This window comes from Bos mutus, chromosome 10, assembly GCF_027580195.1.
Source record: "Bos mutus isolate GX-2022 chromosome 10, NWIPB_WYAK_1.1, whole genome shotgun sequence".
Lineage (NCBI taxonomy): Eukaryota > Metazoa > Chordata > Mammalia > Artiodactyla > Bovidae > Bos > Bos mutus.
Genome location: NC_091626.1, coordinates 9,383,645 through 9,672,002, shown reverse-complemented (window position 1 = coordinate 9,672,002; position 288,358 = coordinate 9,383,645). Strand labels below are relative to the sequence as shown.

Below are 288,358 nucleotides of genomic sequence, written 5' to 3'. Positions count from 1 at the left end.
AAGCAAGGTTTCTCATAGACTCGGTAGGATGACTGGGGAACTGGCAGTTGGGAGGCTATTGTCCTTGTCAAGGGTAAAACCTGGGTTGAGGCCTTGACTCAGACAGTAGCAATCATGATGGGAAATTAGGGAGATGGGAGGAAGAGAATACTCTGGGACTTCATGTGTAGTCAGTGACAACTTTTATTGATTCTAACTTCAAAATATTGCTCATGTGTTACAACTTTAGTGAAAGCGGAGAGATGGGGTGAGCAAGGCATGGACGGAGGTGGGCAAGTAAACACTGCTTGGCCCTGAGTGTTACTGGGGGGCCTGGAGGAGCCCTAGCAGCTGCCTGTCCCCTGGGTTTCGCTCCCTGACAGCCTCTGCTCCCCAGCCCCCAGCTCCTTCCTGCCCTGCCTCTCCTGTAGGAGAAGATGCTCCCAGAATCCCTGTCCCCGTTCACTTACCCTACATTGTAGGGTCCCCCAAGAGTCAGCTGCTGCAACCACCCAGAATGAAACCAAAGGCTACAGGTCGGCCTGTCCTGGCTCTGTTCTTTGGCTTCACAGAGAATCTAGCACACAAGTGAGAGGATGTTGGCTTTGACCATAGTGCATGTAAGCAAACCTTTGACCATGCACAGGGAGGGAATGAGGCCACAGGGCAGTCCCATACTCTTATGAAAGTTGAAGACTATGCAGTTATATCAAAATAGAGTTAATTTTTTCCCTATAACATTGGCTTACCTCTGCAATCAAGAAATCTACATTTTTCCTGGCAAAAATCTCTAGCTGTAGTCGAAAAAGCTTTTTAATTCTAACTTCATCCTTGTGGTGTGCGTACAACGATGTCCGGCAGATCCCCCCTGCTACCAGAGCATCCCCTTTGTCAGCTACTTCTCTGGCGAGGTCACAGGCAGCGGTGTTTACAGCTTCCCACTGAAGTTAGAGAGCAAGAGTTCACATGGTGAGCCTGGCATTTGAAACGTGGAATGTAATAAGTAACAAAGAGGGCAATGAGCAAGTGGCATGAGTACAAGTCACTGGTTTAACCTGCAGTTCGAGAAGACCAGCAGAGTTGGGTACCATCTCCTGTACTCCCAATGAGCTTGTATTTCCATTATTGTACTTACCACGCTGGTCTTAGTGAATGCTCATTTTTGGAGAATCCCATGGACAGAGGAGCCTGGAGGGCTACAGTCCATTGGATTACAAGGAGTCAGACACGACTGAGCGACTTAGCACGCATGCATGGGCCTCCCCACTGGGCTGTGAGCCACTTCAGAATAGAGTCTATGCCTTTGTATTGTCTCTGTATTTAGCACAGAGAATGGACTATAACAGGTACTCAGTAAATGTTGGTTGGTTGAATGAATAAATGGGCGTTAATGTTTACAAGTATTAATACTCTCCATTTGCAGAATATCTAGCAATACTTCCATAGCCTTCACCTTATCCATTTTTCCCAACAACCCAATGCATGTAAACATGTTATCACACAGCCAGTAGATGGCAAAGTTGGGTATCAAACCCAGTTCTCCTCATTCCTAGCCAGTGATGCTGTCTTCCCTGGAACCATCCTGTCTGCAGATGTCAGAAAAAGAAGAATGTGAAATGACAAGGTAGAGATCTGTAGTGTCCTTTCTCTACAAAAACCTAGCACGGAGAATGGCCATGCCCTTCCAATAGCCTGTTTTCCCCCAGTCCCATCCTCTACCCTTCCCCTAGATAAACAGACAAAAAATAATTATTTTTTTACATAAGTTTACATAATGATGAATTACTTAATGAATATTCTATGTGGAGGAATTTGTAATAAAGCGCAGTATAGCATCAGGTCAGTTCCATGGATTCTCTTCAGGAGGTTATTTCTATTATAGATGACCCCTCTTCCCACCCCACCCCACCCCCAGCTGCCACAGTGCAGTCTACCAGGCTTTCCATATTGTTCTCACTGGCAGAAAAAGTGAAAGTCTGCATGACATCTGATCCCACCCTCAAGAATTCCATGTGAGAGCTGGCGAACTGCCAAGGAGTTGTTTTTTATTTTCCATTGAAATTTTGAAAAAAGTAAAAAAATCACAGAAACTATCATTTTTAGCAGCAGCTCATCTACTCACATCTCTTTCAATCATACACACTTCCAAACCAAGTACTTATACAGAAATTGCAGATTCAGGTCAGTAGAATTCAGGGATGGGAAAAGGCAGAGTCCATACCAAACGGGGGCTGTTGAAAGTAACCTCATGTTGACCTGCCAATGGGCCTCTTGGCCTGGTGCAGTCACAGGCAGGCCTTAAGGCTGGGTTGGCCCACTGATCCTTGGTCTCTTGGTATAACAAGGGTTTATTCATTTGCCAGTGTCAAGAAGGATGTAGCTGGTCTACTTATAGTCAGTAGTGGGAAGCCCTCCAAGTAGAATGAGGGAATTCTCACAGCAGGCAGAATGCAGATGGTAGAGCCCCCACCAAATGGGGTCGAGTCAAGCAGCTGGGAGACGCGGCCAGAGAGCTTTCCTTGTCCATCGGACTCGCCTTCCTCTTGCTCTTCATCCCTCTCCCCCCACTTCAATCTCCATCCTACTATTTCAGCACTTTGTTCCTGAGAGCGCAAAAAAGATCTTCTAAAATTAAGAATGAGTTCTTCTTGGGCCAGATGAAGTCTCTCAGCTAACACCAGAAAGACAGAACTTTGTCCTACCATCTAACTCTGAGTGTCTGATGGAACAGTAATCGTGGCCATTGGGTACTTATATGCTGGGCATTTCATGTGGGTTAACTCATGAGTCCTCACAAGCAGCCCATGTCATGCTCCCGTGTGACAGATGAAGAAACTCATCCTCAGAGGTCAAATGACTTGCCCAGGGTCACTCAGCTGGTCAGTAAAACCCATGTTTGTCTGACACACTGTGCATGTATGAACAAAAGGAGAACAAATCAAAAGTCCCATCCCAGCTTGTATCCTGTTTCACCCATTTCTTCTTTGGCTGTATTTCCCACTTTAATTTAGGAAGCAAATACAAAGAAGAGCAAACTTTACAGAATTAAAGTTTCAATTTGATGTTACCAACCAATTCTATCACAGTTTCTACCTCCAACTCTTTTTTGTTTTTTGTTTTTTTTTTCAGCCAAGAGGATGAAGTAAAACTGTGTTTATTTCTTTGCCCCTTTTCTCCCCACAACAGAACCTGGTTGTCTCCTGTCTAAGCTCTGTTAAGTTTAAAAGTGAAAAGTGAAAGTTTCTTAGTTGTGACCAACTTCGTGACTCCATGGACTATACAGTCCATGGAATTCTCCAGGCCAGAATACTGGAGTGGGTAGCCATTCCCTTCTCCAGGGTATCTTCCCAACCCAGGGATCAAATCCAGGTCTCCTGCATTGCAGGCAGATACTTTACCAGCTGAGTCACCTGGAATTACCATTAATCATCCCTATCAAACATACTGTTTTAATATCATATGCAAATTAGCCAGACGGATGATTCTGAAGCAATAATAGTTTTCTTGTGTTACGGAAACTCTTGAATATACATAAGGTAAATAAATATTCATGGAACAAATATTAGGATATATATTTTAGCACTCCCTATACGTAAAGATGTAAGTGTATGTGTGTGAGGGAGAGAGAGAGAGCTCACACACACACGCAAGAGTGGGGAGGATGGGAGAGAGAGAAGCCATTTCTTCTGTTTGATTCGTTTACAGCCAGTATCACCACATCTTAGCAATTCTGGCAAGTGAAACAGTGCTTAGAAAACACTCGCTGTTTAGCTTCTCTCAGCCAGATCTAAGCAATTGTCACCCAGTTAACCACTGAGGGTGATGCTGGCACCGACCTGCGTTTGGATGCTCTACTACGGCTTCTGGAGTCCAGAGCCTGGCCTTCACGTAGCCCCTCTTCTCCAGAGTTAGGAGGAAGCTGCCATCTCCAACCACAACCTCCCCACTATCCAGACGTTCCAAAAGGCCCTGAAGAATAGAAAGAAAAATCACCTTCTTTTTATTTTTCCTAAAAGCAGTTTCCAGTTGTAGGAAAGGTGGGTACAGCGGTCTTACAGCTCCAGTTTTGTGAAAATCATCTGTGCCTGATAGTATTTCAGAAAACTTGAGTAGACTCTATTGGACAATCCAGGTACTTGTTTTGCCCCAAGTTCTGTGACTATTTTTTCTTAAATACCATTTAATATGAATCAAATTATAGTGAAAATGCTGATTCCATGATATTTTGATTTTTCAAGATGTTTGTGGTAGACACTGCTTATCGCCTAACTAACATTCATTTTTTTCTCCTCGTGTTTGCTAATGTATTTTGTTTGGGGAGACAATGTCCCCAACTTAAAAAAAATTCTCGGGTCTCAGGCTCCTTTGCTGTGGGGGACTGGCCATGTGATACAGTGGTGGCCGATGGGTATAAGTGAAAGCCTGCTGAAAATTTCTAGAAGAGATTTGTTTTCCTGATAGAGATGCCCACACCCTTCCATCTTGTCCCTTTTTCTCCTTCCTGTCTGGACTATCAGCTCAAGTCCTGGTGCCACAGCCATCATCTTGCAGCCATGCCATTGAAAGCCACGTGCTAGGGCTGAGGGCACAGGCTGATACCTGCAGCCTGGTGTCTTGACCACAGCTTAGAGGAGCTGCAGAGGCCGTGGACCGTGACTGCATTTTTTAGGTGAGAAAAATAAACCTCTTTTTTTGTGTGAACCATTGGACATAATCCTACTAGACACAGCATTTCATAGTTCTGCCCTACATTTTTCCGGGATGTCCCCAGACTTGTTATCATTTGGTACTCCTAACAAGTCTGGGAGCTAGGCAGGACAGACAGTTTTTATTGCAATTTTATAAATGAGGAAACTGAGGTTCAGAGAGGCTGAGTGAATTGCTCAAGATCATAGAGCTCAGTAGCTAAAACAGTAGACGTCAGACCTTCTAAATTTCTAATCTAGTCTCTCTTTTGCCTCCTTTCTAGTCAGCCCACCTATAACCTGAATAAAAGATTGCATCCAGAGCAGTTATCCAAGGGCTAATGGTGTCCATTGAGTATAAAGTACGTCCCCAGATACCTACATGGTTCATCCTCTCATTTCCTTCAGGTCATTTGTCAAGTGTCATTTTCTTCCAGAGAGACCTTCCTTTTGATTTATAAAAACTGCAAATAGCCCCATGGGAATCCTTATCCTTCTTGCATAGACTACATTAGTTGAAGATACAACCTTTTTCTCTCTTTTTTATTTTTACAATTTTGAAAGTATGATAACACATTTACAGGAGACTTGGGAAATACAGAACAAAGTTATGTATAGTTTATTTTTTAAGTAGATAAATTAAGATTTTTAGTTGGGGTTTCAATATCAAATTCTCAAAAATTAGCAGAATGAATATACAGAAAGACAGAAGAATATAGAAGATCTGAAAAGCACCAAGTGTCTCCTAGTTTATAGTCTATGGGAACTTGAATAAAATTTGTATCCTACTGTTGTGTGAAAATTGTATGAATCTTAACTAGCTTGAATTGGTTTGAAGATACAACCTTTTAGTGAGAATATCAGCCAGTTCATCTCAACTCTGCCTACAGCTGGACACAGAGCAGTGCGTGAATAGGGGAGCTGCCCCTTGTAACCAGTCACATCTGCAGCTCAGGAAAGTATGTTAAAAGTGGCTGCCCTGAGGCTAAACCCCAGGCCACTGTCCTCCGCCGTTTTCCTGTGGAGGGAAGTGGAATGCAGCCCAGCTGTGTCAACCAGCAACACTGTTTTGGCAGAGAGAGCTCCTGACTCTGGTTATTTTTCCATACTTCATATCCAAAGATAAATTTTAGCTGAATGTAGAAGAAATGTTAATGTATTCTATGATTCTCACCTCTCTCCCTACTCCCTCCATAGAGTGAAATTTGCTCCTTTCATTTTGTACTTTTGAAACATAAAAAGGACTTAAACTTTCACTGAGACCTTCCCACATACTAGATCCAGTTTCTAGGCAAGAGGGATAAACATTGGAATAATGGTCACTGCCCTCAAGAAGCTCTAAGTTCTGGTTGCCTTGGGGAAGGCCATTATATCGACAGACCATCACAGTACAGGGTAATGACTAAATGCTGTGGAGGGATGTGGAAGAGAGAATCAAAGGTATCATCATTTGTCTCAAATTCCAAATTGAAAATCTAACATATTTCAATGAAGCTAACTTTGTTAAGAGTTGGATTGAATATTACACATTCAACAATTCTAGAGGGGAAAATATTAACACACAATCTGGCTGTTACAGGTTGATCTCTCACCTCCCACATCCGATCTGTCATAGGGTTACACCAAGCATATCTATTTAACACATCTCACATATGCCCCCTCCCCTATCCTTACTGCCCTGGACTATTACAATGGTCTCCAGTTCACTCCAGCCCGCTCTAAACTATCTTCCACTGCTGGCAGAACAAAGCCTTGTCTGACCTACTCTTATTTATGATTACATCCCCTTTTGTCTCTTGCTGAAGTTCGTATAGCTTCCATTCCTGCATCCATCATCTGTGTTGCATATCTGGTCACTTACCTGTTGCCTCTGTTTGGCTGTAAGATGCTTGAGGCTCAGGTGACAAGCCTGTCTTGTCACCTTCTTGTCTCTCCACCTCATATGGCACCCAAAGTGAAGTGAAGTGACAGTCGCTTAGTCGTGTCCATTCTTTGCGATCCCATGGACTGTAGCCTGTGAGGGTTCTCTGTCCATGGAATTCTCCAGGCAAGAAAACTGGAGTCAGTTGCCACTCCCTTCTCCAGGAGATCTTCCTGACCCAGGGGTCGAACCTGGGTCTCCCGCATTGCAGGCAGATTCTTTACCATCTGAGCCACAGGGGAAGTAGGCCCTTAATAAACTATGCCAAGAGTTAGCAGATGACTGGATTGTTTTGAAAATGTCACGTATCTCATATGTTACAAGTTTGGTCCTGACACGGAGGGAAAAAAATAATACTTTAATAGAAAATTAGCTAGGGTTTTAAGAAAATGATGGTGGAAATTCGACTGTTGCCTTCATGATAACAAGTAAGACATTTTTATCTGTCATCTGGATGTTTGTCCAGTATTTTAAAATTTTGCCAGTTTTCTAAACAGCTATTAGCAAAATAAATTATCAAGATATGCAATCAGAGCATCTTTTAGCCCCTCTTTCACTGCTAGACTTAACACCTCAGTTAACTGCTATACCTTTACAATCTAAATATAGCTCTAAAATGACAGAGGACTGTGTAAAATAAAGAACACTGTAAATTATTTGCACTATATCTATATTTTCATTCCAGCCTCCCTTTCTGTTTGGCAGTGACTCTCCCTGGGATCTGAGTTAGCTCTGAGAGGCACTGATGCCCTCTTTTTGCAGATAGCAGTATCTAGACCTCTTGGATTTAAGATCTGGCTTCAGGGCACCTTTATTCACATACAGAGGAGTAGGGCAACTTCACTTTGTGGCAGGAAGCTGCCAGAGGTCCAGTCTACTTAAAATCTGTCTCCATCTGCCTGAAATTGCTACCAGGACTGCTCATTTGTATTAAAGAAAGCAATTGGAGCTGTCCTCTGTGGCAGTTAAATGAATACTTAAGATGCACCTGTTAGCTGAGAAGAGTGGTGAGCTTAGCTCTACCCCACTAACATTTAACTCCCAGGCCCATATTAGCATGGGCTCTTGTATGAAAATCTTGGTGTTGCAAAGAGCAGAGCCCAGCAGGAAATAGAACAGGGAAAGCATATTGAAGAAAAAAAAAAAAAACAACCTTTAAAGAAATGAACTGAAAAGTAAACATAATATTAGAGAAAGAAATCATCATAAGGTTCTTCTTTTTATCATGCTTATTTTCTTCAATGCCCATATTTTACTTTTATAACCAGAAAAATATATCCAAAATATGTTTTTTGTTAAGTTTTTTAAACTCATATTCCACATCTTATGTAATTACTATCATTATTGTGTCTTTCTGTACAGTGTGTGTATAAATATTTTTATATAGTTGGGATCAGTCTGTGACATTTCATATCTCCTTTTGTAACTTATTGCCAAAGCACTTTGCCTGTTTCCACACTCAACTTTTTAATTGGCTGCCTAATAGCTTATTAAGTGAGTGATCTTTATTTACAGAGCCAGGACTGTGGGGCATCTTGGTTGCCCCTATCTTTTTAGTATAAATGAAATGGTGGTGCACGTTTCCACTTCTATCCTGTCGCTGCCTTGCCCACCCTCTCTTCTGAATTATCTGGCACAGGTGGCTCGCTTTGAGGAGTTTGGAGATGTTCCGCGCCCAAGTTCACGCCCTTCCTAATTGTGTTTTGTCACGTCTCCTCCCCACCACGCGCGCATCTAGTGTGAAAATGGGGGAACAGGGCGACAGCTGGGAAGCACATCAGGAAAGGGGAGCTAGGAGACCGTAACTGCCGGACTACATGAGGTGGAGCCCTACCCCTCCGCCCAGCACACCCCCACCCTAATCCCCGCTGCGGGTCTGAGGTGTCCGCGTCCGGGACTGGTTTCAGGCCAGTGCGAGGCTTGGGGGGTTCAGACAACCGCTCTTCCTCAAACGTGAGAGGAACGCGCTTTGGGACAGTTGAGTGGAAGAGCTGTGGGTGCAGGTGGGCTGAGGGTAGAAAACGTGAGCGGCATCTAAGTCTGAAAGGCTATATTTCAAATACCTCCTCCACCTGGACCCGATCTATGAGCCTGAACTAGTCTGCTGACTCTGAGCCTCAGTTTCCTCACCTGTAAAGTGGGAATAAAAGTGAAGCGGAGATAATTTGCATAGAGCACTAGCGCGGTGCAGGTACCGAGGCGAGGCTCCATAGCTGGTACCTAAGATTGCTATCTCATTCTGACACCGAGGCGGTACTGTAGTCCTGCCGACTCGCGAGGGGGTAAACGGAGGCTCAGAGCCCTCCAGGTGCCTCGCCCGGGCCGCAGAGCTTGGCCAGGGACTGAGGTGGAGCCCCCCGGCCAGGAGGGCTGAGTACCTCCCGGGCTCCCCGAAACTCACCTTCTTGACTCTGGGCCCCTCGATCGGTGCCATTGCGCCTCTCGGTGCAGCACCGAGTGGCGGGAGCGCGCGCCGCCAGGAGCCCGCCCCTCCTCCGGGGGAGGGTCCCGCCCGCCCGCCCGCCCGCCTGCCCTTTAGTCCGCTGGCTTGGGAGCCGATGCCCGCGCCCTCGCCCTCAGCCTCGCCATGCTCCGTCCGGGCATACGGCGGCTGCGGGGCCTCAGGCTGCTGGGCTTCCCGCCGAGGGGCTCCCCCGGCTGCCCACGCTCAGTCTGCAGCCGCCAAGGGTGAGTGGGGCCGGTCTACGCGGAGATCCGCGCCTGGACAGCTGCGGGGTTGCAAGCGAGGGGCCGAGACGTCTCCGGCTATGGGCACTTGGGCACTTCTAACCCTCACCTTCTTCAGTCAACTGTAGTGTCTTCTGTATTTTATCCAGAGATGGTCCGTGGAAGGCAAACACAGGGGTATATATGGTCTTCCTTGGCTTATTATACCTTGTTTCTTTACAGTTCATCCTGGAGAAACTCATGATCTAGCTAGCTAGGAAGACAGTCATGCATATAAACATATCCAGCCGCTGAGCAATAATTATAATTAGAGAAGCAGGTACACGGAGAGAGGACCTTAAGCGAGGAAGAACATTGCACTCCTGGCTTTCTTCAACCTGGAAAACATTGGAGAGAGGAGGTGATCCAAGATTTATAGATAATGGACTTCATGATGATTATGGTTTTTCATGTAATAAAATGATGTGTGTTTTTAAAGTAGATTGAGATAGATTATTCTCTATGTTTCTTTGCGAAAAAGAAGTCATTTGTTCAATTCTTTATCTCTATTAGTTATCTACAATTGGTCAGAATTATGGAAAATGGGGTTCAGATCCGTCCTCCTCCCTCTCCCAACTAAGTCAGGCTGAGGCTCCCCAGATGATTAGATCAATAAATGCAAATCTCACAGACACTAGATGTTAAGTACTAGAAGAATAAATAAGGAGACTCATACTAGTCAGAAAAAAACAAACAGAAAACTTTAAGTATCATAGCCTAGTAAAGCTAATATTAAATAAATTGTCTTCCAGAGAGGAAAACCCACCCTTATCTGCAGAATCAAGATGGAAAGACAGAGCAGAAACAGTGATCATTGGAGGTGGCTGCGTTGGTGTGAGTCTGGCTTATCATTTGGCCAAAGCAGGCATGAAAGATGTGGTCCTTCTGGAGAAATCAGAGCTCACTGCTGGATCCACCTGGCACGCAGTAAGAGAACACCTCAGCACTGTCACAGGCACCAAGCTATGCACTTGCAGGATTGGTTTCTTTTCCATTCACAGCTCCCCACTGTGAGCCCTTTAGAGTGAGTTCCCTTTTCATAGTGTTGGAAAGTGCAATTGCAGCTTAGCTGATGGACTTCCAGGGGGGTGATCAACATTTATGATGTTGGTCATCTTGATAAGATCATCTTGAACATATGGCTTCTGGATTCACAACCTGGTTCTGTCCTTTTCTACTTATGTGACTTCCAGCAAGTTACTTAAGCTTCCATTTTCCAATATGTGAAATTGGAATAATATTAATAAGTGAAAGTGCAAGTCGCTCAGTCATGTCCCCTCTTTGCGACCCCACAGACTATACAGTCCGTGGAATTCTCTAGGCCAGAATACTGAAGTGGGTAGCCTTGCCCTTCTCCAGGGGATCTTCCCTGGAGTCGAACCCAGGAATCGAACCCAGGTCTCCCATGTTGCAGGCAGATTCTTTACCAGCTGAACCATAAGGGAATATTAATGGTCCCTACCAAATAGGGTGATGATGAAGATTGAGTTAATATGTGTAAAGTTATTATGGTGAGCAATTAGTAAATGTTAGCTTTTGTATCAAAGGATAGTGGCTGAATATAGGCCTAAGACCTATGTACCCTCACCTGGCTTTAGTCATCCTTTTATATTTATTAATTTATAATTTTAGTTTAATGCTGGGTGACAACAGCTTGGCTTCATGAGGACTTAACTATGACAGCTGAGAACGTGTGACATAGCTCTCGTGTTAATTAAGACACACAACCGAGTTTATCTTGCATATTTAATGGTATGCACAATTGTTCCAGTTCTGTACAATAATTGGGCTTAGGTGGAAAGCTGCTCAAGTAAATGAGGCGATTGGCAGTACTTTCATACTGCCCATCTAGTTATTTCTGAAGTCAGGATGGGAGAGGAAGTTTTTAACAACATTAGATTCCATTTATGTTTGGAAGAAGAGTTGGGATAAACAACAAGTTCCGACTATATAGTACAGGGAACTGTAATCAATATCCTGTAATAAACCAAAATGGAAAGAATATGAAAAAGAATATATGCATGTCTATTTACATATATTTGAGTCACTTTGCTATACACCAGAAACTAACACAACATGGTAAATCAACTATCAGTTCAGTTCAGTGGTTCAGTCGTGTCTGACTCTTTGTGATCCCATGGACTGCAGCATGCCAGGCTTCTCTGTCCATCACCAACTCCCAGAGCTTGCTCAAACTCATGTACATTGAGCTGGTGATGCCATCCAACTATCCCATCATCAACTATTCCTTGATTTAAAAAAAAAGAGTTGGGTAGTGTTACCTTCTGCCTATCATCCCTTTCTGTCATTGGCTTTCTTCCATTGAGACAAGAGGGAATGCCGCTTTTAGAGGCCTTTTGACACCCAGAATGTACTCTTGGTATGGGATATAGTGGATCTCCTTTCTCCAGCCAAGTTTGGGGGAGGGCACTGCCCAGACTTAAGCCTAGTTCACTCCAGAGTCCCCATGGTCATGTAGTCAGACTACACCTGCCAACTGGACGGAGACTTCTAGAAAAACAGCACCAAGCCCAGTTTCTCTCCCTTCTTTCCTGCCAGCCCCCTCACCCCTCAGTCTGGGATGGAGGCCGGGTCCTCCTTGAGTGTCTCTCTCTGTTTGTTTTTCCCGAGTATCTCTTCTGCGCCCCCACTGGCACACTTGTCTCTTGTGTCACCGGTCCTGGCTCAGCTTCTTTCCTGGTATCTGGAGAGACGGTCCAGGAAGCCATTGACACTTCTGGCTCTTCTCCCCTCCCTGAACCAGACTTCCTAGGCAGGCTTCCTGTTGTCATGTAATAGAAAGCTTGTATTTATCCCCCACCTTTCTCTAACTCCTTTTTAGCAGACATTTGGTCATTCTTTCAACAAATATTTATGAAGAGCCTGTATTGTGTCAGGGCTTCCCTCATAGCTCAGTTGGTAAGGAATCCGCCTGCAGTGCAGGAGACCCCAGTTCGATTCCTGGGTTGGGAAGATCTACTGGAGAAGGGATAGGCTACCCACCCTAGTATTCTTAGACTTGCCTGGTGGCTCATCTGGTAAAGAATCTGCCTGCAATGTGGGAGACCTGGGTTCAGTCCCTGGGTTGGGAAGATCCCCTGGAGAAGGGAAAGGCTACCCACTCCAGTGTTCTGGCCTGGAAAATTCCATGGTCTGTAAAGTCCATGGGGTCGCAAAGAGTTGGACACGACTGAACGGCTTTCACTCACTCACTGTATTGTGTCAGGCCAGAACTGTTCTAGGAGATGAGGACACAGAAGTGCCCAAAAGAAAGCCCTGCCCTCACAGAGTCACATTCTGGTGGGGCAGATGGAAACCAAATCAGCGATGCTCTTGAGTAATCAGTGCCAGAAGAGTAGAGCTGGGTAAAGGGATTAAGAATGATGGGGGCTGAAGAGCCTGAAGGCTACTTTGAAAAAGTGACACTTGAGCAGAGATGGGCAGGGGTGAGGGAGTGAGGGGGCCATGAGGCTGTCCTGGTGAGAGCAGGTGGGAAGATGGAAATTTTTAATGAGTGGGAATACCCGAGAGGGTGGGCTTACACCTTTGTCACACTTTTGGATTGTAAAAGGAGGGTGTGCATTTTAACATTTTAATTACTAATTTTTTGATTTATAGTTGATTGATTTGATGTAACCTGCATTTTAGTTACTGGATTCCCTGCACTATCACTTCTTAAACATCTCATGCATAATAATGGTAACAATAAAATGGCATATCCTTAGCTTAAGATCTTTTTAAGAAAAGTAGGCAAAATTTTTAAGATGAAAGCTTCTTGTTAAAAGTTAACTGTGCAAAATAATTTCTATTTAAGCAGAGAGATACCAGGATGAGTTGGAAAGGCACTATCTGCTTTGTGAACAAAGTTGTAGACTCTGCTTCACAAAATGAGGTTCATGCAGTATGAATTGAAGATGGACTCAGGCATCAGGAGCCAGGTTATACGGGTCCCTGCAAATACAGACAGCAAAAATAGAATTGTCCTAGGAAGCTGATTAGAGGAATTCTTGCAAATCAAGGGGTCTCCCACTAAGGAGCATCATGAAGATATCCCACATGTTAGAATTTTTTGAGATGTAACTGACATATTAGTTTCAAGTATACCACATAATGATTTGATATTTGTATATATTGAAGAATGATCACAATAAGTCTAACATCCATTACCACACATAGTTACAAAACTTTTTCTTGTGAAAAGAAAAATGTTTTAAGATTTACCCTCTTCAGTTCAGTTCAGTTCAGTTCAGTCACTCAGTCGTGTCCGACTCTTTGCGACCCCATGAATTGCAGCACGCCAGGCCTCTCTGTCCATCACCAACTCTCTTAGCAATGTTCAAATATGCATTACTGTATTGTTAGCTGTAGTCACCATGCTGTACGGTACATCCCCCGGGACTTATGATCTCATAACTGGAAGTTTGTGCTTCGACTTCACTTTCACTTTTCTCTTTTATGCACTGGAGAAGGAAATGGCAACCCACTCCAGTGTTCTTGCTTGGAGAATCCCAGGGACGGGGGAGCCTGGTGGGCTGCCGTCTATGGGGTCGCACAGAGTCGGACACGACTGAAGTGACTTAGCAGCAGCAGCAGCGGCAGCACCCATTTTACCAATCCTCCAATCCCTGCCTCTAGGAACCATCAATCTATTCTCTATATCTCTGAGTTCTGTTGTTTTGTTTGTTTGTTTTTAGATTCCATGTGTAAATGAGATCATTCAGTATTTGGTATTTGTAGTTCTTTGCCTGTTTTGTTTAGCATAATGCCATCAAGCTTCATCTACATTGTTGCAAATGACAACATTTCTTTCTTTTTTATGGCTGACTAATATTCCATTATATATATATAATTATATATATCTATGTGTGTATACATATATATATCTCCATTCATTTTTAACATAGAGAAGTTTTTGAGGTGATATGGAAATGTGGAAGTTTGAGGGCCAGCTGGAGGGACAGACTACAAAAATAAAGGCAGTTTCACTGAAGTACAAACATGTGCTCAAGACTAAACATTTCTGGAGCAAGGGGAATCAGATGCTTTGGGGAGGAAGGCGCAGCTTGTGAATATTCAAAATGGAGTCACAAATCCCCAAAGTCCTGAGGTTTCGCTATATTTTAATGAGACTGCTTTGTCAGCACCTGATACTACTATTGATACTAATATAGAACATTTCTTGTAGGATGGAAGGAAAGGGGAGAGGATGGCGTAAGAAATGGTTTTGGCCCAAGAGGTCCCTGGGAGAGGCTGCCCCTGGGAACGGTGCTAAAGAGGATGTTTTGGAGGGCTTAGAACTAAAGATGCAAAACTTTCCATTTAGGGTATAAGAAAACAATATCAGGCCTTCTATTTATTTTATGTAAAATATAAGAAAGAAATTAATCTTTATTGATCTTTATAAATAGCCCTTGCCTTTGATGTGGTTGACGTATTGTGTATGATGACAAGGTTGGCCAGGGAGAGGCTGACAGTCTGCAGTGGAAGCATCCTCATTCTCTGGTCTGTCTTCACTCAGCCATGACATATTGCAGATCACGTGTTGTAGGATATCAACAGGATACTGAGCTCCAGGATATTGTGATTTTACAGAAACAAGGCTTTAAATAATATTGTTTGTGATGAAAGGGAGAGTGAATGACTTTGAGAGTGTTGTACTACACAGAGATTAATTGGTTATACTGTAACAGTAATTAAAAGAGTTGTAAAACTTAAAGTTTTCTTTTGAAAAAAGACAAATGTCCCCAGTTTGGTGATCTTTGTAGTGATGGAAATAGCTTCAGGCAGTCTATGTAGTATAAACATATAAAACAATAGACATAGTCTATTCCTTCAAAGTCAAGGTGATGTTCACAATAAGTGAAAAACAATGAATTTTAGCAAAATAGTCCTGTTGGAAAGAAAGCATTTTGAGAAGGGATGTTTGGAAATGTTGATATCATGATGAGATTTTTTTCTTACCAAAATGATATACCACCTAGAAAAACTCTCATGTATGCAAGAGATACATTTAAATGTAAATACATTTAATGTTTTCCCAAATAAGGAGTTTCAGTAGGGTTTGTATCCATTTGTTAAAAATATAAAATGTGAAAGTGAAGTGAAAGTGTTAGTCACTCAGTCGTGCCCTACTCTTTGTGACACCATGGACTATAGTTCACCAGGCTCCTCTGTCCATGGGATTTTCCAGGCAAGAATACTGGAGTGGACTGCCATTCCCTTCTCCAGGGGATCCTCCCAACCCAGGAACTGGACCCAGGTCTCTCGCGTTACAGGCAGATTCTTTACTTCTCACTGCCCTAGCAGCAGGGAAACTAGGCTAGTGTGAGTTGCTAATAGAAATAGTTATTCTAGTTCAGTAAGAAAGATGAACTTTTCCTTCACCAGAAATTCACAGAAGAATTTGTTCCCTAGGCAAAGGATATTGGGCTAAACATTTTGAGTAAAAGTTTTACAAAAACAAATCCATGTGACTCTTTCAGAAGAGAGATCATTAACCTGTGAAAATAGCTTCCCAGGCTGGGAAAGAAGACTGATGTAGTGTAGATAGGTCACTTTCTGGTGGCCTGACTTAACCTAGGTTAAACTTAGAGGATCTTGAGGAGTGAATGATGGACAGAATCCTAGGCCCAGGCTCATGAAAATACATTTTCTCAATTGACAAAAGATACAAGGGAGACAAAATTGAGTTCTCTAGAAGATACCTGAAAGCCAAAGATTCTCTATTATTGAACTAGAAATGTTCCTATCAATCTAGATACCAATCATGTAAAGAAGGATGAGATGTTTGGCTAAAAGTTAGGGAGTCTGACTCACAGTTGCATCATTACGGGGCTGGACTATGAGAGAACTTATAAGTTGGGGCAACATTTTTCTCAGAAAAGTGGCCAAACACTTGAACAAGTACTTGATAGACACCCCAAGATTCTGGTCCATAAAAGATGATTGATGAACTTTAACGGTGTTTTTTAAAATATAAGTACAGTTGATTTACAATGCTGTGTTAGTTTCAGGTATACTATTAGGTTGGTACAAACAAACTTTCAGTTTTGGACCATGAATTTTAAATCATTATAAGTAGACTTAAACACATCCTTATTAATCAAAATAGGAACCATTACGATCAAAACATTTTTGCCAACAAGAAATAAGTATGTTTTTTCCTGTAACATAAAAGTCTGTGCTTTGGGGTTTTATGAGCTCTTGGAAAGCATTTTCTGCTTACCGCCAGTTGTAGATGTGTTTTCCCTGTAAAAAGTTGTCAAGATGCTTGAATAAGTGTAATCAGTTGGCAAGAGATCAGGTGAATATGGCAGATGAGGCAAAATGTTGTAGCCCAGTTGTTCAACTTTTGGAGCGTTGGTTGTGCACCGTGTGGTCAGTCATTGTCTCGGAGAAGAACTGGGCCCTTTCTGTTGACCAATGCTGGCTGCAGGCATTGCAGTTTTTGATGCATTTCATCGATTTGCTGAGCATACTTCTCAGATGTAATGGTTTCACCAAGATTCAGAAAGCCGTAGTGGATCAGATGGGAGCAGACCACCAAACAGTGACCATAACCTTTTTGTGTGCAAGTTTGGCTTTGGAAAGTGCTTTGGAGCTTCTTGTCAGTCCAACCACTGAGCTGGTCATCACCAACCAATTGTCATATAAAATCCACTTTTTGTCACATGTCACAATGCCATCAAGAAATGGTTCATTATTTTTACATAGAATAAGAGAAGATGACACTTCAAAATGATGATTTTTTTCTTCAGTCCGCTCATGAGGTGCCTACTTATCAACTTTTTTCACCTTTCCAATTTGCTTCAAATGCCGAATGACCGTAGAACAGTCGATGCTGAGTTCTTCAGCAAGTTCTTGTATAGTTGTAAGAGGATCAGCTTCAACAACTGCTTCTCTATTGGTCATTGTCAACTTCCAATGGCCAGCTACTATGCTCCTCATCTTCAAGGCTCTCGTCTTTATAAAACTTCTTGAACTGCCACCGCACTGGGTCAAATGAGTTGTTGATGTTGTGAGTTGACTCTGCTGCTTTACGAGCCATATTGAACTCAAATGAGAAAATCACTTGAATTTGCTTTTGTCAAAATCATTTCCTTAGTCTAAAATAAATATAAAATACATAGCAAGTAGTAAGTTATTAGCAAAAAAACATAAAGTGAGAAATGTGCATTGAAATGATGTATAGCATAACCACACTTATTAAGAATGTATTCCAATGTCAAATGGCAAAGTTCAACAATGCAAAACTGCAATTACTTTTGCACCAGCATAATACAAAGTGATTCAGATATATATATTTTTCAGATTATTTTCTATTATAGGTTATTACAAAACATTAAACATAGTTCTCTGTGCTAAGCAGTGGATCCTCATTATTTACCTATTTTATATATAGTAGTGTATATCTGTTCATCTCAAGCTCCCAATTTATCCCTCCCGCAGCCCTTTCCCCTTTGGTAACCATTAGTTTGTTTTCTACATCTGTGAGTCTGTGTCTTTTTTGTACACAAGTTCATTTGTATCTTTTTTTAGATTCTGCATCTAAGTCATATCATATGATATTAATGGGGGTGTCTTTGAGTTCAAGAGAACCAAATGCCCCATACAATCCTAGAAGAACCTTATAAATACTCCTAAACAGATTTTATTTTAAACAGATTGTGTTTGGATGAGCCTTCCAGGGTAAATTAGCTACAGAATGGGGCCCCAGACATTTAATTGAGAAAATTTGCTTCATATCATTGCTTCAAATTCTTTGTCTGGATGCTATATCATATCTGCTAGAATTGATAGAAGAGCTTTTGGAATGTAGTATTTAGATATTTTCTTGAAACGGATTATTCAGTATTGACTTAGGAAATATTTGTGGGGTAGAGTCTATGTGCTCATTCATGAAACTGGTTAAGCTATGACCAAAGTCTGTTTACCACTCAACAGGCTCTAGTTCTTGGGAATGTTCTAGTTCTTCACTTTTGGAAATTTCAAGAAATGAAACAGGAGGGCTGCTCAATTCAAGGGAATGATGGGGACTGGGACAAGGAAAACTTTTTGTTTGCTTGTTCATAGTTCTTCTCCTTAAGGGAACGCATATGCTTTGTTAGTTTGAGTCCACATTATATGTCACCCCCCACCATTCTTCCTAATAGTGCATATTCCTAACATAAGTGATTCCATCTAAGTCATCCCATTTCTGAATCTGCAAACAACTCTTTCTCTAATAACTTTTATGGACTTAACGTATATGTTTGTTGGCTGGTTCTTGCATTATTTATGTGGTTCAGATGGGTTCTTATAACTGTCATGAGCCTTAAGCAATGTGTATTCAAACTGATTCTGATGTATTTTCACCCCCAAAGGACTGGCTGGTACTTCTCAGTTTCTCACCAACAGTAATTTAATTCCTAACAGATAAATCATTAACATTTTGAAAATGTTAATTTTTTTTTTTGTTTTTCCTTTCCTTCCCACTTTTAAGGCAGGTTTAACAACTTACTTTCATCCTGGAATAAACTTAAAGAAAATACATTACTATAGCATCAAACTTTATGAGAAACTGGAAGAAGAAACTGGACAGGTAAATGCATTTAACTTGAAATTATCTTTTAGGTCAGTTTCTGAGATACAGAAGATTACTGAAGGATTTTGATATCATCATGTTTCACTGTCTGTAGTGATGTCTATGGGACGTGAAATGTCTAACGTGGTAGAAGATTCTGATGAGAGTTTAAGATGAGAACCTCTAGAGCTTGCTTTTCAATCAATTGAATTTCTTGAAGTATATTACCCATGTAACTACCTGCTCCTCTTGATTTTTTAAATGAGAAGAGAATAAAAAGCAGTCTTTAAAAATATCTTTGGTCAGCTACTATATCTGGAAACTAAGAAATCAGAGCCTTTCAGCCCTGATTTGCAAAGGATCTGATGATCATACATGCCAGATTGTCACATGACTTTGAAAAGTACTTCCCTTAAAGCCCCTTACTTTTATTTTCATCTCATCTCATTTGTATTAGTACTTTCAAAATAAAGTGGCAGGCAAAGAGTATCCATGGACTGACTGAAGTCTACTTAAAATTTTCAAGCCATTTCCCTTTCCTAAAACCATCACATGGCTCCCCACAGTCTACAGGACAAAAGCCAAAGAGGGGCCTTTATTAGCTAAGCCCTGCCTGCTTTCCCAACATTTTCTCTTGCCACTCTTTGCTCTGCTTATATGCTTCAGCTATTCTTAATTATATACAGTTCTAGATTGAGCTGATCTCTGTCTCTGAGATGATATTCCCTCTGGTCCCTGTTTCAGCATCACCCTCCACCTTCCCGGCAGTCATCTGCTTTGAGAAGCCATCCCTAACTTTCTTCACCCAGCAATCAGATGGGACTGAGCGTGCATCTCTTGGTTCTAAGAACATGAGTGCACGACCCTCTTATAACACGAATCTCTCTCAGTTGTGCTTGTTGCTTTATTTACTTTATTTAATTGGTCTTTCCTACAGACTCTGAGCAAGTCGAGGATAAGGAGTGCATCCTTGTGACTGTTCTGGGTCTTCACTGCTGTGTGCGGGCTCTAGTTGCTCAGGCAGGGGCTGCTCTCCAGGTGCAGCGTGCGGGCTTCTCAATGCAGTGGCTTCTCCTGTTGCAGAGCACAGGCTCTACGGCATGTAGGCTCAGTAGTTACAGCTCTTGGGCTTTGCTGCTCCACAGCATGTGGACTCAAACTCATGTCTCTTCACTGCAGATGGATTCTTAACCCCTGGGCCACGAGGGAAGTCCAAGGACTTCGTTTTTGATCTCTGTCACTCAGGGCCTCGCTGAGTGCTTGGCCAAGTAAAGAACTTCAGTAAATGCCAAATGAATGTTTCTTTCAGTTCATACTTATTCTCCTTGTTGCAACATTCTAATTCTTCATGTTCCTTCTTCAACTTTTTCTTTTTCCACAGAATTTTCTTCCACTCTGTAGATGAACACCATCTCACGTTGTAATTATGCATTTAGCTATCTGTCTTTACCTGCAGACTGTAAGCTCCATCCAGGCAGGGTCTTCCTCTCTCTTGTTCACAACAGCATCTCTAAGGGCTTAGTGTGGTGCCTGGCTCAGAGGAGGCACTTAGTGAATACTCCTTGAATGAATATCTTTTTGTATGCGGCAAACATGGTGTGTAGTTATCACTATCATGCAGAGTGAATCTCTTTTCTGGCACACCTGCATTTTTACTGTGCTGGAGAAGAACCATGGTTGAGTGCCAAATCATGATTTACTTATGAGTTTTTATTGGCATCATTGTTGCAGGTGGTGGGATTCCATCAGCCAGGTAGTATCAGAATTGCTACCACTCCTGTAAGGGTAGATGAATTTAAATATCAAATGACTCGGACTCGCTGGCATGCAACAGAGCAGTATATTATTGAACCTGAAAAAATTCAAGAAATGTTTCCTTTACTCAACATGAATAAGGTATTTATCTTAAGGGCATTTTCACCATTTGTTAATTTTAATTAAGATTAGAAAATGTTATTTTAGACAGTTAATTAAAAATAGAAAAACTTTGTGCATACATTTTGAATGACAAAATCAGATGTTTAATGCTGAAGTTTGGGTAAATGAGAAGGTGGGATATTATGTATGTTAAATAAAGCAAAAGTAATGAACAATCTGATTAGTTTTCTACCTATGACAACCAAGGAAATATTTTCAATACCTCTCTATTACTGTGTCCCTCAGATCTAGAGGTTTTTATAATAAACCTTCTGCTTGAGACATGCAAAGAAAATAACTGCGTGTGATAAATGTGTGTGTAGAAAGAATATATTAAATAATTTTTTTATAAAATCAAAGATAGAAATACATGCTGTCCCTAATATATATTGCTACACAAATATCACCTAACTCAAATAAACTAGCTTGACAATCTCTGTATCAGGTTATTGATCTAACCAAATTTGGCTGAGAAAATCCATTTGGATATTTAGTGTCTTTTTGCTGAGTGATAATCCCTTTTGAATAATAGTAAAAATGACTAATACTGCACTACCTCACACTACAGCACATAATTATGTACTAGATATTTGCTAAGCTTTTCACATGTATAATCTCATTTAATCTTCACAATAAAAATAAGAAGCATTTGGGCTTCCCAGATGGCCCAGTGGTAAAGAATCTGCCTGCCAATGCAAGAGACACACAAGAGATATGGGTTCATTCCCTGCGTCAGAAAGATCCCCTGGAGTAGGAAATGGCAACTCACTCTAGTATTCTTGCCTGGAAAATTCCATGGACAGAGCAGCCTGGCAGGCTACAGTCCATGGGGTCACAAAGAGTCATACAGGACTGAGCGACTGAACCTACCCACACCAACACACCCACACATTATCAAGAAACAGGAAATTGCAGCGTGGTTCACATAGTGGGCTCAAGACCATCCAGTTAGAAAGTTGGAGCAGAGATTTGCACCTAGGCTCTCTGACTCCTTTATACATACTACCTCAGGGTATCAGGCAGGGCTGTTCAGGGAAGCAGAGGCTTGTGTTTCTCCCTGGTAAGTCCGGCAGTGTCTCTGATCCAAGAGAGTTCATGGCTTTGATCTGGGAGCTGGGGTTGTTTGCCTCTGGGAGTCTTTACAGGTTGCTGCACTCCCTTGTCTATAGTTTTGTGTGATTCCAGTGCGATGGCAGTTTGGTGTTGCATCGCATCGTATGCATTAACATTCTGCCACGACTACTAGGAAGCATATTCTGTTTATATGTCAATCTTGGGGTGCTTTGCTGCAAGTCCTCACCATCACAGATTTTTCTCAAGAAAATTAGGCAGTGGAAATATGTGGGAAGAGTATTCTCTGCATATGGGCAGGGTTCCAAATCAAATAGATAGAGGATCACTGCATAAGGACATATCCATTATAAAAGACCAGTGTGATATGTGTGTGTGTGTGTGTGTGTGTGTGTGTGTTAGTCACTCAGTCTTGTCTGACTCTTTGCAACTCCATGGACTGGAGCCCACCAGGCTCCTCTGTCTATGGAATTCTCCAAGCAAGAATGCTGGAGTGGACTGCCATTCCCTTCTCCAGCGGTTCTTCCCGACCTGCATTGTAGGCAGTTTCTTTACCATCTGACTAACCAGGGAAGACAAGTGATATTTAGAAGTTTACAATAATACAAATGCCATTGAAATTAAAATTCTCTTGCACTAAACCTGTAACCAGAGATTGGATTAGTAATCCAAAACTTCCCACAAAGGAAAGCTGGGCCCCAGATGGCTTCACTGGGCCCAGACATTAAAGAAGAATTACTACAATTCTTCACAAAGTCTTCCAAAAATAGAAGAGAAGTGAACCCTTTCCAACTTAGTCTATGAGGCCAGAATGTATACCAAAACTAGACAAAGATGTCATGAGAAAAGAAAGACCTGTATCTCTTATGAATACTGATGTAAAAATCCTCAACAAAATACTAGCCAATTGAATTCAGCAACTTATAAAAAAAAGATTCTTTAGCATAACCAAGTGGAATTTATCCCTTATGCCGGGTTAGTTTTAACATCTGAAAAATCAATCAATGTAACTTTGGATAAATAGAATAAAGGATAAAAAACACATGATCATCTCAATAGATGCAGGAAAAAAAAATTGACGAAAGCCTCTTGCCCATACTTGGTGCTTAATAGATTTTTGTTGAATAGGTGAGAACTAACTATATAGTTCATTGCTCCCTCCTTGTTTCATCTGAGCTGGATTCTTCTTTGTTTCTCCCTCAGTATCTCAAGCCCTAACACAAAGTAGGTATTTAAGAACAAGTTGTTTAATGATTGAATCAAGTACACATTTCCCCGATACCAGTTATATATTTAACATGTGAATTTATTAATAATATTAAATAATTAAATATAAATAACTGATCAATTAGTATTAGATTTGACTACAGATGTCAGAAACCAAAATAATAATGCTTAGACAAGATAGGTGTTTATTTCTCTTTTATTTAGGTAGTCCAGGGCTTGAATGGTGACTCTTCTCCATGAAGGCTTCAGGGACCCAGTTGCCTTCTAAATCACTGCTCTGCCATTCCTAGGGTGTGGCTCTTTTGTTCTTATTCCAGGATGGCAGCTAGAGCACCAACCATCATGTCTGCCTCACAGGCAGCAGGGTGGAGGAAGGGACAAAGAAGGGACAAGAGGCATATGCCAGTTGTTTTTTAAAAATGATTCATGTGACTGTGATACTTTCATTTGCATTTCATTGACCAGAATTTTGTAACAGTTTCAGTTACCAGCTGGAACGAATGGCTGCCAGCTATTGGACACTCTTTGTTCTTAGTGGTTATGTGTCTAAAAAACATTTGTCTTCCATTGCTTTCTAGGGGAGGCAAGAATGAATGTTGGAGACAATTGCAAACTTCTTTCAAATAGCTTGTTTACTTGGCTCTAAATGTGATTCCTACCTAGGTCTGACCTTGGACAAGGAAAATAAAGTGAAGATGGAGCAATCTGATGCCACGATGCATTTTTAAAGTTAAGCTTTACTAAGTATTTGCTGGCAGGATAGTGAGTGAGTATATATATATAAATTCAGTTGAATATTGACTCTTGTATGATCCATTTAGATTTTAGCTGGACTGTATAATCCTGGAGATGGTCACATTGATCCGTACTCTCTAACTATGGCCCTGGCGGCTGGGGCTAGGAAATATGGTGCCCTTTTAAAATATCCTGCCCCAGTGACTTCTTTGAAACCAAGGTCAGATGGAACATGGGATGTTGAAACACCACATGGATCTATGAGAGCAAATAGAATTGTGAATGCTGCAGGTAAGCATCTTTTCCAATAGTGGGTTTTTGTTTTTTTTTTCAAGTGGCAAAGAAATAAGATATTTAGCTATAAAGTAATGTTTTATACTCTAAACATTGTTATGAAACACTGTGATGCTCTCATGTTGAACATTTTGTCTGTTTCTGAGCTACAAATCTCTCCCTCCATCACCTTGTTCTTCATATGTGAGATATGATGCTGCCCTTGGTTATCCATAAGAAGTTGGTTTTCCATCTTATTCTGTTCCGGGTCATATTTTGCCAAACTATGCTTCTTTTTCCTTCCTAAATTTTTGCCTTCTTTACAATAATAACCAAATTCTAATGTTCAAATTCATGAGCATTGTCTTTTTGATTTTTAGAGCAAATTTGATCATTTGTATCCTTTCTCATCCATTTTGATTACTTGACTCTATTCAAAAAACTTTTAACTCATTAAATGTATTGCATAATCTTTTCTTTAGTATGCTCTGTTACAATTTAGACTCAGAATGTTGAAGCCAAAAGGGATATTTGAGATAATCTAACAACTCACTCATCTTCCATCTGTGAAGATCAAAGTCCAAGAAGTTTATGTTTATTGCAAAGTGACAATTATGCTAATTGGCAAAATGACAGTTGTGTCAAAACCAGGACTTGAACCTGGGTCTTTGGATTCTTGAGTTAACATACTTTCTATCAGGTCCTTCGCCTATGAAGTAATTTTCAAATAACACACTAAAAATAAATTATTGTGCAAATGAAACTGCTTGTGCAGTCTAACCTGGGATAATAATTTATATTTACCTATGGTACATAATGGTTAATTTAAAACCTAAAATAAGCATGAGGCAGCTGTTGATTTTCTCATGGTCTGCTCTTTGAGTCATTGCTTATATTTACAAAGTGAAAACAACCTTTATTATTTATCAGATCAGATTATATGCCATGAGAACATGCCAGAAGCAAGTACTCTTAGGATTCTTTCCTTTAGATTGTATCTTCTGTTTGATGTTATTTTTTTAACAAAACATTTTTAGTGACCCTGGAAAAAGTAATGTCTTCAATATTTAAGAGTTTATGTTAGTATTTCTGACTCTTTCCAATCCATGCTCCCATTTGTAAAGCATAAAAATCTCATTCTTTGCCATCATTTGAAATTCTAAATAATGTAAGATGACTTGCCTAAAAAATAAAAGCAAAAGCATTGCTTTGTTTTTGAACTTCACTTGCCCCGCCCCCAAGGAAATCTCCATCAGGAACTCCCTCCAACCCTCCCCCCCCATCACTGTCCTTGGGCACACCTGGTCTAAATTCTGCCAGAAGATCTAAGGCAATAAAACTGTTCCCTCTCTTTTTCCAAGTAGCAAAAATTCTTTGTCATCTTGCAACTTTCTTTATGGTCTCATGAATTCAGCCTCTAAAAACATTTGACAGTTTTCATAGTGATAGTAAATACTAAACAGACATTCTCTGACTTCTTATCCAGCACCTGTGACAGACATTGCTCATTGATCACTGAACTCATTTCAGAGAGACTTGGACAAACCCCATGATTTTTCTTACACAATGGTTCAGGCAGCCACATGCTCTTAACTGTTTTGAGAAATAACATAGAAGACCTTAATTTAACACATTTATCTCTTATTTTCCTAAAATGGATAAATATTTATTCATACAATTCATTGCCATCATAATATTTCTTTTTTCTAAAGCACAATTTGTGAGGAATAAGGAATCATTGAAGAGAAAGAATAATTTCCAAAGAGATCTGACCTAAGTCTAGGACATTGGTTACCAAATGAGGTATTCTGTGCAGCTGTGCAATCCTGTGGGGTGGCCTGGGCAGAGGAGAACAAGAGCAGGAGGTCCTGGAGAAATATTTCTGGTGCTGGCCTCAAAAAGCAAATCCCAGAGCAGCATCAGAAAAACTGTTCTTCAGATGTCCTGCTTCTGAATGCCTTTGCTCCTGATGCCTTTAACTCAGCCACATCTGAGTTCCATCCTCAGGTCTTGATAACTCCAGGTAGCTCCTTGTTCACAGTTGTATGAAGAACTGTGTGCTTGTGCACTTGGTTGGTCAGTCGTGTCTGACTCTTTGCGACCCCTTGGACTGCAGGCCACCAGGCTCCTCTGTCCATGGGATTTCCCAGGCAAGAATACTGGAGTGGGTTGCCGTTTCCTTCTCCAGAGACTCTTCCCAACCCAGGGATTGAATCTGCTTCTCTTGCATTGGCAGGCAGATTCTTTACACTGAGCCTCCTGGGAAGCCATACAAAGAACTGTGTTGTCTCAATTCTCAGTTCTTTATGCCATTCAGATCACATCTCAGCCCCATATCTTTTTTTTCCCCCCTTTTCTTCTCCATCTTTTCTTCTATTGGCAAACATTATTGGAGAAAATCTAACTTATCACATATTAGTAGTCTGTGGAAGGTATGGAGGAGTCTGTTTTTTTAAAAACACCTTTCTAAAGTATGGAGGTTCCCCTAAATGTAAGCCTTAGCAATTGGGGGTGAAGTTTTGGATATACCCTCTTCTGTTCTTCAAGCTAGCAATGATTGATTTTATGAATAAAAGCAACCATCTGCAGAAGGCATTGTACTGACATGATTTAGAATGTGTGTCTGATGGAATGTTTCCCAGAGTTATTTGGTGAGACCAAGATGTCTCATAAATTTCAGAGCTAGCCTTCTGGCAGCTCTGAAACCTAATTAACATCACTGGGATATAGATTGGAAATAGAACCAAAATGTAAAAGATGTAAAGGCCGCTATTAGTTACTCAACTGCACCATAACCATGGGAGGCTGCCAAGTCTTCAGGATACCATGAAAAGGGAAGTCTAAAAGCAAAAATTTTTCAGTTTGCTGATGTATCTCCAGCACTGTCCAGGGCAGTGGGGCTCTCTTGACCAGAGACACATTATTGCCAGCTGTGTGACCTGGGAAAATTGCCCATTTGTAAAACAGATGTGTGTGAAAGTGTTAGTCATGTCTGACTGTTTGAGACCCCATGGACTGTAACCTGGCAAGCTCCTCTGTCCATGGAATTCTCCAGGCAAGAACACTAATTGCCATCTCAACAAGTTGTTATGATCAGTAAATGAGCTAATAATGCGAAGTACCCAGATAAGAGACTTCCCTAGTGGCTTAGTTGGTAAAGAATCTGCCTGCAATGCAGGAGACCCAGGTTCCATCCCTGGATGGGGAAGATCCCCTGGAGAAGGAAATGGCAACCCACTCCAGTATTCTTGCCTGGGGAAATCCCATGGACAAAGGAGCCTGACAGGCTATAGTCCATGGGGGCGCAAAGAGTTGGACACAACTTAGCCACTAAACCACATAGAAAGCACTAAACAAATTCAGTAGAATAATGATAATAATTTTGATTACTATAATTATTTCCTGGAAGACCTATGCCCTGGTCTGGGAAACACTAGCATTGGGTGTATAGCTTCTTGGTACCCGCCTTAAGATTTCCCCGCTCCTTTCAGTTGCTCTGTGGTCATTCAGCATACATTCTGCTGGTAACCTGACTTCCCACAGAGCTTGGTTTTCAAGCTAGGTACATAAGAGTCACCATGAGAAGTTTCCCAGGTGGTCTGGCTAGGAAGCTGTATTTTAAACAAGGCTCCAGGTAGTACTATACTGTCGTATCAGATGGACTGTAAATATCTTTTGAGAAACACTGTTATATCAGTGTTTCCTGTATATCTTGTTCCTTCAGAAGAGGGAATGTGGGAAGCTTTTTGTTGAGCAAGCAGAGCTGAGGAACTGTTTCTCACCCTGCTGACCTCTTGGTGTGCAATAGGCTAACCTGCCTTTAACGTTGCTCTGAACACAGCTTTGTTCAGATCCTTGGGGATCCAACCTGAGCTCCAGAGCAGCTCAAAGGCAAGGGCAGGAGCTATTTGCTGTGATGCCTGATGATGAATGTTTCTCTTGACCTCATTTCCAATCTACTCATTAAGCCCAAGTTAACACTGTAAATTTTACTTCAGAATTTTCCTAACACGGTAAATCAGAAATGTGACTGGGTCATGCCAACATGAAGTCCAGTATTCAGCCAAAAAGAAGTGCTTAATTTTGTCCAGGCTTTGCCTCAGAGAATGTCACTGTATAAACCATCTACTAGAAGTAAACTTGTCCACAAACCCGTACTGTTCATTTAAACTCCATTTCTATTAATCACTGCATTTTTAAAATGGAAGCCATTTCTAATGATCATTTTTATTGACTCTTCTATGTTTTTCCGATGATAATGGTAGATTATAGAAGATTCCTCCACACTTGTTTCTCTTCCCTTTGAACTTGGTCAGTGGGTGATCTAGCAAGGGTTAACATGTAATCCTGGCAAGATTTAGGTTAACTTGATTGACATATAGAGGAAGAGAATGCCAACAAACATCACCACAGTGTAGGGGAAGACAGTGTAGGGCTTGCTATGGGATTTGGAGTAAGATAGTTATATGATGCTTATACATACATTTCCACTTTATTTTAATGATGAAGTATATTAACAAGCAAACAATTAGGTTCAGAAATTTGTAAATATGTTTGAGTAGGACAGAATTTATTTTCTTTAATTTTTGTTTTTAATTGAAATGAGCTTATTAATTACTGCAGTGGTTTGAAATGCTAGGCTAAATATTTTGGCTTTTTATGTTTTAAAACCGCTCCAGTGCATATAACTAGAACATGTGGCTTTACTATATTATCCTGCAAAGTCTTGATATTGATAATCTACATCTTTCTATTAACAAGAATAAATTAAATCTTTAAATTATTCAAAGACCAGCAGGCAGCTCTAATGCCCCCAGGTAAGATTTTTGGTTTGCAAATGGACACCCATTTCTGTTATCCAAGTATGACCAGCTTAGCTGTTAGGCTAAAACAAAACAAGAGAATCCAAGAGTGATGTTTGGATGTCACATAAGAGAACACCATCAGGGTTTTCATATTTGATTGATAATTTGTGTCTGGCTCTGAACTTCATAGTGACAGAGACTTCAGGACTCCTTACCAGGTTGCCCCCACCAAAAAGATAACCAACAACAACACCCAGAAATAGTTAAAAGTTCAGAGAATGCAACCTCTAAAGAAATAACTTGGGGAAGATTCCCTAATCATTAGAATGATCATTCAACATTATTATGAAACAAGCAAACAGGACCCACCATCCCCTCAGTAAATCATTGGTGGGTCAGGTGGCCCTGTATCCCTGACAAATAATTGTTTTTGTCATTTTAGGTTCTAAAATACCTTTATTCAGTTGAATATGTCTCAGATTTTTAGAATAGTCTTTCTGTAGCCAGAAAACCAATAAGATGTGACCACTCCAGAGTCTCCCAGTATGAGCTTGGGCATGTCTCCTTATCATTTTGGACTTTAGCTCCACATCTGTAGACTGAAGAGTCACTGAGGAGGGGAGAGAATCAAGGGTCCTTTCCGCCACAACTTATCTGGTTCTGTCTTTTGCAATTAGAAAAAAGTAATATTAGTTACTAATATTAGTGCACAATGCTCCCGTGCACACTGTGAAGGGAGAAGCAGGTTGTGAGAATGCTCACTTACCTATGGGCCCACTCCCCTTTGCTGGGGCACTACCTCCCTCCTGCTCAAGATGCCTTCTGCCTTTGCAATAAAGGGTCTTACAAACATATCCAAACTAAACTTTTAATATAACAGAGAACTTAAGTTGTTATCTTTCCCAAAGTATATACATTTTCAAATTTTAAGTTGACAGAACAATTCTGTATTTGTAGAATTTTAGGCTCCCAGGATTTGAAGAGAGGAAAGTCTGGGGGATAGAGGGCTGACTAGCAGGGTTTTATTATGCATATTATTCTGCTGATCACAGCTACACGGGGTCTCTTTCATTGCCTGACCTCCCTGTTATACAAGTAAGGTCAGTCCATTACTGTCTTTTTAATATTTGTGACATTTTATTTATTTGGGTTGTTTATTTTTTCCTTCAAAGAATTTTTTCCCCCATACCTTTGCTTATAGGCAAAATACTTTTTCAGGAATGGAGTTCCCTTAGATTCTTCAGAACTCTGGGGTGGTATAAAATATTGTCTTCTCTTCCCCCATTCAGTTTTGCAATGACAAAAAGTTTAAAGTTGTTATGGACATTCATTTCTTAAAAATTAATTTTAAGGAAGTATAGTTGAATTTCAAAGTTGGGCTAATTAATTCTGTACAGCAAAGTGATTCAGTTATATATGTATATACACATATACACACATATACTCTTTTTCATATTCTTTTCCATTATGGTTTACCACAGGTTATTGAATATAGTTCCCTGTGTTATACAGTAAAACCTTGTTGTTCATCCATCCTATACACACCAGTTTGCATCTACTAACCCCAAACTCCCCTTCAGTCCCTCCCCTACCTTGGCATCCACAAGTCTGTTCTTTATGCCAATGAGTCTATCTCTGTATCATGGATAAGTTCATTGGTGTTGTTATGACGTTCTTTAGACTTTGCCATGAGTACTGAATTCTTCTAAATATTTTATTTTAATTGAAATAGCCATATCAATGGCATCTGTGGTACATTTTTATGTGAAGTGACATCTTCTAATACTTTTTCTTATTTCAGGATTTTGGGCTCGTGAAGTAGGTAAGATGATTGGACTGGAACATCCTCTCATTCCAGTTCAACATCAATATATTATCACATCGACCATCCCTGAAGTGAAAGCTTTAAAGCGAGAACTCCCGGTGCTCCGTGACCTGGAAGGATCATTTTACCTCCGACAGGAAAGGGATGGGCTTTTGTTTGGTCCATATGAAAGTCAGGAGAAAATGAAGGTTCAGGACTCATGGGTCACCAGTGGAGTCCCTCCAGGTGGGTTCCGCAGATAGAGGCGTGTGCAGGTCAGACACATATATGTTGTCCTTCCCATTGCTCTGGGTTGTTTGTAGAATGAGATGACACCATGATAGTAGACTATCAAATAGATAACCTGGAACATTGGAGGTGAGGGCTTTGAGGTAAATTCTGTTCTCATATCCCTTTGAACAATCACAGCAGGGAGTAAGGAAAGAGAGTTGGTTGTAGAAAGGCTGAAAAAAAGTTCTCCCCTCTGCTTTGGAAAGCCCCAGGTAATTTTTACCTGGCCACACCAACCTCCTGCCTCCCCACTTCCTTCTCACTCCTCTGCTTACTTGGTTTAGTTTTTAGATTTGTACACAGCTCCTCTTGTGCTTTGTCAGTTGGTAACACAACAGGTATCAGAGATAGGCATGCAGCCTGTTAAGAATGAAAGCCTTGAAATCTACAGCAGAACAGGATAGGTTGAACTGCGAACTGAAGCTGTCTCATGCTGCATAAATGGATGTGGAAAAAGCTTAGGCCTCCTTGCTAACTCTGGAGGTACCATAGTTTCTCTTTCAAGTTCTGTAAGGGAGAAAAGAACCTGTTGTATTTATTTACTTTTTTTTTTTTTAATTTTTTCATGAAACTTTTCTGCAAAGCCAGATGAAGGATTGGGTCACCTAAGCAGGTATGTTGGGTTTTAATCTATCAGTTCAGTTCAGTTCAGTTCAGTCGCTCAGTCGTGTCCGACTCTTTGCGACCCCATGAATCGCAGCACGCCAGGCCTCCCTGTCCATCACCAACTCCTGGAGTTCACTCAGACTCATGTCCATCGAGTCAGTGATGCCATCCAGCCATCTCATCCTTTGTCGTCCCCTTCTCCTCCTGCCCCCAATCCCTCCCAGCATCAGAGTCTTTTCCAATGAGTCAACTCTTCACATGAGGTGGCCAAAGTACTGGAGTTTCAGCTTTAGCATCATTCCTTCCAAAGAAGTCCCAGGGCTGATCTCCTTCAGAATGGACTGGTTGGATCTCCTTGCAGTCCAAGGGACTCTCAAGAGTCTTCTCCAACACCACAGTTCAAAAGCATAAATTCTTCAGAGCTAAAATGTCATTGGCACAAAATATTATAGAGAGTATGAAGAAATGCAGATAATAGTGCTGTCTGGAATTGTACTTTGATAAGCTGCTTGGGCTACAGAATGAATCCCTCCCTCCTAGTCTTCAAAGAACATCTTTGCCCAGTTACTGCACATGATAAACTACCTTCCACAGACGTCAGGCCAGCCAGTTAAGGGCTTGGCTTTGCACAGTGGGCTCTGCACTCTTGGGCCTGAGGGGAGTAGCTCCGATCCCAGAGGGAGGGCTGAGCTGCCACCTGGGAGCCTACCTCTAGGTCCTTCCCCTGTGCCGGCAGCCTCTCCGCCACATAAATGTTGAAGAAATATTTAAATAATTCTGGTTGGAGGAAGAGCCAGATTGTTGGCTGGCCCTGGGTGCCCACATGCTCGGGTCTAACCCGCATGATTTGCAGGCCTCCCTGACCCGACATACTGTCCACAGAGGAGCAAGAAGCGGCTGGCTGGCTGCTGTGCGGAACGCCGCCAGCACCGCTGGAGGCATTCTTCTAGCAGCTCATCCGTGGCCCTGCCCCCAGTCATGGTGCCTTTCACAACGGAGGAGACGACTGTGTCCCAAGACCTTGACTCTCCCCAGTGTTCTAGTCCTCGATGTGTGTGTGGCACAGGGCTTGAAGAATGAGGCCTCCTTTCCATTCCTTCCCTACTGAGAGTTAAAAGGTGTCTGGAGTCCATCATCTGCATCTTAAAGTGGTTTTCCACTTATCCCCAGTGTCCTGACATGACTTTGTAAACTCCCATTTGCCCTTACTTGAGAGGATGAAACAGAATTTTATAGTTAATTCAAGGATAAAAGATCTCTTTTGACAAACCAAGTTATTATTGTTGGTTTTTAAAATTGTGATTGGATTAAATACTGGAAACTGCTAATATGAATAAAATAAAATGTTCTATTATAAAGGTTACCTTTCATGATTTAATGTTTCAAGAAATAACTATTATTCTCAGTATATAATATGGTAATATAACAATACTCATCTACTGATATCAAATATCAAACATAGAATTTAAAAAGAAAGAAGAAAAGTAACTTCCTTATAGACCATCTCTAAATGCAAGCTTGGATTCAGGGATTTAAGTCACTTTGGAGCACATGTCAGGACAGGTGTGGTATCCTCACCGCAATGACATTTCTTTTTTTTTTTTAAACTTTTTATTTTGTACTGGAGTCTAGCTGAAAACAATACTGTGATAGCTTCAGGTGGACAGCACAGGGACTCAGACATACATATACATGTGTACTCTTCCCCATGCTCCCTTCCCATCCAGGAGGCCACGTAACATTGAGCAGAGTTCCCTGTGCTATACACTAGGTCCTTGTTGGTTATCCACTTTAAATAAGGCAGTGTGTACATGCACATCCCAAACTCCTTAACGATCCCTTCCCCGGCCCCCTGACCCCCCCGCAACCTAAAGTTCATTCTCTAAGTCTGTGAGTCTGTCTCTGTTTTGTAAATAAGTTCATTTGTATCACTTCTTTTTAGATTCCACATATTAGGGATGTCACACGATATTTCTACTTTTCTGTCCGAACACTGGCATTTCTTTTCAGGTTTTGGAAAGGAGCTCTTTGAGTCTGATCTAGACCGAATCATGGAACACGTTGAAGCTGCCATGGACTTGGTTCCAGTCTTGAAAAAGGCTGACATCATCAGGATCGTCAACGGTCCCATCACCTATTCTCCTGACATTCTGCCTATGGTGGGGCCCCACCAGGGGGTCCGAAACTACTGGGTGGCTGTAGGTTTCGGGTGAGTATCTCTCTGTAACTCAACACTGATTCGAGTTACATATTTTAGAGAAGTCTTGCCCCATAATCTCAGGCCAAAAATGGAAAACGGGGGAGAGGCGAAGAGTTTTCTCCCTTTCATGAGCAACGACGTGAAAGGAATAAAAACTTTCAGTCTTAAAACTTTGACTTGTATAGGTTTGATAGATTTGTTCACAGACGGGCAGTGATTTCCTGGAATTTTCCCTTTGCATATTTCTTGCCATTTCCATTATTTATGTCTCCTTTCATGCTGTGAAGTGTTCAGATAAATGAATTTGCCCCACTTTTACATGGATGTTTTCATAACACAATATGACAAAGATAATTTAAAATATCAAATGTGTAATATATCTGATGCAGTTTTCACCATAATTCATATTTGTTCAACATGATTTGTTTCTTTATGATTACTCAAGCTGCTTACTATTTATGATTCCATTACGCATTTGATCTTTCATCTCTAACATTTTGTCCCATTAATTTGGTGAATATTAATGTCAAGCCTATTTTACTGTCAGATCACAGTTTCTAATATTCTATTTTCCTTCCCCATTTTGTTTGGCCATTTATTCAACTGATGTTTGGTGATTGGCCAGCTTTGTGCCAGGTCTACTGCTGGGCACTGGGCTAGAGCTGAGAACAAGGCGGGAAGTCTGACCAGAGGCACAAGACTGCTTGGGGTGCTGTTCTTCTAGGACAGTAGAGAGGTTGGGGTCTGAACTAAGGAAGCAGCAGTGGGGACTGAGAGATAGGAAGCAAAATTACTTAGATTTGATGACAGATTGCATTAGGTTTTAAGGGAGAGAGAAAAGGAGCAAATGATGGCAACCTTTCCAACTTACTCCTGTGGTTGCTGAGGTCAAAGGAAGCAACAACCAGGAAGATAATGAGTTGAATTTTTGACAGTGTTAAGTCTTCAGAACATCCAGAGGTAGAAAACCAGATGGAGCTATGAATCTGGAAGGTATACTGGAACTGGGAGCCTAGGGAATCACCTGTAGAGTCAATACGTAGGCCTGTGCATGTGGGAATGTTTCTTTTGTGCATCCCTCTTACATCTTCTTTGGAGAAATGTCTGTTTGTATACTTCGCCCATTTAAGAAATTAGATTATTAGTCTTTTTATTGTTAAGTTGTAAAAGTTCTTTATTCTAGATATAAGACCCATATCTGGTACATGATTTGCAAAATTTTCCCCATTCTGTGGGTTTTTTAATTTTCTTGATGATATCCATTGAAGCACAAAATTTTAAATTTCCATGAAGTCCAAAATGTGTATGTGTTTCTTTTTTTGAATGTAGTTTTGATATCATGTATAAGAAACTATTGTTTAATCCAAGTTAATGAAGATTTATACCTTTATTTTTTTCTAAGAGTTTTATAGTTTTAACACTTACATTTAGGTCTTTAATCAATCTCGAGTTAATTTTTGTATGTGCTGTGAGGTAGGTACACAGCTTGATTCTTTTGAGGATAGCCAACTGTCCCAGCATCACTTGTTGAAAGACTGCTCTTTACTCACTGTGATGTCTTTTTTTCTGATGTTGCTTCTGACACCAGCACTTAGTTCTCCAGTTCTCTGACACCAACTGAGTGTCCTACAGTTTCACTTCAAATCTGCTGCTCACTCTCAGGGTGCAGACCCCACTAGTTAAGGACTCAGTCTCACAAAAGCATCCTCACTTCAGATGCCAGTTTCAACTTCCAGGGATCACCTGTCCTTCTGACTGAATGGCTAGAGATTTGGAGGTTCCTACAACCCCTCCTCAGTTTTGATAATTCACTAGAATGACTCTCAGAACTCAAGAAAAACTTACTTAGTTTTACCTGCTTATTCTACAGAATGCAGCTCAGGAGCAGTGTGTATGGAAGGGGAGCGCAGGGCAAGGTCTGGGAGGGAGGACCTGCTGCAGGGCCTTCGTGAGCCTCTCTGGTGCATCATCTTCTAGCACTTCAGTCAATTCATCAACCCAAAGGCTCTTGGAATGCCGTGGTTTGGAAGTTGTTGTAGAAGCTTCATTACATAGGCACCATGGATTAAAACCACTGATCACTGGTGATTGAACTTCTGGTGGCCAGCCTCTATTCTGAAGCCTTCTGGTTCCCCTGCCCCCTCTGCATGGAGCCAACTGTTAGTGTAGCATACAAAAGAATATAAATTCCAAAAGTGTTAGGAGCTCTATGCCAGGAACTGAGGACAAAGGCCAAATATTTATTTTTTTATTGTCCCACAGCATCCTTGTAAAAAAATCAGTTTATCATATAAGTATGGATTTATTCCTGGACTTTCGATTTTATTCCTTAGTCTGTGTGTCTATTCTTAGGCCAGTACCACGCTGCCTTGATTATGGTAGTTTTTCACTAAGTTCTGAAACTGGGAAATATGACTCTTCCAACTTTATTCTTATTCAGTATTGTTTTATCTATTTGGGCTTCTCATATTTTTGCGTAACATTTAGGACCAGCTTGTCAATTTCTCTAAAGAAGCCACCTAGGATTTCCATAGGGATTGCGTTTTTGTAGATCAGCTTGGGGAGTGCTACCATCCTAACAATACTGAGTCTTGTGATTCACACACAAGGGATGTCTTCCACTTGTTTGTGTGCTGTGTGTGTGCTCAGCCACTCAGTCGTGTCCAACTCTTTGTGACCCCATGGACTGTAGCCCACTAGGCTCCTCTGTCCATGGGGGTTCTCCAGGCAAGAATACTGGAGTGGGTTGCCATGCCCTCCTCCAGGGGCTCTTACCAACCCAGGGATCAAACCCAGGTCTCCCACATTGCAGGTGGATTCTTTACCAGCTGAGCTACCAGGGAAGCCCATGTGTTTAGGACTTTTAAAATGTCTTTCAACAGTGATTTGTAGTTATCAGAGTGTAAGTTTTGCACTTCTTTTGCTAAATTTATTCCTAAATATTTTTTTTTGATCCTGCAATTAACTGAATCACTGAATTATTGATTTAGTCAATACATTTTGTGAACCATTGCTCTTTATCTATGAACAAACAGACAGTATGCCTTGTCTCATGATATTTATACTTTAATAGAACACCTATTACTAAGGTAATCAGGAAGTTGCTTTCTTTAGAACACTATTTACTTATCACCTAGACACTGTATCTGCTTGTGTGGGGTTGATGTTGGCATCCAGCTCTGATTGTTCTGAGTAATTTCCCCAGGTTGTAGACACTGTGAGGTGAATGGGAAGGACGACAGGTAGGGTCAGATCAAAGTGCCTCACTCTCTCTGACCAATCTGGCCTAATCCCAAAAGGCGTTATTGTTACTTAAAAGTTGAGATTGCTAAAATAGTTCTCACGGAACACAGTGGAATGCTTACGTCGACTACCCCTTCCAGCTTATACCAAGGATCCAGTCCATGGTTCTGAAGGCCAGCGGTTTCCATGTATGTGGCTGAGCACCAAAATCACCTGTTGTTGTTGGGTCACTCAGTCGTGTCTGACTCTTTTGTGACCCCGTGGACTGTAGCCTGCCAGGCTCCTCTGTTCATGGGATTTTCCAGGCAAGAATACTGGAGTGGATTGTCATTCCCTCCTCCAAGGGATCTTCCTGCTGCTGCTGCTAAGTCACGTCAGTCGTATCCGACTCTGTGCGACCCCATAGACGGCAGCCCAACAGGCTCCCCCGTCCCTAGGATTCTCCAGGCGAGAACACTGGAGTGGGTTGCCATTTCCTTCTCCAATGCATGAAAGTGAAAAGGGAAAGTGAAGTCGCTCAACCCAGGGATTAAACCTGAGTCTCCTGCATTGCAGGCGGATTCTTTACCACTGAGCCACCGGCCTTGTTAAAAAGCAAAGTCTCAACTCTGTTCTTAGTTGCATGTGTGTTTCATCCTCCTTTGTATCTTACCTATGAAATTCCTATTATTTGTCATTAGAATCCATGAAAGACATGTTGAATTTGAAAACCAACAAGCAAACATATTCACATACAACCCCCTCCTATAGATTCTGATTCAGTAGTCTGGAGAGGAGCCCAGGGATTACACTTCAGTATTGTCTGTTATTCTAGTCCAAAGAATAGATATTTGCAAACTGTCTACAGATATGCCAGTGCTCATTTTCATTACCCTAATCAAAGCTGTTTTACTTTTGTCCCAAATATAGCAAGTTCTCCTGCTTCTAGGCGACTAACACAGTGCTCCCCAGATGTTTAATGAGCTGTACTAAACTGAATCTGGTTATCTTGGCTTAGAACAGATTACAAACAGCAAATTTAAAGACAGGAGAGTGCTGTAAGACGTAATGCCTGACAGCTTAACAGTTGTTATAAAAAAGCAGACACAAGCACTCAGAAGGCATAGCAGCTGGGCCATGTAATAATGGGTTCTGCAGATAAATGCTAGACATAGAAGAAAAGCCTAACTCTTCTTTCCTCATCGAGTTCCCTTCCACTTCCATGTTATACATTACTTCCTTATGAAAATCTTATCCACTGGGCAGAGGCATACTCTGTTGTTGGTTATACAAGGACTCAACAGCCCCCATGTATCACTTGCCTACTATATGCTTTAAAATGCCATGTCGATTAATTCTCCACCAGCGTCATAAAGTGTGCACATGAGGAGACTAAAGCTCAGGGTGGTTATGCAACTTGCAAGGTCACACAGCTGGTAGTGGCAGAACAAGAATTATACCCAGATCTCTCTTGCTCTATGCATTTCACTCTCAACCACTCTGGGCTTTCAATAGATGTTTCATCCATCTCAGCAGATGTGTTGTATGAGATTTTACATATAACTTAATGAGGGTTGTAGGGCTAAAGTTTGTGGAAATTTCCTTTTTGCTATGTTTAAAATGGATAACCAACAAGCACCTACTGTATAGCACACGGAAGTCTGCTCAATGTTATGTGCCAGTCTGGATAGGAGGGGATTTGGGGGAGAATGGATACATATATATGTATGACTGAATCCCTTCGCTGTCCACTTGAAACTATCACAACATTGTTAACCAGCTATACCCCAGTATAAAATAAAAAGCTTGAAGTTTTTTAAAAAATAAACACATTTTAACATAAAAATAAATAAATAGATTATATGCAGGATTCGCCTCAAGCAACAGCACTCTGCCCTATTTATTTACTCATATGCCATTGTTGAAAGATAAAGAACATGATGGTCTGGTGGTGAGTCCGCACGAAACCAAAGCACAACCCTGGCTATGCCCAAGGAGTCTGCCAAGGATATAAATTCTGTTATGTGTGTCTTGGCAGAAAAAAAAAGAAGAACCATTAAAGAAGTAAAGTCCAATAACAGAGTGTGTACTGGGGTCAGATGACTGAGTTTGTATCCTAAATCTGCAGTCTGTTGCAGTGTGACAACCTTATTTAACTCCTGTGTGCAGGTTGGTTTTCTCACTGGTAAAATAGAGTCGCTAAAGCATAAATCAGCTGGTAGATGTCAGGGGGAAACAATGCCTGGTAAATGGTAAGCTCTCAGTTCAGTTCAGTTCAGTTCAGTCACTCAGATGTGTCTGACTCTGCGACCCCATGAATCGCAGCATACCAGGCCTCCCTGTCCATCACCAATTCCCGGAGTTCACTCAGACTTACGTCCATCGAGTCAGTGAGGCCATCCAGCCATCTCATCCTCTGTCGTCCCCTTCTCCTCCTGCCCCCAATCCCTCCCAGCATCAGAGTCTTTTCCAATGAGTCAACTCTTCGCATGAGGTGGCCAAAGTACTGGAGTTTCAGCTTCAGCATCATTCCCTCCAAATGCCAAAAGAACTTTATGTAGTTTCAAGTCTTGTAAACAGTATCTCTAGCTCTCAAAATAACAGTTGTAGTCACACACTGGAACTGGTTAAGCGAATAAACAGTTTATACAAATAGTTCATAATTATTTTAAGCATATATTTAATTTTTTTTTTTGCTTTCTTGATACTTAGTGAGATTGTGGGTGATTTGGATGAGCCAAATCAAGTCTCTTTTCAAAATTATCTAGAGAAGTATAAATTGCTATCTCTTTATCCTGCTTAAGAAATGTCCTTACAACAAGTATAAGGAAATATATCACTATAACAAATGATATAAATCATTTTTATAAAATAGTAAAATTGGTATCTTGTTGTAGAAAAAGGTAGTTAGCATTTCCAGTCTTTGCTAAGGTCCTCCCATGTTTTCAGAAGCGTCAGTGCTGGCTAAGTAGTTGTCATCTGGAGTACTGGAATTTCTTGCATTTTGATGTTTGCTCATGTGGCTCCTTTTTGCTCCTAGTCCTCTTCCCATGACTCCCTACTCATCCAATTCCTTGAAAGCTTCTCTTGACTTAAACCACAGATGAACCACGCGAGACTTTACCCATAAGAGTGAGTGGGTAGAACCTCACATGGGTGACATTAAACCCTGATTCCTCCATCTGATATAAAATTATTTTCCACTTATGTTCTTGGTCTTTTAAAAAAATAATTATTCATTTGATTTTGACTGCGCTGGGTCTTCACTGCTACATGGGCTCTTTCTCTAGTTGCAGCAAGTGGCAGCTCCTCTAGTTGTGGGGCACAGGTTTCTCGTCACGGTGCTTCTCTTGTTGAGGAGCATGGGCTCTAGGGCACACAGACTTCAGCAGTTGCAGCTTCAGGCTCTAGAGCACAGGCTCAGTAGTTGTGGCTGTGCTGTGCTGTGCTTAATCACTCAGTCGGGTCCGACTCTGCAATCCCACAGACTATAGCCCACCAGGCTCCTCTGTCCATGGGGATTCTCCAGGCAAGAATATTGCAGTGGGTTGCCATGCCTTCTTCCAGAGGATCTTCCCAACCCAGGGATCGAACCCAGGTCTCCCCCTTTGCAGGAGGATTCTTTACCTTCTGACCCACCCAGTGGGCTTAATTGCTCTCCAGCTCTGCATAAGATCTACAGGCATGCTCCCTGATCTTAGTTGCTTCCCAGATCAGGGATCGAACCTGTATCTCCTGCACTGGCAGGTGGATTCTTCACCACTGAGCCACCAGGGAAGCCCGTGTTTTTGGTTTTAAAGTATCTTCATGTGGATATAGACAAGCTAATCCTCCACACCGAGTGACTCATTGGTTGCAAAATACAGGAGCCACTGTTTCTCCCCTTCTTCCCCACAAGTCCCTGGGTGACTGCCTCTTTGTGTGCCTCTATGATAATGGCCCAAGTCCTTGTACAGAGATCATTGCTAAAGGGACCTAAACTAAGCTGAGTCTGGGAAGGGATGGGTATTCCACACCAGTGTGCAGATATTTCTCTTGCAAGATTCATATTAGTGAGAATAATCATAGCTCAAGATAAGGTACCAAGCACATCTGCCTGTGTGCTTCCTTGCCTCTATTTTCCTAGAGCGAGATCCTTACTAGCTAAGAGTCATAGGCTATTTTACAGACATGCATCTCTTGAAACTGTGGAAACTAACTAGTTATCAAGTCAGGCACATTTAATTTGGATGCTTAAACTTTTTTTTTTTTTTTTGGAGAAAAAGATGATAGTATAAAGATTATGTTGATTGTGTGTTCTGAATAGCATAGAACACTCCAGCTTTGAGGCCTTGTGAAATATTTGGACATGTTTCATTGCTGGAAAGTAATATGCGTTAATAACAGGGTATTTATTTCTATATTTGAAAGATACGGCATAATCCATGCTGGTGGTGTCGGGAAATATCTCAGTGACTGGATCCTGCACAGAGAACCACCTTTTGATCTGATAGAATTGGATCCCAATCGCTATGGCAAATGGACGACAGCTGAGTACACCGAGGCCAAAGCAAGGGAGTCATATGGATTCAACAATATTGGTAAGGTGCAAATTTACTGTTGTCTGTGAAGTGTGTTCAGAATTGACTTACAGCACCTCTGACTTTAGATGCTTTTTATTCTGTGCATCATTGGGGAATGGTTAGGGAGTCTAAAAAGCATATGCTTCTAAAACAAAAAAGGAATCTATGTGAATATATGCCTTTAATGTGAGGAATGCATCAGTGATTTTAACTTTTAAATCTATTTTTACTTTACCTTTGATGATCATTATAAATGATGGTTTTGGTTTCTTGAAAATATAAATTTAATATGTATTATATATATGCTTATGTATTAAGCTTATATATGTTTATTTTACATATATTCTGTGTGTTTGTGTGTGTGTGTGTGTGTATATATATATATATATATATATCTTCTGGATTTTAAGTACTGTGTTTGCCATTTTCTGAATCCCTTCAGAATACTTTGTAGTTTTGGTTCTGTGCTATTAGAGTATGGGTTTTCCTTTTTCAGTTGGTTATCCTAAAGAAGAACGATTTGCTGGGAGGCCAACTCAGCGAGTCAGTGGGCTTTATGAAACCCTGGAGTCTAAGTGTTCCATGGGGTTCCATGCAGGCTGGGAGCAGCCGCACTGGTTCTACAAACCAGGCCAGGACCCTGGGTACAGGTAAATGAGTGACTTAATCTACGCGTGGCTCAGACTGCAAAGTCAACTTTGGGAGTGGGATGGAGGGACCCTAGAGAAGCCCCGTATGCCCCACACTGGCTCTACAAACCAGGCCAGGACCCCTGGGTACAGCTAAATGAGTGACTTAGCCTACCTGTGGTTCTGACTGCAGAATGAACTCTGGGACTGGGATGGAGGGACCCCAGAGAAGCATCATATCCGCCTCCCACCACTTCACTCTACCCTATTCCAAACAGCACTGAGCCTTTTTCCATAAAAATAATTTCCGTGCAGTGGAGGCCTTAGTTTATCCCACGTGACACTGGCCCACATTAAGGACCCATGTGGCCTCGAGAAACCTACAATCGGCCCAAGTGAAGCGTCTGCTTGGAATTTTCCAATTGCTCAGAGGAACCTTCCCCACCCTCTCCAAGCCCCTTTATTTGGCCTTTAAAGGTTTACCTTGATTTAAGATGCCTGGTCAAATCACATAGTATGGAAACAGTGTGTAAATATGGATTTTCTGTTTATAAGGGAATATCTGAAAGCTACTGCTTTCTAATGTGTGTGCAATGAATTATGCAAATTATATGCACTGTTGATAAACTAGGGGGAAAGATCATTTACTTACTATTTTAGGTTAAGCTAAAACATAAAGCATATAACTGAAACAATTCTCTGATTTCCTCTGAAGTTGTTGACATAGTACTTGGATTGCATACCATCCTTGTATTTAGGATTAATAATGATTACATACTTTTTTCTCATGAGAAGACACAAACCAAAAGAAAGCAAGTTTTCAAGTTGTTACCTTTTTTTGACTGATACTTTGCTTATTTAAGCAGATTTTGATGTCTGCTTTACAATCAGACCTAAATGGTCCAAAGCATAGTAGTGGGCCAATTGTTGATTAATGAATTTGAACTCTGCAGTCAGCCAGTGGAGATCACCTGGGGGCAAAATACTGGCTTGGTTTTTTGCTAAGTGACCCAGATAAATGCCAGATCTATTCTTCATTTTGTACTATTTGGACCTGGCCTGTTTTTTCTACTATTTTAATAATTAAACCACTGAAAACATATCCTCCTCTGAAGTTAAAATACCACATTAATAGTCTACTCCATAAAGTAGAAAGGTCCCTGCATAATGAGTCAGTAGACCTTTGCTCCAGGCCCCGCTGTGTCATTAACTAGTACAAAGGCCTCAGAAATCACTTTGTGCCTTTTCTCTAAAAACGGAAGATATTGGGCCAGATGCTTGCTTACTCCAGGTGGCCAGCACGAGCATCACATGGGAGCTTGTTAGAGGGTAGCCTCTAGTGCCCTCCCCAGACCTGCTGCATCAGAATCTGTAACAAGTGCAAGTGACATGTTTACAGCAACACTTGAGAAGCACCAGACAAGATAGCTCTACCCCTCATATATTCTGATTTATGTCCCCCAAATTAGTATTTTTAAAATGCTCCCCCAGGTGATTCTAATATGGAACCAAGGTTGACAACTAAAGGACTGGGTGACTTTTAAGCTCTTTTTCAAATCTGAGAGCCCACATAGCCCACCTTATTTTCTAGTTAATTAATACTTGATTCGCTGGGAAATAGATCAAGGGATAGATAAGTAACTTAGAAAATCAGTTTCCAATATATATGTATGACGTGTAGAACAGGTGGCATTTTTCCCCCAAATGAAAGTGCCTAGACAAGTAGGGCTTGTTAGGGCTTCCCAGGAGTCTCAGCGGTAAACAGTCCAGTTGCCAATGCAGGAGATGTAAGAGACACACATTTGATCCCTGGGTCAGGAAGATTCTCTGGAGTAGGAATCTGGAGAGACAAGCCACTCCAATATTCTTGCCTGGAAAATTCCATGGACAGAGGAGCCTCGTGGGCTACAGTCCATGGGGTCACAAAGAGTCGGACATGACTGAGCACACAGAGCTTATAAAAATGTTCTTATTCTGAATTTTTTTGAAAACAAGTAACTTGTTTTGTGTTTCAGGCCAAGTTTTCACCGCACAAACTGGTTTGAGCCTGTGGGCTCTGAGTATCAGCAGGTTATGCAAAGAGTGGGGGTGATCGACCTGTCACCATTTGGCAAGTTTAACATCAAAGGCCCAGACTCCATTAGACTGTTGGACCATCTCTTTGCAAATGTTATTCCCAAGGTAAATAACATTATAGGGGTAGGGGTATAAGGTCCAGGATCCTGGCCTGCTTCGTTTTCTATCCCCTCATTTTCAAAAAATTATTTCAATTCACCTAATGATTTCTGTATGAACATGAGAATTCTTCAACTAGTGAAGGGCATTCTAGCTAATTTTCAAATTTAAATTTTTGTTGACTGAATTATTATCTAAGGATCATATGGCTTTGTCTAATTGTGTCAATAGGAACCCCCAGATTGGTTGAAATGTAATTTTTATGATCAGTAATTATAACGATCATTTAAACCGAAAACTTCAAAATGAATGGGTTTAGGTTTACAGATAGTTCACACAATTGATATAAAAGATTCAGATGTCTTACATTGTTGACATCCACATTTTTTATTTCCATATGGCGTTGAAAGGATACGTAAGATTTTATTCTTTTCTGTAGGTGGGTTTTACAAATATAAGTCACATGTTAACACCAAAAGGTCGAGTATATGCTGAGTTGACTGTCTCTCACCAGTCTCCTGGGGAGTTTCTATTAGTAACTGGTTCTGGGTCAGAACTTCATGATCTTAGGTAAGTGTACATGTACTAAGAAAACTATATGCATCATAACTGATCCAGTCTTGCACCGAGGGTGCTTATGTTTGTGGGCTTTTTAATCAGTAATTGAAAATACAACTTAAAATCTTTAAACCTTATTGTTCTAAATAAATGTCATGTCATAGGAAATTACTCAAGTGAGGGTCCCTATAACCACCCCCCTCCCAAAGGTAAAGTGAACCAGTGGGTTTACTGGTTCTAATAATATTAGCTCCTATTTACTAGGGATCACTCATATGTCAGAACCGTTTTTGCACATTATCTCAGTAAGTTCTTTTAGTAGATTTATCTGCAAGGTGTTTATTATGCCCATTTTCAGGTGAGGAAACAAGTTTCGGTTAAAGTGACCTGCTCAAGTTAGTCTTGTTGATTCTGATGCTCACATTCGGTTCACGTTAGTGACTGAGCGACTTCACTTTTACTTTTCACTTTCATGCATTGGAGAAGGAAATGGCAACCCACTCCAGCGTTCTTGCCTGGAGAATCCCAGGGATGGGGGAGCCTGGTGGGCTGCCGTCTACGGGGTCACACAGAGTCGGACACAACTGAAGCGACTCAGCAGCAGCAGCATGTTGCCTCCAGGGTTTTCTTCTTTTTTCTCTTCCATACTTTGTGCTCCCTGGCCCATCACGGCGTTGAAATCATTGATTTGCCAACTCTGTTCTTCACATAAATCTTCAGTCTACTATTTAGTCTACTCTAAAATATATTGTCTTTAGTATTTCAAGAATATTTGGAATATTGTTGCTTGATAAACCTCTTACTCCAACAGACTCTCACTCTAGTTGTAAGGTGATGCAAATTCTATCCTCCTTTCCAAGATACGTTAGGAGCCATCTTAGCCACTTAGCTTTGTGTCAGTCCAGATGATCGTTTTATGACAGACTTGTGTAGCTCCAGGGACTGCTCAGTAAATTATAAGCAAACCCTCTCACTGGCTTCCAATCAAGACTCAGAAATTGAAACCAGTCTTTAGAGTTTTAATCTTCTCCTTGTGATTGTCAAAGCAAGCATGTGTCTGGTGGCAGGCACATTATTAACCTTTCGCAGCATGATTGTGTCTCCTATGTATGGGTATTAGAGAAAATTTGGATTTAAATTAACTTTCCAAGATGGACTCATTAGTTTAAATGTAGTAGGGCTGTCACTGTTTGAAAAAATTTTGTGGCAGAGCTTGTTTAAATGGAAGGATCCTTCTGTAGTGTGAAAAATCACCCACATATTTGTAAGTGGGTAGCACGGCACCCCACTCCAGTGCTCTTGCCTGGAAAATCCCATGGATGGTGAAGTCTGATAGGCTGCAGTCCATGGGGTCGCTAAGAGTTGGACACGACTGAGCGACTTCCCTTTCACTTTTCACTTTCATGCATTGGAGAAGGAAATGGCAACCCACTCCAATGTTCTTGCCTGGAGAATCCCAGGGATGGCAGAGCCTGGTGGGCTGCCATCTCTGGGGTCGCACAGAGTCGGACACGACTGAAGTGACTTAGCAGCAGCAGCAGCAGCTTAAAAAGAATCATTTACTATCTCTGAGACTCAGTTTCCTCAAGTTTAAAAATTTGTTTATTATATGAAATGACACTCTAGGGATTTTCTGGTAATTCTAGACACACAGTATTTCTTCAGAGAAATAATCTGTTACCAACATGTGTTATTCCAGCAAGATTTAACACAGTGTTTATGAATCTCAAATGCAGATGGATTGAGGAAGAGGCAATCAAAGGTGGATACGATGTTGAAATTAAAAACATAACTGATGAGCTTGGAGTCCTTGGCGTCGCAGGGCCATATTCAAGAAAGGTCCTACAGAAACTGACCTCTGAAGATCTTAGTGATAATGTTTTCAAGTTTCTTCAAACCAAGTCTTTAAAGGTTTCCAACATTCCTGTCACTGCTATCAGGATATCTTATACTGGTAAGAACTGGAAAACAACCTAGAGTAAGTCTCTAAAATTTAGAAGCACCCGGAAATGTGTGCATACACACATGTTCAGTCTCTTCAGTGTAACTTTGGAGGATGATTTCTCCTGCCCAAGTCTTCTGACAATTCTGTTTATCCACTCTGAGTCTGAGAAAGTCATTCTGCAGACTTTCAGTTGTGGTTCCAGGCCCGTAGCTAGCTGCCTACCATTCAGAAAGGTAGGTGAGAAAGTGCAAAGAGGATAGTTGTTGGAATAGCTGGAAGGGATGACAGAATGTTCAGGCCAGCTGATTCTGTGTTGTTGTTGCGCAGTCGTGTCTGACACCGTGACCCCAGTGGGGTCACCCACAGTGACCAATGTGTTCTGCATGTGGCATGCCAGGCTTCCCTGTCCTTCACCATCCCCTGGAGCTGCTCAAATTCATGTCCATTGAGTCGGTGATGCCATCCAACCATCTCGTCCCCTGTCACCCTCTTCTTCTCCTGCCCTCAATCTTTCCCAGCATCAGCGTCTTTTCTAAATGACTCAGCTGTTTGCACCAGGTGGCCAAAATATTGGAGCTTCAGCATCAGTCCTTCAATGAATATTCAGGATTGATTTCCTTTAGGATTGATTCCATGTGGGAGAATTCAAAATGGTCTCCCTTAGAGAACATCTTGAATGTGTCAGGCACTGCCCTTAAAGCATTACCCCTGTTCATCTTTCTTTCTGACTAAGTGCATTAGAGAAGTCTTCCTTGGCACCTAATGGCACGTAGTAGGTACTAGAAACAGGGATGAATGAATGCTCTCCAGTTCCCCACTGGTTCTCTGGGCTCCCTCCTAACCTCCTCTAGACTCCTTGTCCCTTTGCAGAAGGAGTGCTAGGCGCCCAGCATTCACTTGGGTACGTGGTGCTCGTGTCCTGGAGAAGCACCGCACCGTTAGCCCTTCGCCTGGGGAGCAAGGCGAGCACACAGTATAAAGGCCATAGCTCTTCCCTAGGCTTCTCTTTTCCCCATCCTCCCTCCACCCAACCTTGGAAAACTGGCGACCAGAATAAAACATAAGCAAAATAAAAATAAGCCTACCCTTTGAGTTGGGTTTCATTTTCTTTTCTTTTTTGCCTGTGGTTCTAATGGTGAATGAAATGACCAAGTAGGGGAGAAGGAGGAAGCGGGGGCCATTAGAAGCTCTGGCTATTCCACAGTTCAATGATTGAACATTCGAATAATTGTCATCAGTGGCCTGTATGTTTAAGCCTTGCGATTTGGGGCCAAGGAGTTGGGGGTTGAGATGTTTAAACCTTGAACCCCTTATCTTGATAAACTTTGCCATGCTAATTCCTCACTTAACATTATGAAGCCAAGGTGAGAGGTAAGCTTAAGTCCTGAATTGTCTGAGTTGTCTTAAATGCTGCTCTCTGTGTGGGGGGTGGGGCAGTATTGGGCCCAGAAGCATCTGTCATATGGCAGGCTCCTTTGCAGTGCGGCTTGGTTGCAACTTTTTTGGGAACCGAGCTTTCATCACTCTACAGTGTCTATTTTGCAGAAATGGAACCTCTCATTTGTTGATGTGTTTTAGCTAATGCACATTAGACCTAGAGATTGTCATTCCTACTCTGGTGTGGCCCTTGTGGGTGTATTTCAGGTGAGCTGGGTTGGGAGCTGTACCACAGACGAGAAGATTCTGCAGCGCTTTACGATGCCATCATGAATGCAGGCCAGGAGGAGGGAATTGACAATTTTGGAACCTATGCCATGAATGCCTTAAGACTGGAAAAAGCTTTCAGAGCCTGGGGGTCAGAGGTTTGAAATGCTATCATCTTTATTAAAATTTTACATGTGTTGTATCTGATTTTTATGCAAGGGTTAGTTTAACTGTGTTAACATTGGCTCTGACTGTAAGAGAAAGAATGTATTGTAAGAAAAAAAATTTTTTTTTGGCCACATTGGACAGCATGCCAAATCTTAGTTCCCTGACCAGAGCTGGAATCCACACCACCTGCAGTGGAAGCATGGAGTCCTAACCACTGGACCACCAGGGAAGTCCTGAAAACTGTATTTAATTAGGGACAAAGGTTTTTCTCCTCAATTTCCCAGTTACAAATTCAGGGAAACTGTGATGTAATGTTTATTCTGCCTTAATTCCCCTTGCTTGGCAGAGAGCCCTGGACATCTGCCTCTGTGTGCTGACTTTGGCTGCCCCAAGGGAGCCTGTCTACCCCGTGGGGTTTGAGGACCACCTTTCAAAATTCTTCCTTCTCCTCTGTCATATTGTCTATCATCATTTCCTTCTTCTTATGCACCTTTTGGGGAAGTAACAAGAAAAGCTGTCTTTCTGAGGGGCAAGGTTGGTGGTCTGGAATGTGCTGGTCCAGCCCACACCCACCGTTAATAATGAGAACTCAGGGTTTCTGTTTGTGTAGTTACACGCCATTTTTATAGGCATGATGTCATCTACCTTCTCAGCTCTCCTTGAAGAGGGTATTATTGGTGATTCTTGGGCAAAGAGGTGGGAGTTATACACACAAGCACGCTAAGAAACAATAAACAACTTGGTCTAGATTGCACAGAAGTGTCCAAACAGTGGTTCAAACTCCGTTCTCTTATTTTATCTCCAATACAGCAGACTATCTTTAGATCTCAATTTTCTCAGGTCCACTAGTTGTTTTCTTGGAATACATTGAGGTTTTAGGTATGAGAGCTTAGATAAGGGACCGTTGTAAAGGGTGTACTTCAGGGTAGGGTCTCTGGGGTTTGAATGTATCCTCTACCACATATTATGTGGCCTTAACCCTCCAGAAACTTCACTTCTCTGTAAGAGAGAGACAGTCTTTATCCTACAGAGTTATTGTCAAGATTAGGTAGTCTGCAAAGTGCCTAGGACATAAAGCGTGAATTTGAGGGCAAAGTGGGTTTGAAAGCACAGGCAGGGTCCCTAGGACATTTAGATCAGGGGCAGAAGAAAGTGGGTTTTGAGGTAGACAGTACAGCCTCCTGGAGTCACTGAAAGAACAAGAGCCCTGGGGCAGTTGTTGCTTTACAGAGGATGTGCTCTGTTGCAGGGATCCTCAGCCTACCGGGGTCGGGGGAGGTCCTCAGAGGACGCTGCTGCAGGGAGAGACGGAGAGGACAGCTCTGCCTCCACTCTCCACAAGGAATGAGCCGCGTTTCTCTGCTCTCCCCCTTTCATTTCCTTCTGTCTCCATCCCAGCCCCTCTAATTTCCCAGCGGTGCCAGCACGCCCTCTAGCGTTATTACAGCAATCAAGTATCTGGACTTTTAAAATTTTTTCCTGAAATTCTGAAACTTTTTTTTTTTAATCAATGAAATATTGTCTTAAAAGTAGACTTTTTATCATAAAACACATGCGGGCTTTAGAAATGTCAGTGTGGTAAGGACAACATCTTAAAATCAACAAGATGGTATCGTGTGCTCTAGTAAGCATGAGGTTTGGGGTGAGACACTGAGAAAACCCTAAGTAATAAATTCTCATCTTGTTTCTGGAATTTTGAAAATTTGAGCAGGTAAAAAGTAATCTTAGAGTTGCTCAAATTGACTAGGAAATATGAGTTCAAATTTTATATCATGTAAAACAAATTTATATTACACATCTAGGTCATGCAAAGGCTGTGTTTTCTTTTGTTAAGTTTGGCTACCTTTTATGGGGTTTAGATCAGTTCTCTTGGTACAAAAGAGACTGATGACATCAAAACAAACAAAAATCATGTCTAGTCCCAAATAATGGCTTTAGCTCCCCTTGAAGTATATTGTAATGATAGCCAAATTCAACCTCTCTCTTTTTTTTTTTTTCCCTTTTCCCTCTCCTGAACTCTGTGGAAACTATTTTCCTACCATATGCTTTTTTCCTCCACTTATCCTGATTTCTGGATGATTGCATGATAAATAAATTACTTAATAATGTTTCAAATCACATTTATGCAGAATTAGTAGGTAAAAGCTTATGAGAATCTTGTTTCTGGGAAGAACATCATTGTTGTGGCATCCCTCAGACGTTTATTATACCAAAAGAGCCTTGGAAACTGGGAAACTTGGAAGCTGGGAATTTTAGCATCTAATTTGCTATTAAAATAACAGTATTTGCTGAAAGGCTACATTTGAATTTTAGATTTAAAAAATTACTTTAGAGGCCAGTTCACAATCTATATCTATGTCTATCTGTCTATCCATATATTTCAAATGAAAAAGTATTCTCTTTAAAAAATAAATATGAAAGTGATGTTACTAAAACCACTTATACTCATCTAAGATTTAAAATGCATGTTTCCCTTTTAGATGAACTGTGATACAAATCCCTTGGAAGCTGGACTGGAATCTTTTGTAAAACTAAATAAGGTATGTTTACATTCCAAAGTGTACTTGAAATAAATCTTAAAACTATGCTGTTTCATGACAGAGCCATGCTTTAAAATTTAACCAAGTGTTACTTTAGGGCAAATGAGTTGAACATAAATAGTAAGCATTGCTTAAGTGCTTCATGTTAAGCTTTGTCAAAATTTGATATCAGTTCAAATTATTCTAATGTGCCTGTTGATGCAAGAATCCATCAACATTGAAAACCAAATCTAAATTCTAAGATAAAAATCAGTAAGGATAAGATGTCAGCAGGCTGTCTTGTAAATCCTGGTGACTTGTGAAGTCACAATTAGCTGATGAGACATACTGCATTAATTGACTCTTCCTGGGTGCTCAGCAGCATGAAGCAGCCTCACCCAGCAGATCTGTCCATCTACTTATTGCGCATCGTGCTTTGCAACATCTGTGTGTGAGCAACTGACACATTTCAAATATGTTCAGCATAAAAGTTATTACTGAGGAGACAACACAGGCCCACAGAGTCATAACTGATGCTGACATTCTAAAGTGAACCTGCATCAGTGGTTCTCAGATAGCATCAGTATCATCTGGGAGCTTGCTGGAAATACAAATCCTTAGTTCCCTACTAAATGAGGAACTGACTCAAACCTCAAACCTACTAAATGAGAATCCCTAGAGGTCAAGCCAAGTGCTCTGTGTTTTAACAAGCTTCAGGGGATTCCAATGCACCTAAAGTTTGAGACACACCAGCCTGTACAATCATTGTGGAAAAGCCTATTATGAGACCAGTTTATTACAGTCTAGCTCACCTATTGCAAATCCTACAAATATAAACCAGGTTATCCCATTATGGACTAAGTGATTATGTCCCTCCAAAATCCATATGCTGAAGTCCTAACCCCTACGTGGTGCTATTTGGAGGTGGGGCCTTTGGGAGGTCATTAGGGTCAGGTGACATCATCCTTGGGGTCCCCACATTGGGGTCAATGTTCTTATGAGAAGGAGAGACATCAGAGCTTGTTGTCTGCCGTGTGAGGATGTAGTAAGACGGTGGCTATCTGCCAGCCAGGAAGAGGAACCTCACAGGGGAACCAAACTGGCCCTGGATCTTGGACTCACCAGTCTCCAGAACAGTGAGAAGTACATTCCTGTTGTTTAGGCCACTCCATCTGTGCTATTTTGCTATAGCAGCCTGAGCTGATTCAGATACATATTAAGCAGTGTCTTAGTTACTATATGAGAACTTAGTGGAGGTAGTCAGTGGTGATATTGAAGGATAAGGACAGCAGCTGTCTTTGTTTAGGATATTTGTTAGAATTCCAAAATTCCTGTCCTGTCCTGCCTTAGGTGTTAATCAGCTAAAGGAAAAGCTGTTTTCACATTCCATGGAAATCTGTGAACACATGAATATGAATCAGGCTAAGGAAACTTTTTTAATGCCCCTAATCAGTTCCAAATTTTAAGCTAAGATATTAACATAAACATGTATATTTATGGCATTAGATTTTAGGAAAAAGAACCTCTTAAAGGATTTTAAAGGGACTATCTTTCTGTACATTTTCCCCATAACTTTTGTTTTTACAATGTACCATCTGCTTCCAGACCAGAGAAAGCAGGTTCTTGGAGTTCGGGCAGACCCTGGCAGCAGATTGCTCCTTCTTCTAACATTAAGTCTTGGTTTAGCCGTGTAAAACTAAGGATCAAAATGGCCTGACTCCTGAAAGCACTAAACTTCTGTTGTTGGTCACCAGTAGGTAAATAGATAACTGACTTCTTTGCTTCAGTATTTGGGTATTATTGTTTGGGAATAAGGCACAGACAGTCTCTTCATGTTGTAAATGGATTTTTAAACCTCCCTTTATGATTTATAAGCAGGTGTAGTGTGACTTGCGTGTTTATTAGTTCCTTTAAATTAGTTCAGTAACCAAATCTCAGCTTAGAACTAAGTTAGTTGTTTCATGGATAGTGACTTTGATTTATGTTGTTTTTATGATTTCTGAATCGTTTGTTCTCATTTGGGTGTCATAAAGTTGATTTCTAATGCTTTCACCGGGTGAAGGACCAAGGACCTTCACCGGGTGAAGGTCCAAGGACCGGGACCTAATCAAGCTGGTGTTTTTCAGATGCATAACTCAGGTGGTTAGTGGGCTTCAGCCTAACCATAGCAATGCTTGCTAATTTCCAAGACAGGTGAATAGGTTGCATCAGCTTTGTTTTGAGCTTGTGTGGTGGTTTCACAACAATTTTATCTTGGTTCCATAGCAGTCTCTAGTGCAAAACAGGTTCCTGGAAAACTTACTTATATTACAAACTGAACCGTGCCACTTGATAAGTTGGCTCCTGTGCCAGGCTGTTACCCAGCCTGGTTTCATACCTTTTAAAGAATAATATAATGCAAGTCCATATGGCTTTCAGAAACTGATGTTATATGAAAACCAAAGCAGCAAATATAGGAGAACATTTGTATTTAAAACAAAACCAACCCCCCAGATCCTGGCATTCTCCAATTATTATAAATCATTTCTTTCTTTTTTTAACCCTGCAAAGCAAATACGTAGACTTCCCTGCTTAGCCCTTCTGTGTCTGCACAATGACTGTGTATGCCATAACATGAAGACAAATACAGAAATGCAGGCTGTATCAGAGCTAGGAAGATACCTACACCTCTTTATTTGAGGATGAGGAAACTGAAGCACAGAGAAGTGACCCAGGTGCTGTGCCGTGTGTGGCCCAGGTTGAACTCTGACCTCGCTGCAGTGAGTGCTTTCTCACCCACCACTTGCTCAGCCAGGTCCTTTCTTGTAACGGGCTTTGTTGTTGTTATTCTGTTGGTAAGTTGTGTCCAACTCTTTGCTACCCCATGGACTGTAGCATGCCAGGCTCCATGGGCTCCTCCAGGCAAGAGTACTGCAGTGGGTTGCCATTTCCTTCTCCAGGGGATCTTCCCAGACCAGGGATTGAACCCAAGTCTCTTGTGTTGGCAGGCGGATTCTTTACCGCTGAGCCACCAGGGAAAGCTCTATAAAGAGCTTATCAGCCTTGAAAAACTGCCCCCAAATTTTCTGGCAACATGTATCACAGAATTTGCATGGCTACATTTTGTCAGTCAGTACCTCCCCCAGTCATGTTTTTGTTATAATGAATTTTGTGTCTTGTGGTAGGATCAGAATAGCTGCTTTGGCCATTTTAAGAAGGAAGATGGGTGAATGAGGACATACGCTAGCCTCATTAGGGTGAATTGTGTTCTTATCAAAACTGGTACAAAAGTAGGGAAGATAAAATTGGTGCACTGAAGAAATCTTAGATCGTAAAGATGGCATTTGTCTTCCTTAACTCTTAAAGCTCTCCGAGTCAGTCTCCCAGTGGTGCCGGCTTATGTGAAGCAAATACACCTGTGTGTACACATTCATCCATCTAGTCAGCATTTATTAAGGACTATTTGCTGAACACTTTGCTACACCACAGGTCTAAAAATTAAAGATGTGGCTCCTGATGGCTCTTAGATCTCATGAAGCTTGAAATGAGCGGAACTTTAAGAACTAAAGCTGTAGGATGTATTCTTAACCTTGATTCTAAAATTAATTCTCTGCATGAGGTGGGTTGTGCAATAACACGTAGCAGAACCATCTCTTGAAGAGATGGGAAGTGCTATATGACATGTAAATACTGAATGTTTCCTGGGAAGTCTAAAACCCCTTGACCTGAAGCAAGTTATATCATTGTGCTTAATAGTATTATAATTTGTTCCCGAGGAAGTTACTTTCTGGGGAAAAAAGTTAGTGGTTTTTCATTGTTGCTGGAAATGAAAGAAGTGCATTAATTAAAAGCAAAAGGAAAATCAGCTGCCTTTGGTCAGAGTCATAAGTGTTCTTGGAATTTTCCTCTTGGAATTATTGAATCTATAAAACCCCAGCCAAGGGCCACAGAGGATCGAATACTAAGGGCGAAGTATTAAGATCAGAAGATTTTTTCCCTCATAAAATGCCCCCTGCCTTTTCTCTGTCTCTCCCTCTCTTCCTGTCTTGAGTTTCTCACCAGTAGAAACAGAATAAAATGTGATACATAATTCAAGAGGGAGGAGATATATGCATGTGCTATGCTGTGCTGAGTTGCTCAGTCGTGTCCGACTCTGCAACTCCATGGACTGTAGCCTGTCATCCGTGGGGATTCTCCAGGCAAGAATACTGGAGTGGGTTGCCATGCCCTCCTCCAGGATATATGTATACCTACAGCTAATTCACATTCTTGTACTGCAGAAACACAACATTGTAAAGCGATTATCCTCCAATTAAAAAATGTAATATTTATTAACACCAAATTGGAAGACAATATTACTTCTAGAAATTAGAAGGTCTCTTTGAGGAAAAATGATTTAAAGCATAACCATTCAGTAAGCAAAGCCTAACCTAGATAGCATATTAAAAAGCAGAGACATTACTTTGCCAACAAAGGTCCATCTAGTCAAGGCTATGGTTTTTCCAGTGGTCATGTATGGATGTGACAGTTGGACTGTGAAGAAAGCTGAGCACCAAAAAATTGATGCTTTTAAACTGTGGTATTGGAGAAGACTCTTGAGAGTCCCTTGGACTACAAGGAGATCCAACCAGTCCATCCTAAAGGAGATCAGTCCTGGGTGTTCATTGGAAGGACTGATGCTGAAGCTGAAACTCCAGTACTTTGGCTACCTCATGCGAAGAGTTGACTCATTGGAAAAGACTTTGATGCTGGGAGGGATTGGGGGCAGGAGGAAAAGGGGATGACAGAGGATGAGATGACTGGATGGCATCACCGACTTGATGCACATGAGTTTGGGTGAACTCCGGGAATTGGTGGTGAACAGGGAGGCCTGGCGTGCTGCGATTCATGGGGTCGCAAAGAATCAGACACGACTGAGTGACTGAACTGAACTGAACTGAACCATTCAGTAAGCAAAGCCTAACCATTCCGTGAGCAAAGCCTAACCATTCAGTGAGCAAAGTGGAACAAAAAGATGGTAAAGAGGCAAAACCCTCACCACCAGGCCTACTACATCCAAGTATTCAATAAATATTAGCATTATTAAAACATCAAACTGGAAATTCATCATTGTTCATGGACAACAAGTTAGAAAGGAATTTCTCTTATGTTATAGTGGTGGAAGTACCCAGCTCTGGGGAAATTTTAGGTAAATGGTAATAGGATTTGAGGAAGCAGAATATTTTCAGCAACTCTCAGTCTTGACTGCACATCAGAATCACCTGAAATATCATTCCTTTATATCTTGCAACCTTTTAAAAAAAACCTCAACACTCAGGCTGTACCCCAGATCAATTAAAATAGAAGGTAGAGACTTAGGCAGCAGTATTTTTTATTTTTTTTTAATTCCCCAGGTGATTTCAAGAAAGATTGAGAATGACTGTTTTTAGGTAAGTGACTTTCAACTGTCTAAACATTACTATCTTGGAGAACTTAAAGAAAAGTTACCTGATGCCTTACCCTCAGGGGTTCTCAAAGTGTGGTTCACAGACCAGCAGCATCAGTGTGACCTCAGGATTTATTTGAAATTCAAGTTATTGGACACCATTCCAACCCCCCAAATCAAACTCAGCGATAGTGTCTCTCCGTGTGATTTTGATGAACACAGAGTCTGAGACCTGCCCAAACCAACTGGATCAACCCTAGGGGTAGGATCTGGTTTCTTGTTTTTGTTATGCAATGAAGACTACACCAAAACCTTTGACTGTGTGGATCACAACAAACTGTGGAAAATTCTTCAAGAAATGGAATTCCAGATCACCTTACCTGCCTCCTGAGAAATCTGTATGCAGTTCAAGAAGCAACAGTTAGAACGGGACATGGAACAACAGACTGGATGCAAATTGGGAAAGGAGTACATGAAGGCTGTTATTTCTCACTCTGCTTATTTAACTTATATGCAGAGTACATCATGAGAAATGCCAGGCTGGATGAAGCATAAACCGGAATCAAGATTGCTGGGAGAAATATCAGTAACCTCAGATATGCAGATGATACCACCCTTAAGGCGGAAAGTGAAGAACTAAAGAGCCTCTTGATGAAAATGAAAGAGGAGAGTGAAAAAGTTGGCTTAAAACTCAACATTCAGAAAACTAAGATCATGGCATCTGGTCCCATTACTTCATGGCAAATAGATGGGGAAACAATGAAAACAGTGACAGACTTTATTTTCTTGGGCTCCAAAATCAGTGCAGATGGTGACTGCAGCCATGAAATTAAAAGGCACTTTCTCCTTGAAAGAAAAGTTATGACCAACCTAGACAGCATATTAAAAAGCAGAGATATTACTTTGCTAACAAAGTCCACCTAGTCAAAGCTATGGGTTTTCCAGTAGTCATGTATGGATGTGAGAGTTGGACTATAAAGAAAGCTGAGCACCAAAGAATTGATGGTTTTGAACTATGGTGTTGGAGAAGACTCTTGAGAGTCCCTTGGACTGCAAGGAGATCCAACCAGACCATCCTGAAGGAAATCGTTGGAAGGACTGATGCTGAAGCTGAAACTCCAATACTTTGGCTACCTGATGTGAAGAACTGACTCATTGAAAAAGACCCTGATGCTGAGAAAGATTGAAGGCAGGAGGAGAAGGGGATGACACAGGATGAGATGGTTAGATGGCATCACTGACTCAATGGACATGAGTTTGTGTAAGCTTCAGGAGTTGGTGATGGACAGAGAAGCCTGGTGTGCTGCAGTCCATGGGGTCGCAAAGAGCTGGACATGCCTAAGAGACTGAACTGAACTGAACTAAGACTGAGAACTACTGTTTTAGTTCTTTTAACCTCATACCAGCTATGGTCCAGTGAATAAACAGGAAAGTGGAAAAACAGCCTGGTCAGATGATTGGCTACCAGTTAATATGTTGCTTAGTTGTGGCTAACTCTTTTGTGACCCCATGGACTGTTGCCTGCTAGGTTCCTCTGTCCTTGGGATTTCCTAGGCAAGTACTGGAGTGGGTTACCATTTCTTTCTCCAGGGGACCTTTCCAACCCAGGGATCAAACCCGTGTCTCCTGCATAGCAGGGGGATTCTTTCCCACTGAGCCACCAGGAAGCCTACCAGTTAATAAATTCTGTCCCAAATCTTGTTTTTAACAGAATTTTTTAAAATGTCACTAAATTCTAGCTGTGTGACCTTGGGGAAGCTATTTAACTTAATTTTCCAACTGAGATTGCTAGTCTGTAAAATAAAGGCTCCCTTTCATGTCTAAGATTCTATGCAGTACCACCTTGCAGAGTGCTTGGAGACTCTATGTTATCATAGCAATCTTGGAGACTGCTATGTTATCTATATGAGCTGCATGATTATATCATTCTAATTAAGCCATCCTTAGTCTCTTACCCATTTCTGTTGCTGAAAGACAAAGGAGGGAAAAAGAGAAGAAAGAAAAAAGGAAATGAAATCGAGTTTGAGATCTAGTTTATCATCCTTGAAACATGTGTCAGAGTATATTAAACACCCATTGAATCATTCAGTTCAGTTCAGTTCAGTCACTCAGTCGTGTCCGACTCTTTGTGACCCCATGAATCACAGCACGCCAGGCCTCCCTGTCCATCACCAACTCCCAGAGTTCACTTAAACTCATGTCCATCGAGTCGGTGATGCCATCCAGTCATCTCATCCTCTGTCATCCCCTTCTCCTCCTGCCCCCAATCCCTCCCAGCATCAGAGTCTTTTCCAATGAGTCAACTCTTCGCATGAGGTGGCCAAAGTACTGGAATTTCAGCTTCAACATCAGTCCTTCCAATGAACACCCAGGACTGATCTCCTTTAGGATGGACTGGTTGGATCTCCTTGCAGTCCAAGGGACTCTCAAGAGTCTTCTCCAACACCACAGTTCAAAAGCATCAATTCTTCGGTGCTCAGCTTTCTTCACAGTCCAACTCTCACATCCGTACATGACCACTGGAAAAACCATAGCCTTATCCTCATATATCCAATTTCTGTTATAAAACTCTGTTTCCATTGTAAAGTCTTAAGTATGCTATTTAGCTAATTATTTTCTAATTTGGAAATGTATGGGAACCCTTGGCTAGGAATTAATTGAAGTAATTCTTTAGATTGCCTTTATTTTAATTATTTTAACAGTTTCCTGCATGCATGCGAAGGTGCTGCAGTCATGTCACACTCTTTGTGACTCAATGGACTGTAGCCCACCAGGCTCCTCTGTCTGTGGGATTCTCCAGGCAAGACTACTGGAGTGATTGACATATTTCAAATGTACCACTGGATAAGTTTGGACGCAAGTCTGTACTCATGAAAGCATCACCACTTCAAAGACAGTGAATGCACCCCTCATCCCCGAAGTGTGTTCCTGCCCCTTGGTAATCCATACTCCCAGCCTTCCCTACACTCTACATGGCCCCAAGGAACTTTTCATCACTGCAGACTATTTTGCATTTTGCAGAGTTTTATATAAATTGAATCATACAATATATACTCTTTTGGATATATGAAGATATAATACACAGCCTGGGAAAAAATATTGGCAAAGTATGTACCTGACAAGGACTTGTATCTAGAATGTATGAAGAACTTTCATAATCTTTGAGCCTAGATTCAGCATAATTGTAGAAGATTCAGTTCAGTTCAGTCGCTCAGTTGTGTCCAACTCTTTGTGACCCCATGAATCTCAGCACGCCAGGCCTCACTGTCCATCACCAACTCCTGGAGTTCACTCAGACTCATGTCCATCGAGTCGGTGATGCCATCCAGCCATCTCATCCTTTGTCGTCCCCTTCTCCCCCTGCCCCCAATCCCTCCCAGCATCAGAGTCTTTTCCAATGAGTCAGCTCTTCGCATGAGGTGGCCAAAGTACTGGAGTTTCAGCTTTAGCATCATTCCTTCCAAAGAAATCCCAGGGCTGATCTCCTTCAGAATGGACTGGTTGGATCTCCTTGCAGTCCAAGGGACTCTCAAGAGTCTTCTCCAACACCACAGTTCAAAAACATCAATTCTTCGCCACTCAGCCTTCTTCACAGTCCAACTCTGACATCCATACATGACCACAGGAAAAACCATAGCCTTGACTAGATGGACCTTTGTTGGCAAAGTAATGTCTCTGCTTTTGAATATGCTATCTAGGTTGGTCATAACTTTCCTTCTAAGGAGTAAACGTCTTTTAATTTCATGGCTGCAGTCACCATCTGCAGTGATTTTGTAAAATAAAGTCTGACACTGTTCATCTGTTTCCCCATCTATTAAATTGATGCCAATCTTCATTTTCTGAATGTTGAAATTAAAGGCTTTTTAGTTCCTCTTTACTTGATAATTGGTGTCATCTGCATATCTGAGGTTAGATATTTTTCACAATCTTGATTCCAGCTGTGTTTTTTCCAGTCCAGAAAACTCTGCTTTTCCATGATCCAATGTTGGCAATTTGATCTGGTTCACTGCCTGCCTTCTAAAACCAGCTTGAACATCAGGAAGTTTTCACGTATTGCTGAAGCATTTTACTTTCCTAGCATGTGAGATGAGACGGAGCATTCTTTGGCATTGTTTTTTTTGGGATTGGAATGAAAACTGACCTTTTCCAGTCCTGTGGCCACTGTTGAGTTTTCCAAATTTGCTGACATATTGAGTGCCATGATCTTCGTTCAGAAGAACGTTGAGCTTTAAGCCAACTTTTTCACTTTCACTTTCATCAAGAGGCTTTTGAGTTCCTCTTCACTTTTTGCCATAAGAATGGTGTCATCTGCATATCTGAGGTTATTGATATTTCTCCCGGCAATCTTGATTCTAGCTTGTGTTTCTTCCAGTCCAGTGTTTCTCATGATGTGCTCTGCATATAAGTTAAATAAGCAGGGTGACAATATACAGCCTTGACGTACTCCTTTTCCTATTTGGAACCAGTCTGTTGTTCCATGTCCAGTTCTAACTGTTGCTTCCTGACCTGCATACAGATTTCTCAAGAGGCAGTTCAAGTGGTCTGGTATTCCCATCTCTTTCAGAATTTTCCACAGTTTATTGTGATCCACACAGTCAAAGGCTTTGGCATAGTCAATAAAGCAGAAATAGATGTTTTTCTGGAACTCTCTTGCTTTTTCCATGATCCAGCAGATGTTGGCAATTTGATCTCTGGTTCCTTTGCCTTTTCTAAAACCAGCTTGAACATCAGGAAGTTCATGGTTCACGTATTGCTGAAGCCTGGCTTGGAGAATTTTGAGCATTACTTTACTAGTGTGTGAGATGAGTAGAAGATTATAGAGATGTAGAAGTAGAAGATTATAGAGATGTAGAAGTAGAGATGTAGAAGATTAGCTATTACCAAAAAACTGACTGTAAACATCCTTGTAGAAGTATTTGTATGGACTATGGCTTTCTTTTCTCTCAAATTAATACCTACAGGTAGAATGGCTGGATAAAATGAAAGGGATATGTCAACTTTTTAAGAAACTGTTTTACAAAGTGATATACCAGTTTTTATATTTTATGTTCCCACCAGCAGTATATGAGAGTTCCAGTTTCTCCAAATCCTCATCAAACACTTGCTGTGATCAGCCTGTTTAACTTCAGTTATTCTAAGAGATGTGTAGTGGTATCTTATCATGGTTTTAATTTGTTTCATTAATGACTTGATGCTTAACATCTTTTTTATGCCATTCCTGTCTCTCTTTTCATGAAGCATCTGGTCAAATTTTTACTCATTTTAACTGGGTTCGTTTTTTCCCTTATTTTTGAGTGTTGAAAGTTCTTCATACATTCTAGGTACAAGTCCTTGTCAGGTACATACTTTGCCAATATTTTTTCCCAGGCTGTGTATTATATCTTCATTTGTCCAATAGTGACTTTCAAAAAGAAGTTTTTAATTTTTGAATGTTTAAACTCCTTATCAGTTTGTTCCTTTATGGATCATGTTTTCATGTTGTATCTGAGAAATTTTTGCCTAACCCAAAGTCACAAAGATTCTCTGCTATCTTTTTCTACAGGTTCTATCATCTTTTTACATTTAGATCTGTGATTCAGTTTTAGTTAATTTTTCTATCTGATGAAATGTATGAATGGAAGTTTATATTTTAGCATATAGACATACAATTGTTTACAGGACCATTTGTTGAAACAGACTATATAGTCAAACTACTTTGCCTTTGTACCTTTGTCCAAAAAAATTTGTTCATATAGGTTTAGGTCTGTTTGTGGACTCTATTGTGTTGTATTGATCTATTTATCTTTCTTGATGAGGATACCATACTGTCTTCATTATTGTAGCTTAAATTACGTTGTGATAGCCCTGAAATTTTGTTGTTTTTTTACAGTGTTGTTTTAGCTATTCTAGGTCCCTTGAATTTCCATGAATCAGAAAGCCTGCTGGGATTTTGATTGGAATTGCATCCTGTCTATAGGTTAGTTCAAGTCTTCCAGCTCATGATGAGGTATATCTCTTCATTTATTTAGGTAGTCTTTAATTCCAATGATGTTTTGAAGTTTATGGGTCTTGCATATCTTTTTACAGATCTATCCTTAAGTATTTTGTATTTTGATAGTGGGCTTCCCTGGTGGCTCAGGTGGTAAAGAATCCAGCTGCAATGAAGGAGTCTCGGGCTCAATTCCTGGATCAGAAAGATCCCCTGGAGAAGGAAATGGCTACCCACCCCAGTATTCTTGCCTGGAGAATTCCATGGGCAGAGGAGACTGGTGGGTTATAGTTCATAAGGTCGCAAAGAGTTGATCATGACTGAGTGACTTGTAAATTTTTAACTTCAATTTTCAGTTGTTTATTGCTAGTATGTAGAAAACAGTGGGTTTGTATATTGATCTCACATTCTGCAATGTTGTTAAACCCACTTAGTAGTTCTAGTACTTTAAAAAAATTTTTTCTTTGGATTTTCTACAATTGTGTGTATGAAAATAAAACCTTTCTTGTCTTTTTTTTTTTTCTAATCTGGATGCCTTTCTTTCTTTTTCTTTTTTTTTTTTGTGGGTTTCAGTTTTATTCAGAGAATTTATGAGAGCTATAGCCTAGGAAATAGCCTCTCTGTAGATCTGAGGGAACTGTTGGGGGGAAGTAGGGGAGAAGCCCTAATATATAATTTAGGGTTAAGAAATACATGCAGTCAAGCATACATCTCAGTAAAAGGTCACTGTTAGTCACAAGACACATATATATCAGTTAATGATTTTAGAATGATTTCTACGTATGGGAAAATGTAAGAATCTGGGTTCATAAAAATTCTTCCTGAGATATACATCTTTCTTTTTTTTTTTGTTTCATACATGGTATTATACATGTTTCAATGCCATTCTCCCAAATCTCCCCACCCTCTCCCTCTCCCACAGAGTCCATAAGACTGTTCTATACATCAGTATCTCTTTTGCTGTCTCGTACACAGGGTTATGGTTACCATCTTTCTAAATTCCATATATATGCGTTAGTATACTGTATTGGTGTTTTTCTTTCTGGCTTACTTCACTCTGTATAATAGGCTCCAGTTTCATCCACCTCATTAGAACTGATTCAAATGTATTCTTTTTAATGGCTGAGTAATACTCCATTGTGTATATGTACCACAGCTTTCTTATCCATTCATCTGCTGATGGACATCTAGGTTGCTTCCATGTCCTGGCTATTATAAACAGTGCTGCGATGAACACTGGGGTACATGTGTCTCTTTCCCTTCTGGTTTCCTCAGTGTGTATGCCCAGCAGTGGGATTGCTGGATCATAAGGCAGTTCTGTTTCCAGTTTTTTAAGGAATCTCCACACTGTTCTCCATAGTGGCTGTGCTAGTTTGCATTCCCACCAACAGTGTAAGAGGGTTCCCTTTCCTCCACACCCTCTCCAGCATTTATTGCTTGTAGACTTTTGGATCGCAGCCCAGATGCCTTTCATTTATTTTTCTTACCTTATTGTACCAGCTAGAACCTCTACTGGTTGAAACTGCAACAAATAGAAGTGGTCAGAGCAGACATGCTTATCTTGTTTCCCAATTTTAGATGCAAAACATTCATCATCATCATCAGTCTTTCATCATTAAGTATGCTGTTTGCTGTAAGTTTTTCATAGAGAAAGCTGTAGGGTTTTCATAGATGCTGTTTGTCAGGTTGAGGAGACTCCTTTCTGTTTTTAGTACTAGAAGTTTTGTGTTTTGTTTTGTTTTAAAATTAGGAATATTAGATTTTGACAAGTGCTTTTTCTGGATCCATTGAGATCATCATATGGCTTTTCTTTTTTACTTTGTTATATAATGAATCGCATTTATTCTCAAATGTTAACCCAATTTTAATTTTGCCATAAAATCCATGTAGTAATGATGTATTATGTGTTTCGATGTTATTGGGTTTTATTTGATAATTTTTAAAACAAATTTTGTAGCTACATCTTCTTTATAGGATGTGTTACAGCTTGCAACTATTTCGTTCATATTTCTTGATCTTTTGATATAATCTTCTTGAGTACAGGCTCTGGTAATACAAAATACATTTTCAGCATTCTATCCCCAACACCTATCAGGGCTGGCATGTAGCAGATGAAGATAATGCCAGAGAAGTATTGGGACCTCATCATGCAGGGTCTCATCTGCCAGGCTGGGGAGTCTTGGAGTGTATCCTGGAGACACTGAGAAGACTTTAAAGGATTTTGTGCAAGGAATGACATTCTAGTGCTGGAAAACAGATTAAGAGGGATTTACTCTGATAAGTGGGAGATCATTTTCCCAAACTGAAGCAATCCAATGGAGAGATGTTGAGGGCTTCAACTAAGGCAGTGGCCACAGGATGGAGAAGAAAGAGGTATGAATGATGATAAGAAGGTAGGATGGAGACCACATGAAGGACTGTTTGTGAAGGGAGTGGAAAATAGGATCTAGGATCCTGTTAATGAACTAGGAAACACAGGTGGGGTGTGATTGAGAGGTTGGAACGACTTGTGAGATGTGGGGGGCGGCTATGGGACAGCCAAGTGGAGAGTCTCAGTGGCAGCTGAGCACGTGAGTTTGGAGACTGCTCTGAAAGTATGGATTTGGATCATTCATATGTAGGTGGCAATTAAAGCCAGGGGAGTTCTGGGATCCCTTCTATAGCACCCTGTACTTACCTCTACTATGATATTTTCACACCCAATAATACTGGCTGCCTCCTCAGCAAGACTCTGAGCTCCTGAGGACAGAGGCTGTGTGCCACAGTCTGTACAGTCTTAGTAAGTATTTGACGGGTTTGAACCATGGCTCTGCCACCAACTGGTTCTAAAATAAACAAGTTGCCTAATCTAGAAGTGCTTCAGTTTTATCATCTCTAAAATGAAGAAAACATCCACCTTTTAAATTTGTTATAATATTAGATGAGCCAAAGAACATTTGATACCTCAATAAATGTTAGGCCTCTTCCAATCTTGTTGAATGGAATCTAATCAAATCTTTTATGGAAAACCAACTTTAGATCAAACCCTTTCAGTTTTTGAAGACCCTAGCTTTATTTCTTTGTATTTTCTTTAAAAATCATTTACTTTGCATTAGTGCTCCACTTAAAACACCAAATAGGCAATTGTTCTTCACTATAGTCTAGAGAGATGAGCTGTTATGAAACCTTGGTATTCTAATTGTTGCTAATGCGGTTAAGCATGAAAGTACCTCTGCTTAACTGCGGAGTACAGCACTTTGCTGTACACCTGAAACTAACACACGGGTGTTAATCAACTATGCTCCAATTTTTAAAAAAGTACATTTGACGAAGCCACAAGCTCATGTCCCTGTTTTCCTGTGAATCAAAAGACTCAAAGACTGAAAAGTACAATTTTCTTTAATATTGAATCTATTAAAAGTCATTAAACACACACAATGAATGCTATTTTCATTTTGAAACATCTAGTTTGGATCAGATGCTAATTAACCTAATTATTGGCCTGGCTCATGAGTCATATTTTAATTATTTTCTCCAGGTTTTAATGTATCCACACTTTTCTTCTGGTTAATAGATTCCCTTTTCTAATTGTATCAGACTTTATCAAGAAGGAATGCTTAATTGATTAGCAGTTTTGGTTAGAAAAATGCTAGATGAATTTTTTGTTTTAAATATGCCAAGAGTAAAGAATAAAAAACTATATGAATATGAGAATATTCATTTCCAGCCAATAATAACAGACTGGAATTGCTACACTCATAGTTTAATATTTTGCTAATAAAGAGATAGGAAAACTGTGGTTATTATAAACTTACATGGAGTGTTATAAAATTCTGCCAAGAGGAAAAGGAATCAACAATGGGAAGCCTGGTTTTGAGATTTGGTGTTAACTCACTTTGTCACTTTGGGCAATAACCTTAACTTTGGGTCTCAATTTTCTTATATAAAAAATGACCTTGGACTAAGTTTTCTGCCTGCTTAAATCCTGTATGGTTCTAATCGTGTGACAATGAAATGAATGATGGTATAATTTGTTTTGATGGGGTGGTGGGCTGGTCAGATCCATTCCCTCAATGGAACAAACCCAGTATGTGATTTTATCAGTTTAACTGTTAAGACAAACATAGACACACATGGTATTTGACAAATGACCAGAGAAAGCTAGTTCGTTATAAGGACCATAGGTTAGTCATAATTAATTAACCTCTTCCAACAACACAAGAGAAGAATCTACACATGGTACATCACCAGATGGTCAACACCGAAATCAGATTGATTATATTGTTTGCAGCAAAGATGGAGAAGCTCTATACAGTCAGCAAAAATAAGACTGGGAGTTGACTGTAGCTCAGATCATGAACACCTTATTGTCAAATTCAGATTTAAATTGAAGAAAGTATGGAAAACCATAGACCATTCAGGTATGACCTAAATCAAATCCCTTACGATTATACAATGGAAGTGAGAAATAGATTTAAGGGACTAGATCTGATAGACAGAGTGCCTGATGAACAATGGGTTGGAGGTTCGTGACATTGTACAGGAGACAGGGATCAAGATCAGCCCCAAGAAAAAGAAATGCAAAAAAGCAAAACGGCGGTCTGAGAGGTCTTACAAATAGCTGTGAAAAGAAAAGAAGCGAAAAGCAAAGGAGAAAAGGAAAGACATAAGCATCTGAATGCAGAGTTCCAAAGAATAGCAAAGAGAGATAAGAAAGCCTTCCTCAGCGATCAGTGCAAAGAAATAGAGAAAAACCATAGAATGGGAAAGACTAGAGATCTCTTCAAGAAAATTAGAGATATCAAGGGAACATTTCATGCAAAGATGGGCTCGATAAAGGACAGAAATGGTAGGGACCTAACAGAAGCAGAAGATATTATGAAGAGGTGACAAGAATACGCAGAAGAACTGTCCAAAAAAGATCTTCAAGACTCAAATAATTACGATGGTGTGATCATTCACCTAGAGCCAGACATCCTGGAATGTGGGCCTTAGGAAGCATCACTACGAATAAAGCTAGTGGAGGTAATGGAATTCCAGTTGAGCTATTTCAAATCCTGAAGGATGATGCTGTGAAAGTGCTGCACTCAATATGCCAGCAAATTTGGAAAACTCAGCAATGGCCTCAGGACTGGAAAAGGTCAGTTTCATTCCAATCCCTAGGAAAGGCAATGCCAAATCATGCTCAAACTACCGCACAATTGTACTCATCTCACACGCTAGTAAAGTAATGCTCAAAATTCTCCAAGCCAGACTTCAACAGTATGTGAACCATGAACTTCCAGATGTTCAAGCTGGTTTTAGAAAAGGCAGAAGAATCAGAGATCAAATTGCCACATCCGTTGAATCATCAAAAAAGCAAGAGAGTTCTAGAAAAACATCATCTATTTCTGCTTTATTGACTATGCCAAAGCCTTTGACTGTGTGGATCACAACAAACTGTGGAAAATTCTTCAACAGGTGGGAATACCAGACCACCTGACCTGCCTCTTGAGAAATCTGTATGCAGATCAGGAAGCAACAATTAGAACTGGACATGGAACAACAGACTGGTTCCATATTGGAAAAGGAGTACATCAAAGCTGTATATTGTCACCCTGCTTATTTAACTTCTATGCAGAGTACATCATGAGAAATGCTGGGCTGGATGAAGCACAAGCAAGAATCAAGATTGCCGGGAGAAATATCAATAACCTCAGATATGCAGATGACCACCCTTATGGCAGGAAATGAAGAAGAACTAAAGAGCCTCTTAATGAAAGTGAAAGAGGAGAGTGAAAAAGTTGGCTTAAAACTCAACATTCAGAAAACTAGGATCATGGTACCTAGTCCCATCACTTCATGGCAAATAGGTGGGAAAACAGTGGGAGACTTTATTTTTGGGGGCTCCAAAATCACTCCAGATGGTGACTGCAGCCATGAAATTAAAAGATGCTTGCTCCTTGGAAGAAAAGTTATGACCAACTTAGCATATTAAAAAGCAGAGACATTACTTTGTCAACAAAGGTCTGTCTAGTCAAGGCTATGGTTTCTCCAGTAGTCACGAATGGATGTGAGAGTTGGACTATAAAGAAAGCTGAGTGCCGAAGAACTGATGCTTTTGAACTGTGGTGTTGGAGAAGACTCTTGAGAATCCCTTGGACTGCAAGGAGATTCAACCAGTCCATCCTGAAGGAAATCAGTCCTGAATATTTATTGGAAGGACTGATGTTGAAATTGAAACTCCAATACTTTGGTCACCTGATGTGAAGAACTAACTCATTTGAAAAGACCCTGATTCTGGGAAAGATTGAAGGCAGGAGGGGAAGGCGACAACCGAGGATGAGATGGTTGGATGGCATCACCGACTTAATGGACATGAGTTTGAGTTAACTCAGGGAGTTGGTGTTGGACAGGGAAGCCTGATATGCTGCAGTCTGTGGGGTTGCAAAGAGTCAGACACTGAGTAACTGAAATGAACTGAACTAGTTTAGTCATGGCCACGTGCTTTCCAAAGGGAGTCCCATGAGTACTGTTTTTAATGCGTGATTCCTGGCATCATTTTAAATAGGAATTTTCCAGGAATGTGTTAAGGGGCAGTGGCAGAAGTCTGTTACCGTGGTTTCTGTCTCTGCTCTGTGACTGGTGGTAGCTGTGCTGAGCGGGCTCTCTGCCACTCTCCCCACGTCTCTAAACGCCAGGGTATGACCCTCACTAGTGCTATACCTGGTTTCCAAATGGACTATCTTGAAACCCAGTGTGTTACACTGACTCTCTTATGCTTTTGGAAACTTTTAAAAGGATCTTGGCCAAAAGTTAAATCACAGCGATGACTGCTTTGAATTTTCTGATGGGTTTTGACTCCAAATGTATGAAACAGAAAAGAAGATTTTTAACGTTTCTTTCCCAGTCTGTAGGAGCCCACCACCCTGACTTCATCTCAGAACATTCCTTCCACTGCTCTTTTCAAGTTCACTTTAGCTACATGTGTGAAAACCCTCCACTGTTCTGAGAATCCCAACCCTAAATATATTGGTTTAATTGATTTCATTTCCATGTGCTTTTTGGTAATATGTGTGTTTTTAATAAAGCTAAAAAGAGATGATTAATTACATTTCACTTAAAATCCACTTAATGTTTTCATCTGTGTGGATGTTATATTTAGGATATATCACAGGTGACTGCATTAATGACTCATTGCTTTTTAAAAATTAATAGATTAACAATATAAGCCAAAACTATTTTAAGGTATAATTTCAGTGCCCCAGAAATGTTTCTCAAAGACTTTAACAGCTATTTATATAGTTAATTTGGTAGTGACTCATTAAGAAATACAGTTCTGTTCCCAGGTCATTCTGAAGATACCAATTTTAATCCCAGCACTTACCTTCAGACACATTTTCCTTTCTCATTTGTAATGAATAACTATATAATAAAGCCTATAAACTTGGGAGGACAGGCAAGTCAAATGAGACTGGACTGCTATCATCCCACTTTAAATCTTCCCAAGTCAGGGCCAAGGTTAGCTTCAGTTCAGTTGCTCAGTCATGTCCGACTCTTTATGACCCCATGGACTGCAGCACACCAGGCTTCCTTGTCCATCACCAACTCCTGGAGTTAACTCAAACTCATGTTTATTGAGTCAGTGATGCCATCCAACAATTTCATCCTCTGTCATCCCCTTCTCCTCCTGCCTTCAATCTTTCCCAGCATCAGGATCTTTTCCAATGAGTCAGTTCTTCACATCAAGTGGACAAAGTATTGGAGTTTCAACTTCAACATTGGTCCTTCCAATGAATATTCAGAACTGATTTCCTTCAGGATTGACTGGTTTGATCTCCTTGCAGCCCAAGGGACTCTCAAGAGTCTTCTCCAACACCACAGTTCAAAAGCATCAGTTCATTGATGCTCAGCTTTCTTTATGGTCCAACTCTCACATCCATATATGACTACTGGAAAAACCATGGCTTTGACTAGACAATTGTTGGCAAAGTAATGTCTCTGCTTTTTAGTATGCTGTCTAGATTGGTCATAGCTTTCCTTCCAGGGAGCAAGCATCATTTAATTTCATGGCTGCAGTCACCATCTGGAGTGATTTTGGAGCCCAAAAAAATAAAGTCTGCCATTGTTTCCATTGTTTCCCCATCTATTTGCCATGAAGTGATGGGACTGGATGCCATGATCTTAGTTTTCTGAATGTTGAGTTTTAAGCCAACTTTTTCACTCTCCTCTTTTACTTTCATTAAGAGGCTCTTTAGTTCTTCTTCACTTTTTGCCATAAGGGTGGTGTCATCTGCATATCTGAGGTTATTGGTATTTCTCCTGGAAATCTTGATTCCAGCTTGTGCTGCATCCAGTCTGGCATTTCAGATGATGTACTCTGCATATAAGTTAAATAAGCAGGGTGACAATATGCATCCTTGACGTATTCCTTTCCCAATTTGAAACCAGTTGTTTGTTCCCTGTCTGGTTCTAACAGTTGCTTTTTGACCCACATACAGATTTCTCAGGAGACAGGTAAGGTGGTCTGGTATTCCCATCTCTTGAAGAATTTTCCACAGATTGTTTTGATGCACACAGTCAAAGGCTTTGATGTAGTCAATAAAGCAGAAGTAGATGTTTTTCTGGAACTCTCTTGCTTTTTCTATGATCCAATGGATGTTGGCAATTTGATCTCTGGTTCCTCTGCCTTTTCTAAAACCAGCTTGAACATCTGGAAGTTCATGGTTCTCGTACTGTTGAAGCCTGGCTTGGAGAATTTTGAGCATTCCTTTACTAGCATGTGAGATGAGTGCAATTGTGCATTAGTTTGAACATTCTTTGGCATTGCCCTTCTTTGGGACTGGAATGAAAACTGACCTTTTCCAGTCCTGTGGCCACTGCTGAGTTTTCCAAATTTACTGGCATATTGAGTGCAGCATTTTCACAGCATCATCTTTGAGGATTTGAAATAGCTCCGCTGGAATTCCATCACATCCACTAGCTTTGTTCATAGTGATGCTTCTTAAGTCCCAATTGACTTAATATTCCAGGATGTCTGGCTCTAGGTGAGTGATCACACCATTGGGTTATCTGTGTCATGAAGATCTTTTTTGGACAGTTCTTCTGTGTATTCTTGCCACCTCTTCTTAATATCTTCTGCTTCTGTTAGGTCCATACCATTTCTGTCCTTTATTGAGCCCAGCTTTGCATGAAATGTTCTGTTGGTATCTCTAATGTTCTCGAAGAGATCTCTAGTCTTTCCCATTCTGTTGTTTTCCTCTATTTCTTTGCATTGATCACTGAGGAAGGCTTTCTTATCTCTCCTTGCTATGGCTTCCCTGATAGCTCAGTTGGTAAAGAATCCACTTGCAATGCAGGAGACCCCAGTTTGATTCCTGGGTTAGTAAGATCCCCTGGAGAAAGGATAGGCTACCCACTCCAGTATTCTTAGGCTTACCTTCTGGCTCATCTAGGAAAGAATCTGCCTGCAATGTGGGAGACCTGAGTTCGATCCCTGGGTTGGGAAGATCCCCTGGAGAAGGGAAAGGCTACCCAGTCCACTATTCTGGCCTGGAGAATTCCCTGGACTGTATAGTCGACGGGGTCACAAAAAGTTGGACATGACTGAGCGTCTTTCACTTTCATACGTTAGCTTAGGAAGCAACAATTGTCTCACAGGACAAGTGTTATCTCTTATCTGTGTTTTTTAAGTATGTGTTCCTTACATTTTTATTGTTTGAGTATTAGTTTTCATTCATCTGAGGACGATATTGCTGACAAGATCATTTCTTAATTCAGGGATATATAGGCATAGAGGTTAAGTTTCATTAATATTAACTTCCAGGACATTTTCAAATTCTTTCATATAGTATAAAAATGTTACTGTGTAGTGAATGTCATTCAAAATAGGTTCAGGGTACCTAAAAATAATATTTTTAATTAGTTGATTTATTTTGGATTGAAATATAATTCATTTACAATGTTGTGCTAGTTTCAAGTATACAGCAAAATGATTCAGTTATACATTTTTTTTCAGATCTTTTCTCATATAGGTTAATACAGAATATTGAGTAGAATTTCCTGTGCTATACAATAGGTCCTTGTTGGTTATCTATTTTATATGTAGTTATATATATGTTGTTCCCAAGTTCCTAATTTATCCCTCCGCCTTTCCCCTTTGGCAACCATACATTTTTTTTCCATGTCTGTGAGTCTTTTTCTGTTTTGTAAAATAAGTTCATTTGTATCATTTTTTTAGATTCAACATATATATGATATCATGTATTTTTCTTTCTAAATAATTTAAAAGAAACATTTTTTAGCTATGCAGGCCAATGATATACTCTAGGCACAATCATTTAAAAAATTCATATGGATAAAATCTAAAGCTGAGTCTCATGAAAGACCCTTAACTTTGTTAGGCCTTCTCTTCATAAGCTGGGCATAAAATCATCAGTCTTATAGAAACCTTGCAGGGATTAAATGAGCTCATGATTGTAAAGCCCTAGGCATAGTCTCTGGCACATAGCAAATGCCTAATAAATTATAAATATTAATATTACTTATCTATTATGTATTTGTTACTTTAATTTTTCTCTTTTAAAGGAAGTTTTCTGGGGTTCCCCACTTTCCTGTTTCTTGTGATTAATGGATCCCTTACATTCCTGCTTGTGTTGTTTGGTCGCTAAGTTGTATCCAACTCTTTGTGACCCCATGGACTGTAGCCTACCAGGCTCAGACTCTGTCCATGGGATATCCTAGACAAGAATACTGGAGTGGGTTGCCACTTCCTTCTCCTGCTTAGACTTAGTTTAAATTGTGAATTTGGTGGAGTTGGGCTCCCCTTCCAGCGCACATTATTCCCCCACCTGCCAGCACCCCTTAAAGTCCCTCTTCTTGGAAATTGTGGTCACGGCAAGGTTTCACCACAGCTCCACTGAAGATGTGTCAGATACCGGCTTAAATAGCTCAGTGAAGGCAGCTCAAAGTAGATGAAAAGAACAGGGTTGGGACTCCTGAGATCTTGGTTCAGTGTCTTTGTCTAGGTTAACTCAAACTTCTTTTAGACCCCAAATCCACCTCTATGAATGTTGGGAAGATCGACTTATAAGTGCAAGGGCTTTTGGAGAAGGTTATTCAGACAATAGCTATCAGAAAGCCCCATCTTTCAAACCCTTTACAAAACTGTAGCTGACAGAAGGGTGCCCTAGCCCCCCTCTCTTACCCCAGAAAGAGCTAATTATACTCCTTTTTGAGCTCCCACTGTAATACCTCTATCATAGCATCTGTCTGTGGGCCTTAGACATGCATTAGACATTTTTTTTTTGTTTTAAATTTTCAAAACACTGTGATTTTAACACTCATAGAACAAGCAGAAGTAACACTGAATCACATTTCAAATTGGTATAACTTATTTGTACATGTCATATTTTACCATGTTTCCAGTAATCTCAAACTATTCTTTTTTTCTGCTGATATGTTAAAACACTAAGCAGATGAAATAATTTCAGCACTGAGCATGTTGTAATGTGGAGGGGAAGAGGTCGTATCTCCTGCGGGACCTCCCAGAGGCTGCAAGATCCTGTGGTTTTAGCTCTGAATACCCTATATCTAGTATCTGATACACAGCAGGGGCATGACAACAGTTGAGTAAACAGTTGAAAGAAAATTCTTCAATAGGGACTCAGGAGAACCTCAAAGCTTCAAGATCTAAGTGAATCTCCTGACAGCAAAGATTCAGATTCCATAACAGGAGGTGAGGACTCTATTCAGGGTTTCCCAGAGCTCCAAAATTACACTGTTTAGAGCATGGCCACTCAGCATTGTGTGCATACAAGAATGTGTGCGACTTCTTTTCATTGCAATCATTCACTTCCTATATAGACAGTAACTCTAAAAACACTCCTTGTCATCATATATCCACGATAGCAAGTCTTCTTTTTAAAAAGATTACAAAAATTAAAAAAAAAAAACCTGTTGTAGAATTCTTTCTGTATTTAGACATTCTAACTATAATGAACTTGGTTTGTTTTGACTTGTGTTATCCTGAATTTATCCTACGTAGAATTCAGATGAACCACACTCTTTCTGTGTTTGTTGCTTTGTTTAGCCCCAGTTGTCCCAACTTAAATAACATGGATTCTAGTCTTCTTTGAATTTTTATCTGGCTTCATAATAAAGCCTGTAGTTGTCCCTCACTATCTGCATTACAGTGGAGGGAAAGAATTGGACTTTGGTTTTATAATTCTCTTAATCTTGGCCAGTGGAAGCTTTCTTTAGCTTCCTGTATAGTCAGCAATGTAAAGTTGCAATATCCGTAGAAATCATACTGAGTTAACTTGGACTCATACATGTCTAAGTTCTGAGTCAGTAAAGGAGTGAGTTGGAGAGGCTCTCAGGCAGAGGGGGTGTGAGGACTGCCCCGGCTGCTTCACTGAGAGGTGAAGTGAAAGTGAAAATTGCTCAGTTGTGTCTGACTCTTTGCGACCCCATGGACTATACAATGCATGAAATTCTCCAGACCAGAATACTGGTAGCCTGTCCCTTCTCCAGGGGATCTTCCCAACCCAGGGATCGAACCAGGTCTCCTGCACTGCAGACAGATACTTTACTAGCTGAGGCACAAAGGAAGCTGAGAGGTGAAGGGGCTTATTACACCCAGTCCTAAATGTTTTGTGTGTAGAAAGAGCTCCATAAATCCCAAATGTTGGTAGTGGAGGACATGTTTGGCATGAAAGAGCACTTCCTTTCTTCTTTGACCAGTAAAGAAATCAAAATGATTGTTTCCTTCCTTTTCTTTCAGAGAATAGTTAGTCTAGAACTATTTTGAGAATTTTGTCTTCCACATTATAAATCTAAGTCGTCAGAGATGTGACTTGAATATCACACATTCTTTTCCCCCTTAAGAGATGGACACATACGTGTCGAAGCCTTACCCCCCGCGCCTCACCGGGGCCAGCCATCTCCCTCTGCACCCTCAGTGCTCTTAGCCTCTGACTAGTTTCTCATGTCTGTCTCGTGTCCTTGGCATTCTCGTTGCATAGAGCTGTGTCTCCTTTACTAGCTAAGTGTCTCTGCTGAGGAGTCATGGCTCACCTGTTTGTACGGTTTGGTTACTAATAAATATGAAACTCCTGAAGTTTGCATGATTCCTACTTTTCTCAATGCATAAGAGTGGACTCAAGGTCATCCCTATAGCATTGTCATTCTCACTCGCTTGCACTGCATTGGGAAGAGCCCTGAGTGTGCCCAGGGGACTGCACTAGGCATGAGACTGTCATCTGTCATGTGTTGTGGGAAAGGAGGTGGGGGGAGGTTGAAAATCGCAGCATTAGAGAATAAGCTCTTTAATCAGAATGTCTGTATCTGACTAATTTTGTAGCCCACCCAGGGCTCAGTGTGATGCCTCTCACAGCTCAATATGTTTCCTGCGTGAACTGACAATGCAACCCAGTGGGTTAATACATTCCAGGAACCCTTATTCTGAAGAAGGGGGAAAAAAGTAGATATTTTGGAGTTGCTTTAGCATCATATTTCCAAAAAGTGTATTTCCTTCTTAGGAAAGGCTTATTTCGGGTAGAAATTGAGCCACACCTTGCCCACTGCCCACCAGTCCCACAATCATCAGGCGCAAGGGTACCTTTCATAACCCACCATCACAATACCCGGCCTCGTGTATTTCTGCCCAGGTAGTTCTGGTACAATTATCATAAGTTATTACCCTTAAGTCTCACCTATTCTGAAGCAATACATGGCCGATGCTGTCAACTGAGGACTAAGAAATATTTGTCTAGACGTTTGATCCAATCTGTATTTTTATTTAATGTGTAATTGGCGAGAAAATAGCAAAGACAAATTTAAATGCTTGCATCTCTAACCTTGTCACAGTGTCTGAGCATTCATTCATCATCATTATCTTGGATTCCTGCAGCCAGCAGACTTCATAGGAAAGCAGGCACTGAAACAGATTAAAGCCAAGGGGCTGAAACGGAGGCTGGTCTGCCTCACCTTGGCAACGGACGATGTTGATCCGGAGGGAAATGAAAGCATCTGGTATGATGGCAAGGTGAGTGCTGAAGCCCCATAGCGAGGGGCCACCGCAGTTCTGCAGCAGAAGCTCCTTGTCTGTGTTTCTGTTTACGGTTTTCTGCTAGCTATTTATCTGTTGTTGAGATGACACTGTTTTGGATTCAGAACTGACAGTCAAGAGACAGAGATTACTTAACTGAAAGGAAAATGTGAAATGTTGCCCATTTTGGAAAACATCATGTTCCATATGTTTTAATGAAAGACAATAAACGGCAAGACTTGAATACACTGGTCAGTGAGGAAGGTACGATTTAGAAGGTTAGGAGGTAAAATGACCTATTGACTCGCCACATCCATATCAATGAATACAAGAGTAACATTTTATAAAGAACTTGGTGTTCTGACTTAGCTTCTCTGGGATCTTTCAGAAGGAGGCAATTCTGACCTCAGCATATTAACAGAAAAAAAAATTCAAATGAAAATTTTTATGACAAGGGAGGGTAGAACTTTAGAAAGTAAAGTGGAAATCTTTCAGTTCTTCAGGAGGAGTTAGATCACCTTCTTCTCCCTTTGGGATGCTACATTTCATTCTCTCTCTTGGTAAAGCTAGAGTTAGATAACTTATCAACATAACTTCACTTCCTCCCTCTTTTATGACTATTTATAAAACCCACTTTGGCTCAGCATTTTGCTGTGTTTTACCCGATGTTGCCAGACAGTGTAAAGAATCTGCCTGCAATGTAGAAGATGGGGTTTGATCCTGGGGTCAGGAAGATCCCCTGGAGAAGGAAATAGCAACCCACTGCAGTATTCTTGTCTGGGAAATTCCATGGATGGAGGAGCCTGGTGGGCTACAGTCCATGGGGTTGCAATGAGTTGGACATGTCTTAGTGACTAAACAACAAACAACAACAACAACAAAAAACAACCAGACAGGGGTTATCAGGCAGGGACAATGTGGCAACCAAAGGGCCTTTAAGACTCATCTAATAGCTGTTCTGTATTGAGCAGGGTCTGCTCGGCCAACACTCACAGATTCAGAGATTCTGTGCTAAAGTGTTTTCTCATGCATTGCAGCCTACTTAATATTTGTTTCCATTTTCCCATCAGTTCAGTGACAAAAAGCACTGTTGTGGGGAGAGCCAGTGGAATCAAATCTTAGCTTTCAGTTTACTAAAGAAATGGCGTCTGGGCTAAGGGGTCACTTTGACATGGAGCTAACATGTACAGATTTCCTACTTGTGCTGGATATTTTTCATGTCGTTCCATTTACTTTTATTACTACCCTCTCAGATACATATGATGGTTCCTATTTAAAGATGAGGCTTTGGGATTCAGAGAGGTTAAACAAGTTGCTTGAGGCCACACACTATGACATGTGGCTGGCAGAGTTGATTTCTGACCCAGGTACAGTTGGACTTAAAATTGCTTATCCTCTCTTCTAAGCCATGTTGAATTCCCCCATTTTCTCCCTTCTCTGTCTCTTATGGCCCCTGTATTCTCCTAAACACTTCATTGTATACCCACAGTTCTTGCACATCTCCGTAACAGATGGATGTCATAGTTGATACTATGAAACCAGTAGATCTTTTCTCAGATCTGAAGCTTTTTCTCAAATGCCTCAGCTTTAACTGTGTTGAGTTTGCTCTTCTGTTTGTACCATACTTACTCTTAACTCTCAGTCTCCACTTCCTCTTTCTGTTCCAGATCCCTGGTTCAGTCCTCTTTTCTTAATCTGTTCTTTTTCTGGTTTCAGATTTGCCCATGATCTCCACTTAAAATCCCTCTGCCATCAGCTAACGCATGAGCCTCTCTGTGTCTCGGTGTCCTTATCTGTAAAATGAAGCCACTTAGTGTGATAATGTCTAAAGTTCTTTCTGCCTCTAATTAATTTTTCCCTTGTCACTATATTTCATCCCCCACCTCATCTTTGAATTTGTTCTACATTTTTCACTCTATTCTCATTCAACTTTCTTGGTCTTCTGATATGGTCCATACCCATCCTTCTTCTGGCTGTTTCACTTGGCCATGGAATGAAGGACAGATTATGTTGTAACATTCTGTATGCAACCCCACCACTGACCATGATCCACTGACAGATTTCTAGTCATCTTAAATGTGACCATACCCAAGTTAAAAAAACTGGAATTCTATACCTTAAACTTATACAATGTTATATGTCAATGATAGCACAACAAATCTGGGAAAAAAAAGAAAAACCCTGGAAACCCAAGTTCTATTTTTAAATTTTATTTCCTTTGCCCATTCTGTGCACTGAATTATCTTTTTATATTTTTCATCTTTCCATTACATGCCATATGTTTATAGAGCTGCCAATCCAATTGCAATTTTAGTTATTAATAATATTTCTGAGGGACTCCCCTGGTGGTGGAAATCTCAGGCAAATCTGAAACTAGGGACTTTTCTGGTGGTTAAGACATTGCCTCCCAAGGCAAGGGTTGTGGGTTCGATCCCTGGTCAGAGAGCTAAGATCCCACGTGCTACATGGCCAAAAAAGCAAGACATAAAACAGAAGCAATATTGTGGCAAATTCAAAAAAGCCTTTGCAAAAATATTTTTTAAATACTTCTCTTAAATTTCCTGGTATCAGCGTGTCTGCTCTTTGATGCTTAAATCATTTTATCATGGGGATGACCCTCTTTGACCTACTTTATACTCTAGAATGATATGAAATCTTTTTTTTTATTTTTATTTCCTGACTTTATCTGGACTTATACTACCTTTGGTATTTGATATTATATTCTTGCAGGTAGATATTTGCAATGCTAACAATAGGATTAATTTCTAGCATTGCAAATATAATTAATTTGTTCAACAAATCTGAATGTCTACTAAGTGATAGCAATATTCTAGGTACTAAGGATGCAGCAGTGAACAAAACAAATCAGACAATCACTGCCCCCATGGAGCTTATATTCTAGGGAGGGGAGAGACAAACAATGAACATTAAATAAAATAAATAGCATGTCAGAGGGTGATGAGTACTTTGGGGAAATGTTAAGTCTCGTTGGGAGATGGCAGTGCTGGAGGAACGGATTATGATTTTAAGTAAGGTTTCATTTTTAAAAATCAAGGCATAAGAGTATGCATGCTGCTGCTGCTGCAGCTAGGTCTTTTCAGTCACGTCTGACTCTGTGTGACCCCATAGACAGCAGCCCACCAGGCTCCTCTGTCCCTGGGATTCTCCAGGCAAGAACACTGGAGTGGGTTGCCATTTCCTTCTCCAAGAGTATGCATGAAAAAGGTTTTAATTAGTTAAAAAAAAAAAAAAAAAAACAGCTTTGCTGGGAAGTAAGTTTTGAAGAAAAACTTTTTGATAAGGAAGTTGGGAGAGTTTAGAAAGTTTTCTTTTTCATTATTAATAAACCAAAACACACAGGGATAGCCAAATAAATATATCATCCAATTTAAATCATGTTCACTCTTTCAAAGACTATTTACCATGTTCTCTTCTCTATGTCTGTTACAGGCATCTTTAAGTCTAATAATTAAGAAAAGAATGAGACAAGGCTAAAAATAAATGAAGCTTGAGTTCACAAAGAATATGAGACTCTGTTAGGCAGAGGGTGAAGACAAGTTGTTCTCATGATTCACTGAGCAAAATGAAGCAATGAATTTAATTGAATTTGGAAAATGTTAAAGTAGAATGATATAAAATTTAAGCTAGGGAAAACCTTTCCCTGGAGACATAGTAATAAGATCAAAGGAAAGACCAGAGTTCTAAAATACTCTGAGCTACCAATTCCTGGATTAGACAGAAATTAAGGGAGAAATAAAAGTAATCAAACAGAAGGTGACACATTCGATAAATATTTTAAGAATAGCATTCACAAAATAAACATGCTATTTAAGTTACCAATGCAAAAATAACTGCCAGATGAATTACTGCTGGATTTTAAGAGATCGGGAGACCTGAGGAAATAGGGCACGCAATCTCTGAAGGGGGATTGTGGGTTTTTGATCCAGTGAGTTAGGGAATTTGACCAAGAGATTTGCTTAGGATTCTTCCTGTTTTCTTAAGATGCCCAAGAAAATCAGGTTAACTTTTCCAGAGTTCCAAACGCAGATCTCTGTTTGAGAGATTTGGAAGTGAAACCAAGTTATCAGTATCTTTCAAAAAGCAATGGTTAGAACTCCCAACTACCTTGACCCAAATCCCAGCTTTATATCATGGAACTCTGAGCTAGAGTAGAAAAACTATTTTGAAACATGTGTGTTATTTCAGAAATACCTTAGCAGCTAATAATGTACCAGAGAGAAGCTTTTACTAATGAATGCATTCACTTTATAAATCACCATAATAAGTTCAGAAATTATATGGAGAGCTTCTGATTTGGGGTTTCAGTGAGATAATTAAAAACTGGGGCTGCAGAGATAGGAGCCTGTATTTAATGTCATGAATCTGTAAGCATCTAAAAGACTAGAAATGCTGTGACATGACTGTTGCCTGTTGTAGGCCCTTTGCTGAGGCAGCTAAAACATCACCAGGCTGCTTCCTGCTCATGGATGTTTCCAAGCACCAGCTATACACAACCACTGTGCTAGGCAGTGAGGCTGTAAGGATTAGTGCGACATCGTGTAGCCAGGAGAAGCCGTTTTGAGTTGGGCTATATTTCATATTTTGCTTTTGTTGTCTTAGTTGTAAGATATGTGGCATTTAAATCTGTATTGTAATTTTTTGGCATTTGACTCTTTTTCTTGCATCTAGAGCTAAAGAAGATAAAGTTAACATTGATTTAAGTGCCTAGCAGTTATCAGGAATTGTTAAATGCTCTCTCTATATTCATATGGGCTTCCCTGGTGGCTCAGCTGATAAAGAATCCACCTGCAATGCGGGAGACCTGGGTTCGATCCCTGGGTTGGGAAGATCCCCTGAAGAAGGGCATGGCGACCCATGCTGGTATTCATGCCTGGAGGCTCCCCATGGACAGAGGAGGCTGGTGGGCTACAGTCCATGGGGTCTCAAAGAGTCGGACATGACTGAGCGACTAAGCACAACAACAACAATATTTATATAGAAGATTCACTTTACACTGACTGTTGATATACTAACAGTTTATTTCAGCACTCTTCTGACAGGTCATTTTCTAAATGCTAACAGGAACAGTTGGCTAAGTTTGCTTTAGGATTTTTAGGTTTTTCTCCTTTATATCTATTATTGCCATGCTAGTTTGATGGTAGAGAATTTTTTAAAGTTTAAAATGGAAATATGTCATTCTTCCTATCAAATCACTTGGCATGAAACTGAGCAAAATAAATAGATATATATTCTGAGAAATGATTTTAAACTTTCATTAATCTTCTCAAAAAAGTGAAGTTTTTCTCCTGGTATTATCCTCACAGACGGCATATCATAAAACTGTAAGTTGAACATATCTTTTGAGAGTTTTCATCTAAAGAGGAAGCACACAGTTCAGTTCAGTCACTCAGTCGTGTCTGACTCTTTGCAACCCCATGAACCACAGCATGCCAGGCCTCCCTGTCCATCACCAACTCCCGGAGTCCACCCAAACCCAAGTCCACCGAGTCGGTGATGCTGTCTACCCATCTCATCCTAGCTGTGACCAAGATGCCGAGGACGGTGGGGTCTTGTTTTTCAGGTGGTTGGCAACACGACCTCCGGGAGCTATAGTTACCGCATCCAGAAGAGTCTGGCTTTCGCGTATGTCCCTGTAGAGCTCAGTAAAGTGGGACAACAAGTTGAAGTTGAACTATTGGGCAAAAATTACCCTGCAGTTGTCATACAAGAACCCTTGGTGTTAACAGAACCAACCAGAAGCCGGCTTCAAAAAAAAGGTGGAAAGGACAAAATTTGAAAAGACTTTGAAGAGGCAAATGTATTATGGTTTCAATATGCTTGTACTCAGAATTATAACTGATTGGCTGGGGAATGGGGAAACCAAAGATTTATTTCAAAATCATCAAAATCTAAATTAAGAATTCTAAAACCTTTCTCTTGTTTTCTAAGGAAGGTAGAATAATGGATGAATGATTTACATCGTTTCAAATGAAGATACTTGAAATCAATGTTTTTGTTATCCTATATTGTTGTTTATGAAACTCCATTAGCAAAACATTTAAGCGATTGCTAACACACAACCGAAGTAGAAAACATTATATAATTTTAGAAACATTTGCATATGGTTCTTGTTAGCTGAAAACAAATTATGTTTTACATAAAAACAAATGCAGTATTGATGGATTTACTTCTTTGAGAAATACTCATTGAATAAGGTATCGTTTTAATTTTTCATAACATGTCTAGGAAGAAAACACTAAAATGTAACATTGGTATGTGTAACATTTTTATTCAGCTCCTTGAGATATTTACTTTCTTAATGACCTCCCTGAAGGCAGTTTTATGGGACATCATTATTGTCCTTTCAAAGGTTGTTTTAAACGAGAAATTGCAAAAAAGAACAGAGTCTTCCAAAGGAAGTGGTACTTGTAAACCTTCTGAGATGAAGCTGAAAAATAAATAGATTGTGCCAGGACAAACACAGCCTGAATACTGAACACCTCTCTTTGGGCAAGAATTACTGCAGGTTGACATCACATTGTGCTGTTCTGGACACCATTTCACAAACAGTTGACAAAGCAGGTCAAATAAGAGCTGAGGAGCGGACAGGATTGCCCTTACCACTGTGTATAGCAAGAAAAAAACAAGCCATTTAAAATAACTCTTTGATACGCCTCTTGAAATTATTTGCATTTAGTTGAATAAATCAAAATGTTCAAAAAAATGTAGTTTGTCATTTATCATTTGTCCTGTACACACATTTGCTGCCTAGGATGTTCAATAAATGTGTATTAAAGACAGCTGAATGTGAAGCATGATAAGATTCTGTAGTTAGATTTTAAAATAATTTCTTAACTTGTAAGTTTTGAAAATGTGCCAAATTTACATGTAAATTTTTATAAAAGTAGTCATGTATTGGAACTCTTCAACATGCTATTCATTTATCTTTGGTATTTCCTCTTACATAAGAAATGAAGAAAATCCCTTTGAAAACACACATTTTCTAATTATCAAGAGTATTATCCAGATCCTTTCTCTCAGCTCTGATATAGGTATTTTTCATTCTTTGCCTTTCTGTAGTCTAATTGCTAATTGTGTTAAAACTAATGAAACCTTTGAAAAAATTTAACACTATATCAGTAGTACAATTTAATAGTTACCTAAGTTGTAACTTTTCAGTGATGAATTACTGGAAAATTATTGACATAAAATATTATGATATCAGGCTCTAATCAAAGGAACAGTACCAGGAAGGAGAAGGCAATTGACTATGCAAAAACAAAATCCAAAAAAATGGTCATTTTTAAAAAAAATAAAATTCAAATTTCAAAGAATGCTGGAGAAACAACAAAAGATTCTGATCTTACATTGCTAGATGAGATCAGTAAAGCAGTATTTGAATGTCTTCATCTTTTTCACCAAAAATTGGGCACTTGCTCTAAATCAATAGACTGAACAATGTCATCTGCATATCTGAGGTTATTGATATTTCTCCCGGCAATCTTGATTCCAGCTTGTGCTTCTTCCAGCTCAGCGTTTCTCATGATGTACTCTGCGTATAGGTTAAATAAGCAGGGTGACAATATAACAGCCTTGACGTACTCCTTTTCCTATTTGGAACCAGTCTGTTGTTCTATGTTCAGTTCTAACTGTTGCTTCCTGACCTGCATACAAATTTCTCAAGAGGCAGGTCAGATGGTCTGGTATTCCCATCTCTTTCAGAATTTCCCACAGTCTATTGTGATCCACACAGTCAAAGGCTTTGGCACAGTCAATAAAGCAGAAATAGATGTTTTTCTGGAACTCTCTTGCTTTTTCGATGATCCAGCGGGTGTTGGCAATTTGGTCTCTGGTTCCTCTGCCTTTTCTAAAACCAGCTTGAACATCTGGAAGTTCACGGTTCATGGATTGCTGAAGCCTGGCTTGGAGAATTTTGAGCATTACTTTACTAGCGTGTGAGATGAGTACAATTGCACAGTAGTTTGAGCATTCTTTGGCATTGCCTTTCTTTGGGATTGGAATGAAAACTGACCTTTTCCAGTCCTGTGGCCACTGTTGAGTTTTCCAAATTTGCTGGCATATTGAGTACAGCACTCTCACAGCATCATCTTTCAGGATTTGAAAGAGCTCAACTGGAATTCCATCACCTCCACTAGCTTTGTTCATAGTGATGCTTTCTAAGGCCCACTTGACTTCACATTCCAGGATGTCTGGCTCTAGTTGTGTGATCACACCATCATGATTATCTGGGTCGTGAAGATCTTTTTTGTCCAGTTCTTCTGTGTATTCTTGCTACCTCTTCTTAATATCTTCTTCTTCTGTTAGGTCCATACCATTTCTGTCCTTTATTGAGCCCATCTTTGCATGAAATGTTCCCTTGATATCTCTAATTTTCTTGAAGACATCTCTAGTCTTTCCCATTCTGTTGTTTTCCTCTTTTTCTTTGCATTGATCGCTGAGGAAGGCTTTCTTATCTTTTCTTGCTCTTCTTTGGAACTCTGCATTCAGATGTTTATATCTTTCCTTTTTTCCTTTGCTTTGTGCTTCTCTTCTTTTCACAGCTATTTGTAAGGCCTCCCCAGACAGCCATTTTGCCTTTTTGCATTTCTTTTCCATGGGGATGGTCTTGATTCCTGTCTCCTGTACAATGTCACGAACCTCAGGCACTCTATCAGATCTAGTCCCTTAAATCTATTTCAATCAATTTCTATTTAAATCTAGTCCCTTACATCTAACCCTTATGGCAGAAAGTGAAGAGGAACTAAAAAGCCTCTTGATGAAGGTGAAAGAGGAGATTGAAAAAGTTGGCTTAAAACTCAACATTCAGAAAATGAAGATCATGGCATCTGGTCCCATCACTTCATGGGAAATAGATGGGGAAACAGTGGAAACAGTGTCAGACTTTTTTAGGCTCCAAAATCACCGCAGGTGGTGATTGCAGCCATGAAATTAAAAGACGCTTACTCCTTGGAAGGAAACTTATGACCAACCTAGACAGCATATTGAAAAGCAGAGACATTACTTTGCCAACAAAGGTCCATCTAGTCAAGGCCATGGTTTTTCCAGTGGTCATGTGTGGATATGAGAGTTGAACTGTGAAGAAAGCTGAGCGCTGAAGAATTGATGCTTTTGAACTGTGGTGTTGGTGAAGACTCTTGAGAGTCCCCTAGACTGCAAGGAGATCCAACCAGTCCATTCTGAAGGAGATCAGCCCTGGGATTTCTTTGGAAGGAATGATGCTAAAGGTGAAACTCCAGTACTTTGGTCACCTCATGCGAAGAGTTGACTCATTGGAAAAGACTCTGATGCTGGGAGGGATAGGGGGCAGGAGAAGGGGACGACAGAGGATGAGATGGCTGGATGGCATCACTGATTCGATGGACGTGAGTCTGAGTGAACTCCGGGAGTTGGTCATGGACAGGGAGGCCTGGCATGCTGCGATTCATGGGGTCGCAAAGAGTCGGACAGGACTGAGCAACCGAACTGAACAATGTCAAAGTTTGTTGTCAGCCATTTTCTCTAATTTTTAGCTAATGAAGAAAAACTTCAGAAATGTTTACTGTATGTAATACAAATGTATGATGAATTTTCTGATGAAGATATTTTAGTGGAAACTTTTAAACACAGACATGTTTGAAAGCCACTATAAATGTTCCCAAAGCACTAAAGACAGTAATGCAATTCCTGGAGTTTGTTGTGAAAGATTTTTACGAATTTCTGTCAAACTGGTACATCTGTTGCTCATGTAAAATAAAGGCTTAAAAAAATTCTTCAATCAACTTTGCAAAAATAACTGGACAAATCTGGGTATACTGCCTGGTAAACATTAATATGTGAAGAAGAAAAAAATTCAGTGAAATCACTACAAAGCTTAAAAAGGAAAAGGTTTATTATTCACAAGTAGCAGACCAATTTGTGAGTATAAATATTCTCCTTTTTCAAAACTAATATAGTTTAAAAATATTAATTTCTTTTTTATACTATAACATTTATTTCTATTTTTCTCATTACTGGCCTGACTATATATTCAAAGTTTAATAGAATTTTTTATCCTGTGTATTTTTTTCCTGGTAGTTATTATTCATTTCATTATTATTATTAAAAATAGCTGTATGGGACTTCCCTGGTGGCACAGACAGTAAAGTGTCTGCCTACAGTGCAGGAGACCCGGGTTCAATCCCTGGGTCAAGAAGATCTCCTGGAGAAGTAAATGGCACCCCACTCCAGTGCTCTTGCCTGGAAAATCCCATGGACGGAGGAGCCTGGTAGGCTACAGTCCATGGGGTCGCAAAGAGTTGGACACGACTGAGTGACTTCACTTTCACTATTCATTTCATTATTATTACTAAAAATAATTGTATAATGTAAAAGAGGGAGAGAATCACTAAAAAGTGGTCATCCAGGCTGGCTTCTTCTCTCGTGTCTGGCACCTAGCTAAGGCTGATGGCAACACCTTGGGGTGGCAGGGCACTTGTTTCCATGTGGCCTCACTATGTGATTGTCTTGCCAGGAAGTTCAAAGGAGGGAACTTAACATGGAAAACAAGTGAGCGATGCCAGCTGCCAAGCTGACACCATGACTCATACAGGTTGGAGCTGCTAATGGGAGCTGGAACCATAGAAAAGATATATCCATGTCGGTAACATCCTGTTTCTTGACCAGAGAGGTGGTTAACTTGAGTCTGTCCACTTTGTGAGAATTCATTGACCTATGTACACTTTTGTGCACTGTCTTAAGCACACAAAAAATGCTATGTCAAAATCTTTTTATACGAATGGTACTATTTTCCACTCTCTACTCTCATCTAGTTGGTTTTGAGGAGGTGATAAGCAACAAGCAGCATAAGGAGGTCAAAGGCGTTTCAATTTGAATTCAGTTTCAGACACTGGGAGAATTTTCAGAGATAAATGAATTCTCTCTTCTTTTAAAAAAACTGATCCTCTTCTTCTCAATGCACATACTCACACTAACACACAAAACAAAATCAACAATAAATGGAAGATACTTCTTAGAGAGAATTACCTTCCTACAAGCTGGTAAGCTTGATGATTCTTAATGCCTTGACAGTAGTTAGCACTGATAGTGGTTAATGCATATAACTGATGCATGTAACTACTGGCAACTTAAACTCATCTCCAAGTTTAAAATAGGACCTTATAGGCTTTTGAGAAGACTCTGACCCTCTCTGCTTCCCTTGTGGCTCAGTTGGTAAAGAATCCGCTCGCAATGTGGGAGACCTGGGTTTGATCCCTGGGTTGGGAAGATCCCCAGGAGAAGGGAAAGGCTACCCACTCCAGTATTCTGGCCTGGAGAATTCCATGGACTGTACAGTCCATGGGGTCACAAAAAGTTGGACATGACTGAGCGACTTTCACTTCATTTGACCCCCTCACTTAGATATGGTAGAAACAAATCCCATCCCAAATCAATTCTCAAAACTAAATATATTTTGAAAATAGTTTAATAGCTAAACATCTAAAATGACAAAGTTTGTCTATTCTTTCTGATTTTTAAGTCTATCTCCTTCTGAACTATTCAAGGTAGTAATGGGCAATGAGTAACACCAACCACAATTTACCACACTTGGTTAGTAAACTTCAGTTTTTCTCTCTGAAGAAAGGCCTCTTGCCATTCTTATCTCTACCCCAACGGTTGAACCTTTAGAGAAACATGTTTAAAACTGTTCAGCCTTTAGACGCAATATTTATCATATTCAGAGGCACTGAAACCAAACATGTTGAAACAAGCGTTGAAAAGAGACTTCATGACTTCTGAGCATAGCTTTTAGCCCATTAGAAACATTGGACATGACTGAGCGACTTTCACTTCACTTGACCCCCTCACTTAGATATGGTGGAAACAAATCCCATCCCAAATCAATTCTCAAAACTAAATATATTTTGAAAATAGTTTAATAGCTAAACATCTAAAATGACAAAGTTTGTCTATTCTTTCTGATTTTTAAGTCTATCTCCTTCTGAACTATTCAAGGTAGTAATGGGCAATGAGTAACACCAACCACAATTTACCACACTTGGTTAGTAAACTTCAGTTTTTCTCTCTGAAGAAAGGCCTCTTGCCATTCTTATCTCTACCCCAATGGTTGAACCTTTAGAGAAACATGTTTAAAACTGTTCAGCCTTTAGATGCAATATTTATCATATTCAGAGGCGCTGAAATCAAACATGTTGAAACAAGCGTTGAACAGAGACTTCATGACTTCTGAGCGTAGCTTTTAGCCCATTAGAACCATGACAAGAAACCAAGACTCTGAAAACCAGAGAAATAAAGAAGTACATCAAAAGCATCTACGTGATTTCCTCAGTGCACGGCCTATGGGCTTTACAGCCCTGTTCATGGGGCATATTTATTCTTGGCACTCTGTCCTAACTTAAAAGGCATTTTACTTTTTGTTTAAATATAAATTATGTTACTACCAAATTGTTAATAATAATATTACTAGGAACAGATAATACATGCTCAGAGTTTAAAATTTAGATGTGAAGGATATATTGTGAAAGTTAGTTTTCCTCCTCTCCCTGTCCAGGGTCAACCGCCTATCAAGAGACAACCAACGTTATCGTTTCTTCTATATCCTTTCTGAGATTCTTTATAAGTATGTAAACATTTATCTCTTTCAACATATGAATATATGTGTGTGTGTACACACATTTATACGTGTAATTTTGTTGTTGTTCAGTCACCAAGTCATGTCCGACTTTTCATGACCAGGCTTCCCTGTCGCTCACCATCTCCCAGAGTTTGCCTCAGCTGATGTCCATTGAATTGGTAATGCTATCCAAGCATACATGTAATTTGAAGCAAATTAAAACATACCAAGCATAATGTTCTTTGCCAAACTTAAAAAAAGTAACAGTATATCTTGGACATTATTCCATATCATCCTTTTAAATGATAGCTTAGTGTCTCACAATTATTTTGACCAGGACTAGCTATTTACCTTTTTCTAATAAAAATAAGGCCAAAATGAATATCTTGATGTATATGATATTTCTCACATAGACTATATCTGGAGGATAAATTCCTACAATTGGGATTAAAGTGTATGTACATTTTGATAGATATACAAAATTGTTCCCCATAGGGGTTATGCCAAATTTCACTTCTGTGATTCATATATGAGGGCTTGTTTTACCCAAAATAGTTAAGTTCTCACTAGTATCAGTGGTATACTATTGAAATTTCAATTTGTATTTCTCCTTTGAGTGAGGTTAAACATATATTCAAATATTTAATAACCACTTACATTTCCTTTTCTGTAAACTATTAGGTTCCTATATTTTGCCTATTTAAAGGTGGATGTTGATCTTTTTCTTACTGACTTTAGGAGTTTAAAGATTTTAAAGTATGGGCCAAATAGATTTTGTATGGGTTAGAATGTAAATCAGGTGTCTCTAATATCTTTTCCATGTAAAAAATATATCCCAAGTTCCAAGCACCTCATCTACCAAACAATTAACTTTAATACCTATTTGTGAGTTGGGAGCAGCCTTTCTTTCAGTCCTAATTTTTGCATTTTCAAACTGATTGGAATGTTTTTTATCTATATTATTTTATGTGCTTATGTAGTGGGGAAACCCTAAAAAGATCAATGATTAGATTAACTCAAACAATAAAATAATTATTTGGTAGAATATAAATAGGAATTCATGTCCACAAATAACAACTAGTTAAAAGATAGAGAAAAAGTTAAAGAAAGCCCCATTTCAGTAGCAACAGAGACGATAAAATACTTAGGCATAAATTTAACAAGAAAGGTTCAAAGTCAGTATGAGGAAAATTTTAAAACACTTCTAAAAGACACAAATGTAGACCTTAATAAATGAAGGATAACCTCTTATTTTAGATAGGCAATTTCATATAAAGATTTAAGCTGTCCTTAATTTATAAATTTAATGCAATTCCAATAAAATACCAACAAACAGGTTGATATTAAAGTTTATATAAAACATGCAGGAATAGTCAGAAAAATATTAAAAATTAAAAGCTCTGAGGAGTCAGTCCCCATAACTCATTAAAACATATTGTAAAGCCTCTATAACTGAATCCGTGTGGTATTGAGTTCATGAGTCAACAGGTAGGACAGAGAAATAGAAAGCCCAGAAATAGACGCACACATAATGTGGATTCTTTACCAGATGAGCCACAAGGGAAGCCCCAAATACTGGACTGGATAGCCTACCCCTTCTCCAGGGGATCTTCCCAACCCAGGAATCGAACGGGGGTCTCCTGCATTGCAGGCGGATTCTTTACCAGCTGAGCTATCAGGGAAGCCCATATGGAAATTAAGCGTGTAATAAAGTTTGCTTCTCATATCACTGGAACAATGGGGGACTTCTCTATTCTTTTTATGAACAGTGGTGGGAAAACTGAGTAACCGTTTGGAAAAAGGTAAAATTAGATCCCTATCTCACATCATACACAAACATAAATGCCAGTGGATCAGGGATCTAAATGTAAAAACTGGATACAAGTACTAGAAAAAAATATGAGTGCATTTGACTTTAACATTAGTGTAAGGAAGATCTAACTAGGACTCAAATCCAGATGCAATACAACAGGAAAATATTGATAAATTTGTCTGCATAAAAATAACTTTGGCATGTCAAAAAACACTATAGCAAAATATTTGACAGTGGACAAACTGGGAGAAAATATTAGTGATGTCAATCACAAAGAGGTAATATGTCTAATAAAGAACTTTTTAAAATGACAGGGAAATGACCAAAAACCCAATTGAAACTGACATGGACAGTTCACAAAAATAATGTAAAAATGTCCCTTCAACATACGAAAAGATTTTTAACCTTACTTATAATAGAAATACAAACACACACACACACACACACACACACAAACTATACTGAGGTACCATTTTTCTTATAAGATTGGCAAAAATTAAAAGTATAGTATTTTTTTAATGACTGGTAATAGTGCAAATTAATACAACCCATATACATACAGAAAAGGGGAAAATAGAATTGGAGGTATTCACTTGAACTCATGGTTTTATATTTATACACATGTATCTATATAATGCATATATGTAAATACGTAAGTGGTGGCTTCCCTGGTGGCTCAGATGGTAAAGAGACTGCCTGCGGTGCAGGAGACTTGGGTTTGATCCCTGGGTCGGGAAGATCTCCTGGAGAAGGAAATGGCAAAGAGGTAATGTATCTAATATATAAAGAACTCTTTAAAATGACGGGGCAATGACCAAAAACCCAGTTGAAACTGACGTGGACAGTTCACAAAAATAATGTAATAATGTCCCTTCAACATAAGAAAAGATTTTTAACCTTACTCATAACAAGAGAAGTACAAAAACAAACACAAACTATACTGAGGTACCATTTTTCTTATTAGATTGGCAAAAATTAAAAGTATAGTATTTTTTTTAATGACTGGTGATAGTGAAAATTAATACAACCCATATACATATGGAAAAGGGGAAAATAGAATTGGAGGTATTCACTATGAACTCATACTTAAGGTACGCATATATGTGTACACATATATCTGGCTTCTATCTTTAGTGAGAGATCCTACAAGCCGTGACAGCCGGTAACAATGAGTACACCTACAGCACAGATCTTGAGATTTTTTTTTCAGGTAGGAATACTGGAGTGGGTTGCCATTTGCCTTCCCCGGGGGATCTTCCAGACCTAGGGATCAAAACCACATTTCCCATGTCTCCTGCCCATGACTCTGCATTGCAGGCGATCCTTTACTTGCTGAACCATCAAGGAAGCCCTTCTAGAAGCCATCCTCCACTAAACGGCATCAGGGTTCCTTGGAGAAGTGGATGAATCCAGGGTTGGAGAAGGAAGAATATAAGATAAATCTAGAATATCTTGTACCAAAAAGTAAGGGAGTACTCAAGGATTAAAGAGGACATGCTGAAAAGACACTGGAGCCAGATTGAAGAGATACCCACTGGCCAAATCAGAAGAAATTTGAGCACTGAAATAATTAAAGTGTTAATAGCATACTGACTAAAATAAGAATCTATGAGTTCATAGTGATATAAATAAATAAATGGGGAAGAACATAAAGTTCTTCCTTACAGTAGAAAGATAACTGGTAATTATAGAAAGAATGACGGAATTAGAAAATCACCAATAGACAACCATCCTAATGTTAATTGAAGTAAGAAGCATTGGGGGTGCTAAAACTAGTAAGCAAATATTTGAGGAATGACAGGATATATACATATTCTCAAAGTATTTTCCCCTAAATAATTACTAATTACAAAGGGGAAAATAGTAACTTTACAGTGAAGAAATGGCCACCTTAACAAAGTTCTCAAATAATAAAGCAACTCAGCATGTGCTTCTTAGTAAGAAGCATCAAGAATGCAACATCATTTTTTGCAATATTTCTGCACAAACCCATAACCTGAGTCTAATCATTAGGAAACAACAGACTAACTCCAACTAAGAAAATTTATAAAAGCTAGCCAGTACTGTACATCACAGGTGTTCAATATACAGATGAAAATTAACTTTTTCATTAACTCAGGTGCACATTTCCTGAGCAATATTAACATAAGTTTGTCCCCATCAGGACATGGGAAGGCTTAGTGCAAGTTTAATAGTTTCTAGAGCACTTAGTCAAAGCAGGAATTGTTCTGCAGATTAGCGGCCACTGTTTGGGCAATTTGATTTCTATCAGTTAGGGTAGGCAGGAACAGTTATGCGGAGAGGGACATGCAAGACCACTGTGGAAAATTCTCAGTCCTTTAAGGTCTCTTACAGGGTCTTTAAATGACATTGTCAAGCCTTTACATAATGAGACTCAAACGAGTCTTCAAAATTATTATCTTTGATACAAAGAAAAATGCGTTTTTTGCAACTCTCATACTTCTTAGTCAATCACTTCGTGTAGAAAAAAGAAAATGACATCAATATTATTACTTTATGCCCTGTGAGTAGAAACTAGGAAAATCAATAGAAATTTGCATTGTTATTTAAGCATTAAAATATCCATGGCAAAGAATTTTATCTAAAATAGTTTATCAGTGAAATAAAAATTTTAACGATTTAAAAAATTACTTTAGGAGGAGCTAAGATGGTGGAGGAGTAGGACGGGGAGAACACTTTCTCCCCCACAAATTCATCAAAAGAACATTTAAACGCCGAGTAAATTCCACAAAACAACTTCTGAGTGCCGGCAGAGGACATCAGGCACCCAGAAAAACAACCCAAGTCTTCGAAAGGAGGTAGGAAAAAATATAAAAGACAAAAAAAGAGACAAAAGAGGGAGGGACAGAGTTCCGTCCCGGGAAGGGAGTCTTAAAAAGAGAGAAGTTTCCAAACACCAGGAAACCTTCTCACTGCTGAATCTGTGCCGAGCCTTGGAAGCACAGAGGGCAACATAACAGGGAGGAAAAATAAATAAACAATTAAAACTCGCAGATTGCGAGCCCTACGGTAACTCCCCCAGAGGAGGAGCGGCGCAGACGCCTGCATCAGCCATTAGCAAGCGGGGGCTGGGCAGGGAGGCGCGGTGCGGGCTGCATCGCTTAGAGTAAGGATCTGGCCTGAATACCCTGAGCGCTATCTGAGTGAAATAATTTGGGCTAGCAAACCAGACTGTGGGATATCTACCACGCGAAAAGCCAGCCCTAACCTAAGACACCGCCAGGCCCACGCACGGAACAAAGGACTGAACAGAGATAGCCGGCTGCAGACCATCCCCCTCCGGTGACAGGCAGCCAGAGCCGGAAGGGGGCAATCGCAGCCCCAGAGACATTATCTATAAAAATGTAAGCAGGCTTTTTTGCTAACTAAAACTTCTTGGGGGTCTGGACGGTCAACATCTGCCTGAGAAGGTGCGCCGCTTGTACATATAGATAAACGAGTGGCGGGGAGGCGATAAGTCGCAGCAATCGCGCTCGCCAAACACCTCATCACCTGAGCTGCTCGGACCTGGGAAGGGCACAAAACACAGGCCCAACCGAGTCTGCGCCTCTGAGGACTACCCGAGTGCCTGAACCTGAGCGGCTTGGACCCAGGAGGTGCAAGCAGCCCAGGGCCGGGCCACGGATGGTTCCCGGCGGAACAACCTAGAGCCTGAGCAGTGTGGGCGGGGAGGCTACACGCGCCATGAACGGGGGCAGACCCAGTGTGGCTGAGGCACTGCGAGCACACGCCAGTGTTATTTGTTTGCAGCGTCCCTCCCTCCCCACAGTGCGACTGAACAAGTGAGTCTAAAAAAAAAAAAAAGTGTCCACCACCGTCCCCTTTGTGTCAGGGCGGAAACCAGACACTAAAGAGACCAGCAAACAGAAGAAGCTATAACAGAGGGAACCAACCACCTTGGAAGCTACAGGCAATAGATTAAACCCTGTGGTTAGTACTGACTACATCGGAAGGAGCCTATAGATCTTGAGAAATATAAGTCGGACCAAGGAAGTAGCCGAAAATGAACTGACCCCACAATACTCATAACAAAACCAGAGAAAGTCTTAGATATATTTTTACTGTTTTTACGATCATTCTTTCTTTTTTTTTTTTTAAATTAAAAAAAAAAATTTTAAGTCCTCTATTATTCCTTTAATTTTCACTTTTATAACCTACTATTACTTTGCAAAAAAAAAAAAATACCTATTTTTTTAAAGCAAACTTCATATATATTTTTTAATAATTTTTGTGACCTTTTTTTTTTTTCTTTCTTCTTTTCTTTAACATTGTATTTTTGAAATTCCAATCTCTACTCTAGATTTTTAATTTTAGCTTTTTGGTATTTGTTATCAATTTTGTACCTATATTTTCTTTTATAATTTTTGTGACTTTTTTTTTTCTCTCTCTTTTTCTTCTCTTCTTCTTTTATATAACATTGTATATCTGAAATTCCAAACTCTACTCTAGATTTTTAATTTATGCTTTTTGGTATTTGTTATCAATTTTGTACCTATATTTTCTTTATAATTTTTGCGACTTTGTTTTTGTTTGTTTGTTTTTTTCTTTCTTTCTTTTTCCTCTTCTTTCTTTTTAACGTTGTATTTTTGAAATTCCAAACTCTACTCTAGATGTTTAACTTTTGCTTTTTGGTATTTGTTATCAATTTTGTACCTATATTTTCTTTATAATTTTTGCAACTTTGTTTGTTTTTTCTCCCTTTCTTTTCGTTCTTCTTTTCTTTAACATTGTATTTTTGAAATTCCAAACTCTACTCTAGATTTTTAATTTTTGCTTTTATGTATTTGTTACCAATTTTGTACCTTTAAGAACCCAATCTTCAGTACCCATTTTTCACTAGGGAGTGAGATTACTGGCTTGACTGCTCTCTCTCCCTTTGGACTCTCCTTTTTCTCCACCGGGTCGCCTGTGTCTCCTCCCTAACCCCTCTCTACTCTACCCAACTCTGTGAATTTCTGTGTGTTCCAGACGGTGGAGAACACTTAGGGAACTGATTACTGGCTGGATCTGTCTCCCTCCTTTTCATTTCCCCCTTTTATCCTCCTGGCCACCTCTGTCTCCTTCCTCCTTCTCTGTATAACTCCGTGAACATCTCTGAGCGGTCCAGTTGTGGAGTGCACATAAGGAAGTGATTACTGGCTAGCCCACTCTCTCCTCTATTGATTCCACCTCATCTCATTCGGGTCACCTCTAACTCCCTCCTCCCTCTTCTCTTCTCCATGTAACGCTGTGAACCTCTCTGGGTGACCCTCACGGTGGAGACACTTTTCATCTTTAACGTAGATGTTTTATCAATGGTGCTGTATAGAAGGAGAAGTTTTGAAACTACTGTAAAAATAAGACCGATAACTGGAAGCAGGAGGCTTAAGTCCAAACCCTGACTCCAGGGAACTCCTGACTCCAGGGATCATTAATTGACAGGAGCTCATCAAACGCCTCCATACATACACTGAAACCAAGCACCACACAAGAGCCAACAAGTTCCAGGGCAAGACATACCAAGCAAATTCTCCAGCAACACAGGAACACAGCCCTGAGCTCCAAGATATAGGCTGCCCAAAGTCACCCCAAAACCACAGACATCTCATAACTCATTACTGGACACTTCATTGCACTCCAAAGAGAAGAAATCCAGCTCCACCCACCAGAACACCGACACAAGCTTCCCTAACCAAGAAACCTTGACAAGCCACCTGTACAAACCCACACAAAGTGAGGAAACGCCACAATAAAGAGAACTCCACAAACTGCCAGAATACAGAAAGGACACCCCAAACTCAGCAATTTAAACAAGATGAAGAGACAGAGGAATACCCAGCAGATAAAGGAACAGGATAAATGCCCACCAAACCAAACAAAAGAGGAAGAGATAGGGAATCTACCTGATAAAGAATTCTGAATAATGATAGTGAAATTGATCCAAAATCTTGAAATCAAAATGGAATCACAGATAAATAGCCTGGAGACAAGGATTGAGAAGATGCAAGAAAGGTTTAACAAGGACCTAGAAGAAGTAAAAAAGAGTCAATATATAATGAATAATGCAATAAATGAAATCAAAAACACTCTGGAGGCAACAAATAGTAGAATAACAGAGGCAGAAGATAGGATTAGTGAATTAGAAGATAGAATGGTAAAAATAAATGAATCAGAGAGGAAAAAAGAAAAACGAATAAAAAGAAATGAGGACAATCTCAGAGACCTCCAGGACAATATTAAACGCTACAACATTCAAATCATAGGGGTCCCAGAAGAAGAAGACAAAAAGAAAGACCATGAGAAAATACTTGAGGAGATAATAGTTGAAAACTTCCCTAAAATGGGGAAGGAAATAATCACTCAAGTCCAAGAAACCCAGAGAGTCCCAAACAGGATAAAGCCAAGGCGAAATACCCCAAGACACATATTAATCAAATTAACAAAGATCAAACACAAAGAACAAATATTAAAAGCAGCAAGGGAAAAACAACAAATAACACACAAGGGAATTCCCATAAGGATAACAGCTGATCTTTCAATGGAAACTCTCCAAGCCAGGAGGGAATGGCAAGACATACTTAAAGTGATGAAAGAAAATAACCTACAGCCCAGATTATTGTACCAGCAAGGATCTCATTCAAATATGAAGGAGAAATCGAAAGCTTTACAGACAAGCAAAAGCTGAGAGAATTCAGCACCACCACACCAGCTCTCCAAAAAATACTAAAGGATATTCTCTAGACAGGAAACACAAAAACGGTGTATAAATTCGAACCCAAAACAATAAAGTAAATGGCAACGGGATCATACTTATCAATAATTACCTTAAACGTAAATGGGTTGAATGCCCCAACCAAAAGACAAAGACTGGCTGAATGGATACAAAAACAAGACCCCTACATATGCTGTCTACAAGAGACCCACCTCAAAACAGGGGACACATACAGACTGAAAGTGAAGGGCTGGAAAAAGATTTTCCATGCAAATAGGGACCAGAAGAAAGCAGGAGTAGCAATACTCATATCAGATAAAATAGACTTTAAAACAAAGGCTGTGAAAAGAGACAAAGACGGTCACTACATAATGATCAAAGGATCAATCCAAGAAGAAGATATAACAATTATAAATATATATGCACCCAACACGGGAGCGCCGCAATATGTAAGACAAATGCTAACAAGTATGAAAGGAGAAATTAACAATAACACAATAATAGTGGGAGACTTTAATACCCCACTCACACCTATGGATAGATCAACTAAACAGAAAGTTAACAAGGAAACACAAACTTTAAACGATACAATAGACCAGTTAGACCTAATTGATATCTATAGAACATTTCATCCCCAAACAATGAATTTCACCTTTTTCTCAAGTGCACATGGAACCTTCTCCAGGATAGATCACATTCTGGGCCATAAATCTAGCCTTGGTAAATTCAAAAAAATTGAAATCATTCCAAGCATCTTTTCTGACCACAATGCAGTAAGATTAGATCTCAGTTACAGGAGAAACACTATTAAAAATTCCAACATATGGAGGCTGAACAACACGCTGCTGAATAACCAACAAATCACAGAAGAAATCAAAAAAGAAATCAAAATTTGCATAGAAACGAATGAAAATGAAAACACAACAACCCAAAACCTGTGGGACACTGTAAAAGCAGTCCTAAGGGGAAAGTTCATAGCAAACAGGCATACCTCAAGAAACAAGGAAAAAGTCAAATAAATAACCTAACTCTACACCTAAAGCAACTAGAAAAGGAAGAAATGAAGAACCCCAGCGTTAGTAGAAGGAAAGAAATCTTAAAAATTAGGGCAGAAATAAATGCAAAAGAAACAAAAGAGACCATAGCAAAAATCAACAAAGCCAAAAGCTGGTTCTTTGAAAGAATAAATAAAATTGACAAATCATTAGCCAGACTCATCAAGAAACAAAAGTAGAAAAATCAAATCAATAAAATTAGAAATGAAAATGGAGAGATCACAACAGACAACACAGAAATACAAAGGATCATAAGAGACTACTATCAACAATTATATGCCAGTAAAATGGACAACGTGGAGAAATGGACAAATTCTTAGAAAAGTACAACTTTCCAAAGCTGGACCAGGAAGAAATAGAAAATCTTAACAGACCCATCACAAGCACAGAAATTGAAACTGTAATCAAAAATCTTCCAGCAAACAAAAGCCCAGGTCCAGACGGCTTCACAGCTGAATTCTACCAAAAATTTAGAGAAGAGCTAACACCTATTCTACTCCAATTCTTCCAGAAAGTTGCAGAGGAAGGTAAACTTCCAAACTCCTTCTATGAGGCCACCATCACCGTAATACTGAAAGGTTGTTGAATCACGTGAAGACACCGGGATTCTTGGCCCCCGGAGGAGAAGAATTCAATCCGGGGCCAGAGACGAGGCTTGATCGCTCAGAGCTTTTGTGTAATAAAGTTTTATTAAAGTATAAAGGAGATAGAGAAAGCTTCTGACATAGGCATCAGAAGGGGGTAGAAAGAGTACCCGCTTGCTAGTGTTAACAATGAGGTTATATAATCCAAAGAATATCTGGAGATTGTAAAGACCTCATCAGACCTACTCCCATAATTTACATTTTAAGATAACACTGTTCTCAGGCAAGATACATCCTTGTAAGACCAGGTCTACTCCCATAATTAACATTTTAAGATAACAGAAGATTGAATCCAAAGACTGTCCTTAGGCAGGATACATTATTGTTATATAATCCTAAGGAATGTGGAGAAAGAAAAAAAGTTTGTCCTTTCTTCCTCCTTGAGAATTCCAGACCCCTCTCTCCTTGGAGACCCCTAGACTCCCTATCAACCTGTCTAGGAACTGATTCTCTCAATACCAAAACCTGACAAAGATCCCACAAAAAAAGAAAACTACAGGCCAATATCACTGATGAACATAGATGCAAAAATCCTTAACAAAATTTTAGCAATCAGAATCCAACAACACATTAAAAAGATCATACACCATGACCAAGTGGGCTTTATCCCAGGGATGCAAGGATTCTTCAATATCCGCAAATCAGTCAATGTAATATGCCACATTAACAAATTGAAAACTAAAAACCATATGATTATCTCAACAGATGCAGAGAAAGCCTTTGACAAAATTCAACATCCATTTATGATAAAAACTCTCTAGAAAGCAGGAATAGAAGGAACATACCTCAACATAATAAAAGCTATATATGACAAACCCACAGCAAACATTATCCTCAATGGTGAAAAATTGAAAGCATTTCCTCTAAAGTCAGGAACAAGACAAGGGTACCCACTTTCACCATTACTCTTCAACATAGTTTTGGCCACAGCAATCAGAGCAGAAAAAGAAATAAAAGGAATCCAAGTTGGAAAAGAAGAAGTAAAACTCTCACTGTTTGCAGATGACATGATCCTCTACATAGAAAACCCTAAAGACTCCACCAGAAAATTACTAGAACTAATCAATGATTATAGTAAAGTTGCAGGATATAAAATCAACACACAGAAATCCCTTGCATTCCTGTACACTAATAATGAGAAAACAGAAAGAGAAATTAAGGAAACAATTCCATTCACCATTGCAACGGAAAGAATAAAATACTTAGGAATATATCTACCTAAAGAAACTAAAGACCTTTATATAGAAAACTATAAACCACTGGTGAAAGAAATCAAAGAGGACACTAATAGATGGAGAAGTATACCATGTTCATGGATTGGAAGAATCAATATAGTGAAAGTGAGTATACTACCCAAAGCAATTTATAGATTCAATGCAATCTCTATCAAGCTACCAACGGTATTCTTCACAGAGCTAGAACAAAGAATTTCACAATTTGTATGGAAATACAAAAAACCTCGAATAGCCAAAGCTATCTTGAGAAAGAAGAATGGAACTGGAGGAATCAACCTACCTGACTTCAGGCTCTACTACAAAGCCACAGTCATCAAGACAGTATGGTACTGGCACAAAGACAGAAATATAGATCAATGGAACAAAATAGAAAGCCCAGAGATAATCCACACACATATGGACACCTTATCTTTGACAAAGGAGGCAAGAATATACAATGGATTAAAGACAATCTCTTTAACAAGTGGTGCTGGGAAAACTGGTCAACCACTTGTAAAAGAATGAAACTAGAGCACTTTCTAACACCATACATAAAAATAAACTCAAAATGGATTAAAGATCTCAACGTAAGACCAGAAACTATAAAACCCCTAGAGGAGAACATAGGCAAAACACTCTCCGACATACATTAGAGCAGGATCCTCTAGGACCCACCTCCCAGAATATTGGAAATAAAAGCAAAAATAAACAAATGGGACCTAATTAAACTTAAAAGCTTCTGCACAACAAAGGAAACTATAAGCAAGGTGAAAAGACAGCCTTCAGAATAGGAGAAAATAATAGCAAATGAAGCAACTGACAAACAACTAATCTCAAAAATATACAAGCAACTCCTACAGCTCAATTCCAGAAAAATAAATGACCCAATCAAAAAATGGGCCAAAGAACTAAATAGACATTTCCCCAAAGAAGATATACAGATGGCTAACAAACACATGAAAAGATGCTTCACATCACTCATTATCAGAGAAATGCAAATCAAAACCACTATGAGGTACCATTTCACGCCAGTCAGAATGGCTGTGACCCAAAAGTCTACAAGCAATAAATGCTGGAGAGGGTGTGGAGAAAAGGGAACCCTCTTACACTGTTGGTGGGAATGCAAACTAGTACAGCCACTATGGAGAACAGTGTGGAGATTCCTTAAAAAACTGGAAATAGAACCGCCTTATGATCCAGCAATCCTACTGCTGGGCATACATACTGAGGAAACCAGAATTGAAAGAGACACGTGTACCCCAGTGTTCATCTCAGCACTGTTTATAATAGCCAGGACATGGAAGCAACCTAGATGCCCATCAACAGATGAATGGATAAGAAAGCTGTGGTACATATACCCATGGAGTATTACTCAGCCATTAAAAAGAATACATTTGAATCAGTTCTAATGAGGTGGATGAAACTGGAGCCTATTATACAGAGTGAAGTAAGCCAGAAAGAAAATCACCAATACAGTATACTAACGCATATATATGGAATTTAGAAAGATGGTAACAATAACCCTGTATACGAGACAGCCAAAGAGACACTGATGTATAGAAGAGTCTTTTGGACTCTGTGGGAGAGGGAGAGGGTGGGATGATTTGGGAGAATGGCGTTGAAATACGTACAATATCATATATGGAATGAGTCGCCAGTCCAGGTTCGATGCACGATACTGGATGCTTGGGGCTGGTGCACTGGGACGACCCAGAGGGATGGTATGGGGAGGGAGGAGGGAGGAGGATTCAGGATGGGGAACACATGTATACCTGTGGCAGATTCATTTCGATATTTGGCAAAACCAATACAGTATTGTAAAGTTTAAAAATAAAATAAAATTAAAATAAAAAAAAAAAAAAGGATAGAATACAAAAAAAAAAAATAATTACTTTAATGTTAAATTAAAATTTTTTCCTGTTAATTTTTTTATTCCACCAGAGATGAAAAGTGGATGTGGCATAAACTAATCTACATCTGCAAAGAAAAAAAAAAATTATATGTCTGTAAGAGGGAAATAGTCTAAAATCGTGCTAAAGTATAATTATTTTTTAAAAAAGATAAAATCACAACCCTTATGCATATATAAAAATGAATACATGTTAAATATCTTATTTAACTCATTAATGAGAAAACTGGTGAAGCGTTAATACCAGTTCAAAGGACAATCCAAGGAACACATCAGGAATATGACATGTGTAAGTGGAGGCAAAACTTCTTTCTATGGTGGTGGTGGTGAGGGTGCCGCTCCACTGGATAGAATTCATTTGCATGTGTGGCTCAGATGGTAAAGAATCTCCCTGCAATGCAGGAGACTCTAGTTCAATCCCCGGATCTGGAAGATCCTCTGGAGATGGAAATGGCAACCCACTCTCAGTATTCTTGCCTGGAGAATTCCATTGGACCGAGGAGCCTGGCAGGCTGTGGGGTGGCAAAGAAACAGGACGGTACAACTAACACACACAATTAGTTTTCATCGCCTATAGCTGGCTGGTTATCTACAACTTATATGTTACCTACAACCTATAGAGTTGTAAAATGATTCCCATGGAATCAGATGCAGAAAATTTGCAAGGATGCTGTGCAAAATGTCTTCCCCTACAACTGTTAACAGTTCTTTTCTGTCTCCAGACACAGAGTAGGCTGAGTCTTGATGGCAATGGGAATATACTGGTCATAAGGCTAACTTCCCCATTCAATGAGCACGTGGCTAAGGGAATTTTTCCTTCCATCCACAGATTATTTAAGGCAAATGAGATATTTTATTTCTTTGGTTCACTACTTGATTGTGGGGGAGCCAGCTGGTGGCTCAGACGGTAAAGAATCTGCCTGCAATGCGGGAGACCTGGATTCCATCCCTGGGTTGGGAAGATCCCCTGGAGCAGGGCATGGCAACCCACTCCAGTATTCTTGCCTGGAGAACCCCATTGACAGAGGAGGCTGGCGAGCTGCAGTCCTTGCGGTTGCACAGAGCCAGACACGACTGAGCGATTAAATTTCAAAGAACAGCTCTTAAAGGGAGCATGAACCAGACAGGTTCACGAGCTGCTCAGCGTCCAAAGAGCACCTCAATCAACACCCAACTGCATCTGTAAAAGGGCCCCGTGCAGTCGGAGTGTGTATTTGACTTTTTTTTTTTTTTTTTTTTTGGTGGGGGGAGGAAGTGGCTTCACAGGCGTGCGCTATTCTTAAATTAATCGGAAACATCCAGACCTCTTGTCTCTTCATCGTTCTCCCACCTGCACGACGCTGGGTTCTTTGGTCAGAAATAATTCTGCTAGAAATGAGTCACGACCTTTAAAACATCATAGCTCAAGATCGGGAGTCAGAACTGAGTTTGAGTTAGGCTCAGCCAACTACAAGCTTGTTTATTATTTATGGGGGGGGGGGGGTAGGCAGTAATTGTGATTGCTGGCAGCCAGGGTTGTTTCAAGATGTAAAGAAATGAGGGATGTGAAACATACTTTGTAAGCTGTTAAGAATTAGTAAAAAGAACAGATCTGCTCTCTTTCAGGGGTGCCACGAGGCATAGTTCTTCCGTGGAAAGATAAGAAGTCTTGGCTGCTTTCCAGCACCCACGGAGTTGCCACGGAGCACGGCAGCAGGCACGGCCCGGCTTCTTCCAGGCTGACTCCTCCCTACCGGCCCGCGTCGGAGGCGGCGGGCGCGGGTCTCCCCTGCCCGCGGCCAGCTGGGGGTGAAGTCCCGAGCCGGGGCGGGGCGGGCCTGGGCCGCCCAGTTCCTGCTTCTATAAGCGGTGCCTGGGGCCGGCGGCGCCGCCACAAACGCCGGCACTGCGGGCGGCGCAGGATGGGCGCGCGCGGCGCCGAGAGCCCGCCGCGAGGCCCCGGGCCGCTCCTCCCCGCCATCCTCCCGCTGGGGCTGCTGCTACTGCTGCTGCTGCTGCCGCCGCTGGGCTCGGGCGCCGGAGCCAGCCAGCCGCCCCACCTCGTCTTCGTGCTGGCGGACGACCTGGGCTGGAACGACGTGGGCTTCCACGGCTCGGCCATCCGCACGCCGCGCCTGGACGCGCTGGCGGCTGGCGGGGTGCTGCTGGACAACTACTACACGCAGCCGCTGTGCACGCCCTCGCGGAGCCAGCTGCTCACCGGCCGCTACCAGGTACACAGCGCCCCCGGGGCCTGCCCGGCCCGCGAGCCTCTTAGAAATGGGCTCTGGACCCCGAGCGAGCCAGAACAACCGGCTGCGTCCCCGGCCTGACTCTCGAAGGGGCGGCTTCTCTCACGGGCGGCGCCGTGCTCGCTCCTCCCAGGCCCGCAGCCCGCGGAGGTCTCTGCGCATGCCCGGCTCCAGGGCGCGCCCCCCGCTCCCTCCCCGCCGCGTCTTTTCGCGCCCCACCTATCCCGGCGGGTTTTCTGCCTTCGGTTTTCGGAAGGTCCCAGGAAGGGGCTTCTGGGCAATGCCAGCTGCGGGGCATTGCGAGTCAGTAGGCCGAAGACCCGAGTGGACTCTGCCTAGCGGCCTTAAAGTGGGAGGATGGAGAGAGAAGGGAGGGGCCCCCAGCAATGGAGCAGGGGGAGATGGGCAACCAGGAAAGCCGGGGTGGGGGCGAGGCGGGGAGTGGTTAGGCAGGTGTGGGGGAGGCGGGGGGCTGGCGGCCGGGGGAGGCGGTGACGGGGGTGGGGCGGGAAACGGGTGCGGGGGGAGGCGGGCGGGCGCGGGTTAACAGGGGGAAGAGTCTGCAGTGGAGCCGGTTTTGTTTCCCTGCGAACCCAGCGGTCCTACGTTAGGACTGCCCTACCAAAGATTTAATTTTTCCAAGTTCACAGCAGCCCTGGAATAAAAACCAGATTGATATTTCTTGGGCTGATGACTTTCCCCATCCAGGAATCAAACCGGGTCTCCTGCAGGCAGATTCTTTACCGTCTGAGCCACTAGGGAAGCCCCAGGCAGCATTTCGAATACCTCTGAGACACTTCTCCATAGAGGTAGGGGAAGGTCGGCGTTACGTATGATTTTAGTGAAGGCTGGGGTGGTGTGTGTGCAGGCAAGCACAGGTTTTTGCAGAGGCTTGCTGCTAGTCATGAGTTAATGACTTTAATGCTTTTCTGGATATAAGGAGATGTAAGACTTGGGCTCATAAAATCTTCTCCTGAAAATATCTAACTCTCTGAATGCCTGCTCTGCTAATTTTTCCCAGAGCACAGAGTGCCTTATTGCTAATCTCAACCCTGAACTCCCCTCAGGGGGTGTTGAAGGTCAGCAGCTGTAGTGGCTTGTGACCCAACTCTTGTAGAGGCAGATGGCAAGTGCCAGTTCTTAGTTGGCAGAATCACATAGCTAGAAAGTGGTAAAAAGGGGTTGTGTGCCCTTCTTGTATCTGCTAGTCATCTCAGGCCTCTAAAACTGGATTTTTTTCTTAACCTGAATAAGATTGACATTTTGTGATTATGACTATGAAAAATACAATTAACAGGTACTGCTTGAGAACACAAGCACACCTCCATATGTACTATGTATTCAACAGCCCCTTACTGTGAGTCACAGGGATGTGCTTGAACCTTGCCCTTCCAAATCTGTGTTCATGTAGCCTTTCAGATCAACCCTAGCCTCCTGTCCTGAGATCAAGGGAAGGGAAGGGTTCACTTGCAGTAAAGATTTGCATAGTGGTCTGAGACTTTTAGAAAAGATAAGACTGAAATGCAACTCAAGGTTTGCAGTGGAGGTAAAGGATGGTTCCCTTCACCATCAGCCCTAAATACTTTCCACAGCTCTGACTGGCTGCTACATGAACTCAGGAATGTCGGCTCTAATGCAGATATCACCCTGGACCCTTTGTAGGAGTAAAAGTGCATCTGAGTAAAGAGGGGATCGAAGGGAAGACATAGTCTACCCAAATGGTTCTACATTTGATCTGAAATAAGAAAACTGAACTCAAATTGCAGAAGAATGGGAGGGTCATTTATTTCTCCAACTTCCTCCCTTCCAACAGTCTTGAACAGGAAAGCAAATACCACACTTTAAAAATTTGTTCATATAACTGACTGCGTTTGCCCCTGAGCATTCTCCCTAATAAGTTACCAACATTTTATCTTCAGGGGGAAAACAAATTTGAGTGTTTAGACTACCCTGAGGTCAAGAAGTGAAGGGAGGGTAAAGGCTGCTTACTCCAAAAGAGTTTAGAGACCACTCACTGCAGCAACTAGCCTCCCCAAACATTTTGCTTGACTTTTCTCCACTGTTTTATTCTGACTTCAAGAGACTCAATTAGAAATTATCTTGGGTTAGTAAGCATCTTCTTTTTTAAAAATTATTTATTTTAATTGGAGGCTAATTACTTTACAATATTATGGTGGTTTTAGCCAAAGATGGAGAAGCTCTATGCAGTCAGCAAAAACAAGACCCAGAGCTGACTGTGGCTCAGATCATGAACTCCTTATTACCAAATTCAGACTTAAATTGAAGAAAGTGGGGAAAACCACTAGACCATTATGTATGACCTAAATCAAATCCCTTATGATTATACAGTGGAAGTAAGAAATAGATTTAAGGGACTAGATCTGATAGACAGAGTCCCTGATGAACTATGGACTGAGGTTCGTGACATTGTACAGGAGACATGCATCAAGGCCATCCCCAAGAAAAAGAAATGCAAAAAAAAAAAAAATGGCTGTCTGAGGAGGCCTTACAAATAGCTGTGAAAAGAAGAGAAGTGAAAAGCAAAGGAGAAAAGGAAAGATATAAGCATCTGAATGCAGAGTTCCAAAGAATAGCAAGGAGAGATAAGACAGCCTTCCTCAGGGATCAATGCAAAGAAATAGAGGAAAACAATAGACTGGGAAAGACTAGAGATCTCTTCAAGAAAATTAGAGATGCCAAGGGAACATTTCAGGCAAAGATGGGCTCGATAAAGGACAGAAACGGTATGGATCTAACTGAAGCAGAAGATATTAAGAAGAGGTGGCAAGAATACACAGAAGGACTGTACAAAAAAAAGATCTTCATGACCAAGATAATCACGATGGTGTATCACTCACCTAGAGCCAGACATCCTGGAATGTGAAGTTAAGTGGGCCTTAGAAAGCATCACTACGAACATGTATATTACCATGTGTGAAATAGATCACCAGTCCAAGTTCAGTGCATGAATCAGGGCACTCAAAGCCAGTACATTGGGACAACCCAAAGGGATGGGATGGGAAAGGAGGCGGGAGGGGGGCTCGGGATGGGGGACACATGTACACCTATGGCTGATTCATGTCAGTTCAGTTCAGTCGCCCAGTCGTGTCCGACTCTTTGAGACCCCATGAACCACAGCACGCTAGGCCTCCCTGTCCATCACCAACTCCTGGAGTTCACCCAAACTCATGTCCATTGAGTCGGTGATACCATCCAACCATCTCATCCTCTGTCGTCCCCTTCTCCTCTTGCCCTCAATCTTTTCCAGCATCAGGGTCTTTTCCAATGAGTCAACTCTTCGCCTCAGGTGGCCAAAGTATTGGAGTTTCAGCTTCAACATCACTCCTTCCAATGAACACCCAGGACTGATCTCCTTTAGGATGGACTGGATGGATCTCCTGCAGTCAAGGGACTCTCAAGAGTCTTCTCCACCACAGTTCAAAAGCATCAATTCTTCCGCGGTCAGCTTTCTTTATAGTCCAACTCTCACATCCATACATGACTACTGGAAAAACAATAGCCCTGACTAGACAGATGTTTATTGACAATGTAATGTCTCTGCTTTTTAATATGCTGTCTAGGTTGGTCATAACTTTCCTTCAAGGAATAAGCAATCTTTTAATTTCATGGCTGCAGTCAACATCTGCAGTGATTTTGGAGCCTAGAAAAATAAAGTCTGACACTGTTTCCACTGTTTCCCCATCTATTTGCCAGGAAGTGATGGGACCAGATGCCATGATCTTAGTTTTCTGAATGTTGAGCTTTAAGGCAACTTTTTCACTTTCCTCTTTCACTTTCATCAAGAGGCTCTTTAGTTCTTCTTCGCTTTCTGCCATAAGGGTGGTGTCATCTGCATATCTGTGGTTACTGATATTTCTCCTGGCAATCTTGAATCCAGCTTGTGCTTCTTTCAGCCCAGCGTTTCTCATGATGTACTCTGCACATAAGTTAAATAAACAGGGTGACAATATACAGCCTTGACGTACTGCTTTTCCTATTTGGAACCAGTCTGTTGTTCCATGTCCAGTTCTAACTAGTGCTTCCTGATCTGCATACAGGTTTCTCAAGAGGCAGGTCAGGTCTTCATCTCTTGAAGAATTTTTACAGTTTATTGTGATCCACACAGTCAAAGGCTTTGGCATAGTCAATAAAGCAGAAATAGATACTTCTCTGGAACTCTCTTGCTTTTTCGATGAGCCAGCGGATGTTTGCAATTTGATCTCTGGTTCCTCTGTCTTTGCTAAAACCAGCTTAAATATCTGGAAGTTCATGGTTCACGTATTGCTGAAGCCTGGTTTGGGGAATTTTGAGCATTACTTTACTAGCGTGTGAGATGAGTGCAATTGTGCGGTAGTTTGAGCATTCTTTGGCATTGCCTTTCTTTGGGATTGGAATGAAAACGACCTTTTCCAGTCCTGTGGCCACTGTTGAGTTTTCCAAATTTGCTGACATATTGAGTGAACCACTTTCACAGCATCATCTTCCAGGATTTGAAATAGTTCAACTGGAATTCCATCACCTCCACTAGCTTTGGACTGAGGTTCGTGACATTGTACAGGAGACATGCATCAAGGCCATCCCCAAGAAAAAGAAATGCAAAAAGGCAAAATGGCTGTCTGAGGAGGCCTTACAAAAGTTGTGAAAAGAAGAGAAGCAAAAAATAAAGGAGAAGAGGAAAGATATAAGCATCTGAATGCAGAGTTCCAAAGAATGCCAAGGAGAGATAAGAAAGCCTTCCTCAGCCATCAATGCAAAGAAAGAGAGGAAAACAATAGAATGGGAAAGACTAGAGATCTCTTCAAGAAAATTAGAGATGCTAAGAGAACATTTCATGCAGAGATGGGCTCAATAAAGGACAGAAATGGTATGGACCTAACAGAAGCAGAAGATATTAAGAAGAGGTGGCAAGAATACACAGAAGAACTGTACAAAAAAGATCTTCACGACCAAGATAATCACGGTGGTGTGATCACACAACTAGAGCCAGACATCCTGGAATGTGAAGTCAAGTGGGCCTTAGGAAGCATCACTACAAACAAAGCTAGTGGAGGTGATGGAATTCCAGTTGAACTATTTCAAATCCTGGAAGATGATGCTGTGAAAGTGGTTCACTCAATATGTCAGCAAATTTGGAAAACTCAACAGTGGCCACAGGACTGGAAAAGGTCGTTTTTCATTCCAATCCCAAAGAAAGGCAATGCCAAAGAATGCTCAAACTACCGCACAATTGCACTCATCTCACACGCTAGTAAAGTAATGCTCAAAATTCCCCAAACCAGGCTTCAGCAATACGTGAACCATGAACTTCCAGATATTTAAGCTGGTTTTAGCAAAGACAGAGGAACCAGAGATCAAATTGCAAACATCCGCTGGCTCATCGAAAAAGCAAGAGAGTTCCAGAGAAGTATCTATTTCTGCTTTATTGACTATGCCAAAGCCTTTGACTGTGTGGATCACAATAAACTGTAAAAATTCTTCAAGAGATGAAGACCTGACCTGCCTCTTGAGAAACCTGTATGCAGATCAGGAAGCACTAGTTAGAACTGGACATGGAACAACAGACTGGTTCCAAATAGGAAAAGCAGTACGTCAAGGCTGTATATTGTCACCCTGTTTATTTAACTTATGTGCATCATGAGAAACGCTGGGCTGAAAGAAGCACAAGCTGGATTCAAGATTGCCAGGAGAAATATCAGTAACCACAGATATGCAGATGACACCACCCTTATGGCAGAAAGCGAAGAAGAACTAAAGAGCCTCTTGATGAAAGTGAAAGAGGAAAGTGAAAAAGTTGCCTTAAAGCTCAACATTCAGAAAACTAAGATCATGGCATCTGGTCCCATCACTTCCTGGCAAATAGATGGGGAAACAGTGGAAACAGTGTCAGACTTTATTTTTCTAGGCTCCAAAATCACTGCAGATGTTGACTGCAGCCATGAAATTAAAAGATTGCTTATTCCTTGGAAGGAAAGTTATGACCAACCTAGACAGCATATTAAAAAGCAGAGACATTACATTGTCAATAAACATCTGTCTAGTCAGGGCTATTGTTTTTCCAGTAGTCATGTATGGATGTGAGAGTTGGACTATAAAGAAAGCTGACCGCGGAAGAATTGATGCTTTTGAACTGTGGTGGAGAAGACTCTTGAGAGTCCCTTGGACTGCAAGGAGATCCATCCAGTCCATCCTAAAGGAGATCAGTCCTGGGTGTTCATTGGAAGGAGTGATGTTGAAGCTGAAACTCCAATACTTTGGCCACCTGAGGCGAAGAGTTGACTCATTGGAAAAGACCCTGATGCTGGAAAAGATTGAGGGCAAGAGGAGAAGGGGACGACAGAGGATGAGATGGTTGGATGGTATCACCGACTCAATGGACATGAGTTTGGGTGAACTCCAGGAGTTGGTGATGGACAGGGAGCCCTAGCGTGCTATGGTTCATGGGGTCTCAAAGAGTCGGACACGACTGGGCGACTGAACTGAACTGACATGAATCAGCCATAGGTGTACATGTGTCCCCCATCCCGAGCCCCCCTCCCGCCTCCTTTCCCATCCCATCCCTTTGGGTTGTCCCAATGTACTGGCTTTGAGTGCCCTGATTCATGCACTGAACTTGGACTGGTGATCTATTTCACACATGGTAATATACATGTTCGTAGTGATGCTTTCTAAGGCCCACTTAACTTCACATTCCAGGATGTCTGGCTCTAGGTGAGTGATACACCATCGTGATTATCTTGGTCATGAAGATCTTTTTTGTACAGTCCTTCTGTGTATTCTTGCCACCTCTTCTTAATATCTTCTGCTTCAGTTAGATCCATACCGTTTCTGTCCTTTATCGAGCCCATCTTTGCCTGAAATGTTCCCTTGGCATCTCTAATTTTCTTGAAGAGATCTCTAGTCTTTCCCAGTCTATTGTTTTCCTCTATTTCTTTGCATTGATCCCTGAGGAAGGCTGTCTTATCTCTCCTTGCTATTCTTTGGAACTCTGCATTCAGATGCTTATATCTTTCCTTTTCTCCTTTGCTTTTCACTTCTCTTCTTTTCACAGCTATTTGTAAGGCCTCCTCAGACAGCCATTTTGCTTTTTTGCATTTCTTTTCCATGGGAATGGTCTTGATTCCTGTCTCCTGTACAATGTCATGAACCTCTGTCCATAGTTCATCAGGCACTCTATCTATCAGATCTAGTCCCTTAAATCTATTTCACTTCCACTGTATAATCGTAAGGGATTTGATTTAGGTCATACATGAATGGTCTAGTGGTTTTCCCCACTTTCTTCAATTTAAGTCTGAATTTGGCAATAAGGAGTTCATGATCTGAGCCACAGTCAGCTCCCGGTCTTTTTTTTTTTTTTGCTGACTGTATAGAGCTTCTCCATCTTTGGCTGCAAAGAATATAATCAATCTGATTTTGGTGTTGACCATCAGGTGATGTCCATGTGTAGAGTCTTCTCCAGTGTTGTTGGAAGAGGGTGTTTGCTATGACCAGTGCGTTCTCTTGGCAAAACTCTATTAGTCTTTGTCCTGCTTCATTCCGTACTCCACGGCCAAATTTGCCTGTTACTCCAGGTGTTTCTTGACTTCCTACTTTTGCATTCCAGTCCCCTATAATGAAAAGGACATCTTTTTTGGGTGTTAGTTCTAAAAGGTCTTGTAGGTCTTCATAGAACCGTTCAACTTCAGCTTTTTCAGTGTTCCTGATTGGGGCGTAGGCTTGGATTACTGTGATATTGAATGATTTGCCTTGGAAACGAACAGAGATCATTCTGTCATTTTTGAGACTGCATCCAAGTACTTCATTTCGGACTCTTTTGTTGACCATGATGGCTACTCCATTTCTTCTAAGGGATTCCTGCCCGCAGTAGTAGATATAATGGTCATCTGAGTTAAATTCACCCATTCCAGTCCATTTTAGTTTCCTGATTCCTAGAATGTCGACGTTCACTCTTGCCATCTCCCGCTTGACCACTTGCAATTTGCCTTGATTCATGGACCTGACATTCCAGGTTCCTGTGCAATATTGCTCTTTACAGCATCGGACCTTGCTTCTATCACCAGTCGCATCTACAACTGGGTATTGGCTTTGGCTCCATCCCTTCATTCTTTCTGGAGTTATTTCTCCACTGATCTCCAGTAGCATATTGGGCACCTACCGACCCGGGGAGTTCCTCTTTCAGTATCCTATCATTTTGCCTTTTCATACTGTTCATGGGGTTCTCAAGGCAAGAATACTGAAGTGGTTTGCCATTCCCTTCTCCAGTGGACCACATTCTGTCAGACCTCTCCACCATGACCCATCCGTCTTGGGTGGCCCCACAGGCCATGGCTTAGTTTCATTGAGTTAGACAAGGCTGTGGTCCATGTGATCAGATTGACTAGTTTTCTGTGATTGTGGTTTCAGTGTGTCTGCCTTCTGATGCCCTCTTGCAACACCTACCGTCTTACTTGGGTTTTTCTTAGCTTGGACGTGGGGTATCTCTTCATGGCTGCTCTAGCAAAGCGCAGCCATTGCTCCTTACCTTGGACAAGGTGTATCTCCTCACCGCCACCCCTCCTGACCTTGAACGTGGAGTAGCTCCTCTAGGCCCTCTTGCGCTGGCGCAGCTGCCGCTCCTTGGACGTGGGGTAGCTCCTCTTGGCCGCTGCCCTGACCTCGGATGTGTGGTAGCTCCTCTTGGCCACCGCCCCTGACCTCGGACATGGGGTAGGTCCTCTCGGCCACTCCTGTGCCGATGCAGCCTGGCACTCTCGGTCGCCGCCCTGACCTTGGGTGAGGGGTAGCTCCTCTTGGCTGCGCTTCTGTGTGGTCCATCACAGCTGGTGCACTTCAAGCCTCTTGATGAAAGTGAAAGAGGAGAGTGAAAAAGTTGGCTTAAAGCAAATCTGGTCCCATCACTTCATGGCAAATTGATGGGGAAACAGTGGAAACAGTGTCAGACTTTATTTTTCTGGGCTCCAAAATCATTGCAGATGGTGACTGCAGCCATGAAATTAAAAGATGCTTACTCCTTGGAAGGAAAGTTATGACCAACCTAGATAGCATATTCAAAAGCAGAGACATTACTTTGCCAACAAAGGTTCGTCTAGTCAAGGCTATGGTTTTTCCAGTGGTCATGTATGGATGTGAGACTTGGACTGTGAAGAAGGCTGAGTGCCGAAGAATTGATGCTTTTGAACTGTGGTGTTGGAGAAGACTCTTGAGAGTCCCTTGGACTGCAAGGAGATCCAACCAGTCCATCCTAAAGGAGATCAGTCCTGGGTGTTCATTGGAAGGACTGATGCTGAAGCTGAAACTCCAATACTTTGGCCACCTGAGGCGAAGAGTTGACTCATTGGAAAAGACTGTGATGCTGGGAGGGATTGGGGGCAGGAGGAGAAGGGGACAACAGAGGATGAGATGGCTGGATGGCATCACTGACTCAATGGACATGAGTTTGAGTGAACTCCAGGAGTTGGTGATGGACAGGGAGGCCTGGTGTGCTGTGATTCGTGGGGTCACAAAGAGTCAGACACGACTGAGTGACTGAACTGAACTGAATATACGTATTTCAATGCTATTCTCTCAAGTCATCCCACCCTTGCCTTCTCCCACAGAGTCCAAAAGTCTGTTCTTTATATATATCTATGTCTCTTTTGCTGCCTTGCATATAGGGTTGCCGTTACCATCTTTCTAAATTCCATATATATGCATTAATGCATTGGTGTTTTTCTTTCTTACTTCACCCTATATAATAGGCTCCTGTTTCATCCACCTCATTAGAACTGATTCAAATTCCTTCTTTTTAATGGCTGAGTTATACTCCATTGTGTATATGTACCAAAGCTTTCTTATCCATTCATCTGCCGATGAACATCTAGGTTGCTTCCATGTCTTGGCTATTGTAAACAGTGCTGCAATGAACAGTGGGGTACACATGTCTCTTTCAATTGTGGTTTTCTCAGTGTGTTTGCCCAGCAGCGGGATTGCTGGTCATATGGCAGTTCTGTGTTCAGTTTTTTAAGGAATTTCCACACTGTTCTCCATAGTGGCTGTACTAGTTTTCATTCCCACCAAGAGTGTAAGAGGGTTCCCTTTTCTGCACCTCCTCTCCAGTATTTAGTGCTTGTAGACTTTTGGATAGCAGCCATTCTGACCACTGTGGGATGGAACTTCATTGTGGTTTTGATTTGCATTTCTCTGATAATGAGTGATGTGGATCATCTTTTCATGTGTTTGTTAGCCACCTGTATGTCTTCTTTGGAGAAATGTCTGTTTAGTTCCTTGGCCCATTTTTTGATTGGGTCATTTATTTTACTGGTTATTGAGCTGCATGAGTTGTTTGTGTATTTTTGAGATTAATTCTTTGTCAGTTGCTTCATTTGCTATTATTTTCTCCCATTTTGAAGGTTGTCTTTTCACCTTGCTTATAGTTTCCTTCATTGTGCAAAAGCTTTTAAGTTAAATTAGGTCCTGTTTGTTTATTTTTGCTTTTATTTCCAATATTCTGGGAGATGGGTCATAGAGGATCCTGCTGTGATTTATGTCATAGAGTGTTTTGCCTATGTTCTCCTCTAAGAGTTTTATAGTTTCTGGTCTTATGTTTAGATCTTTAATTCATTTTGAGTTTATTTTGGTGTATGGTGTTAGAAAGTGTTCTAGTTTCATTCTTTTACAGGTGGTTGACCAGTTTTCCGAGCACCACTTGTTAAAAGAGATTGTCTTTTCTCCATTGTATATTCTTGCCTCCTTTGTCAAAGATAAGGTGTCCATGCTGCTGCTGCTAGGTCGCTTCAGTCAGGTCCGACTCTGTGCGACCCCATAGACGGCAGCCCACCAGGCTCCCCCGTCCCTGGGGTTCTCCAGGCAAGAACACTGTAGTGGGTTGCCATTTCCTTCTCCAATGCATGAAAGTGAAAACTGAAAGTGAAGTCACTCAGTTGTATCCGACTTGTAGCGACTCCATGAACTGTAGCCTGCCAGGTTTCTCCATCCATGGGATTTTCCAGGCAAGAGTACTGGAGTGGGGTGCCATTGCCTTCTCCATAGGTGTGTGGATTTATCTCTGGGCTTTCTATTTTGTTCCATTGATCTATATTTCTGTCTTTGTGTCAGTACCATACTGTCTTAATGACTGTATCTTTGTAGTATAGTCTGAAGTGAGGCAGGTTGATTCTTCCGGTTCCATTCTTCTTTCTCAAGATTGCTTTGGCTATTTGAGGTTTTTTGTATTTCTGTACAAATTGTGAAATTATTTGTTATAGTTCTGTGAAAAATGCTGTTGGTAGCTTGATAGGGATTGCATTGAATCTATAGATTAGCAAGCATCTTTTTTTAAAAGAGTCAATATTTCTTGGCGAGCCAAGGAGCCTCACTGGCCTCAGATTCTATATTCTGGTACCATTCTAAGCATTTCACATGTGTTAATTCATTTAAGTCTTACAGCAACCCAATGAAATAGGTCCTACTTTATCATCCCTATTTGATAACAAGGAAAACAATGAGGTGGTTAAGAAACTTGCTAAAGGTCATGGGGCTGGTACGCTGTGGATCTGTGAATCAGGATTTGCCCCAGGCAGTATAGTCTGTAACCATTACACTATCTTGCCTACTCAGACTTATTTAAAAATATCATTGCAAGAGCTGCTTCAGATTTACTAAATAATCTCTTTTAGTTTTTAACATTTAGGTCATTCCTAAACATCTTGATGAGAAAAACTAACCCACTGCATTTCAAGTTAGGAATTCCCTATGTTAAAAAGTGAAAATGGTGAGACAGGTTTTATTTCAAAATGAGTCATGTGTTTTGCATAATTTTAGACAATAAAATGAGGAAATTTGTTGACTCTTTCAAAACTAGATACTTGAAAGAACTGCTTAGTGGTCTTATCTGTGAACTTAGCACAGATAGAGATTCCCCCTTCCTTAATCATCAAGCTTTAGATTACAAAAGTGCAAAGTGCTAAACAAGTTTTGAGTGATTTAACTTTGTATTCCCAAGAAATGGTGAGTTTTCAGGTTTTTAATTTATATTTACTGAAGAGGACTAGTAGAATTTTAAGATGTGGGTTTCAGTCTTTGCCATGTCAGCGTTCAGACTCTGACCTCAAAGGACATGATTTTCCACATCTATAATATATGAGAGTTGGAATGAGCTCTCAGGCTCTTTTTAACTCTAAATTTCTTTGATTATAAGACTCTTGTGTTCACTTGAGCAAGTTTCTAACTGCAGAAAATCACGTGTCGTACCCACTATCTCCACCTCGTGGTAGAAAGAGAGATTAATCTTGCTCAACAGTGTCTGCTTTACAAGTTGCAGGAGCTGCTTGCTGTGAGGCTAGGAACTTGTTGAGAAAGGAATGTGAATCCGACCTTTTATTTTGAGACGTTTAATTTGTTCAGGATCCTCACATTTGAAACTTTTACAGCTTGCATACCTTGGTGAAAATTTGCACAGAGTTTAGATGGAGGGGAGGGGGAGGTTGATCAGCAGAGGGGCTAAGTAGTTCCTGGTACTCCAGGGACTGGAATTCAGGTCTCTGGCCACTTCGGCTAGTTTTCTTTCCACAGTCTTATGACTCATTCATCCCCTGTTTTAAAAATCTTTGAGAAATCTATATTTTATTTATATTTTGAATAGGAAATCCTATTCTTATTCCCCATATCCTTGCCAACACTGGTATATATTAGATACTAAACTATCTTCAGACATATGATCTGTGAATATTTTTATCCTTATGTTTATCCTAAGACAGTATCACATTATCTCTCTAAGGAGAGATGTGTGAGGGTACAAACTTGCAACAGGTAGTAAATAAGATTTAGAGATCTAATGCATAGCACAGTGGATACAGACAATAATATTGTATTATAAGCATGAGACTTGCTAGGAGTCTATAAGTTAATGATTCCAACCAGTAAAAGAAGACAATTATATAATATGATAGAAGTGCTAATTATCAGTACAATGGTGATCACATCTTAATGTATAAATGTATCGAATTAATATGTGACACATCTTAAATTTATACAGTGTTATGTGTTGAATATATTTCAATAGAGAACACACATATCCTAAGCTAAGGGTTTTGAGTTCATGTCTCACCTGGGGTACCAAAAAAATAAAAAACCACGTGTAATAAAGATGTTTATAAAAGTGGGAGAATAAGTAAATAAAAATCCTTCAACTTTTCTAATAGAATTTTTCTACCACTTTTAGTTAGAACCAAAGACTTGAAAATCCTGAATTTCCTTATTCTTACAACCTGACTTATTTGCTACAAAATGTTCATTACATCTCTGCACTCCCAGTTCACATTTTCAGCGTGGCTGTCTATTCTCAAGTCGACTTCCCCACTAGATTGCCCTGCTTGTCTCTGACCCAGAGAAGCACCCAATGTTGAGCAACTAAATGAATGACTTTGCTAAGCGCTTTAACACTTGTGTGTTTCCTGAAAGAGCTCACTGTCTTAACTGCGTAGGGTTGACAGGTCATTTCTAGTGCCCTGGCTTCCTTTTTAAGAAATTAAAAGGATGAAAGGGTCACAAAACTGGTAAGCCTTTATAGAAGCACTTCCTTCTGGGGGGAAAAAAAAAGAGTAACTTTGGTCCTCACCTGGGAACATTCTTACCTTGGGAACTGAGGGGGCTGCTCCACCAGCACTCTATAAACCTTGGCAGAGGATAAAAGCAATGAAAGATGATGCCAGGGTTTCATTCTTAAGGGACCCATGCCACATTTGTCTTCATCACTTTGATAAGCGGACAAGACACTTTCACGCCTTTTCACTCACGCCTGTAGCAGAACCTTGGACAGGAGATCTAGGAAGGAGGCTGTGTGGGAGCATGGTGGGTGATATTTGACTTTGGCTTCTAGTTAGCTTTAAGAATGTGAGCAGGGAGGACCCCACAGCTGCAGGCAGAAGAGGGTGTGGAAAGAGGAAGCAGTTCCGTCTAGGCAGGCTCTCACCTCCCTGCGGCTTTTCCTCACTGCCTCATTCCTCGTGTCCTGTCTGCTCAGTCTCTGTCAGCCCTGTGAGTGCATGCCTCTCAGCGTCTCCTGTCCCTGGTCACCTCTCCCTGACTCTAAGAAGTGGGGCAAAGAGGAGTCAAGCGTTGGAAGAAAGGGGCGGAGTCTTGGGGAAAAGTGGTCACACATTGCCTGCCTGTGCTCAGTCGCTTCATCATGTCCAGCTCTTTGCGCTCCTACGGACTAGAGCCCACGAGGCTCCTCTGTCTGTGGGATTCTCCAGGCAAGAACACTGGAGTGGGTTGCTGTGCCCTCCTCCAGGGCATCTTCCCCACCCAGGGATCGAACCCATCATTCTTAAGTCTCCTGCATTGGCAGGCAGGTTCTTTACCACTAGCACCACTGGGGAAGCCCAGTCCCACATTAGGAGTGTTCATATGACTTACTTCCCTGGTGGCTCAGCTGGTAAAGAATCTGCCTGCAATGCAGGAGACCTGGGTTTGATCCATGGGTTGGGAAGATCCCCTGGAGAAGGGAACGGCTCCCCACTCCAGTATTCTTGGCCTTCCCTGGTGGCTCAGCTGGTAAAGAATCTGCCTGCAATGAAGGAGACATGGATTCAATCCCTGGGTTGGGAAGATCCCCTGGAGAAGTGAAAGGCTGCCCACTCCAGTATTCTTGCCTGGAGAATTCCATGGACTACATAGTCCAAAGGGTCACAAAGAGTCAGACACGACTGAGCGACCCTCACTCACTTATGACTTATTGCCGAAGTATCCAAGGAGTGAGCCATAAGAGGAGCATGTAATCCAGAGGCCACTGGGGCCTCCAAGAGAAAGCACTTGCTGGTCTTTATTCCTGTGCTCATTTGAGGGGAGGAGTAAAGGATGCATCTGCTTCATACTGACAAACAAGATGGCTGCCCTCTACAACAAACACATCAGGGCTTCGTTGAAGGAAGGGGAAGCGAGCGAGGAGGGGGTGATGACTTGCTCTGATGGGTCTTTTGTTTTTATTGAAGCCAAGTGTTCTTTCTGAGCCTAGTCTGAGCCGAGAGGCATTTTCCCAAGAGGGAAGGGGCAACTGGAGTCCTTAGTCTGCAAATGTTGAAGATTTTTTTTTTAATCTAATTTTTACCTTTTTTACTTCCCAAATAATGGGAAAAGAGGGAATAAAAAGTTCGGAGTTGAGTGGAATATGAATCATTAACTTACGGGATTTTTAGGTTGGTTGACACTTGAAGTTTGTATTCCAAGAATCACTCTGAGCATAAGCTGTTACTGTCTGGTAGCTCTGTTTCCTTATTCATATCACTTTTCTAAAAATTCTTTTTCCTCCATATCGTCCTTCCTTTTCATTCTGGGCTCTCGGCTGGATTTATAATTTAAACAGGAAGGCAGTGAAACAGCGTTTGCCTTGTTTATTCCTTTTGCAAACAACATCCCTTTGTGGTTTGGTCAGAGATTTACACTCTTTGCTAATCAACACCAAAATAAATAGACGCTTAAAACTGTCAGTGACGCCAGCCAGTTCTGCAGCCCGAGTTCTGAAGGACTAGGCCAGATGGCAGAGCCAGGCCCCCGACACACATAATGTGTGTTCTGTCGCTCTTGGCATCAGCAGTGCAGGCAGCTGACTGCTTTTTAGAAGGCTAACTGGGAGGGAGCAGATTCTCCACTATCCATTTGTTCAGGGATAAATCCTAAGGTGGCACGAGTGGTACTCAGCCATGGTTAAAACCTGTAGTGCTCTGGCCCAGGCCCAGGCTGGCACTTCTGAACTCCTGCCTGGCCCCCAGCATGTTCTGTGATCGTGTTCTGGTCATGAAGCTCTCCGTTAGGCTCCCTGGTGTATCACGTGGAAGAGCAGAGCTACCCATTTTTTAGGAATTTTCAAGTATTGCAGCAGGAGGTATTGCCCAAATACAGGGCTGCAGTGAGTTCATCGTGCTCAGGTCAGACTGACAGGCGGAATCCTGCTCTGTTCCCCTGGGTGTTATCTCGACACTGCTGAAGTTCAGAGAAATAGCGTCCATTGCCAGTACACACACACACATGAAAATTTTGCTTTTCATGTCAAGTTTTGACTTTAGACTTCCACCTTGTTCACCTGCAAAGAGATTTTTGGCTCTTTGAAAATTCATAACTGCATTGTCAAAGTGCTAATTCGATAAAACAAACCAAAAATCCTTCTGTCATATGGAGAATGGAGTAAGAAATGGCAACCCACTCCAGTATTCTTGTCTGGAAAAGTACCATGGACAGGAAAGCCTGGCAGGCTGCAGTGCTTGGGGTCGCAAAGAGTTGGGCATGACTGAGCACACACACGCATGCCGTGTATGTAGCAGGGTCTCCCTGGCCCTTGGGAGAGCTTATTACAAGAGTAACTGAAACCCAGTGCTCTGAGCTTCCAAATAGATTGGTAATCGACAGGCTGCCTATGAGATTCTGACGTGGGAGCCATCCTTTCTCCTCCCTTTCCAGGAGAGTGTTTTTTTTTTTTTTTTGAATTCTCAAGAGACCACCCTGATAGTATATTCAAGGTCAATAACTTACAGGGTCAAATACATTTTTACATGCAGCAAAATATGTAAACAAAGATTTCTCATCACTTTTCTCATAGAAAGCACCCAGAGACAAGCCAGATCCTTGACTAACTCTGCAGACTCTTTGCCTTTGTGGAGGGAATCCTTGACATTCAAGTAAAATTTTAGAAGCTGTTTTTTTGAGGCTTTGTTTAATGAAGAAGAGACAGCTACGGAGAGAAAGTAACCTCTTTGGACTCTCCTATACCACCCCACTCCAGTACTCTTACCTGGAAAATCCCATGGACGGAGGAGCCTGGTGAGCTGCAGTCCATGGGGTCGCTAAGAGTCGGACACGACTGAGTGACTTCACTTTCACTTTTCACGTTCATGCATAGGAGAAGGAAATGGCAACCCACTCCAGTGTTCTTGCCTGGAGAATCCCAGGGACCGGGGAGCCTGGTAGGCTGCCGTCTCTGGGGTCGCACAGAGTTGGACACGACTGAAGCGACTTAGCAGCAGCAGCATACTATCTGTAGGACCTCTCCATTCAATGCCTACTCTCCAAACACTGAAGGCAGATGTTAGAATGGAATTGTTTTAGATGCTGTTGTGTTGCCAAGGGGATGCTTGTTTTTTCTTTTGATTCTTCTTGGCGCCTTATTACCATCCTGCCCCGTGAAGCATGGCGTGGTTCTACAGTTTGGTGCTAAACCCAAGCCCAGTTCTGTGTTTGCCTGTTTACAGCTTCTCAACACATTACAGCTTCCTCACTTCAAACAGTGTGTGAACAAACCAAAAATATGTTTTTGGCTGTGATCCAGACTTTGGCTTCCGCTCCCCGAGTCATGCCATAAAAATGCTCTGTCGAATAAATTCTCAGGAATTGGAAAGAACGTTCCCTGCTCCATAGGATTTTAGATAATAGAGGAAGCTTCAGCTGACCACCTGGCGTGGTGCCCATGGCCTTGGAAGAGCAAATCACACAGCATCCCCTGGCAGTGCTTTACAGTGACCGGAGATCAAGTGATGGATGAACTTTCCATTTAAAGAAATTTGCACATAATGTTTATCTCCACTGGGTCTTTTGAACTCTGTAAAATGCTATCTTTCTGTATCCTCTGCTGTTGCCAGTTAGTATAGATTATGAAGTTTTTGAAGCCAGGATTAATTTTCCATTGAGTAACTTCTAGTGTTAACCATGGACAGAATCCTATTATTTGAGGTGTGTGTGTGTGTGTGTGTGTGTGTGTGTGTGTGCATGCTTGTGTATGTTTAGAGAGCAATGTCTCCCTTTCCCAGCCTGGATATAGTCACATCCTTATGATTCAGGATCCCAGTTGGAAAGAGATGGCATATTCCAATTAGGACCATTTAGGGAGAGTTTATTCACAAAGGGACTATTTTTATTTTATTTTACTTTTTTAGTTGTAGCATGTGGGATCCAGCTCCTTGACCAGGTATTGAACCTCGGCCCCCTGACATGGGAACTTGGAGTCTTAACCACTGGACCACCAGGGAGGTCCCAGGGGCTATTTTTAAAAGGTGTGAATGTGTTGGGGAAACAGAAAGAGATAGTGTATGACTCACTGGAGCTGTTACTACTCGTAGACCAGAAGGGAAGGAAAGGAAGAGGCGAGACCAGAACCTGAAAACAGAATCCTGTCGAGAAGGCCACTTTCAGAATGGCCTGCAGGATGCAGATAACCTGGCCACTCGGGGCCATTCATCTCTTCCCTCCCTCCAATCCCTGTCTGGGCTCCCCATTGACTGAACCCAGTCAGAACCAAGAGGTGCAGAAGGCTTTTGATTTGGTCCCGGTAGGTTGATTTCCCAGGCTGAAAACAGGACAGAAGGCAAATTGGGGATTTGGAGGGCAAATGAAGGGCATCTGGAACATGTCCCAGTGTAGAGGTCCAGTTATTCCTAGGGAGGGCACAAAATCTGAACAGAAAATTTAAACTCACTTTTATTTTTAAATAGCTTTATTGAGGTATAATTGACATGCACTAGATGTTAGTCGCTCAGTCATATCCAACTCTGCGACTCCATGGAAAAAAGCAGCCCTTCATGCTCCTCTGTCCATGGAATTCTCCAGGCAAGAATACTAGAGTGGGTAGCCATTCCCTTCTTCAGGGGATCTTCCCAACCCAGGGATCGAACCTGGCTTTTCTGCATTGATGCAGATTCTTTACCATCTGAGCTACCAGGGAAGCAATAAACTGCATATAATTCAACTATGCAGTTTGGTAAGTTTTGATATGTATATGCCCGTGAAGCCATTATCACACTATCAAGTTAGCAAACATATTATCACCTTCAAAATAAACTCACTTTAACATTTATGATATTCCACATGGCCCTTTAGGAGGGCATGGAAAGATATCATGAAATCAAGCAATAGCAAATACATTTCCAAAAGGATTGGGTCTGGACAGGCACACAAAAAATGAAATTCAAGACAATGTCAAAGTTTATGAGAAAGCTAGTTAATAGTAAGTAGTTTGTAATACATTAAAAAAAAATTGAAGGTTTTTGTTTTGTTTTTGTGTTTACTTCATATCTGTTTATTGCCATGAATTTAAAACAAAGCATGTACCTGCTTAAAAATCGAAGACCCCATAGAGCTTATGTTTATGTGGTTATCCCTTTCAAACTTTACCATATTAAAAATTAAAATAAAAATTTAAAATATTTTTTTATTCATTGAAAATGACAATATAATTCTATTACATATTAACATAAATAGCTTAGGGAAAATAGGCTATTTTGTGTTTTCCAAAACAAAAGAATTATGCAAGAAGAGTGATCGTTGTTTTCTATTTTTGTCTGTTTTCTATGAATAGAAACTAGCTAGTTTATGACATTACGTCTGCTTCTGTGTCCAACCAGTGCAATCAAGTTGACCCTTGAACAGCATGAGTTCAAACTGTAAGGGTCCACTTATATGTGGAGTGGATTTTGTTTACTAAATATGTGCTATGATGCTGCATGACCTGTGGTTGGTTAAATCCCTGGATGCAACCGACTGTAAAGTTATACTCAGATTTTCAGCTACACGGAGGTTAGTGCCCCTTCCCCCCAGTTGGTGAAAGATTAACCATATATTGTTTTGGTAAGTTGTTGAAGAACGTCTAGCCTCACATAGACGTATAGTTGGCAAAGGGAGGGTTATTTTAATGGCCTTTTCATATAATTGTAGACATTCTATTTTAATATTACTCCAAGACTCAACACACGATCATTTGTTAAAGTTGGTTGTGTGGTGCTTGCCCCCTCGGCAGACTTGTATGAACCACTCCTAACCTGTCGGGTTAGGTGGCTGTTTTCTTTTTTAAAGAAAAACTGGTCACTGTCTTTTGAAATTATGGTTTCTATAAGGTAGAATAAGAAATGCAAATCCTCACCTTCATTATACCCTTTTAAAAACTCAAGACTTGAAAAATTATAGAAGCTCCTTCTGATCAAACGCCAGCGTTTCACATGCATAGGAATTAGAACACTTTTTCCTTGATAGATCCACACTTCATATTATAGCTACCCTTTTGAAGTAGGAAGTGAAAACTTAAGTTAATGGTTTCTAACATAATTCCTGAATAAATATTTGTAGAAACTATCTAACATTTGTTAGAGTGCTTTTATTCATTTCCTTCAAAATCTTATTTATGTCTATTACCTTATTTGAATAAGTGATAAAAATGCCTTTTAGAAATGCCTTAAATTGGTACAGAAACCAAATTAAACATTCAGGTCCACAGATATGTCCAATAAATTAGGCAACCACTTTATCTGCTTGTTTAGAATGTTTCAACATCATTAATCCATAATTTTATGTTTATGTCTTTTAAGATCCACACAGGTTTACAGCATCAAATAATCTGGCCCTGTCAGCCCAGCTGCATTCCTCTGGATGAAAAACTCCTGCCCCAGCTTCTAAAAGAAGCAGGCTACGCTACCCACATGGTTGGAAAGTGGCACCTGGGCATGTACCGGAAAGAATGTCTTCCAACGCGCCGAGGATTTGATACCTACTTTGGTAATGGAAATGCATGTTTCTGTACCAACGCAGACCAACTGCAGCTCTCTCATAAAACAAGTGAAGTGACCAGAAACTGAAAGCAGAATGCATCAGTCAGTAGCCCTGGGAGGCCCCAGACATGGCAGTGCGCTCCGGGCGTGCTGGGACAGCAGTTACCTCCACCAGGGTTCTGGCCAGCACACGGGGTCCTTTGAAGAGTCTGCTGTCAGAGGCCTCTGTGCTGTAAGAGAACTCTATGACTGAAAGGGGATACAGACTGATTTTTTGAAAAAAAGTTTCAGGCAAAACTCAATACAAGAATATTTCCTTCACAAAAGTTCAGAATATTCTTTTCTCCTCATGAACTGTGTTCAGAGGTTTTGTTTAGTTTTGTTTTTCCTGGAGATAAAAAGCTTCTTTTCCATTGGTATCCTTTCCCCATTCTTGAGATCTGTTTTTGAAATCACTAATTTGGGGAAGATAGAGCAAATAAATAAAATGGAAGGGTAAATAACAAATGTTAATAGAAGAGATAAGAAGTAATAAATATTTTATGGGTGTGATAGCCCTGTAAAAATAAATGTAAAGCCTATAGTTTGTTTTCAAATATGCTCTCTTTAAACCTATTACTGGAGAAGGAAATGGCAACCCACCCCAGTGTTCTTGCCTGGAGAATCCCAGGAACGGGGAAGCCTGGTGGGCTGCCGTCTCTGGGGTCGCACAGAGTCGGACACGACTGAAGTGACTTAGCAGCAGCAGCAGCAAACCTATTACGAACCATACTATAACAACCTGTTTATCTCGCCAGGTGCTATATATCTATCAAGGTCTTTTCATATTTTGCTTTCTGTCTAGCTAGAATATTCTGTTTTATCTGTCTAGGCGTTTAGCTTGCTACCAACTTCCCACTTGTCTCTTCATTTATTTACAACCTGCCGTATCCAAAAGAGAACATACACTGAATGTAAATTTTTAAGAAATAAATAGAATGAAAAATCAGGGTGAGTAGAAAAAGATGGACTAGTTGCATGGCACTGAATTATTTAAAAACAAAACAAAGCAGAACAGCTGCATGGCTGTAGGTGGACTTCACATTGAACTCTGAGATTTGAGACTTCTTATGTCCAAAGGGAAAAAGAAAAGCAGTCTATAAGAGTCATATTATTTACAAGTTAAATGGAAACCAGATGTTCAGGAAGAGTAAAGCATTTTCTGGCTCTTAGACCTGAGAGAAATTTCTCCTTTGGGAGAAAGTAAGGTGGACAGTATCCTCAGAAACATCATTTTTGTAACAAAATAGTGGTTGTCTTGTAGGTGTTTCTTGAAGCATTGTCTTTTACTCAAGCTAGAGCCAGAGTACCCGAGTCCCTTTTGGTTGAAGGGATGGTCGAGGGCCATATCAATGCAATCAGAGCTCACAGCTCTGTAGTGCCTTGTTGGAACCAGGGTTAAGGTCGAGATGCAAGGATCCAGACATGCGACTGTGTGTCCTGTTCCCATCTCGGTTCTCTAGCAGACATTGCTAATCACCGTGCCTTCTTCCTTTCTTTCTCTTAAATATGTATTTATTTATTTGGCTGTTCCTGGTCTTAGTTGTGGCATGTGAGGTCTTAGTTCCCCGCATAGGGATTGAACCTGGGTCTCCCTGCATTGGGAGTGCAGTCTTAACTGCTAGATCACCAGGGAAGTTCCTCATGTGTTCTTTCTTAGTGAACCTGGATATATCCTCAGTATCCTTAAAGAGCCATTAAAAAATAGGACTTGGATGTAAGACTTCTTTGTCATCTTGGATATTCTAAAGGCAAAAACAGCCTCTACATCCTTTGACAGTTTTCACTCAGGCCTTTGCAAAAAGATGGATCGATACCTATATTCTGGCAACTGGAAGAATTATAGATATTAAATTTTTTAATTAAAAAACCATTTATGAGAAAGAAGCCTAACTGGATTTAGACAGAGTGACACCTCACATTCCTATGGAAGGGAGGCTCACAGACAAGGAGGGCATGATGACCACGAGCTATTATCACTAGGAAGACTTAGATGTCCTGGTAAAAACCAGTCAGATGATTGTGGGCCTGGCTGCTCGTCTCTGTGAGTACACTAAGAACCATTGAATTGTACATTTTATCTGGGAGATTTGTATGGTGTGTGAATTATATCTTAATGAGGCTGTTAAATACAGCAGTCAGAGGTTTTAATTGTTCAAAAAGTAGTTTTTCATTTTTCCCAAAAAAGTATCAGCTGCCATCTTCTTTAGGCTCAGCCCCAAAGGTCAAATTTGTGGATTTGGGGTCTCATCCTAAGATGAGAACAGCTCCAAGCGACTGTCCACATGGTTGCATAGGATCAGTTCAGTCCAGTCTGAACAGATCTATTATGTGAATAAAGAGTCCAATTTCTAGAATCCTTTCATCTGTACTAACTTGTTAATATTTACAATTCATACATCTTTTAATCAAATATAGCCTTTGCATGTATCTTCCCAAATGATAGAAAACAGTTTATACTTACAAATAAAGAACCCAAAGTGATTCCTCAAGGTATTACCAATAACGAATAGTTATTAATATAGAACACCAGTGTCCTGACCCCTCTAATTACCCATATAAGGGCTGAAGTTATTTTCATAGATATATTTATTTTTCTACTACATCAATGCAGTTTCTCAGTCGTGTCTGACTTTTTGCGACCCCATAGAGTGCAGCACACCAGGCTTCCCTGTCCATCACCAACTCCCGGAGCTTGCTCAAACTCATGTCCATTGAGTCGGTGATGCCATCCAACCATCTCATCCTCTGTCGTCCCCTTCTCCTCCCGCCTTCAATCTTTCCTGGCATCAGGGACTTTTCCAATGAGTCAGTTCTTCGAATCAGGTGGCCAAAGTAGTGGAGCTTCAGCTTCAGCATCAGTGCTTCCAATGAATACTCAGGACTGATTTCCTTTAGGATGGACTGGTTGGATCTCCTTGCAGTCCAAGGGACTCTTAAGAGTCTTCTCTAACACCACAGTTCAAAAACATCACTTCTTTGGCACTCAGCTTTCTTTTTATTCCTAGTCTCACATCCATACATGACTACTGGAAAAACCATAGCTTTGACTATTCTGTTGCATATTAATCGACAAATATACTGGCTTTCCCTTTCTGTTATCATGTAGGATAAAAGATTACCATTTAAAGAGTTATCTTGAGACCAAGATATTTGTTATATTCAGGACTTTGAATTTACTGAACCATGGAATAGGAAGAAATTAATTTTTTTAATTAATTCATTTGCTGTGTAAGGTGTGTAAGGCTTTTAATTGTGATTATAGGAAATATTCAGAGCTGAGGAAAGGGTTAGATCAATTATATCATCTTTAAAGCTTTTTTTAAAAATGTGGGTCATTTTAAAATCTTTATTCAATTTGTTATGATATTGCTTCTGTTTTATGGTTTGATTTTTTTGGACCCGAGACATGTAGGATCTTAGGTCTCCAACCAGGGATCGAACCTGCACCCCCTGCATTGGAAGGCAAAGTCTTAATCACTGGACTGCCAGTGAAGTCCCTCATCTTTATTTTAATATTAATAAGCAGTGTTTGTCAGGAAATAGTTCAGAGTCCAGCACAGTTATTTCTTTTGAATAGCTTTATTGAGGTGTAATTCAAATACCATAGGTTCACTCAATAGAAGTGTACAATTCATTGATCTTTAATAAATTCACAGGGTTTTGCCACTGTCATCACAATCCAGATAAAGAGCATTTGTCCTCACAATCCAGATGAAGAACATTTCTATCACGCCTCCCCCGACAAAGAAAACCCATACCAGTTATCAGTCATGCACATTTCCCCCAACCCTGAGAGCCCTAGGCAACCGCTAACCTACTTTCTGTCTGTATAGATTTGCCTATTCTGAATGTTTCATAGAAATAGAATCCTACAACATGCAGTGCAACTTATTTTAATATTTTTGGAAAATATGGAACATTTGCAGAAACAAGTAAAGTTGAGAAAACCCATTTTCTCCTGTGTGTAAGTCTAAATTGTGGGATAGATGTCATTTAAATTTGGAACAAAATTGGGGTCACTGTAGGTAGAAAAATCTAATTTCAGTGCTGTACATTAGTTTGCTCTTTTGGTTCTGTTCTGTTTAGAGATCCTCCGTTTAGAAAAGTTTGTGTCTCTCACCAGTGGGTGTCAGCATCTGACTAAAGATGGTTCCTCCAAGAGCTCCTTCTATACATAACCTTGAAGCCAGTAGGCCAAGGTCAATATCAATGTTATTTGAATCCTGCATTCATTTACGTGATCACCTCAGAGTAAAAACTTGTAACAAATCACATTAACCGCATGCTAGTTTAGCCGTTAGATAGCTTTAAATGATTAAGATGTCATCACCTTTGCTGAATGTTACCTCTGATTTTTAAAACCATATTTACTTGCAATCACTCACTTTGAGAGTTACACAATAGAGCTTACGTTCTAAAGATTGAAGGATGGCTTTTGATTTTTTTACAATAACATTTTAATGCCTTATGCTGGCAAATATAGAGATGTTAAAAACGGTGCTCTGATTAGCCTTGTCGTTTGATTAGCCTTGTCATGGGTAATCAATTGCATTAGGCAATTAAATGCTGAAGGCTCCATTTGTTTAACGAGTTTTATGCTATGCTGACTACTTCCATCTCCCATCTCCGTCGTAGGATATCTTCTAGGCAGTGAAGATTACTACTCCCATGAGCGCTGCACCTTAATTGACGCTCTGAATGTCACACGATGTGCTCTTGATTTCCGAGATGGTGAAGAAGTTGCAACAGGATATAAAAATATGTATTCAACAAACGTATTTACTGAAAGGGCTACAACCCTCATAACCAACCACCCACCAGAGAAGGTAAATCTTGCTTCTTTTTGATTTCAAAGTCACGTGAAGATAGCATCTCTGCTCAGGTGAGCATAGGAAGAGGCCCCTGTCTTTTAGGAAACAATCTAATAAGTTCTAGGTTGGTAAAGAACATGCCTGCAATGCAGGAGACCCAGGTACAATCACCGGGTCTGAAAGATCCCCTGGAAAAGGAAATGGCAACCCACTCCAGTTTTCTTGCCTGGAGAATTCCATGGACAGAGAAGCAGAGCAGGCTACAGTCCATGGGATCGCAAAGAGTTGGACCTGAGTGTGCGACTGACTTTCACTTTTTTTTTTTTTTCCACTTTCAAATGTTAGAGTACATTAGTATCAGCCTGGGAAGCTTGTTAGAAATACAAATTCCTGGAGCTCACTTCTAAAAGTCTGATTCATTAGGTCTGGGGAAAAATCTGTCAATATTTTAAAGAAGCTCTTTAAGAGTGATTCTGTTGCAAGTGGTCCCCAGATCACACTTTGAGGAATGCTGTGAGTATAGTGTTTTGGTACCAATAGAGTTTTACTGTTTTAGTGTGCTATGTGCCTGAGTTGACTTTATTTTTAAAAATAAAGTTGACTTTATTTTTAAAAAGATAGGCTTATGTGCAAAATGAGGTGTTATTATGACAGAATTTCTGTTAGAGACCCACAAACTTTAGATTCAGGGCAAGTTGCCTACCTTTGTATTTCCCAACCCCCCAAGAATTATCTTGGCTATTCTAGATATTCTGTATCCCCTTGTTAGTTTTAGAATGAGGTGGCCAGTTTCTACCAAGAAAAAAGAGGGGTCTGCTTGGGTTTGGATCTCATTGAATCAGTAGACCAACTTGAGGATAACAGACACATTAACAATATTGAGTCTTCTAATCTAGAAACAGGGTACACGAATGAGCCTGTTTTCCACATTGACCATACTGAAGCTATTTGTATATGTCATGTGCTTAAATCTTTTGATTTACTTACAGGGAAAAAGAGAAAAGAGTCTGACTAGCCTTAACATTTTTTCTTTTTGTCAAACTAAAGTTAACCTCCTGAGGTGAAGTTTAAGCTGAATTCTCTAGATTTAGTTTATAAATGCCTTTAAAGTTGGGTCAGATGCTTGTGTTGTCAGATGTTAGGCTCAAAATACGGTTTAATTAAGAACTGTATTAACATGCCCTCAAAATTAGAACTTCACGCAGTAGATTACAAAATGTGTACTGTTATCTGGGTTTTCTGATTGCCTGCACTTTGCCTCGTTGGCGGTTACTGAAGGTTCTCAGTATGGACCACAGTTTGTTTACCTGTTCAGTCTTGGCACCTGGCTGCTGACTCCCTTTCTGGCCTTGTTTTCTTCCTGGCTCTGTCTTTGTCTCCTCTAGCTCACTATCGAGTATCTTTCTTGATATCTGTCCTCAGCCTTGCCCCACTTTTGAGTTTTTTTATTATTCTTTCATTCTGACCACTTGGAGTGGCCATGCTTCCTGTGGATGATGGAAGAAATGGAACATTCTCTCAAACATGTAGACATATGCATATTTAAACTCTAGGTCTATACCAATATTCAGATAGTTGGAAAGATAACTGCTAGATAATTGGCTTCAGTTCTTAGTTTTCTTTGGTATGCTTGGCATGTTGTATATACGGTTGAAGATTGAAAGAATGAGCTAAAGTCTTGAGGGAACTGTGGTCCTTGTCTTTTGAGGCTTGAGGTAGGGCATTATTTTACAGATAAGCCAACTGGCTTCGAGAAGTGAGGGAACTTGTTCAGGGTCACAGAGTTAGAACTTAAAACCATGGTGTTTAACTCGAGAGCTCAGAGCACTAACAACCATCTGAGGTTCACAGTTCAGATTCCAGACCAGAGGTGACGAGCCCCAGTGTGATTCAGCCTGATGGTTCCAACATACAGTGGTTTAACAGTGTGCTGGGATCCTCTGGAAGGCTTGGAAGTACCACAGTTCCAAATACTGTGATTTACTAGGCTGGGGTGGGAGCCTATCAGTTACTTACTTTCCCTCCACCCCCAGCTCCCATCAGTGGTTCTGCCATGACGTCTCTGTTGATTGCCCCCAAGCACAGAGGGGCAGGCAGAAGCCAGCTGCCTTCTACAGGTTCACAGTATGTCGCTACTTTAATGGTGTAACAACTACAATATGCCTACAGTAAAAATTAGTTCCCATGAAGGAACAATAGAGTGTTCTCTCCCAGTGCCCATAACAGTAAGCAGACAAGAGGAAGCACCTGGGCTGAAAGCGTTCCTGGTGGGTGGGCTGTCTTAACTGGTGCCGTGGGCGAAGGCGCAGGAGCAGAGGGAGACTAGAGGTGCTGAGAGCTCACGAGCCATGCAAACTGGTGTGTGATGAGTCCGCTGCTGCTTATGGCAGCATTATGGAAATTGCCAGGTGAGAGGTGGTCCTTTTCCTACAATGACTGAAATATTCTGAAGCAGTATCCAGCCTTTTGGGGATCCTCAGAGTCAAGTGTGAAGCGCAGAAACAAAGGAATGAAATAATCAATAGCTGAGTAGTAGCCCCCAAAAGTTTAAGACGTAAAATGCAGGTGTTTACATTTTCCACTCTCGACAAAAGGATGCAGCCCACCAGTTCCAGGATTTTCATCCTTTTATTCCAACATTGAATCTAATCCTGTGCTAATTTCTCTGTGCTATCTACAGACTGCAACATGGACAACTTGCTCTAAGATGGAAATCGTTAAAGAAATACAAAGTGTCCACAAGCTGACTTAAAAATGTGTCTATTTTAAAGAGCCCTTGAGGGGGAAAGAGCATCTGGAGCTATTTTATAACAGAAACATGGTGTTGGAATCAGGGAGAAATTGCTAATAACCATTGCACAGTGCTGAGAGCGAATGCCATTTTTTTTTCCCCTGCAGGATAATTCCCTTAGTACTAACACTACAACGTGAAAGTAACACATTCACAAAATATCATTTTGTTAAAAATAGCCCCCCCAAACTTTGCAGAATAAAATGTTTTCTCACACACCTCATCTACTAGCAGTTTCTTAAAGCAAACGTGAATTTCTAGTGGTAGACACTCACTTTTTCCTGCCACAGTTTGGGAGGAAATGTCTTAATTTGAAAGTCAAAGAATAACACTTTAAAAACGTATCATATGCTTTTTAAAAGTGATACTTTAAATTAGAAAAATATACTAAAGAAATGAAAATAAGGCTTTCTTCCTCACTGAAATTAGCATAATGAGAAACAGAAATGAATCCTTAGCACCATTTTAATATGCTAATAACTTTAGGCAATAATGTCATGCTGCTGCTGCTGCTGCTAAGTCGCTTCAGTCGTGTCCGACTCTGTGCGACCCCAGAGACGGCAGCCCACCAGGCTCCCCTGTCCCTGGGATTCTCCAGGCAAGAACACTGGAGTGGGTTGCCATTGCCTTCTCCAAAGCATGAAAGTGAAAAGTGAAAGTGAAGTCACTCAGTCGAGTCCAACTCTTACTGACCCCATGGACTGCAGTCTACCAGGCTCCTCCATCCATGGGATTTTCCAGGCAAGAGTACTGGAGTGAGTACTGTCACTTAATACCTAAACATCGGGTGATGATTCACATTTAGGATACCAAACCCGACCGAAAAGGGTACAGATTCTTTACCACTGAGCCACCAGGGGAGCCCATGCAATATTGGATGGAAATACTCTAAACTGTGGTCCCTTGGGCCTCTCCTCATTAAATGGGCTACCCTGTTTATCATTCTGCCTCCTGATGACCCAGAGACATAGTGATGTGTGCAAGGCTGCTTGCCAACACACTGAATGGTCCTAGATCACTGCTGATGAAATGGGGAAAAGACAACTTCTTTTGTTCAAGGACCACCTTTATCTTTACTCATTAGTTAAGAAGATCTAGCTGACAAGTGTGTATTGTGTGTATGTGTGTGTGTGATGCGTGCATGTTCAGTCGCCCAATCGTATCCTATCTTTGTGACCCCATGGACTGTAACCCACCAGGCTCCTCTGTCCATGGAATTTTCCAACACTGGAATGGGTTGCCATTTCCTACTCCAGGGGATCTTGGATGAGGATCAAACCCTCATCTCTTGTGTCTCCCGGATAGGCAGGCAGATTCTTTACCACTGCACCCCCTGGGAAGTGCAGTTGGTAGGTAATGGGGGGCTTTACAGGGCCTATAACAATCACAGGCCAAGGCAGACTGCATCTCCCAGGGGTTGTTTTCACTTTTTTGTCTCAGATTTGTCTCTTCTGTTTGAACTAACAGGAGCCTGACCCCTGGAAAAATGGGGAAATAGTTGTAGTTTCATCATTTTAATCCCTCAAGAGCAGTGGCCATGTCTTTAGCCACTAAGGAATAATTATGGGAAAGATTTTAGGTAATTTTTTGCTACATTTAACCAAGTGAGTAGAATGATTTCCATTCTAGCTGTTTATAAGACCCTTAAATGGTGGTCCCAGAATCATTGTTTTTTTCCCTGGTGTGGTTATGAGAACTCTCTTCCACCAGCCCCTCCAGCTGTCACCGCCAGGGATCACTTTCCAGTTGGAAATGACCTGCCCTCCTTCCCCTTTCTCTCCTTCACCAAGGGTACTGCCATACTGACCAAAATGATGTGGGCAAGCATGTTTTCTCCTGAAACATTGGGCTCCCTCCATAATTTTTCTACTCCTGCCCACTGCAGAGAATCCAGATCAGAGTCACAAACAAGGGCCAGGCTGCTACCCTAAGAAAGTGAAGCACAGTGGAGAGACTGGAGAGTTGGAGGGCCCTTGTGGGTGGGATCTCTGTTTCCCATACTCCAGCTATTTGTTGTCAGATGGAGTGTGGGCCTGGAGTTATCAGAGGTTCTGATTTTTCAAGAAAAACAAAACAAAACAGGTTTTTAGTGTGACATTTCCTGGCTCTTAAAAACTTGATGTGTGTTGCAAATTGTTGTAGCCTTCCAGTTTTTAATCCTTCCCCATCCAGACCTTGGCTGGTGCTTGGTCTTGTGCTGACGACTCAGACCGTAACTGCACTGCCAAGTCACAGGGGTCCCTGCTCATTCTTTCCTCTCCAGACATCTTAGCCCAGGGCCCTTCCTCCCCAGCTGGGCAGAGCATCTGCTGGGATTCCCTTCCCCATGGTCTGGAGGAGCACGGAGTTGGGGTGGGACTTGTGTGGCTGGATGAGAGTGTGTGTGTTGAGGGGCAGTAGAGGCGGAGCTAAAGCCGTGTCAAAGCTGTTAGTGTTGCCTTTTGAGGGCTGGAATTTGGAATGTCTTCTCATGGAAATAATGTACACATGAAACCTAGGGTCTCCTTATCACGGTTGTCATTCCATCACCTGCCTCTTATTGAACAGTCACTTTGAATGTTTTGATTTGGGGGAAAAGGTATTTCTAAGTTCCAAAGAGGTGAACTGAAAATACTCTCTTGGGTGTCTATTTGAGTTCTATGTATGTATACCCATTACGGTATCACAAGGATGTATAATATATAATTTGAAACATTTTTTTCAACAGTAATGAATGAAATATGAGCCAACCTTCCAGTCTGTGTTCTAATATTCCCCCATTCTTTATGAGATTTAAAAGTCTCAAGTATATCAACAGAATTATGTTTTTTTTCTTGGGTCGAGCCAGTTGTCTCCCTGAGTGTTTTCATTAAAGAATTCTATAGAAGCATGGTGAAAAGAATACCTTCAGAAAGACTCATTAAAAGGAAGAGGCTAACCCAGAATACTGCTAATGTTAAATTCTGTAAATTGATGTCAGAGGTAAAATAGAATCAGTGTATCACCCCCCTCAGTTTCCAGGAATTAAATTGGCCTCACGGTTCACTTGTTTTCTTATGAAAATATAGACAATGCTTAAACCTCTCCTAAAAGGTGGTCACTTATTTTTCAGCTAAAGCAGAAAGCTAACCCATCTATTGGGACATATCCACACAGTAATACTGGAGTTTCTGATAGGAAATTGCTTTGCAATTAATATGAATTTGTGCAAGCCATAAAGCTTATCTAAGCCTCAGTTACTGCTGCTGCTACTGCTAAGTCGCTTCAGTCGTGTCCGACTCTGTGTGACCCCATAGATGGCAGCCCACCAGGCTCCCCCGTCCCTGGGATTCTCCAGGCAAGAACGCTGGAGTGGGTTGCCATTGCCTTCTCCAATGCATGAGAGTGAAAAGTGAAAGTGAAGTCGCTCAGTCGTGTCCGACTCTTAGCGACCCCATGGACTGCAGCCCACCAGGATCCTCCGTCCATGGGATTTTCCAGGCAAGAGTACTGGAGTGGGGTGCCATTGCCTTCTCAGTTAACTTACCTGTAAAATGGCTGTAACAAGGTGGTTTTTGAGTACTACGTGAGACAGAATTGTTGGTATTATTATTTCCATTTGTTTGAATCAGAGCTTTCTAGGCAATTTTAGAACTCAAGCTTTTTCATAAAATTCACCCATTTAAAGTGCACAATTCAATAATAAACTCACAGTTGTGCAACCATTACCACAATCTAAGTTTTGAACATTTTCACTGCTCCTGGAAGAAGTCTTGTACCTGTCAGCCATCACTCATCACTCCTCTCCCTCAGAAATCCAGACTACTTCAAGCAACCACTAATCTATTTTCTATCTCCATAGATTTGCCTATTCTGGACATTTTATATGAGTGAAACCATATAAATGTGATCTTTGCAATTGGTTTCCTTCACTTAATGTTTTCAAGTGACATCTGTGTTATAGGATGTGTCCTTACTTCATTCCTTTTTATGCCTGCATCATATTCCTTTAATTGCTGTATATTGCTGAAAATATACCACATTTTGTTAATCCATTCATTAATTGGCAGACATTTTGCTTCCACTTTTGGCCTATTATGAATAATGCCACTGTGACCATCCGTGTACAAGTTTTCGTGTACATATATGCTTTTGTTTCTCTAGGGAAATTGCTGGCTCATATGGTAACTCTATGTTTAACAACTTCAGGAACTGCCAAGTTGTTTTTCAAACTGGCTATACCATTTTACATTCCCATCAGCGGTGAATAAGAGTTTTAATTTTTCTGCATCCTCACTCACACTTCTTATTTCCCAGTTTTGAAATTAAAACCATCCTAGTGAGTGTAGGAAATGGCAACCCACTCCAGTATTCTTGCCTGGAGAATTCCATGGACAGAGGAGCGTGGTGGGCTAGAGCCCATGGGGTCACAAAGAGTTGGACACAACTGAGTGACTAGCTTTCTTTCTTTTCTTCAGTGGGTATAAAGTAGTATCTCAGTGTGGTTTTTTTTTTTTGTATTTCCCTGATGACTAATGATGTTGAGCATCTTTTCATTTTGGCTGTTTGTATGTCTTCTTTGGAGAAATATCTATTCAAATTCTTTGCCCATTTTTGTAATTGAGTTAATCGAGTTCTGTTATCAAGTTGTAAGAACTCTTAATATGTTCTGGATACGTATCCCTGATCAGATATATGATGTACAGATATTTTCAACCCGGTTTGTGGGTTGTCTGAATATTACTTTTTTAACCAATTAACTTCTCTCTGTATATTTCATGCTTCCAAGCCCACCTAACTGATTGGTACAAATTCTCTTTCCAGCCTCTGTTTCTCTACCTTGCTCTCCAGTCTGTCCACGAGCCCCTTCAGGTCCCCGAGGAATACCTGAAGCCCTATGACTTTATCCAAGATAGGAATAGGCGCTACTACGCAGGAATGGCGTCCGTTATGGATGAAGCAGTGGGAAATGTCACCGCGGCCTTAGAAAGACGCGGGCTCTGGAACAACACGGTGTTCATCTTCTCCACAGGTAAGTCTGTCAATAGGAAAATCATCTCTTGGCAAAGCTTAGGACGTGGTATTCGATAAATGGAATGAAGATAAATTGGAACATTTAGCAGTTCCTTATTAAAATAAATGCTACTTGCAAGAGTGGAGACATGGTAATAATGGATAGAAAAATGTGTCTAAGGAAAAAAGAATTATGAGCCTTCTTCCCTCTCCCTTCAGATATCAAACAGTTCTTAGAGTTTACTTGAAAACAAGCAGTAACTGGGTAAATGTGAGTGGATATCCTTCCTATGCAGGGCAGCTGGGCAGTGAGTCCCTAGAGTGACTTTTTCCCAGCAGTCTGTACGAACCAGGCATCCTTTATGAAGAGGACTTCTGCTGGCTCGGGGGTCCCTATGTCAGTGCCACGATAGATTGTGACATTATTAAGATTTGTGACATTATGAAAACACTTAAATGGAGCTATTTAAATTTGGGCTAAAGTCTCCAAGTATCAGATCAAATCAGATCAGTCGCTCAGTCATGTCCGACTCTTTGCGACCCCATGAATCGCAGCATGCCAGGCCTCCCTGTCCATCACCAACTCCCGGAGTTCACTCAGACTCACGTCCATTGAGTCAGTGATGCCATCCAGCCAACTCATCCTCTGTCGTCCCCTTCTCCTCTTGCCCCCAATCCCTCCCAGCATCAGAGTCTTTTCCAATGAGTCAACTCTTCTCATGAGGTGGCCAAAGTACTGGAGTTTCACCTTTAGCATCATTCCTTCCAAAGAAATCCCAAGGCTGATCTCCTTCAGAATGGACTGGTTGGATCTCCTTGCAGTCCAAGGAACTCTATAGATTTTTTAATATTAAAATTTTCTGACAATAAAGTTATACATGTTGACTACAGAAAAAACAAAATGGAGAAAGAAAATTTTTTACAACAGTTTTCATTATGGCAAGGTCATTCTGATTCCTCATCTATTAAGTATGTGTTTTTCCCCTCTTCTCATTAGACTCCTTGTTCAGTCGCTCAGTCATGTCTGACTGTTTGTGACCCCATGGACTGCAGCGTGCCAGCCTTCTCTGTCTTCTATTATCTCCCTGAGTTTGCTCACATTCATGTCCATGGAGTCAGTGATGCTATCAATCCATCTCATCCTCTGTCACCTCCTTCTCCTTTTGCCTTCAGTCTTTCCCAGCATCAAGGTCTTTTCCAATGGGTCAGCTCTTCACATTGGTGGCCAAAGTATTGGAGCTTCAGCCTCACATCAGTCCTTCCAATGAATATTCAGTGTTGATTTCCTTTAGGATTGACTGGTTTGATCTCCTTGCAGTCCAAGGGACTCTCAAGAGTCTTCTCCAACACCACAGTTCAAAAGCATCAATTCATTGGCACTCAGCCTTCTTTGTGGTCCAACTCTTGCATCCCTATATGACTACTGAAAAAACCACAGCTTTGACTATATGGACCTTTGTCAGCAAAGTGATGTCTCTGCTTTTTATTATGCTGTAGGTTTGTGATAGCTTTTCTTCCAAGGAGCAAGTGTCTTTTAACTTCATGGCTTCAGTCACCATCTGCAGTGATTTTGGAGCCCAAGAAAATAAAATCTGCCACAGATTCCATCTTTCCCCCCATCTACTTGCCATGAAGTGATGGGACCAGATCCCATGATCTTAGTTTTTTGAATGCTGAGTTTTAAGCCAGATTTTTCACTCTCCTCTTTCACCCTCATCAAGAAGATCCTTAGTTCTTCTTCACCTTCTGCCATTAGAGTGTATCATCTGCATATCTGAGGTTATTGATATTTTTCCCGGCAATCTTGATTCCAGCTTTGCTTCATCCAGCCTGGCATTTCGCATTATGTACTCTGTATATAAGTTAAATAAGCAGGGTGACAGTATACAATCTTGTTGTACTCCTTTCCCAGTTTTGAACCAGTCATTTATTCCATATCTGGTTCTAACTGTTGCTTCTTGACCTGCATACACATTTCTGAGGAGACAGGTAAGGTGGTCTGGAATACCCATCTATTTAAGAATTTTCCAGTGTGTTGTGCTCCACACAGTCAAAGACTTTAGTATAGTCAATGAAGCAGATGTTTTTCTGAAATTCCTTTGCTTTCTCCATGATCCAGTGAATGTTGGCAATTTGATCTCTGGTTCTTCTGCCTTTTATAAATCCGGTTTGCACATTTGAAAGTTCTCAGTTCACATCCTGCTGAAGCCTAGCTTGAAGGACTTTGAGCATAACCTCACTAGCACATGAAATGAGCACAATTGTACAATAATTTGAACATTCTTTGGCATTGCACTTCTTTGAGATTGTAATGGAAAATGACCTTTTCCAGTCCTATGGCCACTGCTGAATTTTCCAAATTTGCTGGCATATTGAGTGCAGCACTTTAACAGCATTATCTTTTAGGATTTTAAATAGCTCAGCTGGAATTCCATCACCTCCACTATCTTTGTTTGTAGTGATGCTTCCTAAGGCCCACTTGACTTCACACTCCAGGATGTCTGGCTTTAGGTGAGTGACCACACCATTATGGTTATCCAGGTCATTAAGACCTTTTTTGTATAATTCTTCTATTTATTCTTGCCACTTCTTAATTTCTTTTGCTTCTGTTAGATCCTTACTGTTTCTGTCCTTTATCATGCCTGTCCTTGCATTAAATGTTCCCTTGATATCTTGTTTTCTTGAAGAGGTCTCTAGTCTTTCCAATTCTATTGTTTTCCTCTATTTTTTTTTTTTTTTTAATATAGTTCATTTCAGAAGGACTTCTTATCTCTCCTTACTATTCTCTGGAACTCTGCATTCAATTGGGTATATCTTTCCCTTCCTCCCTTGCCTTTTGCTTTTCTTCTTTCCTTAGCTATTTGTAAAGCCTCCTCAGACCACCACTTTGCCTTCTTGAGTTTCTTTTTCTTTGGAATGGTTTTGGTCACTGCCTCTTGTACAGTGTTATGAACCTCCATCCAAAGTTCTTCAGGCACTCTTTCAGATCTACTCATTGAGTCTATTCATCACCTCCACTGTATGATCATAAAGGATTTGATTTAGGTCATAAAGAATCCCTCTGCAATGCAGGAGACCCTTATTTGATTCCTGGGTTGGGAAGATGCCCTGTAGAAGGGATAGGCTACTCACTCCATATTCTGGCCTGGAGAATTCCATGGACTGTATAGTCTATGGGATTGCAAAGAGTTGGACACAACCAAGTGACTCACTTCACACCTGAATGGCCTAGTGGTTTTCCCTACTTTCTTCAATTAAACCTGAATTTTGCAGTAAGGAGCTCACGATCTGAACCACAGTCAGATCTGGGTCTTAAATTTACTGACTGTATAGAGCTTCTTCATCTTTGGCTGCAAAGAACATAATCAATCTGATTTCAGTGTTGACCATCTGGTGATGTCCTTGTCTAGAGTCATCTCTTGGGTTGTTGGAAAAGGGTTTTTGCTATGACCAGTCTCTTGGCAAAATGCTGTTAGCCTTTGCCCTGCTTCATCTTGTACTCCAAGGCCAAACTTGCCTGTTACTCTATCTCTTGACTTCCTGCTTTTGCATTCCAATCCCCTAGGATGAAAAGGACATCTTTTTTGGTATTAGTTCTAGAAGTTGTTGTAGGTCTTCACAGAAAGTGTCAACTTCAGCCTCTTTGGCAACACTGGTTAGGGCAAAGACTTGGATTACCTGTTGGGTAAATCCAACTTTATAGTATGCATGTATTTTCATTACACTACTAATTACAGTTTGCTATGGTTTTATTTAGAATATTTGCATAAATTTAAAAGTGAAAATGAAGTAGGAGGTTTCTTTTCTCTCTGTCGGGTTTTGTTGTATTGCTTATACACATATCATGATATAAGTTGGATTTTTTCCATATTTTTCTATGTTCTGGAACACTTTACAGATTGAAAGATCCTTCTGGTCCCTGGAACCTTTTTAGAAGGCTTAGAAAAATGATCTCCATAGTTTACATTTTTGCTTAATTATATCTAAGGGGAGTGGGTCTTTAAAATAGTTTAACATTAATTTTGCCTGAAATACAGTGAGCCCTTTGATCTGAATGTTGAGATTATTTTTCACTTCAGGAAGTCTTCCTTGTTCCTATTTTAGCTTATTGCTTTTGTTCTGCTTGATTTGTTTCTCAAAAATGTCTTTAATTAGTAAGTTGAATTACTGACTCAGCTTTTCTTTCATCAGCCTTAGTTTTTCATCTTTTCTCAGTCTTCTGGAGCTCTTCTGCATTACCAGTTGGACATTTCTGCAGTTTAAATTCAGCTCTTTAATATCTTCGGTGGAGATTATTATTAATTGTGGTTTTAGTGTCTTTGCAATCCTTTCTTTTGCTCATTCAGTTCTTTTTCCTTCTAAGCTTGTTAGTAATAATAATGACTACTGTTTTTTAAATATTTCCTGCATGCCCAGGCTGTCCTTGGGTTTCGCCTGTAATTTCTCACTGTTGCGCATTAAAGCTCAAAGCAGCCTTGTGAAATAAGTTTCTTTATTCCTATTTTATAAATGAAGAAACCAAAAGTTAGACTTAGTTAAGTGATTTGCCCAAGACTAATGCTATGGTCTGAATGTTTGTATTCACCTCAAATTCATATATGATGGTGTTGGAAGGTGGGGCCTTTGGGAGGTAATTAGGTTGTGAAGAAGGACACCTTATGCGTGGGATTAGTGTTTTTTTAAAGGAGGCACCAGAGAGATCAGTAGCATCTTCCTCCACCTGAGGACACAGTGAGATGGTGTTGACTCTGGAACGAGAGGAGTCTCACCAGAACGTGACTCTCCTGGCACCTTGATCTTGGACTTCCAACTTCCAGAACTGTGAGAAATACATTTCTGTTTTCTTTTAAGCCACCAGGTCCGTGGTATTTTGTTTGCACCCAAATGGACTAAGAGCCACACATCTTAGAAATGGAAGAGAAGAATTCAAACCCAGATCAACTTGAGGCCAATACCTGTTAAATGTAATCAGTTGTGCTTTTCCATGTCATCAGTTTCCTTCCGCCTCATCCTCTTGTCCCTGATTTCTACTTTTTAGCTTTCTACACTTCTATTCATAGACCCATGCTTTTCCTGAATCTTTCTGAATAGAGCTTTTCTAAAACCTTCATTTCTATAGTGAGTGATTACCAGCTATGTACTCTTCCGAGTATAAGCAGCAGAGGATCTAGAGTGCATGGCTGTCTCTTGGGCCTCCGGTCATTGTCCCCTGATTAATTCCTTCTCAGATCTGTAACTTGAGGTCAAGTTGCTGCACGTGACTCACTCTATTTCCAGTGGCCTACAGGCATTGGGAGCTTCTCTTCTGGCTCAGCTGGTGAAGAATCTGCCTGCAATGCGGGAGACCCCGGTTCGATCTCTGGGTTGGGAAGATCCCCTGGAGAAGGGAAAGGCTACCCACTTCTGTATTCTGGCCTGGAGAATTCCATGGACTGTATAGTCCATGGGGTTGTAAAGAGTCAGACATGGCTGAGTGACTTTCACTTTTTCAGGCATTGAGTCTTCTACACCCTTGTGAACCTGATTGACCTAACTGGTATTTTTTTCTCTTTGGGCTGCCTGGTTCTTCGGCACCACCACCAGACTCTTCCTGTCTCTATACCTTCAGGGCTTTAATTAGAGGGGCATTTGCCCAGGTAGTGTGCCCTGCTGCCAGGCCCTTTCTTCTGCTCAGTGTTCTAGGGAGCTGTGATCTCTAACTACAGATAGAAAGTTGGGGAGGTAGTAATTCTCCGATCATGTCCAAAATCAGCACCGTCCCCTCCCCTCCTGGGCTGCCTTCGTCCCTCTTTTCAGATAGGTAGATGGCTCTGTGTCATGAGGCAAGCAGGGTAGACCAGCCCTTGTTTCTTCATTCCAGCTTCTCTAGCTGCACAGCTTGTGGACGTTTCTCCAGGGTTCTCTCTGGCATTTGAATAGATTGTCTATCAGACCTGGTTTCTTACCTTGTAATGAGTTTTCCTCTCATTCTAACTCATGGCAGTGTGATGTCATTCATCTCATTCTGTGTCTGTGTTGCTCAGTTGCCCAGTCGTGTCTGACTCTTTGCAACCCCACGGACTGCAGCACACCAGGCCTCCCTGTCCATCACCATCTCCCGAAGTTTGCCCACGTTCATGTGTGTTGGCGGTGATGTTGTCCAGCCATCTCATCCTCTGATGCCCTCTTCTCCTTCTGCCCTCAGTCTTTCCTAGATCTGTCTATGTTATTTTGGCAGAATATTGGTTAAGAGAAGCAGCACTAGTAGCTATTAGGAAGATACTGTTTTAACTTGTGCCCCTATTCCCAGAGCTGAGCTTTATAGTTATTAATCCCAGGAATCTTCACACAAGTCTAATCCTGAGTAACATGAGCTAAAATTAGAACTTACTCTGGAGCAACTAGATCATAAATTAAAACTAGGAAAACTGATTCTAAAACCTTGAAAGCAACAATTGATCACAACATCTTTCTGCAGCTATTGTGTATTTATATTAACTCACATCAGAATAACCATTTCCACTTATATTTAGAGGGAGTTTGACTATAAGGAAAACCTAATTTGCAGTTCCTCCTCTGGAGACTTCTCTGTGTTTATTGACAATTTCTTTGCCTGAAGTGGAATTTAATAATGTGATTAAAACCCAAGGAAACAAGGCCTGACTCTGGCTGGGTATAGAGCAGTGATTCATTTTTTCCAGTTTTCTCACTTTACTTGACTGGGCACTGCTCTTCTTTCCAAGCATAAAAATCCTGGGTATGTTCAAACAAGTAATTGTTGAATCCGATAGTATCGAAAACCCTGACATACACTAGCTTCTGTGTATCACATGTTATTTAGTGAAAGGGAGAGACCAAGGCATGTTTTCTTTTTAGGTCTAGATGTTTAAGGACGCTTCTAAAAATCTTTCTTTATAGTCTGGAGGAGGCCCCTGAGGCTCTTTCATTCCTTGTTGTCATCATCGGAGCACTTAAGGTGCAGTATGCCATCTGGGGACCACTTGCCCCCTTGGAGTGTTCATTAAAAATGTAGTTACTCAGGTGATGGCTGCCAAACACTGAATGTGCTAAATGTCACTGATTCAACACACTAAAGTGATTAATTTTATGTTATGTGAATTTCACCTCAGTTTTTAAAAAAGTAGTTTCTTAGACTCTAGTACGGATTCTAGATCTGAGCCCAGGAATCTCCATTTTTAACAGTAATACAGGTAATTGTTCTTACAGAGGAATTTGAGAACTTTTAATCCAAAGGAACTTATACGAACCCTGGGAATTTAACTAATGAAGAATATATATGTATGTAGTATATGTTTACACATATATATTTATAGGAATATACATAAATGCAGTAATATATACTATATTTGCCAGAAACCAACTGGATTTGAATTTCAACCTCTCCTAGGTGTTTTCATTTCAGGTAAATGCACCCATTTCTAGAAACAGACTCTTGAAAAAAGTAAGAAAATTTTAAATGTAATTTTACTGCATATAAATTACAACCTTGATAGATTAATGACACTCTTTTTTACAATATGTGATTATTAGTGAGTGGCATTAACAAAAACTGCTTGTCTCCTTACAAACATAATATTCTGTTCTTTTTATACAAGGATGACCCTTCTAATCCCTCTTTGATAGAATATGATCAGAGTTCAAGTCCCAGTTTTCCTGCCAGTTAGTTGTGTAGACTCTGGCCTCAGTTTCATTATCTATTAAATTCTGATTGGCCGGTCACTTGTTGATTCACCTGGTCTCTCATTGCAGATAGGAAGATGAATAAGATGTGGTTCCAGCCCTTAGGAATCTTGCACTGTAGTGAAGCAGGCAAGCAAATGTTCTCTTCCAATGCGATGGAAGAGTGCCCAGAGACCTCACCGGAGCCTAGCGATCTGGGGACGTGTTCTGAGATGGGAAGGTTGGCTGTGAGTTGGCCAGAGAAGCAGTGTGCAGGTGAAGAAGAGATTGAGCAGCTGAGAGAGAGGACTGTGACCAAGGGTAGAGAGGAGAGAGCTGTCTGTCAGAGGCCCAGTGGGGCTGGAGCCTAGAGTGCAAGGCAGGGATGGCGAGACGTGAGGACAGGGAGTGTGACCTGCAAGTCAGCTCAGAAGAGACCTGTGTACCTGCAGGGGGGAATCGCAAAGGCAGCGAAGGCAGTGGGAGGCCTTGAAAGGTCTGAAACAGGATCAGATTTTCACCTGAGGATCGCTGTGGGGGATGGTTGGAGACCAGCAGACCTTTGGGGAGATTATGGCAGGGGCTAGAAGGAGGAGGAGGAGGGACTGAATAAAGGCAGAGGGAAAATGGATGGCGTGGAAAGGAGAGAGAGTCAAGAAATGCACTGAGAGCTAGAACCAGTTGACTCCTGATACTAGGAAAGTTGATGATTGTGTCAAGCTGTGTTTTCAGAGCTTTTGTCAGTGCTGGTGACAGCTTTCCATGGGGCCATCCCCCTTTAACAGGCAATGGGGTGCGTCTGCAGAGAGCTGGAGAGAGTGCAGCCCGCGGCCAGAGCACCTGTGTGGTCCCTGTAGCCATGGACCCACAGTCCGTTTGAGACTGGGGCGAGGGGGTCGACCACAGTATCTGAAAGTGTGCGGTAATGGTTCGGGTTGTCATAGTTACTTGAAGGTAAAGTCACTTTTGAAGGCCAGGCATCTGTAGCGCTCAGAGCAGCCTCGCACAGTGGAGAAGTGTCCTGACATGGACAATGGTAAGACCAGCATCGAGGAACCCTGCCCACATCCTTTCACTGCACATGTCTGCCTGGACAGGGGAGCTCATTCCCAAACCTGAACTTTCAACATTTATTATCTGATCTTTCACAAACTTATGTGTGATTTAATGTCTTAAATAGAGCAATAAAGATTTGTAACTAATTCTCCTAGATCTTACGTCCCTTTCTCCCTCGTATGTTGAATTCCCTTCAAAATTGGTCCCCACAAATGGAGAACTCCTTCAGTTTAATGTGCTTAAGCAGTTGGCAGACTTGTGAATAATATACAAATTTGGTGCCAGGAACAAAGTAATCTGATGCTGGCAAATCAGTCTCACTCAGTTCTTCACACTCTTAACTGCATTCCTGACAAAACTAAGGAAAACCTGTTAAGTGAATAAGTGATATAGTGGATCCACACCGACTTTCTCTTTGCAAATGCTTTCAACACAAGTACCGTAGAGGGAGATAACAGCGCATAGCTCAAAACTCTGAGACAAGAACCATTTTATCCCTCACCAGAGGTCATGAACCCATTTCACCTCTTGAGAATTGTCACATTAATGTTCATGCTAAAAGCATGTTGGGATACTTTAGGATTTTATTTGTAATAGGTAGTAATGCATACAGATTTATCCATTATTTTATTGAGCAAAGATAATAGTCAATACATTTCAAAGGCCCCAAGAATGATGTCTTACCTTTGTAAGACAAGTAAACCACTAAATCTGTGATGAACCACTGAATCACAAGCCCAGAGTCTAAGGCAAAGATGCTTCTTAATCCCTATGTTTATCAGATCTTTGATGTTTTATCATAACTCAGCTTATATACTATAATATTGTGTTATTGATATTATGAATTTCTTAGCATGAGAAACATAATCTTTACTTTCACACTTCTGTGAGAAGTGACCATTCCCTGAGTTTATAATTAATGGAAAATATGAATTGAAATAAGCATATTTATTGACTGAATTGTAAGCTTTCCAATGTGTTTGGGTTTACTTTTGCCTCTTGTTTTGCACTCCATTTTAAAGATCACATTTAAAATGGACCCATTTTTTATACTGTACATTTCTCACAAAGTTCATTAAAAGCCAAAGTCCCTGTGGAAGTGAGGGCAGTATTGGGTTGGATAGGCTGAACTGGGGGATGAAGGCAACAAGGAGAGTCTGCATAGAAAGAATCATGTGGGAGCCACACTCACAGTAGGGCGGAGGGGCAGAAATAAAGTCGGGTCATCCCAGTTACAGATGCAAATAGGCAACCAGAGGATGAAAGAAGGGACTAAATGGCCTAGGAATTATTAGTTTCTGAAACAGCAGAAAACAGAGTGTATTTCAGGTGTTTTGCATCTGGATTGTTTAAAAATCAGTCTTTAATTATAGATTTAAGATGAAAATTCAGATTTCAAAGGAGGACCCAGTATTTTCCGTTGACAGACAGAAGATGTGTGTTGTTTACACTCCTGTCTCCCAGCGTGTAATGGGGGTTGACTCTGTAGTAGTTGTTTTAAGAAAACACACAAAAAAATGAGAGTGGCTAAATTTTAGCTACTGAAGAATCCAACTAGTTCTTCCCCATTTTAATCCACATGCAGGGTTCACCTCGAGGCGGTGGTAACTGCTGTGCATGTGTGTGGAACATATTGAAACAAGGCATTTGCTCCAGAATTAGGGCCTTCAGGGCTAGCTTTGCCAGCGTTCTGTGCCAGATTCCTCTCTCTCTGTGTCGATGCAGTGATTGCTGTGTGGTTTTCCTTAGGCAGCAGAGGAGAGGCTGTGTCTCCTCCTTGCCCAGGAGTTTAAGGAGACGTGCTCTTCCAAGGAGGCCCTGGGAACCAGGGCTGAAGCTCTTTGCGGGAGATAGCCCTGCTGTGCTGGGCCTCAGACAGGCTGCTCATCCTTTGCTTTCCGAAGCATGAGATTTTCCCCCACCAGGCCTAAAAACAATAATAATAATATATTTGAAAAAATCCCCATCGCGTCCCTTGCTGACTTTGGCAGTTAGGTCCCAAGCGTCAACAAAATGTTGTACCCAGAAATCTACCTTCCAGGCTTGTTCCCTTCTTACAGAACAATCCTTAGCCTCGTGGGGGCTCTTTTTTATGTTTTCTTAATGAGAAAATATGTCAGAGATTATTGGCACCACGGGTTTGTTCCTTTCTGGCGGTTTTCACCCTTAACCAACTGTACTTTCTATGATCTCTTTCCTATTTTCCTTTCACAGTATGGGACACATCTAATCAGCCTCTCCTAGGATGGCTGCTCCGAGTACACACTGATTTTTTTTTCCTTTATCATTTCTACTCCTAAACACTTTCTTATTTGTGCAGAGTTTAAAAAAAAAAAAAGAAAGGAAAAGGGCTTCAAAAAACTTAAACATTAGAAATGACACTCAATGCTGTGGAGACTACCAACAAAACCTAAAGCTACATCTGTTTTCAAAACAGCCTGTGATCTGGTACCACGCTGATGTATACTGACGCACACACATTAGTCAGCGGTGCAGAAGCAGTTGCGGGAGGGAGACCGGAGTGCTGTGTTTGGACTGAGGACGTTGGCTTTATGGTGCTGCTTCGGCATCCTGCTTTGGTGTCGTTTGGTTGTTAGAAGGTCCATCTCAAGTCCAGAGGTAATAGAGCAGGCGGAACGGTGGAATCTGTGGAAAATCCAGTCCCCCCAATTGCCCTGTGTGCAGCACGTGAGACCTCACCTCTGCGAGTCCCTGAAGGGAGTGATTTGATTTGTGTCTGTGCTGGGTGGCGATCATCAGGCCGTCACCAGGTAAGGTCACCTGAACAAGTGGCTCATCATCTTCTTCCTAAAACAAGAATCAGTCAGTTGATACACATGACTCTCAGTTTTGTTTAGGACAATATGTTGATCCCGAGGAGACCAGAAGCTAAAGATGAGAGGCATAAATTTCATATTCCCTTGGGGGCAAGGGGGGCTTCCCTGGTGGCTCAGCTGGTAAAGAATCCGCCCACAATGCGGGAGACCTGGGTTCAATCCCTAGGTTGGGAAGATTCCCTGGAGAAGGGAATGGCTACCCACTCCAGTATTCTGGACTGGAGAATTCCATGGATTAGTCCATGGAGTTGCAAAAAGTCGGACACGACTGAGCAACTTTCACTATTTCACTATAGGGGCAAGGCAGGGACCAGGCAAGCGTAAGGCTGGGAGAGGTCCTTTCCTGTGCCTGGGGCTCTGACACATACTCTAGAAGGATTTGTGTTAATTCCCTGATCGCCAGGCTGAAACTGCTTTGTGCGAGGAGAAATGGTACAGAGGGCAGTGTGAATGGCTGGGGGAAGACAGGAAGTCTGGTCCAGGACCGTGCCTAGCACAGACCTCAGGAAATATTAGGAGGTGGAGGAGTGTGCATGTATTCCAGATCCAGCAACACACCCAGTTACCAAAGATTCAAGGTCAAGTGGGTGCAACAGAAAGATGAAGTTTGGAAAAGAGCCTCTGGATCAGGGGCAGCAGGAGAAGCTTCATGAGGAGACAGGATATAATTAAACTGTGCTTGAATGATTGATAAGATATCAGCGGGTGAATGGAAACAGAGGGCAGGACATTTGGGGCATGCAGAGTGGTGTGAGCAGATGAGTGGGGGAAGGAGGGAAGCAAAGGTCTGTTCTGGGCGTGTGACTAGGCCAGTCCAGCCTAGTCACAGGGACATCCAAAACCTTAGATGTGTCCTCCTGGAATGTTCATTTTGCTCCAATGTATAGAGGGAAAATTACTTAACTTAATTGGTTAGTCATTTAAAACATTTTGACATTAAAAGAAACGGCAGATTAAGGAACAGAATACAATGAATTTCACAGATTTTTTAAATAAGTGTTCAGAATCTCAGATTTCCACTCTTAACGTTTAATGGAAGAATTTAGAATTCTTAAAAGGAGATCAGCTCCATTCATTTGCAAAAAAAAAAAAAAAAAAAATGCCCACTATGCCTTACCTGGAACTTGGGGCAGGAGCTGGGTCTCCTCTGGGAGGTGGGGCAAGCAGGTCAGCCCTTGGCCACAGGGCGGAGGGTTTTGCTTAGCTGTAAGCGAGCCCCATGTGACTCTGGGCACTGTATGTCCTGGATAGCATATCTTGACAGTGGTTGGTGTGGCTCGTCTTAAAGGATGTGGCTCCGTCCCACACGGCAGACATACAGGACTGTATGTCTACATGCAAACGAGGTCCATTCTGACAGCACGTGCTTAAGTCTAGTTTGTTCATAAGTCCAGTGAAGCTAGGCTAGGTAGCCAGCTAACACAGTTGGCTATATAGTACTGTACTGTAAAAGGTTTATAATACTTTTCACACAAATAATACATTAAAAAACAAGAAATAAAACGTTTGCAATCTTCCAGTGCAATACCTTGAAAATTATAGTAGTCGAGTACAACAGCTGGCATGCAGTAGTTGGCATCGTGTAAACAGGCGAGAAGAGTTATTGACTAGAGGAGGGGGTGGGGGCAGTGGTGGAGTTGAAGGATGGTCAGCAACAGGTGATGGAGTGAAAGTGAAGTCGCTCAGTCGTGTCCGACTCTGTGCGACCCCATGGACTGTAGCCCGCCAGCTCCCCTGTCCGTGGAATTCTCCAGGCAAGAATACTGGAGTAGGTAGCCATTCCCTTCTCTAGGGGATCTTTCTGACCCGCGGATCAAATCTGGGTCTCCTACATTGCAGTCAGATTTCTTTACTGCCTGAGCTACCAGGGAAGCCTAGGAGATGGAGGGCAAACTGCCGTTTCACTCATGCTGACATTAATGGCACAGGTTCTGGTTCCTTGCTGGATTCAGTTCTATCTACGCTCTTGAAAAATCGATCCAGTGATATCTGGGTAGGGGCTCTTTTTTTCTCATCATAGGTGACACAGTAGCACTGGATTGCATTCTGAAGGGTTGCTGCAGCATTCATGTACTGTTCTGAGTTTGGATCCTGGGCCTCAAAAACTAACAGTGCTTCCTCAGATAGAACAAACTTACTTGATCGCACATGCAAACACATGCTCACAGCTTTGAACATTTGCAACTTGAAGGTTCATATGTAGGGACTTACCGTACCTTTGTGCACGGATCTGGTCAATGCATTTTATGCATTTTTTTTTCATGCATAAAAATGAATGCAGGGAGGCCTGGCTGCCTTGGTCTGCCGGGATAATGGAATGAAGGGTCTTCAGAGGTTCTTCTTGAGTCTTCAATTTCCTTTCCTTTCTCCCCTGCTGGTCCTAAACCCTAAATTCCTGTCTCAGCTTCTCCAGCCCCTTTGGCTCCTGCTCTCCCCAGGTCCTTGCCCCCATGCTGTTCCTTTGTTTTCAGCATGTTTGGGTTGTGAATGTTTAAGCAACTTAGATCACAGACTCTGTTTTTCCTAGGCAAGGGAAAGGGCATACCCCTCCCCTTTAAAACTGTCTCCGGCTTTCCCAAGTTTTGAGAAAGCCACATGTAGCCTCTCCAAGCTACAGGGGCATCTCAGAGGCCAAGCAGGCCAAATTGTTGGTGGGTGAAGGAGCTCCTAGACCTTCCTTTACCATTTCTCTTTTAATTCCCATCTTTCCTGGCACATGTCAGATTGACTTTGTTACAATTTTTTGTCATAATACCAATCTCTGCCCAGTGCTATAGATAGCTTTCTCATATCATGGTCATCCATTCATAAGTTAAAGGAATTAAGAATGCCAAGAAGAACTCAGTTAACCTAATGCTAAATAGTGCACTAGCCTTCATTATTTGGAGAAGAAAAAGATTTGGATCTGTGCTAGCCACAGAAGGCTACTGAGCATTTAAAATGTGATTGATTTGAACTGAGATGTGCTGTAAGTGTGAAGTACTGAACTTCAAAGACTTGTTATGAAAGAAGAATGTAAAATAATATCTCAATAATTTTCATATTGATTACCTGTTAAGCTGATATCTTTAATATATTGGGTTGAACAAAATATATCATTAAAGTTAATTATAACTCCACCTTTTTGAAATGTGGCCCCTAGAAAAATTTTCAATTACACCTGTGGCTTGGGTTATATTTCTGTTGGACAGTGTTGCTCTAGATTGTATCTTTGCAGTAATTAATTCCTCGTGGGAATTCCCCAGGGATTATTTATTGACGATTTTTCTCTCTTAATCACAAAGCTAAGATGGGAAAAGGACACAGTAGACTGTGAAGTTCTACGAGGCGAGAGCTTGTCTGTTAACCTCCTTCTTTGGAGGCAGGAATGATGAGGCCATTTTGCTTAGGAGGCTCATAAACTGTTTTTGAAGATGTTTCCAGAAAGAGTCTTGACGAATTGACAACATCACTGAAGGAAGGGCATTGCCTCCCAGTGGCTCCCCTCAAAGATGTGATTCATTTAGTTGCCTAAACCAGGGCTTGGACTATTGAATAAAGAAAGAAAGCAGTCTTACTGCTTGAAGTCGATGTCCCCATTGGGTCTCAGCATAGAAATAGACACATGGACAAGAACCATGATCATCCCTATTACTGTTTTATAAATACAGGCTGCAACATGATGGAGGCAAAAGGGGAAAAGAAAGTCTTCTCCAACTGCTCTAAAGAAAACCCAAAATATTTAACTTGTTTGCTGTGGTGCCAGAAGAAATATTGTTACAACATAGAACAAATAGAATTATGGAATCTTGAATCATAATATGATTAAATACCCATACTGTCTAACGTTTTCTTTGAAATCTTAATCATTAGTTCTTATGTAGGTTGAAGATGAACTCTCAAGGCCTCTGTATCCATTTTCAGCAAGCTTTTTTTTTTCTTTAAGATTATAGAATCTTTTGGGGGGGACAAGTTCACTATTAGGAAGTATTTCTCTATAAAATAGAAGTAATCTTTTCCAAAAAAGAAAAAAAAATTTTTTTAATTTATTTTTTAGAAGTGCTTTTTTTTTTTAACATTTTAATTTTTAAGAGCAGTTCAAGTTCACAGCAGGGTTAAGAGAAAGATAGGGACATTTCCCCATGTCCTTCCTGCCTCCACATATGTGTGCCTTCCCAATCTTATCAACATCCCCCACCAGGGAACTTTTGCTTCTTAAGGTCTTTAAAGTGTTCCCTTTGTTATAGCCTCCATTGTCTTCTAATTCTCTGGGGTAGATGAGAAATAATTATTATCTCTTTTGTAAATAAAGATACAGTCCCAAGGGTTATGATAGGGATATAACCCCAAGGGAGGTGATTTGTTGAAAACTTGTAGGTGACCAGTAACAAACATGATTTGAAAACTTAGATCATTTGTTTTGCATCCCAGCTACTAGGTTCCCAGAATCACAGGGCCACATGCATGCTCAAGTCTTTCGTCCACAACAGAACTTGCTGTTCTGAACAGTGAGGAGGTATGTCTTATTCTCAGGGGTACTTCTTGTTATTAAATTCTATACTGTGCTTTGTTCAATAATATAGTTATTTATACAATGTTTAGAAAGTTAACAGCGATAAACTGAATTCTTTATCTTGGTACTCTTACTTTCTTCCCAATAACAATTAAAAAATAAAAAGATTTAGGCCTCTTTGCTGTCTTCTTGGAGGCTGAGTTGCTGTGAAGCTATGAAACCTTCATTATCACATTCCCACTGCTTGATTTGCCAGCTCACTTTCTTGAGGAATTTAATCAATCTTATCTCTGTGTATGGCTAAAAACCAATGGCATTTATTTTCTCTGCAAGTACTTATTTACTTTTTCTCTTAGACGGCTGTCCCTGTGTTGATAATCTTTTCTCCAGTCTTAAAGCACGGATTGATTTTGGAGCTTCAGCAAGATCAGTGGTTCCACTGATTGCAGAAACCATGTTCCTGTGGATTAATGAACAGTCTGTGTAACCATCAACAAGGGATCCTGCTGAGAATTGTAAATGAGAAAGACGTGATGGGTTGTGAGAACTGGGGGCTGCAAACCTGAGGACTCAGAAAAGAGCAGACATAAGCAGTCTCTCCTTGTTAACTCTTTTCCCAGCCAGTCAGCCAGCCTTTGTTCCTTAATCATTTGGGGCTTGAAAATGTATGGACTCTTGAGATTATATTTACAAGTGACTTCCCCGGTGGCTTAGTGGCAAAGAATCCACCTCCTGCAGTGCAGGAGACATGGGTTCAAGAAGATCGCCTGGAGTCAGGAAGATCCCCTGGAGAAGGAAATGGCAACCCACTCCAGTATTCTTGCCTGGAGAATCCCATGGACAAAGGAGCCTGGCAGACTACAGGCTATGTTTACAAGTGCAGAAATATTGTTCAGTGGATCTTTCCTAAACAGTGTGAAGAGTAAGACCTAAGAAACAGGTTGGAAAAGAAAAATGACTTTAAATGTTGACATATCAGGACAGTGCTTTGCTTTTAAAGTTACATGCTATTATTTCAACTCCAATTCAGTCTGTTCCCTGAAGCAGAGCCAACTGTTGCCCTTGTGTTCCGTCACTGTTCTTGGCCTTAGGCAGACACGGCTCATCGCAGGAACTTAGTAATGGACTGAGATTTTCTTCCAACTCAAAAGAACACACCAGAATTGAAATTGCATTATAGCTCCAACAGGCCGCCCAAGTCCTGGCTCAGTGGCAAAGAATATTCCTGCCAAGGCAGGAGACGCGGGAGACTTGGGTTCGACCCCTCAAGTCTTCCTGAGGGTCAGGAAGAGCCTCTGGAGAAGGAAATGGCAGCCAACTCCAGTATTCTTGCCTGAAAAATCCCGTGGACAGAGGAGCCTGGTGGGCTACAGTCCATGGGGTCACAAAGAGTCAGACACGACTGAGCAACTGAGCACATGCACAACAGCTGCCTAAGTCAGGTGACTGACAGAGCTGCATAATGTGCCAACAGAGACTCCAGTTTCAGTCAATGCAGAATCAATACAGAAAATCAGGATGGCATGTTGGGTGGCATGTTGGAAATGGGGAGAAGCTAGGAGGCCGGGTCTGGGCAAAGCCAGGAATAGGGGACTAGGCTGCCTGTAGGACTGGCTTCTGAGGTTGGGACAGAGTCTGATTTGTAATGGACCAGAAGACGTGGCGATCTTGAGGCCCTTCCGGGAGAGTCAGCGTAGCAAGTGGTTAAGACAGAGCAGGAGCTCTGTAATCAGGCAAACCTGAATTCAGATCCTCTTTCTACGACTTACCAATTGGGTAACTGGGGCTAAATTACTTTTCTGAGCATCAGTATTCTATCAGTCTGCAAAATAGGAATGATGCTTACTCATAAGACTGTTACGAGAATTCATGTAATGCACGTGGTATCAGGCCTGGTGCAAGGAAGGATTTGGTAAATTCAGCTACCATTATTATTACCGTCACTATCTGAGCTTTGCTTTTTTGCACTAGTTGACCAGGACACCACAGCAGTAATCCCTAGGTGATACGTTGTTGTACAAACACTGACTGTGTGCAGGAGCCACAAGTCCAGAAACTCTCTGTACTACATTTGCAACGTTTCTGTACCTCTAAAACTATTCTAAAATTAAAAGTTTAAAGAAATCCATGGGGACTTACCTGGCAGTCCAGTGGTTAAGATTTCATGCTTCCAATGCAGGGACAGGGGTTCAATCCCTGGGCAGGGAACTAAGATTCCACATGCTTCACAATGCAGCCAAAAGATAAAAATAAATTTTAAAACACTAAAAGTTTAAAGAAACACACACACATAAATATCTCTTCAGATCAGATCAGAGCAGTCGCTCAGTCATGTCCGACTCTGAGACCCCAGGAATCCCAGCACGCCAAGCCTCCCTGTCCATCATGAACTCCTGGAGTTCACGGAGACTCACGTCCATCGAGTCAGTGATGCCATCCAGCCATCTTATCCTCTGTCGTCCCCTTCTCCTCCTGCCCCCAATCCCTCACAGCATCAGAGTCTTTTCCAATGAGTCAACTCTTCGCATGAGGTGGCCAAAGTACTGGAGTTTCAGCTTCAGCATCATTCCCTCCAAAGAAATCCCAGGGCTGATCTCCTTTAGAATGGACTGGTTGGATCTCCTTGCAGTCCAAGGGACTCTCAAGAGTCTTCTCCAACACTACAGTTCAAAAGCATCCATTCTTCAGCCCTCAGCCTTCTTCACAGTCCAACTCTCACATCCATACATGACCACTGGAAAAACCATAGCCTTGACTAGATGAACCTTTGTTGGCAAAGTAATGTCTCTGCTTTTGAATATGCTATCTAGGTTGGTCATAACTTTCCTTCCAAGGAATAAGCATCTTTTAATTTCATGGCTGCAGTCACCATCTGCAGTGATTTTGGAGCCTAGAAAAATAAAGTCTGACACTGTTTCCACTGTTTCCCCATCTATTTCCCATGAACTGATGGGACCGGATGCCATGATCTTCGTTTTCTGAATGTTGAGCTTTAAGCCAACTTTTTCACTCTCCACTTTCACTTTCATCAAGAGACTTTTTCGTTCCTCTTCACTTTCTGCCATAAGGGTGGTGTCATCTGCATATCTGAGGTTATTGATATTTCTCCCAGCAATCTTGATTCCAGCTTGTGTTTCTTCCAGTCCAGTGTTTCTCATGATGTACTCTGCATAGAAGTTAAATAAACAGGGTGACAATATACAGCCTTGACATACTCCTTTTCCTATTGGAACCAGTCTGTTGTTCCATGTCCAGTTCTAACTGTTGCTTCCTGACCTGCATACAAATTTCTCAAGAGGCAGATCAGGTGGTCTGGTATTCCCATCTCTTTCAGAATTTCCCACAGTTTATTGTGATCCACACAGTCAAAGGCTCTGGCATAGTCAGTAAAGCAGAAATAGATGTTTTTCTGGAACTCTCTTGCTTTTTCCATGATCCAGTGGATGTTGGCAATTTGATCTCTGGTTCCTCTGCCTTTTCTAAAACCAGCTTGAACATCTGGAAGTTCACGGTTCACATATTGCTGAAGCCTGGCTTGGAGAATTTTGAGCATTACTTTACTAGCGTGTGAGATGAGTGCAATTGTGCGGTAGTTTGAGCATTCTTTGGTATTGCCTTTCTTTGGGATTGGAATGAAAACTGACCTTTTCCAGTCCTGTGGCCACTGATGAGTTTTCCAAATTTGCTGGCATATTGAGTGCAACACTCTCACAGCATCATCTTTCAGGATTTGGAATAGCTCAACTGGAATTCTATCACCTCCACTAGCTTTGTTCGTAGTGATGTTTTCTAAGGCCCACTTGACTTCACATTCCAGGATGTCTGGCTTTAGGTCAGTGATCACACCATCGTGATTATCTTCATCGTGAAGACCTTTTTTGGACAGTTCTTCTGTGTGTTCTTGCCTTCTCTTCTTAATATCTTCTGCTTCTGTTAGGTCCATCCCATTTCTGTCCTTTATCGAGCCCATCTTTGCATGAAATGTTCCTTTGGTATATCTCACTTTCTTGAAGAGACCTCTAGTCTTTCCCATTCTGTTGTTTTCCTCTATTTCTTTGCATTGATCGCCAAGGAAGGCTTTCTTATCTCTTCTTGCTGTTCTTTGGAACTCTGCATTCAGATGCTTATATCTTTCCTTTTCTCCTTTGCTTTTCACTTCTCTTCTTTTCACAGCTATTTGTAAGGCCTCCCCAGACAGCCATTTTGCTTTTTTGCATTTCTTTTCCATGGGGATGGTCTTGATCCTTGTCTCCTGTACAATGTCACGAACCTCAGTCCATAGTTCATCAGGCACTCTATCTATCAGATCTAGGCCCTTAAATCTATTTCTTACTTCCACTGTATAATCATAAGGGATTTGATTTAGGTCATACCTGAATGGTCTAGTGGTTTTCCTTCCTTTCTTCAATTTCAGTCTGAATTTGGCAGTAAGGAGTTGATGATCTGAGCCACAGTCAGCTCCCGGTCTTGTTTTTGCTGACTGTATAGAGTTTCTCCATCTTTGGCTGCAAAGAATATAATCAATCTGATTTCAGTGTTGACCATCTCTTAAGGCCCATAAAAATCAAATTAGATACAGTCTACAGTAAACTTTATCTCTGTAAAGGTACCATAAATATAATCCCACTTAAAGGAAGTTCACTTTATTTTAAAAATTGACAATATGTTGGTATTGGTAGTTTTAGTTACAAGTAGTAACATCAGAAATCCCTGATAAAATTGCATGTGAAATATTTAGTTGCTACATAGAAGGAGATACCTTTCTGGAACAGAACGAGTAAGTCTATTCACTAAGGAATCTACTCTGTACCTCAGTCAAACCTACAGTTAAAAACTCTGAATTAACTGTCTTTAGGATTGAAAAGATGTCTCGTGAAGCTGATGGGCCAACATGAGGAAGTGTGGTGACAGTTTGAGTTGGGCCTTTCTTTTGGTTTGTTCCATTGTAGGCTTCTAAGAAACTGACTGATTTGGGGCCACATTTGGTTGAAGAGTATTCAGTTTTCCTTGATTTCACTCGACATTGTAGTTTAATTTACCACTTTTCAACACAATTGCATTCAAAGAAAGGATTTCAAATGGATGTGTATCCTAGCCTATAAAAACATTTCAGTGAAATTAGTAGGTGGGTAGCACAAACGATGAAAGAAAAGGGACGATAATTGTAAAATTTGACTTGAAGTTTCTTTGCGGTTGATTGCCAGTCATCATTGAGCTTATGGTTTTCTTGACAAAAATAACTTACTAGCAATATAGTTAATATAGTCTTTAATTTAAAAGAAACTTTGGCATAATGTATCCTCCCACCCTAGCATTGTATTAGAGAGCACCTTTGAACTTGAATTCCATGTGTATGGAACTTTCTTCATCGTAACGGTCCCAGAGCTGATGTCTTGTCGTTTAATGTCTCAGCTCACAGTCAGCTCTTCATCTGATGTTCCTCTCTGCCCCTTCACTGTCTATCCCATCACAGCAGTGGAATGCTTAGAGCATTTATCACAGTGGGAATTCATGTCTGCTTGTTTTTTTCTTGCTCATCAAATTAAACCCTAAGAGAGCAGGGGCCTTGTCTGTCTTGTTCATTACTATCTTGTATGCTTGGAACACTGCACACAGTAGATTGATACTTTAAAGTTTGACTTTGCAGTGTATATGTATAGACATATATGCATTCATAATTCCTGGTAGAAAAACGGGCCAGAAAGATCCCCCTTACTGAATGAAAACAAGTAACAATCTCCAGTCACTAAGTCCTTTTCTCATTCCTTATTCTGTTTCTGATTTCCTTAGACACGTATTAACTTTAGGGCATGACAAATGATAAAATTTAATAGGAAAATGATAAATCTCAAGAAGAAAGGTCGGCATCAAGATAGCATTTTTATCTACAGAACAAACTGATGTTTTAGCTGCCTTCTTATCTTTTGGCTGTTGTCAGTAAGAAAAGAATGACTTCGGATGACCAGGCAGTTTAGGGGTAGGATATCTGGGGTTATTATCTCAGTGACCTCTTGTTTTACCTAAACATACCCAGAAGACAGGCAAGGTTAGTGTTTTACCACAATAACCCAGAAATTCGATCAAATCTTCTCTTGGCTTTGGACTATAGGAAACTTGTCCATGTGCCCAGAGTCGTCTTTGCTCTGGAAAGGAACAAACTGGGGCAAAGCTTTCTTTTTCTCCCCAAAGGTCAGGGTACCTTCATGTAGTTGGCCACTTACCTGCCTTGGAACTTGCATGGAAATTGCAAGCCTCTACAGACCTGCTGAGATCCTGAAAAGAAAGGTAGAGTGTGTGATCTTTATCAATTATTTACTCATGGTTTGTGAGTACAGTCTGGGGTATTTTGAATTTTGTGGAAGCCATGCCTCACTTGTAACTCTCATCCAAAAACTTCAGTTTCCTATTTAGATTATAACGGCTCATTTATCTCAGAGGATATTTGTAAACAATAAACGCTTATCTAAGGGCGTAAGTGGAATCACAGACTAAGATTGCATAAGAGATATAGCAAGCAAATCAACATCCAACAGACCTGACGGATGTCAGGCTCCATTTGACATCTTCTCCCTCCTTTTCTTTTCTTCCCAAATGAATGCAGTCTTCATGTTTAATAGAAAGCCCATTTGACCTTCCCCATTACTGCCTTTAGAGGCTTCCCAGGTGGCTCAGTGGTAAAGAATCCTTCTGCTAAGGCAGGAGTCACCAGAGACAGGCGTTCTATCCCTGGGCTGGGAAGATCCCCTGGAGGAGGAAATGGCAACTCACTCCAATATTCTTTACTGGAAAATTCCTTGGACAGAGGAGCCTCTTGAACCCCAGAGGGCTACAGTCCTGCTGCTGCTAAGTCACTTCAGTCGTGTCCGACTCTGTGCGACCCCATAGATGGCAGCCCACCAGGCTCCCCCGTCCCTGGGATTCTCCAGGCAAGAACATTGGAGTGGGTTGCCATTTCCTTCTCCAATGTTGAAAGTGAAAAGTGAAAGCAAAGCCACTCAGTAGTGTCCAACTTGCAGCGACCCCAGGGACTGCAGCACCAGGCTCCTCTGTCCATGGGATTTTCCAGGCAAGAGTACTGGAGTGGGGTGCCATTGCCTTCTCCAGGGCTACAGTCCATGGGGTTGCAAAGAGTTGGACACGACTGAACACACACACACATGCAATTACTACCTCTGGGGCATCTTTTCTCTTAATGTACAGAGTTAGCTTGCCTTAGATTGACCCAAACAAAATGCTTTACTTATCCTGATCCTCAATGCAGAGAATCTTCTCTTAGATCATTGGTTTCCTTTCAGATACAGAATCAATAGAGCTCAGAAAAATCCCTTATGATGTGACTGATGAAACTCAGAGAAAAGAAGCAAAGGGCCTAGATATATCAGCTAGATAAATTGGGTCCATGTTAATTGAAGTGGTATCCAGGAAATGAATGGGAGACAGAAACGAGATTGCACACTGATAGGAAAGACCAGATTTATTTGACAAAAAGAAACATTTCTACCAGAATTGAACTATGCCTCCTTTGGTCTGAAATACACAAGTAAGGAATGATGAGCACACTCAAGAGCTGAAGAAATTAGTCTATTGGTTGGCAAATGACCTGGAAAATTAATCAGTTCAGTTCAGTTCAGTCACTCAGTCGTGTCCGACTCTTTGCGACCCCATGAACCACAGCACGCCAGGCCTCCCTGTCCATCACCAACTCCCGGAGTTCACTCAGACTTAAGTCCATTGAGTCAGTGATGCCATCTAACCATCTCATCCTCTGTTGTCCCCTCTCCTGCCTTCAGTCTTTCCCAACATCAGGGTCTTTTCAAATGAGTCAGCTCTTCGCATTAGGTGGCCAAAATATTGGAGTTTCAGCTTCAACATCAGTCCTTCCAATGAACACCCAGGACTGATCTCCTTTAGGATGGACTGATTGGATCTCCTTGCAGTCCAAGGGACTCTCAAGAGTCTTCTCCAACACCACAGTTCAAAAGGAAAATTAATAGGAATGTTTAATATCTGTCAGAAGACTTTCATGAAATATAACAAATATAAAGTATCTCAGTGCCAGCATGTGATTCTGAGAATTTGGGCCACTCCATTCAGGTGTGTGGGCCACCCTTTTCCAACAAGGCGGGGCTTAGACAGAGATTGCTGCAAACATTGGGGGTTTGCTTCATTGTGTATTTTTTAATAAGTTGGCTCTAAAATGTTACTTTTCTCTCTGAGAAAAGATACTTTCCAGTTCCTGTCTTTCTTCTTTGTAAATTATCATTTAACATAACACTTTCTAACCTTTGGATTCCAGGGTAGACTTTATTTATACAATGTGGAAAGTGTAGGTTGATCAGTCATGTCCACCAGTTTGCAACCCCATGGACTGTAGCCCACCAGGCCTCTGTCCATGGAATTCTCCAGGCAAGAATACTGGAGTGGATTGCCATTCCCTTCTGCAGGGGATCTTCCTGATCCAGGGATTGAACCCAGATTGCATTGCAGGCAGATTCTTTACCATCTGAGCCACCAGGGAAGCCTCGGTTCATGGGGCTGCAAAGAGTTGGACGTGGCTGAGCAACTGAGCACACACGTACACGTGGTAGAAAATGATAACACTACTGAAAGATGCAGGGGATAAGCTGTAAATTATCAGTTATTCTACCACCCAAGAGAAATACTTAACTTTCTATAGCAACCAGCTCTCTGATATTAAAAATTATTTCAAAACATGATTTTTTTAAATTTTATTTATTTATTTTTTAAATTTCAATTTATTTATTTTAATTAGAGGCTTATTATCTTACAATATTGTATTGGTTTTGCCATACATCAACATGAAAGAAATGAATCGCCAGTCCAGGTTCGATGCAGGATACAGGAAGCTTGGGGTTGGTGCACTGGGATGACCCAGAGGGATGGTACGGGGAGGGAGATGGGAGGGGGGTTCAGGATTGGGAACACATGTACACTGGTGGCGGATTCAAAACATGATTTTTAACAATACCAGTCACTTTAAGAAATCATACTTTGGATGACTCCAGCTAGAAAAGAGGGTTTGGTGGGGTTTTCATTTTGCTAAAATTTGCGGTATGTTAATTGAATATTTTGGTATAAATACTTATATCATGGCAGAGATTAATTGTTATGTACCTAGGGTGTGTGGGGGTGTGTGGGTGTGCATGCTGTACTCAGTCTTGTCTGACTCTTTGTGACCCTGTAGCCTACAGCCCACCAGACTCCTCTATCCGTAGGATTCTCCAGGCAAGAATGCTGGAGTGGGTTGCCATTTCCTACTCCAGGGGATCTTCCCAACCCAGGGATCGAACCTGCATCTCTTGTGTCTTCTGCATTGGCAGGCAGGTTCAGGACCTGGGAGGCCCAGGTACTGGTAGGATGGCAAGTCTGCAAATTTCAGCTCCAAGCACAAATATATAACACTGAGCCTATACTGAAATATAGACCAAGAGATTCAAATGTGCTTTTGTAAAGTGAATTGATAGAAACCAGTATGTCTGTGTCTGTTCATAGTTGTAAGAAGCATGAGAATTAAATAAATAGGTTCCATCATACAAGAGGACAGGAAAACCACAAAGTCCACCTCAAAGTGCTGCCTTTGTCTGTGACTCAGCCTATGTGATGATACTCAAAGTGAATTAAAACTACCCGTTAAAAGCCTGGTTCCCATCATGATTCTGGCTGGCCAGAAAAGGCCTGGTGAAGGAGGGGGTATCACTCTGACTGAGCATGAGACGTTCATGGATCCCACTGACTCCCTGAGTCCTGTCCCCGAGCTCTCCGTGTGTTTTTAGTAACCATGGAAAAAAGGCATTTAAGTGATCAAAATGATACATTAATTCTTCTTTCTAATACCTCAAATATTCTTTCAGCAAAGCTGCTTTAAAAATAATTTCAGATTGTATGTTTGGTTTTTATCAAGAAACGGGAATGGATAGTGGGATTGTGGATTGATCCCAAGAGAAAAAAGTTCCCATAAATGTAAGTGCCTTAGTCAGATAGTTGGAGAAGCTCCTGCCCGACCTCTGTTCCATATTTTGAGCTCAGACCTTCCCCTCGGCCGTGTGGTGCCCCATTGTCTAGCTGAGTGAAATGTCGCTGCTGCAGTTACTTGAATGGGAGCAGCATTTCCCGACCCACCTGCTGTGTAGGTAAACCTGAAACCCATCCTGGCAAGCAGGTTTATTTGCTTTTCCCTGAAATGTGCTGTCCCTTCTTACCTCCTGCCGATAAAAACTGACAGGTCCTTTTCCTGCTAGCCAAAAACAGTGATGGGAACCAGGTGGAAGATGCGGCTCTTAGAACATAGTTTTAATTCTTTTTGAGTCTCATAAAGTAGGCTGAGTCACAGACAAGCCGGGGGCCTCACCAGATCACTCCATGACCTCACTTTCCCTCTGGCAAACCTCTCTCAGTGCAGGAGGGTGATCTCACGGATGGAGTATCAGAAACAGCTTGCTTGAGAAGAGCCGGCCTGTGAGCTGCCAAGGCTGCCAGACGGCATCGCTCTCGTCCATCATCTCTCTTTCCTCCTGTTCTTCCAATGCATATGGTCTTCATGTACTACAACGGTGTTATTAAACCGATCTCACCACAACCACTTAGGTTGTAGATAGCAAAGGCCCATTCATTACATAACCATTCATTAGACGTGTGGCTTTGGAACTGATGAAAGCCTATGTTGACTTCTCATTTTCTTAAAATGGATACTTTGAATGAAACCACTGGACTCTCCAAGAAGATTATTGACCCTACTATTGTATACTGAGATCCCTATTTTCAGTTCTCCCCAATTACCTTCTTTTCTATATCTTTCAAATTACTATTGCCATTGTAGGTGAATAATATGATAGCGATTTGGATGAACTTCAGGAACAGAGGTTCAGCTGTGTCTGCTTCTAACTGGCTGTGCAGTTTCTTACATGCCATTTCATCTTTCTTGACGTCATCATCTTTGTGTTGATTTCTAAGACATCATTTGAGATATCTGTAGTCCAATGATGAATTCAAACACCCTTTTCTACAGGGCAGAGGACCTTCTAGGCAGGTTTGTGATCTTCTCTATATTCCCGAACTACCTTGAAAGCCCTCTCCAAAGATTCTGATTGCCCAAGTGGTTCTCTAGTGTAGCTGGAATGAGAACCACCATGTGTGGGCTCTAGACCAAGGGCTCATTGTTATAAAAATTTCTTCTCTACTAATTCTTTTCCATCCTTAAGCGAAGGTCAATTTTACCCTTCAGAAAGCAACTACTTTTTAAATTCTTTTATAATTTAATCCTCACAAAATTAAGGTCCAGCCATTTTCTCTTTGTGTGACTTCTGTGAATATTCTGCACGGATTCAGTTCCCATTTGTCTTCTTACTTGTTTTTCCACTCTTGGGCTTCAACCACACTTGGCCAGTGATTCAAAAGAACAGAAAAAATGATGCAGGGTGAAAACTGGTTGACTTTTTTTGTGTTTTTTTTTAAGTTTCTTTTTTTTTTTTTTTTTTTTTTAATGTTTATTTATTTGGCGGGGTGGGGTGGGGAGGAGGGCTGTGGTATGGCTGTGCTGGCATCTTAGTTCCTCTACCAGGTATCAAACCTGTGCCTTGTACAGTGGAAGCAAGGAGTCTTAACTACTGGATTGCCCGGGAAATCCCTAAAACTGGTTGATTTTAATGTTGTTGTTTAGTCACTAAGACATTTCTGACTCTTTTGCGACCCCGAGAACTATGGCCTGCCAGGCTCCTCTGTCCGTGACATTTCCCAGGCAAGAATACTGGATTGGGTTGCCATTTCCTTCTCCAGGGGATCTTCCTGACCCAAGGATCTACCCTGCAGCTCCTGCATTGGCAGGCGGGGTCTTTACCACAGAGCCACTTGGGAAGCACTGAGTTTGATGCACAAGCCATTAAATCTCTCACTGGAGAAATGATTTTCAAAATGTGGTCTCAGGAGCATCACCATCACCAGGAAGCTCATCTGAAATGCAGGATCTTTGGCCCATCTTTGGACCAGAAACTCTGGAGATGGGAACCAACAATCGCTGCATTAACATGCCTTCCATGCTGTTGTTTGAGAGCTGTTCTAGAGAAATTGTATATTTTCAGATAGTTTTTTTTTTAAGTGTGCACAAATATTTTTGAAATAATCATTGTCCAAACTTACATGCTCTAGAAATAGAAGGGATATTGCATATCTAAAGGGGATATTTCTCTGCCTTCCTTTTAAAAAAAAAAAAAAATCTTTTAGAAGTTTTCAGGTTCTGCTCTTAGAAAGCCTATTCATATTTCTACCTATTTGCACACTAAAATTTGAGTCTTAAGTTAGTTCTGTTATCGTGATCTATAGTGACACTAGATGGAAAGTGACTCGTAAAACATTTATTTAATTTCTACGATTTTATTATTTTATTTTTAATTTAGTTAATTTATTTTTGGTTGCACTGAGTCTTTGTTGCTGTGTGCGGGTTTTCTCAAACTAGGGCATTTGGGGGCTGCTCTCTAGTTGCTTAGTTTCATTGAGTTAGACAAGGCTGTGGTCCTAGTGTGAATAGATTGACTGATTTTCTGTGATTATGGTTTCAGTATGTCTGCCCTCTGATGCCCTCTTGCAACACCTACCGTCTTACTTGGGTTTCTCTTACCTTGGACGTGGGGTATCTCTTCACGGCTGCTCCAACAAAGCAAAGCCACTGCTCCTTACCTTGGACGAGGGGAATCGCCTCACGGCCGCCGCCCCGGTCTCCAACATGGGGTAGCTCCTCTCGGCCACTGCCCCTGACCTCTGACGTCGGGTAGCTCCTGTCGGCCGCTCCTGCGCTGTCAAAGCCTGGCACTCTTGACCGCCGCCCCTGACCTTGGACATGGAGTAGCTCCTCTTGGCTGCCGCCTGACCTCGGATGTGGGGTAGCTCCTATGGCCATGCTTCTGCGAGGTCCGTTGCAGCCGGTGCACTTGTCTAACTCAATGAAACTAAGCCATGCTTGTGGGGCAACCCAAGACGGGTGGGTCATGGTGGAGAGGTCTGACAGAATGTGGTCCACTGGAGAAGGGAATGGCAAACCACTTCAGTATTCCTGCCTTGAGAACCCCATGAACAGTATGAAAAGGCAAAATGATAGGATACTGAAAGGGGAATTCCCTGGGACAATAGGTGCCCAATATGCTACTGGAGATCAGTGGAGAAATAACTCCAGAAAGAATGAAGGGATGGAGCCAAAGCAAAAACAACACCCAGTTGTGGATGGGACTGGTGATAGAAGCAAGGTCCGATGCTGTAAAGAGCAATATTGCACAGGAACCTGGAATGTCAGGTCCATGAATCAAGGCAAATTGGAAGGGGTCAAACAGGAAATGGCAAGAGTGAATGTCGACATTAGAGGAATGAGCAAACTAAAATGGACTGGAATGGGTAAATTTAACTCAGATGACCATTATATCTACTACTGTGGGCAGGAATCCCTTAGAAGAAATGGAGTAGCCATCATGGTCAACAAAAGAGTCTGAAATGCAGTACTTGAATGCAATCTCAAAAACGACAGAATGATCTCTGTTCGTTTCCAAGGCAAACCATTCAATACCACAGTAATCCAAGTCTATGCCCCAACCAGGAATGCTGAAAAAGCTAAAGTTGAATGGTTCTATGAAGACCTACAAGACCTTTTAGAACTAACACCCAAAAAAGATGTCCTTTTCATTATAGGGGACTGGAATGCAAAAGTAGGAAGTCAAGAAACACCTGGAGTAACAGGCAGATTTGGCCCTGGAATAGGGAATGAAGCAGTGCAAAGACTGATAGAGTTTTGCCAAGAGAACGCACTGGTCATAGCAAACACCCACTTCCAACAACACAAGAGAAGACTCTACACATGGACATCACCAGATGGTCAACACCAAAATCAGATTGATTATATTCTTTGCAGCCAAAGATGGAGAAACTCTATACAGTCAGCAAAAACAAGACCGGGAGCTGACTGTGGCTCAGATCATCAACTCCTTACTGCCAAATTCAGACTGAAACTGAAGAAAGTAGGGAAAACCACTAAACCATTCAGGTATGACCTAAATCAAATCCCTTATGATTATACAGTGGAAGTAAGAAATAGATTTAAGGGCCTAGATCTGATAGATAGAGTGCCTGATGAACTATGGACTGAGGTTCGTGACATTGTACAGGAGACAAGGATCAAGACCATCCCCATGGAAAAGAAATGCAAAAAAGCAAAATGGCTGTCTGGGGAGGCCTTACAAATAGCTGTGAAAAGAAGAGAAGTGAAAAGCAAAGGAGAAAAGGAAAGATATAAGCATCTGAATGCAGAGTTCCAGAGAATAGCAAGAAGAGATAAGAAAGCCTTCCTTGGCGATCAATGCAAAGAAATAGAGGAAAACAACAGAATGGGAAAGACTAGAGATCTCTTCAAGAAAATTAGAGATATGAAGGGAACATTTTATGCAAAGATGGGCTCGATAAAGGACAGAAATGGTATGGACCTAACAGAAGCAGAAGATATTAAGAAGAGATGGCAAGAATACACAGAAGAACTGTCCAAAAAAGATCTTCATGACCAAGATAATCACGATGGTGTGATCACTGACCTAGAGCCAGACATCCTGGAATGTGAAGTCAAGTGGGCCTTAGAAAGCATCCCTATGAACAAAGTTAGTGGAGGTGATGGAATTCCAGTTGAGCTATTTCAAATCCTGAAAGATGATGCTGTGAAAGCGCTGCACTCAATATGCTAGCAAATTTGGAAAACTCAGCAGTGGCCACAGGACTGGAAAAGGTCAGTTTTCATTCCAATCCCAAAGAAAGGCAATGCCAAAGAATGCTCAAACTACCACACAATTGCACTCATCCTACACGCTAGTAAAGTAATGCTCAAAATTCTCCAAGCCAGGCTTCAGCAATATGTGAACCGTGAACTTCCAGATGTTCAAGCTGGTTTTAGAAAAGGCAGAAGAACCAGAGATCAAATTGCCAACATCCGCTGGATCATGGAAAAAGCAAGAGAGTTCCAAAAAAACATCTATTTCTGCTTTATTGACTATGCCAAAGCCTTTGACTGTGTGGATCACAATAAACTGTGGAAAATTCTGAGAGATGGGAATACCAGACCACCTGACCTGCCTCTTGAGAAACCTATATGCACGTCAGGAAGCAACAGTTAGAATTGGACATGGAATAACAGACTGGTTCCAAATAGGAAAAGGAGTACGTCAAGGCTGTATATTGTCACCCTGTTTATTTAACTTCTATGCAGAGTACATCATGAGAAACGCTGGGCTGGAAGAAGCTGGAATCAAGATTGCCAGGAGAAATATCAATAACCTCAGATATGCAGATGACACCACCCTTATGGAAGAAAGTGAAGAGAACTAAAAAGCCTCTTGATGAAAGTGAAAGAGGAGAGTGAAAAAGTTGGCTTAAAAGTCAACATTCAGAAAACGAAGATCATGGCACCTGGTCCCATCACTTCATGGCAAATAGATGGGGAAAGAGTGGAAACAGTGTCAGACTTTATTTGTGGGGGCTCCAAAATCACTGCAGATGGTGACTGCAGCCATGAAATTAAAAGATGCTTACACCTTGGAAGGAAAGTTATGACCAACCTAGACAGCATATTCAAAAGCAGAGACATTACTTTGCCAACAAAGGTCCATCTAGTCAAGGCCATGGTTTTTCCAGTAGTTATGTATGGATGTGAAAGTTGGACAGTAAAGAAAGCTGAGCACCAAAGAATGGATGCTTTTGAACTGTAGTGTTGGAGAAGACTCTTGAGAGTCCCTTGGACTGCAAGGAAATCCAACCAGTCCATTCTAAAGGAGATCAGCCCTGGGTGTTCTTTGGAAGGAATGATGCTAAAGCTGAAAGTCCAGTACTTTGGCCACTTCATGTGAAGAGGTGCCTCATTGGAAAAGACTGTGATGCTGGGAGGGATTGGGGGCAGGAGGAGAAGGGGACAACAGAGGATGAGGTGGCTGGATGACATCACCGACTCGATGGACATGAGTCTGAGTGAACTCCGGGAGATGGTGATGGACAGGGAGGCCTGGCGTGCTGCAATTCATGGAGTCGCAAAGAGTTGGACACGACTGAGCGACTGAACTGAGCTGAACTGAACTCTGGTTGCAGTGAACCGGCTTCTCATTGTGGTGGCTTCTCCTGCTGGGGAGCTTGGGCTCTCGACATTCAGGCTTCAGTAGTTGCAGCACATGGGCTCGGTAGTTGTGGCACACAAATTTAGTTGCCCCATGGCATGTGGAATGTTCCTGGACCAGGGATCGAACCCATGTCCCTTGCATTGACAGGAGAACCCCCAACCCTTGGACCACTAGGGAAGTCCTATTTTTTTTTTTTAAACTGAATCTTCTAAATGGCATTCTTCTTCCTTTAGAACATAGACAAGGATGATTTTTTTTTTTTTTTTTAGTTACCCTCAAATAAATGAAACTGCCTCCCATTTTACCCAAAGGTTGTTCTTGTCAGAGGGATATTTTTACTAAGTTGAATGCTCTCTGGAAGAAGGTGTAAGCAGAAGCTAATATCGTGTATTAGAAGAAGAATAAGAGGAGAAGGGCGTCTGGTCCTCAGTGCGGAATCTTGGACCCAGAAGCCTGCTGACTGCCAGCCTTAGGAGTCTTCCAGTCCAGTATTCTTGGCACCAAATGTCGCTGCCTTCGGGACCATGCTGTTCACCTAACTGGTGGACTTTTTGTCAAAAGCTTGATCCAAGTGAGGTTTTTTTGTTTGTTTGTTTTAAGATAGAAAGCTTTTGCAAGTTCTTTCAAGGGCAGCACATAGCTTTAACTCCCTCAAGCCCTCTCTCCTCTGTCAAACTGCACCAGGAAATTCAAGGTCTAGCCAGAGGCCCCCAAAGAGTTAAAATAAAAAGACAAGCAGCCTGCAGAGTAGTAGAAACCAATGTCAAAAACATATGTTCCTCCGCGGGGCCTCGCTAGATTCCTAAGTCCGGATAAAGCCAGTGTGTATGCACACACGTCAAAAAGAAAAAAAGAAGTCTTGGCCAGAGTCGTGCAGCAGTGAAGCGTTGTCCCTCATCTGCAGTTCCTCTTGACTCCCCGCTGCCTGGGAGCCCAGCCCGCGGGCTCCCGGGAGGCTGGTGGCCCTGACACCTGAGCATTAGCTCAGAACGCCCTCGAATCCCGTTCTCCTTGTGAGGGTTCCGGCTGAGCGGCCTGGACAGACCCTGCCCGTTTTCATTGGCTCCGAGGCTTGTTATTGGAGTGGCTGACAGCCGTCTGCCAGGCTGTCTGAAGCCGCCTTCCTGTGCTCTCTGCCGCCGTTCAACTTCACAGCACTATTGTTCCTGTTGGGCCTTTTTCTTAAAATCTTTCCCAGCTGTATCCTGATATGGTAAACCACTTAAATTAGCTCCAGATTGTTCTGTTTATTTTGTGTTAGATAAGCGACAAAATACAGTCCCGGCAGCCAGCCAGGAGGAGGGTGGAAGTGGGGGGATGGGGACAGAGGGACACAGGCAAGGTCCTTTACAAATGGTAGCGTTTGCAGACCGAGCCGTGAAAAGCCCCAAATGTGATGCCATCACGGGTCCCGCCATTGACGAGTGATCCCCGCAGGCTGGCCAGGGAATCACTTTGGATCTGAGCACAGCTCAGTCCAGAAAAGAAAACCAAGACCCCAGGGTTAAGTCACACAGACAGGAAGCCAGATTTCTATTACTGGCAATAGATACAGTACCGCTGTCAACCACAGGTCTGGTTGCAGGGCCAGCGATCCCTGTACCATGCTTGGTGCCCTGAGGGTGACGGGAATTCCTTTTATTCTTTTTTAAATTGTCCATCTGTATTGCGATGCCTGGAGGCTGATGGGCTCAACTCTGGCTGAAGTCCACCAGCCTCCCTATATGCTTAGCAGTTCAAAGTGTGCTCTTCCGCGCTGTAATTTTAAGCTGGAAATCCAGAGATGTTGAGTCACCAGCATAGGTATTTTCCACACAGCTGCGAGTGAAAACCCACAATGGACTTGGCCACCTGTGCGCCTACTCTACCCACGGCCTCTCCTCCTCTGCGGCTGTCTGCTCACAGGGGCTCTCGGTGCAAAGCCTCGGTGCAAAGCCTTTCTGAACACTTAACAAAAAAACGTTTTCAAGTTTAATAGATGCTGTCCTAGAATGAAGATACTGCCTTTGCGATTGTAGGAATAAACCCAAATCAAATATGAAGAATAAACTTCCGAGTGTTTTAACTCAGCTGAAGCACACGAACAATGCCAGCAACCAGCTGAGTTACAACCATTATTGAGAATTGTGTCTGTGGTAATTCAAGACTCCCCAGGAAAGATCCCATGACTCACTGCAGCCTCCAGTCTTCACTCTGAACCAAAGTCCTGGAAATGCTTTTTACCGAGTTGAGGGAAGTACAGGGTCAGGAGTAATAAAATGCCCTGAGAAACCACCTCTTAGTTTTCCTCTGGGCAAATACACTCAGTGTGTAATAAAAAGGCACAAAGCCAACTTTGAAAGAATAATTACTCTGTCAAGCCCCCGTCTCTCGGGTGGAATATGGCTTTTCTTCATCAAGGCCTGGCCAGGGGTTGAGTGGCCTCCATGTCACCCTCTCTGATTCCCAGGCTTTCATCTCTTTTCTCTGTATCCTTTTTAATGCAAATAGTGGACAGTCTTGTGTCTTTCACCTGGGCCGGGCTTCCCATGAACAGTGTCCCTCGAGCGTGAGGACCATGTATTGAACCCTCTATCGTCTTTTCTCACAATGCTAACCAGCAGTCATGGGTGCTGAGGGATGCTGAATTAAGGCCTTGCAAATAATAGGTTTCTTTTTATTCTTAACTGACATGAGGTCTTGTTCATTTTGCTTCTATATTAATTCAGGCCAAACTAAAAACAACAGCAAAACAAGAACAAACACCAAAAAACCCAAAATCAGACATCACAGGTCCCATGGGCCTGTCCTCATTAAAGTCATGTACGCACCCTTCTGGCGCTGGGCAGCATGGTGCAGCCACAAAAAGCCTGTCTGTGTCATGGACCACAGCTAAAATCTCTGGACGGTACAGAAGACAACCGCCTGGGCCACCTGAAAAGGAAGCAACAGCAGGCAGCTGGTGACCGGGCTGAGGCAAAGCATCACCCACCCCCAAAGTGAGTTTTGTGGGCTTTGTTTTCACTCCTGTGTCTCTGGGCTTTGACCCAAGGGCTGATGGAATTGTGGAACTATGTAGCAGGTGTTGGCAGCGAAATTTCCAGGTGAAACCCCCTTATTTCTAACCAGAGCTTTGGGGAATGCTTTTGATGGCAAACATAGGAGAATTTCCATTTCATTTGTTTCCTTTTATTTTTTTCTCTTTTCTCTCCTGACCCTGCCTCAAGGTAGCCCCACTTGAAGATCTGCTTGGCTTTGGTGGTGGGGGTTTGGGCTCCTAAAATCCCAAAAGAAGATTCTTTCTGACCAGAGGACCAGGGAGAAAGGGGCCCCTTTTATCCAAGGATAGTGGGAGGTTCCTATTACTCTCTCTCTCTGTTTATTTTGCTGCTTTGCTCCCAAAGACAACCTCAGCTGTGTTTCTGTGGGGCTAAAATCTGAGAAAAGCCTGTCTTTCTGTCCAGCAGAGCCAGGAAAAGGGAACTCGGGGGGCTGGAAAGTATAGGGGGATCTCAGAGAAGAAAGAGCTGGGAAAGAGGATCCCCTGACTCTGTGAGTGAACTGACTTAAGTCCCAGCTCCAGGCTGCTCATATGTCACACAGACCCAAAGAAGCAAAGCAAAGACTCCAGAACTCATCTGCAGTATAAACCAGTGCTGAACCCTAGACTAATCCCTGGGTTGGGCACACACTGGGCAAACCCAAACATCATAGCAATGACTTTCAAAAACTAAGCCGACATTAGGACCACTGCCTGTAGACAAGAAGAACCTTGTACTCTAAGTCTAACTAGGTTGGTTATAAGCATTCTCCATGAAATAAAGTTGAATACTCTTGAATGGGAAAATAGAAATTCATGAGTGAAGTAGAAAGGGAAAAGAAGAACCAAATTAAAATTTTAGAACTGAAAAGTACAGCAAAAAGTGAAAATGAAAGTTGCTCAGTCATGTCCGACTCTGCGACCGTATGGCCATACAGTCCATGGAATTCTCCAGGCCAGAATACTGGAGTAGGTAGCCTTTCCCTTCTCTAGGGGATCTTCCCAACCCAGGGATTGAAGTCAGGTCTCCCTCATTGCAGGTGGGTTCTTTACCAGGTGAGCCACAAGGGAAGCCCGAAAAGGATAGTACCGAAAATGAAACATTCACGCTATGGGCCCAGCAGCAGAATGAAGATGACAGAGCAAAGAGTCAGTGAACTTCAGTATAGATCAACAGACATTACTCAGTGTGAAAGACAGGGAAAAGAAGACTTGAGCTGAGCTGAAGGACCTATGGAATACTATCAAAAGGCTTAACATGTATGTCATTAGAGTCCCAGAAACAAAGGGAAAATATTGGTGCAAGAAAAAAAAAAATTTGAAGGGATAAAGTCTGAGAAGTTCACAATTTTGGTGAGAGATACATGTATAGGTTCAAGAAGCTCAATAAAATCAATTAACGTGAAGAAAACCTCATCCACCTTGTAATCAAATTGCTGAAAACCAAAGATGAAAAAATATCTTGAAAGCACAAATTCTAATTGTGGGAATTTACCCAAGAGAAATGAAAACATGTTTATACAAAAACCTATACCCACATATTAATAGCAGCTTTATTGTTAATTGCTAGAAACTGGAAAAAACTCAAATGTCCTTCAACTAGTAAAGAGATATACAAAATTATAGGACATCGGTACAGTTGACTATTACTTAGCAATATAATGAACCATTATACATGCACTAACATGCATGAGTCTTGAATGCATTGTACTTCTGCAAGAAGCCAGACTCAAAAGGTTACGTTATCTGTGTTCAGTCCCTGAGTTGTGTCAGACTCTCTGCAACCCCATGGACTACAGCACAACAGGCTTCCCCATCCTTTACTATCTCCCGGGTAGCTGCAAAAAGTTACAAAAGGTTACACACTGTATGATTCTTCCTATATGACATTCTAGAAAAGCAGAGCTTTGAAGATGGAGAAGCAGTCAGTGGTTGTCAGGGATTAAGAGTGGGGTGGAGGGTTTGACTCTGGAGAGACAGCACTAGGGAGGGATTCTGGGTTGATGGAGTTTTTGTATCTGTGTTGACCTTAAAAGTTCTTTTACCAGCAAAAAATGAGTTACTCCAGAATAGCAAAGAACTGCAAATTCAAGACAAGCAAGCTATAGCAAAAGAATAGACACGTCCAACAAAGGAGAGGAACATTATTTTATAAAGACAAAGAAGTTGGGAAGGGTTGTTTTGAATGAAAGTCTGCTGGAGAAAAGGGAGAGTTTAAGATGTTTGTGGTCTTTCATTGGCTGAGTTGTTGCGATCATTGATTTCTTGTAAGAGATACAGTGTACATCTTTTCCTCTTAAGGTCTGTCTTTGATGGTTCTTTCCTGCTGGTGATTATTCTATTGTGGTCTGTAATTGACAGTTCTTCCTGTAATTGACCGGAAGTGGTACTGTGTGAGAACTTCCCCTTCTGGTTCCAACTCCATTTTAGTGAGTCTTCCCTTTATTAATTTTCACATTTAATTGTGGTGCTGCATATATGACTTCACTTGTCAAAATGAATAGCACTACACACCAAATAAGTGAATTTTACCATACACAAATCAGAAAATAAAAAATAAATCACTAGCATGGTATTTCATATCTGATAGGGTTAATATATCTTTATGACTACATGGAGTATGGAAAGATTCATGTAATCTCTTATCTGTTTTGAAGTCATTTTCCACTTGATTCCACATTTAAACTTGCAGGAAGTCAAAAATGGATTAAACAATGAAACAGTCTCTTCAGGTCCATACAAAAAGTTTTCCAAAAAAGAATTTTGTGTCTCACATGCCAGGCATATGTTTTATAGCGTCAACCTACCACAAAGGCCATGATGAAAAAACTGAGGTAGAAAAAGCTGGTGTCTGTAAGAGGCAAATGTTGAATCCAGGAGAGATCTACTAATTTTAAAAGAAGCAAGGTCAATTTGGTGGCTTGGCGAAAGTAATAACAAAGCATCTGCCATGTCCTAGAAGCTCTGGGTTTTGATAACTAGGGTGGTGTTGAGAATTCCCTGTCCAGAAGAATCACATTTGGTGAACTGACGTACAGCCTTGCCTGTGTAGTTGTTGTTCAGTCACTCAGTCGTGTCTGACTCTTTGCAGCCTGGCTTCCCTGTCCTTCACTACCTCCCAGAGTTTACTCAAACTCATGCCCATTGTGATACCGTGGACGGTGATGCCATCCAACCATCTCATCCTCTGTTGCCCCCTTGTCCTCCTGCCCTCGATTTTTCCCATTATTGGAGTCTTTTCCAAAGAGTCAGTTCTTCGTATCAGGTGGCCAAAGTATTGGAGCTTCAGCATCAGTCCTTCCAAGGAGTATTTAAGGTTGATTTCCTTTAGGATTGACTAGTTTGATCTCCTTGCAGTCCAAGGGACTCTCAAGAGTCTTCTCCAGCACCACAGTTCAAAAGCATCAATTCTTCAGTGCTTAGCTTTCATTATGGTCCAACTCTCACATTCATAATGACCATTGGAAAAGTCATAGCTTTGACTATATGGACCTTTGTTGGCGAAGTGATGTACCTTGCCTGTACTCTGAATACACCTGGTGTGGGCAGGCTTGGACCATTTCCATGAAACAGATTGTAGACATAGTTGTGACAATAGGAAGGGTTTTCCTGAACGTAGGATTTTCCCCTTAGTCCACCTCTCATCCAAAGGGCAAAAAATGCAGGATGGATGCTTAATTGCAGTGAGATCCCCCCGCTGACCAGAGCCATACTTTCGCCCACTGCTTATTCTGCCTTTGAAGTTCTATCATCACCTTGCCTTGTCTTACGCCATTATGGATCTTATCAATTTTAATACACAAATGTATTATAAAACCTGTTGATTTTAAGAACCTTTGCCGACCTCCAAGTCACAGAGATATTCTCTTACATTTTTCTATAAAAGTTGTATGGTTTTAGCATATACATTTAGGTTTTGGATCCATCTTTTATTTCTCATACAGCTTTGTTTTGTTAAGATATAACTCACATTACCATTAATTCAGTGGTTTTTAGTATATTCACAGAGTTGTACAATCAACATCATAGTTTATTTTTTTATCTTCTCTACAAAAAAAAAATCCTGTATCCATTACCATTTTCCCTTCTTCCTAGCCTTTGGAAGGCACTAATCTATTTTCTGTCTCTATAGATTTGCCTATTCTGGACATTTTATATAAATGGAAAAATACAATATATGACCTGTTTTATCTGGCCTCTTTCATTAGCATAATGTTTTCAAGATTCACCAATATTGTAGAATGTGTCAGAACTTCATTCTTTTCGTTGATTAATATTCCTTTTTTTCCCTGTATATTGCTGAAAATATATCTTATCCCTTCATCAACTCATGGAGATTGAGTCTTTCTACTTTTTTTGGCTATTATGAATAATGCTGCTATGAGCATTTATACACAAGCTTTTGTGTGGATATATGTTTTCATTTCTTTTGAATACACACCTAGGAGTGGGATTTCTGGGTTATGGGGTACCTTTATGTTTAACTTCTTGAGAGACTGCTGAGCTCTTTCCAAAGCAGCTGTGCCACTTTACATTCCTGCCAGCAGTGTATGAGGGGCCTCGCTCCTCCATATCCTCACCAGCACTCCTCATTGTCTTTTTTATTACAGCCGTTTTATTAAATGTGAAGTGGTATCTCTTGTGGTTTTCATTTGCATCCCCCTGGACATGTTTTCATGTGCTTATTGCTCATTTATGTATCTTCTTTGGAGAAATATCTGTTCAAATCCTTTGCTCATATTTTAATTTTTTTTTTTTTACCATTGAGTTGAAATATGAGCCATCTTTAATTAATTTTCCCAAATGTTGTGAAGTAGGAATTGATCAAGGTCCTTTTCCCCCCATAGATATTCAACTACTCTAGAATCATTTATTGCAAAGACTTTTTCCTCAACTGACTTATTTGGCACCTTCGCTATATATCAAATAATTATTAAGCATGGTTCTTTTCTTAGGCTTCCTATTCTAGTATCAAGATAGGCAGGAGAAACATCAACAATCTCATATATGTGGATGATACCACTCTAATGACAGAAAGCAAAGAGGAACTAAAGAGCCTCTTGATGAAGGTGAAGGAGGAGAGTGGAAGAGCCGGCTTAAGACTAAATATTAAAAAAACTAAGATAATGGCATCCAGCCCCATTACTGCATGGCAAATAGAAGGGAAAAGGTGGAAGTAGTGACAGATTTCCTCTTCTTGGGCTCCAAAATCACTGTGGATGGTGACTACGGCCATGAAATCAGAAGACGATTGTTTCTTGGCAGGAAAGCGATGACACACCTAGACAGTGTGTTGAAAAGCAGGGACATTACTCTGCCGACAAAGGTCCATATAGTCAAGGCTATGGCCTTCCCAGTGGTCCTGTACAATTGTGAGAGCTGGACCATAAAGAAGGCAGAATGCCAAAGAATTGATGCCTTTGAACTGTGGTGCTAGAGAAGACTCCTGAGAGTCCTTTGGACAACAAGGAGATCAAACCAGTCAATCTTAAGGGAGATCAATCCTGAACATTCACTAGAAGGACTGATGCTGATGCTGAAACTCCAGTATTTCGATCATCTGATGCAAACAGATGACGCATTAGAAAAGACCCTGATGTTGAGAAAGATTGAGGGCAGAAGGAGAAGAGGGTGTCAGAGATGAGATAGCTGGATGGCATCACCAATGCCTTAAACATGAATTTGGGCAAACTCCGGGAGATGGTGAGGGACAGGGAGACCTGGTGTGTTGGAGTCCATGGGGTCGCAAAAAGTCGGACATGACTGGGTGACTGAACAAAGACAACAATTCTAGTATACCAAGCTGTCTTGATTACTGTAGCTTTATAGGAGATCTTGGAAGTTGGTTAGTGTAGTTTTCCCAATATTGTTCTTTTATTTGAAACTTGGTTGCCATCCTAGGATAAGCCTCATTTGCTCATCATGATTGTGGTAGGCAGGGTAATATTCCCTCCTCTTCCCCCAGAGATGTTCACATCCTAAAGCCTTGAGCCTGTGAATATCTTATGTTGTATGGCAAAGGGGAACTAAGATTGCAGACTGAATTAAGGTTGCCAATCAGCTGACCTTAAGTCGGGAATATTACCTGATTGGGCCAAATGGAATCACAAGAGTCTTTAAACGTGGAAGAGAGAGACAAAGAGGAGGTCAAAGCATTACCAAATGAGGAAGACTCAACCCGCCATTGCTGACTTTGAGACAGAGGAGGAAAGCCTTGAGCCGAGGGAGTCTGGCACCTCTACAAACCAGAAATGGCCAAGAAGCGATCATCCTCTGTTGTCTCAGAAAGGGAATGAAGCCATCGCAACACCTTGATTTAGCCCAGTGATTGTTGTTTCAGACCTCTAAACTGTAGAACTATAAGATGATACTGAAAGGTTGTTGCTGAACCACGAAAGAGGCCGGGATCCTTGGCCTCCAGAGGAGAATTCAATCCGGGGCCAGAGACGAGGCTTGATAGCTCAGAGCTTTTGTGTAATAAGAGTTTTACTAAAATATAAAGGAGATAGAGAAAGCTTCGGACATAGATTCAGAAGGGGGATGGACAGTGCCCCCTCACTAGTGTTAGCAATGGAGTTATATTCTTTCAATTAGTTATTACAATGAATCAAAAGTATGTCTGGAGGTTGTAAAGACCTTACTAGCTGCTACTTCTGCTAAGTCGCTTCAGTCGTGTCCGACTCTGTGTGACCCCAGAGACGGCAGCCCACCAGGCTCCCCTGTCCCTGGGATTCTCCAGGCAAGAACACTGGAGTGGGTTGCCATTTCCTTCTCCAATGCATGAAAGTGAAAAGTGAAAGTGAAGTCGCTCAGTAGTATCCGACTCCTAGCGACCCCATGGACTGCAGCCTACCAGGCTCCTCCATCCGTGGAATTTTCCAGGCGAGAGTACTGGAGTGGGTCGCCAGTGCCTTCTCCGAAAGACCTTACTAGACCCACTCCCATAATTTACATTTTAAGATTACAGGATTAGCCAGAAGGGTTTTTCCAGAGACTGTCCTCAAGCAGGGTACATTATTGTTATATAATCCTAAGGAATGTAGAGGGAAAAAAATGCTTGTCCTTTCTTCCTCCTTCAGAATTCCAGACCCCTCTCTCCTTGGGGACCCCTGACTTCTTATCAACCTGCCTAGGAATTGATTCTCTGAATACATTTGTGTTGTTTAAGTGGGTAAATTTGTAGTACTTTGTTATTGAAGCCATAGAAACCTAATACAATCATGTATTAACATTTTTATATATAGCTGGATTTGATTTACTAAAATTTTATTGAGGATTTTTCCATGTCTGTTCATTGTAGTTTTCTTTTTTTTTTGTAATGTCTTTGGCTATGGAATCAGAGTAATGTTGGCCCCAAAGAATGAGTTAGGAAGTTTAGGCTTCTGTTTTCTGGAAGAGCTATTTTAATTTTTATTTTCGTGTTCATTCCTTCCCTTTTTTATTCTTCTGTGCTTCTAGTGTAGAATGGCCTCCTTTAAGTCCAAGTGTGTTCATATATAGTCCATGTAATTATCTAACCACTTTGCTATGTATTCTATGTCTCATGTTTTCATATGAAATACATGCTATTTTATTATCAGTTGCCTTTTTCCCCTTATGTTACATTTAGAGTTATTTTGGAAAATACAATAGGTATGAATTCCACTATAGGGCAGTCAAAGGAGCATGACAAAATATTTGTTATAAAAAGGGGGTGTTAGGCTTGAAAGACTTGAGAACCATGATGTAGAAACTTCCCCTGCCCTATTTCAGAACTTTCCCAGTTATTATAGTTGTTATCAGGTAAAAACGTAAAGTCTGTGAATGAGCCCACAGGCAGGTCATATATTATCGTATCCACAATAAAAACAAAACAACCACAACAGTGAAAACATATTCATGTTCTGTCTCACCTGCAAAGTAATTTAACACAACTATTCTACCCATCCAGCACAGGGCGTCCAGCCACAGTGCTCATATATGTGCATGGTAATCACAGGTGTCAATCCACAAAGGTAGACGTGCAAAGTGTAACTTGCTCCCCCCCACCACCTGCAACCCTCACCAAATAACTAGGCTTAGTCCTGTCAGAGTCCCAGCTCTGCTTAGAGGCATCCTGTTTTCAGTCCATTCAGATCAACTCAGTTAATCTGAGGTGTCTCTGTCTCATGTCTGCCTCCCCACCAGGAACCAAAATATTGCAGCTGAGGGGAGCTTGTGGTCCACAGCCACCATCCTGCTCACTGTCTGCAGAAACCTCCAGATCCCTCTCTGGTCTTTGTGTGTCCTCCATCTAGATCATGCTGCAGCCTGCTTGCCTGCAGACTTGGGCTCTCTTGCTGCATATGTGCTCTTCTCAGGAGCAAAAGGAAGCTGCACATCAGCGGGGCTGCAGTCTCTGCCACACTGTGATCTGAGGACCTCCAAGGCCCCCAGCCATTGCCACCTGGGACACCTCACTGGGCACGGGGAAATGCAGGGAACCTTGCTTTCCTGTCCCATGCCGCCAGGCTCCCCTGGGGCAGGAAATACAGGCTGTTTCCGCTTGCTCTCCGATGCCCACATCTCCCATTCTCTCTACCCTGTGATGCAGGCCGGGAGCCCAGAACACCTTCCTAACGCCACAGCACGTCCTCTGGCTCCGCTTTCATTCCCCTCTCCTCCCCTTACTGGCTCTGAGTGATCATGGAAGTTAAACCTAGCAGCCCATCCGTCTGCTGACTCCTTCCCTGAGGCCATTCACCGAATGCCCTGCTCACTTCCTCGGTGGAAGGAAGTCACAGGACAACTGGAATTACTAGGAATGAGCAAAACCTGATAGACTGTCTCAAAACACTTTTCCAGTAGGGCCATAAGGCTTGGGAAGCACTCTGGCCTGGCATCATTTTCTCTCTTCCGACTTCAGGCTTAACTCTTTGCCAGGATTGTAGAAGTCTGTGTGTGCCTGCCGTTGTGACCTAGAGATGACCTGTGGAGGTGGTCCCCTTATATTGCTATAGATGGGATCAGTGACATTAATAAGGGCTATAAACATTTTTCTAGGTCCAAACTGTCCTTAACTATCTCACAGGCCTCTGACTGTCTCAGTGATGTAAGGTTATCATTTTAATGTTTTTAGTTACTGTGTGATGCTTCTTTCAGTAGTGTCCCTAAAATACATCCATGTGGATCACTTAACCTTGTGAAACAGGGAAATAGTTTTTAGTTTTAAAACTAAAAATCATATTTTTTTTCTTTTAAAATTCATATTTTTTCTTTCCCTTCCCTCATTCTTAGGCTGTCAACTCTCCCTGCAGAGACCATCTCCAACAGCCTGGACCATCCTAATTTGCAGATTCTAGCCTGCTGGGAAATTAGGAAGCCAGCCATCATACATGTTATTAGAAATGTGGCTGAGATTAAATGGGCCCTGAGTTAGGATCTGATTGCAGGAACTTGGTGGTGCCTATGGTGGTCACTCAGGGACATTTATTTGGATTTGTTTGGTCTTTTTTTTTTTTTTTTTTTTAATCCTAGGAGATGTTGCATTTCCCAGGTGCCGGAACTCTCTCTCAACATCCTTTTGTCTCCTGCTAAAACACTTCCACTTTACCACTTGCCTCTCATTGAGCACAGAGACCCAGGCTGCCCCCCACACACATTCTCTTCTCCTCCAGCTTCCTTCACTCCCAAGAGCTAGCCCTGTCTTCACCTGCTTGAGATGGCCAGTGTCACCAGGATTTCTTCTCATTCTCACTGTGTACATCCCAGTCAAAAAGGGTGCTGCCCGCCTCACATGGTCAGGAGGACCCGGAGTCCAGGAACTCTGAGTGTGTCTCACTCTGCCTTTCGATCAGGTGTCATCTGAAGATCTGAAAGGAATCTTGTTCTTGTACCTGTCTTAAATATGTTCATCATTTGAAATTCTTTAAACAAACTTCTTAATATTTAGGTACATTGAAGGATTTTTTTGTTTCTGCCATTAAATGTTTCACTCTTCTGTTCTTTTTTCTCCATCTTATGTTTTATTAAGATGTAATTGACATACAGCATTGTATAAGGTGTATGGCATAATGATTTGACTTATATACATCATTAAATGATTAGCACAATAGATTTAGTGAACATCCATCATCACCTAGGTACAACGTTTTTAAAAAGAAATCTATTTTTTCCCTGAGATGAGAAATCTTAGGATTTACTCTCTGCTCTTCTTCAGAGAGGATCATTGGTGTTGGTCCGTGGCTGTGCTCAGTCATGTCTGACTTAGTGACCTGCCAGGCTTTTCTGTCCATGGGATTTCCCAGGCAAGAACACTGGACTGGGTTGCCGTTTCCTCCTCCAGGAAATCTTCCTGATGCAGGGATCGAACCCACATCTCCTGTGTCTCCTGCATTGCAGGAGTTCTCATGACTGTCTTTTTTTTTTTGGTCTCTCCCGCTATAATTAGACAATCATGTGTCAGTGAGATCCCTTAGCAGTTAGTAAACTTCAGAGTAGAGCTCTGGGAAAACAAAACTGCCTGTGCACAAAGCTTATTGGTTTTTCCGAGTAACCCTAAAAGCAAATCTTACTACTTTTGAAGTAGAGAACCAAAAAAATTAGTTTGTTTCTGCTTCAGGGTTAAATTAAGAATACTTAACTTGTGTTGTATATTTGGAAATGTAAAGAGAAATTAGTTGATGCTTACCCAGATAGAATATGTGAGCTATCTCTTGTTTCATTCTCTCTAAAACATCGTGGGCCTTAATTCCATATGTCTCACGTACAAGTAGTTATTACACTTGTTATTTTGCAACCACAGTTTTACTTTTTTCTACCTCTTGATGATATTTTCACTTCTCTCTTGCTATCTTTAAATTTGCCAGACTCTGAAGTGCTTCTTTGATATTTTTTCATCTATCACTTCTTGATTGACATTAGTGACAGATAAACAAACTAGTAAAAAAAAAAAAAAAAATTATCTGGCTACCTAAAGGGATTTCAAGTCTGATAGGGGAGTCAAATAATTGTGAGTAAACTATGAAACTCTGTCAAGGTGCCAAAACATTTTAGTTTGCCCTGAAATTCATAACTTTATTAGTATAAAAAAAAAAATCAAGCTTTCTTTCAAGATCGAACTGCAGGAAAAACAAGGAGAGCTTTAGCTGTAAGAAAGAACTGAATAAACATTTAGTACTTTTCTTGGCCCTAAATATTCCAAACATGGGGCTTCTGTGCTACTTGTTAGGGGATCCAGAATGTGAAGATCAAAGCTAGTGTTAGCCCTGCCTTCTAAGTGAGAGTGACTCATAACATCTTGTACTTACAACTTTCATTTAAGGATCTCCAAGATCTGTGACTACCTATGATTTAAATTTCAGGGAAAAGTTTAGTTATTTGCCGAACAATATGCAATAAATTAGGACACTGTTTTTCAGTTCCCAGTTCCAGTTTAACTTTTGAGACCAAATGTTTTCAATCTTTCAACAGATTTTTGAGACTTTTCATCCTTAAGTTTTAAAGGAGAAGATAAAATCCCACTGGTGTCTCAACATTATAAGCAATGATATTGATGGGTTAGTCACTAAGTCGTGTCCAGCTCTTTCATATACTGCCTTCCAAAGCCAAATATGAATTCGATTTGGGATTATTAAGCAATGATATTAGCCCTGTAAAAATGAGGAAATCTTTGACTACAACTGCGTGTAATTTTTTTTTTCTTTTTAACCCCATTCATTCCTGATTTCGCCCTTTCCTTGCATCCATCTTCCTTTATCTTCAGCTCTTTTGGTGGCTGTCTCAGTTATTTGGGGTCTGGCTGCCAATTCCATTCCGCCAGAGTCCCCCTAATGCTAGCTTGGCAGGAACACTCTCCTTTGCTGATTCTTTTAATCAGGATGTAAAGTCTGATTATGTCTGGCTAGGAATTGGGGGTCAGAGCATGGATCTACTCTGAATGCTGCCAACCATTTGAAACTCCTACAAATATTCAGATGAGCATCTGAATAAAGATTCCTTTTCTGAAATTTAATGGAACTGTTATTCAAATTAAATTGGTACCTTAAATTTGTACCTGTATGACCACTGTACCTCTTTCTTTGATAATTGATATGCTTTCTTTAGGGCTTTCTAGGTGGTGCAGTGGTAAAGAATCTGCTTCCCAATGCAGGAGACTCAGACGTGGGTTTGATCCCTGGGTTGGGAAGATCCCCTGGTGGAGGAAATGGCAACCCACTCCAGTGTTCTTGCCTGGGAAATCTCATGGACAGAAGAGCCTAGTGGACTCCAGTCCATGGGATCACAAAAAGTCAGACACGACTGAGCATGCATGCTCTTTTTAAATTCATGGAAACTGAAAGGAGTCATAATGACAAAACCCCTCACAACTCATTGTGTTTTTATGACTCTTAAGGAATGACATACAGAGAAGAGAATGCTCCCTGGGAGGGTCTATGCTTGGAATACTTTCTTCCTACAAAAGCTGGTTTTGATGCTAACTCTAGCATCTGTTTAATAAACACCCAGCTAGGAGCCTGTGCTGCTCTGCACACTTTGATGGTCCCCATCAGTGAAAATAGCTAACATGTATCAAGCACTACTTCTGTGCCAGGCTCTGTGTTAAAGTCGGTATTGTGGTTGTCTTCACTTTTCAAATGGGGGAAGTTAGGCTCAGAAACAGAGTAATTTGCCCAAAGTCACAACACTTAACTCTATCCCTTGAGTACACTTCTGCAAAATTAGAAATATGGCCATAGAAATGATAGGGAGAAATAATATTAGTCATAAAACAGCTAGACATCTTTGTGTTTGTATATAGTTATTGTTCAGCTCAAGTTTTCCTTATGTTCTGGCAACAGAGTGTTCTTAAAAGCACGGTTCGCTTAGTCTTTAATTAAGAAGCTCGATGCAGAACACGTCCCATCTAGCGTGTAATTGAACCAGGCCCTCGAGCCTCATGCTCCTCATGTCTGGGCCCTCTCGCAGATGGTGGTTGGCTGTGCCCTGTCATTCTGCTTCCAGCTCCTCCACCATGCCCAGCCACCCACTGCTTACTTCCAATGTTGAGATCTCTCTTTTTCTACCCATTCCATGTAAAAGGACCTTGTCTGTGTTATTTACTTCCATTTCCCCAAAGCTGGAGTGGTCCCTGGGCCATGAAATCCAAAAAGAATTGTTCAAGGGGGTGAGTGAGGGCTCTTCTCCAGGCCAGGACCGTGCTTCCTCCAATGCTGTCCAACAACCCCCTTTGATTTCAGTGTAAGTGATCGGGTGCCAGATTGGACAAACAATTCCGGTATTTGTGGGTTGGCTGTGTTTAAATCCTCATGGGGTTCCAGGAGCGCCTCTTGCCAATATCCTGTAAAATAAGCGGCCTCTGTGTGCAGAACAGCTTCCTAAAAGTCAAGGTCATGGGGCGACTGGATGAAGGCTCAGAAAACTATGGTAATAAGAGTGAATTTTTAGTGTCTTCAGTCTCCATTTTTGATGGCCTTTCTTCCATTCACTTATTTGTCCCCTCTCCCCGTCCTCAAATTCTCCAGCCCTCCTCTCTGGCAGGCCCTGTGCGAGGTCCTGGGAATGCAAACAAGAATGAGACGTTGTTCTTGTCCTGGAGAGCCAGAGTTCTCTCAGAGGATAAACCATGAATGATGAATAAACACCACACAGAGATAAGTGTGATAGAAAAGTATAACGAACATGCAGGAGAACAGTGGAGAGACAAAGACTGTCTGGGGGAGTAAGGCAAAAAGCAGCAAGGCGACATTGAAGTCAGGCAGGAAAGACAGGGAGGGCATTTTAGGCAAAGGAACCCACAGGAACCCACACAAAGTCAGCATGCTCAATTCCAACAACAGGAAGCAGGTTCCCTGTGGCTGAAACATGGGCACCCTTTGTGGAGATGGGCAGGAGCCGATGGCCCAGAAGTAGAGTGGAGCCACGTGTGAGGGATTCTAGGTGTTGGACAGAAGCTTGAGGTTTTTGCCGATTGAGAAGCAGTTAGAGATCTTGAAACACACACGTGGCCTGATTGGTTTGGGGCGTTGTCATGCCTCTGATGATAACATGAAATATTCCATATGTTATCCCAAGAGTCCAGGTGAGAGCAGTGCCAAACCCAAGGCAATGGGGCTGGAGAAGGGGGAGGTGGATTGGAGTCCATTTTCAAGGTCAACTGGGCAGAAATGAATGTGTTGGATGTAGGGCAGGAGGGAAAGAGAAGAGCATCAGATGGTAAATTGAGTATCTGGGTAGATATGTTCTCCAGAAGCTTTTACCAGGAGAAGATTGAATTTACCCAGTCCTTTAGATCCACAGTCTCCAAACTTTTCAGCACTGGGGACTGGTTTCCTGGAAGGCAATTTTTTCAGGGACCCAAGGAGTGGGTAGGGGAATGGTTTCAGATGATTCAAATGTGTTACATTTATCGTGCACTTTATTTCTATTATTATATCAGCTCCATCTCAGATCGTCAGGCATTAGGTCCCAGAGGTTGGGGATCCGTGGTTAAACATAGATTAACTCTCCAATTTGCAGTCTAAAAGAATCAACCATGAGTACAGGTCCTTTTATGGGACAAAGAGGCTTCTAGACTTTGGAAATCCTGTTGTCTGCTCATAAGTCGCAGGCCAGTGGGCGGCCCTGTTCAGAGGGAAGTCCAGGCCCTGGTGCAAGGCTGTTGGAGCCCTCCTTGCATTTCGATCCAGGATCCCCAAGTCAGAGTGAGGGGCTGCCTTGGGTTAGCCGAGGTTGAAAGGTCCCAGGGAGCAGCAAGATGGAAATATATGCTGACGGTTCAGAGCAGCCTTCCTTCTACAGCCATGCTGCAGCACTGCACTGCGTGGGGAGGAGTCCTCAACACCGACGTTGCTGTCATGGTTCCATCTTAATTTTTATCAGCTGGATGCGAATGAGGCTTCATTGTCATATGCGTAATGCATTTGCTCAGATCTTTGGCTAACCAACGTTTTTCCATGACTTTTTGACAGCTATTTTTGTTCAATAATGAATAATAAAGTGAGATTTGCCATCTGTAGATGACAACATTTGTTTTATTTTGACATTTCTTTGCTAGACGGCAAAGATTTTATAATTAGGTTTTTCCTCTGCCAAAAACATTGTTGAAAAAACGTTTTCCCTGAAAAAAAAAAAAATGTTTCATAGCTTCCTATGCTAGTTGGAGTCATCTTATTTTGATTTGGAAGTTTTTCCTAAGTCAGTTGGGAAAGGAAACAAGAAAAATCTCTCTTGAAAATTAATTCTTAACAAGAACAAAGATTAACTGTTGCCCAAAAGAAAATGAGGAGAGAAAATGAAAAGAATCGTGTTTGAAATGGTAGTGCTTCCATTAACGTCCTTTTGAATTTTAATTTATGTCAGACTTAACAATATTGGAAACCCCCTTCTCTACCTTCTTTCAAGTGAGCTGACTTTATTCTTGTTAGTTTGATCCCTTTTATGTCTAACTCTTTGAAATACTTGTGAGACTATACTAGAACTGATGGACAGTACCCTATTTCTCAAAGGCCTAAGTCTGAATTTTTTGCTGAGAAGTGGCAACTACCGGCCAACGCCTCCTGGCCAGGTCCCTCACAAAGCTGAATGGTCCTCTTCATGCTGTGGACGCTGCAGTTGGCTTCGTGACTGGGGAGGCCAAGAGAATGAGTTGCAGGTGTGTCGATTAACAGCGCTTTCTCCCTGGAGTGCTCTCAGAAAAATGATGGCGGAAGCCACGTTGATAGCAGATAATAGGCTCACTCATCATTGCTAATGGGAAAAACATCACAGAAGCTAACGGCAAAAACAGCCACACTCACTGCATCCACGCCTCCCAAATAAGACGTGGAAACACCTTCCAGCTCCTACAGTAGCAGCGGAGGCCAAATTCTCTTTACAGCCCAGAGTATTTTCCTTCCTGAGTCATACCTCAAGACTGCTCCTAAAATCAGATTCCAGACCCAGCCCACCTTATCCCCATCACCTCTACTCTTATTTCTGTCATCGTCATCACCCAGCATTTTTGCATTGAGCTCTAACAAATAGGTGGAATTGAAAGAGACATTACCTAATATTTCAAAGGAGTGTATCTATCGAAAATGGATACAACAGGCGTCTCCTACAAGCACTGAGCCAGTATCATGCAGCGGCCTCCAACCTTTCTGGCACCAGGGATCGGTTTTGTGGAAGACAGTTTTTCCACAAACCAAGTCCAGGGGATGATTTGGGGATGATTTGGGGATGATTTAGAGACATTATATTTATTGTGCACTTCATTTCTATTATTACTGCATCAGCTCCACCTCAGATCATTAGGCACTAGATCCGAGATGCTGGGGACCCTTGATTTATAGCGATGCAGAGAGCAGAGGGAAATAAGTGCTGTCTTCGACATTCTTGACTTCACAGGTAGACTATATACATTTTCCCAGTGTATTTTTGTATCTCATGAATAGCACCTTCTTTTAAGTTCTGATGCATAGTTATTGGTGACTAGTACTCAGTGAAGAATAAGGAGCATGGGGGAATTCCCTCTATCTAAAGATGGTGCCCCTTGTTTTGAACATGTAGGGTCTCAGATCAGTTCAGTCACTCAGTCATGTCTGACTTTGTGACCCCATGAACTGCAGCACACCAGGATTCCCTGTCCATCACCAACTCCCAGAGCTCGCTCAAGTCATGTCAATTGAGTCAGTGATGCCATTCAACCTTCTCATCCTCTGTCGTCCCCTTCTCCTCCCACCTTCAATCTTTCCCAGCATCAGGATCTTTTCCAATGAATCAGTTCTTCACATCACGTGACCAAAGTATTGGAGTTTCAGCTCCAGCATCAGTCCTTCCAATGAATATTCAGGACTGACTTCCTTCAGGATGGACTGGTTGGATCTCCTTGAAGTCCAAGGGACTCTCAAGAGTCTTCAACAACAACACAGTTCAAAAGCATCAATTCTTCGGTGCTCAGCTTTCTTCACAGTCCAACTCTCACATCCATACATGACCACTGGAAAAACCATAGCCTTGGCTAGATGGGCCTTTGTTGACAAAGTAATGTCTCTGCTTTTGAATATGCTATCTAGGTTGGTCATAGCTTTTCTTCCAAGGAGTAAGTGTCTTTTAATTTCATGGCTGCAGTCACCATCTGCAGTGATTTTGGAGCCCCCACAAATAAAGTCTGTCACTGTTTCCATTGTTTCCCCATCTATTTGGCATGAAGTGATGGGACCAGATGCCATGATCTTAGTTTTTTGAATGTTGAGCTTTAAGTCAGCTTTTTCACTATCCTCTTTCACTTTCATCAAGAGGCTCTTTAGTTCCTCTTCACTTTCTGCCATAAGGGTGGTGTCATCTGCATATCTGAGGTTTTGATATTTCCCCTGGCAATCTTGATTCCAGCTTGTGCTTCACCCAGCCCAGCATTTCCCATAATGTACTCTGCATATAAGTTAAATAGACAGGGTGACAATATACAGCCTTGATGTACTCCTTTCCCGATTTGGAACCAGTCTGTTGTTCCATGTCCAGTTCTAGCTGTTGCTTCTTGACCTGCATACGTATTTTTCAGGAGTCAGGTCAGGTGGTTTGGTATTCCCATCTCTTTAAGAATTTCCCAGTTTCCTATGATCCACACAGTCAGAGGCTCATGTGAAATAGAATGTGTGTGTAACAAAGTGGCTTGGATGACCATTTGTCTTGTCAAGAAGAGATGTGAGGTTTCAGAAGAGGTTCTTGGAAGTCTGACGGCAAATGATGAGATTGACTGTCACCACCCAGTGTTAAAAAACCGCTCCCTTCACCTAATATGGCTCAAGACTCTTCCCTCTCCCTGCCTGAGGCCCAAGAAGAAGCAAAGACCTTTTGTGTCAGGGGCTTGGTCAAAAGGCCCCCTGACAGTAGAGCCTTGAATTTCCTGCCCACCAGCAACAAGAGACGCCCCGGGGGGAGTTACCATCACCATGAAGCAGCCCTGCTTCTGTGTCATGGGAACTGTGCGCGTGGTTGAGACGGACTGTGTTTATTACGTTTTTCTCATGGAAGTGAAACTTAATGTCCCTAAAAAACCCGCTCCACTCCAGGGACATCAGGAGCAGGGCGCTCTGGGGGCAGGAAGTGCCTGGGAGTCACAGACTTTGAATCCTAACTTTGCCAGTTAATGGCTGTTGGGCTTTTTCAAATCTCTCTCTCTCCCCCTCCGCCCCCAACTCTGTTTCATGGCAAAAGAGTTGTAATACTAGACTATCTGTATTGTTATAAATATTGTTGTTGTTTGGTCCCTCAGTGGTGTCCAACTCTTTGCGACCCCATGGACTGCAGCACGCCAGGCTTCCCTGTCCTTCGCCATCTCCCAGAGCCTGTCCATTGAGTCGGTGATGCCATCCAACCATCTCGTCCTCTGTCATCCCCTTCTCCTCCTGCCTTCAATCTTTCCCGGCATCAGGGTCTTTTCTAATGTAAGACCCTGATGCTGGAAAATATATGTAATTTCTAACATAAATATTAGCTCCCATTTATTGAGCACTGAGATTGTGCCAGGTCCCTAGCCAGACAAGTGTCATAAATGATGTGACTTAATTCCTACCATAATATATGAATGAGGTAGAAATTATTGTCTCTACATTAAAGATGAGGAAACTTTGGCAGTGTATTGCCCTGGGTCACACAGCTAGTGAGTGGCTTCAATTCCAGGTCTATCAGACTCCAGATTCTGTGATAATGTGAAATTAAAGCAGTGCCTCATGCAGAGTGGGTGCTTAACAAAGGCTGATTCTCTTTCCTTCCATGAGAATCCTTTGGCTTTGATAGAGCTTGATTTCTGTGTTAGATTTCTTTATGCGTGCATGCTTAGTCACTCAGTTGTGTCCAGCTCGGCAACCCATTGGACTGTAGCCTGCCAGGCTCTTCTGTCCGTGGGATTTTTCAGACATGAATCCTGGAGTGGCTTGCCATTTCCTTCTCCAAGATTTCTTTATCTATTTGTTCTATAGAGCAGCTCTGTCATACTGCCCCCCCCATGGTTCATTTGGACAATAGTGGCTTTTAGGAAAACGGTTAATTGAGGTATAATTATAATTCTTCAAAGCCACTATTGTCCAAATGAACCATGGGGCGGGGGGCGCAGTATGACAGAGCTGCTCTATAGAACAAATAGATAAAGCAATCTTGGAGAAGGAAATGGCAAGCCACTCCAGGATTCGTGTCTGAAAAATCCCATGGACAGAAGAGCCTGGCAGGCTACAGTCCAATGGGTTGCCGAGCTGGACATGACTGAATATATGGTCTTCCCCAGTGGCTCACATGGTTAAAGAATCTGTCTGCAATGTGGGAGACCCAGGTTTGATCCCTGGGTTGGAAGATCCCCTGGAGGAGGGTATGGCAACCCTCTTCAGTATTCTGTCTTGGAGAATTCCGTGGACAGAGAAGCCTGGCGGGCTACCATCCATGGGACCACAAAGTGAGACACAACTGAGCAGCTTTCACTTCACTTCACTTTTACATGTGAATAAGTGTTGTTTAAAATATCTCTAAAATCACCTAAGCGTGTGGGTACTTTGGGAGATAATATGATTCTACAACCTCAGTGTATAGAAGTATGATGTTTATTTTCTACAGCCCAACTAGTTTCTGTCTCTGAGCCCCACCCAGCTGGTCAGATATTGAGGTCACCCTTGCAACTTCTCCGGCTCCCCCAGTGTCCTCTATTCCCTCAGTTGTCTTGGAAGAGAAACCTTCTCTTCCCTGGCACACATCTCACAATGCAGCTTTGTCCTGCCATCTTGTCAAGAAGGGAAGAATTTTTCTTGCAATTATTTTTTCCACCCAACTTTTCTATGTGCCGAGATATTTAGCCCACTGGCAAAGTTTTCAACTTTCACACTTAAGCAAGAGTTCAAATCACCAGGGAGTCAAATGTTAATTCCATGACCAGTTTAAACGTTAGAAAAATTTTCCAGGAAGAAAATAAAAAGGTTCACTCTCCCCACTCACTAGGAGCTTTAGGTTTCTAAGTGAAACTTACTCAGAGGTGTCTTTTTGTGTATCCGGAGGGCTTCCATGGTGCTCAGACAGTAAAGATTCTGTCTGCAATGTGGGAGACCTGGTTCAATCCCTGGATCGGGAAGATCCCCTGGAGGAGGGAGGGCATTCCAGTATTCTTGCCTTTAGAATTCCATGGACAGAGGAGCCTGGTGGCTACAATCCATGGGATCGCAAAGAGTTGAACACGACTGAGCAACTAACACTCTGACTTTCCTTGTCTGCCTACCTGGGTTCATTCTCCTGTGTTACACAAACTTGCACGCGTGCATTTGAATCTTAGTCAGTGCTCAGCAGAGCCCAAGCAGTGCCCTTCACAGGCCTTCCTTGTTCTTCAGTGGCTTTCTCCAGGGAGAATTCCATGGTCTCCCGTCAGATGTGTCCCGTGCTGCCCCGTGGTTATGTCTGTCAGACAGAGGGTGGTGTTGGGTGGGAAGAGGGTAGTTGGTACAGAAGAAGGGAAACAGGAATTTCCCTTTTTAGCTCTGAAGCACCATTTAATAACAGGACACATCCAAGTCTTCTCTTAAACATGTCTAGTGATTAAGCTTGTCCTCATGCCATGACCTGATTGTGTTTCAGATAACGGCGGACAGACTTTGGCGGGGGGCAATAACTGGCCCCTCCGAGGAAGAAAGTGGAGCCTGTGGGAGGGAGGCGTGCGAGGGGTGGGCTTTGTGGCCAGCCCCTTGCTGAAGCGGAAGGGCGTGAAGACCCGGGAGCTCATCCACATTTCTGACTGGCTGCCCACCTTGGTGAAGCTGGCGGGGGGCAGCACAAATGGCACCAAGCCTCTGGATGGCTTCGATGTTTGGAACACCATCAGGTACCGCCCATCTTCCTCTTTCACCTCTGAGATCAGAAGCTCTAGGAGCATCTTGACTGGCTGAGAAGGATTGCTTTTATGTGAAAATGATAGTATAGCTTGCAGATAAAAGATAAAAAAAAAAAAAGAAATGCCTTTACAAATACTGTGTGTATACACACACACACACACACACACACATATACATATATATGCATAATATGAGGAACAAGATCGTCCTCAGTGGCTCACCCTCTACCAGAGGTCTTTACAGTGGAAGCCCTGCTAAGAAATTGGATGGGGTATTGTTTGCTTTCTGCAGAGGGTCAGAAGACCTGTCCTCTTGCCCACTAGGAGAATGGAGGACCAAGGCAGGGAGGGAAGATCTGGAAATAGCCTCATCTTCTAGTTTAGATTTTCCCCTTAGATATACGTGATTTGAAATTAAATATTTAATTGAGCTAGAGAATGACCATTTGAATTAATTTATTATTTCCTCTTGTTTTTTCGTTTAGAACCATTTTTCTCAGCTTGCAATGTGCCAAATATTTATCCATATTTTCTTCTAAGTGTTGTGGTCTGAGTTACTTCCATGTAATTCTTGGACTATTGTGACATGATTTTATGTGTTCCACGAGGTCAGTATCTAAATCAGAGGAATGGGGTTTTTTCCCTCAGGTTTTTGAATCATAGACCTCTTTGAGACTCTGAAAACTGAGATTACAAAAAAATGTACCTAAGCATATGCACAAAAGCTTAGATAGAATTTATTTTTATGGTATTAGATATTGATTACATATTATTTGCTATGTACACATAGAAAATATAACATTCTTTGAAAGCCTCTGCCTCTCACTCATTTTTAATACAAAAATTAATAGTCACTTTATGATAAAAAGGAAATAAAAATTTCCAAGCAAAACAAAACTTGAACTTCAGCTTACTGCCAGCTTTCACTGTGAAGGCTATTGGAGTTTGACTTATAGAAGCAGGAGAAAGTTTTGAGACATTTTGCTATGACAACATATGTGTCAGCCTTGACACCCAATCAGTTTTTATTTTTTTGTTTTGTTTTGTTTTGTGGCTAAAGTGTCATAAGCCCTGGGCTGTAAAAGCACATAATAGCCAATGGAATCAAAACTCTGTGGCATACTTGGCCAAATGAGGCTTGAGTTGAGAAACAGTTGAATTTATTTTGAGTAATTTCCTCTGTCCCAAGAGTCACAGAAGTTATGATATTTAGTAAAGTCCAAGTCATTGATGTTCATCCATATTACCAAATTTTGGACTATCCATCCACATTTCACATTTCAGTGGAATTCCACATTTCAGTCTTAAGATTATCTTGGTCAGAAGTACCTTTAGGACTTTGGCATGTATTTGCTTCTGCTTGCAGAGGAACTGGAAGTTTGGCCACCCTTAAATGCATATTTCAGAAGGTCTTTCCTCAGTATCAGAGGAGAACTTCTCGTGGCCCATCCTAAAGAGAACGAGAGCTCTGCATCCTCCAGCATTATGTCCGTTGACTGCAGGGCTGTAACCAGAATGTTGTCACCAACAGTATTGTCCCAGTATGTGAAACCATGAGAGAGTGGCTTTCCTTTTCTATTTGGAAAAAAGCAAAACTTCTGCCCAGTATCATTAAGTGTCTGTTTCATAAGTGAAGAGCTGCTCTCATCCTATTCCCATTTATGGATGAAAAAGATCCTGAAAACACTGATTCAGCCCCCACTGTCCCGATAAAATGGATGCTTCTCACAACATTAGGCAAGCGTTCATTCAGTACCGGTGGTGGAGCATTTGGCACCCACGCCTGCCAAGGCAGAAAGCATCCAGTCTCACTGACGTCGGGAGCATCTCTTCCAAAGCAGTAAAAACAAATGGACAGCCAAATGTCAGAGACACTCAGTGTGTGCCCAGAGTTCTGGAACTTTTTTTCAGTAAGATATTTGCTTGGAAATACCATTTTCAAGATGATGATAGTTTTTGAAAATTTCAAAAGGGTCTGATGAAAGAGGAATGCCAGTAATGGCAGTAACAGAGGCGGGTGTCTGAAAACATCCCGTTTCCCTAGTTGCATAGTTATCAATTCCTCTCGAGTCTGCTTCAAAATACTAAATTTTAGAAGAAACTGCCGTTTTGGAGTGGGTGACATTCTGACAGTCTTTGTAATAGGAGTTCCTTGACTTCTATTTTTCACCTGTTTCAAGATACACTGCGTGTTTATCAATTGTAGGGGACATGACCTCTCCAAGTTCTTTCTGATTCTGTGGTTTCTCTGCTTTTCAGCTTGATAAGCTACCTATAGTTTGTTTCAAGTCCTTTCAAAGGGTTTTTGAACTTATTTTATGTTTCATTAAACTTACATAAACGTAAGCAGAACCCCTAATCATAATGGAAGGAATGTTTTTCCTTTCTGATCAGTGGGAAACTGATGTAGATGTTATAATAATTTTCCCAACCCAGGGATCGAACTGGGTTCCATCCCACACTGCAGGCAGATTCTTGACCATCTGAGCCACAAGGGAAGCCCCTTATTATTATAAGGGTGGTGACAATCAAATATTATCTGATGATGTGAAATATCTTGAAAACTTACTATGAAACTATAAAGACTTTCCCCACCTCATGGATTCAATTTTAAGAGAAATGTTGAAGGAAAGATAAGTCACTTTTCATCCCATTTTCACAGATACCATGAGGCCTAAAGCAGTTGTGATACTTAATGAGCCAAAGTTTAAGAACGTCGCTCAGTCGTGTCTGACTCTTTGCGACCCCATGGACTGTAGCCTACCAGGCTCGTCTATCCATGGGATTTTCCAGGCAGTAGTACTGGAGTGGATTGCCATTTCCTTCTCCAGGGGATCTTCCCAACCCAGGGATTGAACCCGGGTCTCCCACATATTAGACAGACGATTTACCGTCTGAGCCACCAGGGAAGTCCCAAACTAAAACGATGCTTTATTTAAAATATTAAGACAACTCAGACTGATTTTTGAGTAGTTATTACTGAATAATAACTTCATTGTTATTATTATTGAATATTTCCCTTTTCACTGATTTGTGGTACCACTTTATGTTCTTATTAGTGCTATGATCTGTCTGGGTGCCATCTGTATTAATCCACTGAGTTATCTGTTCTTATGTTAGCACCTGACTGTTGTAATCTGTAATCTTCTATTAATACAACTTTTAGAGTATATTTATATACCTGGCAGAAAGAGCTGTTCCCCTCCCCATTAAATTTCCTTTACAAAATCTCCTTGACAAGTCTCACTTCTCCCTGGTGGTCGAGTGGTTAAGACTCCACACTGCTAGTGCAAGGGGCACAGGTTTGATCCCTGGTCAGGAAAGTAAGATCTCATGTGCCCCATGGCAAAAAAATTTAAAAATAAATTGAGATGAGTCAAAGGCTCCTTAGGTCCATGAATATCTCATAGGGATTATTAAGTGATGTTTTAAAGTAAATCACTTTAAAAAAAGAAAAAGCAGGATTTTAAAATATATCTTATAATACAATGATGCATGAATGGGTAATGATTATGTAATGTAAATTGTATAGCCTCAATCACAAAAAAATAAATGAGATTAACCACGAACATTAATTTGGGAAGAGTGGAGGTATTTGTCTTTTCACCTAAATCTTCCCCCTGCTGGTTGATGCTCTTTTCTTTTTGTTTGTTTTTTTGTAATTATTTTTTCTCTATATATTCCATTTTGGATAGATTCTGTTAGTATGCCTTCAAGTTTATTAATTTTTTTCTTAATTCTTACTCTTCTGTTAAGTCTGCCCAACATATTTTTCTTTTTTGAAAATTTATTTTTAAATGTGATAAATACACATAACAAAATTTACTATCTTAACCATTTTTAAGTGTACAGTTCAGTAGTGTTACGTGTATTCACATTGTTATATAACTAATATCCAGAAACTTTTTTATCTTGCAAAACTAAAACTATGTATACATTAAACAACAATTTTCTACCTCCCCCTCTCCCCAGCCCCTGGCAACCACCCTTCTACTTCCTGTCCCGATAAATGTGACTACTGTAGATACTTCATACAGGTGAAATTCTACAGTATCTGTGGTTTTGTGACTGGCTTGTTTCCTTTACCATAATATCCTCAGAGTCCATTCATATAGCATGTATAAGAATTTCCTTCCTTTCTAAAGGCTGGTGAATATTCCACCACATTTTGATTTTCCATACATCCAGTGTTGGCCAGTTGTGTTGTTCCCCCTTTGGCTTTTGTGAATGATGCTGCTCTAAGCATAGGTGTACAAATATCTCTTTGAGACCCTGCTCTCAATTCTTTGGGTTATATACATAGAAGTGACATTGCTGTACCATGTGGTAATTCTGCTTCTAAGTTTTTGAAGAGCTGCTGTACTGTTTTCCGTAGTAGTGGTACCATTTCATATTCCGACAGTGTACAAGAGTTCCAGTTTCTCCTCATCCTCACCAGCACTGATTCTTTCCCTCCCTTAAAGAAAATCTGCTATGCGCCATCCTGATGGGTGTGAAGTGATATCTCATTGTGACTTTGATTTGCATCTCCCTTGTATTTAGTGATATTGAGTATCGTCCATGTGTTTGCAGATCATTTGTGTATCTTCCTTGGAGAGATATCTACTTGAATCCTTCATCGATTTTTAAATGAGATTTTTGTTGTTGTTACTATTGAGTTGTAGAAGTTCTTTATACATTCTGGATATTAACTCCTTGTTATATATATTGTTAGCAGATATTTTCTCCTATTCTGTAGATTGCCTTTTCTTCCTAATGAATATGTCCTTGGATGTATGTCTTTTAAAGGAGTCATGAATTCTGTATATTTAAAAAATTTGAATGCAAGTTATTAGCTTAATATTTTTGAATCTTATATTAATCATCAATAGTCTTACAGTCAATTGTGCAATTAAAAATATTCATAATTTATAGTATCAATTATTTGTATTAAAATATAGTTGATTTACAATATTGTGTTAATTTCTGGTGTCAAAGTTATATATACACATTTTTCAGATTATTTTCCATTATAGCTTCCATTACACAAGTTATTGAATATAGTTCCCTGTGCTATGCAGTAAGTCCTCATTGCTCACCTATTTTATGTAGAGCAATTTGCATCTGTTAATCCTGTACTCCTAATTTATCCTTCACCTCCTCCCTTCCCCTTTGGTAACCATAAATTTGTTTTCTGTGTCTGTGAGTCTGCTTCTGTTTTGTATATGGATTCATTTGTATTATTTTTTAGATTCCACATATAAGTAATATAATATTTGTCTTTCTCTGTCTGACTTACTTCACTTAGTATGATATTCTCTGGATCCATCCATATTGCTGCAAAAGGCAATATTTCATTCTTTTTTATGACTAATATTCCATTGCATACATTACCACATATTCTTAAACCAATCGTCAGTTGGCGGCCACTTAGGTTGTTTCCATGTCTTGGCTACTGTAAGAGTGCTGCTGTAAACACGGTATCTTTTTGATTTAGAGTTTCCATCTTTTTAGGATATATGCTCAGGAGTGGGATTGCTGAATCATAGGATAACCCTATTTTTAGTTTCTTAGGGAACCTCAATATTATTCTCCACAGTGACTGCAACAACTTATTTTCCCACCAACAGTGTAGAAGGGTTCCTAGAAAAAGGAACAAGCACTTATTGTTTGTAGAATTTTGATGATGGCCATTCTGACTGATGTGAGGTGATACCTCATTGTATTTTGATTTGCACTTCTCTAGTAATTACTGATGTTGACATCTTTTCATGTGCCTATTGGCCATCTGTCTTCTTTGGAGAAATATCTATTTAGTTCTTGTGCTTGTTTTTTGATTGGGTTATTTGTTTTTGATATTGATTTGTATGAGCTGTTTGTATGTTTTGGGTATTAACTCCTCATCAGTTGCATCATGTGCAAATATTTTCTCCCATTTGGTAGATTGTCTTTTCATTTTGTTGATGATTTCCTTTGCTTTTAAGTTTGATTAGTTCCCATGTGTTTATTTTTGCTCTTCTTTCTTTTGCCTTGGAAGACTGATCTAAGAAAATATTCCTGCGATTTATGTCTGAGAATGTTTTGCCTCTATCCATTCTGGTTTTCATCTCACATGTTGCAAGTTTTCACTTTAGAAGTCCAGCTTGGATCTTTTATATCTTTTTTAATCCAACTTTCTAAACATACAGAATATAGTTTTAATAACCGTTTTAATGTCCTCTGCTAATTCCAACAGCTATGTCAGTTCTAGGTTGGTACTGATTAGTCAGTCACCTCATTGTGGGTCTCGTTTTCCTGACTTTTAATCTTTGATTTGATGCCAGACATTGTACATTTTACTTTCTTGGATATTTATTTATTGTTATGAATCTTCTTGATTTGTACTGAAATGCAGTTGAGGATACTTGGAGCCTTCAGGATATTGCATTTATGATTTATTAGGCATTAGGTCCATGTCAGTGTCCGGTCGTGGACAATAGTCTTCACTGCTGAGTCAAAACCTTCCGAGTAATCTACCAAATGTCCTTTGAATTTAAGTTTTTCCAGTCTGGCAGATGGGAGTAGATATAACTATTTCTAACCCTATGTGAGTGCTGGGCACTGGTTCCTTTCATCCTTTCAGGTAGTTCTTTCCCTAGTTTGGGGTAGTTCTCTCGCATACATCTGATCAGTGCTCAGCTAAATATTCTAAGGGACTTTCTACAAACCTCCAAGGCTCTCTGTGCAGCTTTCTCTTCTCTGGTACTCTATCCTGTCAACTCTAGGGTCTCCCTGGCACCTCAGCTCTCAAGTCAGGGAGTCCATGGGGCTATGCCTCAATTCCCCACCCCTACAGCGGCCTGGAATCTTACCATTCTCATGGTAATAAGTGAGGACAGTGATAAGAATTCCTGTGTTTCCTGTCCTTTGCCTGATAGCTCATCTTTTGAAAACTGTTGTTTCATATGTTCTGTTTCTCTTTAGGTTGTTTTAGGTAGGAGGGTAGGTCCAGTCTGCCTGTTACTCCATCTTGGCTAGAAATAGAAATACCCAAAGAATATTTTACTATCCTGTTTATTTTCTACTTTCAAATGCTTTTCAAGTCAATCTGGGATCGTAGAACCAGCTTTCTGAAACATAATATTGTAAGTCTTATAACTCTTCCAGAGAGTTTTTCTTCTTTATAAACATTTGTAATCATAGATAGAGAAATTATATATATTGATCTATAAGTTAATTACTTTTTATATTACAAATATTCCTTAATTTTCACATTCTCAGTTCCTAATTTTAATTGATCTTTTCATTTATTTGGTTAATACTTTAAAGTAATTTTCATAGAGGTACATAAATGATAAGGTTTTTAAAAAAAATCTTCATATATGGAAGAATATCTTTCTGCTACCTTCAAACATAAGTAATAATTTGACAAAGCTGCTGCTGCTGCTGCTGCTAAGTCGCTTCAGGCGTGTCCGACTCTGTGCGACCCCAGAGACGGCAGCCCACCAGGCTCCCCCGTCCCTGGGATTCTCCAGGCAAGAACACTGGAGTGGGGTGCCATTTCCTTCTCCAATGCATGAAAGTGAAAAGTGGAAGTGAAGTCGCTCAGTTGTGTCCGACTCCTTGCGACCCCATGGACTGCAGCCTTCCAGGCTCCTCCATCCATGGGATTTTCCAGGCAAGAGTCCTAGAGTGGGTTCCTTTGACAAGGAATTATTGTCAAATGTGTTCTCCTCATTACTCTATAGACATTGCTTTATTGTCTTCTGATAAGTACCATTACAGCAAAGTGTACCAGGTTTACCTGATAACAGAAAAGCTAAGATTACAATCTTGGTATATCTGACAAGGTGGAATTTATGTCAAAATCATTGTTAAGAATAATGGTGGAAATGGTGCAAATGATTTCCTCTTTGATCCGTGTGTTTAGACCCATTTATTTTCCAAATTTTCAGATTTTCTCTGTTAGATTATTGATTTCTAGTTTAATCGTATTGTTGTCAGAGGACATACATTTTATTATTTCAGTCCTTTTAAATTTGAGACTTGCCTCACTTTCTTGGAACCTGTGCCAGGTAGTCTTGAAAAGAATGTGTATTTTGTAGTTGTTAGGTATAATATTAGGTTTTTTTTGTGTGTGTGTGATCCAACCAGAAAATATTTTACTTCAGTAAATGAGTTTTAATATATATATTAAGAAAAGTATTAACTATACTTTTCTTAGCTCTGTTATTTTATATTATTTTTTTATGTTTGATTAGAGCAATGTATGGTTTATTCCAGTGGCATCATTATATTAATATATTTATGTAATTCTCTTAGTCACTTTTTAGGTTCTGCTATTTGGTTTGTCAGCTTTAAATGTTGTCTTTGACTTCTACTTATTACCTGTAAGAACATCAACAAGTTATTCAATTCTACCCATTGTCTTACCTTTCTCTTTCAGTGCTATTTTTAGTTGTATTATTTCTACTTTGAGCATATAATATTATAATGCTGTTTTTCTACCCTTGTCCACAATTTTGCTTTTGTCTTAGATCTATAATAATATATTCTGTGCTAAACACTTGTCCATTCCTAAAGTGTTCTCAATTATCTCTGAGTTGGAGGAATTCATTTGTTAATAGATTTCTCAGGATTCTTTGAATTTCTGCCTTGATATTGAAGCCATTCCTACAGCCTTGATGATACTGAAACAGTTGAACTGATATAAGCTCCTTGTCTCATATACTTTTTTTCCTTGAGCTTCTTGACAGTGTTACCCTACTGTATACTTGTTCTGTATGCCCCTGTTGATAACTTTCATGTTACCTGGATCTCATTTCATTTGCAAGTGAGTTGGTCCTTTTGCCTAGAGGTCTGAAAGGTTTTTGTTATCACTAGTATTATTTAAAGTTGAAGACTTTTACTAGATAAGTCTCAAAGGTGACCAAACTGAGTCACTTTCCCAGATGCACAGTGGGGTACATTGAGGTCTTTAGTTTCAGAGTTTTTGGTGTTGGTCACTCAGTGCGGGGGCCTCTCTTTCTGGGTTTGTCAGATACAACCTGAGTCCCTTCCCTTCTTGGACCCCTGCACCCTCTTGGGCACAATCCCTGACCCCTTCCCTAGGTGGGAACCAGCACTGACCCTCCAGGGCTTAGATGGCTATTTCCTCATGTCCATCGAGGTTTAAACATGTTCTGTCTCCTGCTTATGTTGTAGGCTTGAGTGTTGGGTAATTTTACTTTCTTTCCTTTTCAGTATGTCTTTTAAGAGTAATGTGTGGAGAGATTCAAATGTAGATGGCCACCAATATCCTATGGAAATCTGGAAATTCACACGTTCTTTGGCTCTTGCTCCAGTGTAAGAAAAATGGGCCTGGAAACTGGAAATGAAGCTTATAAAATGGCTTATAAAGTAAAGATGAGCTACCAACCAGTAGCTCTGCATTCAAAGTCTATATATATCTAGTCACTTCAGTCAAGTGAATATACATCTATATATATGTGTGTGTGTATACATATATATATCACATGTATGCATGTATGTATTTGTTCGGTTGACGCAAAATGTTTAAGAAGTGATGCAGTATTTTTTGACTTCCTACTTCTCCCTCTCTGACAAAAGAGCTTCTTCTCTATGTCCATAGTTATGCAGTGCTCTGGGGTTATCTCAGACATTTTCTGTTCGGCTGCATCACATTCTAGGGTGTGACCTAGCTGCCTAATTTCTTCTGTTCCCTCCCAGGTTGGTCTTGCATTTGCTGCCTGGAGGGACAGGAGAGGGAAGAAACCAGTGGTGAGGGATGAAAGGTGTGCTGGTTCAACTCTGAAGCCAGCTGATGAGAGATCCCTGCCCACTTTTGTTTAGTGTGACCTCTAAGGCCTAAGTTTTGGTCTTCCCTCATAGCTTGGTTGGTAAAGAATCTGCCTGCAATGCAAGAGAACCCGGTTCGATTCCTGGGTCAGGAAGATCGGCTGGAGAAGGGATAGGCTACTCAGTCCAGTATTCTTGGGCTTTCCTGGTGGCTCAGCTGGTGAAGAATCCACCTGCAACGAGGGAGACGTGGGTTTGATCCCTGGGTTGGGAAGATCCCCTGAAGAAGGGAAAGGCTACCCACTCCAGTGTTCTGGCCTCAAGAATTCCATGGGCTGTATAGTCCAGGGGGTCTCAGAGAGCTGGACACGACTGAGCGACTTTCACTTCACTTTGAGTTCCATAGCTAGACATAGACAAAGTGAATCCATCTTTTTCTGCTTTCTTTGGGACCAGGTTTTAATTCTTCCGTTCGAATCCAGGAATATGCTGTTAATCTCTTCAGCCCTGGCGTGAGTGAAAATCCCCTCAGGGCTTTGGCATCTGGTCTTCTCTTTAGTTTCCAACACTGTTGCCAGTTTTCCTCTTTTTGTAATTCTTCACGGGTATTATAATGGAAACTGGGAAAAAAGGGATATTAGGTTCTGCTGATTTGCCCTGATACTCACCTGGAAGTCCTACCAATTATTTTTTAATAATGAATAGGGAAAGATTGTAATAAAGGTATGACTCAGTTATTGTGAATAATATTGTATCTTTTAGTGTAGCCTACTTTAATATTTAATGATTCCTTAAAGGTGTGCATGAAAAATTTCTCTCATATAAAACTCTACATCAGGTGGATTTAAGTTATGTATTTCCTCACCAATTTTAGTCAAAATGTTTTGATTTCCATGGCTAAACACTTTATTCATGGTAACATTTGCATGTTAAGATGGCTTTTAAAGGAGCATGGAATTTACACAAACCCAATATCACCGTCACCCACATAACAAAGAAAATATATCCTGGGAGTAATGTCACTAGTATAACGGTTGAAAATGTGGACTCTGTGGTTAGATCTGGTCTTTGCCATTTATTATTTGTGTGATCTTGGGCAAGTTACTTTATGCCTCCAAGCATCAGTTTCCTTGTGTGTAAAATGTAACATTAGTGATGCCCACTTCATAGGCATTTACGTGAGGACGTAGTGAAAGAATATGTATGAAACAGCAAGGAGCCTGGAACATAGTATCAATAACAACTCAGTAGCTTTAGGGGAAGATAGTAAGGATGATGATAATTCTTACAGAACGTTAACAGGATGGAAGATAATCTGTGGGCGTTTCTTGGATTTTTTATCAATAATTTTTTTTTTTTTTCAAAAATTCATGTCTGGAAATATTGCCATGGCTATTTCTGTTTCTAAAAATTTGAGATTGTCCTCCAGGGTGTGTCTTTGCTATGACAGATGGTCAGCAGCTAGTGGTAAAAGAAGTGTAGAATATCATAGCACTTCATTTATTTATGGGAAATGTTTTACTGCCCAACCCTTCAACTAGTTGGAAAATGAAAGTCAAAAACTGGAAACTCTATTTATAAATGGACAGTGCTGTGATCTCAGTGTCTGAAACTGTAGACTTTTAGAAAATATTTATAGCATATTGGAAACTAGTTACTGATCAGTGTATCCTTGCCCCATTAAAAAAAAAAAAACTAACCCAGAAAACATGAAATTTGGGTAAATTAAAATTGAATAATGAAATGGTGTTACTGGTCGGGGCATAGACTTGGATCACCATGATATTGAATGGTTTGCCTTGGAAACGAACAGAGATCGTTCTGTTGCTTTTGAGATTGCATCCAAGTACTGCATTTTGGACTCTTTTGTTGACCATGATAGCTACTCCATTTCTTCTAAGGGATTCCTGCCCACAGTAGTAGGAAACCAAAGAGAAGACCAGATGCCAAAGTCCTGAGGGGATTTTCACTCACTTCAGCCAGGGCTGAAGAGATGTAATGGTCCTCTGAGTTAAATTCACCCATTCCAGTCCATCTTAGTTCAATGATTCCTAGAATGTCAACATTCACTCTTGCCATCTCCTGTTTGACCACTTCCAATTTGCCATGATTCATGGACCTGACATTCCAGGTTCCTGTGCAATATTGCTCTTTACAGCATCGGACCTTGCTTCTATCACCAGTCACATCCACAACTGGGTATTGTTTTTGTTTTGGCTCCATCCCTTCATTTTTTCTGGAGTTATTTCTCCACTGATCTCCAGTAGCATATTGGGCACCTACCGACCTGGGGAGTTCCGCTTTCAGTATCCTATCATTTTGCCTTTTCATACTGTTCACGGGGTTCTCAAGGCAAGAATACTGAAGTGGTTTGCCATTCCCTTCTCCAGTGGACCACATTCTGTCAGACCTCTCCACCATGCCCCACCCATCTTGGGTAGCCCCACAGGGCATGGCTTAGTTTCACTGAGTTAGACAAGGCTGTGGTCCATGTGATCTGATTGGCCTGTTGTCTGTGACTGTGGTTTCTGTCTGTCTGCCCTCTGATGCCCTTTCTCAGTGCCTACCTCTACTTGGGTTTCTCTTACCTTGGACGTGGGGTCTCTCTTCACGGCTGCTCCAGCAAGGCGCAGCTGCTGCTCCTTACCTCAGACGTGGGGTAGCTCCTCCCGGCCACTGCCCCTGACCTCGGGCGCCGGTAGCTCCTCCCGGCCGCGTTTATGCACCATCGCAGCTGCCTGCCCTTGAATTGTTCTGGGCTCCAAAATCACTGCAGATAGGTGACTGCAGCCATGAAATTAAAAGATGCTTTCTCCTTGGAAGGAAAGTTATGACCAACCTAGACAGCATATTAAAAAGCAGAGACATTACTTTGCCAACAAAGGTCCGTCTAGTCAAGGCTATGGTTTTTCCAGTGGTCATGTATGGATGTGCTGCTGCTGCTAAGTCTCTTCAGTTGTGTCTGACTCTGTGTGACCCCAAAGATGGCAGCCCACCAGGCTCCCCCATCCCTGGGATTCTCCAGGCAAGAACACTAGAGTGGGTTGCCATTTCCTTCTCCAATGATGAAAGTGAAAAGTGAAAGTGAAGTTGCTGAGTCGTGTCCAACTCCTAGCGACCCCATGGACTGCAGCCTACCAGGGTCCTCCATCCATGGGATTTTCCAGGCAAGAGTACTGGGGTGGGCTGCCATTGCCTTCTCCAGTATGGATGTGACAGTTGGACTATAAAGAAAGCTGAGTGCTGAAGAATTGATGCTTTTGAACTGTGGTGTTGAGAGTCTTGAGAATGGGACTCTCTTGAGAGTCCCTTGAACTGTGAGATCCAACCAGTCCATCCTAAAGGAGATCAGTCCTGGGTGTTCATTGGAAGGACTGATGTTGAAGCTGAAACTCCAATACTTTGGCCACCTGATGTGAAGAGCTGACTCATTGGAAAAGATCCTGATGCTGGGAAAGATTGAGATTGGGGGCAGGAGGAGAAGGGAATGACAGAGGATGAGATGGTTGGATGGCATCACCGACTCAATGGACATGGGTTTGGGTGGACTCCAGGAGTTGGTGATGGACAGAGAGGCCTGGCGTGCTGCAGTTCACGGGGTCTCAAAGAGTTGGACATGACTGAGTGACTGAACTGTTCTAAATGAAATGGCATCAGAGACAACTGTATACCATTTTATATAAGTCTTTAAGAGAAGAAGATGGAGAAAAATTATTAATTCTTTTGTTAATAGAGGCACTTGAAGTAAACAGAGATGTTTGTTAATGGATCCTTAAAAATAAGCTGAATGAATGGAAATGTAATATATTTAAAAAGATACTGAGTCCATGTCTACATTTGATGGAGGAGACAATTTAGCATACTGGCTCTGAGTGGGGAATTCAGGAGTTTTCCTGAGTTCCAAACCCAGTTCTGTCACTGGCCCAAACACATGATCTGGTAAGTCACTCAACTGCTCTGTGCCAAGGTTGTGTCTGTCATAATGTAGAAGATTAAATGAGATAGTACACGCAAAACATTTGCACTGGTGTGAAGCACACAATAAATGCTCTCTAAATTCTAGCTACTATTATTCAAACGAACTTGGCCGAAACAACCTCCACTCCTCATTCCTGAGTGGCTCGGTAGTAAAGAATCCACCTGCCAATGCAGGAGATCCTGGATCAATCCCTGAGTCAGGAATATCCTCTGGAAGAGGAAATGGCAACCCACTCCAGTATTCATGCCTGAAAAATCCCATGGACAAAGGAGCCTGGGGGGTTACAGTCCATGGGATCACAGAGTCGGACATGCCTGAGCACATGCGCCATACCAGTGGGTACGTTACAGCTCTTTGTCTTTGCATAAATCTTCCTGTCACTGCACTTACTCCCGTGACCATCATCGTCTGCTAGGGCAGGTTGTGAGCACTGTGCAGGAAGAAAGAACTCTGAACAGTCCCCTAGGCGCCTAGCTTAAAGACGCTGATTAGATGGCTCTGTTTCATTCCTATCAGCCTGGAGCCCAAACATTTGCCCTAATAAAAACACCTGCTATAATAAAATCAGGGCATTTCATGAACTTGTGTGATTACTGGAAAATCATTTTCCATTAACATCATCAGTCATTATTTATAGATTTACATTTTGCAAATGTAATCAACAGTTTAATGAAGATAATATTGCACATACAGCTAAACTATACCATATGCTTAATTCAAAACATTGGGGAAATTCCTAGATAACAAATTGCAATGTATCCTTTTTTATATGCAGTTCATGAGTGGACTGTGTGACTTGGCTGTATTTGACACTGATGCTTTTCTCAAAAGAGACTTTCACTTGGAAGAAGTTATAGCTACATCAGTGCATTTCTAAGGGGAACTCTTGCCAAGAAAGAGGGAAAGATAGGATTATTAATGTTCCATTGTTTTACATATTATTCATGTAGCTTATCTAGGCTATAGTCTTGTATCTGTGATTGTATTCTTTCCATGTTTACAGAGTCAGGATCTGAATTCTGCAACAAAAGGTGTTGTCATTGTTTTTAAGCTACCAGCTTATTCAGTTCAGTTCAGTCACTCAGTCATGTCCGACTCTTTGCGATCCCATGGGCTACAGCATGCCAGGCCTCCCTGTCCATCACCAACTCCCAGAGTTTACTCACACCCATGTCCATTGAGTTGGTGACGCTCTCCAACCATCTCATCCTCTGTCGTCCCCTTCTCTTCCTACCTTCAGTCTTTCCCAGCATCAGGGTCTTTTCCAATGAGTCAGTTCTTCACATCAGGTGGCCAAAGTATTGGAGTTTCAGCTTTAGCATCAGTCCTTCCAATGAACACCCAGGACTGATTTCCTTTAGGATGGACTGGTTGGATCTCCTCATAGTCCAAGGGACTCTCAAGAGTCTTCTCTAACACCACAGTTCAAAAGCATAAATTCTTCAGCACTCAGCTTTCTTTGTAGTCCAACTCTCACATCCATACATGACTACTGGAAAAACAATAGCTTTGACTAGAAAGACCTTTGTTGGCAAAGTAATGTCTCTGCTATTTAATATGCTGTTTAGGTTGGTCATAACTTTTCTTCTAAGGAGCAAGCGTCTTTTAATTTCATGGCTACAGTCACCATCTGCAGTGATTTTGGAGCCCCCCAAAATTAAGTCTCTTACTATTTCCACAGTTTCCCATCTATTTGCCATGAAGTGATGGGACCGGATGCCATGATCTTAGTTTTCTGAATGTTGAGTTTTAAGCCAACTTTTTCACTCTCCTCTTTCACTTCCATCAAGAGACTCTAGTTCTTCAGTTTCTGCCATAAGGGTGGTGTCACCTGCATATCTCTGGTTATTGATATTTCTCCCGGCAATCTTGATTCCAGCTTGTGCTTCATCCAACCCAGCGTTTCTCATGATGTACTCTGCATATAAGTTAAATAAGCAGGGTGACAATATATAGCCCCAATGTACTCCTTTCCTGATTTGGAACCAGTCTGTTGTTCCATGTCCAGTTCTAACTATTGCTTCCTGACCTGCATACAGATTTCTTGGGAGGCAGGTCAGGTGGTCTGGTATTCCCATCTCTTGAAGAATTTTCCACAGTTTGTTGTGATTCACACAGTCAAAGGCTTTGGTGTAGTCAATAAAGCATATGTTTGCCTGGAATTCTCTTGCTTTTTCTGTAATCCAACAGATGTTGGCATTTTGATCTCTAGTTCCTCTGCCTTTTCTAAATCCAGCTTGAACATCTAGAAGTTCATGGTTCACATACTGTTGAAGCCTAGCTTGGAGAATTTTGAGCATTACTCTGCTAGCATGTGAAATGAGTGCAATTGTGTGGTAGTTTGAGCATTCTCTGGCATTGCCCTTCTTTGGGATTCGAATGAAAACTGACCTTTTCCAGTCCTGTGGCTGCTACTGAGTTTTCCAAATTTGCTAGCATATTGAGTGCAGCACTTTCACAGCATCATCTTTTAGGATTTGAAATAGCTCAACTGGAATTCCATCACCTCCACTAGCTTTATTTGTAGCCATACTTCCAAAGGCCCACTTGACTTTGCATTCCAAGATGTCTGGCTCTAGGTGAGGGATCATACCATAGTGATTATCTGGGTCGTGAAGATCTTTTTTGTATAGTTCTTCTGTGTATTTTTGCCACCTCTTCTTAATATCTTCTGCTTCTGTTAGGTCTATGCCATTTCTGTCCTTTATTGTGCCCATCTTTGCAGGAAATATTCCCTTGGTATCTCTAATTTTCTTAAAGAGATCTCTAGTCTTTCAGTACTCACTATGTAGCCCAAGCACTTTGCATATGTTTCCCTGCTTAATCCTCATACAGCCTTGTAAGTAGGTACTTTTGTCCACCTCCTGCTAGAGAGAAAAACAAGGCTCAAGTTTATATAATCTTGTGGAGTTGAGATGCAGACCCTGAAAGGCTACGCTCTTAAAGACAGTGCAGGGCTTCACATGAACAGTGAAGCGTTCAGAAATGGTGGAGGGGAGGCTGTAAAACACGGAAGCAATTGACACTGTCCACTTTCTAGTGCTTTCTTTGTGTGGAAATGAAACTTTTGGAAAGTGTGATATCCAAAAGAATCATGAAAAACCACAATAATTGTAGCATTACCTATAAATACATATCAATAGATACGTTAGAAGATAAAAGTTACCATGGTATAACAGTGATCAATCCCATGAACATTTAATGAGTTTTATTTGGCCATTATTTATTCTGCAAAGATTGTGATGATTATACAGTTGATATTGCTGAAAACTGTTTTGAATATAGAAAACATTTCCCCCACCCCATAGCTCACTTTGTTGTACACACCTTTATAGAAGAAATTGTATCATATGCTAAAAGTTTGTGTTCAAGGTACTTATTCAAGGGCATATAAAAGAAATGGATGTAGGAAGTTATCAATATCCTTCATCAAAAGGATGAATGAAGTTTCCTTCCTTTCAAGAAGGAAAGGAAGTCTTATAGAATTATACATGGGCTCATTACATAAATATCCTAAAAACTTAGCCCTCATCTTTTTGTTCTACAAAAAAAAATCAAGAATTTAGAATATATAATCAGATGTGGTGCCCTCAGATAGCAAGGCTTGAGATTGGTGATTCTCATCCTAAACTGTGTGGGAGAATCAGCTGTATTTATGTGTACATATGTCTATGTTTCGGAGAAGGCAATGGCACCCCACTCCAGTACTCTTGCCTGGAAAATCCCATGGATGGAGGAGCCTGGTGGGCTGCAGTCCATGGGATCGCTAAGAGTCGGACACGACTGAGCGACTTCACTTTCACTTCTCACTTTCATGCATTGGAGAAGGAAATGGCAACCCACTCCAGTGTTCTTGCCTGGAGAATCCCAGGGATGGGGGAGCCTGGTGGCTGCCGTCTATGGGGTCGCACAGAGTCGGACACGACTGAAGTGACTTAGCAGGAGCAGCAGCATGTGTATGTTTGTTATTGAAGTATAGTTACTGTACAATATTATATAAATTATAAGTATATACTTTATATAATAGAGATTAAATTATAAGTATATAATTTATATAACAGAGATTCACAATTTTTGTAGAGATTCACAATTTTTGAAGGTTATTTTGCACTTATAGTTATTATAAAATGTTGGTTATATCCCCTATGTTGTACAATGTATTCTTGTAGCTTGCATACAAGAATACTATACATAATAGTTTGTACCTCCAGTCCCTCCTTCCCTCTCCCCACTGACAGCTGCTACTTTGTTTTATTGTTCTGTATGTCTGTGAGTCCACTCCTTTCTTGTTATATTCACTAGTTTGTTGTATTTTTTTATTTTTAAATTGAAGTATAGTTGATTTACAATATTGTGTTGGTTTCTGATGTACAGCAAAGTGATTCATATATATATATATGTATATAAATATTTTTTTCAAATTCCTTTCCGTTATAGGTTATTACAAGATACTGCATGTAGTTCCCTGTGCTGTATAGTAGGACCTTGTTGTTTATCTGTTTTATGTATGGTCAGTTCAGTTCAGTCGCTCAGTCGTGTCCGACTCTTTGCGACCCCATGAATCGCACCACGCCAGGCCTCCCTGTCCATCACCAACTCCCGGAGTTCACTCAGACTCACGTCCATCGAATCAGTGATGCCATCCAGCCATCTCATCCTCTGTCGTCCCCTTCTCCTCCTGCCCCCAATCCCTCCCAGCATCAGGGTCTTTTCCAGTGAGTCAACTCTTCGCATGAGGTGGCCAAAGTACTGGAGTTTCAGCTTTAGCATCATTCCTTCCAAAGAATACCCAGGACTGATCTCCTTTAGGGTGGACTGGTTGGATCTCCTTGCAGTCCAAGGGACTCTCAAGAGTCTTCTCCAACACCACAGTTCAAAAGCATCGATTCTTCGGCACTCAGCTTTCTTCACAGTCCAACTCTCCCATCCATACATGACCACAGGAAAAACCATAGCCTTGACTAGACGATGGTAGTTTGTATCTAACAGTCCCAAACTCCTCACTGACCCGTCCTTACCCCTTTCCCTTTTAGTCACCATAAATATTTTTTCTGTGTCTGTGAGTCTGTTTCTGTTTTGTATATAAATTCATTTGTATAATTTTTTAGATTCCACATATAAGGGATATCACATTTTTGTCTTCTCTTACTTCACTTAGTATGGTATCCATGTTGATGCAAATGGCATTATTTCATTCTTTTTTATGACTATGTAATATTCTGTTGTGTAATACATATCCACATATGCCACATTTTGTTTATGTACATATGTGTTCATCTCTCAGTAAACACTAGGTTGGTTCTACGTCTTGGCTATCATAAATAGTGCTGCCATGAACACTGGGCTGCTATCTTTTTGAATTAGAGCTTTCATCTTCTCAGGATATAAGCCCAGGCACGGGATTGTTGAATCGTATTGCCACTCTATTTTTAGCTTTCTAAGGAAACTCTATACTGTTTCTCATAGTGGCTGCACCAATTTACATTCTAACCAGCAGTGTAGAAAGGTTTGCTTTTCTCCACACCCTCTCTAACACTTATTATTCTTAAGACGTTTTAATGATAATCATTTTGACCAGTGTGATGTGATGCCTTATTGTGGTTTTGATTTGTGTTTCTCTAACAACTAGCGATATTGAGCATTTTTTCATGTGCCTATTGACCATTTTTATGTCTTCTTTGGAGAAATATCTATTTAGGTCTTATGCCTATTGTTCAATTGCGTTGTTTGTTTTTTTGTTACTGAATTATGTACTGAGTTTGTATATTTTGGAAATTAAGCCCTTGTCAGTAGCATCATTTGCAAATATTTTCTCCCATTATATAGGTTGTCTTTTCATTTTATTGATGGTTTTCTTTGCTGCAAAAGCTTATAAGTTTGATTAGGTCCCATTTGTTTCTTTCTGCTTTCATTCACTGCCCTGGGAGACTGACCTAAGAAAATATTGGTACAATTTATATCAGAGAATGCTTTGCCTATATTATCTTCTAGGAATTTTATGGTATCATGTCTTCTATTTAAGTCTTTAAGGAACTTTCGGTTTATTATTGTGTGTGGTGTGAGGGAGTATTCGAACTTCAGTGATTTACATGCAGCTGTCCAGCTTTCCCAGCACCACTTGCTGAAGCGCTGTACTTTTTAAGATTCCACGCAGAATGGTATCATACAGTATTTGTCTTTCTCTGTCTCATTTCACTTAGCATAATGCCTTTCAGGTCCATCCATGTTGTTACAAATGGCAAAATGTCTCTTTTTTTAGGGTTGAATAGTACTCCATTATGTATATCTACCACATCTTTTTTATTCATCCATGTGATGGTGAAAACTTACTTCCATATCTTGGCAGTCATAAATTTGCTGGGTCATATGGTAGTTCTGTTTTTAGTTTTTGAGAAACCTCTATTCTCTTTTCCACAATGACTGTACCAATTTGCACTCTTGCCACAAGTGTATGAGGGTTCCCTTTCTTTGTATCCTCACCAGATTTGTTATTTGTATTCTTTTTGATAATAGCCATTCTGACAGGTGTGAAGTGATATCTCGTTGTGATTTTGATTTGCATTTCCATAATGATTATCGATGTTGAGTATCTTTTCATGCACCTGTTGACCACCTGCATTTCCTCTTTGGGACAATGTCTAATCAGTTCTTCTTCCCACTTTTAAATTGGGAGAATCAGTTGTGTTTTTGACAAGGATGCCAATATAGTTCAATTGGGAAGAATAATCTTTTCAATAAATATTACTGGGATACCTAGATATTCACATGCAAAAGGATGAAATTAAATTCCTACCTCACAGAATACACAGAAATTAACTTAAAATGGATCATAGACATGAAAGTAACAACTAAAATTATAACAGTTTTAGAAGAAAACATAAGAATAAAACTCTGTGACTTTGGATTAGGCAGTTTCTTAGAAAAAAATACCAAAAAGCAACAAAAGAAAAGATAAGTTGTTCTAAACCAAAATTTTAAACTTTTTTTTCTGCAAATGATACTATCAAGAAAGTAAAAAAACAACTCACAGAACTGGAGAAAATATTAGCAAATCATGTATCTGATATAGGACTTGTGTTCAGAACATATTAAGAATACTTGCAGTCAATCATAAACAGATGAATAGCCCATTTTTAAATGAGCAAAGGATCTGAATAGACATTTCCTCCAAAGAAGTTGTATAAATGATCAATATGCACATGAGAAGGAAAATGTAAATCAAAACTCCAGTGAAATACCCCTTCATACCAGCTAGGATGGCTGTAATAAAAAAGACAGACATTTGTAAGTACCACTAAGAAGAGGATAGGGAGAAATTGGAATGCTCATACATAGCTAGTAAGAGTGTAAGATGGTCCAGCTGCTTTGGAAACTAGTTTAGCAGGTCCTTAAAAGTTTAAATATATAAAGTAGATGTAGCAAGTCTACTCCTAGATACACCCCCAAGAGAAATTAAAACAAATGTCCGTACAAAATCCTTTACATAAGTATTCATTATAGGCAAAAAATGTAGAAACAACTCAAATGGCCATAAAATGATGAGTAAATAAAGACATTATGATATATCCATATGATGACTATTATTCAGCCATTTAAAAGGTAGTTGTACTGATACATGCTATAAAATGGATGTACCTTGAAAACATTATAAATCATATGGTTTGTAAGTTATATTTCAGTAAAGCTAATGTGACAAAATAATCAACTTGGATACTTTTGTAAGTCTTTATGCCCAAGCTGAACCCCGGATCAATGAGATCGTTCTCTTATGGTGAAACTCAAGCATCAGTATTTTTTAGAAGTTCCCCAGGTGATTGCATTGTGTAGCCAAGATTGAGAATCACTGCTCTAGAATCAGCTCTAATCTAAATGAGCTTCTAATTTAGGAAACTCTAGAAAAGTTCAGATCCCAGTAAGAGGACTCCAGGAAATTTCTACCAGTCTCGCTACTCAAAGTGTGGTCCTCAGACCAGTATCACTGGGGACCCTGTTAAAAATGTAGATTCCTGGGCAGCCTTCACCCTGGCTCTAGTAAATCAGAATCCACAATTTAACAAAAGCCCCAAGTTATCTAAAGTTTGAGAAGCATTGCCCCAGGTCAGTGATTCGCAATCTTGGCTGCATGTTGGAATCATCTGGGAGTTATACTGACGCCTGGGTTCCACCCCCCAGTGATGCTACTGGTATGAGGTATAGCATCTGGATTTTAGAAGCTTCTAGGTGATTTTAATGTGATACAAATTAAGAATAACTGGTATAAACGTACTGTTTGGGGACATTTAGTGGCAAAAAGAAGAAAAGACAAGTATTTTAAAATAAAATATATTTTGTTTTCAACATAGAGGACTGAGGAACATGCATAAACAAATGGAGATCATTGATGTCAAAAATTTCCAGAAGCGCAGGGAAGGAATGGGAGTAAGACAATAGTAGGGAAGGTTTGCCCTAAAAAGACATTGAAAAAGTAAAAAAAAAAAATGACCAAGCATTTTCCCCTCCAAGTACAAGAGTGAGATCTCTTTTTATAATATACGATTATTGGAGACTATGCAAATTTAAGTGGCCAAGGATCTGTGGTTCTTGAGAGAAGAGTGTTTTTAAATTCTACCACAAAATGTTCAGCAGCTACTTACTGAACTTTTCTGTTTTTTTGCTCTTTAAAAAAGAGTGTTAATATATTAATTCAGCAATAGATAATCCTTCCCAATAACCAGGGTACCAGTGTCCCAGTATTGGTGTCCAGTCCCAGTTCTGGGGAGATTGAATGCTTACAGGCAATGGGAGCTGAGCTGGGTGGGAGGTGCTCTTCCTGGGCATGAAGGACGCCCCTCGCCAACAATGGGCCTCACCTTGTTACGACCGGAGTCTCTCTACCCTCACTGGTCTTTGCAGAATCATGACTCTAAAGTGTCTCCTAGACAGAGTCACAAAGCTCACAGAGTTGGTCTTCGTGGTCTCTCATTTCATCCCCCTCCACCAGCCTTAGTCTCCACGTGCTCTTCCCCGGGTGACTTGAGTCTACTCTGTTTCAGCATCAATATACGGCACGCTTGTCTCCATTGAAATGAGCCACATGGGTTCTGTGCCTTCAGGAGTTGGGGTGTGTGTGTGCGTGTGTGTGTGTGTATGCATCTGTGTGTGTGTCTGTGTGTCAGTGCTCTAGTGATCTGTGCTAACTTAATGCGTAACTGTTAAAGGAAACCCACAGCCCCTTTTCCTCCTCCTCCTCCTCCTCCAGCTTTTCTGCCTCCCTCCTTTCTCCTTAACATCTCCCTCTCTTTTCTCTCTTATTCCCTCCATCTTAGGCACTGAAACCCTGAACCCTTTATCAAAATGAAAGAAGTGATGTACGTGTTGAGACTTGAGAACCAACCCAGTGACCATAATACCTTTACTGTGTTTTCTACCTTTTGTTAAAGGCAAGTCTGATCTTAAACATACCAGGACATTTCTACATACTGAGAGGGAAATCACATGATCAGTTATTACCAGTATGTGATAGCATGAGTGAGTGGCGTGCAATTAAATTCCAAAAATCAACTAATGTGTTTAAATACTGCAGGTACAACATGACCATGGGTCATTTTCCTGTCTTTAAATTCCCCAATTCTGTAAACTATCTGAGTTTTCTCTTTTCATGCTTTTTAAAGTCTTTATGAAATAATAAAAATGTTCACAAGCTATATACTACCTTAAAAAGAATCTTAAAATTTTTCTGATGACAATAATGATGCATGCAGCTGTATAAAGCACTGTCAAAAGTCTTGTAGTGTCCCAACCCATCCCCCCGTCCCAGCTAATAGTTTGGTGTACATTTTATCATATTTCCATTATCACCATCTTCCCTTTACATGTATGTATGCATTTTTAAAAAATCCACCTGGAGATATTTCTAAAATCCATCACTTTCCAAAGGACTAGCCCCAGGGAATAGGTACATGAGCTTGTCTAAGGATTTTAATAACTTCTCATATTTTGATGTGGGGTAACCTTTGCCAACAAATGTCCGTTTAGTCAAGGCTATGGTTTTCCTGTGGTCATGTATGGATGTGAGAGTTGGACTGTGAAGGAAGCTGAGCACTGAAGAATTGATGCTTTTGAACTGTGGTGCTGGAGAAGACTCTTGAGAGTCCCTTGGACTGCAAGGAGATCCAACCAGTCCATTCTAAAGGAGATCAGCCCTGGGATTTCTTTGGAAGGACTGATGCTAAAGCTGAAACTCCAGTACTTTGGCCACCTCATGCGAAGAGTTGGCTCATTGGAAAAGACTCTGATGCTGGGAGGGATTGGGGGCAGGAGGAGAAGGGGACAACAGAGGATGAGATGGCTGGATGGCATCACTGACTCCATGGACGTGAGTCTGAGTGAACTCCGGGAGTTGGTGATGGACAGGGAGGCCTGGCGTGCTGCGATTCATGGGGTCGCAAAGAGTCGGACACGACTGAGCGACTGAACTGAACTGAACCCAAAGTTTGGGCTTCCCAGGTGGCCCTAGTGGTAAAGAACCCGCTTACCAATGCAGGAGGCTTAAGAGACATGGGTTCGATCTCTGGGTCAAGAATATCCCCTGGAAGAGGGCATAGCAACCCACTCCAGTGTTCTTGCCTGGAGAATCCCATGGACAGAGGAGCCTGGCAGCCCATAGGGTCCCAAAGAGTCAGACATCACTGAAGAGACTTAGCACACATGCAACCCAAGATTTATGATAATTCAGTTCCTTTAAATGTACATGTAGTTTTCTTGACTTATTTAATAACTTGAAGTCTCTAATGGTATTTGGTTATTGTTTAAATCACTTGTCTTATTTTGTATTTCCTTGGCTTATATCTCTGACCACGTCCTTATCAAAATATCCTGATTAGTAGATTTTAAAAAGTAGCATCACTACATACATGACTTAAAAATGTTGGTTGACTTTTGGTTTTTTCACTCCTGTCTGCATCATGAGATTCTACCTGCGATGATTTTCCCCAGCAAATAATTCATCACTGGGATTACTCATAACCTTTAGTTTCAAAATTCATCTCTTGCTATTAAGTTTCATTATTTTGCAGTATCTGTGGCTCTTCTGAATAATGAAAAAATGAAATGAATGATATACAGATAAAGTGAAAGTGAAGTTGCTCAGTTGTGTCCGACTCTGTGCAACCCCAAGATGGCAGCCCCCCAGGCTCCCCCATCCCTGGGATTCTCCAGGCAAGAATACTGGAGTGGGTTGCCATTTCCTTCTCCAATGTGAGAAAGTGAAAAGTGAAAGTGAAGTTGCTTAGTCGTGTCCGACTCCTAGTGACCCCATGGACTGCAGCCTACCAGGCTCCCCATCCATGGGATTTTCCAGGCAAGAGTACTGGAGTGGGGTGCCATTGCCTTCTCCTGATATACAAATAAATTCCCTTTAAAAATTATTGGAAAAAATATCTTTTATTTAACCATGCCTAGTACTTTGGGATATTCCAGTGAGCTCTACTTATAAAGATGAGAAATCTGGAAGTTCCTCCACCTTCTTTCTTGTCTTTTTTTTTTTGGATTGAATGAATTCTGTTTTGTTTTAGTCCAGAAAAGTCATACCTTTGTTTCTAAGTTACCTAAAATTTCAACATGTAAATTTTACTTTGCTAAAATCTAAATTTAATGTACAGTTGTATCCTCTTCCAAATAATACAAAGACTTTCAAATGTTTTTATTCTGATTTCCCCTCCTGACTTACTTGCTATTTTTATCAACCAGATTTTAGCTCTGTTTGCTTGCTTTTTTTAACCTCACAAATTAGACATCACCATTCTGTTAAGATTTCCTTATCTTCATCTTTTTTTTGCTTATCATCCCTACTTATATTCAGAGCTTCTGGGATGAAACCCTAGTTCCTATCATTTTGGATTGGTTGACAGTCTCCATGATATACAGGTCATTAGTTAAATGTGTCAGGAAGAAAATGAGAAGCCCCAGGAAATAGCCCCACACATGCACAGAGCTGCCCCCAGGCCTAGAAGCGTCCTTGTATGTTTTCCTCCCACTCTCTAGTTAGAGGCTTTTATGGAGTAGAGAGGAAAAAGGAAATCTTATAGAATCCTGAAGTTAAATATATTCACTTTAAAGGATTGTTTCTTATTCTGAGACTGTATTTGTCCTAACTTTTGTTGCCATTAAAATTACCTTTATTTTGTAAAATAATGGATGGTGATGATAGTTGAAAGTTTTTTTGGTTTTGTTTTTTATTCATGAGGTTTGTTTTAAGTTTTCCATGCTTGGCAAGTATAACATTGCCGTTCACAACCCAGATTTTTTGAAAATTTACGAGTCCTTGAAATCCTAAACCACTACTGTAGACAACTAACTGTGAGTTTGGTATGTGGACATTGAAGCATGTATTCTTGGTTACATTAGGGGCTTTATTTGTTATTCAGATGTGGACAAATCCTGTAGTATTAGTAGTATTTTGCAACATTATGTTGTATTATCAAGTAGTCCTTCGGAGTCTCCCAACGATTGAAGTTATGTCTAAGAACTTCTTCCATAAGGCTGGATCTATACGAGCAAAGTGATCTGGGTGCTTTTTGCACACCTTGTGTACAACTGGTGATGTTTATGCTCCCAATTTTTAAAAAAAACACTCACAACCAAATATTTGGCCAATAACTTACTATGTGTCTTTCTCATTTGAAACATGAGCAGGTTGAACTGCTTTCCAAGTTTGTTTTCAACACTAATGTGAGTTGTGATTGCACTTGCACATATGGCAGGATACAGGAAGCTTGGGGCTGGTGCACTGGGATAACCCAGAGAGATGGTATGGGCAGGGAGGTGGGAGGGGGGTTCAGGATGGGGAACACGTGTACACCCGTGGCGGATGCATGTTGATGTATGGCAAAACCAGTACAATATTGTAAAGTAAAAAATATATATATAAATTAAAAAAATAAAAAATAAAAAGTCTTAAAGAGATATAACTATTTCATATGTATTTATATTGCATGTAAGTTTCACACTATAAATTTAGATGCAGAAGACACTCATTTTTCTCATATGGGCTCATTTAAAAGGCTGCATCTGTGATATGGGCACTGCCATCTTAGCAGATGCTGTTTCTTCCTTTCCCTGTGAGTGTTCAGTGTGGAGCCTACACTAGAGTTCTCATTTCACTGCTGTAATGAATGGTCATGTTTAAATACAGTCACATTATTTATTGCAAAGGGTCACAGAACTCATCTTTGTAATGGTCACATGCTTGACACTGAAGTTGTTATGTAAACATTCAGTCATTGTGACAATGTAGACAAGCGATGACTACTTGAAGATGCACAACCACAGATTTTGGAGGCCTCTGAATTCATGACAGAGTTGTTAACTGGCAGTTTTGTTATTTCCTATAAGTACAAGGAAAGGAAGTATTACAGTTACTCATACCCATTTGAAAGAGGAAATTAACATTTTCTAAAAAATTCTTTTTCAGTGAAGGAAGCCCGTCCCCCAGAATGGAGCTGCTGCACAATATCGACCCAAACTTTGTAGATACTGCACCCTGTGAGTACGTTGTTTATTGCTGCTAACTTATGTCTCTTTGGCTTACAAAGATGGTTTTATTGCCCAGTGGCTCTCTAGCCTAATTCTCCTTTTCCACTTGAGTTCGCTGTAAAGTGAACATTTCTCCATGGCACCTGTGCCACCAGTGTCCCTGGGCTTTGTTGACAGACACGGTGAATGCTGCTAATGAGCTATGTGAGCTTCTAAGCCTGTTCCCTCCCCGAGCCCCAGCTTTCCCATCTATAAAAGGAGAACCCATTGCTGCCCTATAAATACATTCTTCGGTACCGTTTTTCTAGATTCTGTATATGTGCGTTAGAATATGATACTTATCTTTCTCTTTCTGACTCACTTTACTCTGTATGATAGGTTCTAGTTTCATCCACCTCATCAGAACGGACTCAAATGCATTCTTTTCATGGCTGGGTAATATTCCATTGTGTATATGTACCACAACTTCTTTATCCATTCATCTGTCGATGGGCATCTAGGTTGCTTCCGTGTTCTAGCCATTGTAAATAGTGCTGCATTGAACAATGGTGTATGTGTATCTTTTTCAATTTTGGTTTCCTCAGGGTATGTGCCTAGGAGTGGGATTGCTGGGTCATATGGTGGTTTTATTCCAAGTTTCTTAAGGAATCTCCATACCGTCTTCCATAGTGGCTGTATCAATTTACATTCCCACCAACAGTGCATGAGTATTCCCTCTTCTCCACACCCTCTCCAGCATTTATTGTTTGTAGACCTTTTGATGATGGCTATTCTGACTGGTGTGAGGTGATATCTCATTGTGGTTTTGATTTGCATTTCTCTAATAATGAGCAGTGTTGAGCATCTTTTAATGTGTTTGCAATGGAGAAACAGACATAGAGAATAGACTTATGGGGAGAGGGGAGGAGAGGGTGAGATGTATGGAGAGAGTGACATGGAAACTTATATTACCATATATAAAATAGATAACCAACAGGAATTTGCCGTATGGCTCAGGAAACTCAAACAGGAGCTCTGTATCAACCTAGAGGGGTGGGATGGGGAGGGAGATGGGAGGGAGGCTCAAAAGGGAGGGGATGTATGTACACCTATGGCTGATTCATGTTGAGGTTTGACAGAAAACAGCAAAATTCTGTAAAGCAATTATCCTTCAATAAAACAATAAATTACAAAGAAAAAAAGTAAGTCAGAGAAAAGCAAATATTATATATTGCTACATATATGTGGGATCTAGAAAAATGATATAGATTATCTTATTTGCCAAGCAGAAACAGAGACACAGATATAGAGCTCAACCATATAGACCCGAGGGGGAATAGGAGACGGATGAACTGGGAGATTGGGATTGACATATATACACAATTGATACTATGTATAAAATAGGTGATTAATTAAGAAATATTGCTATGATGACAATATCCCCTCAGCTTATCTATGGGTTCAATGCAATCTCTTTTAAAATAGTGGCTGGGTGCAAGTTGAGAATAGTTTTTACATTTTTAAAATTTAATTTTTATTTTAGAGTGGGATGTGCTTGATCTACAATGTTGTGTTGATTTTGGGCGTGCAGCCGCTGGTTCAGTTGTACATATGTGCTTGCACACTCAGTCGCTTCTGCCGTGTCTGACTCTTTGCAGCCCTATGAACTATAGCACCCCAACCCCCAACCAAGGCTCCTCTGTCCATTGGATTATCCTGGGAGGAATCCTGGAACGGGCTGCCAGTTCCTCCTCCAGGGGATCTTCCCGACCCAGGGTCGAGCCCATGTTCCTCCGTTGCAGGTGGATTCTTTATCACTGAGCCTCCTGGGAAGCCCATACGTGTACATGTATCTGTTCTTTTTTTGATTTCTTTTCTCGTATAGGTTATTACAGAATACTGAGTGGTTTTTACATTTTTTTTCAGCTTTGTTATTACTTCCTTTTAGATCTTTTTGAAAAGTGAAAATTATAGAGGGCGGCTCAAGAGGGAGGGAACACGTGTGTGTACCCATAGCTGATTCATGTTGATGTATGGCAGAAACCAACACAATATTTAAAGCAACTATCCTTCAGTTAACACTAAATGTTTAAAAAAAAAAGGAGACCCCATCTTTGAAAAGCCAGTTCCCTCTCCGAGCCCCAGCTTTCCCATCTATAAAAGAAGAACCCATCTCTGAGCCTCCTTGTAACCGTCAGCGTAGTGCTGTTATTGCCCCATTCTTACCTGAGAGTGTCAGAACCTCCTTCCAGAAAACTCAAGGCCAAATCATCAGCTTGAGCATGAGCAAAAGGGGTACAACAAGGCTGTATATTGTCACCCTGCTTATTTAACTTCTATGCAGAGGACATCATGAGAAACGCTGGGCTGGAAGAAGCACAAGCTGGAATCAAGATTGCCAGGAGAAATATCAATAACCTCAGATATGCAGATGACACCACCCTTATGGCAGAAAGTGAAGAGGAACTAAAGAGCCTCTTGATGAAAGTGAAAGAGGAGAGTGAAAAAGTTGGCTTAAAGCTCAACATTCAGAAAACTAAGATCATGGCATCTGGTCCCATCACTTCATGGCAAATAGATGGGGAAACAGTGTCAGACTTTATTTTTGGGGGCTCCAAAATCACTGCAGATGGTGACTGCAGCCATGAAATTAAAAGACACTTACTCCTTGGAAGCAAAGTTATGACCAACCTAGATAGCATATTCAAAAGCAGAGACATTACTTTGCCAACAAAGGTCCGTCTAGTCAAGGCTATGGTTTTTCCAGTGGTCATGTATGGATATGAAAGTTGGACTGTAAAGAAAGCTGAGTGCCAAAGAATTGATGCTTTTGAACTGTGGTGTTGGAGAAGACTCTTAAGAGTCCCTTGGACTGCCAGGAGATCCATCCAGTCCATCCTAAAGGAGATCAGTCCTGGATGTTGATTGGAAGGACTGATGTTGAAGCTGAAACTCCAATACTTTGGCCATCTGAGGTGAATAACTAACTCATTTGAAAAGACCCTGATGCTGGGAAAGATTGAGGGCAGGAGGAGAAGGGGCGACAGAGGATGCGATGGTTGGATGGCATCACCAACTCAATGGACATGGGTTTGGGTAGACTCTGGGAGTTGGTGATGGACAGGGAGGCCTGGCGTGCTGCGGTTTATGGGGTCTCAAAGAGTCAGACACGACTGAGGGACTGAACTGAACTGAAATCAGCCAGCACATCATCCGATCAGGCTGCCCAGGTGCTTCCCAGACCTGCCAAGTCTCATAAACCTGTGATTTTCCTGGCAATACTGCAACTTAGCTTGATTCTGCCAAGTGCCTAAATTAACCCAGAGGGAACCCTTTTAATTCCTGCAGGGAGAGAGGCCATGTGGTGCTCCCACATCCCCATAGGTTGTAATGCGTGCAACAGCCCTTTATAAATACCATGCTAGTGGCCCTGATCCCCCTGTGTCATGAGTTAGGACCTAGAAAGTGTTGACTATTAGACCCTTTGCCAGGATCTGTCATCATCCCTCGTTGTGAAACTGTCTGCAGGAAATATTGCTCTGACATTCCCTTCATTCCTTTGGGTGCTCCCGTCCACTCTTTTAGACATACCACTTCCCCGTGGTTCAGGCTCTTCTTACTCTTTTTGTCCTCTCCAGTCTGTGCTACAACCTGCCTTAGGATTTCCCTGCCCGGAGGATGACCGCACAGTAATTCTGAGTGTGTCACCAGACATTTGGGGCCCAGCTCTCCTTGCCAGCCTCACTCTAGGCCCTTCCTCCATCTTCTCACTCTCCTAGACACTTGCCATTTCCAAGTATGCAGATCGTCATCCTTAGGTCTTGAGCATGCTTTTCCCTATTCCTTTCGCTGCTCCTCCAGAATTTTCCTCATCCCTTAAAACCCAGTACACTTGTCCCAGTTCTGTGAATGCTTTCTGAAAACCCCAGAGGAAACAGTACTCCTTCCTGTCCACATATATGCACCTTCATATGCTGCTGCTACTGCTAAGTCGCTTCAGTCGTGTCCAACTCTGTGCGACCCCATAGACGGCAGCCCACCAGGCTCCCCCGTCCCCGGGATTCTCCAGGCAAGAGCACTGTAGTGGGTTGCCATTTCCTTCTCCAGTGCATGAAAGTAAAAAGTGAAAGTGAAGTCGCTTAGTCATGTCCGACTCTTCGCGACCCCATGGACTGCAGCCTACCAGGCTCTTCCGTCCATGGATTTCCAGGCAAGAGTACTGGAGTGGGGTGCCATTGCCTTCTCCAACCCCTTCATATATGTCTCTGTATATGCTATGCTAAGTTGCTTCAGTCATGTCTTACTCTCTGTGACCCCATGAACTATAGCATGCCAGGCTCCTCCGTCCATGGAATTTCCCAGGGAAGAATACTGGGGTGGGTTGCCATTTCCTCCTCCAGGGGATCTTCCCGACCCAGGGATCAAACCCAGGCCTCCTGCATTGCAGACAGGTTCTTTACTGCTGAGGCACTGGGGAAGGCCATATCTCTGTATGGCGTTGACCACATTTTCCTGTATGTGCCTACATTTCCCACTTAGCTGAGAGCTCCCGGACTTCAAGTTTTATGCAATATTTATCTTTCCATCCTCATAAGTTTACACAAAAACCTGGCACTTGGTAGGTACTCTGTGAGGATTATTTAAAGACTGAGTGAATGGTTGGAGAAGGTCTGGGATGGAATAAAGACCACCTAGAATCATTAAACCTGGAAAGGAAATGGTCCTGAGATAGGGAAGAATGGTTACAGGATGGAGAAATTTCTATTTCCAATGGAGTAAACATATGTCAATAGAGGCAAGGGTAGTAATATATCCAATATGCTAGCCACTAGGCTTGTGCAACTACTGAGCACTTGAAATGTGGCTAACTGTAGATCAAGGTGTGTGTGCTGCAAACCTAAAACAGTCATCCGCTTTTGAAGACTTCGCACAAAAAACTATAAAACATATATATATTATATATATATATATATTATTTATTTATTACTGGTTGAAATGGCAGTGCCCTTGTTGCTCAGCTGGTAAAGAATCTGCCCACAATGTGGGAGACCTGGGTTCGATTCCTGTGTTGGGCAGATCCGCTGGAGAAGGGATGGGCTACCCACTCCAGTACTCTTGGGCTTCCCTTATGGCTTAGCTGGTAAAGAATCCGCTTACAATGCGGGAGACCTGGGTTTGATCCCTGGGTTGGGAAGAGCCCCTGGAGAAGGGAATGGCTACCTATTCCAGTATTCTGGACTGTAAAGTCCATGGGGTCGCAAAGAGTTGGACACAACTGAGCGAATTTCACTTTCATTTCCCTTGGTATATCAAGTTTAAATATATTGATTGTAAGTTCATTTATTTCCTTTTCCTCTTTCAATGTGCTTAATAGAAAATTTTAAATCACACATGGCATTTGCATTACATTTCTGTGGGTCTAGAAGAATTGTTCTAGAAAGTACTAGGAAATGATTTGATCAGCTTCAGAGGAGCTTCAGGTCTGTGAGAGGATCACAGACCTATGGTTAGCTACTATGGAGATGCATCGATTGTTTAAACTCTTCTCTGCCCCAGCACACCTGGAGATATGACACATTCCAGCCCATAGCTGATTCACTGGAGCAGTGATGCATAGCCAGGGGCCAGTCAGGTAAGCGTCTCTCAGGGTGGTAAGAGAGAATAAAGGGGAAGTAGGGATGGTTTTCACAACCTCTGAGTAGCTTAAGGCACTGCAAAGCCCAGTATGACATCCAGGCATGTGCTGAAAAGGCTGCCCACGCCATAATGGCTGTAAGATGTCCTCACAGACTAAGTTCCACCTGCAAATGAGAAACTTCAACCCCCTTCACTCACTGAGCTGTGTGTTGTCTTGGCATCAGAAGTGGGAGCTTGAGAACTGTATTCCTGTGTGATGGGCCACAGTGCTGCTTGCCGTGGGGTTCTTAGTATAACCTGCCATGAATTTTTGCCGTCTTCCTCAAAGTGCCCCTAGCAAGGTAACAACACAGGCAAAAGATTTTTCCAGAGTAAGAATTGGGGCATGGAAATCAGGAGAGAAAACTGTCTTCATCTTGTCATTCATAGATTATGAGGTCTGGAGCAGGTCCCTTCACTTTTCTGGAACTTGGTTTCCCACGTATTAATTGATGAATGGAAACCCTTCGCTGCTGTCCCAGATTTAGGACTTCTTCCTGGCCATCTGCTCCTGCTCCCCACCTCCTGGAAGCCCACCCCAGGCCTTCCTGTTGACCCTCCCTACTGCTTGAGGACTCCTGCTCTAACCCCTGAGTGTGAGGAGGGGCATTGTCAGGCCCTGGCATCAACATGGAGCCATATTCACTATCGGTTCACAAAACCAGAGCATTTCCTACTTTCTGTGCCTGTGGGTAGCAATGTGCCACCTCCTTCTCATCCCTGTTCATGGGCAACATCATGGGTCTTTTCTGCTCAGTTTTCATATCCATTTCAACCCACTGTGGGGCAGAATTAGAAAAAGGGGATCTACCTTTGGGGTCCTGCTCCTTTCAAGGATGACAATACAAGCCCAGTTCCTTTTCTGTGCAGTTAATTTGTGGGAGGGAAATTAAATCCAGCTATAAGACAGTATATATTTGTAGGACAGTCAAGACTGCATGTCATATTCATAGAATGTGTTTTATGATTATGTTCTAGAGGCTTTTGTGGAATAAAATCAGAAGGTAGCCCATGTAGGGTACAAATGAAGGAGAGACGACTGGGTCACTGTTATCATGGAAACATTTCTTTGCTTTCTAATGCCAACACTTCTCATATGGTTTGTGCTTACTTATGGGAGAAGAGAGTAATATTCCACCCCCACCTTCCCCAAAGCCACTTCCTTATCTGTGATGTGAAAACTGAATTAAGTGACATCTGAGGTCCCTTCCAGCTTCAGCATTGTGTGGGTCTCTACAGAAGTAGGACCAGCAGAGCAAAGCTTACCATTTCTTCTTTGTCACTCTGCTGGAAAAGATGCACTTGTTAATAAGCAGTGGAATAGCCAAAGACATGTTTGTAAGTAGACGAACACAGGTGATAATGTTAGAAACAGTGTAAGAGTTAGTCGCTCGGTCACGTCGGACTCTTTGCAACCCCGTGGACTGTGGCCTACCAGGCTTCTCTGTCCATGGAATCCTCCAGGCAAGAATACTGGAGTGGGTAGCCATTCCCTTCTCCAAGGGATCTTCCCGACCCAGGGATCAAACCAGCATCTCCTGTGGCGCCTGCACTGGCAGGCAGGTTCTTTACCATCTGAGCCACCAGAGGAAGGTAAACATTATAAGAACTCAGTTCAGTGCAGTCGCTCAGTTGTGTCCAACTCTTTGCGACCCCATGGACTAAAGCACACCGGGCTTCCCTGTCCATCACCAACTCCCGGAGCTTACTCAAATTCATGTCCATCGAGTCAGTGATGCCATCTAACCATCTTGTCCTCTGTCTTCCCCTTCTCTTCTCACCTTCAATCTTTCCTAGCATCAGGGTCTTTTCCAATGAGTCAGTTCTTTGCATCACATGGCCAAAGTATTGGAGTTTCAGCTTCAACAAAAGTCCTTCCAATGAATATTCAGTACTGATTTCCTTTAGGATTGACTGGTTGGATCTCCTTGCAGTCCAAGGGACTGTCAAGAGTCTTCTCCAACACCACAGTTCAAAAGCATCAATTCTTTGCCTTTCAGCTTTCTTTGTAGTCCAACTCTCACATCCATACATGACCACTGGAAAAACCATAGCTTTGACTAGATGGACCTTTGTTGGCAATGTAATGTCTCTGCTTTTTAATATGCTGTCTAGGTTGGTCATAGCTTTTCTTCCAAGGAGCGTCTTTTAATTTCATAGCTACAGTCACCATCTGCAGTGATTTTGGAGCCCCCCAAAATGAAGTCTGTCACTGTTTCCATTGTTTCCCCATCTATTTGGTGTGAAGTGATGGGGTCAGATGCCATGATCTTTGTTTTCTGAATGTTGAGCTTTAAGCCAACTTTTTCACTCTCCTCTTTCACTTTCATCAAGAGGCTCTTTAGTTCTTATTTGCTTTCTGCCATAAGGGCGGTGTCATCTGCATATCTGAGGTTATTGATATTTCTCCCGGCAGTCTTGGTTCCAGCCTGTGCTTCCTCCGGCCTGGCATTTTGCCTAATGTCCTCTGCGTATAAGTTTGCTCCAAGCACTAGAGTAGTGTGAATTATTACACGATTTTGTTGTTACTACATCTTTCCCACCTTTGTGGCCACTGTTCTGAAACATCACTGCATCACTCCAGTTTTCCATCTGCTGTCTCTCCTTTAGTGGGTCTCGTTGGCAGTGGTGAACCAATGTCTCCTCCTATCATGGATTGTAGGAATTGATGTTAGACTTTTCTGAAGGAAGTCCTGCCTTCCACATAGGACCAGAGCCCCTCAAAAGCTGGCCTCTTGCCTTGTAGCATCTATACCACCTCCCCCTTATTTTAAGAGTACAAGTCACCACAGAAGCCCTTCCTACTAGCGGAGTTAGGGTTTTTTCCATGGCCGCATACCTTGGTAGGTTGTGGCTTTGATATTAACAGTAAAAATGTTTCCAAAAGACTGGTGTGTACACGCACACACCAGAGGTCAAAGGGTGAGCCAGGAGATTCTGCAGTAAAGCATAAAGAAATCTCAGAGAGCCGTAGATCATACCAATGAGGATGGCTACAGGAAGGGAGGGGTGGAGGAAGGAGAAGAACGGCTATTGAGAAGGATGTGACTTGGAGCGCTTGTGCACTGCTATTGGGAATGTAAACTGGTACAGCGCTCTGGAAACAGTGTGGCAGTTCCTCAAAAATGTAAAAATAGAACTGCCGTGTGATCCAGCAATTCCATACCTGGATATATGCCCAAAAGAATTGAAATCAGGGACTTGAACAGCATTGTTCACAGTGGCCAGAAGGTGGAAGCCACCCAAGTGTCCACTGAGAGAGGGATGGATAAACAAAATGTACTACATACAATGGAGCATTATTACTCAGTCCTAGAAAGAAAGGAAAATTCTGACACATGTTGCAACATGGTTAAACCTTGAGGACAGTATGGTAAATGAAATATGCCAGTTACAAAAAAAAGACAAATACCGTATGATTCCACTCACATGAGGTACCTAGGGTAGTTGAAATCATAGAGACAGAAAGTAGCACATCGACTGGTGTACACACCAGTCTTTTGGAAACATTTTTCTGTTAATATCAACGCCACAATCTACCAAGGTATGCCGCTGTGGAAGGCAGAATGGGAGTTGTTGCTTTTTAGTGGATATTGAGTTTCGGTTTTATAAGATAAAGAGTTCTGTGGACGGATGATGGTGATGGTAGCACACGAATGTGATCATACTCGATGCCACTGAACTGGACACTTGAAAATGGTTCAGACAGTAAATTCTATGTTATGCATTATATTGTACCAATATTTTAAAAATTAAAAATAAATGAAATTTAATCCCCCTGCCAAAAGCATAGAAACTCCATGAAGACAAGATCTATAACTTTTTCTTTTATTGCCGTATTTCCAGTGCATAGCACAGGCCTACCATTATACTAAGTCCTCAATAAATATTTGTTCATGAACGATGACTAGACCAACAGGTTATATAGTCTTTGTTTTATTGTATCTTAGCCTTTCTTGAACCTGAAAGTGCCTCCAGATGGCAATTCACACTCTCCTCTTAAACCCTGAACTCACATCCTACATTTTGTGCCTAAAAAAAAAAAAAGCCACAAGCTGCTTTTTATTTTAATTAACGTTATCACATACAGATGTTTGAAACTACTTATCCAGCATATAAATGCCCACCCTCACCCTTCCCCTCATGGAAAATATCCAGTGATGTGGCATTTTCCCTGCCCACTTCACCTCTTTCCCCCAGACTTCCTTGATGGACAAATGAAAGAAAGTGAAAGTGTTAGTGACCGAGTCATGTCCAACTCTTTGGGACCCCTTGAACTATAGCCCACCAGGCGCCGCTGTCCATGGGATTCTCCAGGCAAGAATACTGGAGTGGGTTGCCATTCCCTTCTCCAGGGGATCTTCCTGACCCAGGGATCAAACCTGGGTCTCCCGCACTGCAGGCAGATTCTTTACCGTCTGAGCGACCAGGGACAAATACACATAAATAAAATCCCCCGGCTGGTTTCAGCTCAGCTGGCTTCCCCTCTGAGCCGAGGGTGCAGCTGCTTCTTGCTGGTCTCTGTTCCTGTTTCCGCCTTTCTGGAAAGCTCCCTTTCATTGCTGGCCTGGGCACTGGCTCTCTCAGTGCCCGCAAAGCCGCCTCTGCTTTTATCTCTCTTGCCCCGGGCCCCCGGCCAGTGTCAAACATATGGTTTATAATCGCTTCCCCGTGTGCTTTGAGGAAACCTCTAATTCATCTTCAGAGGCTCTGTTTTCAGGTGACCTTGCATGGACACATTTTGGTCTCTGTTCAGGTAGTACCTTTTCTCTTCCTTCATTGCTAAGAGTAGATCCTAAGAATTATTTATTCTCCCCTCCTATCCTCCCATGTCTTTAAAGGGTTTCTTTCTAGCAGGTCTCAGGGTCTGTCTCCAGCTGTGCAGGGTGGGCCGTGGAGGAAGCCTGTGCAACAGCCTGGGGCGAGGGGATGGTACTGTTGAAGGTGATTTATGGGAAAGCCTGGAAACATCCAAAGGGTGGGGAGCAGCCGTGATCCTGGGTTAGGCTCCGAGGTCCTACAGGTGTGAATGCCACTCGGCCTGGTTCTAAAGCACTCTGAAGCCCCAAATTCTGTGGTTCCCCTCGGTTCTAGTCAGCCAGTTCTAGTCCCTGTCCTGCCTCAAACCAGGAGGAGAAATTATTTCAAAGGTATTAGTCTGCCTTAGAGAAAATGTATATGCTCATCCTATATACCCAAGGCTTGACCTGGGCTATTCTGCGGTAAAGACGCTACTCCATCTATGACCACAACTCACGTTGGAAGTCAGATGTGGCTTTCAGTGAATCGTCAGAATTCTCACACCCATCCACGTGTGTGACCTGACACACGCACACACATAAAGTGCTCAGCCCCCGCTGGCAGAAGCATGATTAGACATGAAGGGCCCTGACAGATGTTAACATTTTCCACTCCAAAGGCCAAGGCTTCAAAGTGATTCTGTACGTCTTCGTCACTATAGCATCGAAAGGGCCTCTTCTCTTCAAAAGTTATAATAGGATGTTACTTCTGCTCATGATTACAGGGTGAAAGAACAGTCTTCACTCCCTCCCCTCCTCTCACACACATGTTTTCTGTGGTAAAATGTTCAGGTCTGTAGGCCAGATCCAGGAGTGGCCCAGGTCTGCATGCTTGGAGCTGCTCCCTGTTTTCCTCTTTAGAGCAAATTCAGATCCACTTCCTGATGCTAAGGTGCCGTTTCTGAGGTGATTTGTTCAGTAGACACTGCCTGCCCACCATAGGTATACAGTTATAGGTGGTTGCTGTTCAGTAGCTAAATTGTGTCTGACCCTTTGTGACCCCATGAACTTCAGCACGCCAGGCTTCCCTGTCCTTCAACTCCTGGAGCTTGCTCAAACTCATGTCCATTGAGTCGATGATGCCATCCAACCATCTCATCCTGTCACCCCCTTCTCCTCCCACCCTCAATCTTTCCCAGCATCAGGGTTTTCTCCAATGGGTTGGCTCTTCGCATCAGGTGGCCAAAGTATTGGAGCTTTAGCTTCAGTCCTTCCAATGAATATTCAAAGTTGATTTCCTTTAGGATTGACAGGTTTGATCTCCTTGCAGTCCAAGGGACTCTCAAGAGTCTTCTCCAGCACTACAGTTCGAAAGCATCAATTCTTTGGTGCTCAGCCTTCTTTATGGTCCAACTCTCACATCCATACATGACTTCTGGAAAAAAACTATAGCTTTAACTATACGGACCTTTGTTGGCGAAGTGTACAAGAGATCATTTAGGGTTTAGCTTTTGTTGAAGGAGGACATAGACACAGCCCCTCACTTACCTGCTTGACAGCTGTTGGTGGGTCCCAGCTGCCAACAGCCATGCACAGACTCCTTAGCCTGCCTCCTGCAGCCTCTGTCATTTCCCTCAGCACCACTGCAGCATCCTCTGCCATCTTTATTTGCTTCTCTGACCCTTCTTGAGGGCCCAGGTCTCATTCTCCTGCTCTATGAAGCCCTCCCCGACCCTCCGGACTTGAGTTCCTTGAGCATCTTAAGACACTGAGATCTTGCTTCTTCCTCCTGCAGTTATTTATGTTTATGGTTTCCCAATCCAGAGCCATACACTCCATGGAGGGCAAGATTTCATCATATAGCTCTCTTGAGGCCCTTTGAATAAGGAGATGTACACATCCCCAAAGAAGGCATGCTGATAAGTTAGGCATTTAGGTTGGTTATCATCTGCTCATTTAATCAGAAGACATCTAGCAAGAGCAGTAATACCATACATTATTTCAAAGCACTTTCATGTCTTTCTGGGCATATTTGGGAAGTAGCAACACAGGACGGCTTTCTGTCATTCAACCTGAAATGATATATTGAGCAGGAAAAAAAAAAAAGTTAGGTGGAATGCATGAGGCCAACCAGCTGTCAGTGAGATTTCCCATCATCGCATGGAGTACCAGCAGCTAGAAGGCACCCTGGCAGTCAGTTCAGCCACCCACTTTATAATCCAGATGGAGAAACTGAGGCAGCAGGTCACACACATGTAATAAATGTGTCTGCAGGTCCAGGCTTCATGTATAAGATACAATCTACTGACCTCAGAGGTCTCTGTTTTCTGTTCTGCATGATTTTATGAAAAAAGTACAATCACCTCACTCAAATACCCAGCATGTTGATGGAGGATTATACATTTAAATGAGGCTGGGGAAGCAGATCTACTTGTGACACTAACCTTGCTGTTTCACATGTAACCTGATTCTGTGGATGATGGCAGCTTCTCTTTGCAAGGCTTGTTATAGAAACTGTGTTTGTGCCTCGTGGTAATTATCTCTGGGGAGGGTGGTGGAACAAGGGAGCAGGGTGTGGCTAAAGCAGAGTAGCCTACTGGACATGTAGAGTCCCAGGGTATCAGAAAGACCTGGATTTGAATTCCAGCTTTGACTTACTAGATAAGTTCTCTGTGTCCTCTGTTCCATCACCTATAAATTGGGGACAGTTACAGCTGTCGCCTGTAAATATGTTCAAACAACAGCCAATAGCAATTATATACTGACTGTTGGGATTGGAGGTGTAGTGTCTGTACTTTTTATGTTCTATATTTCTGCAGTCTCAATTTTTAGTAATGAGCACACATTGTTTCCTTAACCAGGAATAAAGCCATAAAAATTATTTTTTAAAACCAGCTTAGAGGATTCTTGTGAGATTGTAATATCTGGAAAACTGTTGAGTTCTTAGCGAGTGGAAGTGGAGGCTGTACCAGAGTTCTTGGTCCCTATGCCCACCTGTCCTGGGTCAGAGAAGCTGTTGTGCTGCTGCTGCTGCTGCTAAGTCGCTTCAGTCGTGTCCAACTCTGTGCGACCCCATAGACGGCAGCCCACCAGGCTCCCCCGTCCCTGGGATTCTCCAGGCAAGAATACTGGAGTGGGTTGCCATTTCCTTCTCCAATACATGAAAATGAAAAGTGAAAGTGAAGTCGCTCAGTCCTGTCCGACTCTTAGTGACCTCATGGACTGCAGCCTACCAGGCTTCTCCATCCATGGAATTTTCCAGGCAAGAGTACTGGAGTGGGGTGCCATTGCCTTCTCCGACAGAAGCTAGCATGTGACAGCATTTTTCCTCAGCTGTTAGTCCTGATACCCTGACCGTCTGAGTTGCCATTCTTTTTCTATATCAAATATGAGAGCTCATTTTACAGCTTGTCACAGAATTAGCAGAATTTTGTGTCTTCTCTTGCTGCCAATGTTTGTCTGCAGAGGGCTGTCAAATTTTCCTTGGTGTGGGCTGGTATGAGCCCTCAATCACAGAACCTAAATACTGATAACTTTTCTCCTTTTTAATTTTCAAAGGCTTTTAGTCTTTCTCCTTGACTTTGGGGAGTACTAAAGTGTGTTTGGAAATGTGGCCTTTCTGATGCTGAAGGCCGTCCCACAAGCCTCGTTTCCCGCCCACCCCACTTCACACAGGGCATCTCAAGTAACATACATCAAACCTTCGCTGTTAACACTTGGTGCTGGCGTACTGGCTTTCATCCTGAGAAAATAAATAAACCAAACCAAACCCACAGCACTTTAAAAACACTAATTAATCCTCACCACAGGCCTAGACTACACAGAAATGGCAAATCCCACTGCCCCAATTTTATGTTTGAAGAAATCAGAGTAAGCACCTTTTTTAAGGCTTCTCGGGGCCAGATAACAGAGGCTGACTTGAAGGGCTTGGGCCAGGCCTGCCTCTGGGAAATGGGTGTCTGGCCATGTGGTTACTTGCTCAAAACCTCACTTACATATCAGCTTAATTTTTTTCCCCCAAGGTTATGTTGACACCACACCCTCTCATTTCCAACTGACCTCTCATTTATTTGGTTACTTTTCTTTAATTCTGGTAGAGCTTAGAAATTTTAGCAATGGCTTCCAAGAGTAGCCTGACAATTCTAATTTACTCAAAGGTCGATGCTGATTTGGATACTCAGCACAGAAGTAGGCCACCCTCCAAGTCATCCCTTTCAGATCCAGCCCCTGTGCCCGCTCCACCCTCTACACTGAAGGCATCTTTGTAGCTGGATCTCTTCAAGTTTTGGGAATGTGCAGACTCTCTGCTTTCTCTCCCAGTCTAAACTAGGCATCTTTCTATCTCAGTCCCCTAGTCCCACAACCTATAAGGATAAAGATAGATGTATACTGTTCTTGAAATTGTCAACCATAGTATTTTGGAAAGACCTAAAACCTCACTAAATTTCATGGGACAAATCCAGTGCCGTTAAATTGTGGTAAGTTTACTTTCTAAATATTGATTAATCTGGTCAGATTTTTTAGGGGCTTTAGTAAAAGCCCTGCCTATGTAAAAGGCTGAAATGAAACTTTTAAAAACATTTCTGAGAAGTAAGCTGTAAAAAGCTGAGGATGTGGTCTGCTTTAAGTAACCTATAATGTAATATGTTGGGCTACCCAGGTGGCACTAATGGTAAATGGTGGCACTGCCTGCCAACGCAAGAGACATAAGAGATGGGGTTTGATCCTTGGGTCGGGAAGATCCCTGGAGGAAGTCATGGTAAGCCACTCCAGTATTCTTGCCTGGAGAATCCCATGGACAGAGCAGCCTAGAAGGTTACAGTCCACAGGGTTGCAAAGAGTCGGACACGACTGAAGTGACTTAGCGCACACACACGCAGTGTAAGATGTCAGTGATCAGTCATGGCATGTATAGAATAAAACCTGTTACTTCTGGCAGCGAATACCTAGAGAATAAATACATGGCCTCTGCTTCTGAAGAGCCTTTTGAATCAGAGGAAAGTATATATATAGGCCTAGGAAGTGACATTAACACAGTTATAAAATAAAGTAGCAACAAATGATAAGCGATAGAAATCAAATACATAGGCTCTAAGGAGAAAGGAAGAAATAATGAAAGGCATTTGGGGATGATTAGGGTAGATTTACTCAAAAAGCATAGCTTTAAATTTATTATCTCAACAACTTTGGTTTTATCTTTCTGGATTTTTATCATCTTCCTCTCCCATTAAAACACAAACTCCACGAGGGCAGACGGTTTCATCTTTCATATTCGTTGTTGTCCCTAAGCATCTGGAGCAGTGACACAACCAAAGAAATAGTCAAATAAATTTCCTTCTTTATTTAAAGAAAAATGAAAAAAGGAAAGACCTGGGAAAGACTTCAACAGATCCTTTAAAAAGAGATTAGATGTCAGAGGTACTTGATTTGTAAGAGCTAATGTTTGTTCATAAAGTAACACAAAAACTTTAGATCTGGCTTAATTAATAGCAGGCAAGCATCAGACACTAGTGTCTTTCCTAATCATGACAGGAAGTCATGATTATTTTGACCACTTATTCATTCCAGAGCCTTTCTTCTATATCATTTTATAAAAATTCCTTTCAGAAAATAATTTGGTCTTTATCTGACTTTCAGCTCCTTTCTCAAAAGAGAAAAGAAGAATAAAAGAGGAAAGAGAAAGAAACTCAGCTCAAGTACCACCCTCCCTTCTAATCATTTGCCTGAAATGTAAGAATTATTTGTAAGATAAATATGTCATTGAAAGAAAGTTGAGGATTGGATTTTGGTTATTTCTTGGACAAGGTAGAATGTAGTATCTGATTTCTGTTAACAACTAATGTTTAAATATTTTAATGTTAGAGACTGAAAAAAATCTAAACCTTTCTCTTTTCTCGTTCAACTGTATTTTCAAATTTATGTGAGGTTGTTTTTTTCTTAATCTTTCCTCAAATTATAAAGGACAGCATTTATCCTACATGAAGCTCAAATGAATATACATTCTTTTTAAATGAAAATATTGACAGTCTAAACCAAATTAGAAAAGAATGGAAAGAGATGTATTACATAAACCATCAGACACTTGGAAGAGCATGCAAGCAAATCTAAGAGCTGCATGTTTTTCATAATTTTATATTTTCCCTTTTAAAAGAAATTTCACTTTCCAGATTGTTGATGGTTTGGCAGCTCCACGGATGACATCAATTCTTCCACTGTGCAGTATCTGCTTTCTTTTAGATAACTTGAGGGCGCTTCATCAAGTTTTGGTGATTAAGTTGATTTTAAAAACCAACTGGGTTTGAGTTTAAATTCCCCTAACTGCTAAATCAAACACATTCTTGACCTTAGGCCTGCTTGTGCTGCTGCTGCTGCTGAGTCGCTTCAGTCGTGTCCAACTCTGTGGGACCCCAGAGACGGCAGCCCACCAGGCTCCGCCGTCCCTGGGATTCTCCAGGCAAGAACACTGGAGTGGGTTGCCATTTCCTTCTCCAATGCATGAAAGTGAAAAGTGAAAGTGAAGTCGCTCAGTCGAGTCCGATTCCTCGCGACCCCATGGACTGCAGCCCACCAGGCTCCTCTGTCCATGGGGTTTTCCAGGCAAGAGTACTGGAGAGGGATGAGGCCTGCTTGTAAGCACTCTTAAAAACTATATTGCACATAGACTGCTTTATTTATTGAAGGAGAAGTAAGCAAGTGAGAGAAAAACACACTTCTTAAAGTTCCTGATCATATCGGTCAAAATGCACTGTACTGTCAGTGTGGTACTCCAGCCATTCAGATGCTTTCACGCCAAGCATCCTCTTTTCTCTTACTTAATCTGACACCAAATCAAGAGGATAATCACCTTGGCAGGCATTGTTTTCCCACCTCAGAAATTACAGAGTGCCCTGAGCTCTAGTCTCTTTCAGCAATCAGGGACAGCTTCTGACCATCAGCAAGGCAGTGATGAAAAGATTAGACTAGAAGTTAGACTGTAATGGGGAAGAAGAAAGCAGTCTCTGAACAGTACTAACAACTTTTCCACATTGTCTAGGAAGTCACTTGTGACCATACTTGTATTCCAAAAGTCTGATCTGTCACCTGACCACAAACCAGTGCTTCTCAGATTAGAATAGGCATGTGGACCACTCAATTGAGTTGGGCTGGGCTGGGGCCTGCATTCAGTATTTCTAGCAAGCTCTCGGGTGGAGCCAATGCTGCTGGCTCTCTGACAATACTTTGAGTAGTCCCTAGTCTAGGAAGGCAGAGAAGGCAATGGCACCCCACTCCAGTACTCTTGCCTGGAAAATCCCATGGACGGAGGAGCCTGGTGGGCTGCAGTCCATGGGGTCGCACAGAGTCAGACACGACTGAAGTGACTTAGCAGCAGCAGTCTAGGAACGACTTTTACCGGATTTGAAGCTCAAGATTTATAATTTAAAATATTTGCATGAATATTTGATTGAAGACTAAATATTTTTTGTGTGAGATATGCAGTTAAAGACAGAGATACAAGACCTTAAATCTCAGACATGTTTTATAGGTCTTCATAAATTTCCCCCAAGTCCCTATTTAGGCTAACTGGACAGGAATTTACATTGCCTTTCTCATTATCTAGATGTCAATTGTTTTCCAATCCTAAAGTAATCCGGCGTTTAATGAAAAACATCCAAAATATATTTCAGCCAGTGAGGCATGAAGACTTTAGAGCTTATCTCAGAAACTTGGTTCCTTTCTCCCTTTGTTCCTGATGTTCTCATTCTGTCAACATTCAGGGGAAAAAAAAACTCAACCTTCCAAAATATGGTCATTAACTGAGCAACCACCCAGGAAGTGGTTCCCAGCCCTAGAATGAGGAAGCCAATTCTACTCCAGTTCTCTGAGACCCTCCCTGCTTGGGTTGCGGGTTCTGCCTCCTTCCAGGTTCTTCTCTGGTCTTGCAGGGTACTGGGGACGGGTACAGAGAAACTCCAGTGAGCCCAGGAGAGACTGTGTAGAGAAACTGGGAGTCTAAGCGTGCTATGTGGGAAGTAGGAAAGCTCCCCATGTTCATGGTTTTGTAAATGACTGAGAGGTTACTCTCAAGTGGCTTTTGACATGCATGCATCCATGTGGCTGGTCAAAGAAGTGGCTGGAACACCTGTTGCTCCGTCACCCTGTCTCCTAGGAACACAGAGCATCCTCACCCAGTGTTACTGTGTGAGCTTGTCATACATCCTGGTCTCAGCAAGTTCGTTTTCTTTTGTCACTTCTCAAAATTAGAAATACAGACGTGTCTACAACTTCAGGGCATCTGAAAACATATCTTGTCATCACATTTAGAGGGAAAGTGGTAGAATTTGATGTTCCTATAGTATTTTAAAGAAGAAAACCTATTCTTTTCTTCCCCATGAATTGATGCCTTTGTTTGGAACATCCTAAGAGGAATCAGTATAGTTTTCCTTTCAAGTGTTTAGAGACAGTACAAAATAGATAACTAAAGAGAACTGACTGTGTAGCACAGGTAACTTGACTCAATGCTCTGTGGTGACCTGGGAAGGAAATCTAAAATAGAGTGGATATATTAATATGTATAACTGATGTACTTTCGCTGTACAGCACAAACTAATGCCACATTGTAAAGCAACTATACTCCAATAAAATTTTTTTCTAAATGTTTAGAGATGGACACAAAATATTTTATGCAGTATATAAGAGAAAAAATGCAGAGTAGAAAATTTTGTGTTCATTATTACCTCAATTGCATACAAAAATATGGGCATTAAAATAGGACTAGAAGGAATATGCCAAAATGTTATGATGGGCCATTAGCTTTTGAGAGTGAGATTGCAGATGACTTTTATCTTTTTCATCCTGTTCAGTATAAGCCAAAATTTTTTTACAAGTTGTACTGTTACTCTTGCAATTAAAAAAAAAAAAAAAAAAAGGAACAACGAACAAGGAAACAGAGTAACACTGTGATCAGGCTGACAGGCCCTGAGCCTTAACCTCCTCACACAACATGCCTGAAGCTCTGTGCTGGGACTTGGGTCTGTATTTAATTGTTTGATATTTTTATGTGATATGGATCTGTGTACTGCCTTGGTGACAGGAATGCATTAAAGTGTCTCAGTAAAGACTGAACTCATCTATTTTTCCAAAATCCATATTTGATTAATTCTACAAAGGTCCAGGTCAAAGTTATTCCTCAAACCTCATTATTTTAATAAAGAAGCCCAAAGTTTCCACGTTTGCCAGGAAATTCATTATCATTGTAAAACAGCAAAAGGTCAAAAAATGTCTCCTTCCACAATCAAATAGCATATAAGAAAAATTTCTTATTCTCAACAATTCATTACCCCACCAGAACCAAGAGAAACCTATGACATTTGCTTCAGGGGAAATAAATGTTCCATAGATCATGGAGAAAAATGACAAACAAATTAATGAAAAACAAATACACTCCTGCAGTGTCCACAGCCATGCCAGACCAAACACAAGTCAAAGTCAGCTTCTATTCTCAGGTCTTTCCAGCTCTGAAGACGGACAGTTTCCATAATGGCATCAGCACTTTAGTTACAAAAAGCTGTACACACACCAAAGAAACACAAATTAAAGAAACATGCGGTGGAAAAACAGAAAGAGAAATTCTATCATTTCATGCATATTTAACTGTAGTGGGAAAGTCGTTGCTGGCAAAGCATTGTTGAAATCTTGACCTAATAAGTGGAAGTATTCTAGAAGTTATTCCCCACCCCCCTCGCCTTCATAATGCTTTATACAAAACTGTAACTTGACTGAAGTTAGCAGTGCTCAATTTTCCCACATCCTAAAAATTCCTTCCTTTAATTCTGCCTCATTCTGGCCAGCTTTCTCTTCATCTTTAAACTTTCTCAAGGAGTAGCGTACATGTTCTTTCTCTACATCGTCAATTTCCATTCATTTACAAATAGTTTAATTCTAACACCAAGTATATTTTTATTTTTAAAAAATACAAGTAGTACAAATAAAGCCAAAATTCATGTGATGCCCCCCAGCCTCACGCCCCTTCCCAGAGAAGACATCTGGTAGCAGTTTTGTCCTTCTGGACCACTGTCGATGTACATACTTAAATAGTAAGGACTTAATAGACTTATGTATATCTGTATATATATTGTACTTCATTTACATAAATAGTACTTTTTTGCTACTTTTTTTTTTTTTTTTTGGTACCCAACGATCTACCTTGGATATCTTTCCAGGTCAGTACATGTAAATCAGTGGTTTTTCAACTAAAAGCAATTTCTAGAAACATTTTTGATGGTCACAACCTAGGCGGAAGTGCTCCTGGCAGCCAGGGGTGCTGTTAAACACCCTCAAATGCACAGGCAGCCCCCCTTCACAAAGAATTTTTCACTCCAAGTATCAATAATGCCAACATTAAGAAACCCTGATACGAATCTACTTATTTTAACCATGCATTGTATTCTGCAGTTTCTTTCACCAGTCACGTAACAATGTACATTTAGATACATTTTTAAAAACTTTAATTGTACTGTAGTTGCTTTATAATGTTTTAATTTTGCTGTACAGCTCAGTGATTCAGCTGAACATACATATATTCTTTTTTATATTCTTTTCCATTATGATTTATCATAGATGAATTATTTAAGGTATACTGATTTATGCCCATTAGTGAGTGTTTCTCCCACTGACTTTTCACTCAGCTCCAATATGCTTTCTCCCCCAAATACCTGCTAGGTCACCAGTAGCTTCCTAATTTCCCAATCCCTTGGCTTCTTTTTTGGGTGAGGCCACTTGGCCTTTCTGTGACATTTGTCCAGGCCCATCCCCCTTCTCCGGGAAGCATGCCCCGCCCCACCCAAGGCTCCGCCCCACCCAAGGCTCCGCCCCCACCTAAGGCCCCGCCCTCACCTCCCTGCTTCCTGCTGCCTTGCTGGTTTCACTCTCCCTGGATGGCCAACCACCACTTCCTGAGCTCCAACGGCCGTCAAGCCACAGTGCTTGGCGTCGGTGATGTGAAGATGGACTGAGAAGGTCCCTGCCCTGGAGACCCCTGGTCTAGGAGGCATGTACAGGAGTTGTACAAAGTGAGACATGCCCTAATCAGAGTGTAGGATAAGCCTGCTGAGTGACTGAATAGATGATTAAAGTGTCAAAGATTTTAAAGGACAATAGAAAATGTTTTCCCTTCACGGGTTAGAATTTACTGCATATTTTATCTTCATGACTGCTTCTCCCACCACATAGATTTAAAAAAATAAATCAAGAAAAAGCCTTTCCTCCCATTTTCCCACCACCGCTCTTTTTTTTCCCCCTGCTTTGAAACGGCAACTGCACTGTTTCATATTTGCTCTTCGGGGAACGCGCCTGGCCTTGGCCACAGCAGAGAAAAGATCAAATTAGAGAGCAAGCCCGCCTGCTGCAGGGGGGAAGTGAGACTGGTCCTCCCTCTCCTTCTGGAGCCTCCTTCCCCTCCCCCGTTTGTTCTTTACAGACTCTTGGGACTGTGAGGCCATCACCTCCCTCTAGCCCCTCACTCTTGCGAGGGGTCTCTGGGAGCTGGCAGAGTGCTGCTGCTGTCTGACCCTTATTTCCCTGGATCAAGGAACTTTAAGCCCCTACCTGAAAGCTGACAGCAAAGCAAAGCTCCCCCATAAATCCAGTTCATTGCTCCAGGTGGACTCCTTAAGCATGGACTGAATGGTCCCTGGGTTGGCCCTGAGAAACACAAAGATCAAGGGGCCATGGCTGTGTCACTGAGGAGCCGGAGGAAATGGTAGGTGGGGGGCACATATAAGCAGCCACTTAGAATGCAAGGCAGAATACAAGTAGCCCTACAGAGAGGACTGAGCCAAGTTGGTTAAGGAGAAAAGCGGGGAGGGGATTAGTTATGACGGGATCAAGCAAGGCCCTTGAAAGTCATTTCCCCTCTCTCTTAGAAGTATGAGCAGCTTTGTTTGATGGATTCTTTCAGTTTGAACACAAGGGAAGTAGGATTTTGGAAAGGAGGGATGACTCGTCAAGAGAACTAGACTCTAGAATGCGGTTCTACCGAGCTCCACATATATAGTTTGGGTAAAGCCCTGAACCTTAGATGCGGGAGTTTTTGTTTTTGTTATTCAGTCGCTGTCATGTCCAATTCTCTGCGACCTCATGGACTGCAGCACACCAGGCTTCCCTGTCCTCCACTATCTCCCGGAGTTTGCTCAAACTCATGTCCACTGAGTCAAGGATGCCATCTAACCATCTCATCCTCTGTTGCCCCCTTCTCCTGTCCTCAGTCTTTCCCAGCATCAGGGTCTTTTCCAATAAGTGGGATTTTTTTTTCTTACATACTTATCTCAAGTCTTAATAAAAAATAGAGTCATCTTTGCCCCCAGATACTCAAGTCTGAACAGCCCTGGTTGTATGTCATGGATCTTAGTCTGACTCATTTCCATTCAAGACCATTTTGTGCAAGTCATATTATCTAATTCTGAAAGGCACACCCACTGATCAGATCTGTGTAGAAGTTCTGTAGGGCTCTATTTGTATTTCTGATTCCTTAAGTTGAAGCCAGGTGGGGTCCTGAGTACATGAAGGACAAAGCTGGGGCAGAGACTTTTCTTGTAAAGTACAAGTCCTGCTAGGCAGATGGCAGAAAGGAAGCTCTGACAGATGTGTGGGTTTGTGGAGGGCAGCCCTAACAGACAGAACGAAACAGTTGGTCGAGTGGCTCAGTGAACCAGGAAAACAGTAGTAAGAAGCAGGGCTGGAGTTTGCTCCTGGTCTATGAACATCCATTCTCTATCTCCCCAAGTCGAGAAGTACGTGAGCTAGAGTCGGGAAGCACGTGGGGCCTGGCTCCAGACACTCCCAGAGGGCTGCTGGGCTCACTTCCTGTTTCTGTGTAACCAATGACCACATACCCCCAGCTCTAGACAGCACCCATTTATTATCTCCCAGTTCTCGAAGTCAAGAGTCAGGTAGGCTGAACTGGGTTCTCTATGTAGAGTCTCACCAGGCTGCAGTTGCGGTGAGAGTCAGTCTGCCCTGGCCCCTGCAAGCTTGCAGGGAGGCTCTGCCCTCCACTCTCAAGGTCAGTGGCAGAATGCGGTTGCTTGTAGCTGTAGGACTGAGGTCCCAGTTCTCCCCGCAAGGTGTTCCCAGCTTCTAAAGCCCATTCTCACGTCTTTGCCCTGTGATTCCAGAGCCAGAAAGAAACTTCCTCTAGCTGAATCCCTTTCGGGGCTGAAATCTCTGATCTTGCTTCTGCTGTGAGCCAGAGAAATCTCTGCTTCTAAAGGGCTTGTGATTCACTTAGGCCACCCAAATCATCTTCCTCTCTTGAAGTCACTGATTAGTGACCTTCATCACATCTTCCCTTTTGCCATGGAAGTCACATAATCCTGGGAGTAAGGCCAGGGGCAAAGGTCATGGGGCTTAGGATTCCAGCAAGCACCACTGCCCAGGGTATGGTTCCATCTGACCTTGAAATGATACCTGGAGATCCAGGGCCTCAGGCCCAAAAACTTTCACGTTTTAGGGGTGAAAGTGGTGGTGAGTAACACAGAAAGGAAGTGTTCTCCAGGAGGCAAATTGAGAAGGACTTTTGGAGGCAGAATCAGAGGAGGAATTCGGCTCCAGCATGTTTGCTGAGAAGGTTTTTTGAGAGGCCCTGGAAGCATTAGAATAATGAAGGACAACATGGGGTCCCTGCCGTTTCAGAATCCACAAGCTAGTACAATTATGAGATCTCTCCTAGACTGGACATCCTGTCCTGACCAAATGTGTACCTCGAGAAAGCTGCAAAACTTCAGGAAAATGCTTTTAATATTTTACCAACCTACCTGAGTGACCACTGCTGCTGCAGCCGCCTCCAACTTTCTACTAAAGGGAGTCACTCAGGCCCTGAGAAATAGGGACTTCAGAGCCAAGGCTGTGGTTCTGAAAGGGCCCCAAGGCCTCAGGGTGCTCCGGCAGAAATGGCAGCAGACCAGGGCCAAAAAGCCTCACATTACAGGGAAAGGGCCTTTATGGAGGAAAAGGGGTCCCAGGAGGCTACCTTGCTCAGATCCATCATAAACTATCAAAGGTGGGTAGTGCCCTGTGTTATTTCAAAATATCTCCAGAGTCGTGAATTCCTCAGCCTCCCTCATAAGGCCACAGTTCTTTATTTTACCTTTTCCCAATGCGTAAATTCTTTCTGCTTTTTTCATTCCTCTGTGGAAACAAAAAGCAAGTCCTTCACACTGGTTTCACAATAATATGTCATATATAGCTTTCTTCTGAGCATTCAGATAACTAATGTTTGGAACTTTTCTTATTACTCAGTAGAATCTGGACCTGGGCAAAAAGTCAGATAAAAATGGAGCTCTGGAAAAGCTATCTTCAGGAAAATGTGGGAGCAAGGGTAGTAGGTCAGATGCTTTCTGCTCCCTTCCCCTTTTTGACAGGCTGCCGGGTGCCGTTTTGTAGGTTGCTAACTGAACAAGGCCCTGTGTCTCCTCCATCTGCCAAGTTATGCTTCTTGGCCCAGAAAGGGCATCTTATTCTAATTTAAGTAAGGTACTCTGTAAACTTGTTGGGCCCTGCCCTTTGCACCTGCTCTCTTTATCTTGAGCTTGTGAGCCACAGTGAATTAGGTGACAAGTAATCAATCTCTTAGACAGAAAGCAGGGAAGGGGCAGTGGAGACAAGAAGGAAACCCACGGAAACAATTCTTAGGAGGAATCAATAGGAAAAGGCAGGGAGATGGGAAAGAGGTGGTCAGTCATAGCACCTCCTAATTAGAAGTTTAGGAAACATGGTTTGCTCTGTTCAGCAACCACAGACTAGAAAATAAGCACTGTTTGTACAATAACACTTCATGTTCAGTCAACTTCATAATTGCATTGTGATTAAGCTGATAGATGTAGAATTAAGCTGAATGTCTTGAATGTTACCTTTTTTGTTTAGTTTGTTTGTTTGCTTCTATTGTTGTTTCGGTCTGGTTTGGTTTAGTGTGGGCCCTTGGGATACCTTTGTATATTCCACAAACACTTCTTGGTACTGATTATGTTCACAGCACTCTCCTAGTTCTTACATATAGTCCTCGTATAGAGTGGTGGTCAATCTGTAGAGTACCTAAAAGTCACCTAGGCAACAGGTTAAAAATGCAACTTTCTGGGCCCTCCCTCCATACAGCTGCAGCATCTCTGAAGCTACAGTTTGGTCAAACACTCAGGCAGTTCCAGAGATACAAGGACAACCCTTTGAGAAAGGTTGCTAGAGGGATGAAAAGAGTATAACCCAGAGTTCCATGTCCTCAAAAAGCATGTCAGGGAAGTAAAATGTAGACATATCTCAAGATTAATAATACACAACAGTGGATGCTAAAGAACTAGATGAGTAATAGAGAAAATAGGTAATAGGCGAGATATCGTATGGGGAGAAGAATATTCCTAAACAGAATTTTCAGAAGATTTCAAAAAAGAGATTGGATTTCAACTGGGCTTTTAATAGAGGGAAGAGGGCATTTCAGGTGGGGGAAATAGGTGAATAAAGGCATTGCAATCTCATGCGGTGACAGCTCAAAGCAACTTAAGGGACACTGGACTGGTATCCCCTCAATGCATCATTGGTGATCCCTCTTGAAACCACAGCCTCATTCTTCTTCCTTATTAGGCTGTTTTTAAGAATCCTTCATAAGAGGTTGCAATGTACATGTAAAGAGAGATTAATCCATGTTTAAATATATGCATGAGTTATGTATAATTTCAGCCTGATTTAAGTGTCTCTATTGTTGAAAAATTATATGGATTCCAAATGGCATCCGATTATTAAGTTCAGATGCCAGAGCCTTTCATTAACAGTGAACTTTTGGGGGGTGTACTTTTTTGGCTTTGTATACATTCCTTCAGAAGTGGTAGGCCTACAGACATCTCAAGCTACAGTGCCAATCAGTGAAATAATGGAAATGGTCACAAAATTAGATGTGAAGTCATTCTCTCAACCTTTGGCAGTGTGGAGCCTTTGTTTATTCACATACCCCATATCTGCAGTTCACTTTTTTTAAATGGATTACCAGCCCAAGTGTTTTGATGGGAGAGTATTTATACTTGTGTTTTGTAGTTCTTTCTCACTCAATTAATTTTGAAAATCAGAACACAATTTCAGAATATATATTTATTCAAATCAGAAGGAAATGAAGAGAATTCTCTCTTTTGCTGATACTCATGATAAATACAAAATGAGGAAAATAGATAGTTGTATAGTATTGCATGACTCTAAAGTACAAGTCACTGCCATGGGTTTTTTTAAGTGATAAATAAATGTTACATGGCTTTAGCTAGAGAGTGTATCGAAAGTTTAATATTTATAACTGCACGGATAGAAAAACTGTTAGTGGAGATAAATTTATTTATTCTTTACAGGTACACTCATAACTTGTCAACTTTTAAAAATCACCAATTATTATTCTATTCATGTGTGCCCAGGACAATTCTGAGCTCTCTGAGCTACAGCTAATACTATATTGTGTGAGTGATAGTGTGTGTGTGTGTGTGTGTATTTGAAGAAACTGTTCTTATGACTTTGCTTCTAGAATGTGACCATGTCAAATACTTGGGATTACTTTAATCATAATTAGCATTAATTTCTAGCAAACTGATCTTGACTGTTACACAGCCATTCTCAATCTATTACATATATGTGTGTATGTCTGCGTGTTTGTATGCACATGGACAATTTTTTCACATATGCATCATATTCTAAGTTTCCTTGAACAGCTTTCCCAGCCTGGTTTCACAGTGATTGCTCATTTAAGAATTGGTCTGCTCTCTCTTCTCCTCACTGGAAACACTTTTCTCTCAAGCAAGGTGGGTGCCTCCCAGGACACTCTGCTTTCCTTCCTGTCTTGGTTCCTACGCTGTTGTTTGTGCTTCTTTTGCGCATTTCCCAGGATCTAGCAGACAGCAGAGCACATGTCTACTACTCTGTAAATTCTGTCCTGTACCTTGGCAGGCTTTGAGTCCCCTTCCTATTTCCAAATTAATTAGCTTGTGGATCCCAATATACAGACACACATGCACAGGCCCCTGGTGTACTCCTTCCTGCTCACAAGGATGTGACTTCTTTCTCACTGCTTGAACAGTGGATCTCAATTCACAGCTTCCAGACAGTACATGGCCAAAAATTCTAAATATTTAATCTCTGGTGCAGGTTGAGTACAGTTGGCTGATATCCTTTCAGTTAAAAAAAATGTAGATGAAGTATGAATATACTGCTAGGTTTTCATCTGCATTAATAACTAGTATTTTCCAGATACAATGTTTCTGCATTTTCAGGGACACAGTCTGATCAAGATTCTGTACAGTATTCACTGCTTCACACAATATGCAATTCCTGAGATAACTATATAATTTTGAATGCTGAAAAGTTTGCTTTTCCCTCTCACACATCTGTTTTGCTTTATGCAAGAGAAATTTCTCATGCCAGAATGACTTTCAGTGGATGTAGGCAATCTGCTTTATGTTGAGCCTCTGCAATTCACAGATGCAAATGTTTAAAAAGCAGTGAGGTTAACATAGTTATTTCTCCATCTGAAACGTCCCCAGTCACTACTTTTGTCCTTAAAAAAAAATCTTATTGTGTTATAAATCCATTGTGTGTAATTCTTATAGCGTTGCCTCATAATTCTCCTGTAAGAATTGAATTAACTCTTCAGTGGCCTCCTAGGATGAATTTCAAGGTCCTCCTAGTTTATATTGCTAGTTCCACTGTGTCTTCTTAATAGAACTTAGGTTCTTAGGAAGAGAATAAGGGATGTAGTTTCATTACCCAGAACAGAATCCCATTAACCAAAAGAGCCACCCCCTAAAAGTTTAACCTTATTAATGTGTGCCCTTTGTTATTAAATCAACAAATATTGCTTTACTCTGCAAGGAAGTATGAGCAAGGCAAAGATAATATATGGATGCCCACCTCAGGAAATGTGCAGTCTAGCTGGACAGATGAACCCTAAAATAACAGACAGACAGTGCATGCTGAGAGTCAGCTGTCCTTCTTTTCTGCCCCAGAAGAAGGGAGAGCCCTCCGCTTGTCACACCCAGTGCTCCAGGCACATGCTCCAGACCTTAAACTGAACCCAGCCGTTCAGGGCCTGAATTTTCCACAGCAGTGTACCTAACTTTTCTGGTATAGCTAAGTTGTTGTATGGTATAAAGCCTTTTACATGGTAAGAAGTATGTTAACAGTTGGTCAAGCATTCAAACCTTTGAGAGCTTGAAAGAGATCTAACCACAATCATTTTCTGATACAGTGGAACATGGGAGTGTCTGGTGGTTGAAAGTTCCTGAAACTCTCAAAGCACAGGAAAGCCGAGTGCACATTCTGGTTGAAGATGTTTGATGGAGTCCCTGGTGGCAGTGACTGTTTGCAGAAGGAAGCTCTTATGTTTTCTGAAAACACATCCTCAAGAAAAGCTTGAAAGCCATTCCATGCTAATGCAGTTGAGTGATTGAAGGTACAGCTCTATTGATGTCTAGGATTAGAATGGCAGAGTGCATCCCCCAGAATATGAGCTCACATGGAAAAAACCAGACAAAATCCACCCTCCACCCCTACCCCCACCAAACTGACTGTTGGCAGAAACCTGGTTTGCTTTTTGAAACCGAATGTAGGTTTCCAAATTCTCTAGACAATCTCTTTCCGAAGCAAATGAGAAACAAATATCTCAAAGGCACCAGCTTCATGATTTTAGTTCAAAGAGTTTTCACTGTGCTGTTTCTGTCTTTTCATAACTAGGCTTTCCCTGAAATTCTTGTACCAATGGTCCTAGAAATTCATGGAATCGGAGAGCTGGTTTGGGACGCAATTGGAATCACTTCCATTCTTACTTCCCCTCCTGCCCCGACTCCCTGCATAACAGGCTCTGTCTGTGCCCATCTCCAAAAGAGAAATGACTGTCCTACTCGGAGCACTTGCAGGAGAGACAGATTGACATTCTGCCTCTGTAGGGAGATGGGGGGTGGGGGAGGTGAGGCATGGGGTGACAGGAAGTTGGAGGAGTGAGTAGAGATGAGGAGAGCAAGTTTGCAAAGGGTAAGCTGGGGAGCAGCGCCTTTTCTTCTGAGACAGCAGATGGACCACTGTCTTCCTGATCCAGGGTCCAGGGCAGAGCTCGCCATGCCAGCTTCCTAGATTGAGGTTTTGAAGGGAAGCAAGGGAAATGGACAAGGGATGATGCTTAAGCCCTGCTTGTACAGTCGACACCTTCCAACATCCCAGCGGGTGCCAACATCCCACTGCTACCCTCTGAGACCCAGGGTGCTAGAGTCAGCTGAAATCACAGGGCCAGACAGCTGGCCTGGGGCTTAAGGTATACATCAGTGGGATGGGGTTCAGGGCCAGGCCCACAGGCCTGCTGAGTGGGGAGCAAGGCAGGCCCCAGGCCTCACAGACAGGTTGCCAGGACGTGGCTGTCAGAGCTGGATCCCAGGGGCAAAAGCCTGCAGACAGCAAGTGTGGCCAAATGCCCGGTACCAAAGAGCTGCAGAGTTGCTCCTCATGGCTCTGCCATCTCCAGCTGAAGGCAAAGAAGTACTACTCACATGGGAGCTGAGCCAGACCTAACAGCCCCTACTCTCCTCCCCAGACATTGTCCAGAATCACTCATGTCCTTGTTTGTTCCTCATTTGTTCCAGCTCTTTCTGGGGACTGGCCCTCGGTGTAGACATAGGAGAGAGTCACCCAGGATCCATGCTGAAAGGTCTATCACCAGATGCTTCTCCTGCTGCCTGGAAGTGGGCCCTAAATCCTCTCCGTAAGACTTGCCTCCCCGATGAGCATCCCTCAGTGAGAGCTCGGTGCTGCTGCCGATAGAGCCAGGCCCGAGTCCACCCTGCAGAGGACCCCAAGTGGGGCCCAGCCACGGGGTCCAGGCCTATTTCCTGACCTGCCCACCACTGGCTCTCCTTCTCAGCCATGCTGTGTTCTTCCTTTCCCCCCAAAGATGCCATATGCTTTCCTGCCTTTGAGCATTTCCACATGCTCTTCCTTTTGCCTTGACTGCCCTTTCTTGCCTTCCTCTGCCTGATCCTTTGGGATCCAGTTCAGACATAACCTTCCTCAGTAAAACTTTCTCCACCAACACCACCACCTCCTTTTCTGGTAGAATTAAGTCCTCGTTGCTCCTTCCTCAGTGACCACTCACCATCTATATGTACCTCTAGCCCTTTATGGCAGGCTAGTTCATGCACGTTTTTGGTTAGATTCCAAACATCTCAAAGACAGGGACCTGAATGTCTGTCCATTCATCTTTGTGTTCCCTCCCAGCAAAAAGATGGTAATTTACACATCTTATTGCAAATCTGTTTGTAATTTACCCAGAACCTGGTTTGTGATTTACACCTCTTATTGTAATTCTGTTACCTGAGATGCGAGCCTTTAGCACTCATTAACATTTTAGCTCTGACTCATTGAGAAAGTCAAAAGCAAGGGCAAGTGGAATTGCTAATATTTATGCCTTTCTATGTGCTGCCTTCATCTCACTCCACATCCACCAGGAGGGTCAGCCGGGACATCACTGGCCCTGCAGAGAGGGAGTGGACAAGGGGGGCGGGTTCCCTCCAGTAACACTGCAGAAGGGGTGGGGATGTCAGCCAGTTCTGAGAGCTGAGCTGAGCTGTCCTGGAGATGGAGAAATTGGTCCCTGGTGGCCTTCCAAAGTATTGGGCTTTCTGAAGCTGCCCGTGGCTCAGGAAATCAGGTCAAGGCTTTCATGGGAGCGCTTCTCTGTGCTGGGAGGTATAAATGCAGCATGAGGTGAGTCTCCCTCCGCCCAGTACAGGCTGTGCTCTGCAAGCATGTGCTCAGAGCCAGCTACGCACACAAGGACGTTTCCTAGGACAATGCCCTCCTGGCCGCCCTGGAGCTGATGCAGGCCTTGTCAGAAAAGTGGCTTAAAAACGAGGCAGAGTCAGACATTTGAAAACTAACTGATGTCATAGTCCGTTAATGCTTCGTAACAAAGTAGCGCACGCTAGGTGGCTTATAAACAGCAGACATTTGTTCCCCACAGTCCTAGAGCAGGGAGGTCCCAGTTCAGGGTTCTAGAAGGTCACGGCCTGGTGCAGGCCTGCTTCCTGACCACAGCCGGGCCTCTCCCTGTGCCCTACGTGGTGAAAGGGGAAGAGATGTCTCCAGAGTCTCTTTTATAAGGGCACTAACCCCATTCATGAGGGCTCCACCCTCTTGGCTTAAGCACCTCTCAAAAGCCCTGCCTTTTAATACCATCATCTTTTGGGGGATAGGATCTCAACATGTGAATTTTGAAAAGACATAAACAGTCTTTTCAAACACCCCGACCACAGCACTGGATATGTGAAGCTATTAGAGAATTAATGTTCTAGGAAACATTGTTCATCTTTGGCCATTAAGTTATTAAAAATGTGATTATAGAATTGTGATTATGCTTTTTTTTTAAAGAACCCTTGTCTTTTATAAAAATATATTAAAATATTTATAGGTAAATGTTATGATGGCTGGGATTTGCTTTGACACAGTGTAGGAAGGAGGGGGAAGCAGGTGAATATGGAAGGTTGGTCACAAGTGGACACATGCTAGAGTTAGGTGCCTTGGTGCTTGTTATGCTGTTCAGTCTGTTCTTGTGTATGTTTGAAATTTTTCATAATAGGATTTTTCCAAAGCATTTAGGGAAAAAAGAGGTGGAAATAAGGTTACTGTGTTCTCATCCCCTCAATTCTTGGATTCTCTTTATTATGTCTCTTTGCCTCATCCAAGATCACCTCTGAGGGTTAGAGAAGAGGACTGAAGTTATTGGCTTCTCCAGCACCTTCTTAAGCGGCCTTACTTCAAGCTTCCCAAGCATGTTTAAGGCCTTTGTAAAGAAATTGCTTTTCCTCCCCACCTTGGTCAGGTGGAGTTGGGGCAGCCCTGAGTCCTGGACAGTAGGTCAGCACTGGGCCTCACCTCCTGCTGAGACTCAGCACTTACCTCTCCCTGGAGTTAATGGGAGAGATGCCTTGTTGATGACAGGTTATGGAAGAGAAATGTACCCCTTCATTGTACCTGTATCCCAGGGGAGCTGGCAAGGGTACTATTTCTAAGAAAGACCCCTCTTTCATGGGCCTAACTCTGCTTGGAAGCCAACTGATGAATATGTGTTATCTGATAGAGCCTGGCGACCACCAGCCACGTAGGAGCAGACAGGGTGGAGGGCAGGCTCAGCACTGAATTATTTAATCTCTCAAATGTTTCCATTTTGTCTTCCTCCACAGACTAGATGCTCTGAAGTCCATTAGCTTAATGTTTTGCAGAGTGGATTTCCATCAGTCTCATTTCCACCAGCCCCCCGTTTCTTAAACACCCTCCTTTGCACATGGAAACACACACACACTCACACACACACACACACTCCACCTTGGGATGCTCTATGCTCATGCTATGGTCCTGAACCACTTCCCAGCTCCATGACCCAACTTCCCACCTATGCAGCCTACAGACATGGTTGCAAGGGAGCTAAGAAAGACTGGCTCATTGAGGGTGACAGGAAGCGGAGGAGTAAGCACGGCAAGTGTATGCCAACTGGTAGAGTCTGAAATGGAACCACATAAGACCAAGAGTTTGAGGGGGGAACCCCCTGTTGAGTTAACATCTTGTCTAGCTTCCTGTCTAGGCTTTTGTGTTCTGTCTATAAGGGCACGACTTGGAGGAAGGTGCCAAAGCCATATTCACATTCCAGATGCCGTAGAGCTGTAGGTGAGACGAGTACAGTGGACTACTAACTTGGGGTCCAGGAGAAGCTGAGGGTCAAGAAGAATGAGGCAAACCTACCAGGCTGGAATGCGATCTGGGTACATGTAAAGGGCTGTGCTTGGGGCCCTCTGCACAGAGCAGAGTTCTCTTAACTGGGAACTTAATATGAGGCAACAGAATGATGGCACTGCAGAAACCCACACACACATTTTTAAAAATCCGGTTGCATGGATAATTGAGATTGAAAGCATCGATACCATAGTATGTCCAGAAGGGTCAATCTTGACACCATAATTTATTTCCTGTAAGTTCTGAAGGGGGTCATCTCAGTGGTTAGCTGTTAGTAGGAAAGATATGGTTATTTCTGTGACGGTGCCTGATCCTGGTGCCTGATCCTATGTGTTGCACGCAGAAGTTGGTCCACAAAGATCTTTCCTATTGAGCCTCATGGCTTCCTTCAGGGATCAAATTGTTATGCGTGTCAGGGGGCACTGTGACTCTGTTTTGTTTTTCGTTTCCTCTAAGAAGTGGTTAGTTTTGCTGTTGTCTCCTTTAAGTTCCTAAGTGACCCAGTGGGGTGGGAGAGAGGAAGATGGGGCCAGAGTAGCTTTTATAATACTCATCATCATCACAGTGAAGGCCACCATATTTTCCCTATAGCAGGTGCCAGGCACAGGCTTAGCACTTTGCATTCATTGGCCCTTTTAATCCTCACAGAAACGCCAGACAGATACATGTTGGTGTTGCTCCTATTTTATAGGGAAGCACAGCTTAGAAGACTTAAGTCATTTGCCCAAGGCTGCAGAGCCAGGAATGGGTGAGCTGGACTTGAGGAGCTGTTATTACCAGAGTCCAGGCCCTTTGTGCCTTCCATTGCTGGCCTTTGCACAGCATGAAGGGCAAATGCTCCTTGAAGTGTTCCTTGCAGCCTTCGGGGTCATGGTAACCAGAACTTGGAGATTCACTTCAAGTGGACATGCCAGCTCACCCTGCCATTTTCCTGATCAGAGGACAAAGACACATTCAGCATATATTTATCCTTGCTTATTATTCCCTTTCTTGCTTGCTTGCTTTTCTAGTCACGGTCAGAGAAAACCAGAAAAATCTGATGCTAAGAAGAGTTTTGCTTTCTCAGAAATAGCTCTTTCGTTTATGTGTATATGTATAATTGTATTTCTTTGTTTTCGGCTGTGCTGGGTCTTCGTTGCTGCACAGGCTTTTCTCGAGTTGTGGCAGGGCGCTTCTCACTGGGGTGGCTTCTCTTCTCTGAGCACAGACTTGCAGCTCCCAGGTTGTAGAGCATGGGCTCAGAAGTTGTGACGCATGGGCTTAGGTGCTCCGCAGCACGTGGACTCCTCCAGGTTCAGGGATCCAACCCACGTCTCCTACAATGGCAGGCAGATTCTCTACCTTTGAACCACCAAGGTAGCCCTCAGAAATAGTTCTTCCTGTCATGGGAAAAGAGAAGAGAAGTTCACATTTGCCTCTTTCTTCTGCAGTGAAAGATGGATAGAAGGAAAATCATTAGAAATAAAATTAGTGAATAAAAACAAAAGGTTATATTTCTTACTAATCACTTCTTCTTGTCTTACTAAATCTTCAACATGTACCTGGTATAAAATCACATGTCTAGTATGAAAATGTAGATGATCACAATGAAATAGTAACTTCCCATGGATTTTGCTGGCTTAATTCTGCCCTGACACGTAGCTAAAATGTTAGATTTCCACCACAGATAAGAGGAAATTGCAGAAAGTAACTCATCAGCCAGGTAAACCTGATATGGCTGTAGGACTCAGTCAGATGCTTTCGTTATACAATCCGGCAATCAACGTGGAAAGCCTTGGTGTTTTCCACTCTCCCTTTCAAACGGGATTTATAATTTACCTGGGGTCTCACTCTCCAGTGCGCGTCCCTTGGAGGAAACCAGTGAGGACCGTCCTGTTTCTAAGAAACCATGTCTGTGTGGCGTTCTCACGAAACCTGGCAGCCAAGGTTGAGACCCCCCACCTCACCCAAATAGTGCTCTCTGGCCAGAAGATAAGGGAACATTTCAGAGAAAATCAGTCATTCAATAAATATTTATGGGGCTCTTACTGAGCTAAGTCCTAGGAATTTTAGAGGAACTTGATGATCTCATCCCTGCCAAGGGGCGTTGATTTTACAGGTGATTCGGCAGCTGTGTGGACCGCTGCTGTGAGCAGGGAGCCCTCTGAGTGAGCCGGGAGGTGGGAGGCAGGCTGTCAACTCCAGCCAACCCCGTGGGGACAGCAGGGTCACACCCACAGGGCCATCAGCACCTGTGAAAGTGGGAACTGCCTACTTTGCCTCCTCTCCAGGGTCCATTCTGAAAGCACTGGGTAATTACCATTTCCACTGCTGCCTTGGGTGGTTGGGTTTAGTGCATTAATTATCTGCCGTATCAAGAGACTTCCGCTGCTCCCTCTGAACTCTGGCTTTTTTTCCTCCCAGTGGCTGTGGTGCCCTGCTTGTGAAGTCACAATAGTTCCTCAGCTTCCGTTTCTTCTGTGTCACATGAAAATCAGGCAGTTTCCAGCTTTCCTCTCTTCTCTAACTTTGTCGTTGTTCAGTCGCCCAGTCGCGTCTGACTCGTTGCGACCTCATAGACTGCAGCACACCAGGCTTCCCTGTCTTTCACCATCTCCTGGATTTTGCTCAAACTCATGTCCATCAAGTTGGTGAAGCCATCCAACCATCTCATCCTCTGTCATCCCCTTCTCCTCCTGCCCTCGATCTTTTCCAGCATCAGGATTTTTTCCAATGAGTCAGTTCTTCACATCAGCTGGCCAAAGTATTGGAGTTTCAGCTTCAGCATCAGTCCTTCCAGTGACTATTCAGGACTGATCTCCTTTAGGATGGACTGTTTGGATCTCATTGCAGTCCACGGGACTCTCAAGAGTCTTCTCCAGCACCACAGTTCAAAGCATCCATTCTTTGGCACTCAGTCTTCTTAATGGCTCCTCTCTAACTTACCCTCTACTCTTCACCCTTGGAGAAGCTTATGCAATTACATCAACCAAATTCTCTAACCTCAGTGGCAGGTGGGTTTGGAGGGGGTGCCAAGGCAAGAAGAATGCAGTTGTTTGGAAATAAAGCCACCTGAGCTGGAGTGAAACAGTCTTTTTCTTTCCGTTTCCCAGTTTGGTTCCATCTGCATGAGCACTGACTAATCCCCAGAGAGAATCTCTCCCCTGGTGTTTGTTTCTTTTGGCAGGAGTTTAATTCTGTACGTATCTTGGGTGATATGTGTGATTTCTTAGTTTCTCCTTGAAACTAAGGGGGTTTTCTTTTCTATTCTCAAAATGTTAATGGCTAAAGAGTCTTAGAGCCATTCAGGGACTCTTCTTATACCCTTGGCTCACCAGGATGGCCACCGCTCTGCCGGTGGCCTTCAAGTGTGGGTAAGGCCACAGAACTGAGCAGCAGGCCCTTGCTAGACCCAGAGCTCCTGACCTGCAGGGAATAACACTGGAGCACAGTTCGTAGTACCTAGGAGATGCTCAATAAATAATCATTGGATGGAAGAAAACCAATTCCTGATATGGAACCATGTTTAGAGTAAATGTTCAATAAGTATTTGTTGAAATATGAATAAATTACTGTGTTTCATGGAAGAAGAATTCCATCTTCATAGAGCTTGCCTCGTTTGAACCTCCAGAAGGACTCGGGCTCAATAAACTAGGAAAACAGCCATAGGCAGGGAAGCAGATGGGTGATCCAAGCCCTCCAGCTGAGAAGACCAGCACTGTTCCTGTGGGCACTTGGACGCCCTGACCTCACAGACGCTTGCAGGAGTAGAACAGGCCTGGGTGGGGGGTGGGGTGCAAATCCAAGGGATCCCTCTGCCCGCTGTGGTGCTCTTCGCAGCAGCACGTGCTTTGCTGTGCCAGGCCCCAGCTTTAGTAGCTTGAAGAGTCTAGTAATGATCCAGGGAGGCAGGGGTATGTGTGGAGAACACTCTAGCAGCAAATATTTCTTTTGCAAGAGCCCAGTAAGCTGTTGACTTTCGCTCAAGTGTTCAAAGGCTACCAGAGGACTGACAAGCCAATTTAATCCAATTAACACAAGAAGCGTCCCCAGTGCAGAGGGAAATACATGACAGAGGAGTGTCAGTTTCTCCTTGAGAGAGCCAGACGGTGAGGGGAAATCTGTCTTCCAGGTCCCAGGGTGCCTGCCCTGTGTTCTTCCAAGCTCTTATCTCATCCGGGTAAGTACTTGCTTCACTCTCAGGAGAGCAAACACAGCCAAATAAGGATGTAGATGCATTCTCATGTGTGCAAAACAGCCCTCCTTCTCTTTGTCCATTCAGGAGGAAAGACCCTGGAGTTAGCATCTTAGGAGATACCAATTCACTGAAATCCATCACAAGAGCTTCACGAGACACCCTTAGATGGAGCAGTAGGACCGCAGGTTCATCCTGGCCACAAATTCCTTCTCAGACAGAAGAGACCTCAAGCTTTTAGTCTGGCCTAAATGCAGAGCTGGGTATTGGAGCAGCAGCTCCCACCTCAGACACCAACTAGCTAGGGCAGGGAGCTTAACTTCTACCCCTCATCTCTGCAAAAGGGGAGCTCAGGGTAGATGATGTCTAAGGCGCGGAGGGAGCTCTAACATGCTTTATTCAATAGCATTGGGTTGGCCAAAAAGTGTGTTTGGGTTTTTTCTGTAACAATGGAAAAACCTGAACAAGCTTTTTGGCCAGCCCAATACTTATCTCCTTAATTATCCTTGTGTCATTTCTCTGCACCTTATTCTTTTGCAGATGTCAGATCAAGACACAGATGCTGTCCCTGTGTGTGTATGTCCCACAGTCAAGTCTTGGCTGCTACCCTCTGTCCACCTGTCCCTACTGAGCTCCCTCCAAGTCTAACCACCCCTGGGAGCTCCAGCTCAGTCCCTTATTCCATAACATGTATCAGCTACCCAGAGCTCAGAGCTTGTTAGTGCCCTGGGGAACAAAATGGCTATGGTCCCTGCCTTTTTTGGATCTTATACTTTTAGAGGATGACATAGAAACAAAGTTATAGATGATTACAAATTGTCATGTGTATTATGATGAAAAATGAACAGGGCTTGACCTACTTTCATTTCAGAGGTGGGAAAAGACTGCCCTGAGGAAGTATTATTTGATCTGAGATACCTAGAATGGGAGTTGAAGAAGGAAATGGCCACCCACTCCAGGATTCTTGCCTGGAGAATCCTGTGGACAGAGGAGCCTGGAGGGCTGCTGTCCATGGGGTCGCACAGAGTCGGACACGACTGAAGCGACTTAGCATGCATGCATGCATTGGAGAAGGAAATGGCAACCCACTCCAGTATTTTTGCCTAGAGAATCCCAGGGACAGAGGAACCTGGTGGGCTGCCGTCTATAGGGTCCCACGGAGTCGGACACGACTGAAGCGACTTAGCAGCAGCAGCAGAATAGGAGTTAACCAGGCTGGGTTGTAGAAAGAAGAAAGAGTTGAGCTCTGGGTTGAGAGAAGAGCAGATACAAAGACACCTACAACCGGGAAGGGCCATCCAGAGGAACAGAGCTCAGTGTGCCCCAAGTGCTGAAAGACACCAGTGTGACTGGAACATACTGACAAGAGGAGTGGCTAAGAGCAGAGGAGGGATGGATTCGCTAAGATGATGCAGGCATGGGGCACAAACCAAACTCTGTGACAGTCGAAGCATTTCTCACTTGTGCAGAGCACCAAGTGGGTCCTCCTGAGCAATAGAAAGTTCTCTGCCCAACAGTGTCAGGGACCACAGCTCCTTCTCCCTTTGGCTCTGCCATTTTAAATGTGTGGCCCAGGCCAGCACACTTGTCTCCATGGAAGGCTGTGCATCAGAGGGCCTGGAGTTGTGCTCCCACACTGTCCAGTCCGCTGGCCCACAGCGAGCTTCGAGGAGGCCAGGCAGCGTGGGAGGTTGTGATCCCAGAAGGAGGCACAGCACAGTGTGCAGGCCCCATGGGCCGCGTTGCAGAACGTAGGCGCTGTTCCTCAAGCACCTGTGATACATCCGTCATCACGTCTAAACCTGCATGTCTAAACCTCATTCATCCTCCTCCTCAAAAAGCAGCCTCTCCTCCAGTCTTTGCTTCTTCTTTCAGCGATGCCATTGCAGACCTCATAGTCCTTTTCCCCACCCTGTGGTCTGTAGACTTTCCTTCTGCCCCCAAGGCCTGGACTGTTTCAGTGCTGCTCGCCCAGCAAGGCCCTCTGATTAGGCTCTTCGGCTCTGCTGTGGGATGCTAATTTACACATCTGCAGTGTGAAGTAGCTCCTCCCTGTGACTGTTATTCCTGGCTGAGATGTGTTTGCAGGATCCAGTCATCTGGAAAGCTTCATAATCAGGTCATCATGAGAGTGGAGATGAATCTTTCAAAAATGTGCCTTCCCTGCCTGCTCAAAATAATGTTTCCAGCTTCCAGTTACCTGCTGGGAAAAAAAAAAAAGGTCTAACTTCTATAGTTTGGGGGAGCTAAATCAGCCTATCCTTTTCAAACTGGTCATATTCTAGACTCCCTCCAGCCAGCCAAGGTGTCCAACTATCCTCCAAAAAAATTTTTCCAAAATGCTCCATATTTCCTTGATTCTGCATCCATGCCCTCAGGCAGGACAGGTATTTCAAAGATCCTGACGTCCTATGACTTGAAGGTCACCAGCCTTCATCAGAGGCAGATGCAGTAACCAAATTAAAGGGGACACATAAGAATCACTACCAGTGAGTGCTTTCTGAGAATCAGAACTATCCTCCAGAGTCAAGCAGACTTGGTGAATTCCCACCTCATACAATTCCTCACTGCTTGGGACATCCTATTCCTGCCCACCTGCCTCTCTGAATCCTGCCAATTATTCAGGGCCAGCACTCATGCCCAAGTCTCACCTTTTCTAGGAAGCCTTCCTTTACCCCACCGACTAGAAAATAAGCTTTCTGTCTTTGGAGTCCTGTAACACTCCCCAAAGTCCTTTACACAGTGGCTTGCAAATACGAGGTACTTGATTAATGCTTAAATTATTTACATTATGTCTTACCACTCCTTTGGCAGTTTTTCACATTTTCTCTTTTATGGACACATATCCTTCCAGTTCATACTGAACTTCTGGAGTAGAGCTGCTTTCCTCAATATCTAAAACAGTACCTGGCACATCCTCAAAAACAGAGATAAGTAATTAATGCTTTTCTATAGTTCCTATAACACATAATTACTTCAGCATATCAGATGCCCAGAACATTCTTTTTGATTTCTTGTGGTTGTGGTCATTGTTGCTGTTGTCTGAATATATGATGTATATAAATGTAGAGCCTTTAGCCAGTTAGGGCAGAGTACCTGGCTAAAGGCTCTCTTGCCAGTGGTGTTTCAGGGACCACAACTCCTTCCATCTTTGGTTCTGCTATTTTAAATGAGCAGCCAAGGCCACCATGCTTGTCTGCACTCAAGGTTGTACACAAGAGGTTTTCTGGGCCCAGGCCCGCTTGGGAGTTTTGGAATTCCAGGCCCAAAGGGAGATCTTTGGGCAAAACATTTGAAGGGGAGCCATGTCTGCCGGTGCATCCCTAGCCGTCTGTGGGGACCTTGCTACTTTGTTTCTTACACCCACCCAAGTCTGGGTTTGTCCTGAAGGATTCAGTTATAAATGTTCCCATTTTCCTATTTACAATACATTTTCCCCCCAAGAAAGAGGTTTCAGGGAGTAGTGGCATTGCCTGAGGTCTGTCTTTTAAATATTTATTTATTTTGTGGTTTCAAAATAGTTGCATCTATTTGCAACTATTTAGTTGCTTCAGGCAGGGTCTTTCCTGCGAGGTGTGGACCACTAGTTGTGGTGCGGGGGCTCCAGAGCACGTGGGCTTCAGGAGTTGAGGCACTCAGGCTTAAGATGTGGGATTTTATTTCCCCAACGGGGAATCGAACACTTGTCCCCTGCCTTGCAAGGTGGATTCCTCACCACTGGACCACCAGAGAAGTCCCTGGAGGTCTTTTAGATTTTCCATGTTATTAAGATTTTTCACATGAAAAACTGTGCAAGAACCAGAGAAAGCATCAGACCAAAGAACCATGCGGGATCCCCCCTGGCTCTGGAGCTTGGATCACCAAAACCACTGCCGGGTGCGTCTTCTCATTATCTGGGCCCCTGATACGACAGCTGATTCCTCGTCATTTCTAAACCTGCCTTCTTCTCAACATTCTTATTTGCATCAGATGGGAAATTCAGTCCTGTCTTGTTTTTTCTCCCCATCTTAATTGGTTTTCCATATGCAGGCCTCAGAAACAGAGCTTTGCTGTTCACATCCTCCCTTAATGTGACGAGGCTGACTCTAGTGTTGGGGAAAGAGAAGAAGGGGTGGGGGTAATGTTAGAGGGGAGTTCCTCCCACCTGCTTTGGGCTTCAAAACGGCAACCCAGCTGCTGGGAAGAAAGTGTCTGTCCAGAATGGACTGGCCAGCCTGGAGTCACACTCTGCCCCTTGGAGAATCACGTGAGGTGCCTGACAGTCCGCATCCTCAGGAAACTTTCAGGATTCTGGCTGTGACAGTTAATACGGGTTTTCTGGGAGAGGACCAAGGCTTTGGGAATCTCAGGCTGCCTGTCCGGTGGACTCCCATCATCCTGCTGCCAGATTCAAACCAGCATCTGGAGACTCACGAGCAATTAAGGCGGGTCCTCTATGGAACTGCACCTTTTTAAGCTGATCTGAAGCCTTATTGGGACCTCTTTACCATTCACTCCATTGTCGCTAGCTCACCTGGAGAGCAAAAAACACCCTCTTTTTGATGGTCTCGGATGTGTTTCCAGTGTTCTGTGTAAAGTGTGCTCTGAATCCTGCTTCCTGTGAGAACCCAATAGTCTCAGAATACAAAACAGCCTTAGTTTCAACTGGGCTGCTGCCAAGAACTCGAGCAGTCTAGAAAGAGTGGTCCCACATTTTTGCTTTTTTCCCTTTGGCAAGCAGCACCTAGTGGTCCTCATTTCGGTGATTATAGGTTTGTGTAACATGCTAGGGTCTGGGCCACAGAAGAGCCGTGCTCTGGAGGGCTGTCCTTGGAAGGGCGCCAACCAGCTGCAGTTTTCTGCACTGTAATTGTTGCCCCTGCTGCCCCAGTTGGAGATCCGGGGTCGGGAGGGGCAGCATCTCCAGCTGCCTGCGAGCAGCCGGGCCCGCCTGACAGCCGTCACGGACGGGTCCCATGGGCAGAGCCCGCTTTCCACATGAAGGATTAAATTAGCATTATTTCTTCCTCGTCTGAAAACGTGCTCAGAGCCTAGGCACTCTTTCCTGCGCCCCGGAGTATGAACTGTGCAACACAGGAAGAGGCCAGCCTTCAGCAAGGCATCTTGGACCGTGAAGCTTTCGGGTTGGGCTTTCACTAAATGCCATGTTGCGGGCAGGGGAGGCTTTCCTTCTTTCATCCCTAGCCAGAGAGCAGACGGCTGAGCCTCGTTCATGCTCATCGTCTTAATCACAGGCTGAAGATGAATATGTTTGGTTAGTTTCCCTCTTTTTTTATATATACACAGTGCCTATTTATAGCTATTTGCTGACAGACTCTACCAATTACTTGAAAAACTTGTATTTAGAGAGAGACAGACTGAAAATGTGAGTTCAGCGGATCGCCATGGTTCTGCATTAGATTAGCCCTCTGTGGGGCGGGATCAGCGTGGAGATGGTGGTTGGCGCGTGAGCAGTGATGCTGGAGCTGGAAATGACCGTCTGTTGTCATGTTCACTGGGGGCTGATTAGAGAAAACTCACGCTCTTCTCTGTTTTTTTGTTTGTTTGTGTAGCAATTGCATTTCTTTTTTAAATATTTATTTGTTTATTTGGCTGCGGGTCTTAGCTGTCGCATGAGGGCTCTTTCTGGTTGCAGCCCAGAGTTAGTGGGCTCTAGTTCCCTGACTAGGGATTGAACCCAGGCTCCCTGTATTGGAAGCTTGGAGTCTTAGCCACTGGAACAACGGGGAGTCCCTCTTCTCTATTTTATCTTTATTATTACTAGCTCACTGGATCCCCCGTTACATGTCTTACAGGCTTTGTATGTTCTAAACCCAAGTCAAGGCTTTCCTTCCCTGCTTTCTCATACTTCCCCTCTCTGGCATGAACCATTTTCTCCAGGGAATATTTCCCCTGGATGCGGAGGCATTCTTGTAGCTTACTCCTCCTCCTCCATCTTTGGGCTCTTTCCCTTTCTGCCTTGCCTTTCAAACGTTGGTTCTCCCCAGGGTTCCGTCCCCCACCGCTTTTCTCTTCTCAGTCTGTATTTTCTGCCTCTTTTTCTGCAACATGAAGAGGTGGAGATCTGGCACGCTGCTTGGGAGTCCAGGACTCAGCAGTGTGTAGGGCAGTCAGTGGGCAGCCGCCTGGAGAAGCAAGCTCTCTTACAGGCAGGCAGACCCACAGGCTTGCTCAGACTTGCAGCCCTCCTCCTCATGCCAGCTACAGGGCTGAAGAGGGGCAGGGGGGCTCGTGGGAGGCTGAGATGTGGTGGAACCAGAGAGAGTACTTCAACTGTTGTCCATAGAAGAGAGGGGAGAAATAAGTGGAACCTATTTTGATGGCCAAGGCCAGAAACAGGAGATGGAACAGGAGATGGATATCAAATTCCCTATCTCCAAACGCAGGATTGCAGCGTAATTAGAAGGGCAACATGTGAGGCAAGGAGGTTGGGCTCCAGCTATGTGGTCCCTGGGTTAGAGACACAGGGAATTGGACAGACAGAAGAACCTCTGGGTAAGAGATGAGACTGTGGAGTCTTGCATACCTAGGGAAATGTTAAACATTGAGCTTGAGGGAAGGAAACATTGAAGAGATGAACAGAGAAAGGAGAAAAAACAGAAGAAGCTGGAAAATACAATGACAACAGGTAGGAATGATAACTAACTCCGATGGAGCAGTTTCTCTGTGCCAGGGACCCTGGGGCGTGCCTTGCAAGCATTTTTTTATTTAGATATGGAAGAGGAGGAAGATGCCAGGGGGAGAAGAAAATTTCAAGCCACTCCCTATCCCTGAAACATCACTGTCACTTTCTGTTTGCTGTCACATCATCCTGTCCTTAGGGCCCAGCTGAGAAAGCGCCACCTTTCAGCATCTTCCCAGGCAGCTAGCAAACCTTTTGGAATCACCCAACACTTTGTGCATTTTATTCACTCAGGCAGCAAATGTTCATCCCACTGTTTTAGAAATTTCTGCTTTTTTAACAAAAATATTTTATTATTACCTGCTGGACCCCATTTTTCTTTTTCATGCTGAAGATTTAGTAATGAGCACATAGAGTGATCAAGAAAGAAATATTTGTTTAATAGGCAAATGAGTGATTAGTATAAAATAGGATGCTTATTCAAGATCCATTTGAACCCACATATAAGCAGATCGCTGATCAACCATTTGCAATATAAATTGCTTAATTTACTATGACAGCCAAGTTGAGGGATTCCCTGAATGGTGGTTTTCTATGGCTTTGTTTACACAGCTCAATTGACACTTCAGGTTAATGTCAGACAGCAACCAACTGTTGAAGTTCCCTGTAATGCAGGCGCATTCTCTGATACTTACTATGCACAAGTCAATAATGATTAACATTTGAACCGTGTCTAGGCTGAGCAAGCCACATCAAACACTTTTTTCCCTAGGACTTTTATAATATCAAATATGGACTGAATGAGTAGGTGTCAGAGAAACTGACTTTGTAAACCAAAAATCATAAACCTAGATCCACTTGAAATATATGGAGTGCATATATAAAAATTATGAGCATTTTGATTTTTCCCTCGTAGGTAATAAATAACATGTGTAATATTCCTCCTCACCTTTTTCTGATTAGCTTTATGTCTGGCGTACTTTCCCCAACACTCCTGTTTCATGTTGTAAGGATTTCACCAGGGAGAGGCAGGATTCTAAATAAGTAGTGTGGATGTAACAGTAAACTTGTAGCAATCAGGGTTAAGTCCAGGAATGAGAGACAGGATGAATTCCAAAAAAAATTTGGAATTTTTTTTTAATATTTACTCATTTATTTATTTGGCTATGTCGGGTCTTAGCTGCTATACGTGGGGTCTTGGTCGCATCACTGAGTATCTTTTGTTTTGGCCCATGGGCTCAGTTGCCCTGTGGCATGTGGGATCTTAGTTCCCATACCACGGATCAAACTGACATCACCTACATTGCAAGGCGGATTCGTAACCTCTGGACCACCAGGGAAGCCCCCCACCCCCGCTGAATTTTTCATGGTGATCAGGCCTCCCAATTTTTCCCTTCTCTGGGTACTTACCAGCAGGGCTGTATGAGCCCCAAGGGGTGGGGGTGGCCCCGAAGGGCAAAGGACATGTGACCCACCATATCCCAGATCCACAAACCAGCTTCACCATCCCTCAGTGCCAACATGCTCCCACGCGCCCAGCCCCCCACCCTTAGCACCTGTGCCCACGTGGTGCATGTAACAGAATGCTCTGGGCTGCTGCCTTCCACCCTGGGAATCCATGCACGGTAAAGCCAGGTGGAGATTGGACAGCTCTCCTTTTGCGCTGGTTTATATGATGGGCAGCTCTACAGTGTTTGTTTGGAGGGAAGGGCTATGTAAGACCATAACAGGTGTAATAGATGCTGCTTGCTGAAGGGGTTGATTGCAGGTCACTGAAGGCTGGGCAGCCCATGTTGGCAGGTTGGGCCAGGCAAGAGACCAAGGCTGAGCTGTGCTGGGTTCGGGGAGAGCTCAGTGCTAAGGTGACTGCTGGGGTCAGGTGACCCCCAGTACAGAACCAAATTGGGAATTCCTGTTTTATCTCACTCTATTTTCACAATTTTGCCCAGACCTCCAGTTTAGCATATAAGATTTAGGTGATGTCACCACATTTTTTTTTTGGCATAATTTTCATTCTCTTTCTTCATTCGTTCCTGTACTCATTCACTTTTAAACCACTTAATTTGGATATGATTGATATACAAAAAGCTGTACATATTTATTGTATACACCTTCTTGGGTTTTGAAATAAGTATACATCCATCAAACCAGTGTCACAGTCTATGCCATAAATTATCCATCACCTCCAAATGTTTCCTCCCACCTCCTTTGTTTATTATCATTGTGTGTGTGAGAGAGAGAGATAAGAACACTGGACATAAGATTCCACCTTCTTAGCAAATATGTGAGTATACAATGCAGTGTTGTTAAGTGTGCACACCATGGTGTACAATAGGTCTCTAGGACTTAACTTGGGTAACTGACAGTTTGTAGCCTTTGACCGATGCCTTGCGATTTCCCCTCCCCTTTTCTTTGCTGTGTGTGCTGAGCTGCTCAGTTGTGTCCAGCTCTTTGCAGCCCCATGGACTGTAGCCCACGAGCCTCCTCTGTCCATGGGATTCTCCAGGCAAGAATATTGGAGTGGGTTGCCATGCCCTCCTCCAGGAGATCTTCCCAACCCAGGTATCAAACCCAGGTCTCCCGCATTCCAGGTCGATTCTTTACCAGAGAAGGCCACCAGAGAAGCCCCCCCTTCCTTATACTTGTCTAATAATACCTTGTTCCAGCTGATTTAGATCTCAGTCATTACAGAGTCGGGTAATTGATCACACCTTGATTTTGATGGCTCTCTGTGGAAGGCCGCAGGTTTGACTTGAACTGAAATGCTTTCTTTGAGTTGGTCAGTTTTGTCTGTGTGCCCAGCCTTGTGGCAAGTGCTGTGGGAGTCTAAGAAACATGTAACCGGGACTTTTGTACTTAAACTTACCGCCAGTAGGATCTCATTTCATCCTCATAGTCATCCTGTGAGGTAGGCATTATTTTTATCCTCATTTGACATACTTGGAAACAGGAAGTCAGAGTGGTTAAATGATTTAACAAGATAATAGGAAGAGATTATTCGAAAGGCCGCTGAAATGCACAGTGGTTTCTCCAAGTTCCTTTTCAGAACTAGAGAGTAATGGCAGGGGGAATGCTGCTGCGTTTCTCAAAGCTCTGTCCATCCCAGTATTCGAGCCAGGAGGGCCGTCTCTATGACTGTTAACAGCTTTCCCCGCCTATTTCTGAAAATTAAGTAAAGCGTCAGCTCACAGTGTGGGGGTTCCAACAGTGTTTTTCAGGAATTATTTTTAGAGAAAAACTTCTATCTTTAGATCCAGAATGATGTTGAAAAATCAACTCAAGACAATAATGAGCACATTGGCATCTGGACATGTAAGTCTTCACCATGCAGTGAGATGGGAGGCAGCCTTGGCCTAAGGCCACAGTTTCCGAGACAAGTAAAACTGTGAGCAGACTGCTGCTTTGATCCTCACGTGTGCCCCACATGTCCCCCCACATGTAGCCTGAATGCACTATGATCTGGGCAGAGGAGCAGGCAGCAGGTGGTGGGATTCAGACTGACTAGCACCTTAGTGACTTGAACTTCACCTTGAGTTTGGGAGTCCTTGAACTTCTCTTGGATTGAAGAAATGATCAGCCAATCAAATGTTTATTGTAAATAAAACTTTAGTGTAATAAACTTTAAGAGACAAATTTGACTCACATAACAAACTGACTCACAGAACAAACCACTTGAAGAACTTTTAAGCACCAGAGGTGAAGGTAGTTGTTGCAGAGTACATCATGTGAAATGCCAGGCTGGATGAATCACAAGCTGGAATCAAGATTCAATAGGAGAAGTATCAGCAATCTCAGATAATGCAGATGATACCACTCTAATGGCAGAAAGTGAAGAAGAACTGAAGAGCCTCTTGAGGAGGGTCAAAGAGGAGAGTGAAACAGCTGGCTTGAAATTCATCATTCAAAAACTGAGATCATGGCATCTGGTCCCGTCACTTCATGGAAAATAGAAGGGGAAGAAGTGGAAACAGTGGCATATTTTATTTTCTTGGATTCCAAAATCACTGTGGACTGTTACTGCAGCCACAAAATTAAAAGACACTTGCTCCTTGGAAGAAAAGCTATCACAAAACTAGACAGTGTATTAAAAGGCAGAGCCATCACTCTGCTGACAAAGGTCCACATAGTCAAAGCTATGGTTTTTCCAGTGGTCACATATGGATGTGAACGTTGGACCATAAAGAAGGCTGAGTGCTGAAGAATTGATGCTTTCAAATTGTGCTGCTGGAGAAGACTCTTGAGAGCCCTCGAACTGCAAGGAGATCAAACCAATCAAGCCTAAAGGAAATCAACTTTGAATATTCATTGGAAGGACTGATGCTGAAACTGAAGCTCCAATACTTTTTCACTTTGATGTGAAGAGCCAACTTATTGGAGAAGCCCCTAATGCTGGAAAGGATTGAGGGCAGGAGGAGAAGGGGATGACAGAGGATGAGATGGTTGGATGGCATCATCGACTCAATGGACATGAGTTTGAGCAAATTCTGGGAGACAGTGGAGAATAGGAAAGCCTGTGTGCTGCAATCCATGGATCACAAGGAGTCAGATATGACTTAGTGACTGAACAACAACAAAGTTGTTGCTAATTAAACTTAAATCCAACCTATTCACTAAAAGTATACCTGAAGAGATTGCATTTTAGAAAACAGTTTGATAATCAAATATCTGGGAAAGCTTGGGATTTTCCCCATTAGCACAAGTGATTAAATTTGCTAAGTAAATATTCATTGTCATCAAAGTACAAAGATGGCATATTAGCATGAGGAATAAAATGGGTCATTAGAGGTAGAATGAAATTTTAAACTGATCTTTGTGAATTATAAAACAAGACAAAAACAAATAGAGTTCAGTGGAAATGAATGGCAGACCACGAAACAGGGCAGAAAAGAAAGCCTCAAAGTGACAAATCAATGCTTCCACCATAAATGCTTTTCTTGCCAGTCCTGTTCAGATTCTGGAACATGAATTGGAGAACAAGTAAGTCTTCTCCAAATGCAGACCAGAGAAATGATTAGTTTTCTTTTTTCTTTTTTTTTTTTTTTCGGGTATAGTAATGAATTTACTTTCCTCTTTGTAAATCTTGAGTAAAACAGAACATAAAAGAAAAAACTTATACTAAACTGATAATAGCTAGCATTCAGTGACTTTTATTGCCAGACATTATTACTTATTTCATAGAGTTACTGCAAGAATTAAATGATTTGATATACATAGAATACCTGCCACCATAGTTTATGATTTACAGTAGTAAGTGCTTCTAAGTATTAGCTGTTATTATCTTCCAATATTGATAGTGTTGACAATAGACCACACACTGTGCTAAGCAGATTGCTGTTGTTCTCCTAATTTCACTGATGATAAACCGAGCCAAGGGGGGTTAAGAAAGTTGCCCAAGATTTCACAATGGCATTTATTGTGCACCCACTATGCGCTAGACACACTGCCAATAAACATTTTCGATGCGTCATCACATCTAGGCCATACAACTGCTCTGTGAAATAAATTATATTTTCCTGGTTTTACAAATGAGGAGATGCCTAAGGTCACATAGCCAGTGAGTGATGGAGCAGATATCTGAACGCGAGCAATCTGGTTCCCAGAGTGTGTGCTCAGGACTGCTGTGCACGATGATCTGGGAGAGAGATATCAGGGACTCACTTCCATCGCCAGGCCCCTTCCTTTTGTCCTATGACCATTCCCAGCAGTGCTCTCCTGCAGTGTTAGAAGGTTGCCTCTTGCTAGGCCCCGATCTGCAGCCGCAATTAATCCATTCTACTCAGAAGTTACAGAGAGAGAGACCCAGACAACCCCTCTTGGCTATGCACCGATGTTGGGGCACCTGGCAACCTGGCTAGTTTTCTGTAGGAATGGAAACTTTTGTTTTAAGATTTTTTTTTTTTAATGTAGACCATTTTTAAAGTGTTGATTGAATTTAATACAACATTGCTTCTGTTTTCTGTTTTGGTGTTTGGCTGCAAGGCATATGGAATCTTAGCTCCCCCATAAGGGATTGAACCTGCGTTGGAAGGCTAAGTCTTAACCACTAGACTGCCAGGGAAGTCCCAGAAACTTTTGCTACGAACTTTCCATTTCTTATTTTCAAGTCAGCTACTAACATAACTTAATATAATATTTTATTTAAGTCTTGTATAGTTAGAAGTCTCAAAGGTTATACACCAAGATGTTAACAGCAGCTAATAAATGTACAGGTGATTTTAATTTTCCTGTTCATAGATTTTTGTGTTTTCAAGTTATATAAATTACGTAGTCAGAGAAAATATATATTTTATAAAAATACAATCAAGACTAGATGGTTGTTTCTCAAGAGTCAGGAGGATGGGTTGTACAGCCAAGAGAGCAAGATCTCCTTCTGTGAACCCCAGGCAGCATCCCCAGTGATCCAGGCAGCCCCAGTCCTTTCCCAGTTCGGTGACTCTGCCATCTGTGATGATTAGTGTCTTTCAAAGTATCTTAGCCACAAGCTCTTTTTTTTTTTTTGACAAAATATAGAGAAACACAATCTATTTAGCAAATATATATTATGGATTCTTCTTTAAGGATTAAACTGTGCTGATAGAAATGGAGTTAGAACCCTAGATCCTCACCCGTTAACCCACCATCCCATCTGAAAGCAACTCCCATAGTGCGTCTGGAACCCCTCTGGCTCTGGAACACATACTTCTCCGCTGAACCTGTTGGTCCACCTCATTCTGGAAACTTGAACTCCAGAGGTTGCTCAGAGATGGAGCTCTGTCCGCTTACTATATATTAAGCAAGATAGTGATTTTCTTCATGTGCTCTAAATTTTTCTGCTGGTCTCCTTCTTTACACCCAAAATCAATACACAAGACTAATCCACCTTATAATTGAGTATTCCTGTCTGACCGGAATGATTTATCATCTCAGAGGTGGCTTTCAGCTCGGAAGGGAAAGAGAAAGGTGTGTTTGTTTACACTTCTCTCTGAACTCCCTCGTTCCTACCCAGAGGTTAACAAATGCAATGCCCTTTTCTTACCCATCAAGCGGATGGGTAGAATGGTCGGCACTTTTGCGTCGTGGCCTGAGCCTTCTGCCCTCTCAGCTCCTGTGCTGCCCTGTTGCACTGGTCTCCTTCCGCATGTTCTTGTCTTCTTCTCGGCCTCATTGCTGACAGTTTTCCTTCGGCACTAGTTTCTGTCTGTGGGCTTCTGCTGTCCTCTTGCTTCGCTCTCTAGGCAGCTCATCCATTTCCAGGGTTCAGTGATCACTGCATTCCGGATAGTGCTTGAGTCAATATATGCCTTCAGTCTCTCTTACAGGGTCCAGTGTCTTTGCTCCGTGTGTAGTCGATATCTCTCCCTTGGGTTCACATTAATTTTTCAAAGTCAACATGCCTAACTCTAGATCATGTTATCACCACTGTTTCCTGCTCTAAAATCTCTAATCTGCCAATGTCAATATTTTTCTTTATCACCAAATTTAAAACCTTGAATTTTATCTTTTATACTCTATAGTCACCAAAAATCTTTTTATTTTACCTTCAAAACTTCTCTGAGATGTGTCTTTGCTCATCACTCCATGTCATAGAATTTAAGAACACAATGCTTTCTTGTCACTTAGTTGTTAATAAATAAATATTTTCTGAATCTGGGCTTCCCTAGTGTCTCAGCTGGTAAAGAATTGACCTGCAAAGCAGGAGACCCGGGTTCGATCCCTGGGTCAGGAAGATCCCCTGGAGAAGGAAATGGCATCCCAGTGCTCTTACCTGGAGAATTCCATGGACAGAGGAGCCAGCAGGCCTACAGTCCATGGAATCGCAAAGAGTCAGATAGGACTGTGAGACTCACTTTCACTTTTACTTTTCAAATCTGGATCTAGTCCAACTATGTCAGAAAAATTGTGAAAGTCATTAGCATTCTAAGAAATCTCTGATTCTTGGCTTCTGTTTCAACCACGTATTTAATACACTGTCAATTTAATAATGAAGATACCAATTTAATAATTCAATACTTCCACATATATAGATACAAAAATCCTCAACAAATACTAGCAAGTAGAATTCAGCAACATATAAAGAGGGTTATACAACATGACCAAGTGGGTTCATCCCAGGAATGTAATGATAGTTTAATAGCTAAAATCGATTAATATAGTATATTGATAGACTAGAAGACAAAAAATATTTAGTAATCTCAGATGCAGAAAAGAACTTTTGGCAAATGTCATACTTTTTCTGGATAGAACACTCAAACTGTCAATAAAAGGAGACCTTACTCAATTTGATAGAGCATCTACAAAAAAAAAACCTATAGCTAGCATCCTACTGAATGGTGAAAGATTGAATATTTTACACTAAGATCAGGAATAAGACAAGGATGTTGGCTTTCACCATTTGTTTCAGCATTAAATAGAGATTCTAACAAGGCAATTGGGTAAGAAAAAGAAATAAGGTATTCAGATTGACACGGGAGAAGTAACACTATCCATATCTATAAATGACATGAGATTGTATTTAAAAAATCCCAAGGAGTCAACTACAAGACTACTAGAACTAATAAACAGGTTCTACAAGTTGCTGGATCATCGAAAAAGCAAGAGAGTTCCAGAAAAACATCTATTTCTGCTTTATTGACAATGCCAAAGCCTGAAACAGCTGGCTTGAAATTCATCATTCAAAAACTGAGATCATGGCATCTGGTCCCGTCACTTCATGGAAAATAGAAGGGGAAGAAGTGGAAACAGTGGCATATTTTATTTTCTTGGATTCCAAAATCACTGTGGACTGTTACTGCAGCCACAAAATTAAAAGACACTTGCTCCTTGGAAGAAAAGCTATCACAAAACTAGACAGTGTATTAAAAGGCAGAGCCATCACTCTGCTGACAAAGGTCCACATAGTCAAAGCTATGGTTTTTCCAGTGGTCACATATGGATGTGAACGTTGGACCATAAAGAAGGCTGAGTGCTGAAGAATTGATGCTTTCAAATTGTGCTGCTGGAGAAGACTCTTGAGAGCCCTCGAACTGCAAGGAGATCAAACCAATCAAGCCTAAAGGAAATCAACTTTGAATATTCATTGGAAGGACTGATGCTGAAACTGAAGCTCCAATACTTTTTCACTTTGATGTGAAGAGCCAACTTATTGGAGAAGCCCCTAATGCTGGAAAGGATTGAGGGCAGGAGGAGAAGGGGATGACAGAGGATGAGATGGTTGGATGGCATCATCGACTCAATGGACATGAGTTTGAGCAAATTCTGGGAGACAGTGGAGAATAGGAAAGCCTGTGTGCTGCAATCCATGGATCACAAGGAGTCAGATATGACTTAGTGACTGAACAACAACAAAGTTGTTGCTAATTAAACTTAAATCCAACCTATTCACTAAAAGTATACCTGAAGAGATTGCATTTTAGAAAACAGTTTGATAATCAAATATCTGGGAAAGCTTGGGATTTTCCCCATTAGCACAAGTGATTAAATTTGCTAAGTAAATATTCATTGTCATCAAAGTACAAAGATGGCATATTAGCATGAGGAATAAAATGGGTCATTAGAGGTAGAATGAAATTTTAAACTGATCTTTGTGAATTATAAAACAAGACAAAAACAAATAGAGTTCAGTGGAAATGAATGGCAGACCACGAAACAGGGCAGAAAAAGAAAGCCTCAAAGTGACAAATCAATGCTTCCACCATAAATGCTTTTCTTGCCAGTCCTGTTCAGATTCTGGAACATGAATTGAGAACAAATAAGTCTTCCAAATGCAGACCAGAGAAATGATTAGTTTTTTTTTTTTTTTTTTTTTTTTCGGTATAGTAATGAATTTACTTTCCTCTTTGTAAATCTTGAGTAAAACAGAACATAAAAAAGAAAAAAACTTATACTAAACTGATAATAGCTAGCATTCAGTGACTTTTATTGCCAGACATTATTACTTATTTCATAGAGTTACTGCAAGAATTAAATGATTTGATATACATAGAATACCTGCCACCATAGTTTATGATTTACAGTAGTAAGTGCTTCTAAGTATTAGCTGTTATTATCTTCCAATATTGATAGTGTTGACAATAGACCACACACTGTGCTAAGCAGATTGCTGTTGTTCTCCCTAATTTCACTGATGATAAACCGAGCCAAGGGGGTTAAGAAAGTTGCCCAAGATTTCACAATGGCATTTATTGTGCACCCACTATGCGCTAGACACACTGCCGATAAACATTTTCGATGCGTCATCACATCTAGGCCATACAACTGCTCTGTGAAATAAATTATATTTTCCTGGTTTTACAAATGAGGAGATGCCTAAGGTCACATAGCCAGTGAGTGATGGAGCAGATATCTGAACGCGAGCAATCTGGTTCCCAGAGTGTGTGCTCAGGACTGCTGTGCACGATGATCTGGGAGAGAGATATCAGGGACTCACTTCCATCGCCAGGCCCCTTCCTTTTGTCCTATGACCATTCCCAGCAGTGCTCTCCTGCAGTGTTAGAAGGTTGCCTCTTGCTAGGCCCCGATCTGCAGCCGCAATTAATCCATTCTACTCAGAAGTTACAGAGAGAGAGACCCAGACAACCCCTCTTGGCTATGCACCGATGTTGGGGCACCTGGCAACCTGGCTAGTTTTCTGTAGGAATGGAAACTTTTGTTTTAAGATTTTTTTTTTTTAATGTAGACCATTTTTAAAGTGTTGATTGAATTTAATACAACATTGCTTCTGTTTTCTGTTTTGGTGTTTGGCTGCAAGGCATATGGAATCTTAGCTCCCCCATAAGGGATTGAACCTGCGTTGGAAGGCTAAGTCTTAACCACTAGACTGCCAGGGAAGTCCCAGAAACTTTTGCTACGAACTTTCCATTTCTTATTTTCAAGTCAGCTACTAACATAACTTAATATAATATTTTATTTAAGTCTTGTATAGTTAGAAGTCTCAAAGGTTATACACCAAGATGTTAACAGCAGCTAATAAATGTACAGGTGATTTTAATTTTCCTGTTCATAGATTTTTGTGTTTTCCAAGTTATATAAATTACGTAGTCAGAAAATATATATTTTATAAAAATACAATCGAAGACTAGATGGTTGTTTCTCAAGAGTCAGGAGGATGGGTTGTACAGCCAAGAGAGCAAGATCTCCTTCTGTGAACCCCAGGCAGCATCCCCAGTGATCCAGGCAGCCCCCAGTCCTTTCCCAGTTCGGTGACTCTGCCATCTGTGATGATTAGTGTCTTTCAAAGTATCTTAGCCACAAGCTCTTTTTTTCAAACAAAAATATAGAGAAACACAATCTATTTAGCAAATATATATTATGGATTCTTCTTTAAGGATTAAACTGTGCTGATAGAAATGGAGTTAGAACCCTAGATCCTCACCCGTTAACCCACCATCCCATCTGAAAGCAACTCCCATAGTGCGTCTGGAACCCCTCTGGCTCTGGAACACATACTTCTCCGCTGAACCTGTTGGTCCACCTCATTCTGGAAACTTGAACTCCAGAGGTTGCTCAGAGATGGAGCTCTGTCCGCTTACTATATATTAAGCAAGATAGTGATTTTCTTCATGTGCTCTAAATTTTTCTGCTGGTCTCCTTCTTTACACCCAAAATCAATACACAAGACTAATCCACCTTATAATTGAGTATTCCTGTCTGACCGAATGATTTATCATCTCAGAGGTGGCTTTCAGCTCGGAAGGGAAAGAGAAAGGTGTGTTTGTTTACACTTCTCTCTGAACTCCTCGTTCCTACCCAGAGGTTAACAAATGCAATGCCTTTTTCTTACCCATCAGGCGGATGGGTAGAATGGTCGGCACTTTTAAGGCCGTGGCCTGAGCCTTCTGCCCTCTCAGCTCCTGTGCTGCCCTGTTGCACTGGTCTCCTTCCGCATGTTCTTGTCTTCTTCTCGGCCTCATTGCTGACAGTTTTCCTTCGGCACTAGTTTCTGTCTGTGGGCTTCTGCTGTCCTCTTGCTTCGCTCTCTAGGCAGCTCATCCATTTCCAGGGTTCAGTGATCACTGCATTCCGGATAGTGCTTGAGTCAATATATGCCTTCAGTCTCTCTTACAGGGTCCAGTGTCTTTGCTCCGTGTGTAGTCGATATCTCTCCCTTGGGTTCACATTAATTTTTCAAAGTCAACATGCCTAACTCTAGATCATGTTATCACCACTGTTTCCTGCTCTAAAATCTCTAATCTGCCAATGTCAATATTTTCTTTATCACCAAATTTAAAACCTTGGAATTTTATCTTTTATACTCTATAGTCACCAAAAATCTTTTTATTTTACCTTCAAAACTTCTCTGAGATGTGTCTTTGCTCATCACTCCATGTCATAGAATTTAAGAACACAATGCTTTCTTGTCACTTAGTTGTTAATAAATAAATATTTTCTGAATCTGGGCTTCCCTAGTGTCTCAGCTGGTAAAGAATTGACCTGCAAAGCAGGAGACCCGGGTTCGATCCCTGGGTCAGGAAGATCCCCTGGAGAAGGAAATGGCATCCCAGTGCTCTTACCTGGAGAATTCCATGGACAGAGGAGCCAGCAGGCCTACAGTCCATGGAATCGCAAAGAGTCAGATAGGACTGTGAGACTCACTTTCACTTTTACTTTTCAAATCTGGATCTAGTCCAACTATGTCAGAAAAATTGTGAAAGTCATTAGCATTCTAAGAAATCTCTGATTCTTGGCTTCTGTTTCAACCACGTATTTAATACACTGTCAATTTAATAATGAAGATACCAATTTAATAATTCAATACTTCCACATATATAGATACAAAAATCCTCAACAAATACTAGCAAGTAGAATTCAGCAACATATAAAGAGGGTTATACAACATGACCAAGTGGGTTCATCCCAGGAATGTAATGATAGTTTAATAGCTAAAATCGATTAATATAGTATATTGATAGACTAGAAGACAAAAAATATTTAGTAATCTCAGATGCAGAAAAGAACTTTTGGCAAATGTCATACTTTTTCTGGATAGAACACTCAAACTGTCAATAAAAGGAGACCTTACTCAATTTGATAGAGCATCTACAAAAAAAAACCTATAGCTAGCATCCTACTGAATGGTGAAAGATTGAATATTTTACACTAAGATCAGGAATAAGACAAGGATGTTGGCTTTCACCATTTGTTTCAGCATTAAATAGAGATTCTAACAAGGCAATTGGGTAAGAAAAAGAAATAAGGTATTCAGATTGACACGGGAGAAGTAACACTATCCATATCTATAAATGACATGAGATTGTATTTAAAAAATCCCAAGGAGTCAACTACAAGACTACTAGAACTAATAAACAGGTTCTACAAGTTGCTGGATCATCGAAAAAGCAAGAGAGTTCCAGAAAAACATCTATTTCTGCTTTATTGACAATGCCAAAGCCTTTGACTGTGTGGATCACAATAAACTGTGGAAAATTCTGAAAGAGGTGGGAATACCAGACCACCTGACCTCCCTCTTGAGAAATGTGTATGCAGGTCAGGAAGCAACAGTTAGAACTGGACATGAAACAACAGACTGGTTCCAAATAGAAAAAGGAGTATGTCAAGGCTGCATATTGTCACCCTGTTTATTTAACTTATATGCAGAGTACATCATGAGAAACGCTGGGCTGGATGAAGCATGAGCTGGAATCAAGATTGCCGGGAGAAATATCAATAACCTCAGATATGCAGATGACACCACCCTTATGGCAGAAAGTGAAGAGGAACTAAAGAGCCTCTTGATGAAAGTGAAAGAGGAGAGTGAAAAAGTTGGCTTAAAGCTCAACATTCAGAACACTAAGGTCATAACATCTGGTCCCATCACTTCATGAGAAATAGATGGGGAAACAGTGGAAACAGTGTCAGACTTTATTTTTTGGGGTTCCAAAATCAGTGCAGATGGTGATTGCAGCCATGAAATCAAAAGACGCTTACTCCTTGGAAGGAAAGTTATGACCAACCTAGAGAGCATATTCAAAAGCAGAGACATTACTTTGCCAACAAAGGTCCATCTAGTCAAGGCTATGGTTTTTCCAGTGGTCATGTATGGATGTGAGAGTTGGATTTGAAGAAAGCTGAGTGCTGAAGAATTGATGCTTTTGAACTGTGGTGTTGGAGAAGACTCTTGAGAGTCCCTTGGACTGCAAGGAGATCCAACCAATCCATCCTAAAGGAGATCAGTCCTGGGAGTTCATTGGAAGGACTGATGCTGAAGCTGAAACTCCAATACTTTGGCCACCTCATGCAAAGAGTTGACTCATTGGAAAAGACTCTGATGCTGGGAGGGATTGGGGGCAGGAGGAGAAGGAGACGACAGAGGATGAGATGACTGGATGGCATCACCAACTCGATGGATGAGTTTGGGTGAACTCCGGGAGTTGGTGATGGACAGGGAGGCCTGGCGTGCTGTGATTCATGGGGTCGCAAAGAGTCGGACACGACTGAGCCACTGAACTGAACTGAACTGAACTGCACAAGGTTGTGCAGTAGAAGAGCAATGTACACCCATCAGCTGCATTTCTGTACAGTAGCAATGAACAAATCAAACATGAAATTAAGAAAATAGTTCATTTGCAATAGCATTGAAAAGAATGAAACACTTAGAGTGAATTTAAGAAAAGAAGTACAAAAGCTATATTCTGAAAACTGTAAAGCACTTAAAGAAGACCTAAATAAATGAAAAGATATCCCATGTTCATGGATTAGAAGACAATATATTAAGATGGCAATAATCCCCAAATTGATTTATGAGTTTAATACACTTCCTAACAAAATTCCAGCTGACTCTTTGCCAGATTATTGATTAAACTGATCCTCAAATTCATAAAAAAAAAAATTTTCAAAGAACTCAGAGTAATCAAATCAATCTTGGAGAAAAAAACAAAAACATTGAACTACTCATACCTCCTGATTTCAAAACTTACTACAAATAATTACAATAATCAAGATACTGACTTAAGAATGTAGACATATAGATAAGTAGAATAGAATTGAGAGTCTGGAAATAAACTCTTACGTATACAGTCAACTGATTTTCAACAAGAATGTCAAAAGCATTAATTAGGGAAGTAATAGTCTCTTCAACAAATGGTGCTGACGCAACGGATATCCACATGCGAAAGAATGAAACTGAACGCCTACCTCTCACCACATATAAATGTAATTCAAAGTGAATCAAAGGTCTAAACAGAAGTACTAAACTATAAACTCTTAAAAGAGAATATAAATGTAAATCTTCATGACCTTGGATGAAGCAGTGATTTCCTAGATATGACACCAAAGCATAAGCAGTACAGTAGAAATTAGATAAATTGGGATTCATTAAAATTTAAACCTTTTGTACCTCAAAAAACACCATCAAGAAAGTGAAAAAGACAATCCATAGAATGGGAGAAAATATTTGGACCTGATAAGGGACTTGTATCTGGAATATAAAAAGAACTCTTACAAGTAAATAATGAAAGGATCTGAATATACTTTTCCCCAAAAAAGAGGATATACAAGGGGCCAACAAACACATGAAAAGATGCTCAACTTTATTAGTCATCTGCTGCTGCTGCTGCTAAGTCGCTTCAGTCGTGTCCAACTCTGTGCGACCCCAGAGACGGCAGCCCACCAGGCTCCCCCGTCCCTGGGATTCTCCAGGCAAGAACACTGGAGTGGGTTGCCACTTCCTTCTCCAATGCATGAAAGTGAAAAGTGAAAGTGAAGTCGCTCAGTCATGTCTGACTCCTAGCGACCCCATGGACTGCAGCCCACCAGGCTCCTTCGTCCATTGGATTTGCCAGGCAAGAGTACTGGAGTGGGGGAGATGCAAATCCAAACCATAGTGAGATAAAACTTCATACCCAATGGGCTATAACAAAAGACAGGCAGTGGTAAGTGTTGACAAATATATGGACGAGTTGAAACCCTCATACACTACCAGAGGGACATAACATGGTGGATATGTTTTCAAGCAACCTCAGATCCTATAGTATTGTAGTATTTACTCTTGAAAAAAATCTGTGTATAAGTGGACCCATGCATTTCAAACCCATATTGTGAAAGGTCAACGCTAATAGCAAAAATAAATAAATAAGTAAAATAACCCAAATTCCTATTAAAGGGGAATGCATAAATAAAATGTGCTGTTTTATGTAACAAAATAGGAAATAATTAAAAGGAATAAACATACATATACATATATACATCATCTCTGAGCTCTAAAAAACACAGTAGTGGATAAAAAACGTCAAGTTGCAAAATAGATATAGCATAACACATACATGTACATTTCTAAAGTATAGAACTACCATGCGTTATTCCTTGACATATGTATCTGTTACTGTATCTTTAAATGGCTAAAAGATGCACTGAAATCGTGATGGCAGCAGCCACTTGGGTAATGGGTGAAGAGACTGGGATTGAAGATGGAGAAAAGGCATCTGACACTTCATCTTCATTGTACTACTTCTCTAATTAAAAGAAGCAGATATAACAAAATGTTAATATTTATTCATTCTGAGTGACAGCACACAGGGTGTTCATTATATTATTCTTTGTACTTTGCTTTTTGTTTAATTTCTCCCAGCGAATAAAACTTAAGGAGATAACAGCATCTTTCATCATTTAGTCTTAGACTTATTTATTGTTTAGGTATTTTATGTTCCTGTTTGCTTTAAAAGTAAATGTATATAAGTATAGCTGAGATAGCTACATTTCCTTCCTTTGTTTATATTCACAAAGCGTATTCCTTTTATTTAACATTCTTTGCTATCAAAATGTGGTTTTTATATACAAACTTGTGAGCAGTAGATTGTGAGTGCTCACAGTTCTACCACGGTCTGTATGTTAAGAATGTACTTCCTATGGTGTGTGTGTGTGTGTGTGTGTGTTTAGTCGTGTCCAACTCATCGCCACCCCTGGACCATAGCCCGCCAGGCTTCTCTGTCCATGGAATGTACAGTCAAGTGGACATCCTCACACACCTCGATCGCTAGAAGCATCCACTTGTATCGGAGCCAGCATAGCCACGAGCAAACAGAAACAAGAGGTCTAAAAGAGTTCCTCTTTGGTGCTGATGATTTGTTGGTGCTGACTGTTAAGACTGAAGGTCTGAAACCGCCGATGTTTATTGGCTCCGTCTGCAGTACGCCTCTCCGGGGTCATTGCCACAGTTCTGACAAGAGGATGGGACTCTGCCTTTTCCACCAGTAACAGAGCTTCCCTCACTAAACTGCGCACAGCACAGAAGTCCCGCGCAGGCAGGGTGGAGGGCACTCTCACAGTCCTTTATCACACAAAGGTGAGGCTGGGCAGATGGTGGCGAGCGCGCCTTCACAGACATACCACCCACTGCAGCTCTTAGGCATCTGATGGGGAGTCTGGCAAACTTTGGAGTTACACCCCACATTTGAAAAGTAACAGATGAATGTGGACTTAAAGCAGACTAATAATTACACAGTTAAGTGCTAAGGTGAGGTGTTTAAACATGCACAGGTAAGAGAGGGGGCACCTCCATACCTTACCTTTGGGGATTCACCAGGGTCTTCAACTGGAGTGGAACTCAGGTCTCTCTCCTCCCCACAAGCAGGAGCAGGAGGATGTTATCTAAAAGAAGGAACTGGGCATGCTCAATCTGGACCCTTTTGTCTGTCTAATTTTGGAGCCAGCCTGTCCCTGGGATATATGTCAATACACAAGGGTCAGTTATTAGCACGGCCTCCCTGCCACAGATCTAAAGCTATGTTCTTTTCAACCAGCTTTATCACTAACAAAGGCCATATGTTTAGCCCCATCCGTCTGGCCTCTTACCCGTCAATTGGTTCCAAACTCAAGAGGGAAAGAGGGAGCAGGTACCATCAAGTGTCCCCCCCCGACAACCTGATGATCAATTAATGTAAAACCTCAAGAGTATAAATTAATATAACCCACGATATCAATGGGGTGCAGTACAGGTGGCGCAGTGATAAAGAATCCGCCTGCCAATGCAGGAGACACTGGTTCGATCCCTGGGTCGGGAAGATCCCCTGGAGAAGGTAATACCAACCCCCTCCAGTATTCTTGCCTGGAGAATCCCATGGACAGAGGAGCCTGATGGGCTACAGTCCATGGGGTCACAAGGAGTCTGACATGATTGAGCACACATGACCACATGACATCAACCAATAATATGTATATACACCAGAATGATCTTATCTGAATAGTTAACTGAGCATTGCTCACTTACTTTTAGATTTCATAAGTGGGGTTAAAAAAATAAATGTATGATTTATTATGGCATGCTTGAATAACTTGAGACAGACTCCATTAAGATGTACATTTTATAATGTATCATATATCTACATAGGTATACAAGTGTACACAGATTTATTTAACTCAATCATGCAATAGCAAAAACAAAAGGTACCATAAAAAAGAAACCCTGCATGCTGTCACAGTACACAGGTCTGCAAATGGCCATCTGTACATTGGCAGAACACAGTGGTTTTAAGGTTGAATTAATGTTCTAATCTCTTTGGGATTTCCTTTATATTTGTGGTGTTTTATGACTGATGTTCCATGTAACTTGAGCTCTCTGTTTATATTTAATAGAAGATTCATTCCTGTGGCAGGATACACATTTACGCTCCAGTGTTGAATAAAAGCTACTGTTCTGCAGGAGGGATATAAAACGTTGATTTATAATGACACGTTCCAATAACAGTGATCTAATTCTTCCAAACCCTCTCCCCAGGTCCTGGGAACAGCATGTCTCTGGCCAAGGATGAGTCTTCCCTTCTGGAATATTCAGCCTTCAACATATCTATCCATGCTGCTATTAGACACCAGAACTGGAAACTGCTCACAGGCTACCCAGGTAGAAGGCTTAGCATCTCCCACCAGAACAGCTGGGAGATTTTCCAAAGAATAGCTGCCTTTCGCAGAACACCATCTCTGGACTGCTGAATGAGAGGGAGGGGTGTAATCTCGTCCTACATTTTTAAAAATTAGGAACTAACTGTTGAGGTGGTGGTGGGGCAGGCGGAGGCTTCCTAGGTGGCACTGGTGGCAAAGAACCCGCCTGCCAATGCAGAAGATGTAAGAGACATGGATTCAGTCCCTGGGTTGGGAAGATCTCCTGGAGGAGGGCATGGCAACCCACTCCAGTATTCTTGCCTGGAGAATCCCATGGACAGAGAAGCCTAGTGGGCTATATGGGATCACAAAGAGTCAGACACAACTGAAGCGACTGAGCACACATGCATGTAGAGGCGGGGGGAGGGTGAGAGGAAGAAACACAGCTCTAGGGCTTCGTGGAAAATAAGGATTTCAGATACACATGGCCGGCAAGCACAATACGTCTAGCTGCCAAAGACAGTCTCTGAAAGGGACATCTTCAACCAAGGGTATAGTAGGGAAAAGGGGTTGCTTCCCCTGAGCACATTCTTTAGAGGTGACATCTTTTAAATATTTTTATGGTGTGTGGTTTGACGGTTAAGACTGTGATGCAATTAAGCAGTGTTTATAATGAGGCCCTTTTTGATGTTTGCAGCAAGACAGTCCTTCATTGTTTGTGACTGTCCCGTATTTGTAAGACATTTTAGCATCCCTGGCCCGTGACTACTAAATGACAGTTGTACACACCCGAAGCACCGCCCCCAAGTTCACTGTGACAACTAAAAATAACCCCGCTACACACACACATATACACACACACGCGTGCACACACACACAGATATACACACATGCACACACACATACACACACGTGTGCACACACACAGAAATATACACACACATGCACACACATATACACTTGTGCACACATACACACTTGTGCATGCACACACACACACATGCACACACACGCATGCACACACATGCGTGCTCTTTCCTGGAAGCCCCAGCCCCACTGTGAAGCAGTGAGACATGTTTAGTTAAAGCCCCAGAAGTCAGAGTCTGAGAAAGATCTAGACGTAGCATCAAGGGCCACGTTTTTTTTTAATATGTCCACAACCCAGCTCAACCTTATCCCCTAGACTCCGTCCTTGAAGATAGATCCTACCTACAATGCTTCTCCTTAAATAAACTGTTGTATTTCTTTGCCAGGCTGTGGTCACTGGTTTCCCCCACCATCTCAGTATAATGTTTCCGTGATACCCTCATCGGACCCACCAGCCAAGACCCTCTGGCTCTTTGACATTGACCAGGACCCCGAGGAAAGGCATGACCTGTCAAGAGAATATCCCCACATCGTCAAGAAGCTCCTTTCCCGTCTGCAGTTCTACCAGAAACACTCCGTGCCTGTGTACTTTCCGGCACAAGACCCCCGCTGTGATCCCAAGGCCACTGGGGCCTGGGGCCCTTGGATGTAGGATTTCCGGCAGCCTGGAGGGCAGCCTGAAAGCCTCTCTGTTTGCAAGCTGGACTCCAGGCCTTTACTCGTGTGATTCTTGTCTGTCTGTTCTCCCAGCCTGGGTTCTCTGGGCCCTGCTCTTGCTCCTAAACCACGCTGAGTTGTCTAATTTCAACCCTTAGTGCAATTGAGGTGCTGATAAAATCTGAACACTGATGCTGTTGGCTGGGGTATGTGTCCAGAGGAGAGGGTGACTGGGTTCACCCTCCCTTGCCTGATTATCTGCGGGATTGCTGGGAATTTGACTTAAAAGAGGAAGTTACCGAGTCTTGGAGGCTGGAGCAGCTGGTTCTTTTTGCCTCACAAGTCAGATGTTAGATTTCCCTCTGCAATAGCCGGGTTTTATTGGAGTGACTCACGTTTCTTGTAACAAATGAAAGGGTTAGTCAGTCGCTAATGGTTCTGTTGGCCACGGGTTCTCCCTGCCTGAGAGATCCTGCTCAGGCGTGCCCCGTGAGTAACCCGCCTTGGTTCCCCCCTTGCTCACGCATCTCATCACTCACCTCATCACTCATCCTGTCATGGAGCATAAGGCTCGTTTCATTATTAACATGAGTTTGGCAATACGCCTATTCCTTAGTTTGGGGCTTTACGATTAAGAAATGTGTTTTTATCCCCCAGTTTTTCCCAACCGTTGCTCATCTTGTCTGGACTGCCAGCTACCCCCACACCCTCTGTGGTTCTTTTTCTGCCCTTTCTTCTGATTCAGGCTTCCTGCGCCTGGGAAGGCTGCTTTGCTTCTCCACTCTGAGCACCACTGGTCTGTGATACACTGCTGAGGCCTGCCTCCCTTCTGTCCCTGGCCCTGAAGCTAGAGCGCTACCCAGAGAGACGGCGAGTCTAGCTCTGTGGGCACGTTCATGGCAGCACTCGGGTCTCTGTCATCTGCTTGGAGATGTTTTTTTCTAGTTGCATGGAGTTTATTCTCATGATTGTGGCTAAGTGTCAAAACATATTTAGTTGCACTGCTCTTCCCTAGAAGTGAGGAGAAACCTTGGGAAAGGATAATACTGTCCTGAGGTGATGCAAGTAGTAGGCAGTTTGAAAAAGGATATGGCCTGCATGTGGGTACTGGACCTCGATAACACAGAAGAAGGCGTACCCATGGTTCTCTATTTTCTGTTTTACTGCTTGTATTGAGGTTGGGGGAAGAGGATACACAGTTTGATCTTCCAGCTCTTTCTCAGCCCCACCAATGTCCTACTAACATGAACCAGTCCAGATGAGCTTCAAAGAGTGTCAAACTCAGGAAAATATGGCCAAAATCTACATACCCTTTTTTTTGCATTAACTCCACTGTTTCATTCAATGCTTATCTCCAATGCCTGGATCAATGCCTGCTGTGTGGAAGGCACTGAGTACACCTTTCTAAAAAATAAGTGAGTGAATGAATAAGTGAGCAAGTCTCACATCAGGGAAGATGCTAGTTTAATGAGCTGAGTCCTGGGCTGAATATAAATATCTTCCAACCGTCACTTTTCTGTTCTCAGGCTGCCCTCCTGGGGCAGGAGCACAGCGCACATATCTGGGTGGTCTAGGACACCATAGTGAAGTTGTGATGTCTTCCAGAGGGAGAAGGGCAAGAAATATGCCCTCTGCAGGGACTCTTCTGCCAATAATCCTTAGTTCTCGTCTGCAGAGGACACTGGAAGCTAAAACCACCGAATAATACAATATAGGTCATGGCACAGCTGTCCTTCAGTTCAGCAGCAATATCCTCTGGTGACAACTGGTTTGTGTTAAAATACGATGAATGGAAAGAAACAGTGCTAGAACTAATGACCCCTGTTACCAGCCTGTATCCCACGCCTGGGCTGGCAGGCAGCTGGCCAAAATGCTTCTAACTCACTCCCAAGCCTGTGGCAGATATTATGAATAACTGAGCCCAGTGTTCCTTCTGGAGCCTTCTAACCCCGGGGTGGAAGCACTGTTGATACTCTAAGATTGGAGGCCATCACTACATAATAGCTGTTCTCTCCCCCTGCTGTGCTCCCAACAGCTGCTCCCAATCCTAGGTCCTTGATTGCTGGGTACCGTGCAGATGTTCTGCACGCGATGGACTCAAAAGGAATCTTAAAGACCAATTTTTTGGTAAAACTTTTACTTGAGATCTTACGTTATCCATAGTAGAACGTCATTGGGTTTTCTCATTCTGTACAGGAATGTAAACAGATTCATAGGTTGTCACTTGAAGTATTAACGGTGTTTCTTTCTGATTTGGTTTACCTATGGTTTTGTTTATTCCATTTTCTTTTTACTACCTGATTACTCCAGATGTAGGGGACAAAAAATTAAATTTATCTTTGGAAATGTGTCAGCCATGAGTATGGGATTTCCATTTGGGAGATGAAAAGGTTCTGGAACCAGATAGTGGTGATGGTTGTACAACATCATGAATGCACTTAATGCCTCTGAATTGTACTTTAAACGGTTCGAATGATAAATTTTAAGTTGTATAGTTTTTAACCACAATTCCAAAACTGTGTTGGCCTGTTTTGTATCATGTGAATTTTAACTGAAAAAAACTATTAAATAAATATAACAAAAAATATCAGAGCTGAAAAAAAATGTGTCCATCATTGCCTCCAAAGACACACAATATCCTATTTTATCCTACAAAATCGGAGGAAGGTCAGGAGAGGGTAGGAGTAAATATAAAGTGATAATAAGGGAATGTATTAGTTTTCTATTGCTGTATAATAAATTACCCCCAAATTTAACAGCTTAAAACAATGAAGATTTGTTATGTTAAACATTATATGAGAGTCAGAAGTTTAGGAGTGGTTTACCTAGGTGGTTCTGGCTCAGGGTCTCTCATGGAATTGTATTCAAGCAATTGTCCAGGGCGACATTCCTCTGAGGGGATCACAACAATCTGTGGAAAATTCTTG

At 41.7% G+C, this 288,358-nt stretch overlaps 3 protein-coding genes across 4 annotated transcripts in view; 2 read left to right on the top strand and 1 right to left on the bottom strand.

Moving 5' to 3' along the window:
- The window catches only part of BHMT2 (betaine--homocysteine S-methyltransferase 2), a 15,534-nt gene extending 6,500 nt beyond the window's left edge, over positions 1-9,034 (bottom strand). The window contains 5 exon segments of the mRNA XM_070378481.1: positions 729-920; positions 1,914-1,998; positions 3,812-3,948; positions 6,526-6,916; positions 8,987-9,034. Coding sequence (XP_070234582.1) covers positions 729-920; positions 1,914-1,998; positions 3,812-3,948; positions 6,526-6,606 — 495 coding nt within the window. The 5' untranslated portion in view covers positions 6,607-6,916; positions 8,987-9,034.
- Positions 9,035-18,799: 9,765 nt separating this feature from the next.
- DMGDH (dimethylglycine dehydrogenase) lies at positions 18,800-83,249 on the top strand. The gene is made up of 14 exons (XM_005909470.3): positions 18,800-18,892; positions 20,606-20,770; positions 23,911-24,115; positions 30,704-30,952; positions 33,614-33,812; positions 41,436-41,605; positions 42,084-42,237; positions 44,232-44,397; positions 44,831-44,961; positions 46,686-46,903; positions 48,539-48,696; positions 51,187-51,246; positions 76,468-76,602; positions 82,187-83,249. Exons 2-14 carry the CDS (start codon positions 20,681-20,683, stop codon positions 82,400-82,402), a joined length of 2,151 nt encoding a protein of 716 aa, XP_005909532.2. The 5' UTR covers positions 18,800-18,892; positions 20,606-20,680; the 3' UTR covers positions 82,403-83,249.
- A 20,839-nt stretch (positions 83,250-104,088) lies between these two features.
- Positions 104,089-288,028, top strand: ARSB (arylsulfatase B). Of its 2 annotated transcripts, XM_070377261.1 has the most exons (9): positions 104,089-104,775; positions 125,112-125,298; positions 129,969-130,159; positions 137,718-137,925; positions 193,665-193,908; positions 221,103-221,173; positions 237,196-237,288; positions 283,807-283,929; positions 285,161-288,028. In XM_070377261.1, exons 1-9 carry the CDS (start codon positions 104,464-104,466, stop codon positions 285,424-285,426), a joined length of 1,695 nt encoding a protein of 564 aa, XP_070233362.1. In that variant the 5' UTR covers positions 104,089-104,463; the 3' UTR covers positions 285,427-288,028. The 2 variants fall into 2 exon arrangements, with proteins under 2 accessions (XP_070233362.1, XP_070233363.1); XM_070377262.1 differs by lacking the exon at positions 237,196-237,288 and having other exon boundaries at positions 104,098-104,775.
- The last annotated feature ends 330 nt before the right edge of the window (positions 288,029-288,358 follow it).

Excerpts from the sequence above, each read along its gene's own strand:
- DMGDH (XM_005909470.3), top strand. The coding sequence starts at position 20,681 with ATGACTCGGACTCGCTGGCATGCAACAGAGCAGTATATTATTGAACCT. Across the intron at positions 44,962-46,685 it reads TCAGAACTTCATGATCTTAG|ATGGATTGAGGAAGAGGCAA; the intron begins GTAAGTGTACAT and ends TCTCAAATGCAG. Across the intron at positions 76,603-82,186 it reads GCATCTGGTATGATGGCAAG|GTGGTTGGCAACACGACCTC; the intron begins GTGAGTGCTGAA and ends CTTGTTTTTCAG.
- ARSB (XM_070377261.1), top strand. The coding sequence starts at position 104,464 with ATGGGCGCGCGCGGCGCCGAGAGCCCGCCGCGAGGCCCCGGGCCGCTC. Across the intron at positions 237,289-283,806 it reads TCTAATCATTTGCCTGAAAT|GTCCTGGGAACAGCATGTCT; the intron begins GTAAGAATTATT and ends CCCTCTCCCCAG. Across the intron at positions 283,930-285,160 it reads ACTGCTCACAGGCTACCCAG|GCTGTGGTCACTGGTTTCCC; the intron begins GTAGAAGGCTTA and ends TTTCTTTGCCAG.